This window comes from Mus musculus, chromosome 7, assembly GCF_000001635.26.
Source record: "Mus musculus strain C57BL/6J chromosome 7, GRCm38.p6 C57BL/6J".
Lineage (NCBI taxonomy): Eukaryota > Metazoa > Chordata > Mammalia > Rodentia > Muridae > Mus > Mus musculus.
The window spans coordinates 89,627,693-89,904,741 of NC_000073.6; the positions used below are offsets into that span (position 1 = coordinate 89,627,693).

At 42.8% G+C, this 277,049-nt stretch overlaps 2 protein-coding genes and 1 pseudogene across 10 annotated transcripts; 1 reads left to right on the plus strand and 2 right to left on the minus strand.

Moving 5' to 3' along the window:
- Positions 1-4,591: 4,591 nt before the first annotated feature.
- On the plus strand, positions 4,592-226,667 carry Me3 (malic enzyme 3, NADP(+)-dependent, mitochondrial). 8 transcript variants are annotated; one of them, XM_006507189.4, is made up of 15 exons: positions 4,592-4,877; positions 5,204-5,401; positions 108,936-109,069; positions 112,115-112,264; positions 158,734-158,809; positions 168,928-169,089; positions 178,955-179,058; positions 206,005-206,114; positions 218,103-218,200; positions 218,508-218,621; positions 220,232-220,337; positions 220,916-221,058; positions 221,902-222,075; positions 222,641-222,739; positions 224,044-226,353. In XM_006507189.4, exons 2-15 carry the CDS (start codon positions 5,219-5,221, stop codon positions 224,203-224,205), a joined length of 1,815 nt encoding a protein of 604 aa, XP_006507252.1. In that variant the 5' UTR covers positions 4,592-4,877; positions 5,204-5,218; the 3' UTR covers positions 224,206-226,353. The 8 variants fall into 8 exon arrangements, 7 of the variants coding, with proteins under 7 accessions (XP_006507252.1, XP_017177415.1, XP_017177416.1 ...); XM_006507190.4 differs by having other exon boundaries at positions 4,680-4,913; XR_003946371.1 differs by lacking the exon at positions 220,916-221,058 and having other exon boundaries at positions 4,611-4,877.
- On the minus strand, positions 133,771-134,395 carry Gm15744 (annotated as a pseudogene).
- Positions 226,668-238,455: 11,788 nt separating the features above from the next.
- Ccdc81 (coiled-coil domain containing 81) lies at positions 238,456-275,937 on the minus strand. Of its 2 annotated transcripts, none has more exons than NM_001162979.1 (15): positions 275,490-275,937; positions 270,346-270,407; positions 269,005-269,161; positions 265,420-265,676; positions 262,700-262,779; positions 259,990-260,111; positions 258,454-258,577; positions 254,600-254,690; positions 253,922-254,068; positions 252,436-252,540; positions 249,712-249,884; positions 248,397-248,475; positions 247,983-248,203; positions 241,929-242,054; positions 238,456-238,954 (listed from the first exon to the last, which is right to left on the minus strand). In NM_001162979.1, exons 1-15 carry the CDS (start codon positions 275,566-275,568, stop codon positions 238,813-238,815), a joined length of 1,965 nt encoding a protein of 654 aa, NP_001156451.1. In that variant the 5' UTR covers positions 275,569-275,937; the 3' UTR covers positions 238,456-238,812. The 2 variants fall into 2 exon arrangements, with proteins under 2 accessions (NP_001156451.1, XP_017167787.1); XM_017312298.2 differs by lacking the exon at positions 275,490-275,937 and adding an exon at positions 272,276-274,506 and having other exon boundaries at positions 238,690-238,954.
- Between the last annotated feature and the right edge of the window lie 1,112 nt (positions 275,938-277,049).

Consider the following 277,049-nt stretch of genomic DNA (forward strand, 5'->3'; position numbering starts at 1 on the left):
TCTAGTGGCTAAACCTTGTAAGGAAGAAACACAAAAACTGAGGAGTTAAAAAAAAAAAAAAAAAAGCCTAAGAGAGCCCAGGTTCTCTAGAAACAATAACCTGTCTTAATCTCACCAATTACATAGAGAGAAAACATGCTTTTAAAAACACTTTAGACAGAAATAACCCAAAACCTCTCCAGTGGAAATTCCAGATTGAAATGAGTTTTGTCCCACTAAGAAAAGACTGTCAGCAGGAGAAACCTCTTCTTTGCCCCTCCTTTGTGGAAGTGTATGGGGGACTATTGCAAAGTCAACTAGGAAACAGGAGATATGCTCATTACAACTTAACAAGTTCTGAGATGGTGAAGGAGCCAGGGAAGCAGCCAGTGGCCAGGGTCAGCTGGTCCTGGGGATGCTGAATGGGCCAGATGGGCAAATCACATCGTTGGACAAAGAGCTGTCCCCTCACCCTACTGGGTCGGTGTTGTGACCTCCAAACAAACAGGGGCATGGATTTGTTCCCCTTATCAGCTGTGTGGCTCAGCAGCTGCTGCTGTGGGTTTCTGTTTCAGAAGCCTGCCTTGCCCCAACAGTTGCCTTTTTGTCTAACTTTTGTGTGAGGGGAGAGGAGGTGGAAGGCCCTGAACATAATGGAGAAATGGCAATGGCTGTCAGAGGAGGGAGTACTTGAATAGAGTATTTCAAGAGGTGCAGAAAATAGATTGCCACCCTCGCCCCCTTAAACAACCTCTGGGAAATCCACACACACCAAAAGCCTTGGTTACTGTTTTGTTTTTTGTTTTGTTTTGTTTTGTTTTGTTTTGTTGGGTTTTTTTTTTTTTTCACCCATCACTCAGACCAAAGACACCATGTCTTTTCGGAACTCATATTGCAGAGTGGAAGTAGAGCCATGTATGAAATGTCCTATGAAATATTTGAGCTCAAACGAGCCATGGAAAGAAAGGCTGTCCCACAGGCAGGGCTTGGACTCTAAGCAGGCCTGCTGAGATCTAACTGCAGACCTAAATGAGGATGGAGCTGAGATTCTGGTGAGAAAGGCCTTGCATCTTGTTCTCCTAGCTGGGAGTCATTGTACTTGTGATAACAACTACTGAGGAAGGTGGGATTTATAAACAAAAATTCCAAAGTGTTCTTGCAATAACAATACAGGATAACTGTTCTAGATGTCTCTCTATTTTTAAAAAAAAGTGAATAGTTAAAAGTATGTTCTTTTCTTGTTAAAGGTGGTTATTGTGGTTATGACAGTGAAGTAAAATAAGAGCATAATGCAGCATAATTAAGAACATATTTTTCTGCTACAAAAATGCTTAATTTTTTTATTACTTTTCAGACCATCCAACAGCTGTTTCTTCTCATTGAATAAATAGAAAAACTGAAGTCAAGAAACTAAGTTATGGTGAACAGGGAGGGATGGCAGATACGTGGGAGACAGATGAGCGGGAGAATCAGTTTCCCTGGAAACGCTTCATGCAAAGGAATTGAGAGGGAAGGAACCAGAGGCTCTGAGCTTCCCCTGTTACCAGTTGTTATACAACCATGTGTGAGGGTTTGTGTAGGATATAGGATGATAAAGTGATGATGAGGTGACTTGTATCAGACTTCACAGATCTAAGTCTTTCCTGTCCTCAAAGCACTCCGGATCTGGGATCCAGGTTTAAATCCCAGCCCACTCAGGCAAAGTAACTTCTCTGGTTTGTTTCCTGGTTTGAAATTTGAGGGTAGCATCAATTTCCATCAGGTTAAACTAAGTTGGGTAAGCAGAACAAACTATATCTCAACACTAAAAATTTGATGTAAGGAACGGGATTATGTGGGTGGTAGGGGGTTGAATGAGAAGGTTGGGGGGAGGGCTGGGGCAGCTTCTAGAAACCACAGAAAGAAGCTTAAGGTGGAGCCTGAAAGGAGCTGCTGGAACCACCAAAGGCTGGACTTGAGAAAGAAGAGTGTGCAAGAGCTTGGTGAGATTACATGTGGTAAGGAAGGAGGCTGCATGCTGGGGCCAGGGGCTGATGCTTGTTAATTGGCTGTAGCTGGGCTTGGAGCTGAAAGGGACTAGTAAAAACCAGGATAAAGGAAGTCTGTCCTTTCCAGCCTTCAGTCCCCCTCCATTGCCCCCACTGACAGAAATGATTAGGAACCCCACTGTCAAAGAACGAAATTGTAAGATGCAAGTTCCAGCCATAAGCCAGAGTTCAGAAAGACAGCTCCGTAGAGGAATAATCATAAGACTATTATAAGATTAAATGAGTGATGACAGGTACTCTGACTTACAATTGGCTTACGACCTGTAAGTCCATTTTGAGTTAGAAATATTATCAGTTGAAAATATGTTCTCTATACCCAGCCTCCTACACATCAACGCTTAAGAGCCAGTGCACTGCTGAGCACCAGTTGTTTATTCTCAGAGCCAGTGCACTGCTGAACACCAGTTGTTTTATTCTCAGAGCCAGTGCACTGCTGAACACCAGTTGTTTATTCTCATGGTTATGCATTTGGCAAACAACTTACTGCTGCGAGCCAACATGAGGAAAGTGAATCCTATATCTACACAGCCTGAGAAATGAGAGAAATTAGAGATACAGTTTCCATGGAACTGCCTTACAATTCCTAAGTCTCAAGTGGAACACTTAAGTATGTTGGGCATCATGCTTTAAGTAAGCAAATAGATCCACCAAAAAAAAAAATGCTAGAAATGCTATCTTAGTTTTATCACAATGATGGTGAGATTGTAAAGGTCACTTAAAATGCTCAAGGTCACATGCACTAGTAGAATCCAGTCCATTGGAAGCCAAAGCTGTCTGTCTTCTTGAGTCTTTCAGAAGTTCCAAGAAGACGGGCATATAAATAAAGTCCTTGCAAGAGAGACTGGTTTAATGATATACTAGATACACTTGGGGGCATTTGGGGGATCATGAAGGAGGAAGATGAGCCACTGACTCTGAAAGATGTCATAGAGAAGATGGTATTTGAACATATGGAAGGGAGAGAGAGGCCTTGCTTGACAGATTCCCAAAGCAATTCAACAAGCTGGGTGTGTTCTCTGTGCTAACCAGGCATTGACCCAGATACTGAAGGTGCAAAGACTTGTAAATGGTTGTTTAATCTTTTAAACAAGGTTTTTATTTATTCCTTGGGTGTTTCATACATATCACATTCATCTCTCTCTCCCACTTGTTCCCAGATCCCCTCCTTCTTCCTACCCATGTGACTTCGTGTTTTGCCATCTGTCTCAAAACAAACAAACCCCATGGAATTCAGTCTGCGTTGGCCAGCTGACCAACTACTCCTGGGCGTGGGGCCTGCCCTAGAGTGTGACCCATATACCAAATATCACTCCATTGAAGAAAACTGACATGCCTTCACCCAGTACAGTTGAAATAAAGATCATTTCAGCTGATAACTGAAGAGAGAGGCTTCAGGAAGGCACTCATTCCCACCAGTCTTGAGGAGATGGACTCCTGAGGCCAGGCAGGAGGACCTTGACAGCAGGAGCATCCCTGCCTTGCAGTTGGGCCATGAGAACGGGATGGAGTCTGAGAGAAAGAACCACACCACCTGTCTGGTGGCCATTCTGAGAGCTCATAGCCCTGATGATCAGAGAAGCTACTCACCTTCCCTCACCAAACAGCTACTTTTTTATTTTTATTTATTTATTTATTATTGCACAAAGACATTTCAGGACCTGATAACAAAGGGATCTGCAGGCAAAGGCCCTAGCCCAGTGAAGCCAGTATCATAAGGGGGAGGCAGGCAATATACCACAATAGCAATGAACTAGTAGATGACTTGTTCATTTATACCTAGGGGAAAACCCTTTTCTTATGCATCCCCTGGGGATGGTCAGCACTGAAGGGAATGACTAGAATAATGGCTTCCAAGTTGACATATTAGGGGCAACCTCAGAGACGAGATGTGGCAGTTGTTTAGAAGATTGGAATATGATGTTCCCAGTAAAAGTGTTAGCAGAGGCAAAAGCCCTGAGATGGAGGTGAGTAAGACAGGGAAATGGGGAGAAGCAAGTCAGAGGAGACCTCAAGGACAGCACAAGGTGAAGTGGGATGAGATGAGAAGCTGGCAGGAGCCAGGCTGGGCTTAACCAAGGCCTCCTGACAACTTAGGAGTTATCCCATACACAGAGCGATGTATTTCCTTTAGAAGGAATCTCTTGAACACTAAGTGGAGGAAGTACACACTTAAATTCAGGGAGAAGTGGACATCAAGGTGTGAGTGACCTAACATCTATGGTCTATGGCTGGTTCCATGGGGTTCCTAGAAACTTACTTAGGAAGTGGGGAACGCAGATCAACAGAAGAGAACGTTCTACAAAGCAGGAAGTGTTCTGTACCTATATACATTCAAACATGGTCTCAACTGGTTTAAAAGAAGGCACTTACTGTGACTGGGATTTAAAATTGTATTTTATTTAGAAATTTTATTTACTGTAAAATGGATTTAAAATTGTATTTTATTTAGAGTATTACAGCTACATGTGGCTAATGGTTACTATACTGACAGCATTCTTGCCCAGGTCTTGCTCAAGAGGTGGGGGCATGCTGACCCTCAAGTGTTCTCCCCTAAGTGCCATTCAGACCTCTGGATAGAGAGTGCCAGGGTACAAAAGCACAAAAACCCTCATGTGGGAGGAAAATGAGCTTCATCCTGTCTTGTTATGAAGAGCCCCCGCGCATATCCTCAAGGAAAATCTGGTCCCGCAAGGAAAGGTTTGGAGACTGTTTTACTGAATGCATCAGTCCCGTGAGCTAGCACTGCCTGTGAGGTGCTGCCTTTGGCCAGAGAGTGACAGGGGACAGTAGCGCCTTGCCCCACCTGCTCGCAGTGGGACTGCATAGACTTCAGCTTCTCCAGTTAGGCAGGTAAGCGGAAGAAGGAGAAACCAAGGTTAACCACAGGTACTGAGGGTGCGGGGACTCCTTGGAGAGTATTCTCCCATATGGGGGCAGGGAGGCACGGGCTGTCATCCGCACGGGATCTGCTTTCTGGGCTTGCTTTCGCTTTGCTGGCTGAGGGGTGAGCATCGCAACCAAGCGAGGAGCAGGTGGCCTCGGACAAGGGGAGGAGGCTAGCGCCTTCCATCAGGAACCCCCAGCCTCTCCGAGAGCTCAGGTCCGGCGCCCTGCTGGCGCGCAGGACCTGGCTTGCCTAGAGGGCACCCCTGACCTTGGTCTCGCCCTGGTTCCAGGTCTGTGCCAGGGCTATGGGCGCCGCGCTGGGCACTGGCGCGCGGCTGACCTCCGTGCCTCGCATAGCCTGCAGCAGTCTTCGGCGCCAGGCACCTTCCGCGCCCGCCCAGGGCTGCCACTCCAAGTCTGGCCCGCCTCGACCCGTACCCCTGAAGAAGCGCGGATACGATGTCACCAGGAACCCCCATCTCAACAAGGTAATGGTCCGGGTAGGACGTTGGATCCCGTGGTTAGCAGGGAAAGACGCCCCGCCCCCTGGGCTTGGGACGAAACCTATGGCGTCCTTCCAGAGCCCTCTGGTTTTGCCTCCTGGATATTGCTCTGTTTGCTTTGGCCTTTTCGTCCCCCTCTTGACATGGAGAGATGTGATCAGTTTTACTGACCTTAATTTCCTCAGCAAAAACAATACAGACCCAGTGAGTATTCCCGATGGTCCCTCTGAGCTAGAGTCAGATTTCCAGCAGATCTTGAGGACAATTCATTTGACCTCCGTGAATTAAAGTATCTGTTAGAGATTTCTTAGGAATGTTGCAAGGTTTAAAAGGAAAAACAGGAAAACGGAGGCAGAGTTCTTAGCACAGACTCGGGCACCAATGAGATAATAAGTGTTAGCTAATGATATGGTGAATATCTGGGAAAACATGAGTCCGGAAGACAGAAAAGTCTAGAATTATAGAACTTTTAGTACTGGAAGAAGAATTAAAGATTTTAATTTAAACCAGTCCTGTAACAGAATGCAGAACAAAGGGGTCTTAGCCAAGGTGACCAAATGCAGATCTCTAATGCTTTGGCCGTGTTCAGCCCACTGCAGATACCTGCATATTAACCTAGGAGCACACCTCCTTCTTGTAGCAATCAAGTTTGTATCTTTGGTTCAGAGGATTGTGAGGAACAGAAACTGGAAGCCAAGACTCAAGCCAGTCCCCCACTCCCCACAATTCCTCGTGTTTAACTAGCAGGCTCAACGTTTTTCAGCCTAATAGTATGACCTCATTTGATTATTGTAAAAAGTTTCAAAACCACTGGATTTGAATTAATATTTAAGCTCTCATAAATGCTTGCTAAGCTATTACTGCAAATAAAATGTGAGAATAGTCCTCATGCAGGAAGTTCTCAAAAAATGTTAGTAGTTTCTCTGATTCAGGATGGTGAAATTCCAATGACACAACTTCTATGGAAAATGCTATGTTAAAGGGTGAGGCCAACTGTGCAGTGCTGTTTCCTACAGCATCAACTGAAACTAAGGAAAATGTCTGTGTGCTCAGATTCACTTGTCACACTGACCCCCTACTCTCCAAAGAGACCTTGAGTTCCCGGTACTCTGCTCCGGTACAAAGCATTTAAGGTATCCATGCCTGTTTGAATTGCTTCAGTAGTGCTAGAAGGTGAGAGCCTCTTTCAGCAAATAAAAAGCCCTTCACCAAAATCACATCCAGAGAAAGGGCTGCAGGTGAGGCTTGATGGAGAAGCAGAGGTGACTCCCTGACGGTGCAGTCTTGCTCTGGTTTCTAGTCTGGCTTTGTGATGCCACTTTATGTGAAGTCTGAGTAGACCACCTCACACACTGTAGGGGTTCTCTTCCCATACCCAAGTCAATCACCAATAACTTAAGCCAACTGGAGCCTGGAGCCTTCACCCAGAATTAAAGATAAGGTTTAAGGTAGGTTCATCCTCACCAATTGTCTTAGAATAGAAGAGACATTGGTCCCCACAATAAACCTGTAGTTGTCATAAGAGGGGAAAGACAGGGTTTATGGTGAGCAAAGTAATATATTACTACTTACTATAGGCTTCAATATTCTAACAATTGCCTTAGATGTATGGGTACATTACCAACCAGTAGTTATTGTTTTGTAAGTAGTTATGAAAATAATGTTTTTTAGTCCTGGGTTTTGCTCCGCTAAAACAATTCTTGTCCCCTATGTAAATTGTCTAAGAGATTCGTCTCCCTAAGTAATAAAAATGGAGGTTATGCTTTAAGTATGCAGCCTGAGATTTTCATAATGCCATAGATCTCTAAAGATGCCTGACTGGTCAGAGGTAAGGAGGATATCAGGGATGCTGCTGAGAACAAGTTGCATCCTTCTGCAATAAAGAAGCTATCTTCCAGAGAGCTGCTCACATGCCCTTCTCTTCCTTCTGATGACCCCCAGCATTTGGTGTTTCCAGAGAAGGTCTTTGAGTAGCCATTTTCTAGAATGCAAGGTCTTTGTGAGCAAAGACTGAAAGAATGAAGTTCTGTGTACCTGTGCCTAGGCCGCAGTATTACAGAGAAGTTCTTGGGGATCTAGCATTCAGTTCTGGCTATGCATCTATTGCACTATGTGTTCCATCTGGAGCAGGTCAGGAAAAGCCATTACACTGAAACCGGTGAAAGAGAAGTAGAGTTGTGTGACAGAGGATGGGCTTCTTATTGCGTGGGGTTACTATTGCTATTGATTGATGCCTTCTGGATCAAGCTGGATCTAGCTCCGCCATGTCCTGGGTGATTAGTCTCATTGGCTTTTCTGTGGCTGATGGAAAGGCCCTCCTGATACACCCCTCAATCTAAATGTGAACCTCTTGGCATTTGCTTTATCTCTGTCTCCTTTTGGCAAGCTACTACAGTGGCTGACTAGTTTCTTTTCCACAATAGATCCCGGTCAACTTGAGGATACAGACTAACCTATCAGATGAAGTTCTCTGCCTAATTTGACATTCAATAACTATTTGCTCTTGAGTTGTCTTGAGTCATGGTCCTTTCCCCTCAACCCCATTAACATTAATATGCTACCTTACCAACCCCACTCATACTGACTTCATTCTCATTGACTGTGGTCTTCTGTGAAAGCAACATACCTACTACTTAACCCTAGTAGTCCAAGATTTTCAGTCTTTCAACAAAATTTGTGTTATTTCCCAGAGTGCACCAGCCTCTCTCTTTGATCTAACACCTGCAGTAATTTTCTTTTACACAATATGCTATTGAACCAGTCACCTGCTTTTTCTGCAGTTTTTTGATCTCCTGTGCTTCCTGTCTAGGAAGTAATTAATGAAATAGGTATCAAAACCACTGATGGTTGAATGGCATATTCCACTAAGTGGGCCCTGAGTTCAAGACAGAGCTGAAACAGCCTCCCTCTCATGTATACTTGGCATATTTCAGTTTATGACTATATGAAAGTGACCAACCGTTGGGACCTGAGATTCTGGGGACACACAAGTCTCAGTGGCATCATCTCAACATTAAGACTCCTGCACAGATACAATTTGTATTTGAAGCACCTGTCTTGTCTTAGTGACAGCTTACTTCCTCTCCTTGGATGAAGGAAGTGGCTCACCAAAGACTCACTTTATCCACCATTCAGGAGGTGGTGGCTGGGTTGTTTGGAGAAGTGGAAGTTTATCGGTAACGTAAGTAAGATGTTTTCCTGAGACCTAAGTGTCAGATATGATAGAGAACCAGGCTTCTTGACTGAGAGAGGAACAATGGATTACTGAACTAAGCAGGAATTCCATATGCAGTTTACTCCAGACCCTAGTCACTGGCACACTGGTGCAGGGAGTAGAAATGCAAATGCTGTTTGAATATTTCAAGATAAAATGAGCAAAAACAGGTTGAAATTCAGTCTTTCGCTATTGAATACTGGCCTGTTTTCATGGACCTCATATTGCTATGTGGTAAAACAGCTGAGAAATGTTATGGCTCTGTGCTTAGGACAGCTAAAAAATACTTTTATGGTTTTTTTTTTAAATCAGTTATTCTAGGTCAGGTCAATCTGACAAAATAAACTCCAAATACACAGGCTTAAACAAGGTAGAATTACATAGCCGATAAACAAGTCTGAGTGGGCATTGGTGAGTTGGAATGAGGCTTGATCTCGTTGCTCAGTAGGTCACTGTGCCTTTTATATTTGATGGTACAAAATGGTGAGTCCTGCTCTACCAGAATTTGATAACGTGCACATTTAGCTAAAACAGAACTTTGGGAGTTGGGGGGGGGGGTAAGTCTTCTGGTTGGGCATCAATGTTTTCAGATAAAAATTCTCCACCAAAGATAAGATATTTGGGGAAACTGTCAGAAAATGTTTATCTTAACCTTTCATTCTTTTCTCTGTCAGTTTTTCCTCAACCTTTAAAGTCTATGTGTCTCTACATTCCCACTAACACCAACTCTGTTCTTAAATAGCTCATCAGAGCTAGCTTCTTTAAGCTAGGCAAACAATCCTACCATTGAGCTATAGATCCAGCCCTCTTGTATTTAAATTAGGCTCCATTTAGTCAAGGATTCTTTAATGATATACCTCAGCTATGCAGCCCACAGTTAACAGGCAGAATGCGTGAAGAAGTCAAGTTGTTATCAGAATTATTAGGGTCAATGCCTGATAACTGGCAGCCTGACAAGATAGCTCAGCTACCTATACTCAGCAGGTAACAGTACAAACCAGAGGAGGGATATTTATTCAGTATGGCTGCATTGGGTAGAGGAACAAATGAACAGATCCAGTGGTAGCTTCATATCCATGCTCTAGATACTGGCATAAGATTTGGGTTTAGAGAGAGAGCAAAAGTTTAACTCAGCAGCACTGGTCGAGGCATGGCCCTCTCTATCATTAGCTCATCATGAACACATTACTGCCTCCTGGTCTGTGGTCTGCCCTGAAAATGGTTAGCCCTGGGAAAATCTCTTGTTGGGAGGCAAGCTTCCCGTCTAGCTGGTGCCAGGACCCCAACCTTTTCCTTCCTCAGAAGAAGTCTTAGAAAGTTCCAGTTCCTTGGAATCCATTGTCTTCATAGTCTGACTGTCCAAAGAAAAGACACAAGTGTCTCACTTTAGAAGTTCAGGGTATATTTCCTGCCAAGATGGCTACAAACTATGTGACTCATTCCTTGTGACCTCTACAGGCTTTCCTAAATTCCTCATTTTCCTTCACATCTCTCCTCACCAAAAGTTCTTCAGTGCATCTTCTCCCCTAAGATCCGCATCACCAGTATTGACATTCCCAGTGGGATGGGCGTAAGTCTCACATTGCATATCTAGGGCACGGATCAGAGGCAGGAGGTCCCACTTCAGGAAGTAATCCCAGTGTCTTTGAGCCTCCATCCTCCACTTTTGATGCCACAGGGCTTCTGTTCCTGCTCCAACAGGCAGGAGGCAGAGGGATTCAGAGGCAGCGGTTCTCAACTTGTGGGTTGTATATCAGATGTCCTTCATATTTGTATTCATAACAGTAGCAAAATTACAGTTTTGAAGTAGCAACGAAATAACTTTATGGTTCGGGTCGCCACAGTATGAGGAACTGTATTAAAGGATTGCAGTGTTAGAACCACTGCTCAAAGGCATCAAAAGTAGATATGGATTCAAGGATGCCACCGTGGAAACAGCTTCACTTCCAATACCTGGAAGAGGAATGTGTAGAACTGGCACCAGAAGCTCTGGAAGGAGATTTACTGTTCCTGGAACCTGAAGTTAATTTGCAAAGTGTTTTCTCGTAAGCACGTGGCTATAAATAGGTGACTCATTCTCTAGAGAACACAGACCATGTGCTAAACGAGTGTTTGTATGTTCTTTATGAAAACTTCAGAATTCATTGCCAATGAATGCCTAAGGTGAAATGCACAATGCTAAGTCAACTCTACAGCCATGACTTGTTACTTTTAAAAAAATGCAAGTCTGGAAAATGATTTGAATGTCAATATCTGAAAATCTCTGCTTTATAGGAGAGGTATGCTGGGAATTTTATTTGCTCCTTACAGAATTCCTTAACATCCCAGTATCTTTTCAATTTTAGGGAATGGTTTCTCATGAAGACATTGTAACACCCAGGTTAACTTTTAGAAGTTGATGCATCTATACTATATGAGGGGAAATCTTTCAGTAGTAGTCTCACTTCAAGCTTTTACAATTAGCTATCTTCTGCTGCCAGCTTTTAAAGTAATTGTAAACAGCACTGTGTGGATCATATAAGCAACTGCATAGATGACAAACCCTTTACAGAAATATGTGCTGCCTGACCCCAACCTGGGCCAACTGGCACCTGAGAAGGCTCGGCTCCCTATAAAGTTTCTTTGGACATGTTTTCAAGCCCATCTCCGATTTCCTACTTCAGTTTCTCTTGGTTAACCTTGGACTTTGTAGACTCTGAGGTTTGTGACTTTATTGGTTTTGACTTTGCATTTTTGCCACCTCTACCAAAGATTCCTTTTATTATCTGCTCTCTGTTTTCTGAATGCCAGTTTCACAGAGAGGGTGGGAAAGGAGCCTTTGATTTGTTGGCCATTGCAGGACACTAATGTGAGCACTTTTGTTTGCAGACACAGATTAGAGCTCACTTACAATCCCTTCACTTTGATGTGGAGAAAGTACATTTGGAAGTCCTCTGGGGTGGCGTTAGACTGCGTTTCTGAGGCAGAGCACAAAAGACGCTCTATGATTGCGTGATGAAAGTCCTACAACTGGAGGTGCTGAGGTCAGTGGTTAAAAGCACGCATTCATTTTGTACCCAAAGGGTTGCCAGGCAGCCTGGTTAAAACACAGTTCTTACCAAAAGGGCACAGAAAAGAGGGAAATATACCCAGTAATTTGAGGAGAGAGGATTTTGATAGAAAGATCATCAGCTTTTGAGAGACTTGAATAAGAGAAAAATCAAAGCTGTGTTTACTTTTACAATGGCTGGAAACTAGAGGCCCACCAAGTGTATAACTGAATGGTTGGCAACTAGAGATTATTATATATTTTTGGCCTTATTGGTGTTTTTCTTTGATTGTGAAATAACAGAGCATCGACACTATTTTTCCTGAAACACATTTGCTACAGTGTAGAATTATGGAGAAAGCAGGCTCTGTTGATTTCTCCTGCAAAACAGAATGATGCCCTTCTCATTAGCATCTCTTTAGAGTTGTGGGGCTGTTGAGTGACTTCCTAGGATAAAACCACCAAGCATGCACTGTAGGGAAACTCCAGCTTGGTTCATTGTCCCTATCCCCTCTCCTGTGGTTTTAAGGAAAGCATTGAGGAGTCCAGCTCAGGTACCCATTAGACCAATTTTTCTTTGGAATTATTATGGAGAAGATTCAGACAGCAATTACAACAGCTAGCACTTGCAGGAGATACATTGTGTCCAGAATTATTCAAAGCTGTTTACATATATACTAACTCATTTGTTGTACTATCTCAACCCTTTGAGGTAAACATTATGCTTCTTCTTATGTTACAGATGAGGGAAAAAGGCAGGAAGTGGATAACCAAGTGCCCCATGCTCTCTCTCTGTTCATTACAGCCTAGTGGTACTTAAAATTAGGCTACCTAATTTTAGGGCCCACATCTGCACCCTTTTGTGCACCAGACTTCCATTTTGCAAGATCCCTCTTCCTTGAGACTTACTATATGCAGCTTGCTGAGCTGTGTCTTCCTATGGTAATAATTAATATATTCCTACTCCCTTATGTGGTCACTGACTGGTTGCTATAACTTCTACTTACTTGGCTCAAATCAGGGAATCCTCGATTTTGAGGGAGCTCTAAATACCACTAAGTGTCTTCTAGTCACTCTTTAAATGTGTGTAATTCTACCCAAACTCATTATTTACATATTCAATTCATCAATACTGTTTTATGAATCCCAATTCTACTTGAATCAGTGGATACTTAAACCATGGCAAATTCGGCATTTCTTTCACCTATGAGGAGCTTACAGTGTAAGACAGGTGCAGGTGAGGACCAGGGAGGACTTGTAAGCACTTTCAGCCTGCTGGGTAAGTGTAATAAGAAAGGAATCTGTACGGAGCATGAAAGAGATGTGCAGCCATGCTCTCCCAACTGTGCTTTGGGGCTTGAGTGGATGCCTCAGAGCTGGCAGGTGAAGGTGAAGGTGCGGAAGAGGTGTAAGTGAAACCATAAGAGGCTGGCCTGCCATTGCTGCTGTGGTGGAGTGGGCAGGAATTGAGTAGCCCGCACTGAGCCTTATTTGAAAAGAACTGTGCGACATTATGTCAGTGGCCTTTCTCGCTGTTGTGATAAAATAACTGCCAAGAAGCAGTGTACTTGAAGAAGGCTTTGTTTTATCTTACAATTCGAGGGGAGGTGGTTCATGGCTAGGGAAAGATGGCAACTGTAGCAGGAGGCAGCTAATCACATTGCTTTCATTATCAGGAACCAGGGGAGAACAGGAAGAGAAGCCTGGCTATGAAAATCTCGAGGCTTACCCACTCTGACCCACTTCCTCTGCTGAGGCCCCACCTCTTAAGCATGCCACAGTCTTCCCAGACACCACCAGCTGGAGGTCAAGTGTTCAAACGCATGAGCACATGGGGAACATTTCTCATCCAAACCATCACAGTTACCAAATCTCTCACTTGGCAAATGGAGTTAATATCTCCAACACTTGGATATGGCCTTCGCATCTGCTTGCTTGTTTATTTTTGTTGCTTTTATGTTGCACAGAGATGGAAATGTCATTTATATCAGATCACTTATCAAACTCTTCAGCACACTTCAGAGCTCAGCATCTCCTCTGCCACACCTCTTTTAGTGCCACACGAAAGCCATTTGTCCATCCTCTGCATTCTTTCGACACGTAGGTGGCACTGGCTCTTCTCCAATTTTGTCTCAGTGTTCACATACCAGTCATGTGCCTGTCTCCATAATTTGTGTTATATTTAGATTCAAGACTTTTTCTTAGACACGCATAGGCAGCCATAGCATACACTGAATAAACAGCTCTTAGATCACATCCCTTCTACCTTGACAGATCAGAAACAACTAGGAAGAAGGCAATACAGGGACAATTCTCTTTCAGCTTTTCTGAAAAATAAAAATAAAATACAAATTATTTTTAGACCTGTCCATGGGACTTGGAGAATTTTTTTTTCCTTTTTTCTTTTTTATTAGGTATTTTCCTCATTTACATTTCCCATGCTATCCCAAAAGTCCCCCATACCCTCCCCCCGACTCCCCTACCCACACATTCCCACTTTTTGGTCCTGGCATTCCCCTGTATATAAAGTTTGCAAGTCCAATGGGCCTCTCTTTCCAGTGATGGCCGACTAGGCCATCTTTTGATACATATGCAGCTAGAGTCAAGAGCAACTTGGAGAATTTTTAAATCCAACAGCAATCTTAATTCTAGCCATATACATTTTGAGGGGGAAAAACATGTATCTAGAAAAAAGTTTTATGCTCTGAAATTGGGCTAGGTGTTCTTCATCTAAGAAATACCATCTTCATGATGAGATTATTTGTCCTTATCCCAGAACTGATGCAAAGATAAACTTAGACCTACTGTAACTGGCAATAGGTTCAAGAACTTTGGAGGTGAAGGAAAATGGTTAGCTAAAATCATCTGTGTTTGACCCATCAAGAACCATTGCCTGTAACCAAGTATTGGGCGCCAGAACATATAGCCTAAAACCTAGGGAATTTAGGATCAGAGCATCCTGTGTTTTCCAATATGGTTTAATACATTCCTCAAAGATTTATATGATGAATTTTAGTTCTTATTATACGATTATTTATAGAATAGATATTTACTATACTCTGTATAATATTCAGAGGTATTGGGATGTGATTAGGATTATATACAACTATCATGGTAGAGTTCCCAGGATTGAATACTGATGTCTTCATAAGAAGAGGGAGAGATACCAGAGGACACACACATACACACTCACAGTCTCTTGCCACATGATACCTTGTGTTACCTGGGGACCATTTTATTAAGCAATTCATCACCATATATGACTCCTAGATGTTAGAACCAAAATAAAAACCAGCCTCAGGTACGTAGGTATAGCCATTAAAAATGGACTACTACAATTCTAATCCTGGTCCTGCCATTTGCTAGGTTCAGGGACTTTGGAAAGCTATTTATTTGAGGCTATTTCCCTATCTGTGATGGGAATGACAATAAAATATACCTTCTTGATAGGCCTTCTAATGATTAAATGAAACAATGTATCTAAAGTACATAGTAGGCCTTCAATTAATTCTCAGTCCACATCTCAAACATTTCTAACACAGTACAAGTTCTCTGTGTACCACAAACATGGACCAAGACTTGTCCCTGTCTGTGTACAGCATCCAATCCAGAAGAAGAGTGGAAAGCCCAGGCATCAAACCATTCTCATGGGCATGAGAGACTTGCTGGAAGAGAGGTGAATCAGTGGAGGGCAGGCTAGGTGAGATTGAAAGATCCTGGCAGAATGTAAAAGGACACAGAAGCCCTGAAATTGGCAAGATAGACGTCAGTGTTAGCAGAACTAGCTTCACTGATTTAGAAAAATAGAGGTGCATAATGCTCTGGCCACTCCTTGAACCTGTGTGTCTGCCAATGTTCTGACCAGGTGTGTGCCCATTGCTGCACCTTCATTAGACTCTTTCCTTGTACCCCTCCCATACCCATTTCTTGAGAATAGACATTGTTTAGATCTGGAAATCCACTAATCTCCCCCTTCTCCTTTCCCCCCTGAGGGCCTATAAAAACTGGGAACTCTTTCCCCTCGAGGACAACTCCTCTACCCCTGCGTGGGATATGAGTCGTCCCCAGAGCTCTGGCTTTCCCCGAATAAAGCCTCATGTGGTTTGCAACAAGCTCGGTCTGTCGTGAGTTCTTGGGTGTCCGCTATTGTCCTGAGGCCTGAGCTAGGGGCTCCTCTCGGAGTCTTTCAAGATCATTCACTGATAATTTCTTTGTACTTTGTGAAGCCTTTGTCTGCATCAACTAGACATTTGTCTAAAAGAACCTTAGGTAAAAATGTCTATAGAAGTAGAAATTCGAATGTCATTCAAATAAATTTTCTGGAAACTGAGTGTGCTGTTAAATATGGTGTTGCCACGTCCAATCTCAGAACTTTGGTCCCACTGTTTTGGCACATGATAAGCAACATTTTAAAAACAAATTAATAAGTCCAAATTTAGGCAGATCTTGATTTCATTATTGGGATAATGTTCCCAGCCTCAGAAGATTATAACAGTAAGACAACAGATAAGAGAGTGTTTATGATGACAGTTTAGAGACATAAAAGTCAAAATATTGCCTCAAACTCAAATAGGGCCTGGCTGGCCCAACTTGACTTGCTAAAAATCAAATTGCATGGAAGATTTGGAATTGTTCCATTCTACGAGAGTCTATGTATGCTCTAATACTGTAAGTAATAAAAGTGTGTGTGTGCGTGTGTGTGTGCATGTGTGTGTGTGTGTGTGTGTGTGTGTGTGTGTGTGTGTTAACTGAGCATTTCCCTCTGATAGAATTTAGGGTGATCATTTTCTAAACAGAGACATGAGTATTCCTGGCCTTCCTGTCCATGTGGTCTATGTGAGTTAATGAACTCAGTGAGGGACCCTGTCTCAAAGAATCAGGTGTAGTGTAACTGAGGAAGCTGAATGTCCTTTGGCATTCACACATATGCATATGTATCTCCTCATACATATACATGTATGCATATCAGAGCGGTCATCTCACCGAGTACTTTGTGTTTTGGAAGACACTATTCTAACCTTGTACATTATTTTACAGATAAGGTTCTAGAGGTAGATGAATCAACATTCATATTGCTTAGAGTGTGAGCAGAGGAAGGGAACACAAGTTATAGCTGTCTCTTTCTCTCCTTTGGTCACTGTGTGTGTGTGTGTGTACACATATGTATATGTATGAGGAAATACATATGCATATGTGTGAATGCCAAAAGACATTCAGCTTCCTCAGTTACACTACACCTGATTCTTTGAGGCAGGGTCCATCACTGAGTTCATTAACTCAGGTAGACCAGATGGACAGGAAGGCCAGGCATACTCGTGTCTCTCCCTCCCTAGCACTGGAGTTTCAGGTGTGCATTCATGTGTTTGAAATTTTTATCTGAGTGCTGGGGAACAAACTCATACCCCTCCTTGAAAACAACAACAAAACAAAAGAAACCTAACATTTTGCCTGCCACCCAAAATCACTGTGTTGAACCAAGGCTTTGTTGACATGTGGAGAAGAACTTCCCAGTCTCTCTCTCCATTAAAAAAACAATTAATTAATGATTAATGTTAATCATTGTCATGTACTCCAGACTGAAGCACCTGCTGACACAGCTCTTGCTGCCTCTCCTTTGTGTTCATTCTGATGAACAAGCATGTTCCTAAATCCACCTTCTTTCTAGATTTCTATTTTTCTTTACAGTAATATGACCTAAGAGACCATCCACAAACTCCTGGCAGAAAGCTGAGTCCTTATGTCAGACTCTCCTTTCTTATCTCTTTCATTTTATTTTTGATCTCTTCTAGCCCATAGTTATTTGTTTTGACTGGTGTATTTGAGGTCACAGGGACAGCAAATAGCAACACAGCTGCTGCTTGATGAAACAGGAGGAGGGATGGTTGGTGTTGAGAAAAAGCGATTAGCAGCCATTTTTAGAAACAGTCTTTGAAATTCTCCCATCAAAGTTAACCCATTCCCCACTGCTCTCACAAGTATGGGAAGCAGCTTCTCCTTGCCCGTCTGTGGAGCTTCAGACACTGCCTCAGGCTTGTGGCAAGGTCTGACATAGGTGCCGATGAGACCACTGTAACAGAACTGCAGTGAAGAGGGTCAGTACCTCCAGTAATCGGTTTTCATTGGTTACTGGCCCCAGCTTCAGAAATGGAGGGTTCTGACCATCCCCAACAGCTCTCTCTTGTTGACTTAAGCAGTCAGATATTCTACAACCTTCTGCCAGTTGAATAGACTGTGTCAGTTGACTCTTCTGGGACCCACAATCCCTGGAACAATAATATTAGAAATTATAAGAGCAAATCTTTGTGAAATGTTTACCATGACAGGCACTTTTATAGGTGCTTTAAATAGATTATTTCTGAACAGAAGTATTGTAAAGTAGAATAACTTGGCCCATACTTTCCTTTTTCTCCTGTTTCCATAGCTTCTTCTCCCTTAGACAATGCTTTCCAGGACATGTCTTAAAGATCTTCAGTACCCCCAAGCTGTCCAACGCTACCAGTCTACAAAATTCTTTTCTTCTCATCCTGTCTTGCTTTCTTCACTGGATCTCATACTCCCTGCCAATGCATCTGTCCATTAAGAGACTGGCTACCACATAGCACACACACACATCCGGGTAGGGGGAAGTCAGACAGAGACAAGACAGAGAGAGAAACAGAGACATACCTGGGGATCCATCCCATAATCAGCCACCAAACCCAGACACTATTGCATATGCCAGCAAGATTTTGCTCAAGGGACCCTGATATAGCTGTCTCATATGAGGCTATGCCAGTGCTTGGCAAATACAAGAAGTGGATGCTCACAGTCATCTATAGGGTGGAACACAGGGCCCCCAATGGAGGAGCTCGAGAAAGTACCCAAGGAGCTGAAGAGGTCTACAACCCTATAGGTGGAACAACAATATGAACTAACCAGTACCCCCAGAGCTCGTGTCTCTAGCTGCATATGTATCAGAAGATGGCCTAGTCGGCCATCATTGGGAAGAGAGGCCCCTAGGTCTTGCAAACTTTATATGCCCCAGTTCAGGGGAATGCCAGGGCCAAGAAGTGGGAGTGGGTGGGTAGGAGAGCAGGGCAGTGGGAGGGTATAGGGAACTTTCAGGATAGCATTTGAAATGTAAATAAAGAAAATATCTAACTAAAAAAAAAACAACTACACCAATTAAAAAGAAAAAGAAAAAAAGAAAAACAGAGACAGAGAGAGAGAGACGCAGGCACACACAGAGGTGGAGAAAGAGACAAACAGAAACAGAGACATAGACACACAGAAACAGAGAAGAGACATGGAGAGACAGAAGCAGAAAGAGAGAGTGAGAGAGAGAGAATTTGTGAGATGATTCAGCAGGTTAAGATGATGCTGCCAAACTAGAACTGAGTGTAAGTCCCAGTACCTACATGGTGGAAGAAGAGAACTCACTGCCTCAAGTTGTCTTTTAATCACTACATGTGTGCCATGGGACACATGTATGTGGACACACACAAATGCACACACCAAAGTGAACAAGAGAAAGAGTGAGAGTATCTGTTTAGGGCTAAGAAATGGCCTTCAACGCCACAAGCTCAGTGATGATCTTCTCCAACTAGACCCAACCTCCCAATAGCCAATTCAGCTCTGAACTTCATCAATGGTGAATGAATTCATTGATGGATGAATCCATTGATGGAATTACTTCTCAATAGTTCCATCAGCAAAATACCAATCCTTCAGCACATGACTCTGGGGAAAGATACTTCCTATCTAAACCATAGCATGTGGAGAAAATAATGCAGAATTCCTTTCAGGTGGCAAGAGAGAACTTCTGAAAGAGGTTATATTTAATAAAAGACCCAAACAGAAAGCTATTCAAAAGAAGCCAGAGTTCATGAGTTTTGGGCTGAAGAAACAGTTCATATAGAGTCTGGAGGCACTAAATGGCTTCACATGGCAGGTTCTGAGAAATAACAATAGACGGACCCGTAAAAGTAGGCTGAGAAAGGGGAAGCTGCGTAAGATCAGGGTGGAGAAGACTGGTATGGGGTGAGGGGGAGCAGGTGGAGCTTGGAGTCTTTGCTAAAAAGCAAGTATTACTAAATGCTTCTAGGCAAAAAGGAACATGATATGATTTATAATAATAAATGATTTTACTAGTTGCTGTGTGGAGACCGATTCGAGGATGGCAAAGGAGGGAAGAAAAGAAACCTCAAAACCTCAAGCCTATTGCTAGTGATACACCTTCTCCAAGGCCACACCTCCTCCAACAAGGCCACACCTTTCAATCTTTCCCAACAACACTACCAACTAGGGACCAATGATTCAAAATATGAGCCTATGATGACCACGTCGCTCAAGCTACCACTCCTCAGATAGAGCACTGATGACAGACTAAAGAAATTATTTTGCCTAAGCCTAGCTTAGTGAGTCAGTGAATTTGTTGGAGTGACTTACAGAAGCACAGACGAAGGGGTTGCTTAGGGGAATGGTTAACCAGTCAAAACAACCATGGAAAAAAAGAGAAAAAAGGTAAAATTTAAAAGATAAAGGAGAGTGTAGCATGAGGGTTCAGCTTTCTGTCAGTTTAGAGACTGTCTTTGAGATCATATCACTGCAAAGAAGAACAAACATGGGAAGATAAACTTGCAAAAATAAAATAAACCTATATAGAGAAGCAAAGGTTAATCAAAGGCAGCTGCATTAAAAGCCCACACTAGAATAGGTAATGACTCACAACAGCTGTGTCTCTGCACCATTTTCAGGCAGCTTGGCTAATCAGAGACTCTTTTCTCAGTAATGATTTACTGTTTATATATCTGTGGGGAGGGGTTTTATGAATCTTGTAAATTTCAGGAGCTTTCTGAGCCTTGTAGATTTTATTTAGTTCTTGATTCTTCTGAGCCTCACTTCTCTCTAAGAGAAAATAAATAGCTATACAACATCTTTGATCTCCTGGAAAATAAGGCATGATTCAACTCCAGATTTCCTGAGACCATTCACTGATAAATTTGATAATCACCTATTGACCTATGAGAGGCTCCTGGTAAACTGGTAAAATCACAGAAACTATTGGCAAAGGAATTCAGCTCCCCTGAGGAAGATGCTGAGGATCTGGTGATGGGGGAGTCACAGATGTGAGAGCTGAAGAAACAAGAAATAGATTTCTGCCAGAATTCCTTGAGCTCCATAGTAGCAAGTCTAAGAATTATTGCTAATATTCAGAAAAAAATGGAAGCCTCATATTTATCCATCTTCCCTTCCCTTCCCTTTCGTTCCCTTCCCTTCCCTTCCCTTCCTTATGCATAACAAGCATGTTACATTTTTAAGCCTTTGCCTAGAAAATTAAACAAAATAAAACCATAACTAATGCCAGTGTCAAAAGTTCTGCTTATCAGTCATGAGTATTAAATATTAGAAAAGGAAATGGCTAGGAATAAATGTAAGAGCTTTCAGATTATAAATTTCCTCAAAATGTTTCTTTAGGACTCTCGATGTGAGGGACACTGGAGCTGTGATCTTTAAAGTGTTTTGTTATAAATATTGATATCTTTACTTTTTATCTAACTACCTGTCTTTGTTCTTGTTCTGTTTTCATAAAACAACGTTACGGTTTTGATTTTTATCTCCCAGAATGTAGTGAAGGTTGCCACTTGCAATGCATGGTTGTATTAGCTGATATTTTCATTTTCTAGCCAGCAGTAACTGGTACCAAGGTCCACATCACAAAAACATAATGACACTCCATTTCAATAGCTCAAATATCTTCCTTCTTTCTCTTAGGCTCCTAAAGGAAAAATACTTCCTTTTACTCAAAATGAAAGGCTAGGTAGACAGATCACTTGAGAAAGCAGTTGGGATGCAAGCATCAGGACCAGAGTTCAATCCCCAGAAACTAGATGAAAAGACCCAGCAGAGTGGTGAGTTCTTATAGCCCCGCAACGGAAAAGCTAAAACAGAAGAATCCCCCGGGCTCTATGACCATCTACCTAGCCTAATATAATAATCCAGTTCCAGGCCAATAAATGACTCTGTCTAAAAACACAAGATGGATAACACCCAAGGAATGATACTCAAAGTTGACTTCTAGCCTACACACACACACACACACCATCCACATGTGCACTCACACATGCGCAAACACACATATACATCCACATGCATGTGCACAGACACAAAAGAAAATGGATAGGATGTTCATAACTTAGAAAGCACAGTTTTCCTCTCTCCATTCCTTTACTCTGCTTTTTTAAAAAGAACTTCAGTAGAATAAAAAACATTTAGAGCTCACGCAGTATGGACCTTTCTCAAATTTAGACCTCCGCAGGCAAGATGTTGTCACTGTCTCCACTGGATTGAAGCTGAGCTTGCCTTTCTCTTTGCCAAGTTCTAGTTCATCTTTATGAACCATGATTCCTGAAGACCAAAAATAGAAAGTCAGAAGCCTGCAGGAATGATTTTCTTGGCTAGTTTGACCAAGTATCAGCCACTTGCCTAAGGAAAAGGCTGCTTAAAGATTTTTCATAAATAGAATTTTAATAGAACAAGCAATGGAGATACTGTTGTATGCCTGCTCCTGTTGTTCATGGTTTATTTCGTATCATCTAGGAAAGATTGTATGTCACATGTCATGATTCTAACCACTGTGCCCAGACACTGTAGAAAGTTCAATGATAGAACATTTCCCCAAATAAAATATTCTTTGGTGTTTTAATCTTACAAGCCTTGTACAATTGTAAAATATCTTTGATTTTAAAAAACATCATGGGTTCCAAAGTCTTTGATAGTATGTAACTCACTGTAAAATAAGACCATTGTGGTTGACTTTAATTCATCTCCTCTTCAAAAGAACAAAATTTTATAATGGAATCTTGTTATTAGACGCGTTCTCACGACCGGCCAGGAAAGACGCAACAAACCAGAATCTTCTGCGGCAAAGCTTTATTGCTTACATCTTCAGGAGCCAGAGTGCAAGAGAGCAAGCAAGCAAATGGCGAAACCCCATCCCTTTTTAAGGAGAATTATCCTCCACCTAGGACGTATTACTCCCTGATTGGCTGCAGCCCATCGGCCCAGTTGTCATCACGGGAAAGGCAGAACACATGGTGGGAAAACTGCCCCTGCATGTGTGCAGACTATGTTTACCACTTAGAACACAGCTGTCAGTGCCATCTTATAATGGCAAATGTGAGGGCGGCTCCTCACAGATCCCCCTTTTCTTTTAATAAGAGCAATAGGCCACCCATATTAATGAGAGTGGAGATAGAGGTCAAATCCCCAGTGTGCAGGTAAAGGAGCCGTACACATAACCTCCTCCCAGGCTCATCACCCAGAGGGGTCCTGGTCTGGTCCCGTGTTGTTTTTCCTGGGGGAAGGACACTTGAACACTCAACCTTCTTGAAAGATGACATGTCTCCCTAGAATAGGCTCATATGTGCCGCAGAGCCTTTCCATTGCAGTGCTTAGCCGTGCAACTCTCTCGGGCTGCTGAAGCACACTCACTCTATCCCGTGCAATGAGACTAGCCTCATGGGAATATAAGAGCTGAGTGGCCAGCGACCTATTGCCTAAGCATAGATATATCAGGGGGAGCACCATGTTCTAGAGCTGCAAGCGCCTGGGCAATAACCACCTTGTATCTTCTAGTTTGGGCCTTAAGCTTACAGACCAACCAAAGAAGCAACACTAATCCACAGCAAAGTGTATCTCCACATAATCCCACCCCCATCCATTCTTTAAAGAAGGAAAATGCTGAGGAGATCCAATTGGGTAATCCTTTGATCAGGGACAGGTCCAAGCGCTTGGAGTTGACCTGAATGATGGCAAGTCTCAATTCCCGAAGGGTCTGTTCAAATTCAGCCATCCAATTCTGTAACATATACTGAAAAAGACTTTTTGACAAATTAGCTGCCCTAGTAAATTTAACATACTGAATGGAAATAACACACAATCCCGGAAACTTTTGTTCACAACCCTGCTGAGTTATTTGTCATAATACATCTAGTTGTATCTGGACAAGATCTATGAGTTGATTAACCAGCATGAGACCTCTCTGTATCTTGACATTAGCTGAGGCCTGTTTATCTATGACTGTAGTCACTGAGGCTGACAAAGTGTTAATGGTGTCAGTCGTCTGGACCTGTCCAGACAGAGCCAAGGCTGTCTGAATCAAGGCTAAACCCAGTTCCTAGTTAGTGGTAAAAAAGCAGGAGAATACTTGAGCATTATACATCACCGTCATTGGGAGTGGAAATATCGACATTATCCCCCAACGCTGCTCTCTCATTGGACAAAATAAGGCCCAAATGCTGCATAATATCCCTTCCCCAGAGATTAACCGGGAGTGGGAGCACATAAGGTATGAATTTCCCTTGCTGTCCTTCAGAGGATTCCCACGTCAAGGCAACGGAGCTTATAGTGGGACATGATTGATATCCTAGGCCCTGTAATGAATGAGATGACTCAGTGGTGGGCCATGCTTTGGGCCACCAATGTGTAGAGATTATACTTTTATCTGCTCCGGTATCAAGGATGCCTTCAAACTTTTTTCCGTTGATCTTAAGGTGGAGCTTAGGTCTATCATTCAAAGATACAACCAAATAGGCAGAATCATTTCCTGAGGAGCCCATTTTCTTTATCTCAGGTCCTGCAGATTTTTCCCTGGTATTATCAGGGAGGAGCAGCAGCTGAGCTATCCTATCTCCTTTACTAATAGAAAAAACGCCTTTGGGGCTTGAGCACAGGACCTGTATTTCAGGGGAATGTTGACAATCCATAACTCCAGGGTGGACTACTAAGCCCTGCAAGGTGAGTGAACCCCGGCCGAGAATAAGGCCCATGGTTCCCGGGGGCAAGGATGGTATAGGCTCCACTGGCACCGGCTGAATACTCATTTGAGGCATTAATAGGAAGTCGGAGGCGGCACGCAGGTCCACCCTTGTGGGTCTTCCTGGGTCGCCTCTCTGACTGCTTCCTGGGTCCTGACAAACCGGTTCCCATATCTTTGAGGGCCCTGGGACCGAGGGCCCGATGACCCGTTTTTTGGCACATAAGCTGATTGACTATCAGGTGGGGGAAGAATTCTGCCCTTTATATCCCTCACAGAGCGACACTGGTCAGCTCTATGATAACCCTTGCCACACTTAGAGCAAAGAGTGAGAGTCCCTCCCTGTTTACCTGGAGCTCTGCAATCTTTCTTAAGATGCCCAGGCTTCCTGCAGTTAAAACATGTCCTCCGATCATTTCTGCCCATGGAGCATTTTTGGGATTGAAGGATGGCAGCCGCTAAGCCTGCATTGCTGAGAGGTCCCCCAAGCTCTCGACAGACCCTGAGCCAGTCTTGTAAGCCTTTGTTCTTTCTTGGGGCTATGGCCGCTCGGCACTCCTTTGTGGCTTGCTCATAGATTAGCTGTTTTATCAGAGGCGCAGCTTGCTCTGACTCTCCAAAAATACGCTCTGCTGCCTCTGTCATTCTGGCCACAAAATCTGAGAAGGATTCCTGTGCACCTTGAGTAATCTTGGTCAACTGCCCACTTGCCTCTCCCTTCTTAGGTAGTGCTTTCCATGCCTTAACAGCAGCAGCTGAGATCTGAGCATATGCTCCCCAATGATAATTTGTCTGGTTAGCAGCGTGTTGTCCCTGACCTGTAAGTAATTCAAAAGTCCACGTTCTCTGATCCCCTTTCATGGTGGCATTGGCCCTTGCCTGCGTCTGGCAGGAGTCCTGCCACAAGGCTTTCCACTCAAGATACATTCCCATACTGGGGGCTACAGCTTTTACTACCGTCTGCCAATCACCAGGAGTCATAGCGTGATTCGCAAGCCTTTCCACTTGTGCTATAGTGAAATTAGCACTGACTCCATAGTTACGGACCGACTCGGCAAGCTCTTTAATCTGTATATACGCTACCGGAGCGTGGACACGCCCACCCTCGGCTCCTTCAAAGACCGGAAATGCCTGTTGTATTTTCCTTTGTTCCTCTCTGGGAATGAATGAGTCTGCGCATTGTCTCTCTGCGCACTGCCTCTCTGCGCATCTCTCTGCGCATTGCCTCTCTGCGCATTGCTGACGCACTACGCAGGGCGGGGACTCCGCATAGGGCGGACCTTGAAGCCGACTGCCCTGAGGCCAATCAGCAAACTGGCCTTCGCCAGCCGCTTTTGGCTTCCTTAACTGATTAGCTAGCACTTTACCTGGCTGGTACCCTTTTTTCTCATAATGAGCTGCTTCTTCCTCCCAGTCTGTTTCCTCAGAGGAGAATTCTTCATCTGCTTCAGAGCTACTAAGAGCTGGCTTCCTGAGCTCATCTAGTGACGAGTATCTCCTAGAGACCTCCGCTAATCGATCTTTTTTCTTTTCTTTTTTCTTTTCCTTCCTTCTAATCTCTCCCCAGGTATTCTTACCTGACCTAAACTTTTCCTCGGGTTCAAGACCCTTGGAAAGGCCTGTATACTTATTTTGTGTACCATATTTTCTCTTTGCTCCTACTCTCTCTCCCCGCTTTACTTCTGATAGCTTGTCCTGAATTTCATCTAGAATCCGCCCTATCTTAACCACTTGATAACATGTGAAAAGGAACAAAAGGGCTTCTAACACTAGAAAAAATTCAAGGCCAAACATATTCCACTTTACTTCTGATAGACTGTCTTGAATTTCCTTAGAAAGTTCAAGGCCAGGCTTACCTCGTAAAGCTATACTTACGGATACTCTCGTTCCCCAGCTGAAAAGTTCTGAATTCATGCAGTTGAATCCTTCTTAACAGTCTGCTTTACGGGAACCTTTATTACCGCGACCCGCAGTTCTGGTTCTGGAATGAGGGATCTTCCTTGCGCCGGTGAAACTCCCGTCCCGAGTTTCCTCCCGGGTTTTTTCTTCCCGGATTTTTTCTCGTCCCGGAATTTCTCGTCCCAGGTCTTCTCGTCCCGGAATTTCTCGTCCCGGGTTTCGGCACCAATTGTTATTAGACGCGTTCTCACGACCGGCCAGGAAAGATGCAACAAACCAGAATCTTCTGCGGCAAAGCTTTATTGCTTACATCTTCAGGAGCCAGAGTGCAAGAGAGCAAGCAAGCAAATGGCGAAACCCCATCCCTTTTTAAGGAGAATTATCCTCCACCTAGGACGTATTACTCCCTGATTGGCTGCAGCCCATCGGCCCAGTTGTCATCACGGGAAAGGCAGAACACATGGTGGGAAAACTGCCCCTGCATGTGTGCAGACTATGTTTACCACTTAGAACACAGCTGTCAGTGCCATCTTATAATGGCAAATGTGAGGGCGGCTCCTCACAGAATCTAACACTATAAACATTTCATGACATTGTAGCTTCAAAGGAAAAAATTTGTAAACACATTCACATCTATTTAGCTGATGGTTTGCAGATCCAAAGGACTCTTTTTTATATTTTTTATTTTAATTAGGTATTTTCTTCATTTACATTTCCAATGCTACCCCAAAAGTCCCCCATACCCTCCCCCCCACTCCCACTTCTTGGCCCTGGCATTCCCCTGTACTGGGGCATATAAAGTTTGCACGACCAATGGGCCTCTCTTTCCAGTGATGGCCGACTAGGCCATCTTCTGATACATATGCAGCTAGAGACACGAGCTCCGATGGGTTACTTGTTAGTTCATATTGTTGTTCCACCTATAGGGTTGCAGACCCCTTTAAATCCTTAGGTACTTTCTCTAGTTCCTCCATTGGGGGTCCTGTGATCCATCCAATAGCTTACTGTGAGCATCCACTTCTGTGTTTGCTAGGCCCCAGCATAGCCTCTCAAGAGACAGCTATATCAGGGTCCTTTCAGCAAAATCTTGCTAGTGTGTGCAATGGTGTCAGCGTTTGGAGGCTGATTATGAGATGGATCCCCAGGTATGGCAGTCTCTAAATGGTCCATCTTTTCGTCTCAGCTCCAAACTTTGTCTCTGTAACTCCTTCCATGGGTGTTTTGTCGCCAATCCTAAGCAGAAGCAAAGTGTCCACACTTTCGTCTTCGTTCTTCTTGAGTTTCATGTGTTTTGCAAATTGTATCTTGTATCTTGGGTATTCTAAGGTTCTGGGCTAATATCCACTTATCAGTGAGTACATATCATGTGAGTTCTTTTGTGATTGGGTTAGCTCACTCAGGATGATGCCCTCCAGGTCCATCCATTTGGCTAGGAATTTCATAAATTCATTCTTTTTAATAGCTGAGTAGTACTCCATTGTGTAAATGTACCACATTTTCTGTATCCGTTCTTCTGTTGAGGGGCATCTGGGTTCTTTCCAGCTTCTGGCTATTACAAATAAGGCTGCTATGAACATAGATGAGCATGTGTCCTTCTTATCGGTTGGAACATCTTTTGGATAAGGACTCTTAGGCCCATGCCTTACACAGGAAGAGCTTCTTTTACTGGCTTTTGCTTCGGAAGTGTAGTTCCTATCAGCCCAGTCAGAAAGAGATGCTATGTTAACAGGTTTGTTAACTAACCTTTTCTATAGCATTTTCCTTTGTTTTGTGTAGTATAATTTTTATTATCTACAGTATTTCATTACTTTTGCTATTGGTTTTTTATCAAGTGAGTTAAGAAACGTTTTTCTACTTTCATATATTCTACTTGATAGAAGGTCATAGTATTCAGTCCAGAGAATAGTATCAGGATTACTAAAAATTATATTCTCTTTCTCTCTCATATATACCTATGTGTGTTATGAATGTATACACACATATACGAATTATGTATGTACGTATGTACACACTATTTGAGGATGGAAAGTTGTGGTCTCACTGTGTAGCCCAAGCTAGCTTCAACTTTCTGTCTGGGACTATTGGCATAAGTCATCACACATTCTCTCTGTGTATTTTTTAAAGATCTGTTTTTATGTGTATTTCATTGACGCTAATTTAATAGAAAACATTATGTGTATTTTACTAATGTCCTAGTTGTTAGCATGATGATGCTAACAACTTGGGACCTAAAAAAAAAATCACCATGTGCCTCTATGGGAAAGTGGGTAAAGAGGTGGTAACATCCAGGAGATGAGACCTTGGGACAGGATGAGAGAGAGTGATGTATCTGAGACTATCATTCAATACTAGGAACAACAAGAAAAAAAAAAGAAGCTGAACAACAAAAAAAAAAGCATGTTAGTTGTATAAACTGAGAAGCAGTGGGCTGGGTATCATATTGGAAGCATAATTCTGAAGGTAGAACATGTCAGCAGTGGGAGGAAGGATAAGAATGAGTTGTGAGACCTGCAGCAGACCAGGGGAGGCTGATCAGGGTCAGAGTATGGATGTGGCACTGTCACTTTAGTGCATCTTGACACTGTAGGCACCTACGACAGCGTTTTTAGAAACCCACAGTAGGCTGCAGCCTGCGCAGTCAGAGTGAGCAAGTGTGAACTGGGGTGAGAGGTGCCTGGTCTCCTCCCTCCATACCCTCTGGTTGCCTTTTGCTCTAGTATCCAACATGCTCCGTGATGGCACCACACTTACACTCTCCTTCGAAGTAGAGGACACCCTAGAGGGATTTGAACTAATCCCTGGAGGAGTGTCTCGGTCTTACTGTAGCCACAGTTTCCTGCTTCAAGGACCTATAGATGGTTATGAGTCTCCCTACTGTCTCTGCTCGTGGGAGGATGGCAGAAAGTGCCATGAGAACCTGTCCATGGCAAGGTCTGGCCTGAGGCTCCAGGTCAACACTGGCCTCATCCACTCTTTCCACCCCAAATCCATATTCTAGTCACACATCCAGGGAGAGCATCCTGATTCCAATCAGGTCTGCTCAGTCAACTCTCTTCTCATCCACCTAAGTCCAGGCTATCTCCAGTCCTCCACTGGTGCTGTCTTGGAGATCTGGAGCCATGTAAAACTGAGAAAGCTTGTGTTCATAGCTTCCCTAGGAAGACTATTCTGGTTTCTTTTACAGTGAAGCTTCTTCGGCTACTTAATGCGGCGTTCCCTTTAATCCCTTTAGACTCTCGGTTTAAAGAAAACATGATAGGTTTCTGTTCAAGATCACTGAGACTCAAATAAATGAGACTATGAATCATCTGTTCCTCTGAAAGGAACGTTCGCTTTGAGTGCAGACCAGTGGGAAGATCAGATTCAGTTTCAGGGATAGGCTCCTCACAGAGAGAGTCCCTGAGCCTTTGTTGTGCCGGCATCCTTTGCACTCAGGATTCAGGTGCTGAGGTGTATATTCCCTGCAAGCAGGGGTACAACGTGTGCGGACATGTTCATCCCCAGGATAAGTATTTGGGTGGGGGCTTTGTGGTTCAAGATACTGAGCACTAATTATAAATAGAAGCATTCTGCTGTGGTTGAATCATTTTTATTTAGTCTCCTGATACAGAATATCTGAAGAGACTCAGCCCAAGTGTTTCTATTGCTGAAGGAAAGATTCTAATTCAGCTCCCTTTCAGGATCAGCAAGAATAGAAATTTCATGATGAGGAAAACAATAGCAATGGACTTCTATAGGAAGCAGTTAACCTCCGAGACAGGGTGAAGCCGTGGCGAAAGAAGACATTAATTACAGATGAATAGACTGTCTCCGAAGCTCTGACCCGGGGATGTCTGTGGCTGGTGATTGGCTAGCCTTTTCATCTACCATTCTCTTAGAGATAAGGAGTGCACTCTGCTGGTGACTTCCCTGGAGTCCTTTCAACCACATTTGGGAGCACAGTCCTCCCCATTCTGATGGAGAGAGAAGCTGGCTAAGCAATGGAGGCTGCACAGCCTGTGAAATCCAGGGGCTCTGGGCTTGTATCCTGACATGCTGTGTGGGCTTGGAAAGGCTAACCCCATGGCCCTTCATGTCTAAACTTCTCTATTTTGAAAGAGCTCAACAATTCCAGTCTCTAACATCTGTCTGACGTGCTCCCTCAGTACATCCAGCAAACGCTCCTAATGAATTTGATTTAGTTTCTTAACTCTTTTGCAAACATTGACACCGTATTAATAAGAGTTTCTTGGGGACTTGAGCTGAAGAGGAGCTCAGTCGGTAGAATGCTTACCTCGCAAGCACAAGGTCCTGGGTTCAATCCACAGCACCACATACACCAGGCATGTGCCTGTCATCCTAGCACCCAGGAGGAGGAGGCTGGAGAATCTGAGATTCAACGTCACTGGCAGCTACACGGCGAATCCAAGGCCAGTCCAGCCAACATGAGGCTCTCCCCAACCACCACTCAAGAATTTCTGTCCTGTTTAAAAGTACAGCTTCAAAAAAAAAAAAACTCCATGAAGAAACGCTTAATTAGCTCTTATTTCTTACAATGTACGCTGTGAATGTTCATCACCATTTTTCTTCTTTTTATTTTATTTTTATAAAAATCTGCAATAAGCGTTAATTTCCTTTTCCCTCCGTGTCTGTAATGCCTCTGTTAATTTAGAAGTCTGACTGCAGAAGGGAACACAGCTGTGTTGTTACCAAGCTGCATGACCTTGGATGTGCTGTGTGAGTCTAGGCAAATTGACATACCCTGCACTTAGAGAGTTTGCAAAAAAGGAAATTGCCAGTACCATGGCCTCACAGGCGATGTTCAGTTACCTCAAACTTCTGGTGTTGAGGTTAGTCTGCAAATGAAAAGCCTCTTGGGTTTGGTGTATCTGAGAAGTCAGAGGACGACATGGTATACCTAAGACATAATGTTAGAAGAGACTGGATAGGACTCAAACCAAGGTGCTATAGGAAAGCACAGAATAGTCATTTGTTTCTGTGCATGTGTGTACCCCTGTGCACATCTGTATGTATTCACATATTCACACACTAATTCATTAACATATTATCTCTGCATCTCAAGCCCAGGCTCGGGCATCATCAGAGACTCTTCACTGAATACTTGGCTGTGCGAAGTGCAGACCCTCACCTTCTCCCATCTGGGCATTTCCAGAGACTTCAAACTTATTTCCTTATCTTTAGTTTCTCTCACTTCTGCCTCCAACTTCGACTTATACCACCTTCTTGCAGAGGGTGCTCTACCAGATATGATTTTAAGAACATGAACTCCCCTTCCAAGTCCCCTTCTGTGACTCCCTTCAACCTATACTACAAAAGCCATAGCCCTCAATACCATCCATGGCTCTTCTGAACAGGAAGTTCAACCTAGCTCTGCCTTCTCTCTATATTCCAGTACCTGAATGCTCCAACCTCACAGTTCTTAAAGGCACCCCAGGTGTGTTCTATCTCCTTTCTTCTCCTAGCTCTGACAGCCCAGACCAAATACAGGGGTTTTCAACTTTGTACCCATGTTTATTCCACTACAGTGACCCTTATCATACTTCTTTGAAGCACGTTTTTCTTTTATCTTTGTCATGTTCTGGAATGTTCTAAGGACAGTGACTTGTCTATGATACTTTGCAGCCCTGAGAGTCTGGCCAGGTGCTTCACACTCATAGCAGGTTCTAGAAACTTTTTGAAGATTGCATAAAATACTGAGGACTCGCTTAACGTCTCTGTTTAGGTTCTAACTCTCAGCCTCTTGGTTCTGAGGTAAGTTCTAATAGTCAGTAGCCTTGAAACCCACTGGAGGTTCCAGATAGAGGCACCAGGACTAATTTCCCAGTTTTGTTTTCTACCCCCTTTTCTTTGTCTTCCTCCTTCCATATACTGAGTAAGGAGGGGGGTGGGCAGGGCAACAAAAAATTCTTTGCATACCCCGTCTGTACGGTTAGCTCTTCACACTCTGTACAAACACAGCCCTTTGTTTTTCAACACCCAAAGTGCAGCACTCTACACTTCCTAACCTCTTCCCAGCTTATGGGAAGAGTAATTAAGGGAAAACACAAGTTAACATTTTTATCAGTACCTTCCTCATTCTTTCTCATTTAATCCCCACAGCATCGTTTGAGGTAGTCATTCAAGATCTCACATACATAACAAACAGAAATGCCAACACACAGCTAGGCAGCTCTGATTCTAACGTGAAGGCACAGTCTGTGTACTGCCATCCTCTCTGAGCCTTGGTTTCCCAATCTGAAACCTCACAGCGGGTATGGAATAGTGGTGGCTGCAGGTATCTCCAGGTGTGGGGAGTGTGGTCACTCTTGGCTTCCACTGGAGTGACATTTCTAGTTAGCACTGGCAGTGGTGTTCAGGCAAGGCCACCACTATCCAGTGCAGTCCATGGCCTCAATCCTTCTCTTTATAAGTGTTTGTTCTAAACCACACAGTGCCCTGAAAGCACTTCCTGGTTGTTGTCTTATTTTATAGTTTATAAAATCCACCAGGGGAATATACAATAATTACTCCCACTCTACAGGTTAAAAACTCCCCTGAGGCACAGAGAAGTAATTCATGTCCCTAGGCGTTAAAGAGAATTTAACCTGTAAGTTTCAGACCAGGCACCTTTAACCCTGCCCCATCCATGACACTGAATCTATTCTTCCCACCCTCGGATGCTTGAGATTCCACGGGGGCCCCAATTCCTTTCTTAATCCTCACAAGATTACAAACTGGTCTTCGGCAGCCATGTCTGACAGCATGTGTTCATCATTCCCAAAACACAAGACCATTTTAAGCAGGACAGACCCAGAGGTTTTCCAGGGAGAGAGATGACAAAGCCAAAGACCAGAATTCCAGTCCTAGCTCTGCCATTTAACCAGACTGTGATCATCCCTCAACTTCTATAAACAAGTCCTTATTTCTGAGGTGAGTGTAGCATCACTCACTTGTTTTGGCAAATGACACAGGTTCTCTGTGGTCTGTACACTTTTTATCTCAACCCGGGCTACTGTGATAGAATACCAGACAAAGCCATGGTGGCTTAATGCAATAGACACGTCTATACTGGAGACTGGTATGGGAGATCAGGTATCCTCGTGGCTGAGTGTGAGAACCTCTTTCCTAGATCCCTCTTACTGTGTCCTCACAAGGCCATCAAGGCCACAAGGATACAAATCCCATAGCAGAGCCTCCCTTCATGACTTCATCGTGGCCTCATTATTTTATATCCCTGTTTCCAGATGCTGTCACATCAGGAGTCTGGCTGCAGCACATGAATTAGAGGGCCACAGATATCCAGCCTTAAACATCTCTCAGCATGGCAATAGTTGTCTTCATTGTATTAATGAGGAGAGGGCAGAGGAATAAGGCTGGAGGAAAGAAGTGGCGTGTAGGGCCTGTCACCATGGGCTCACAGTTTTCCTGCCATGTGAAAGTGACCTACAAAGCTCCAAACTCCATGGGAAGTTCCTAATTTTTTTAACAGTGCATAGTGGCATCCAGAGCTGTCAATATTATCTCACCCCTCATAAATGGTCATTTGAGGTTCCTGGGGATTTGATAGTTTTTGTCTCACGGTGCAAGTAAAAACAAATGGAGAATTCTGTCTAAATGAACTTTTGTTGTTCCTTATCAACAACCATAGTTTAAGCTTGTTCTACAATAGTAAGCTAGGAGTATTATGTTCAAAGGAACCTGGGAGAGGTTCCCCAACAAGAAGACAATAGACAAACCAGTTGCTATCTTTATTTTTTTTCTTCTCTCTTCAGAATAAGAAACAAAATAGAAGAAGCAAACAAAAACCCAGGACCATTTCCCAGCGTGGGAATGCGATCCTCTCTAACTGCAGACTTTGTGTGCTGTAGACAATGCCCAGGGCACAGGACTAAAATACTACCAGACATCCTTTGCTTGTCAGTTTTTTTTTTAAGAAGGCACAGTAAGTTTATTTTAAACCAAAGCCCACAACTTTGTTGTGGGGCAGGCAAGCAGAGCACCAAGTAAGACAGATCGCCCTATGGTTTGTGTACTAATCAGACAGAGGGACCACAGGTTTAAGATGTGGTCCCCAGTGGCATCTGTCCATTAGTTGACATAGTCCCTGCTCTCAGGATATTAGCACACAGCCTAGGGGCTGGGAACTGCTCAGGCTAATAGGCAGGACAGGAAGGTGTGAACAATGGGCTTTGCCTCCATAATCCCAGGTCTCAGCTGAAAAAGGTTTGAATAAGAGCCTCCATTCTGCGTGGGCAGGTAGAAACACACAGCTCTGTCATATTTCCTGTCTCTTTATTCTACTCTTTTTCTTCCTCCTTTTCTCTCTTCTTTCCATTCTTCATGCCCAAGACAGCTATTGATATGAGAGACAGAGTGTGAATGGGGAGCAGTATGTAGGGACTGAGCTCACAGACTATGCCAAGAGTAACAGAGAAAGATATTCTCTTCCTTCCCTCCTGACTACACTTCAAAGGCAGTGAGCATCAGAGGTTCAGTGGCCTGCTCTCTTCTCAGCAATACCATCAAATGGAGGCTAATGACTAAGCTGTATAAAGCCCAGATGTCCCAGCCTAGATGGTGGACAAGCAGCTTCATGGTATTGCCCTGGTAACTTGATCAGATAGGAAATGAGAGCTTGGCTTGAAAAGTAGAAGTATCGAATGCATTGACAACCTCAACATCAACTAACACTGTATAGTTTTCTGTGTACCAATTACTATCCTAAGCTTTGTGCCTGTGCTAACATTGCACATCTCTTAATAACTTTGGAAATTAAGTGCCATTATTATCCCCATCTTAAAATTAAGGCACGGAGAGATTCAGAAAGTTGTTCAAGTGAGACTGTTCAGCAAGGATTCATATCAGAGCACTCACGCTTCTAAAAAATACCACTCATAACCACATGCTAGAAAGCTGCATGGGGCTTTCTAGAGTAAATAATGCAACATCAATATCCTCATAATGTCATAGGTCTTTTCCGTTTAATAGCCTCAGGCCATTCCACTGGGACCCAGCAGCCTGTGTGAAGCCCACATTATTCGGCCATCACTGGGATCTGTTACAACTCCAAAGTTCTATACTGTCTAAAAGTACAATCTGCCTCCTTCCTGACTATCCACAAGTACAAGAGGATGGGCGCCTTGCTCGTGACTCCTGTATTTTCCACCCACATGGTCTCTATCCCAACAGCCTGTCAAATCTGCCTCCCCAGAGTACATCTATTGCAGTCCGTGTGTCTGGGAGCTGCCTGTCAGTCCAAACCCACTCACTGCCCTGCCACTTGCTTCTCTACTCCTACATCAGGCAGCCCTCATGCCCTACCCTGAAAACAGCTTCCAAAAGCTTTGCTCTGTTAAATGTTGTGCTCTTTGGAAGAGTCACAGATACTGCTCGCTTTATAAATAAAACCTAGGCTGTCACAAGTCTTCTTTAATCAGATTTCTCCACCCTGGCTCTCTCATTGTTTCCTTTTGCCTGTAACTGAAGAAAGCACAACCCCTTATTGCTGGTTCTATACCTTTTTGCTTTTGCTTAATCTCCTTCCCCCAAAAGGATCCAGCGAACTACACCTCATCTTCATTGGTGCCTAGAAAGCCCTACAGCCCCTGGTAAACACTGCTGATTTATGAAACCCTTGTGATTGCATCAGACAGACAAATTCTCTTCCCCTAGGTCCCCTGAGCACTGTCCTATTTCTCCCCTGGCCTGGGAAGAACATTCACTTGGGTTTAGGAATAATCCTGACCTGCAGCTTAGACCTCTGTAGACTCCTTCTCCATTACTACCACGCCCAAAATCTCAACATCCTCAGCAGCCTGTCTGTACCTTCTCACTTCTCTTATTACATTCCTTCGCCATGCTGTTACCTTCTAGTGTTTTAATTAAATGATAGAAGATGTTATTAGCCAGAATTCCTACAACAAGCCTTACTGTCGGCTTACTGTAGATTCGAATTCTGGATTTGCTGGGGAAGTTTCTTTAAGCATGCTATGCTCAGTTTCCCAGCCTACAAAACAAGATCAATGCTAGAGTCCTTAGAAGGATTAAATGAACCGACTCCTCCTCTCCAATCTCTCAGATCAATATGTGACATACAGGAAGTAATTAAATGTCTACCCGATGCTGTGGTGTTCCATTAGTACCATCCCTCTGTGACACAGTAAGTAGAATGGAGATGATAAACTGCTTTAAACTTTTTGGGGGGAAGTTTCTGTGGCCAGAAACTAAGAAACCAAATGCTCAGCCATGTTGGTGGTGACTTAGTGGTCAACACCAAAACACATACCAGATACACACAGCGTCTTCCTGTGGGAACCCTCGGCATCCTGACTGAGTCTCTGGGATCTGGAGCTATGGGGTGTGCCAGAGGAGAGTGACAAAATGTGGCCTCAGCTGTGGTGGCTGACTCATGAATGGGAGGGTTGAGGGGAAGGAATTCTGAAAACTCTCCCTCCCCACACGTTTCCTGTCAATCCAGCCATGACCCGAGGTTTGCACTTTTGTGGAGAAGCAGTATCCATGAGGTTTACCCAAAGGTTACCCTGGGGGATGCCTCACTCCTTACTACCGCTTGTCACCTTTCACTACCCAAGGCCCAGGGGCAGTTCTATGACTACTTCAAGACCCTCATCCAGGTGAGTGGGAGCTTGTCACATGGCCAGCTTTCCAGTATGTGACTAGAGAATTGATACTTATGGTGTTAAAAGGAGCCTCAACCTTAGCGATGGAGCCTATGGAAACTTGTTATTTGTAAATGTGGAGACTGGCTGAAGTACAGAAGGAGAAGTAGATCCCTAGGGGCTAAGTCTCAAGTCCTCTTGCTCTTCAGGAAACCCTTTCAATAGATCTGCCTGTTATGCCTAGCTCATGAGGACTAGGCAGATACAAGCCTAGGGAAGCAAGCTGCAGCACTACTCAGCAAAGACTGCACTACTCAGCTCCACACAGCAGTCCAGCTGACCTCTTAGCTCCTCCACTTACTTCAGGCCTTAGCTAGTTTCCTATTACTTTCCTAGCAGCTTGTGAGATTGAAGTGGTGATGTTGTCCCATGAGAGCACAGGTGCCTTTTCTCCCAATATCTCCTAAACACATTGCTTTTCGCGCTACTCAGCCCATCAGACCGTGGCTTCTGAGTCAGTAGTGTGACTGAGCAGGGAGAGCAGTCACTGTTGCTATGGACAAGATACCTAACCTCTCTGAACCTCCATTCTTCATCTCCCATGTTCTGTAATAAAGAGATGATGAAATAGTCCCTTGCTGCCTCACAGAACACTGGCACACAGTGGGGAGTACAGTTTCCATTATTAATGGTAGTATAGATTATCACAAAAGCTCTCCCAGACTGTATTTTGCCATGAGGTCCAGAATTAACAGAGAAACTAAAAAGAGTGGCCCTCCACCTGTGTATCACGACTCCTTTGAGGATCAAACAACCCTTTCACAGAAGTTTCCTAAAACCACTGGAAAACACAGAGATTTACACTGCGATTCATAACAGTAGCAAAGTCACAGTTATGAAGTAGCAGCGTAAATAATGTCATGGTTGGGGCTCACACAGCATGAGGAACTCTATTAAAGGGTCATATCATTAGGAAGGCTGAGCACCACTATCTGAAGACAAGACACTTTTGATTTGGTGGGCTGAGCAAGGTGCTAAAGTTTTTTAAATGTTTACCAAGATTTGGATTTACGACTGAATTAGGGAATTAACCCTCCTCATGGTCTAGGGCTGCAGTGTTGTGAGTGTGACTCTGGTTGTTCACCTTGTTACACTATTCACAGTTTAAAGGCCCTTTGGAAGTGGGACAGCATTAGCACAAGAAAGCCTTCAACTGGATCCCTAAGTTGTTGGTCCCTCTTAATGAGCTACGCGCCACCAAGATATTAACGTGAGGGGAGACGAATGCAGGTGAGCAGAAGGGTTGAAAGTCTGGACTTTAGAGCTGGCAATCGCTGTGTTCAAACCTAAGTTCTGTCATGACCTTTAGCAGATTGCTTGTTCTCCAAAAATCAAGCAGCAGAACCACAGTATTCAAGCTGCCTTTTAAAAGATTGTCTTCAACCCAACCCTTCAATGTAACATATTACATCGTCCTACAAAACCCGCTGTTCGCTACCTCTGATTGTCCAGAACCTCAAGCATCAGAGCCTGGGGTCCCCTGCTGACTGGGTCAGTCCTTCACCCATGCCTTTCTGTCCTGTTCATGCCTTTCCACCCTGCCTGCTGCCTGCACTGGAAATGAAATTTCCACAGCAACTTCCAGCCCCCTACAGGCTCTGGTTCACTCTTCCCCAGGTCCTGGGTGGCCCCTATCAGCATGCCTTGAGCATCTCTGACTAACATCTCAGCTTGTTTTCATATGTGCATGGTTTCCCATTGACTGTGACGTATGTGACTCTAAGAAACAAGACTTTCAAAAGCCTTTGAATAGCCTAGTTTCAATCTGCAGTGGGACTCATGCCTGTTAACATGGTTATACATGAAGCAGAAGTTTCTGAGGAGAAATGCTGGAGGTGGGTATTCAAAGATGATGCCAAGGAGTGTGTTTCCTCTGGGCCGCAGGCTGATTCTAGAAATGTACTTCATCCTGTTGGTGTCTCTTGGCATTTAAAACTTGTCTGAAGTGAACACTGCAGGAGGCTTGGTTTTTGCCTAAAATTGTGCTGCTTTGAGAGAATTATATTCAGTGCACCAAAATAGTGCATTAAAAAAAAAAAAGCTACGTGCAGTGGCTTATGTCAATAACCACTGCTAGGGGGAGGTAGGTTCCTGGAGCTCACTGGCCAGCCAGTCTACCTAAATCAATGAGCTCCAGGTTCACAGAGAAGGGAAGGCTGATAATGGAAGATGCATACCATCTACCTCTGGTCTCCACACAAAAGTACACACACATACCCACACCCACACTCATGTATGTGTACACAGACATGGACAGAAAAATACACAAACATACCCATGAGCATACTGAGAGAGAAAGAGAGAGAGAGAGAGAGAGAGAGAGAGAGAGATTGATTCTCTCTGAGGTAGGACTATAGCACATGGAAGCCCTGAGTTTGATCACCACCACACAAAAAGAAACAAAGTTCTGTCCTCAGAAGACAAAAAGGTCTAAGAAGACATTACCAGTGATCTGCCATTGAAGCAGCAAGATGTATTATGATGTTATGGGAAAGAAGAGAGTAATATAAAACAAAGGCCACAGAGCTGTCCCTCACAGGCCACTGTGCATTTCATTGGTAGGTGGTCCAGCCTTCAAAGTGCTGTCTTTCCAAAGCACTCCAATCAATGTGGTATCATTCAAGCTGCCCTGATTTCCTATCCGATGTGCCCACCACTTGCTCTTTCCCCTTTAGTGGGAATAGAGGAGGCTCAAGCCTTTTGCTGGCACACTAGTGGGCGTGGCCAGACACTACCATAAAGCACATAAAGACTGTGAATGCCTCCTCATAGAATGTCATTCTTCAGTGTGGGTGACAATCCCGCATCATCAGATCCCCTGGGGTTCCTCTGGCTCTAGAGTGCTAAGCATTTCATACTTAGCCTGTCCGGCTCAGTTCTTTCTTAAATGCTTTAGACTACCCCAGTGTCATGGTTCTGGCTTAGCAGAATTAAAACTTAGCAGTTAGAACCCACATTGCTATTCACATCCAACATGAGTCGTGACTTTTCACCCAGCAAAACTTGTTAGGAGACAGCTGGAGGGACTGGGTAGGTGGTGAAGCCTGGACAGCTGAGTAAACTCTGAGACTGGCTCCTTGGGTCAGAGTGACTGCTGCCATCATGACCTTGAAGATCCCCGGCCTGTGTTTTTAAGGCCACTCGTGAGCCCTGGAAGCCAGCTTTGGAACATGAAGGTTTGGAAGATAACTAAGATAGTACTATCTGTACTTATGTTAGAAGGCTAGGGTACTGACTGACTTCTGTCAGCTTGACACAAACCCAGACTTAGCTGGAATGAGGGATTCTTAATGGAGGAATTGGCTCCATTGCATTGGCCTATTGAAGCGGAAGCTTAAGGGTTCTTTGGAGAGACAGTTGTGTTGGATGGTGTTTTGCTGGGGCAAACACATGAAGGAGTGTTTTCCTGAGATGAACACAGGTGAAAGGCTAAGGCAGACTCGTGAAGGAACATTTTGATGAAGCAGACACAGAATAAAGAATGTTCTGCTAAAGCAAGCATGTGAAAGGACATGCGATGAAGGATTCTTTGCTAACAACACATATGTGTTGGCCTGCCTTACATTGTGTATTTGAGGTGCATTTTTCAGAACTCCATAGAGAAAAACACACCAAAAAACTTGTGCTGCAGTTTCTTGCCACTTCTATAGACTTGGGCTGATAAGCAGAGTGATGTCAGCTGAGACAGATGCATGTGCTAAGACTAGCCATGTTCTGAGGCAAGACCTGTAGAAGACACATGATGTCTGAGGGGCATATAAGAAGGACTTGAGGTACAGTGCAGAGTCTGAGCTAGACTTGCTTATAGAGCTAGCTGTGCAACCCTTGTTGGTCTCATGTCTTCATTGATCTTTGATTCCCTGAGAGAGGCACAGCTGAGAACTTCTCCTGGTGTCCCTCCTGGTCCCTCTTGCTGACTTGTGCCAAGACTGAGGCCTAACTGTCCCTGTAGGTAGTGCCACCACTGCTGCTATCCTGACTCTACCAAACTGGACTGCTGGTGTGTGTGTGTGAAGTATTTGCAAGTGGGTTGAGTAAGCTGCTGCTGCTGTGAACTAAACTGCAGATTTCCAGATAATACAGACAGGACTTGCTCCAAAGAACCTTTCTAAACATGTCTATTCCCCATCTCCTGCCCCCTGTATTCATTCTTTTCCACTACCTCTGGTGGTTGGTGGACTAAAAGGGAAGTTAAAGCATTTTAAGAACCATCATTAAAAGTAGGTCTTGAAAAAAAAGTTTCAGCCTATAAATAAAGGAATGGGGCATTTTCTTGATTAGTGATTGACATGAAATGGCTCAGCTCACTGTGAGCAGTATGACCCCTAGGCAGGGGTCTTGGGTGATATAAGAAAGCAAGTTTAGCAAGCTGGTAAATGGTGTTCCTCCATAGCCTCTGCTTCAGCTCCTGCCCTGACTTCCCTTCATAAAGGGCTATGGTTGGAACATGTAAGCTAAATAGACCCTTTCTTCCCCAAATTGCTTTTGGCCAGCATTCTGTCACAGAAAAGAAAAGAAAAGAAAAGAAAAGAAAAGAAAAGAAAAGAAAAGAAAAGAAAAGAAAAGAAAAGAAAAGAAAGGGAAAGGAAAGACCAAAACCCTAACTAAGATGGCTGGTATTTTTCTATCATCGAGTAAAGCCTTAAGTGGTTATCTTTATACATTCCTATGCCTCAAATGATGAAAGATGTAGCCAGGATAAGTTCAAAGTAATAGGAATCTACCCATATGAAAAAATGAGAGGGTCTGGTCTAAAACTTGATATTTAGTCAGCCTCCTTTCTTGACCTGAAAAGGCTGCTTCAGTGTTTTTAATTTTTTTTTTTGAAAAGCTTCTTTAAGAAAACAAATTAGTCCAAGTCTGGCCTCGTTCTCTTGAAATGTGTTTTGGAGCCCTACAGACACTGCCATGCCTCTGGGAATAAATAACCCAGCTGCTCACAGCGTAATTGCAAAGGAATACAAGTTCAATGAACTTGGGACACTAGACATTCTCATGACCTGGTGAGAAAGAGAGTAGGGCTCCAGTTTCCAGGCTGGCTTTTCTTTCTACAAAGACAAATCATTAGTGAGGCTCACTCGATCATCAGACAGAAACCACAATCGACACCATCGTCTTTGGCCTTCTCATCCCCCGCTTGCCAACTGAAAAGAAAACAAGATCTAGACACTTCTTTCTGTGTCAGTTTATTCTCCCCTGATAGTAGGAGAATGAAACTAAGGCATAGAGGCTGCAGAATTCAGTCACGTCCCATACATCGGAAGGGTCGGAGCAAGTCTGCATATCCATTTCCTGACTTTATTGCTTCAACCAGTTCCTAAACTAGAATGTTGTTCCTGGACAGATGATGGAGCACAGAAACATGAAGAGCTTCCAAGAAAGACTGCACACAGGCCCTGAACCTAGCATGGTAGCTTTAATCCTATTGGTACCAAACACCTGTTGTTCTGATGTGTGTGTTGTGTGTTCAGCACACACCTGTGATCCTGATGGTAGCACGCACCTGTAATTCTAATGATAGCACACATGTGTAGTCTTCATGCTCAGCTGACCAGAATAGGGGGGTTGCCAAATTTAATACTCTTCCTTATTGAAAGATGGGGAGAGATAGTGCCTTATCAAATACTCTGCAAGATCAGGGTGGACTCACTTTAAAACACTGGCTCTCCACCTAAACGTAGCTCGGATGATCTCTTTAAAATTATCACCAGGATTTTTTTTTAAATACTAATTTCAGTGCTCACTCTAGAGATTCTGATTGTTGGTCTGACTATGGCCTGGGTCTCAGAACTCAAGCTTGCCACGTAGTTCAAATGCATAACCAGAATTGAAGAATTAAGAACCACTGCTTAGGACAGTGTATCTTAGTTTGTGGGCCTGAGTCTACTTAAACATCTGCTGCCTCAGGAGCAGATCCCAGAAGAGGTTTCTCTACAATATGGGAAGGGTGCTGGTGACAGGAGTAGGCTGGAGTAAGTAGACAGAAGTAGACAGGAGTAAGGCTGGAGAGCAGCTGGTCACACCTACTGCCCATGGTGATGGTTGTGGGAGCCAAAAGGTGGCCATTCTTATATACTAGCATGGAAATTCTTTGTGTACTTACATCTCAACTCTCCTACTAGATTCTAACCTTTTTCAGAGTGAGATTCTTGCACCCAAAAATTTCTGTCATCTTCCCTGTTAAACTGTATACTCCAGGAAAGAGGGTATAAATTAGACTTCTTCACTATCCCCCAGACTACACAGCACAGGGTTTAGCAAATGGTCACTGGGAACAAATATTCCTGAGAAAATGGTATTTCCTTTTTTTTTTTTTTTTTTTTTTTTTTTGTCATTCCAGAAACTACATTCTCCCCCTCTAAAACTAAGACTATGCTTTGGTGCAATGCAACTGAGGCCACTACGAAAGCTTGCTGAGTCTGTAGCCCTCTGGACAGGTTCAGCTAGTGAGCTATTTCTTTGTTCCAGGTATCCAAGCTTCTGCTAAGCACTCAATCTGCCTGACAGAGGAGACTTTAGGACATTGGCTGAGTCCTAAGGGCTGTGATTTTGGGGTTGATACTAAATCCTTCACGAGTCAGCAGAAAAGCTGCCAAGGACATGTTTGCCAAGTGGCCATGAACATAATTCTCAGAACCTTGGTCATTTCACTCTGAGTCTGATTGAAAAATTATATTTGTGGTTGGGCATCGCAAGAACAAAAGAATTATGCTTAATATTGATTTGCATACTGGCAGAGAGATTGTTCACTGTTTGAAGAAGGCGTCCTTCTAACCTTGAACCCCACCAAAGCTGAGCAGATCTGGTTGCACAGTCCTCAGAGCCACAGTTACTCAGAGGGAATACAAGTGGGGAACTGAGATTTGCTGAGAATGTGTTGGGTTTTTGTAAGCCATTTTATAAACATCAGCCCACTCAGTCCATGCCACACTGAATTTTACCCATGAAGATATTTTCAAAACCCAGGCATAAGCCTGCGCTCCATCTGTCTTGAAAAGTGGGAAGCTCAATCCCCAACAGGGCCTCCAAGGTCTTCCATGGGCTCTCTAGTTCTACCGTCTCTGATGTGATAGGTGTACAGTGACCCTCACTCCATTTTGCTAGTGATGTTTATATATCTTTGTCCTTCTCTGGAGCATCCTTCTCCCACCTCCCTTTGAGTCCTGAAGCAACCCTCTGCCCACTTAGTTCCTTATTGTCCTTCCATTCTCCATAACATCTATCAGGGACTAGGAAAGAGACAGAAGCCACCACATCACCATTTGAATAGCAGTGATGAAAATCATATGATGACTTATTAAATATGTGTTTAATTATTTAAATTGTTTAACTTTTTTTGTTTTGTTTTGTTTTGTTTTGTTGGGACAGAGTTTCTCTGTGTAACCTTGGATGTCCTAGAACTCACTCTGTAGACCAGGCTGGCCTCAAACTTAGAGATCAGCCTGCCTCTGCCTCACAAGTACTAGGATTAAAGGCATGAGCCACTGCCAATATTAAATTATTTGATAAATTTTACATTATTTTAAAAGCTGTTTAACCCGGTAACATAAAAGAGAAAAGGAAACTTCAAGCTGAGATTGACAAAGTGTAACCTGCAGACCAAATCCAGTTCATGGTCTGTTTTGTTTGACCAGTGAGTTAAGAATGCTTTTATGGGTTTTGTTTTGGTTTTTTTGTAACCTCAATAAACATTGTCAGATAAACGAGCAACAATGATAGCATGTGTCCCACAGAGTCTGAAGTATTTATTCTCTGCTCCTTCAGATGAAAAGCTCAATGACCGCTGCTCTAAAGTTTCATGAGGTAGCAAGTGTAGGAAGCAGCTGCCATTTCTAGTAAGACTTAGAATTATTAAAATGTAGAAAGCTAGAGAAGGGGCCTGGACCTCTGAAAAGGGAGCCCAGCTGCCTGGTGCAAGCATCTCTGGGGCAGAGTCTGATGGAACTGGATTTATAAGCAGTGAGAAAATTGTGCACCCTCCTGAAATGCTTCCACAGGATGTATCTGCTGCTGGTGATACTGGGATACCTGGTGATACAGGTATCTGGGCAGGTGAAGAACCCTGCCCAGGTTTTGTCCCAGAAACCACTCAGGAAGTAGAAGAAACAAGTCACTTCTCCCTCCAGTCTCCCTCCGTTGTTCCATCTCAACAGAGCTGAACGGGGAAGCAGTTTGCAAAGCAGGTCTTTGGTTTGCAGGTTCCCAGTCCTGAGCAACCTGACCAGATGGTAGAGAAACAGGTTTGTGTCAAAAGGGGTGTGATCTAAACACTAATATAAGGAGGTTTGCCGTGACGTCACCAGTGCTCCATCCTACCTTTATTGGACTGTACACTGTTTCTCCACTTTGTTAGCTATATTTAGTAAAGTACTAGTAAGAACCACATCCCAGAGCACCTTGGCCCAATTTTCAATGTTCAGTCTTGACAAGAAGACACATTGGTCTCACTTTGCAAGTGATGAAGTTAACACGGAGATACTCAATGAAACACTCAGCTAGAGAACATAACAGACATGGAACACAGACACTCTTAGTCCAGGGTCTGTGTTCTTAAGAGGACACTACAGTGCCTTCAGCTCTCAGTTTCCCTTATGAGTCTTGCCCAGTGTCTCTCTTGATCTCTTGTTTGACTGGCTTCAAGCCTTTTCTGCTAACCAAATGACCCCTTCAGCCTGCCACAAGGTCTGCCAAATAGGAAGCTCTTCATAAGTGCTTGTTGAGTGACTCAATGAATGGAAGAGAAATCTGTGTCATAGGAAAGTTAAGGCAACAGTTATTAATCGGAGTAAAGACTCACACTCTATCTGGTCAAGGGCCCTGTTCTTCCCAGTCATGAGCTGGCAAGGTAGAACCCTCGACCGGCTGGTGACAATGAGCTTCCTGATGATAAGCTGTTTCCTGCATGTTGAACAAATGATATGTTTTGTCTGTCCTTACAGCTATCGGGAGCATGTGATCAGCTATACTTCTCATTAGGTAGCCATGCTGCATCAAAAAGAAAAAAGGAAAAAAAAGAAAAAGAAAAAAGAAAAAAAATCACTATACCAGTTGTCTCCAAAACCAGGGAGTCAATCTCTGAAAAAGACTTTCCTACACAAGTTATGCTGACTGCTGCTAGTGTCTAATGAGGATTTTGAACTGGGATTGGGGATTCTTGGGATTTTTACATCATATGCTGCTAAAGCATTTATATATTCTTCAATGATAATACTTAAAAAATTTTATTTAAAATCTCAAGGAAAGCAAATATTCCTTCTGACAAATTTGGACATAGCTAAATGGTGCTCCCTCACCTCAGGACAACGTGATTGTTCCTTCCTATATCATTTCTATCTCCTGTCTCATCACTCTGCCACAAAGGCCAGACACTAGCTGAGCTATATGGGCCTTGTGCAACCCAGTTTCTCTTGGAGGGAAGCTACTGTCCCACAACAGGTCATGAAGCACTCCAAGATCTGGTCTTCAGAGTACCCCATTGTTCCTCATCCTTTTCCACTGATGCCAGTAGAAGTTCACTCAAAACCATCAGAAGGCTATCTGGGAAGGCAGAAGTGTGGAAAAGACAAGCAGATTCATTCTGAAAGCTCCAGCCTACTAATAAAATCAATTTAGTCAGTGTACCAATCTAACTTTCCTACCTCGTGTTCCTCTGAACAATAGCAACATCAGCAACCTGGGTAAATCAGAGGGGAGAAATAGAGGAGGTCTCAAAGTTGTTTATGAAGTAAACATTGTTTTTACTGGGCTCTGTGGGTTCACTTAGAGGGAACTGTCAGAGAATCTACAATTTCACAGGCACTGCACATGAAAGCAAGCCCTAATTCCTCAGGTTATAATAAAACCAAGCTTCATTTCAAGACAAACAGAAAGGAAGAGATTATAGAGGTGCCTGATAAGACGAGATAGTCGTTTTCAGAAAGGCCCAAGGAAATACTCTGACTGAACTCTGGAAGCCCTCAGCTTCCTCCAGTATCCTTTTGTTAATAAGCCAGCTTTCTACTTGTGGAACTTCTCCATAGCTCCCGTACGGGTTCATATTAGAGTTCCACTTTCAGCCAGATAGTGTGCCACACACATGCAATCACTGCTCGGGGAGCCTAAGCAAGAGGATCATAAGATTGAAGCAAGGATGGGCTTCTTAGTGACTGGAGGCCATGCTGGGCTGCATCCTGAAGCTAGCTCATGCATTTTTGACTGTGGTCCATGGGTCCTTTGAGCTCTTGATAATTTTTTGGAGGTCTGTTTGACTGCACTTTTGAGACATCTTTTTGTGTAGCCCAATCTGCCTAGAACTGATAGCCATCCTCCTGCCTGGGCCTCTCATATGTTGGGATTGCAGGTAGCTACAGCTATGTATGAGAAAGGTCTCACCCTTTACTGAATGAGAAATCACTCTGGTCTCTGAAAAGACCCATACTGCAACAGACAGAATTCTCATCTCTGAGCACAGTGATTATGTGGCAAACAGCCTTGTATTTTATGTACCCTATGGCTTCGAAGATGTCGTCAATATGGTATTTTGATCCTTCATTCTTTCTACTATGGTAACTCTACTTCTCCATCTACTATGGCAGCAAGTATGTATTGTATTTGTTAGTGACTCCCATTGATACCATACTCTAAAACCCAGAACTGCTAAGATTCAATCCTTTCTGTGTTGCAAAGGCTTGCATGAACTTTAGCTGCTCTTAACTTCTCTGCTTTCCTTCCTTACGTTGTAGTTTCAAAAGGAGGAATAAACAATAAAGGCCTGGAACAGGTTCTTTCTCACACATCCTTCCACAAGTCCTCCAGCTCCCTACCATACAGGCATTATTAATCAATCAATGCCTTCTTGAGCTTGAATGATTCAATTTAATATGTAATACAGCACTACAGGCATTCACTAACAATTTTTGAAACTGATTCCCAATCAAAATTTTTAGCATCTCTAGCCTACATTGTCCAAAAAGTTTCTATAAATTTAAAAAATATAAAACTTTCAATGAGAAAAGGGGAATTTCACCTTTTGTTTCAAATATTCATTGTTGTTCTTATCTAAACATCCATTCAAAGAGCCAGGCGAGGTGCTATACAACTGTAGTTAATTTAGAGGCTGAGGCAGGAGAGTCGTGAGTTTTGAAACCAACCTGTGTATTGAATATATGCTGATTTACCCAATAAATATTTTTATATTCTGCTTTAATTCAAATCTCCTGCTGAGCTCTTCCACTATATCCATTTTTCTAATCTAAGTTATGGTTATAATTTGTGTGTTGCTTGTCTAGAAAACTTTAGATTAGACACTAGTTTTACCCTAATCTTGAGTTCTAGGTCAACTGGAGTTCAGATACTCATACACACAAGTGCAAACTTTGGGAACTTGTTATGAAAGAAGGGAAGAAGAGAGACAGGAAGGGGGGAGAGGAAAGAGGATAGAGAAGGAGAAGGGATGAACCTAAATTTAAGAATACTGTAAGGAGTCAAGGAGAGTAGCACACACTTGTAATCCCAATATTTGTGGGACTGTGTTGGGAGAATCACAGAAAATTTTAGCCCCTGGATTATCCCAGAGATACCCTGTTGCACAAAAAAAAAAAAAAGTACTTCAAAAGAAAATATAAACAAATTCCTTTTAAAGTGATGAAACCAGTCCTAGCCTGTTGATTACTCAAGAGAAATTCTCAGGCCAAGTGTCAGGAATGAAGAATCCTGAGAATCCTGCTCACAAGTTAGCTAAGACTAAGAGCACCAAGTAGTTTTTTTGACTTGTTTTATTTTCTTCTGAAACAGTGCAATTAACCTTCATTGTTCATAAGTGTCACAAACTCTGTGCCAATAAAAACATCTTTACTTCCCAATGACTTTAGGCCTGGGTAGGATTTCATAAAGTGATGTTTTTTTTTTTCTTTTTATTAGCTACATAGAAGGTTGTATTAAGATGGACAATGAATATATCAAATAGGCCAAGAATTTCCCAAAGCCATCGGGGAGAAATTTGACGATAGTAAAAATCAATGCAGTTTTGGGCTTTTTTTGTTTGTTTGTTTGTTTGTTTGATTGTTTGTTTTGTTTTTTAATTTCTGATCTGACCTCAAGACAGAAACACTATGGTCTGGACACTTCACTGAAAAGCCTGGAAGAATCCCGTGACATCAACAGACCCCTGGGTCCCACCGCAGGCCTTGTTCAGTAAGAAGCTGTCGCTCTAGGAGCTTGGACAGAGCTCTCAGTCACAAGCCTGAGACCTCACACTCTGATGAGGAAACGCTCTGAGACAAGGGACTAAGGGTCAGGTGAAGCCAGTCTGCCAAAAACACTTGGGCGGAAGTTGTGGGGAGCAGAGGTTGGGAGATTTAGCTGGAATTTTAAAACTTTTGAACAGGAAAAGGTGTATTATATTAAGATAAACAAGAAGCAGGAGCTACCTCAGGATTGGGGTTAGGGTTAGGGTTACCGGAAGCTGTGCCTGTCATCTGTCCTTGAGGAAATCAATGAAAAAGCAAGGGGCATCAGGCACAAATAAAAACCAACAATGAAACAAACTTGCCTTCCTAACGCACCCGTCACGCGTGTGATCAGCGTGGTCAGCGTTCTCTGGTGCTGTGTACTGTGTTATAGAGAAGGACTGCATTTGCAACCTAAGGATCTGAGGGCAGATTCTAGCTCTGCTGACCCAAGCTTAGGCAAGCCCTTGCTTTTAGATAGGATCTTAACCAGTTGAGTGTCTGGAGTCACAATGAACAACACGTGAGAAAACAGCAAACCTCCGCAGGATGGCTAGCCAAAATGGCTGATGCCTTTTTGATAAGAGAGAGGATGGAAAACTTAAAAAGCAAGCCGGAAAACTAAACCTAAAGTCACATCTTAGACCATTTTACGAGAGCAAATTGCCTCAGAGGGCTTCACGGGCGTGAACCAATACCCGGTTATTATGGTTAGAATAATACTTACAGTAATGACTGCACTTCATGATAAGGCTGATCACATCTATCCCCTCTGCTTAAGGTCAGGAACTTGAGTCATGCACTTCACTTTAACAAAGCATTTACCGAACAGCTCGTAAACACCAGTTAATATGCTCGGGGCCATTGATTCAAGGGGAGATAAGACAGATGTTTGCAATCTGACATAGGAAACAGATAACCAAGTGTTCTTATTTTTTCAATTTTTAGCCCAAAATATCAAATTTTGCACTTTCAAAGCCATCTAATTATATCAGAAATTTTAGTTTCATGAAAAACCTCATTCCCTGGGTAACTGAATTGTTGCTATGGATTCCTTTTGTTCTCATAGCTGGAGGAACACTAATTAGCTAACCAGGCTCACACCCAGAAGATGAATTTGCTGCCCCTAATTAATGTGTGATGCTCAGTCCACATCCTTCCTTCTACTTCCAAAGCGGATCACATTGAAAAGCAAGGTCAAATTTTGCAGCCAAAAAGAAGCTTAACCAATGCCATATGTTCATCCCTCAGTATAACAATTCAGACTGCAGGCTCAATATTATCCTGTAAACTTTCATATGAATAGCTATTTCTGTGGAAAAAAATATTGCAAGTTGTTTGACAAAGGCATGTATTTAGTAGGGTCAATGACAAGTCAGACTTAAACTTCACTCATTTTTATGAGTTTTTAATTTGAAAAAGTGCATAGTGTGTTATGAATGTCTGTATATAGATGTTTTTACAAGAACACGGGTGCATGTGGAGGCCAGAAGAGGGTGCTCGATCCCCTGGATCTTGATTTATTGGAGTGATTGTGAACTACCTGATGTGGGTGCTGGGAACTAAACTCAACACCTGTAACAACTGTACACGCTCTTAACCGCCAAGCCATCTCCCCAGCCCCTGTAACCGCCGAGCCATCTCCTCAGCCCCTGGTGTATCTGCATTGCTTCCCTTATGAGAACTTTGCAGGAACGTTCTTCACACATAGTACCTCATTTAACCTTTGTATTAACTCTTTAAGGTCTTGTTATGTAGTACAATTTTTAGAACGAGGAATCTGGAGATATATGATATGTATTGCACAGTCTGTGATATCATATCCTATAAGTGGATCTGAACTCAAGCCCTCTCCTATAGCCATTTCCAACAGATTGAACCACTCCCTCGTGGGGGGATGTGGGAAGCTTATGAAACTCAGAAGACTCACAAGGCCCTTTTCAGAGTGACATAAGCAATACACTGCTGTGAGAAAGGAGACTTTTCAGTAGTGTAACTCCATCAAGGCTGTACAAGGAACTCCAGTAGTGCAGCTGTCGTGATTGGTTGCCGATGCAGGGGCGGGGCTTTCTAGCTGCCCAAGTCACCTGGGCTCTTGTGAGCAACGCCAGTAAACTCACTGGTTCTCCAGGCTGGACTTGGAACAGAACATTTCTTTGGTCTGTTATTGTCTTCTCCATGGTAAATATAAAATAGACTTTCCCCAGGAAAAGTCACACATGTCCTGTCCTCTAGGTTGGGTGATATTAAATAATTTGCTTCACCTATATAACTACTCAATGGCTTCTACTATAGTTTAGTATCAAGCCTTTGTCATTTAGAGTGTAACTTTGAGATCGGGTTGCAGATCTGTGCTGCAGTTTAGCGCCCAGAAAGGGGAACTGTATATGTGAAAGGGCCGGAGTGTGGTTTTCTTTAGTCTTTGGTTATTTTTCTTTCCTGCTCACATAGCTTGTGGTTAAATTATTTTCCTTAGACTTTCATACTAAAATAATTTGCCTTTGGATAGAGGCCAAGCATAGACCATTTTCAGTACTTTGCCAGATTGTTTGTTCTGAGCAACCCAAACGAAAGAATTTCCATGTCTTAAATGGACATTTGTAAGTTGTGCGCTTGGGCAGCCGGGGCTAGAATATGGGGGTCTCTTCAGAATCTTCCATGTTCTTGCTACACCTACTTTTCGGAAAAGACCCAACAACTACATAGAAAAATGAAAGTAATGACCCCCAAATCTCACCTCAGTTCCCATTTCCAGATTCTACTAATAGATGCTTTATGTTGATTCCAGAATTGTAAGAAGGCTTTTTAATTGTTCTACTTTTTACATAATCCTGCATTTCTATTTCATAAATTCTTAGTTACCAAAAAGAAACGAAGAACTGGAAAGAGGCACTCTCACACTAAACAAATGGGTACTTATTTGTGCCTGTTATAACACTAATTTAGTCACAACATTACTGTTATAATGGAAATTATTCCCTTTGTATATAATAGCTGAACTGAAACTCAAAGAAATAATTGTCCAAGGCCAGTCAACCATAGAAAATGCCAGCTTCCTGACTCCAAATCAAGCCAGACTACAGGGTTCTTGTTCTTCATCTTTTAAAAAATTCGGAGTATTTTAGATTCACAGAGAACTTGTCCACATAGTACAGAGAGCTCACCCCTCACCCAGCTTCCTTAGGACATAACATTTCCCTGGTATACTTGTTGAAACTCATTAAGAAAGTGATGTCGCCCTATTATTATTGAATAAAATCCAGTCTTTAGTTGGATTTCAATCATTTGCCACTATTTTTCTGTTCCAGGACTCCATGCAGAAGAGCAAAATGCATTTTACTGTGATGTCTGGGATGATATCTTAGTGTTTTCTTATCCTTCACAGCTGTGAGGCCCTACTGCCCAAACACCCTGTAGAATGTCCGCCACTGTGTTTACTCATATTATTTTCCTCATAATTAGACTGAGCTATTTGAGGGACAGGTTTCCACTGTGTAGCCCAGGTTAGCCTGGAAATCCATTCTGTCTCAGCTTCCCAAGTGCTAGAACTGTAGGCATACACCTCCACATGCCTGACTCGTGACCTTTGTTCTAGCACTTTCTGGTACTATTGCTAGCACTTTTAGACATGTTTATGTCCTACATTTCTATTTGTTGTTCTGTTTCAGGTTCTAGTTCATACAAGGTATGAACTAGAACCTCAGTATGACTTTCTAAAATTTTATTTTAAGACACTAATTTAATTGAAAACCCCAAGATGATTTGCATATTTCTGTAAGGCTAATAGCAGCTTGACAGTTGGTGTCAGCACTAAATTCCTAACGAAATAATGTTTTAAGTAAAAAGAAGTTGCAGTATTTTCTTGTTGAAAATTGTTCTAAGAGAAGAAAGCTTAAATATCACAAAGGGCTTATTCAGGGGGACATGACTGCTGTTTACAATAATAATACACTTAAAAATCACACAAGGGCCTCACAACAGGGACGCAGTTAAGTAAATTATAGCACATTTGCAAAATGATGTATTATCAGCGTCTTAAAAAGACATTTACAAAAGTGGGTCACAATATGGACACTATTCAGTTGAGGGGAAAGATACAATGATGCATTCCTTTTTGTCACAACTAACAACACAGCCATTGTTCGAAGGTGACTACAGGAAAACACAGAAAATGTCAACAATGGCTGGCCTGGGGTGGCCTGATTTGCCACTCTACTTTGTTCAAATTTTCCATACATTCCATGTCATTAAGATGTTTCTGAGTTTGTATTGTAAGAAGAGAAAGAGAGAGAAAAAGTAGGGAGGGAGGAAGGATCCAAAAGAAACAAAAATAAAACAAACAAACAAACAAACAAACAAACAAAACACCCTCAAAGGAATTTGCTCTTAAGCCACTACAAGAACATCTTGTGACTACAAAAGATTATTACTTTAAAGAGTCCCAGAGGGTAAGACCTGTGCATTAGGCCTAAATCCACCCCCGAGCCACAGCACCACCAATAGGAAGATGCTAACATTTCCTGAGTAGGGAGCGTGGGAAGGAAGAAAGAGGTTCTCCATCTCTCACAGACGATCAATCCACCACCACAGCCCTGCAAAGGCAAGGACACTACCAGAGAGAGAGAGATGGGCTCTTCCTAGCTCTGTGATATTGAATGAGTCCTCAAAGCCTCTATTTCTTCATCCTTCAGAAGAACAAAGTTAATGCCTGCTCTTACCTGGAGGTAATATCCAACCAAGACAATGACCGTTGTTAAGAAACAGAAAGACGAGACAAAAAAGCAAAGGTCCCCGGTAAGAGCACCGACCCCGGAAAATAGGAGACCTAGATTTCCTGGAGATGAATGCTTTTCATTTGGCATCCCTTACTATATAGTCATCCTAATGACAGCCCAGATAGAACGGAAACAAGTCTCCAGGCTGCTTTTATGACACAAAAACTCTCCTGGACTCACAGCAAAAGTGTAATTCATCCCTGTGTGTTAATGCCAATCCATTGCAGTTCAAAAGAGGGCAACCTGCTTTGGAATTCTCACTCCATAATTTATTAGCAGAATCACCAGGACAAATTATTTAAACTCTCTTCCCCAGTTCATTTTTTAAGGAATCTTCTTGGTTTGAGACAGCAGCTGGAGTTGGCAGCTGTCCTGACCCAGTACCCAAGCTGCATAAGAACTGGCATTTCTGGAAAACAGTTGGATGGGTTCTAAGCAGCTAAACACATACCACGCATGCAACCTGCTTCCCATCAGCAGTCTCTGTCTCCGCTCTGAATTGCAGCAAATGCTCACCCTTTTCTCAAAGCTCCATTATTAGTCACATTTATAAACGCAGGTCATCCATGGAAACCGGTCTGTCCCTGAGCAGCAGACAATGGCCCCCAACACACCCACAACCTGAAAGAAAACCACGGCTGACCAGCTGAATTGTTCATTCAGTAACCAGGAGCAGAAAGGGCAGCATCTCTCAGTTTCCCAGAGAGGACCAGAGAGGAAAGGTCAAGTAGAATGTTGTCACCAAGGCCAGTACCTGAACCAGTCTCCCTGGGGTCTTGGGATGGAAAATGGACTTTCTCTTCCCACTCTGAGCCTCCCTTTATCTTTCCACTTTGTGCATAGCCTCATCCGTGTGCTGTTAGCAATGACCTTAACATTTGCTAAATTCCCGTGTTGTCTTCCTCATGAGTAAACTCAGGACAGGTAATCCATTCTCCGTGAGATAACAGGATATTTCTTTCCACTAGGCCCTCAAAGTGTTTGGTTTCTACTTACAGATCACTTTCTTAATTAGGAAATAGTTCAGACATAGGAAAGAGGTATAACTTTTTTTAAAAAATTGTCTTGGTTTTGGAGATAACTCAGTTGGTACAGAACTTGCCTTGAAAGCACGAAGAATGAAGCATGAAGTTGATCCCCAAAACACATGATGGGGAAAACATGTCAGGCATGGTGGTGCTTGTAACCCCAGCACTAAGAAGGTAGTCATGTGCCCCTCGGCCTTACAAGCCAGTCAGTATAACCTACTGGGCAAGTTGAAGGCCAGTGCAAGACACTGTCTCAAAATCAGAATAAACAAAAACAGTTGTGAGCCCAGTTCAGTGGTAGCACACACGACCAAAATAAAGATGGAGGCACCTGAGGAACAATATGCAAATGTGCCGTGACCACACGTTTGTGCACATGTACACACACAAATTGTGTGACTAAGAGATGGAATTTTGCTATCACTGGAGCTGTCTCCCCATTATTTGCTTTCTGACGGCATGTCCCTCTTTTTGTGTTGTTGTTGTTGTTGTTGTTTCCATATGTGTTTGTATTCTTGTTCTACATATGTGGATAATCTTACATCTCTTTGGTCATGTTTAAACATTTTTTTTTTTTCATTTTTTTTTAATTAGGTATTTAGCTCATTTACATTTCCAATGCTATACCAAAAGTCCCCCTTACCCACCCACCCCCACTCCCCTACCCACCCACTCCCCCCCTTTGGCCCTGGCGTTCCCCTGTACCGGGGCACACAAAGTCTGCGTGTCCAATGGGCCTCTCTTTCCAGTGATGGCCGACTAGGCCATCTTTTGATACATATGCAGCTAGAGTCAAGAGCTCAGGGGTACTGGTTAGTTCATAATGTTGTTCCACCTATAGGGTTGAAGATCCCTTTAGCTCCTTGGGTACTTTCTCTAGCTCCTCCATTGGGAGCCCTGTGATCCATCCATTAGCTGACTGTGAGCATCCACTTCTGTGTTTGCTAGGCCCCGGCATAGTCTCACAAGAGACAGCTACATCTGGGTCCTTTCAGTAAAATCTTGCTAGTGTATGCAATGGTGTCAGCATTTGGAAGCTGATTATGGGGTGGATCCCTGGATATGGCAGTCTCTACATGGTCCATCCTTTCATCTCAGCTCCATACTTTGTTTCTGTAACTCCTTCCATGGGTGTTTTGTTCCCACTTCTAAGGAGGGGCATAGTGTCCACACTTCAGTCTTCATTTTTCTTGAGTTTCATGTGTTTAGGAAATTGTATCTTATATCGTGGGTATCCTAGGTTTTGGGCTAGTATCCACTTATCAGTGAGTACATATTGTGTGAGTTCCTTTGTGATTGTGTTACCTCACTCAGGATGATGCTCTCCAGGTCCATCCATTTGGCTAGGAATTTCATAAATTCATTCTTTTTAATAGCTGAGTAGTACTCCATTGTGTAGATGTACCACATTTTCTGTATCCATTCCTCTGTTGAGGGGCATCTGGGTTCTTTCCAGTTTCTGGCTATTATAAATAAGGCTGCTATGAACATAGTGGAGCATGTGTCCTTCTTACCAGTTGGGGCTTCTTCTGGATATATGCCCAGGAGAGGTATTGCTGGATCCTCCGGTAGTACTATGTCCAATTTTCTGAGGAACCGCCAGACTGATTTCCAGAGTGGTTGTACAAGCCTGCAATCCCACCAACAATGGAGGAGTGTTCCTCTTTCTCCACATCCTCGCCAGCATCTGCTGTCACCTGAATTTTTGATCTTAGCCATTCTCACTGGTGTGAGGTGGAATCTCAGGGTTGTTTTGATTTGCATTTCCCTGATGATTAAGGATGTTGAACATTTTTTCAGGTGCTTCTCTGCCATTCGGTATTCCTCAGGTGAGAATTCTTTGTTCAGTTCTGAGCCCCATTTTTTAAGGGGGTTATTTGATTTTCTGAGGTCCACCTTCTTGAGTTCTTTATATATGTTGGATATTAGTCCCCTATCTGATTTAGGATAGGTAAAGATCCTTTCCCAGTCTGTTGGTGGTCTTTTTGTCTTATAGACAGTGTCTTTTGCCTTGCAGAAACTTTGGAGTTTCATTAGGTCCCATTTGTCAATTCTCGATCTTACAGCACAAGCCATTGATGTTCTGTTCAGGAATTTTTCCCCTGTGCCCATATCTTCAAGGCTTTTCCCCACTTTCTCCTCTATAAGTTTCAGTGTCTCTGGTTTTATGTGAAGTTCCTTGATCCACTTAGATTTGACCTTAGTACAAGGAGATAAGTATGGATCGATTCGCATTCTTCTACATGATAACAACCAGTTGTGCCAGCACCAATTGTTGAAAATGCTGTCTTTCTTCCACTGGATGGTTTTGGCTCCCTTGTCGAAGATCAAGTGACCATAGGTGTGTGGGTTCATTTCTGGGTCTTCAATTCTATTCCATTGGTCCACTTGTCTGTCTCTATACCAGTACCATGCAGTTTTTATCACAATTGCTCTGTAGTAAAGCTTTAGGTCAGGCATGGTGATTCCACCAGAGGTTCTTTTATCCTTGAGAAGAGTTTTTGCTATCCTCGGTTTTTTGTTATTCCAGATGAATTTGCAAATTGCTCCTTCTAATTCGTTGAAGAATTGAGTTGGAATTTTAATGGGGATTGCATTGAATCTGTAGATTGCTTTTGGCAAGATAGCCATTTTTACAATGTTGGTCCTGCCAATCCATGAGCATGGGAGATCTTTCCATCTTCTGAGATCTTCTTTAATTTCTTTCTTCAGGGACTTGAAGTTTTTATCATACAGATCTTTCACTTCCTTCGTTAGAGTCACGCCGAGATATTTTATATTATTTGTGGCTATTGAGAAGGGTGTTGTTTCCCTAATTTCTTTCTCAGCCTGTTTATTCTTTGTGTAGAGAAAGGCCATTGACTTGTTTGAGTTAATTTTATATCCAGCTACTTCACCGAAGCTGTTTATCAGGTTTAGGAGTTCTCTGTTGGAATTTTTAGGGTCACTTATATATACTATCATATCATCTGCAAAAAGTGATATTTTGACTTCCTCTTTTCCAATTTGTATCCCCTTGATCTCCTTTTGTTGTCGAATTGCTCTGGCTAATACTTCAAGTACTATGTTGAAAAGGTAGGGAGAAAGTGGGCAGCCTTGTCTAGTCCCTGATTTTAGTGGGATTGCTTCCAGCTTCTCTCCATTTACTTTGATGTTGGCTACTGGTTTGCTGTAGATTGCTTTTATCATGTTTAGGTATTGGCCTTGAATTCCTGATCTTTCCAGAACTTTTATCATGAATGGGTGTTGGATCTTGTCAAATGCTTTTTCTGCATCTAACGAGATGATCATGTGGTTTTTGTCTTTGAGTTTGTTTATATAATGGATTACATTGATGGATTTTCGTATATTAAACCATCCCTGCATCCCTGGAATAAAACCTACTTGGTCAGGATGGATGATTGCTTTAATGTGTTCTTGGATTCGGTTAGCGAGAATTTTATTAAGAATTTTTGCATCGATGTTCATAAGAGAAATTGGTCTGAAGTTCTCTATCTTTGTTGGATCTTTCTGTGGTTTAGGTATCAGAGTAATAGTGGCTTCATAAAATGAGTTGGGTAGAATACCTTCTACTTCTATCTTGTGAAAAAGTTTGTGCAGAACTGGAGTTAGATCTTCTTTGAAGGTCTGATAGAACTCTGCACTAAACCCGTCTGGTCCTGGGCTTTTTTTGGCTGGGAGACTATTAATAACTGCTTCTATTTCTTTAGGGGATATGGGACTGTTTAGAAGGTCAACTTGATCCTGATTCAACTTTGGTACCTGGTATCTGTCCAGAAATTTGTCCATTTCGTCCAGGTTTTCCAGTTTTGTTGAGTATAGCCTTTTGTAGAAGGATCTGATTGTGTTTTGGATTTCTTCAGGATCTGTTGTTATGTCTCCCTTTTCATTTCTGATTTTGTTAATTAGGATTTTGTCCCTGTGCCCTTTAGTGAGTCTAGCTAAGGGTTTATCTATCTTGTTGATTTTCTCAAAGAACCAACTCCTCGTTTGGTTAATTCTTTGAATAGTTCTTCTTGTTTCCACTTGGTTGATTTCACCCCTGAGTTTGATTATTTCCTGCCGTCTACTCCTCTTGGGTGAATTTGCTTCCTTTTTTTCTAGAGCTTTTAGATGTGTTGTCAAGCTGCTAGTATGTGCTCTCTCCCGTTTTTTCTTGAAGGCACTCATAGCTATGAGTTTCCCTCTTAGAAATGCTTTCATTGTGTCCCAAAGGTTTGGGTACGTTGTGGCTTCATTTTCATTAAACTCTAAAAAGTCTTTAATTTCTTTCTTTATTCCTTCCTTGACCAAGGTATCATTGAGAAGAGTGTTGTTCAGTTTCCATGTGAATGTTGGCTTTCTGTTATTTATTTTGTTATTGAAGATCAGCCTTAGTGCATGGTGATCTGATAGGATACATGGGACAATTTCAATATTTTTGAATCTGTTGAGGCCTGATTTGTGACCTATTATGTGGTCAATTTTGGAGAAGGTACCATGAGGTGCTGAGAAGAAGGTATATCCTTTTGTTTTAGGATAAAATGTTCTGTAGATATCTGTCAGATCCATTTGTTTCATCACTTCTGTTAGTTTCAGTGTGTCCCTGTTTAGTTTCTGTTTCCATGATCTGTCCATTGGTGAAAGTGGTGTGTTGAAGTCTCCCACTATTATTGTGTGAGGCGCAATGTGTGCTTTGAGCTTTACTAAAGTTTCTTTAGTGAATGTGGCTGCTCTTGTATTTGGAGCATAGATATTCAGAATTGAGAGTTCCTCTTGGAGGATTTTACCTTTGATGAGAATGAAGTGTCCCTCCTTGTCTTTTTTGATGACTTTGGGTTGGAAGTCAATCTTATCAGATATTAGGATGGCTACTCCTGCTTGTTTCTTCATACCATTTGCTTGGAAAATTGTTTTCCAGCCTTTCATTCTGAGGTAGTGTCTATCTTTTTCTCTGAGATGAGTTTCCTGTAAGCAGCAAAATGTTGGGTCTTGTTTGTGTAGCCAGTTTGTTAGTCTATGTCTTTTTATTGGCGAGTTGAGACCATTGATGTTAAGAGATATTAAGGAAAAGTAATTGTTGCTTCCTGTTATTTTAGTTGTTAAAGGTGGCATTCTGTTCTTGTGGCTGTCTTCTTTTAGGTTTGTTGAGGGATTACCTTCTTGTTTTTTCTAGGGCGTTGTTCCCGTTCTTGTATTGGTTTTTTTCTGTTATTATCCTTTGAAGGGCTGGATTCGTGGAGAGATAATGCGTGAATTTGGTTTTGTCGTGGAATACTTTGGTTTCTCCCTCTATGATAATTGAGAGTTTGGCTGGGTATAGTAGCCTGGGCTGCAGTTTGTGTTCTCTTAGTGTCTGTATAACATCTGTCCAGGCTCTTCTGGCTTTCATAGTCTCTGGTGAAAAATCTGGTGTAATTCTGATAGGCTTGCCTTTATATGTTACTTGACCTTTTTCCCTTACTGCTTTTAGTATTCTATCTTTATTTAGTGCATTTGATGTTCTGATTATTATGTGTCGGGAGGAATTTCTTTTCTGGTCCAGTCTATTTGGAGTTCTGTAGGCTTCTTGTATGTTCATATGCATCTCATTCTTTAGATTTGGGAAGTTTTCTTCAATAATTTTGTTGAAGATGTTTGCTGGACCTTTGAGTTGAAAATCTTCATTCTCATCCACTCCTATTATCCGTACGTTTGGTCTTCTTATTGTGTCCTGGATTTCTTGGATATTTTGAGTTAGGATCTTTTTGCATTTTCCATTTTCTTTGATTGTTGTGCCGATGTTCTCTATGGAATCTTCTGCACCTGAGATTCTTTCTTCCATCTCTTGTATTCTGTTGCTGATGCTCAAATCTATGGTTCCAGATTTCTTTCCTAGGGTTTCTATCTCTAGTGTTGCCTCGCTTTGAGTTTTCTTTATTGTGTCTACTTCCCTTTTTAGGTCTAGTATGGTTTTGTTCATTTCCATCACCTGTTTGTATGTTTTTTCCTCTTTTTCTGTAAGGACTTCTACCTGTTTGATTGTGTTTTCCTGTTTTTCTTTAAGGACTTGTAACTCTTTAGCAGTGTTCTCCTGTATTTCTTTAAGTGATTTATTAAAGTCCTTCTTGATGTCCTCTACCATCATCATGAGATATGCTTTTAAATCTAGGTCTAGGTTCTCAGGTGTGTTGGGGTTCCCTGGACTGGGCGAAGTGGGTGTGCTGGGTTCTGGTGATGGTGAGTGGTCTTGGTTCCTGTTAGTAAGATTCCTCCGTTTACCTTTCGCCATCTGGTAATCTCTGGAGTTAGTAGTTGTTTAAACATTTTAACGCATGCCAAATGTAACTATTTTTCTTCAACATCCTCATTTCTAGGTGGGCTGAAAGGATTATTACAAGGACAAAATGAATTAATGCATGTAAACAATTTAACACTGCCTAGCATAACATGTGTGAGCTAGAATAACCATTATTTTTGCTTATTGTGTTTGAGACTCATCTGTGTTACACATTTAGTTTTATTCCATTTATTTTAGTCTTCTTGTACTACTAAACTCAAATTTACTTCTCTGTGATTACACAGATGAATCTTTGTTGTTCCTAGTATTTGCTATTGCAAACTATTTGTAATCAGTATTTTCCCAACTGTTTACTTTCTGGATTTTTAATAATGAGGAATGGGCAATATATAGTCTTCCATGTATGTCAGCTCACTTTTATGATATGAGTGGATATATAGATGTATGTGCATCTGTGTGTTCAGATTTTTATCATTCCTAGCTCATTTTAAGCTTCTTAGAGAAAAGACTAGTAGACAGGAAATTAGTCTGAACAGGTTAGAGGGTGCGCCAGAGAACTGGACAGCTTCTGGGACGGGCAGAAGCACAGAGCCGCTGAGGCAGCACCCTTGGCAGGCCGCAGACAGCCTGCCACCGTCCGGACCAGAGGACAGGTGTCCGCCTGGCTCGGGAGGCGGCCTCAGCCTCAGGAGCAGCGGTCGCCATCTTGGTTCCAGGACTCCCTGGAACTTAGGAATTTAGTCTGCACAGGTGAGAGTCTGCACCACAGAAGCTGACAGCTTCTGGGAACTGCCAAAGCAACACAGCTTCTGAGAGAGGCCCTGTTTTGGGCCTTCTTCTTCGACCAGGAGGAGGTCCAAAAACAAGATATCTGCGCACCTTCCCTGTAAGAGAGCTTGGCAGCAGAGAGTGCTCTGAGCACTGAAACTCAGAGGAGAGAATCTGTCTCCCAGGTCTGCTGAGAGACAGTAACAGAATCACCAGAAGAACAATCTCTAAACAGAGTCAACTATAACTACTAACTCCAGAGATTACCAGATGGCGAAAGGTAAACGTAGGAATCCTACTAACAGGAACCAAGACCACTCACCATCATCAGAACCCAGCACTCCCACTTCGCCCAGTCCAGGGCACCCCAACACACCCAAAAACCTAGACCTAGATTTAAAAGCATATCTCATGATGATGGTAGAGGACATCAGGAAGGACTTTAATAAATCACTTAAAGAAATACAGGAGAACACTGCTAAAGAGTTACAAGTCCTTAAAGAAAAACAGGAAAACACAATCAAACAGGTAGAAGTCCTTACAGAAAAAGAGGAAAAAACATAAAACAGGTGATGGAAATGAACAAAACCATACTAGACCTAAAAAGGGAAGTAGAAACAATAAAGAAAACTCAAAGTGAGGCAACACTGGAGATAGAAACCCTAGGAAAGAAATCTGGAACCATAGATTTGAGCATCAGCAACAGAATACAAGAGATGGAAGAGAGAATCTCAGGTGCAGAAGATTCCATAGAGAACATCGGCACAACAATCAAAGAAAATGGAAAATGCAAAAAGATCCTAACTCAAAATATCCAGGAAATCCAGGACACAATGAGAAGACCAAACCTACGGATAATAGGAGTGGATGAGAATGAAGATTTTCAACTCAAAGGACCAGCAAACATCTTCAACAAAATTATTGAAGAAAACTTCCCAAATATAAAGAAAGAGATACCTATGAACATACAAGAAGCCTACAGAACTCCAAATAGACTGGACCAGAAAAGAAATTCCTCCCGACACATAATAATCAGAACAACAAATGCACTAAATAAAGATAGAATACTAAAAGCAGTAAGGGAAAAAGGTCAAGTAACATACAAAGGCAAGCCTATCAGAATTACACCAGATTTTTCACCAGAGACTATGAAAGCCAGAAGAGCCTGGACAGATGTTATACAGACACTAAGAGAACACAAATTCCAGCCCAGGCTACTATACCCAGCCAAACTCTCAATTACCATAGATGGAGAAACCAAAGTATTCCATGACAAAACCAAATTCACACATTATCTCTCCACGAATCCAGCCCTTCAAAGGTTAATAACAGAAAAAAACCAATACAAGAACGGGAACAATGCCCTAGAAAAAACAAGAAGGTAATCCCTCAACAAACCTAAAAGAAGACAGCCACAAGAACAGAATGCCAACTTTAACAACAAAAATAACAGGAAGCAACAATTACTTTTCCTTAATATCTCTTAACATCAATGGTCTCAACTCCCCAATAAAAAGACATAGACTAACAAACTGGCTACACAAACAAGACCCAACATTTTGCTGTTTACAGGAGACACATCTCAGAGAAAAAGATAGACACTACCTCAGAATAAAAGGCTGGAAAACATTTTTCCAAGCAAATGGTATGAAGAAACAAGCTGGAGTAGCCATCCTAATATCTGATAAGATTGACTTCCAACCCAAAGTCATCAAAAAAGACAAGGAGGGGCACTTCGTTCTCATCAAAGGTAAAATCCTCCAAGAGGAACTCTCAATTCTGAATATCTATGCTCCAAATACAAGGGCAGCCACATTCACTAAAGAAACTTTAGTAAAGCTCAAAGCACACATTGCACCTCACACAATAATAGTGGGAGACTTCAACACACCACTTTCACCAATGGACAGATCATGGAAACAGAAACTAAACAGGGACACACTGAAACTAACAGAAGTGATGAAACAAATGGATCTGACAGATATCTACAGAACATTTTATCCTAAAACAAAAGGATATACCTTCTTCTCAGCACCTCATGGTACCTTCTCCAAAATTGACCACATAATAGGTCACAAAACAGGCGTCAACAGATTCAAAAATATTGAAATTGTCACATGTATCCTATCAGATCACCATGCACTAAGGCTGATCTTCAATAACAAAAAAAAATAACAGAAAGCCAACACTCACGTGGAAACTGAACAACACTCTTCTCAATGATACCTTGGTCAAGGAAGGAATAAAGAAAGAAATTAAAGACTTTTTAGAGTTTAATGAAAATGAAGCCACAACATACCCAAACCTTTGGGACACAATGAAAGCATTTCTAAGAGGGAAACTCATAGCTCTGAGTGCCTCCAAGAAGAAACGGGAGAGAGCACATACTAGCAGCTTGACAACACATCTTAAAGCTCTAGAAAAAAAGGAAGCAAATTCACCCAAGAGGAGTAGACGGCAGGAAATAATCAAACTCGGGGGTGAAATCAACCAAGTGGAAACAAGAAGAACTATTCAAAGAATTAACCAAACGAGGAGTTGGTTCTTTGAGAAAATCAACAAGATAGATAAACCCTTAGCTAGACTCACTAGAGGGCACAGAGACAAAATCCTAATTAACAAAATCAGAACTGAAAAGGGAGACATAACAACAGATCCTGAAGAAATCCAAAACACCATCAGATCCTTCTACAAAAGGCTATACTCAACAAAACTGGAAAACCTGGACGAAATGGACAAATTTCTGGACAGATACCAGGTACCAAAGTTGAATCAGGATCAAGTTGACCTTCTAAACAGTCCCATATCCCCTAAAGAAATAGAAGCAGTTATAAATAGTCTCCCAGCCAAAAAAAGCCCAGGACCAGACGGGTTTAGTGCAGAGTTCTATCAGACCTTCAAAGAAGATCTAATTCCAGTTCTGCACAAACTTTTTCACAAGATAGAAGTAGAAAGTACTCTACCCAACTCATTTTATGAAGCCACTATTACTCTGATACCTAAACCACAGAAAGATCCAACAAAGATAGAGAACTTCAGACCAATTTCTCTTATGAATATCGATGCAAAAATCCTCAATAAAATTCTCGCTAACCGAATCCAAGAACACATTAAAGCAATCATCCATCCTGACCAAGTAGGTTTTATTCCAGGGATGCAGGGATGGTTTAATATACGAAAATCCATCAATGTAATCCACTATATAAACAAACTCAAAGACAAAAACCACATGATCATCTCGTTAGATGCAGAAAAAGCATTTGACAAGATCCAACACCCATTCATGATAAAAGTGTTGGAAAGATCAGGAATTCAAGGCCCATACCTAAACATGATAAAAGCAATCTACAGCAAACCAGTAGCCAACATCAAAGTAAATGGAGAGAAGCTGGAAGCAATCCCACTAAAATCAGGGACTAGACAAGGCTGCCCACTTTCTCCCTACCTTTTCAACATAGTACTTGAAGTATTAGCCAGAGCAATTCGACAACAAAAGGAGATCAAGGGGATACAAATTGGAAAGGAGGAAGTCAAAATATCACTTTTTGCAGATGATATGATAGTATATATAAGTGACCCTAAAAATTCCACCAGAGAACTCCTAAACCTGATAAACAGCTTCGGTGAAGTAGCTGGATATAAAATTAACTCAAACAAGTCAATGGCCTTTCTCTACACAAAGAATAAACAGGCTGAGAAAGAAATTAGGGAAACAACACCCTTCTCAATAGTCACAAATAATATAAAATATCTCGGCGTGACTCTAACTAAGGAAGTGAAAGATCTATATGATAAAAACTTCAAGTCTCTGAAGAAAGAAATTAAAGAAGATCTCAGAAGATGGAAAGATCTCCCATGCTCATGGATTGGCAGGATCAACATTGTAAAAATGGCTATCTTGCCAAAAGCAATCTACAGATTCAATGCAATCCCCATCAAAATTCCAACTCAATTCTTCAACGAATTAGAAGGAGCAATTTGCAAATTCATCTGGAATAACAAAAAACCTAGGATAGCAAAAACTCTTCTCAAGGATAAAAGAACCTCTGGTGGAATCACCATGCCTGACCTAAAGCTTTACTACAGAGCAATTGTGGTAAAAACTGCATGGTACTGGTATAGAGACAGACAAGTAGACCAATGGAATAGAATTGAAGACCCAGAAATGAACCCACACACCTATGGTCACTTGATCTTCGACAAGGGAGCTAAAACCATCCAGTGGAAGAAAGACAGCATTTTCAACAATTGGTGCTGGCACAACTGGTTGTTATCATGTAGAAGAATGCGAATCGATCCATACTTATCTCCTTGTACTAAGGTCAAATCTAAATGGATCAAAGAACTTCACATAAAACCAGAGACACTGAAACTTATAGAGGAGAAAGTGGGGAAAAGCCTTGAAGATATGGGCACAGGGGAAAAATTCCTGAACAGAACAGCAATGGCTTGTGCTGTAAGATCGAGAATTGACAAATGGGACCTAATGAAACTCCAAAGTTTCTGCAAGGCAAAAGACACCGTCAATAAGACAAAGAGACCACCAACAGATTGGGAAAGGATCTTTACCTATCCTAAATCAGATAGGGGACTAATATCCAACATATATAAAGAACTCAAGAAGGTGGACTTCAGAAAATCAAATAACCCCATTAAAAAATGGGGCTCAGAACTGAACAAAGAATTCTCACCTGAGGAATACCGAATGGCAGAGAAGCACCTGAAAAAATGTTCAACATCCTTAATCATCAGGGAAATGCAAATCAAAACAACCCTGAGATTCCACCTCACACCAGTCAGAATGTCTAAGATCAAAAATTCAGGTGACAGCAGATGCTGGCGAGGATGTGGAGAAAGAGGAACACTCCTCCATTGTTGGTGGGATTGCAGGCTTGTACAACCACTCTGGAAATCCGTCTGGCGGTTCCTCAGAAAATTGGACATAGTACTACCGGAGGATCCAGCAATACCTCTCCTGGGCATATATCCAGAATATGCCCCAACTGGTAAGAAGGACACATGCTCCACTATGTTCATAGCAGCCTTATTTATAATAGCCAGAAACTGGAAAGAACCCAGATGCCCCTCAACAGAGGAATGGATACAGAAAATGTGGTACATCTACACAATGGAGTACTACTCAGCTATTAAAAAGAATGAATTTATGAAATTCCTAGCCAAATGGATGGACCTGGAGAGCATCATCCTGAGTGAGGTAACACAATCACAAAGGAACTCACACAATATGTACTCACTGATAAGTGGATACTAGCCCAAAACCTAGGATACCCACGATATAAGATACAATTTCCTAAACACATGAAACTCAAGAAAAATGAAGACTGAAGTGTGGACACTATGCCCCTCCTTAGAAGTGGGAACAAAACACCCATGGAAGGAGTTACAGAAACAAAGTTTGGAGCTGAGATGAAAGGATGGACCATGTAGAGACTGCCATATCCAGGGATCCACCCCATAATCAGCATCCAAACGCTGACACCATTGCATATACTAGCAAGATTTTATCGAAAGGACCCAGATGTAGCTGTCTCTTGTGAGACTATGCCGGGGCCTAGCAAACACAGAAGTGGATGCTCACAGTCAGCTAATGGATGGATCACAGGGCTCCCAATGGAGGAGCTAGAGAAAGTACCCAAGGAGCTAAAGGGATCTTCAACCCTATAGGTGGAACAACATTATGAACTAACCAGTACCCCTGAGCTCTTGACTCTAGCTGCATATGTATCAAAAGATGGCCTAGTCGGCCATCACTGGAAAGAGAGGTCCATTGGACACGCAGACTTTGTGTGCCCCGGTACAGGGGAACGCCAGGGCCAAAGGGGGGGAGTGGGTGGGTAGGGGAGTGGGGGTGGGTGGGTAAGGGGGACTTTTGGTATAGCATTGGAAATGTAAATGAGCTAAATACCTAATAAAAAATGGAAAAAAAAAAAAAAAAAAAAAAAAAAAAAAAAAAAAAAAAAAACCAGAGACACTGAAACTTATAGAGGAGAAAGTGGGGGAAAGCCTTGAAGATATGGGCACAGGGGAAAAATTCCTGAACAGAACAGCAATGGCTTGTGCTGTAAGATCGAGAATTGACAAATGGGACCTAATGAAACTCCAAAGTTTCTGCAAGGCAAAAGACACCGTCAATAAGACAAAGAGACCACCAACAGATTGGGAAAGGATCTTTACCTATCCTAAATCAGATAGGGGACTAATATCCAACATATATAAAGAACTCAAGAAGGTGGACTTCAGAAAATCAAATAACCCCATTAAAAAATGGGGCTCAGAACTGAACAAAGAATTCTCACCTGAGGAATACCGAATGGCAGAGAAGCACCTGAAAAAATGTTCAACATCCTTAATCATCAGGGAAATGCAAATCAAAACAACCCTGAGATTCCACCTCACACCAGTCAGAATGTCTAAGATCAAAAATTCAGGTGACAGCAGATGCTGGCGAGGATGTGGAGAAAGAGGAACACTCCTCCATTGTTGGTGGGATTGCAGGCTTGTACAACCACTCTGGAAATCCGTCTGGCGGTTCCTCAGAAAATTGGACATAGTACTACCGGAGGATCCAGCAATACCTCTCCTGGGCATATATCCAGAATATGCCCCAACTGGTAAGAAGGACACATGCTCCACTATGTTCATAGCAGCCTTATTTATAATAGCCAGAAGCTGGAAAGAACCCTGATGCCCCTCAACAGAGGAATGGATACAGAAAATGTGGTACATCTACACAATGGAGTACTACTCAGCTATTAAAAAGAATGAATTTATGAAATTCCTAGCCAAATGGATGGACCTGGAGGGCATCATCCTGAGTGAGGTAACACATTCACAAAGGAACTCACACAATATGTACTCACTGATAAGTGGATATTAGCCCAAAACCTAGGATACCCAAGATATAAGATACAATTTCCTAAACACATGAAACTCAAGAAAAATGAAGACTGAAGTGTGGACACTATGCCCCTCCTTAGAAGTGGGAACAAAACACCCTTGGAAGGAGTTACAGAGACAAAGTTTGGAGCTGAGATGAAAGGATGGACCATGTAGAGACTGCCTTATCCAGGGATCCACCCCATAATCAGCATCCAAACGCTGACACCATTGCATACACTAGCAAGATTTTATCGAAAGGACCCAGATGTAGCTGTCTCTTGTGAGACTATGCCTGGGCCTAGCAAACACAGAAGTGGATGCTCACAGTCAGCTAATGGATGGATCACAGGGCTCCCAATGGAGGAGCTAGAGAAAGTACCCAGGGAGCTAAAGGGATCTGCAACCCTATAGGTGGATCAACATTATGAACTAACCAGTACCCCGGAGCTCTTGACTCTTGCTGCATATGTATCAAAAGATGGCCTAGTCGGCCATCACTGGAAAGAGAGGCTCATTGGACACACAAACTTTATATGCCCCAGAACAGGGGAACGCCAGGGCCAAAAAGAGGGAGTGGGCGGGTAGGGGAGTGGGGGTGGGTGGGTATGGGGGACTTTTGGTATAGCATTGGAAATGTAAATGAGCTAAATACCTAATAAAAAATGGAAAGAAAAAAAATAAAAAAAAAATAAAAAAAAAAGACTAGTAGAATTCAGGCATTTGGTAATTACTTTAACACATGTTCATTCTGCCCTTGTATAGACACCATGCAGGTCAAGGTGACAAAATGCAAATATTAAGTAACAGCACTATCTACAAGTTGACATATACTCTTGAAGACACGGATTACTTAATCAGAACTGTGGTCTTTTATGGGGTTAGGAGATGACTTTCATTGAGTTTTCATGTTGGATTAGGCATTGAATATATACTTTCATTCTAACAAATGCTAATGGCCCCCCTTGCTTTTGGGGCTCATGGTTAATCTCCCTGAGTCTAATTTTATCTAATTAGAAAGCACTCTTTTATTGTACTTAAGGGCTTAGATCCAAATACAGATTCCTAAATCAGCCCATGCTAAATGTGTGATCATGTACAAAGGACTTAACTTGATAAATTTCTGCTTACTCGTCTGTAATTAGTGCTGTTTTAGTATCTACCTATGAGAAGTTTCATGAGAAAATGCAAGTGTCTACTTAGTCCCAGACAGGTAATTCTTGTTCAGTGATGAGTGCTCTGATGATGACAGTGTTAATGATGCCACCATCAAGCCAAGGTATGTCCCCTTCTAGGAGTCAACACATCAAAAGGAGTCATTATGGAATTTTTACCCCCTTCCTTCCACTGGAGCCACAAATCATCAGTTATAATCAATTTACCTAATTCTGCAATCTCATCTTACAGGCTGCAGCCTTCTCCATGAGAAGTGTACTCACTGTGTATTTGATCTCAGCCTTGCTGTGTAGAAAATAAGAAAACTCCTTTTTAGTACATTATTTATCACTCTCTCTATTCAGTATTTGAGAATTTCATACATGTATATAATGTAGTTTAATTTTTGCCCAATGAATTTTGATGTAATAAAAGATAACTCCAGTCTTTGTTTTACTGTTAGTATTAGTACTGCTACTATAACAGTGCAACAAAGCCATTTCCACAAAAGTATACAGTGTACTTGAGCATGCCCATCCCCCACACCCTTCTTCCCTAGCTATAGCCATTCCCATTCATTTTGACTCTGCTCTGGATCCAACCCCCAGAGCTCCACATGCAGCTGCACACTCCCACCTCTAGAGGGAGCCTACAATGTGCTTGAGTCCATTGCTCTGACTTGCAAGAAAAACTGTTGACATCAGTGAGAAAGCCTCATACAAAGCCCCAGGATTCTTTCCCAAACTCCAATCATACACAGCTCAGACTGTTCAGATCCCATGAGATTTAGTTTTGCTAGAATGGGATTTCACTGTAGAGTGGTGTTCAGCCCCCACAGTGGCCCCTCTTGAGGATTTTTTTCTAAATTGAGCAAGTGGTACGTAAGATGCAGAGACACAGGCCTTGTCTCTCGATCTCTTTGCTACAGCTGATTTAGAGTTAGGCTCATTGCAAAATTAATATTTGACAAACACCTTCTCTGTTCTTTGGTTCTTTCATTCTATACCATAAACATATTTAAGGAACATACTACTTATGCTTCTACTGGACTCAGTTCTGTGTCAGAATATGTTTATGTCCCCTAAATTACTGCCTACTGCCAAGCAGTTGGGAAATAACCAATAGGCACATGGGGGTTTGCTAGCACAAGAGTTAGGGTGTTACAAAGCCATTTCCACACAAGTGTATGATGTACCTTGAGCATGCCCATCCCCCAGGTATCTAGAAAATGGCTCTAGAGCTCCATTCCCTTTCTGAAGGACAGATAGCAGATGAGATTAATGCTGCAGTGTTATCAAGCAGAATGGAGACTTGGCCTGGAACTGTTCTCAAAATTAGATCAAGGACACATTGAGTTTATTCCAAGATTAACTTTGTCTAATAATAATAATAATCTTTGTTAAAACTCACTGACTACATGGTATAGCCACTGGAACATTGCCCATGTCCATTACATAATCCCACACCCATGCTTCTATAAGCAACCTTAACTAAACTCAGTACGTGGCACAGAAAAGACACAGAAGTTCAGGGGAGCTTGTTGGATATAAGGGTTCAGCAGTGTGAAGATTAGAAGAGATAATGGGGTGTATATTAGCAAAATGTATTATTTACATGCATGAAATCATGAAAGAACAGATTTAAAAAAAAAAAAAAAAACACTGATTTCCGTATCTCTGGACACAGTCTACTGGAAACTGGAAAACTTGATATACATGAGCCTCACAGAAGGGAGTGGAGAGAATGTTCCCCCTCTAACGATCTGCAAATCTCTCTTAAGCACTTCTTTCCTGGTTCATTTTTTTTTTTCTAAAGCTATCGATTTGGCTCTTTGTGGGTACATTTTCCCTCTCTAGAAAAACAAAAGAGCCATGTCTTAATCAGAAGGAAATGATTAATGGAGTGCATGGTGGGGGAGGGAGAGAAGATGAAGTCAGAGAAGGCTGCACAGAGTGTTGAGTGACAAGAAGAGTAAGCTGGGGGGTGGGGCAGCAAAGGTGTGACAACACAGAAGAGCTCGGGTCATTGAAGGCACCCTGTGTGTCCTGGAATGACTTCCCTTGAAGCCATCCAAGTAATGGTAGAAGTAGAGGTTAGGGTGATTTGCAAACTATTTAATGCTGAGTATGGCATGGCTCTGAACCAATTGAAATGGAGGCCAGCCAATTCAGAGCCCTGTGAAATGCTGGGCCACTCTCAGGCCTGCCAGTAAGCCTGTGAAGTAACTTGTGGCCAGATGATCCTAAATGAAAAGAAGTACAATCGCATTTGCAATTGAGATCATCCTTACGGGAGGCTAGATTGCTTAATGTCGTAATGGCTGTGAATGTGTGAAACTGACAGAATTTACTCAGCAAGTCATTTCAAAATGAAATGTTGATTGGAGTCCCACACCCAACTATGGAAAGAAGTCTGCACTGCAGTCCAGAGTGATGGCCGCAGCAGCAGCAGCCATAGTAAAGCCCACAAGGGGCCAAACCAGAACTAAACCTTTGGTCTATGAGAAACCAAACCTTATCTCCTTTTCATGTCATTAGTGCCAGGGTGACTTTTAGGCAAAGCCCAGCTTGGCATTAACTGCTGAGTTTATATACCACAAACAGCAACTCACCTACTTATGTATTCTTGATCAGCAGTAGGGCTGATCAAGGCAGGAAGGTAAACATTCGTTAATTTAAAGCAAGATTTTTCCAGACAACGGGCCTCCAAGTCAAGTGATTACCAAGCAAAGGCACCATGCATGTCACCATCCTGAAATCCCTCTACTCTTTCGGCTGGGAGAGTCATCAGCACTGTGGATTAAGGTCACTTCCCAGTGTGTAATGAAGGGTTTGCCATTAGATCTGAAGGAGAACTGACCCCTGAGCAGCATCTGGGGACCATTAGTCACTGGGTTGTCAGGGATGTTTGTTGTCAGACTCCTGAAACATAATGAGCTTCCCTTATAGAGAGGAAAGTGACAACCCCCTAAGCACCCTGAGACAGCTTCTGGGGACAATTCACTGGCTGTCCTTTAGGATGGCACTTGGCTGTAAGTGGCCAGAGATGCCCTCATTCTTTTGTAGTGAGCTACTGCTGGCAAAGTTGATCCCACTTCATCAAGAGTCTTCTAAACCAGACCTTGAGATATTTCCCTTACTCTAAGGCACACAGCATGTCAAAGGTCTAGGGGGTAAATAGTGTACTTAGAGCCAGGAATGTGACTAGGACCAAGTGACCCCTCAGGCTCCATGCCTGTGAAAGTAATTCTGTTCTAATTTGTGGCTGCTGTCATGGTTGCATAAGGCATTAGGGAGCGACGTAACCAATCATTGCTGTATATGAGCCACATGACAATGGTGTTGTTCTCATTGGTTCAGACAGCACTAGGAGAGTGGAAAGACAGAGTCTTTCCTCTGAAATGTACTCTTAGAAACAACACGGATCTGGGGGTTAGGGGACAGGAGGTAGGATCAGTGGGTAAAATACTTGATGTGCAAGCACGAGGATCAGAGCTAAGATCCCAGAATCCACATAAAAGCTAGGTGGGGTGGGAGGCTGCCTTGCATTGCAAGACTGGATTCTCAAGCTGGCTAGCCAGACTCACCAAAAATGTGAAACCTGAGTTCAGCAAAAGACCCTAACAACCATAAGAAAGGGAGTAATCAAGGAAGATACCAGATGTCAATCTCGGGCCTCTACATGCATGCACATATACACATGACCAGGTGCCTGCAAGCACATACACATGTACAAGTACACCGTACACACATACAGAGAGAAAGAGGAGGACAAGGATAAGGACAAGGAGGAGGAGGAGAGGAAGAGGAGGAGGAGGAGAGGAAGAGGAGGAGGAGGAGGAGAGGAAGAGAGGGGGAGGAGAGGAAGAGGAGGAGGAGAGGAAGAGGAGGAGGAGAGGAAGAGGAGGAGGAGATGAAGAGGAGGAGGAGGAGAGGAAGAGGAGGAGGAGGAGAGGAAGACGAGGGGGAGGAAGGAGAGGAGGAGGGGGAGAAGAAGAAGAATGATTAAGTAGGACTAAAAGACTGTTAATTATTTAGGCACCTGTGGGAGAACCATGGGGTTGGTGGTGTTAGAAAAGGTAAAAGTCTGTGAACAGAAGATCACTGAAAAAGAACTAATGTCAGGTGCCGAGCAGTGGTGGCGCACACTTTTAATCCCAGCACTTGGGAGGCAGAGGCAGGCGGATTTCTGAGTTTGAGGCCAGCCTGGTCTACAAAGTGAGTTCCAGAACAGCCAGGGCTATACAGAGAAACCCTGTCTCGAAAAACCAAAACAACAACAACAACAGCAGCAAAATCCTAATGTCAGAAACTTAAAGAAATTGAATTGTGGCCTTTGAATTCCTCCTGTCTGGGTTTGAACTCTAGCTTCTCCTCCTCTGACTTTTTTTTCTTGTCTATCCTATCTATAAAATAGGTCTACTTTTAAATAAATTTAATTTAAAGGGTTGTTACAAATACTCAAAATAATATAGTTAACCAGAGTTGAAAATAGAAAGCATCAATGAAAAGTAATCATTCTTTGGGAGAAAAACTGACTTCATTGTAACAAAACAAGAAATGTAATATATTATAAAAATACAGGTTGCCGGTTATCAAGGCTAGAAAGGACGCAGAAATACCCTCATTCTTTGATAGTGAGCGATTGCTCAAAAAGCTGACCCCACTTCAACAGGGGTCTTCTATTTAATGTATTAATTTTCTAAAATGTATTAAGTCTTCAATGTATTAATACTCTAAAATTAATACACTGGCTGAATATAAGAGAGGTTGACTAATAGTCACACAGCTATTGGTAAAAAAGTGAGACCCCAGCAAAAATCTTAGAAAACCAAAGCAATTTCTTTTCCTTGTCCTAAAAAATTTTCCAAGACCAATCCATGGACATGAACTCATAACACAAAAACAGTATGACTCGGAAACATGTTCAGCCTCATGTCTGTGGTGAGCCTGCATATGCATATGCCCAGGTAGATAGCAGGTACTGCACACTGAAATCCAGGCTAGCACATTGGGCATCAGGCCTTCTCGCGCGCGCTCAACTGGCCAGGAAGAACGACGCTGCTACAGGATCCTTCTGCACACGTTTATTCAGTCCTGATTCTTCTTGTTTATATCTCTCTTGTTTATATCTCCCTTGTTTATATATCTCCCTTGTTTTTATATCTCCCTTGTTTTTATATCTCCCTTGTTTTTATATCTCCCTCGAACCCTGGGCCTCTCACTCTTTTATACTCTCAGTTCCCATCCACGCACAGCAGGCCACGCCACCTCACCAGGCACGCAGCTTCAGCTAATCAGGGCAGCAGGGGCAAATCTCCACCAAATTGGATTCACCTGAATCCTGGTACACCTGCGCAGCACTCAAGATGTTTGTGTCTTATATGAGGAAGTCAGGTGCAAGTCATATGACTTAGCTGCAGTCCCTGGCGCCTTTGGAACTGCCGCCACACCCGCTCCCCACAATTCCCCCTTTTTTCTTTTTTGGCAGAGAGAATGTCTGTAGATAGCCCCTCGCAACCATGCCCCTTACCCGTCCTTGGGTGACAAACAGCATTGGTTTGATCCCTGTCTTAGGTTGGTGACATGCCCAGGGAGTCTTATCACTGACTACCTCTCAATCATGCCAAGCCACTCCTGGGGAGATTGTGTTTTGCTTGTGGCAGGTGCATCAAAAGGCCAGGATGTTAATTAACCTATGGCCAGATCTTAATTGCTGCAAGCAAGCCTCATGGGTGAAGGTAGAGGTCTGATCCCCAGTGTGCAAGCATAGGGGCCCTACACAAAACCATCCCTTAGGCTCATCACCCAGAGAGGTCTTGGCCAGCTCCTGTGTCGTTTTTCCTGGGGGAAGGGAACTAGGACACTGAACCTTCATGCAATCAGACATGCCTTCCACAGGATGCCAACAGCAAGCTATCCTCTGTGCAGTGCTTAGCCTCGCACCCCACGGCATAACGCAGCATAATTTCTTTTAGAGCGGCAAACCGAATCTGAGGAGATTGTCCCGCCTCCACTGCAGCAAAAGCCTACGCTACCATGGCGAAAATGCGGGCCGCACACTCTGCACCTAACACATGTGCCAAACACAAAACACACACACTATAACAAGCATACATCCCAGGGCTCTCATCCCCGCTCATCTTCTCTGAAGCAAGGGATAGATAGCCAGAGGGGCTATTTCTTTAAGGGAAATTCAGGGATCAAAAAGCATGGAAAAATTTGAATGTCATGTCGAGCTGGTATCGGCTTCTGGAATACCGAAAGGATCTCCCATCTCGGCTCCATCCTTTGTGCTTGTGGGATCATCCACCACATCCACAGGGGCAACTGGATCAGGAGCCTCATTCTTGCAGCGTCTCACCAATCTCTCCGGCACCCAAAGAGGTTCCATCTGGTCCTGTGGAAACACACAAACAGACCCTCTCGCCCACGTCAACACCTGATCTGGTCGATCCTCTCCAAATCTCCGGACAGAAGGTCCACCTACAGGTGGCTGCTGAGGAGGCATAGGGAGGCGGCACAAAAGCTAATTCGCCTTCCTCCTCCACCTCGGCTCTTTTATTTTGTCCTTTCTGTCCACCTGATAACACTGTCTTTCTTTTTCCTTTTTCTTTTTAAGCCCTTCTCCTTTTCCGACATACTTTCTTGTTGCTCTGTAAGGATTTTCTGACCTGTCTTGACTGCCTCTTGATTCAAACAGTAACAGAGTCCATATATCAGAACAAACAAGACCAAAACTATCAGACCTACCCACAAAGGGTCAATGGGAGAAAAAAGCATAACTACACAGCGAGGATCTATTGATCACTACACTGAGGTTATCATAGTTCCTTAACTTGTCCCCAAACAGGGAACCTTAACTTGTCCCAAAGCCAGGAACCTTAACTTATCCCAAAACCAGGAACCTTTTGTTACCTTGTGCCTGCTTCCTGGCAACTTTATGCTTGCCTCTATTTTATCCGAGGTCCTTCCCAAACTCCTGGGGTCGCAAGTTTCACTCACCGTGAACTTACCCTGACGGCAACCACTGACTGCTGAAAGTTCTGAACTCGGTGGGGGAGTCGGTTCCCCGTACGGGCCACCAATTGTCACGCCCACTCTCGACCAGCAAGAACGACGTGACCACCAGTCCTTCTAACAGCAGTTTATTCAGTCTTCATCTTTCTTCTTTCTCTTCATCAGTACCGTTCCCCAGCTGAAGAGTTCTGAATCCACGCCGGATCCTTCTCAACAGTCTGTTTTACAGGAACTTTTATTAACCACTCCTTCCCCGTGATGCAGTTCTGAATCCTCCCTGTAGCAGGGGGTCTTCGCTCATGCCTGAAGATGTTTCTTTTCCCTTGTCCTGGGTCCCAGGTCTTCTCGTCCCGTCCCGAGTTTTTCTTCCCGGGTTTCGGCACCACTTCTCGCGCGCGCTCAACTGGCCAGGAAGAACGACGCTGCTACAGGATCCTTCTGCACACGTTTATTCAGTCCTGATTCTTCTTGTTTATATCTCTCTTGTTTATATCTCCCTTGTTTATATATCTCCCTTGTTTTTATATCTCCCTTGTTTTTATATCTCCCTCGAACCCTGGGCCTCTCACTCTTTTATACTCTCAGTTCCCATCCACGCACAGCAGGCCACGCCACCTCACCAGGCACGCAGCTTCAGCTAATCAGGGCAGCAGGGGCAAATCTCCACCAAATTGGATTCACCTGAATCCTGGTACACCTGTGCAGCACTCAAGATGTTTGTGTCTTATATGAGGAAGTCAGGTGCAAGTCATATGACTTAGCTGCAGTCCCTGGCGCCTTTGGGACTGCCGCCACACCCGCTCCCCACAAGGCCTTATCCATCAACAGTTAGATGGACAAGCAGGCTAAGTATCCATCAACAGATGAAAGAATAAACCATTTGCATTGTGCCTATACAATAGAATATTAATATACCATAATAAGAAATGACATGCTGACACATGCTAAAACATGAATAAACCTAAACATAGCATGTTGAATGAAAGAAGCCAGATGAATATACAGGCTGTATACTGTAACATTTCATCCAGAATCTACAGACAAAGAAAATAATTAGTAATTGCTTAGAACTGGAGTTTACTTGGGGTTAGGGAATAGGAGGAATAAGAAGCAATTGTCTTATGGGTAAAGTGTTTCTTTGTGGGTAATGTATTTTGGAATCTGATGGAGGTAATGACTGCACAGCTGTAAAGGCACTTTAATGTTACCAAGCCATTAACTTTAAGGTGGTTCACTTTACATTAAAAACTACATAATAACTTTGGAAATCAGTCTGGCGGTTCCTCAGAAAATTGGACATAGTACTTCCAGAGGATCCAGCAATACCTCTACTGGGCATATATCCAGAAGATGTTCCAACCGGTAAGAAGGACACATGCTCCACTATGTTCATAGTAGTCTTATTTATAATAGCCAGAATCTGTAAAGAACCCAGATGTCCCTCAACAGAGGAATAGATACAGAAAATGTGGTACATTTACACAATGGAGTACTACTCAGCTATTAAAAAGAATGAATTTATGAAATTCCTAGGCAAATGGATGGACCTGGAGGGCATCATCCTGAGTGAGGTAACTCAATCACAAAAGAACTCACATGATATGTACTCACTGATAAGTGGATATTAGCCCAGAAACTTAGAATACCCAAGATACAAGATACAATTTGCAAAACACATGAAACTCAAGAAGAATGAAGACAAAAGTGTGGACACTTTGCCTCTTCTTAGAATTGGGAGCAAAACACCCATGGAAGGAGTTACAGAGACAAAGTTTGGAGCTGAGATGAAAGGATGAACCATCTAGAGACTGCCATACCCGGGGATCCATCCCATAATCAGCCTCCAAACACTGACACCATTGCATGCGCTAGCAAGATTTTGCTGAAAGGACCCTGATATAGCTGTCTCTTGTGAGGCTATTCTTGGGCCTAGCAAACACAGAAGTGGATGCTCACAGTCATCTATTGGATGGATCACAGGGCCCCCAATGGAGGAGCTAGAGAAAGTACCCAAGGAGCTAAAGGGATCTGCAACCCTATAGGTGGAACAACAATATGAACTAACCAGTACCCCCTAGAGCTTGTGTCTCTAGCTGCACATGTATCAGAAGATGGCCTAGTCGGCCATCAGTGGAAAGAGAGGCCCATTGGTCTTACAAACTTTATATGCCTCAGTACAGGCGAATGCCAGGGCCAAGAAGTGGGAGTAGGTGGGTAGGGGAGTCGGGGAAGGGTATGGGGGACTTTTGGGATAGCATTTGAAATGTAAATGAAAAAAATACCTAATTTTAAAAAACTACATAATATACAATGAATTGACTTGGCTTTAACTATAGGAGCCAATACATAGTTAATAGTATTTTCTTAACTATTCATTACAATAATCCATTGCAAATATATAGATTTGTTGATTCAGAGTATTTGTGTCAACTGTCTTCTAAACTTTTCATACTTTCTTTCTTCTTTAAATGCATGTTGGTAGGATATGTATATACGTGTATGAATGTTTGCATGTATGTGGGGTACGTGTATGTGCACAGGTGCATTTGGAGGGCCATGTTGGTTCAGGTGTTTCTTCAATTACTCTCCACTTTATTTATTGAGGCAGGATAACTCCATGAACACAGACCTGGATGAGCCCAGCTAGTAGAGCTGGGATTCCCTGACTCTGTCTCTTAGATGCAGGGATTATAGGCAGCTACTTCACCTGCCCAGTTTTCACATTGGTTCTAGGGATTCAAGCTCTGGTCATCCTGCTTGTCTGGCAAATGCTTTATCCACTGGGTCATCTTCTCAGCCTGAAATTATCTGTACTTTCTGTACCTAAGTTTCCTGACCTGCTAAGTGGAAATAATAACACTTGCCTCATTCATTGTTGAGATAAGATATAAATAGAAGTGTACCCATTTGCAATCACATAAAGTTGTTTGCATTGATATCACCTTTTAACATGTGCATACTAGATAGACATACTATCACTGAGCTAAATCCCCGGCCTCAGTATTTTTATAACTTACAAATCCCCACCATTGCACTCTTTTCAATTTTATTTTTCCACCAAGATGAGCTGTTGTAATAGCAGAGCACTTTGGCTTTATAGAGGAAATGTCTTTGCTCTTACTTTGTTCTCAGAGGCAGCACCTGTGTAGCAAGGTATATTTTCTTGATCAAAGGCATTTCTCACATACTCATTAAGTCCTCAGGCCCCAAAAAATAATCATACAGTGTCTAAGACTGTGCATGTTCCAGAAGTGTACGTCACAGAACAGAGCTGACAATAGATCTATTTTCTAGGATAGTCAGGGCTTCCTGACTAACAATAAAATGTGCAGTTGCCATAGTCTTTGCTTCCCATCACAGTCATTTGACTAGAAGTAATCACATGGCCCAGTCTGGATGCGCAGAACACTGCGAAGCAAATCATATGACTACTTATTATGTGATGTACTTAGATAAGCAGTAATTGTTTCTTCCATACTGTTTCAAGTTCATCCTAAGAACTCTAGGACGGAAGCTAGTTCTGCCTTGACCTTGTGAATGTGTTCCTTGGAATTGTGATCCATATTTTTTTTAATTCCAGTTCCCCTGGATCCTCTGGCCACATTCTTGACTTAGCTTTGTTGGGGAACCCTGCCCTTGAGTGCAGCTCCTCTGAGTACCTGTTACAAAGGCTCCCCTTATCTACTTACCACTCTCCTGTAGCCTGATAACAGATTCTATGATCTGAATATGCCACAGATATAACCTGGCTCCTTGCCTTCTCTGGACTCGTTGACTATACTTTTTCTGGCTAATTCAGAGCCTTCTCTCTATTCCCTGTTCTCTTTTGCCAAATTTACCTGAACATAGCCTAGCCCATTTCCATTATCATCCAGGATCTTATCTGAAAAAAGTAATGAAAAAAATAAAGAAAATGGTGGAAAGCTCAGGAAAAGTAAAGCAGAATAGATGTGTGGGGATATGGTGAATGGTCATTACATGTGGGGTGAGGTTCATGTGTAAAACTCACTGAAACTTTCTGTTTCTTCATCTACAGGAAGAATAAGGTAGACAAGATGGCTATTAAGGCCCCTTCTACCATTTACAATTTATGGTTTTCTATATAGATAAGAAGTTTGTTTAAAGCCTTTTGTGCTTCTTTGAGAATCAGAGAAAAGAAATGCAGGGCATGTACAGTGACTAGGTATTTTACTCAAATATTGAGTGGAAACTATTATTATTTAGGACCATGTAGTTCTAATAGCCAAATATTTTCAAGGGATTTCCTGGATAAAGCCTGGAACCTTTGCTTTTAAAATGGAAAAAGGGAGAGTTAACTTTTAATATATTTTACCTGACCATGATGAACATATTAACATTGCACACATAGGAAATTTATAAAGCACTTTTATTCTGCCCATTTTTATATTAGGCAAAAGAGGCTGAAATTCAGTATGTTCTCAAATTAGCTAAAGAAAGCCCTTGTCAGATCCCCCTCAATCCATCTGGTTACTATTATTAAAACATTATGAGTTATATGTACTTTCCATAGGGGGAAAAAGAATAATCCCTTCAAACATGTCATTTCATTGGTTTCAAAAAATGAAGGCAATTGTTAGGGGAGTTATCAAAGCAGTCTGAAGTACAGTGTGAGCTGTCAAGGGAAAAAACATAAAGGAGTTTTCTATAACTGAAGTTTGGTGGATTCAAATGCCAAAGCTTGGGGTTATAAGAACAATGTGTAATTCTTAAAGACAGTTGTTCCTGCCTGGTGGTATCTGAACCCATGAGGCAAATCCCGCGTCACCTGGACCACATTACACTGTCTGGGGCCTGGAAGGAGAAAAGGGAAGCCCATCAGAAGCAGTCCTGACACCCTTGCCCTCACAAGAGAGAAGAGTTCTAGTTGTGACGTTGTGTTCCAAGAGGGCCATATTCTGGGCCAGCTTTGCCCATAACATCAACTCCAGTGAGAAAATACTTCTCCTTAAGTAGGATACAATAGAATGAGAGAGACCTGCAGTCTGACAGACTTGGAGCCTTGTCTGAACTCCTGGTTTCCCATTGGAGACCTAGGGCCAGCATAGGGTCCAATTCATAGAAGACACTCACAAAGTCTCTACGGACCCAACCTACTGAGCCAAGGAAGAAATGTTCTGACCATTCTTAACTTCTCTTACTATAGTATTAAATATATGGACTTTAAATACAATCAGATCCCACTTAACTCTCTAGGTTCAAGTTCTTCATCTGTCAAGTGAAAATTTTATATATATCATATAATGATCATATCTACTCATAAGTCAAAAGTGCCTAATAAGCTCTATAGATACATGTCTACAAAACAAAGTCACTATTATATAATACTTGGGTAACATGTTTAGGTTTTTTTGGTTGGTTGGTTGATTGGTTGGTTGGTTTGGTTTGGTTTAGCTTCTAACGATTCTTTGAGTTTTAGTATGATAAAGTATTAACCATTTAATTCTAAGTGGAGACAAAGACAAATATAAAATTTTGTATCCAGGAGGATCTCAACTTGGTTTAAACTAAAATTTTGTTTTTATGCCTTATTTGGGTAGTCATAGAAAACGGACTGAAAGAAAATAGATCAAAATGATACAATGATTATGTCTAGAGGATGAAGGAAAACTTTTTTTTCATTTTCTCCAGTATGTGCCTAGATTTTACTAGCGTTACACTTAGGAATTCTGTTAAACTAAGAACATAGCAGTAGGCAGTAGGCTCATGATCCACTTTCAAAACTTAGGAGCTATATGTTGAGTCTCAAAGTCTTTCTGCATGTGATATGCAAGTGTTGTCTTGTTAAATATTAAGCATAAAGCCAGAATAGAAAATATTAGTTTATATTTTTTGCTCTTTTGCTCCTATTACATTTGTGGAACATCCCTTATTCTTTATTATGTTTATTATAAGAATACCCCTTTATGATATGTCTTAGTACTCTCTCAACCTCTTGGTGCCTAGAAGAGGGAGTCTGTCTGCTTTGTGCAGAATACCTTGCCCAGGGCAGCTGTTTGCTCTCTTTTGTTATCTGAGTGGTAGAAGGCTGGAGAACTTCTGACCTTCCACATTCATTTGTCACAATAATCATGAACTGGGGACAAGGGCATACACCAGTGAGTCATTTTCCTGGTAGTGAGCCAAGCCCACCTTCGTCATCTCTAGTCAACTTCTTGTTTTGGGGTTTTGTGTTGTTTTCCTTCATCCACATTCACACTGAATGCTCACAGCCACTCTGTACAGAAGGATGTCATGTTTATAGATGACCATAGACGATTCTCAGAACAATGGAAGATTAAATAACTGTCATGGGGCAATATGCAGAGTAACCAATGAGCCATGACTTAAATGCTGGTTGTTTATCTCCTAAATTCTGACATTTCTCCCCTTAATGTACGCTGCCTCAGAGGAATAACCAGAAAGTATCCTCTCCAGGTCCTGCTAAACTAGAGAGGCATCATCTTTAGATAATCCAGAGTGTTCTCTATCATCTTTTTTCTTGTTGCTAACAAGAAACAAGAAAACTTGACATCTCCAAATTAAAAGTACAGTGGTGTAAAAGTTTCCTTCTTGTTGGTATAATGTAACCACACCTTATCTCACAAGGTAAATGAATCACCTTAGATTTGGATGCTGACTTAGTCTCATCAAGCAACGATCTGTGAAACTCTGTCTTCCTATTGGTTACAGTGAGACTTCCAGGAGCGTCTCTATGTTTGCCCAATTAAGGCAACCAATTAAGGCTCATCTTCCTCTCTCTCTCTTTGTATATAGTAATGAAGTCACCCTCTCTAGAGACATATCAGTTCCATAAAATGTTCCTTAATTTCTCCAATGGCTTTTCTCCTTGAGGACAGATTCTCTTTACATATATATCATTTTTCCAAGTTGTAGTTTGTCAGCAAAGCTCAGTGGTCATTCCAGTTTGAACTAGAGTATTGTCCCTCCCAAAAGCCTAAGAATCTAGATCTAAACTAGTGCAGTATAAGGAGTCATCATGAGCTTTTTGAACCAATTGGCAGGTTTTTTTAGAACAAAGCTAGAACCCGGACAAAACAACCTAGTGACATTCTTGATCAAGTGACCAAATTTCCATAATTCTCTTGCATATGCTGTTATGTTTTCTGTGATTGTGGTGATGAAGAGGGTGAAATAAAAAACAGAAAACATGGTCTCAGTCCCCAGAAGACTTCTTAGATCCCCTATCCACACAAGCTTGAACCATGGTGAGATTTAGCTAACAGGAAATGTGTTGGTTTGATCAGGTTACCACAACAAAATGCCACAGGCAATGTGACTTATACAACAGAAACTCATTCTTTCATATTTCGAGAAGCTAAAAGGTTACAGTGCAAGCAGGCTTGCGGGGTTCTTCTGAGCTCAGCCTCTTGGCTTGGAGATGTCCATCTTCCCACTGTGTCCTCACAAGGTCATCTCTCTGGGTTCAGTGTCTTGGCTTCCATTTCTTATAAAGAAAACAATCATATTGTTTTGAGGACTCCAATAACAACATCCATTTTACTCCTCTTTTAAGACTTCTCCAAATGCAATCTCAATCTGAAGCACTGAGAAAGGGGGATTCAACTCATGACTTTTAAGAGGATTCAATTCATCCCATAAGGGAAGGCATATGGAGAACCAGATTCGGTATTCCACATGCTAAATCTTAACACAGACTATGGCAACAGCTCTGCTATTACTGCCTAACGGTGTATAGCCTCTGCCTCTCTCCAGTCCTCCCCAGAGATGCCAGGGTCTCACTTACGTGACAATTGGACCATTTTTGCCTGCTGGATTGACTTCCCTATTGGTCATCAGCTATTGCTCAGTACACAGCTGAGGTCAAACTATAACACACCTCCACTGGCTCACCATTGCCTCCAAAGCATTACAGTTGGTGCAACTTTGCAGGGCTCATATCTATCTGGCTCAGCCTACATCCAGCCTCCCTGCCTGAAACCACTACCCTGTCATACTCACCACCCAGATAGTGACTAATCTTCCATCAGCTGGAGCTTTATACCTGTTTAGCTTCCTGTCTCATGCCTTTAGTCTAAAAGAGCTGTCTAAAAATGATACTTCAAAGGCATGTCTTCAACACACACAGAAACCCACAAAGCCCCCAAGTGATTTCTCTGTGTTCTGCAATCTCACAGCACTTGAAAATTCTGTATCTATGCTGCTCATTATCTTAAATAGCATCAATTTCTTCATATCACCTCACTGGGATGTGAGCCCCTGAGCAAAATAGCATATTCCCTTATATACCACCATAGGTGTAGGGCTAGGTGTACAAATATCCCACATCTACTAGTGCATACCTAGGAAAGAGGTGCTAAATAAAAAGGTAGAAAAACTAATAGTCTTGTCATGGTGGTGATGGCATTGCTGGTGTGTGCTGTGGTGTTCATGGGTTGCCTGATAATGTCCTTTGCAAACATGAGTCATAAACACCCTGTGGATAACATCCCTGACCTACCCACCTGAAGCAATACTTTAGTCTGCAGAAGGGCTATAAAGTGCAGCAGTTATGTTAAAATTAGATACAAGAAATCAGAGCTGGAGATAGCAGCTTAAACTGACCTCAAAAGTCACTGCATGTGTCTCTGTGGTGTAAACTGTGCACACTTCAGTGTGGTGGCAGCCTGAGCCCTAGAACAACTGAATGTACTGTAAACGTGGTAAATGAAATGCCTTATTTGTGTCATTTCCCATGAAGCAATTCAAGAAAAGAAAGCAGGAGGAAAATGTTCTATAGTGGTTAAAGGCTGAAGCAGAACAAGTTCCTGCCCGCCCATCACAGAATAATGTAAAGCTGGAGGAGAACCAAGGAGACAAATGAATGAACAAATACCTAGCCCAATGTTTGTCTCTAAATACTTCTTTTGGGCACAGAACAAAACACAGAGATGCTTTCTTTTCATTAAAACAAAATCTCAAATAAGAAAATATTATAAAAGTTGTACAAGATAGACAGACGTCAAGATAGCCAGCGACTTACACATCTCTAAGGGAATGTATCAAAGCCAAACAATTTGTATAAAATAAAATATGAGAAAAGTCTCTCTTCCAAATAATTGTGGTTCTCATCATTAGTGTCTCCTCTGAACAGTGCCACTATCAGCCATCCAGTTATGAGGCTTATTAGTTATTAGTGTCCCTTGACATTGTCCCCTTCTCTCGCCCAATCTCAAGGCTCATGTGTCACCAGGTCCTGTTCGTTTCCTTTCTCAATACACCGTATCCTTTGACTTCTCTCCATCTGGGTTCCATAGTCTGATCCCAGGATGCTATCTCACCTTATCCAGACAATTGCAGGAAACTCAGCTCATCAGCACATCCTTAGTCCCTAACAAAAATGTCCTTCATTGACATAGCCAAAGTGATCGTTGGTAGAAAAACAAATTTTTGTCTCTGCACTCTGTTGAAAACCTTCCAGAGATTTCATTCTGCCTCAAGGCTGCAGACCTCAGTCCTGAGAAAGCCACCCACCCACCCACCCACATACAAGTCTGTGTTCATGTGTCCATGCCCCTTCCCTTCCTGCAACGCCTTGAGAACTTGTCTCCATCTAGACAGCGCAGCTGAACCCACTGTGCTATGCAGCCTAATTAGCTATCGCTATTGTTACTATGTTTAAAATATGAATATAGAATTATTCTTCACCATAGAGTTTCTACTTGTTACTATTAATACTGCTCCTCTTCTAGAAGACTTAATGTAAGATCAACGCTTTAAAACAGACATAAAAGTATAAACTATTTCAAATGTTGTTGTAAGCCATTATGGGGGAAAATACTGTACAATGTATCTCTAGAACTTCATTTTGTATAACTGAAATTTTATACCTACTTCATCCTTTTCTGAGCCTATGGCAACCACTGTTGTACAAGGTTGCCTATTTAAGAAATGTCAGACATGTGCAATTGTTCAGTGTTTGCCCATCTGGGACTGGTTCATTTTGTTGTGCAAAGTGACTGCAAGGCCCATCATGTTTAATTTTTCAGGGTTTTTTTGTTTTGTTTTGTTTTGCTTTTTGCTTTTAAAGCTGAACAGCATTCTCTGTTGAGCATGCATACAATATTTTTAATCCATTCATTTATCAAGGGATATTTGAAACAGTTTCACATCCTGGTTTTTGTGAGCAGGGCTGCAATAAACATAGGATGCTAATATGCTAATATTTGTTTGAGAATTTGATTTCAACCCTTTGAAAATATATCCAGAAGTCAGATTGTTTGACTTTTATCTTATTTCATTTTTGAGCAATCCCCTTACTTTTTTTCCATGGCACCAGCAACATTCCACATCTCTACCAATAGGTCAGACTTCCACTTTCCTAAAATCTTCACCCAACACTTGTTGGATTTTGCTAATAGCCACTGTCGCAGAGGTGAGGTGCTAGCATATTTACTTTGTATTTCTCTAATGGTTATTGACACTGAAATCTTTTCCTGGGCCTGCTGACCAGTTATATATGCCTTTGGAGCAATGTCTACTCAAGTCTTTTGCCTCTATTTTAATCAAGTTTTGGGGGGCATTTTTTGCTTAGTTTTCGCTCCTTTCTTAGAGTCAGGGCCTCATGTATTCAAGCCTGGCCTCAAACACACTATGTCGTCGGGGAAAATCTTGAACTCCAGTATCTATCTAGGCATGCACAACTGCACCTGGTTTGTGTAATGCTGAAGTTCTAAGAAAGACTGTGTGTACCAAGCAAAACATTTCCCCAACTGAGCTAGGTTGCGTTTTGTATTGTTTTGCTTTTTGCTTTTTTGTTGTTGTTGCTTCCATTGAGTCAAGATCCTTTTGTATCTTAAGCTTTGTGGTTTGCAAATATTTTCTTCCATTCTCCAGACACTGCCTCCCTGCCCCCTGCCATTCTCCTAGCTGTTAATTTTGCTATGCCAGGGATTTTGAGTTGTACTCGTATGTTTAACTTGTTTCCTGGGATTTTCATATCAAATCAAAAAAAAATCATCACCCAGACCAATGATATAAATCTTTTCCCCTGGGAAATATTAGTTTCCAGTCTGGTGCTTTAATTCTTTAATCCGTTTTTGTGTACAAAGAAGATTCAATATCTGTTTTTACATGTGTGTCCACTTTCCCCAACATTCTTGGTGAAATTAATTAACTCTCCATATTTCAGGTCTTATTTCTAATATAGCTTCTTCACAGAAGCCTCTTCTAATTACATAACATACAATCTCAAAAATAAAACACCTGTATCCAGGCTTCCAGCTCCTCACATACTCTCTTAGCACCATATACAAGTGTTATGTAGTACTTCTTCTACTAAAATGGTTGTCTGTGTAATTATTTAGTATTATCCTTCCATTTGAATGTACACTTCGGTTTTTTCCAACTGCATTCTCACTACCTACTCTACTGTATGGTCAAAAGTGGCTGCTCCATAAGTTGGTATGTGACAAGTGGTATAATATTGTTTGGTAACTTTGAACAAATAACACGTCAATTCACCTTGTATTTTGTGAGTCAGCTCTACCTAATGAGTGTTATATTTCAGTCTTTCCATTTCTTTGCTTGGGTGTGGTGCTTTGAATGAAAATGGTTCCCACAGAGTCATAGGGAATGGCATTATTAAGAGGTGTAGTCTTGTTGGAGTGGGTGTGGCCTCGTTGGAAAAAGTGTGCTACTGGAGGTATGCTTTGAGGTTTCATTTGCTCAGGCCAGGTCAAGGGTCACATTCTCTTCCTGCTGCCTGCTGATCCAGAAGTAGAACTTGCAACTACTTCTCCAGCATCATCTCTGTCTGTGTGCCCTTATGCTTCCTACAACGAAGAAAATGAACTAAGCCTCTGAACCTGTAAGTCAGCCAGAATGAACTGTTTTCCTATTTAAGACGTGCTGTGGTCATGGAGTCTCTGCACATCAATAGAACACTGACTGAGACACTGGATCTAGGTATCCAGTATACACTCACTGGAAAAAATGAATGAGTGAGTGAATGAAGGAAGGAAGGAGTAGAGAAGATGAAGAAGAAACAATAAAGAGATTAAGCAGGATGAGCAAGGTGGATCTACTCAACAAAAAGAACAGTGAGGAACCTGTTCCCAGACCCATATTTATAAGCTTTAGGTAATGTGGTTTGTATTCATCTTCAACCATTAAAATGCATTATGTGAATGGGTATGGTTCAGACATTTGTTCCCTACAAAAAGCCAATCTTCAGTCTTGGTTCGTCACTAAGGTTTAACTACCCCTAAGGCAAAGTTAACTGATTTGAACAACCCTCACCCCTTCTTCCTAGTCTACCTTCTCTTCCTGCTTCTCCTCCTTCCTGGTGTATCTCCTTCATAGGCCCTGACACAAGTGTCATTTCAATGCCACCACCATGCTTTTGCAATATGCAATTTTAATTTTCAATTATCTTAGTAGTTAAGTCAAATAGTAGTAGTGGTTTTTTTTTTCTTTTTCCCCATTGTTTTCCATGGAAAGAATGTGTCTTCATATATTCTGCCTCCTTGGTACCCAGGTAATTCTTTAAGATTAAAAGAGTCACACTTAACTCCTGAATTTGAGACTTGAGGAATAAGTCTAAGCAAAACTCTCCCTTTTAATGGAGAGAAAAGGTCTTAGCCTTGTTGATGTCACCATTTATAGACATGAAATAGAATTCACACATAAACTGCTCCATGTGCACAGTAAATTTTGATAATTAATTTCCATTAAGTATGAGTTTATGTCTTCCTCCCCTTTCATCCACTCTAGTGAAGGACAGATGGGCATGGGAAGGCTTTTCTACATCCACACAGAGGCATGGGAAAGCATACTTGCTCTGAGAATGGTAAAGTTGTTTACGATGTTGAAATCTCTCCCTGGAGGGGTAGCAGGCGAGGTCATTTAAAGGAGATTTTAAATGTTGACTTAACTTATCACAGGCTATAGGTTTTATAAGAGTCTGTTAGCCAAAAGTCACTAAATATAGCTTCTGCCATGAGGTTGTTTTCCTTGGAGCAGTTAGAGGAAAGGTCACCCTGCAGGTCTCAGGGAATGTCAACACAGCCTCCTTCAGAGCAGGAGATGTTTCTGTAGAAGAGCCCAGCCACATAAACAGGAGTTCCAGTGACCTTCCTGGAAAACAAGAACAGACAAGAGTGATTTAACCATGTGCAAATAGTCCCTAAGTACATAGACCCCGGAGCTAATCAAGCTTATGAATGGGAAATTAAAAGAAAGGAATACTGAAATTCATCAAGTACAAGGGTCAAATTCTATCTCAGGAGAGAGCAAAGAAAACAAGTCGATGTTGGTTATATAAGCTAAATGCTGATGCAAACAAGACTCGCATGGCTGAGGTCTCATCTCCTTCTTTTAATATAAATATAACAGTACATGGACATGTTATTCAAAAGGCGATCTTGAACCTCCACCTTTCAGTCCAGTCCCCTTTGAGTTTGTTTCATTCAGTTTAAATCTGGATTAGGTCACCAGTTAAAATTTATAGATACCAACTCACATATCCCAAATAAATAGTGTCTCAACACTGAGAACTGATGACTGAGTCAAACCATGAGGGTAAAGGCCAAAAGAATGAAATTTCTTTTTAAAAGAAGTAAGTAGAAGGCTCGGGACTCCACATGTCCTTCAGGGTGTTTAGAAAGGGCCCAGGCACAGCTGTGTTTACCACAAGTGCTAACCACTAAATAGCCAGGCCTCTCCTGGCAATCATGTGAAATGGATATTAAAATCTTCATTCTATTGATCAGCAAGTTGAAGCTCACAGAAGTTAGCAAAGTCATCCAGGATCACAACAGAGGAGGTTGGATCACCATTTGAACCCAGGAACTAACTTCAAAGTCTGTTCTCCCTTGCTAGTGGCCCCCGGCCTCTTATGGGCAAATCATTCTATACACATCTGTGTGCATCCCTGTGCTCTTCTGCTGATGTCCCAACTTTCCAGGCACTAAACCAGCCTGCAAAAGTCCATATTACTTCTGAAATAGGAAGGCTTTAAAAAACTGGTTTGAATTAAAATATCACTAGACTGAGGTGTACAAAAGTAAAAGATAGGTATATATATATATATATATATATATATATATATATATATATATATATATATATATGTGTGTGTGTGTGTGTGTGTGTGTGTGTGTGTGTGTGTGTGTGTGTGTGTTTGCATACACACACACACACAGATACACACCAACCCCCTCAAATGCCAGGTACCTGGGATAAAACTTCCATTTAAAGTGTACTTATTAAATGAATGAATGTTTAAATGGATTAGAGAGCCAGCATGTTGAAATGGACTTGAAACTCAGGATTCACTTCTGTACTGTCTCAGCCTCGGCTTATTGATCTACAGAATGGGAATATTTTCAAGGCCTACCTTACAGAGTGGTAGATGCAAAAAGTAATAACATGACAACTCCATGATATGGAGAGCTAATGAGAACCACAGATACCCATTTATCCCATTGGCAATGACTCCTTTTGGTAGAGAGGAACTGACTTCACAGATTTCTGAAAAACACTGCCTTTTTTTAACTATAAGAAATCATCCTACAGTCCAGGTTGAGCCCATTTCTGGATGTTTGGACTGCACAATAGCTCTTTTGAAAAGTAAAATTTGGAAGCTACTGTCATAAGAAATGGAAATTCTTTGTAGATGTGGACTGAGTCTTCCTCTTTCTGTGTTAAACACCATGACCAAAAGCAATTTAGGGAAAAAGGAGTTGATCTGGCCTACAGGTTAGAGTCCACTAACAATGGAAGCCCAGTGTCTTAGTTGCTTTTCTTCTCTATTGCTGTGATAAAACACCATGACCAGGGTAACTTATGAAAGAAAGTGCTTTACTAGGCTTACAGGCCAGAGGATTAGAGTACACGATGGCTGAGCAGAGGTAGCAGGCAATTGACAGCAGGCATGGCAGGGTAGCCACTGAGCATTCAGATTTTACTCCACAAGCAGAAAGCAAAGAACACACTTGAAATGGCTCAAGTCTTTTGAAACCTCAAGACTCCCTCCAAAAAGCCCTCACCTCCTAATCATTCCCAAACAGTTTCACCAACTGAGGACAAGTATTCCAATGTATGACTCTGTAGGGCCCATTTCCATTCAAACTGCCACACCAACGCAGAAACCCAAGGGAAAAACCTGGAGGCTCAAACCGCAGCAGAGATGATAAAGGAATGCTGCTTACTAGCCTGCTCCTGTGGCCTGACTGTTTTGGTCTCTTTTACACTCCAGAAGCACCTGCACAAGTGTGGCACTGTTCACAGGGGGCTAGGCATTTCTGCATCAATTATTAAACAAGAAAATGTTCACACAGGCCTGCCCACAGATCAATGTGATGGAGGTAGTTTCTCAATTGAGATTCGCCCCCCCACATGATTCTAGCTTGTGTCAAGTTGACAAAAACTAACCAGAACACTCACAGTGTACTTAAATGTAGACTGTTGTTATAAACCCACTCTCTAATTCATATCTCCTGGTGGCAAGACAGAAACTGGTTACCCTTATCTCTGCTTCACAATGGCCATTTGTCCCCTAGGAAAAACAACATCCTTCCTGGTTCACCTGGCTAGATAACAGTTGGTCAAGGTCCAGGAGAATGAGAATTAGGTCCATGTAAGGCATTAACAGCTAGAAAATCCTGCTATTGATGGGTTTGTCTTTAGTTATATTATGTCCCATCCTTGAGCCTCCACCCACTCATCCACACACACCAAGTATGCATGTGCAAGGCCTATTCTCAGCCCCTCCCAAGGCGTATCTGTTTGTTTTATTACTCTAATCATAGTTCACTTATCGACCCAATCATCCCCAGCTGGACCCATCAAAGTGCACTTGTGTTCTTGGGGAAAGGAAGCTACTTTGTTCTCAGATGTCCTCTACTGTGGAGGTACAGTTGAGTGAGGGCCATGAGGATGCCAGAAATAACATTATTTAAATTTTAAATAATAAGCTTTTGGGAATGAGGGGTCATGAAGCATTCACACTGACACTGAATTTTCCCAAGAGGAGGATGATTCATAATCTTTCTAGCTATTCATCTCTTGTTCAGTGACAACAAAAATTCCAGAGTTGTCAAGTACATCAGGAGCAGATTCTTCCATTCCTCTTCTATGACGCTTCTTATCAACACTTTTGCATAAACTAGTCTTCCAAAAAAAACCAGTTGAAACAGCCATTATTTTCATGTGATTTTGAATGTCACTTGGAAATCACATCACCATGATCCATTTACGCTTCAATTTCTTCTTCTGTAAATGAGGACAATAGCACCTGCCCTGTGTAGGCTCAAATAACATAAGCCACAGTTTTTCATGTACTAAAACAATATAATATGCAAGGCATCTTTTATCATTAACAAAGACACTGGACAAATCATCTACCTACTTGTGTTATCAATTTTGTTTTTACTAAACAATTGTGTAAGCAATATAGAATATTACATTAACTCACTTTTTAAAGGATACTACTCCGTTCACCTCTCCAGCGGTGAATAATTCATTTTAGTTAATATTTGACATGAGGCCCAACCTTAATACCAATAGTAAGTGAGGATATACAACCAATCAACAGGGATGAGGATAAATAGCAGCCATTCACTCAAGTATCCAGCAATATACTCAGTACCGAAGAAGAGTCTGTAGCCTGGTCTACATAGTGAGTTTGAGTTTCAGGATAGCCAGGAAATAAGAGAGAGAGAGGTGGGGGGAGGGAGAGGAAGAGAGAGAGAGAGAGAGGAAGAGAGAGAGAGAGAGAGAGAGATACTGATTTTCTGAATCAAATGAATTCCTTTAACAGAAACCTCAGGCATCAGTAGATATTGTTTGATGTTAAGGTCAGGACAGATACAAAAAGAAACAATGTATTTGTCCCCCAGTCCTTACAGCAGTACTTCTATGTGCAGATTAGAAAACTGAGGCCCATGATGGATTAAGTGCCTTGTCTAAACTGGTAACAGGAGCTCTCCTATAGTGCAGCTAGCTAAGAGTGAACACTGCTCACATTCTCTAAGTAATTTTGAATTTCAGTTTGTTTACATGTGTGTGACCTTTGAAATGTTAACTGACAGCTTCTGTAGACAAAATGGGGAAAGTCCTACTGCCTCAATGTTTCCAGGTTTTGGTTTTCCTGGTCAATTTGTTTTATTCTGGGATGATTTCAGATTATACTAGCTGACAATATATATACTTTGTGACAGCAACATAGTACAGATTTTTTATTATAAGAGAATTAAGTAATTTTTGCTTTACTTCTCAGGTCCTTTACAGTGTAATTTCAGTTTTTTGCGAGTTATTATTATTACTAAGTAAACATTTATAATTATGCAGAGTATTAAACTATTTTGTCAAGAATGTCTAAAATCTGATTAAAATCAAATCTCACTATGTCCTGAAAATTGATTTTACAAAATATATCCCAAATTTTAAGTATTATTGACATTTTCTAAATCTATAAGCTGTTTTTTGAGCTAATTTCATATTGTTTCATCTGAACCCTATCTCTTGAGACATTTGTGTCACCGACAGGAAGAGCACTCGTATTCCAGTTTTGAGCATGTGTATTTAGGAAGAACACTTGTATTCTATTTTTGAGTATGTCTATTTTTTGTTTCCTGTCCCTGATTTTTGATGCTGTCACTGGTGTTACAGTCACATTTTAGCATTTCCCTAAAGTCTTAACTCTTTAGCTTTCCACAAGCTTGTAGCTTCTAATCTTGCCCCTGGGTTTATCAGTTACCATGAAATTAAATAACTGGTTAAATATTTTCCTTCCTTAAAAAAAGAAGAAGAAGAAGGAGGAGGAGGAGGAGGAGGAGGAGGAGGAGGAGGAGGAGGAGGAGGAGGAGAAGAAGAAGAAGAAGAAGAAGAAGAAGAAGAAGAAGAAGAAGAAGAAGAAGAAGAAGAAGAGCCTGAGATTTGTTGAATAAATAAACAGAAGAATAAACCATCTCCTCCTCCTTTAGGGGAGACACAAATTGATCAGAAAGCCTTCTAAGCTTCTAGAAATCCAGACTTAGAGGTGGTAGGCTTCCCACTCTTATTCAGAAGACTATAGTGAGGGCTTCAACAAGGTTGTATGCGTGCCCTAGGGTCTCGCTTGATGTTGCTTTCCTAACTCCTGGGACATGTAGTTTCTATCAATTAAAATGAACCCAGGGCTTCCTTAGCAAATTTGTTTCGCCAGATGATCAAGCAACCTTTTGTCTATGTTCCAAATCACAGGTGTGTCTACTGAAGAGTCAAGCCAAATTTGGAGTAGTTTAGATGCAAACTGTTGGTGGGATTTAAAAACAAAAGAAGCAAAACAAAACACAAAGCTTGGGCTTTACCACAGGAATCCAGGAGACTTGGCTGACAATTTGAAGGAGAAATGGCAGAACTGGATGCTGAGCAACCACCTCCTCCATGCAGCTTCCTGACTGAGCCAGGATAGAACAAAGAAAGCCTGCACTCTTCCCGAAGTTCTGACTTATTTCCTTCCCTTCCAGAAAACACTGATTAAAAAAAGGACAGCAGTTTCCAAATCTGAATAGTGTTAGGATCATGTACGGAATTTACAAAGACTTGGGTTCTCTGGTCTTCCAGACTGAATACCAGTCTTTGAAGAGGCATAGTGACTCTTATGATCTACCTACCAGCTGGAGATTACTGGTCTACCACACTGAAGAAATGCGAGTAAATGCTCCCAGAATAAAGAGGTACCCAGCGAAGAGACCTGCCGATGGGAAACTTCCACTCAACCACAGGAAATCATGGTTATCCAGTATAGCAGAGAGAAGAAAAGTATTTTTTTATCATTGCTTCTGGTGGAAATACAAAAAGGAAGGAGCAAGAGCCCACTGAGTCAGAGCTGTGTTGGCTCAGTCAGGGAGTCACAACACAGAGGAGGATGTTGACTTGAGCCTTCCTTTAATATTTCAACTGTAGGGTTCCTGGGAGAAAGGCCCATGGGAAGCAGAGCAGGCAAGCAAGTTTCCAATCAATGACAGCACTCTCTACCCATGGCCCCCTCCTACCTTCACTGTTGGAAGTGAGTTGAGGGTGGTTGGTATAATATTTGTGTAGTAAATTCTACCACTCTTTCTCTCCCTGGTCACCTTGCTGAATATTCACCTTGAAACCCCCTTGGTTGTCTGCCTCCCCATCCATTTTTCTCTAAGTAGCTCACTGAGCTAATCAAGCACCTCCTTTAACTTTAAAGAATGAGTAGCATTAGCTGCCTCTTGTTGGATACTAAATCCTGGTGGTATGGCTTGGGTAGGGTCCCAATATCCCATAAGAGTCTATTATGGTTAAAGTGTTAGTATCCAATCTGTACATTTAGATAATGTTTAAAGGTTGAACCATTTAGTTAGAAGGCCTTAAATTCATAGTAAACATAGTCTCAGGAAGTAGTTCTTGTGCAAATCCAAGGACAACCATGTCCTTCTTGTCATCTTCCACTTCATGTCTGGAAATGTGACAATTTGTTCGAATACCTACTACTATTATGGCATCCTACTACCCATGAGCAGTGGAATTGCCTCATCCTACACCCCTAAAATTGTGAGGAAAAAAATCCTCATTTTATTTTTAGGCAGGTCTACATCAGATATTTTACCGTAGTATCAAGAGCAAAAAAAACAAAAAAACAAAAAAAAAAAAAAAACAAAACAAAAAAAACAAACAAACCTTGTGAATCAGTTTTTATCAGTGACCAAATTGTGTTCAAAGAGATAAATAATGAGTCCAAAATGACAAAACTAGTGTTACTTGAAATTCATAGGAATCCCTTGATGGTCCCCAAATGATACAGGGTCTAGGTAGCGACATATAGGATGGGTCAGAAAAGGTCGCCTTTAGTAAGGGGAACTCCTATACTGCTTTCATCTACTCATGCCTCTTGAATATGTTATAAAAAAACTAGAACTGTGTTGGATGTAAAGGATATTAAGACCAGGTTAAGCCCTTTTCTTCAAGGAAGACAGAGTAACAAATAGCTCTTTCAAGGCAAGAGGCTGAAGCTTGGTTAAGAAATACACAGAATTCTGTAGAAACATATGACTCTGAACCCAGACTGGGGGCAACATAGGCTGACATAGACCACTACTTGAATCTGTTTTCTGAAATTGTCCTACACACAGTACCTACATTCTACCCACAAAGTCAACAGGCCCAGATACATTTTTTTTTTGTCCTGGCAAAAGGCATGCATGGCGCTATCTCCATTTCTCCTATAATTGCTAATAGGTCTAGTCCTTATACTCACCCATACTTCCTTGCTTATTATTTTTGCTGAACCATCTTCATTCCCACAAAGGAGAGGAAATGTGAATTGTGCACTTTGCCAAAACTGGGGCCTGGAAAAATAGAGCTCACATATGTGATGTTACATGAAGACGAGAAGAATTAGCTGAAGTATAATGGTCTTTGATAAGAGACTTAGGACTGAAAACTGGGCTGAGAAACTCACTCCTGGAGTATATTCTCCAAAATGACTCATCTGCAGTGCCTCTTTTTATTGCCATGATTGCTATTGGAAATGTGTTTTTAAAATGTTAGAGGAAGTGGAATATCTTGAGATGCTTCAAGGGCAAAGAGAGATGTGACAAACTGCTTTCCAGGCAACAAGGGCTCCATCCACACTGCCACCTTGCAGTGGCTCCTGCTCAGTTTGAACACAGCCAGGCTTGAGTGTAGCCCAGAGCTTTTACAGACAATCAGAATTGTATCTCTGGAAGCTCAAGATACTTCTGTGTGAAAGCCTCTTAGAGTAGTCCCTCCTCAAAGCCCATGCTTAAGAAGATAGCATCCCGAATGGTGTCGTAAAGATTTGTAGCAACTTTATTCATTTTATTTCACGTGTGAGTATTTTGCTTTCGTGTATGTCTGTGCAACACTTCAATGATTGGTGCCTATGGAAGTCAAAAGAGAGCATCAGATAGTCTGGGTCTGGAGTTACAGATGGATGAGAACCAGCATGTGTGTGCTGGAAATTGAACCCATGTCCTCTGAAAGAGCAAAAAGTGCCATTAACCACTGTGCCATTTCTCCAGCCCCTGTACTACGTTTTCATACTGTCCTTCTCCGTGGCCACACTACAATAAAAGCCCTCACAGGCTAGGTCATAGACTATTTCAGAATGCTTCTACTTGTTTAAGTCCATACAGAAAACCAAAAAGTTCCATTATGAGAGCCTTCTGTTGTCGATATTTGCAAAGCATGGCCATACAGGCTCCTGGGGAGAAATATTCTTTCTATAAGAATTCTTGTTTCTTCATAGGGAACATGTACTAATACTAACTTTTTAATTTTTATTTTAAGTTACTTTTTCACCCTCCATTTTTCAATCATTCATCAGAAAAAAATATATATGCTGGCTCTCCTGAAACTCCCACACCACTGGACTGGCCAGGGCAAGATCCTAAATTCCTGTGAAGGCCTCTTCTGAAGGCCTTTTTCTGTTGGCACCCAGCTGCGGCTGCAGCCCTCAGGTGCTGGTCTGTCACTGAGCCTACTCTGGCTCCTGTTTACCCAGCCCTTGCATCCATTCAGCAAACTACCACTCTGTGTGACAGTGGATTAAAGTGTCTCTGTTATGCAACTGAGGCCAGACATGGGACAAGAATATGATTTCTCAGTTCCCTGCTTTCCAACACCAGACGGTGTTCACAATTATCCAAGACTCAGTTCCTATGCTTTTTATCAAGGCTGGCTTAGAATGACCTCCAGTGTAAGAAAGATCTGCCCCCATCCAAGGCAGTGTGTACCTCTCTACTAAATTAATTAAAATAAAAGGAACTTAAATGTTTTATTCCTCATTTATATTGGCTACATTCATGCACTGTGTATTATGTGTCCCGTGGCTACTGCATTGTCTAGTCAGGTATAGAACATTTTTTCTCATAGCAGCACCAAGCAGACTGATTTAATGATATATTATTGATGGCCCACTGCTATAAGTTTGCTGAAGGAATGGTTCAGCTGGAGCCTATAGATACCTGGAACATTCTATGACTTTTCATTCAGATCCCACAGTATCTAAATTAGTATCTGCTGTATCATTTTCTTGCAAAATGAATTCATCCCCCATCCATATATTTGTCGAGCAATTGCTCTGTACTGGTTACTGTGCCAGGCAATGAACCCACAGCTCGTTTACATATGGTCTCTGCCATGAATGAATTTATAGTGCTGCATAGAAAGGAGACAAGAAAGGAAACACCAATATGTTTTCTCTAGCTACACTAAATATGTATTGCTTATACCCAAAGCAATATGAGCCATCAATAGCCACAACCTAAAACTGCTTCGTCTAAAAAGAGTCTGACTTGTGTATTCCAATCTACTCAAGAGACCAGAGCAATGAACGTGCTCTGGGGGAAAGTGATTTCCTTAGGATCACATAGCCAGTAGAAACCAAATATAGAATTTTGATCTTCCAGATTTTTCTTCTGTTCTCCATACTGCCTGTGTAATGGCAGCAACTCCATGAGCTGTCTGTAATCACAGGGAAAAATATGCCAAATTGTATGTCTGAGCTAGAATAGGAATTTGCACGGATATTGTAGCTGGAAGATCACATGCCTCCTGTATGTAAATGTAACTAGAGGTAGCAGAGCCCTCTCCTCAGTTCCCCCTTTAGGAACTGGCAAGGGCTTTCTGGATATGTAATTTTATACCTGAGAACAGAAGTATGTCTGGGAAAGGAGCTATCCTCACGTCTTTGTCTACAGAGACTTTCCAAAGCTTATAATTCTGAGACTCCATATAACTATCCCAGGAGTGTGCTAAGAGCCCTCATAAATGTGATGCAAAGGAGAATGGCAGCCTTAGTGATCACACTTCCTGTTCCAACCAGAATCACATTGCCCCAAGTCTTGAAATTTTCAAACAAATAGAGTCAAGAAATATTGTGCAGAAGCAAGAGGAAATACTGGCCCATCTTCTAACAGCTAATCAGCCTTAACTGAAAGCCTCATGGTTGAATACACAGCCCTATCCTGAGCTATGCTACCCTCTGTGCTTTATAGTTGATTGAAGAAGGAAGCTGGTGATCATATAAGCAGTCAGCAAAGAGCATGACATAATGAGGTGTGGGACAGAAAGTCTGTGACATGTGTGTCTTCTAGTAATTCCTTATAATAATTATAATGGCGAGAGGAAACCCACTAATATGTGTATATTGTGGGCCATATGTATAAACTCAGAAGTACAGACTCATCTGTTTGCAGAAGGCCACAGGTCAGTCAAATAGTCATAGGCTCTTAGTGTATTTATATGAAACAAGGGTGGCAGAGAAAGCCCTCTGGGAGAGATTGACTGTGATTTGAAAGACTGACTGACAGCAGGCAGCAGGCAGATCATTGTGGATGAGGGCACTTGTACAAGTCCAGTTGTGATGGCCAGAATGACTTTATCTGTGAGAGAGAAGCGCCTGGAACAAGGGCACAGCAGCCTTGTCTGAGCCTGTGGACAAGCAGTCATGCTTTGGTGATATCACCTGTTTCCAGCCTCACTCTGAATTAGCCCTTAAGGCTCATCTCCAGGCCCTACGAACGAGCTTTCTTGTGCCCCTCCCTTGAACAAGTTAATGTAATAAAGCATCTGATGCCCACTTAGTGCTTTTCATGAGCACACATCTGTGCTGAGCCTCTCCAAGGCATTCTTGGTTAATCCCACAACATATGAAATGGCAGCACTGTTTCCTACATAGAAAAAAAAGCCTCACCCACCATGGCAGGAGGCCATGATTATGATTGCATGTTGATTTATGTGTCTACTCAAGTGAAAGTACTCATGAGGACAAAGACCAGAGACTATTTCGATTTGACACCCCAATGCCTAACATGGCAGACATGGCACAGCTAGGAATTCACTTACGCTTGTGAAATAAACAAGGAGAGACTGCCAAATGCACGGATAGCTCTGGTTTCAGAAATACCAGGCAGATCAACAAAGAAAATCAGAGAAGCTCAGTCATCAGGGGCAAGAGTCCTAGAAAGCCAGGATCTCAGAACATCAGGAAATTGGGACAGGGTACAATCTGGCAGGCTGCGATCTCTGAGCCCTGCCATTTGATGATGGGATATAGTCAAATAGCCTCTCTCTGATGCCAGTAAGTTTTGTCCTGAGAACATGGGCAGGGTGGCAAATAGACAGAGTCCAGAACTTGGGTTGGAAGGAAGATGAAGAACTAGAAAAAGTCAGGGACAAGAAAAATGTTAAAACAGATGCAGCACAGGCACTTACAGTCAGAGTGGCCACAAGCTTTCACTTTTTAAATAGGCCATAAGGTCCCCTACTTAGCCAGACAGCCCAGTGGTTGTTGAATCTTGGGACAGTCCAGTGGTTCCCTGGAAAAAGCCAGAACAGATAGTAAATACTCAGCTAGGAACTCTCAAACAGCTGAAACATTTCAAACCAGTAAAAATTGGGAGGTCCCACCCACAGATCTTAACTAAACAATACCACTCAAGTATAAAGCCAAAGTTTTTATTTCTTTGATTGTATGGTTATGTGTATAAGTGTTTTGCCTGCATGTGTGTGCACTGTACATATATCTGGTGCCGTTGGAAGTCAGAGAGTCATCCGATCCCCTAGAACTATCAGAGATGGTTGTGAGCTGCCGTGTGGGCTCTGGGAACTGAACTTGGGTCCTCTGCAATAACAAGTGCTCTTAACCACTGAGACACCTCTCCAGCTCCAATGAAGTTGAAATTTAATTATGAGATTCAGTCCGTTTTCAAAAGCCGTTTGTCCTATTTTGAGAGTTTTGTTAACACTAGTTAATGTCATCTATTAACCAGTGTAAATCTAATGACCAGGCACAGGAAAGCTATAATTTCTCAATGTGGCAATGATGGAGAAGAGCCTCAGTACTGACTCCTCCATATTGTGCCATTCCCACTCTTACCTCAGGATCTCTGGTATTATTTGTGGTTATTGACTTCCTGACATGCAGACCGAGACTCATGAATACCACTTAGCAAAATTTATTTTCCCTACAGATAAATTACCAGTTCTAGCACGTTTCCCCTCTGCTACAGTAAATGGTCTTTTAGGTGCTTTTATTGCCCCTGCTACTGGAGGGAAGGGCACGATCATAGGTTTAAGTGACCTGAAACTTAGTGAATTCCAGGCTAGCCTGGACAATTTTGGAGAACCTTCCACCAAAGTCAAAATTAAAAGAAGGCTTGGACACTAGCAAGAATTTGCTGAAAGAACCCAGATATAGCTGTCTCTTGTGAGACTATGCCGGGACCTAGCAAACACAGAAGTGGATGCTCACAGTCAGCTATTGGATGGGTCACACGGCCCCCAATGGAGGAGCTAGAGAAAGTACCCAAGGAGCTAAAGGGATCTGCAACCCTATAGGTGGAACAACATTATGAACTAACCAGTACCCCGGAGCTCTTGACTCTAGCTGCATATGTATCAAAAGATGGCCTAGTCAGCCATCACTGGAAAGAGAGGCCCATTGGACACACAAACTTTATATGCCCCAGTACAGGGGAACACCAGGGCCAAAAAATGGGAATGGGTGGGTAGGGAAGTGGGAGGGGTGTATGGGGGACTTTTGGGATAGCATTGGAAATGTCATTGAGGAAAATACCTAATTAAAAAAAAAGAAGAAGAAGGCTTGGGAGATACCTCCTGAGAAGAGTGTTTCCCAGCATGCACAGGGCTATGGGTTGAGATCTCCCTACCCACCCACCCTCAAAAATAAACACTACAAAAAGAAGTGCTTATCCTTTTGGAGCCATGGAATTGCTAAGCTGTCTTTCTGTTTTGTCAGTTTATAAATCTAGAGCTTCTAGAAGTAATTCCTTTAAATCCTTAAAATTACCAGTTGCTAAACAATCACTCATTTTCCTCAAATACAAAAGAAGTTGATGGAAGTCAGCCAAAAGAAACACTTAAGCTTGTAGAGAGAAACAGGCTGTTATTAAAAGCCATTAACAACGGTGATGGCATAACTAAATGTCTGCTATCCCTGGGATCCCCGCAGCCAAGGAAGCCAACTATAATCCTTCCAAATCAGTCAACAGTCACCTACCTAGTGGTGTTTGGTAAAACTGACCAATGAGATTAAAGGTGCACACAGAGGCAGTCAGATCTCTGGGTTTTTTGTTGTTGTTGTCATTGTTGTTGTTTATTGGTTATTTATTTATTTATTTATTTATATTTCAAATGTTATCCCCATTCCCAGTTTCCCCTCCACAAGCCCCCTATCCCCTCCTCCCCCCCCCCTGCCTCTATGAGGGTGCTCTGCCACCCACCCACCCCCTCCTGCCTCAGTGGCCTAGCGTTCCTCTATCCTGGGTCATTAAGTCTCCACTGGATCAAGGGGCTCCCCTACCACTGATGCCAGATAAGGCAATCCTCTGCTACATATCCAGCTGGAGCCATGGGTACGCGCTCTGTACTTTTTGGTTGGTGGTTTAGTCCCTGGGAAATTTGGGGGTCTGGTTGGTTGATATTGTTGTTCTTCCTATGAGGTTGCAAACCCCTTCAGCTCCTACAGTCCTTACCCTAACTTCCCCATTGGAGTCCCTGCACTGAGTCTAGTCTTTGGCTGTGTTCACATCTGTCTTGGTCATGAATTGGCAAAGCCTCTTAGGAGACAGCTGTATCAGGCTCCTGTCAGCAAGTACTTCTTGGCACCCACAATAATATCTGGTTTTGGTGTCTGCATGTGGGATGGATCCCCAGTTGGGGCAGTCTCTTGATGCCCTTTCCTTCAGACTCTGCTCCACTATTTGTCCCTGTAATTCTGGGTTAAAATTTTTGGAGATGGGTGGGTGCCCTCATCCCTCAACAGGGGGTGGGGGTGGGGGTGGGGGGCATGCTTAACCTCTGGATATGGTCTTGACAAGTTCTCCCTCCCCTTTTTTGGGTATTTCAGCTAATGTCATCCCCATGGGGACCTGGGAGGCTCATGCTTTCATGGTGTCTGAGACTTTCTCTTTGTTACCCCCAGTTCCCCATCCTCCATTGCTGCACACCTCTGTTCAATTTCCTGACTCTCTGTGCATCTCCTCCATCTCCTCCCATACCTGATTCTTCCCCTCTTTTTCCCCTCCCCCTCTTCTATTCCTCCCAAGTCTCTCCCATCCTCTACTACCCTTGATTATTTTGTTCCCCCTTCTATGTAGAACTGAAGCATCCACTCTTTGGTCTTGCTTCCTCTTGAGCTTCAAGTGGTCCATGAGTTGTATCATGGGTATTCTATGCTCTTTGCCTAATATCCACTTATTGGTGAGTACATACCATGTGTGTTCTTGTTTCAGGATGAAATGTTCTATAGATATCTGTTAAATCCATTTGGTTCATAACTTCTGTTAGTTTCAGTGTGTCTCTGTTTAGTTTCTGTTTCCATGATCTGTCCATTGATGAGAGCAGGGTGAAGTCTCCCACTATTATTGTGCTTTGAGCTTTAGTAAAGTTTCTTTTGTGAATGTGGGTGCCCTTGCATTTGGAGCGTAGATGCTCAGAATTGAGAGTTCTTCTTGGTAGATTTTTCCTTTGATGAGGATGAAGTGTGTACTTCCTTATCCTATTTGATAACTTTTGGTTGAAAGCTGATTTTATTCAATATTAGACTGGCTACTCCAGCTTGTTTCTTGAGACCATTTGCCTGGAAAATTATTTTCCAGCCCTTTACTCTGAGGTAGTTTCTATCTTTGACACTGAGGTGAATTTCCTATATGCAGCAAAATTCTGGGTCCAGTTTATGTATCCAGTCTGTTAGTCTATGTCTTTTTATTGGGGGATTGAGTCCATTGATGTTAAGAGATATTAAGGAATAGTGATTGTTGCTTCCTGTTATTTTTGATGTTATTTTTATGTTTGTGTGGTTATCTTCTTTTGTGTTTGTTGAAAGAAGATTACTTTCTTGCTCTTTCTAGGGAGTAGCTTTCCTCCTTGTGTTGGCGTTTTCCATCTATTATCCTTTATAGGGCTGGATTTGTGGAAAGATATTGTATAAATTTGGTTTTGTCATGGAATATCTTGGTTTCTCCATCTATGGTAATTGAAAGTTTTGCTGGGTATAGTAGCCTGGGCTGGCATTTGTGTTCTCTGAGGGTCTGTATGACATCTGCCCAGGATCTTCTAACTTTCATAGTCTCTGGTGAGAAGTCTGGTTTAATTCTGATATGTCTGCTTTTATATGTTACTTGACCTTTTTCCCTTACTGCTTTTAATATTCTTTCTTTGTTTTGTGCATTTGATGTTTTGACTATTATGTGATGAGAGGAATTCTTTTCTTGTCAATTCTATTTGAAGTTCTGTAGGCTTCTTTTTTTTAATTAGGTATTTTCCTCATTTACATTTTCAATGCTATCCCAAAGGTCCCCCATACCCACCCCCCCAATCCCCTACCCACCCACTCCCCCTTTTTGGCCCTGGCGTTCCCCTGTACTGGGGCATATAAAGTTTCTTGTATGTTCATGGGCATCTCTTTCTTTAGGTTAGGGAAGTTTTCTTCTATAATTTTGTTGAAGATACTTAATGGCTCTTTAAGTTGGGATTCTTCACTCTCTTCTATACCTATTATCCTTAGGTTTGGTCTTCTCATTGTGTCCTGGATTTCCTGGATGTTTTGGGTTAGGAGCTTTTTGCATTTTGCATCTCCATTGACTGTTGTGTCAATGTTTTCTATGGTATCTTCTGCACCTGAGATTCTCTCTTCTATCTCTTGTATTCTGTTAGTGATGCTTTCTTCTATGACTCCTGATCTCTTTTCTAGGTTTTTTTTATCTCTAGGGTTGTCTCCTTTTGTGATTTCTTTATTGATTCTATTTATATTTTTAGATCCTGCATATTTTTCTTCAATTCCTTCACCTGTTTGGTTGTGTTTTTCTGTAATTCTTTAAGGGATTTTTATGTATTCTCTTTAAAGGTTTCTACCTATTTACCCATGTTCTCCTGTATTTCTTTGAGGGAGTTATTTATGTTCATCTTAAAGGTCTCTATCATCATCATGAGATGTGATTTTAAATCAGAGTCTTGCTTTTCTGGTATGTTGGGGTATCCAGGACTCCCTGTGGTGGGAGAACTGGGTTCTGATAATGCCAAGTAGCCTTGGTTTCTGTTGCTTATGTTCTTGTCCTTGCTTCTCAACATTTGGTTATCTCTGGAATTAGCTGGTCTTGCTGTTTCTGACTGTTGCTTGTCTATCCTGCAAGCCTGTGTGTCAGTACTCCTGGGGGACCAGTTCTTTCTGTGAAGAATTTGGATATGTAGAGCTATGGCACAGGATCAGCTCTGGGGTGCAGTGAGAAACTGGAAGGATCCTGTCCCCAGCTGTTCCTTGGATTCTGTGTCCTGATGGCTCTGGGTGGGTCCCCCTTGGGCGGGGAATTGGAGCAGAAGTGGTCATCTTACCTTTGCTCACAGGTGTGTTGGCACTCCTGGGAGACCAGCTGACTCCTAGCGGTATTTGGGTATGGAGAGCTGTGGTACAGGGTCAGATTCCCAGATCTCTGTTTGAAATCAGCCTCATCCACATAAAAAGTTCCAGGAGAGCCAAGGCTACATAGTGAGACATTGTCTTGGAAGAAAAAGAAGAGAAAGAAAAAGTCAGGCAGAAATAGTGGGGACTAGTCTGCAGGTAAGGTAGTTTCCTGAAGAGGAATCTGGGAACTAGTGTGGTGCCCACTGCTTGCAAAGCTATTGACAAGCACTAGGGATGTATGAAGCTGGTGACTGTTAGATCTGAGGCTACGGGCTGATTGGGCTATACCTTCCCACAGCTGCCTCTTACTTTCAGATAGAGGAAACAGCAAGGTTGCTACCAAGAGCCTGTGTGGGAATCTCTAACCCTCCAACAGAATCTTCGGGTATCTGGATTTCATGAAAATGACAGGTGCCTTTGTTATTTTCCCAAGAAAGCTATAGGCTCAGGTAAGAGTCCAGGACAGCACAAGGCCACCATTAGCTGGCATTAGGCAAGCAATGTTAGGGTACAGCATAACTAAATGACCCTCTCCCCTGATATCCTCAGAAAAGCATATCCTTCCACAATTTCCTCCCCACCCCTACCACCCAGGAATCAGACAGAATGCACCAACCTCTCCACCCTTTCTGAGAGTTAAAATAAAGGAGCCTCAGCCATAGAAACATATGCATAAAAATAACAATATATGAACTTAGTAAGTTGTATTTATAAATTTAGGAATAATACACATATGATACACACAAATAATAACAACTTTTTAAAAAAGAAGCTATGAGTTGGAAAGATATATACGAAGGGGGATATATGGAAATGTTTGCAGGGAGGAAAGGGAAGGGAAAATGATGTAATTATAACCTCAGAAACACTTTTAAAATATTTTTAGCCGGGTGGTGGTGGTGCACACCTTTAATCCCAGCACTTGGGAGGCAGAGGCAGGCAGATTTCTGAGATCGAGGCCAGCCTGGTCTACAAAGTGAGTTCCAGGACAGCCAGGGCTATACAGAGAAACCCTGTCTCAAAAACAAAAACAAAAAAATATACTTTTAAAATGAGGAGTCCCACTCTGACCCAAGGATCTGCTGTCTACCATATATACCTAACATGCTGTCTGTCTGACTGTCTGTTAGTAAGTTTACACATTAATAATTCTTCTAGTAAATCACTTACCCAAAATGACAATCTGCTTCAGTGTCCCTCTGAACCCCACATCTCCAATCAGTCAGTAACTGGGGAAAATCCTGGATGAAAAAAAATCTTTGGAATTTCATGTGTGGAGTACTGTGGCTATACCCCTATGAATCATCTTGTCACACAGAGAGTGACCTATCTAAAGTAGACATGTCACAAAGATCAAGAACTTCCTGGAGAAGAACCAGGCCTTTGGGAGTTTATTTGTCCTTACTATGGTGTGAATCCAAAGGGGAAGCCAGTCTCTGAGATTCCTGGCCTTCAGAACACATAAAAAGAGGGAATTAAAATGTGCCAATGATTCTTTTTTTCTTCTTCCCCAACAATTCTTTTCCTTTAATCAAATGTATTACCATCAAGCCTAGGATAATTATGGCATAACTACCTTGCCAAGTGTTCTCACTGGTTATAGTTGAGTGATCTCTCTATTTTAGTCTGCTTGTCTGTGTTAACACATCCCTCTCAGAGTGGTTGTAAGTAAAATATACAATAAAACTGTGTATATTCAGAGATAAACTATGGCATAAATGCAAAATGGAGTTTTACTCATTCATAAAATTAATTTAGTTGTCAAATCATGAAAAGGCGTAAAAACCTTAATGTGCTTAAATTTAAGTGAAAGAAGCTAGCCTAGAAAGCCTGCATATTATGATTCCAATTGTATGTCATTCTAAAAACAGTGAAACTGTACAGATAGTAAAAGAAGGTGAGTGGCTGCCAGAGGTTTGGCAAAGTAAAAGGAATGACCAGGTAAAGCCCGGGGGATTTCGTGCAACATTATAAACTTACATAACTCTCTCAGTGACGATGGAGGAGGAGGAAAGAGTCTGCTTAAGTGGCTTTGGACATCAATGGAGTTTGTAAGACTGAAAAGGCAAAGTCTAGTCTTTAGTCTAGTCTAATTTATAAAGTTGCTTCCCATCATGGTACTAGGTGGGGAGGCATACACAGGAGTGCTATTCTATAGACTGTTATTCTATGGATCTAAACTTTCTTTTAAAGGTGAAGTCTAGTCTCAATGAAGTGACTTTTTCAGTTATCTCATCAGGAGGCATCAAAGCAACCAGCACAAGAAAGACCCCTTTTGAACAGCAAGGGGTCCATCCCTTTTTTGGTGATTTACACTAATTCTTGCCATCTACAGATAGAACTTCCGTTTCTTGGCTTCCTGCATGTACATTAAGTGTGTTCCTTTCTTCTCCAGGGCATGGCCTTTACACTTGAAGAGAGGCTGCAGCTCGGCATCCACGGCCTGATCCCCCCTTGCTTCCTCAGCCAGGATGTGCAGCTCCTCCGCATCATGAGATACTATGAGAATCAGCAGAGCGACCTGGACAAGTCAGTGCCTGAAATCTGTTCTCTGTGCCCAGTCCTGAGGCTAAGCTGCTATGCTCTGTGGCTCGCAGTGGGATTCTGAATTCTCTGTAGGGAGGAAAGGCTGAGAGTCCAGAGAGACTTCAGACCCAGTTCTATCGTTAAAAAGAGAAGAGACTGGGGGAAAGGAAATCCAGTGACCAGCCCAAATTGGGATCCATCTCAAGGGGAGGATCCAAGGCCTGGCACTATTACTGATGCTATGGTGAGCTTACAGACAGGAGCCTAGCCTCGCTGTCCTCGGAGAAGCCCAAAAAGCAGCTGACAGAGGAAGGCACACATACTTATACCCAACCAATGGACCGCTGTGGTTGAATTAGGGAAAGGCTGGAAGAAGTTGTGGAGGGGGTTAACCCCATAGGGAGACCAGCAATCTCAACTAATCCTGAGATCTCTGAGACACTAATCCACCAACCAGGCAGCATACACTAGTAGATATGAGGCTGTGGACACGTATACAGTAGAGGAATGCCTGATCTGGCCTCAGTGAAAGAAGATGCACCTAGCCCTTGAGAGACTTGAAGCCCCAGGGAGTGGGGATGCCTGGCAGGGTGAGGTGGGGGGTTGGAGGGTGGGGACATCCTCTTAGTGATGGGGGAGGAGGAGTGGGATGAGGACCTCTTGGAGGGCAGTCTGGGATGAGGAAAAACAACTAGACTGTAAAAAAAAAAAAAAAAAGCATGACAATCTTCCTAGAGATGAAGGTTATTACAGGAGTACAATTAAAATGAAACCAGATTTGAGGGGTGAAGTCTGGGAAGCCATCTGAGATGAGTCAGTATAAGAAGCCTTAATGAAACAATTCAGCAGACAGAATAGGGTTGGAGGAGGGCAGTTCACTGAGCAGAAGGAGATGAGGCAAAAATTGTATTGTGGGGGTTGTTAAGGAATAGTAAGAGGAACAGCAGTGAGGGATAAAACAGAGAGGGAATTCCTTGGGAAGGTCTAGATCCTGTGCTGAAGGTCAATTAAAGACTATACCAAAGTGTTACCAAGGACTATAGTCACCACCCAGGTACACACCATGAGACAGTACGGATCTAAAGACAGTTGGCTCCAGCATCCTTGATTTTAACGTCTCTGCTTTGCATAGTTTCAAGGTGTCAATGTCTAGTTGTTATAAGACTAATTCTAAACTGAGTGAAACCCACCTTCCTACACTGAATAACTAAAGTTTTTTGTTTTATGAGAATTAAATGAAATCTTTGTGATGTGCTTAGAATGTTGCCTGGGACATAGTAAACCGTGTGTAGGTTTGTTAAACAAACGGGTTTGACTTGTTATGGGATCTAGTGGATATATAGGAAGAAGATAAGGACTCTCTATATCCATAGAGCTAAATGGCTAGAACTTGGTCTAGGGGAATGACAGCCATTGTTAAGGCCTATGTAAAATGTTAAGGCCTAGGTAACTGTTACCTCTCTAACCTGCCATTTTGTGCTGTTACTAATGTCCTAAGAAAACTTTCTCATATGCTGTTACTGCTGTTACTAAGATATTCTGTGCTTTGGTGTTCTTAGAAACCAATCACAACAGAGGTCAGTTAGAACTGCTTTGTATAGTTGCCCACAATAAGCTTGGACCCGTACCAACTGCCCAGCAGCACTTCCTGCACCCATATGTGAGCTTTTATGGTTTCTTGCCTTTATAAGCTGCCCCTGGGATGAACCTCAATATAAGGGAGATGCCTCCACCAATATAAGACGCTATTTGAAATAAGAGTTCAATTTTGAGTAGGAGCTAAGTAAAGTTTAAATTCCTAAGACCCTTCTGAAAATTAGCATCCTGCTTGTCAGAAAGAGACATTTATGTGGATAACTGACATCCTGGTTAGCAAGTTAAGACATGAATGTTAGTTGAGGCAAGTCCCCTGCTACAGTTGAATACCCCAACTAATGGAAACAGGATAAGTGTACAACAAAGACATGTTCCTAAGGAAATCCCCTATCCCTAAATCCTGATTGGTAGACTAACTTGACACAAATGTTTATAGATCTTAGACTTTAAAGCCCTATAAGATCTTAACTCAATGTTACAGCCAGCTCCAGAGTCTGGTCTGTGGCCCCGATCCATGAGTCTTGGGGTGTGGTGTACAATTAGCCATCCCTTCTTGACTGAGATAGGTATGTGAATGGTTTGTCTGATGAGTACCAGACCCCAGCAGCCATGAAGGGTAGAGTCAGAAGCACATGACTTTCTATCTAGCTCCTGCTGCCTCATCTAAGCCTTCCATAACTTCTGAGTAGTTAACAAGCATGCCCCTGCCCACATTCGTGTCCCCACCCCTAAAGCACTAAATTCCAGGAATATTACTCACATCAATCCCAAGGCCATTTTATCACCAGGTCAGAAATTGTCTCCCTTTTGTTCCTCCCTACTCATACTAGGTCTAGCTACATCATCTTGAGGAGCAAACCAGAGGTTACACAACAGATTCTACTAATAAACCCATGCACACCGTTCAATCAGAACCTCTTCTTCTGTTGGGTGTAACAAAAAGAATGAGAGTTCAAAGTGAAATGTTTGCTTAAAACATGAAATTATAAAAGCTACAGTCTGTAATGCTCACCTTCTCAATTCTTTCCCACTCAGTGGGCCTCACTTGCTTGCCTAAAATGATGCTGTATGGTCAGGAAGTGATGAGTGCACATATCCCTGAGAGCTCCAGGTACATAGCAAGTAGTGACTGTCACACACTATCGAGAGATCCTCATTTCAGCAAGTGATTGGGAGAAAGTCTAAGGTTCCCCAGCTATAAGGACTGTGTTATGCTGGTAAATGTTCTGTCGATGAGGGGAGTCGAATGTAAAACTGGAGAGAAATGCACACAGATGGCTAGGAAAGTGGAATGCCCTCTACCGGGAGTGGGTTGAGTTGATGGCTACCCCTGAATGTAAATCTTCCCTGGAGCAAGGTCTTCATTCTTAAGCATAGTGACATTTTCCAGAGTCTGATAAGCAGCCATGTTGGTGTTCCTGGAATCAGCTGGCTTCTTCTTTCCTTTGCAAGGTACATCATTCTCATGACTCTCCAAGACCGCAACGAGAAGCTCTTCTACCGGGTGTTGACCTCAGACGTGGAGAAGTTCATGCCCATTGTGTACACACCCACTGTGGGGCTGGCCTGTCAGCACTACGGCCTCACCTTCCGCCGACCCCGGTGAGTACCTATGACGGGAGTAAGGGAGGGGCTGGCCCATAGAGGGAAACATTGTCTCCAGTGTCCTTGTATCTTGGCACCTTTAGAGGCTACCTTAGAGTCAACAGCCCAATAAGAGACATTTGATTTTACACCTGCTCAGTGAAATAACACCATCAACAGAGAAATGAGCTGGGAGAGTAAATAGCAAGAAGATATTGAATTTCCATCACCCCCAAATGATAAATGTTTGAAGTGTTGGCTTGAGAAATGGTACCCATCGGTTTCACATTCTCCACCTGTCATCTCTGCACGTCCTCTTCCTTTTTCTGCCGATCTCCAGAATTCCTATAGAACTGCAGGGATATTTGAGGACAATGAATAACACTGAACACCAAATACACACTCTCTTGTTAGCCTTTAAATCAGTATATGTCCATTTGGAATTAACTTTAGATCCCATATATATTGCCATTTCATTAGACAAGGAATATGTTATTCAGTTTTTTCCTAAAAGTAAAGGACTGAGGGGAGTTTTTGCTTTCATATTTAGCACTGAAATATACATATATTTCAGTGCTGTATATATATATAGAGATAGATATAGATATTGATATATATTGATATATCTCAATGCAAGGTGCCTGATTGTTGTAACTACATAGTTTATGCATTAACAATAAAGTGTCTAAATAAGTTATATGTAATAGAACACCATAGAAAGCCAAATAATAATGTGAAGTATACTGAAAGAGATGTGTAATTTAGATTTATAGAGTAGTTATAAATCAAATTTCTTGTTTTGTTTTCATTTGTATGGCTTAGAATTTATTTATTTTTATTCATTCATTCATTCATTTTAGTTTTCAAGACAAGGTTTTTAGCATCCTGGCACTTGCTGTGTAGACCAGGTTGGCCTCAAACTCACAGAGAGCTGCCTGCCTCTGCCTTCCACATGCTAAGAGTAAGGCATGTGCCATGCTCCCAACCCCCATGGCTTAGCTTCTAAAGACAGGTTCTGGTGTAACCTGGGCTGGCTTGAAAACTCACTATGTAGCAAAGCTATCTGGAATCTCTTACTCTTCTTGCATCCACCCTCTCAGATCACAGGAGTGCTCCACCACACCTGCCTACAATCCACTTTTCCTTTTAGAATCATCTGTTATATGCAGAACATGTAATCATGGATCTATGACAGTTTTGGTTAATTTATGCTGAGCTGTGAAAGATGAATGTAAAGAATTGGAATTTTAAGAAATTGCCTATGTGGGATGTATTAGCAAGTTCTTCAAAGCTCAGGAATCCTCCAGAGGAGAGAATGGAAAGAATAGAGCCAGAAGTTGGGGAGGAGGACTGCAGAATAGCATCTTCTGGACGTGACAGGGGCATTCCATTTGTGAACTCACTATCGCTGCAGTTACTGGCACAAGACTGGGACATCACCTTGTGTAATACATGAGCAATGAGCTCAGCAGACTCCACCCTCACTGGGGGACAATGGGCAAGTAATGGGTGCTGGTGGAGGGGGTGCCATTTTCTTCAATGATGTAGCCACTGATAGGTTGTCCATATTTCAATAAATAACCCCAACTAATGAACATACAATCAACTTTAATTAAACTCAGTGAGTGAAAAAAAAAGATATTAGTAGGGTTTCGAAAACTAAGAGAGAACTGAGAGTAATGGGGGTGAAATGAGCAAAAATTCAGAATATCCATGTATGAAACTGTTAAAGAATAAAGAAATGAAAATAAAAAAAAATAGCTAAGTGGGGAGGTATATGGGTCCCATGGAATCAACAGAAAACTAATTAGGGTTATGAGTGCACAGAAATTGGAACCACTCCAGTCACTAAGATCCTCCCAGATCAGCAGACAGTGTTCAGGAGGTGACATGAGGAAGGCTGATGATGGTCTTCTATGAACTGACGACAGGACTGCTCCATGGTATGGATAAGAGGAAGGATTTTATGGTGATTATGAGGGAGAAAACAGCCAGAGGCACCTGGAAGAGTCCTGAGAAGAGAGAGAAAGTAGCATACTTGACCTAGCCTTGAGAAAAGCAGGAGCAGACAGGGAGAGCAGAGGAGAGTACGGGAATACGGGAGCAAGACAAAGAACGGCGCAAGAGAGAAAGCTTCCCTGAAATAGCCGGGTTATAAGGAGATATGAGTAGCTTGGGGAAGGAAGTGAAGTGAGCTGGAGAAGTTTCAGGCAAGAGTGGAGGTGAGAAGGACTGAGAAGAGTTAGGATGCTAGCGTGGACTCTGAAATGTGTAACGGGTACTTGTGACGCTAATAAGCACCCAGATAGGGATTTGTCTCTTCTGCCAGTGATAAGAGGAATGACTCCATTTGATAGCACCTGAAGAATGCTGGCCTTTGTCTAACCATCAGATTTTGGAGTTTCCTTTGGAACCTAACAGAACAGCTCTGTGGAATTTATAAGTGTTTCACTGAGGAATGGGGAGAGAAAAAGGAATAAAGAAACTACTCATTAGAAGAGTTGTTTCATTGTCATTGTTGTTGTTGTCATTGTTGTTGCTGTTGCTGTTGGAAACCCAGCAAGATACAGGGATCAAGAGGAGTTTGTCTTTTAACGGTGTGATCTGATGTGAGATTGAATACAGCAGACTCCCCAGGAAGTGCCCAATGGCTGCTTCCTTAACTTCTCATGCTCGGCTCTGTCACACTCTGGTCCTGGTCTCATCATGTTGTTTTATTTTCTTTGTAGCACTTGTTCCTATCTAATACTTCTGTAGGTGTCTACTTCTACCAAGGAAAAGTATGGAATTTTTTACTTGACTTGTCTAGATACCAGCTGTCATTAGAATGCATGACATCTAGCTCCTTATGGGGGTAACAGTAGGTTCGAAGGTCTGAGTAAAATTGATGAAGATGTCCACCCCAAAATGGAGTCTTTGTCACATGATCAAGGCAGTTGAACTGAAAGGGCAGCTGTTTCTGCCCCAGGAGTCATCAGTGGGCAGAGCAGAGGAAGCAAGATGGGGCTCAAGGTGTACAGAAACAGGATCCTGAAACCACTGCCACCCAGAGAACCAGGTCACCTCTAGGTGAACATAGAGAGGGTTCTGCAGCTGGGGACACAGCATGGAAAAAACATAGGCAACAACACCAGCAAGAAAGCTAAAGATGAGCTGGAATGTAGGGGAAAACAAAACTGTAAGACCAGATACTATCCCAAAAATCTTTATACATCCTATTCAATTAGTATCTCACCCTCAGGATGTAGGTACTGTTATCTTCTGTAGGCTGAGGAACTTGAGGCTCAGAGAAGTAAGTTACTCAAAGTCACACAGCAAAGCCAGGACTCTACCAAGGTTCTCTGAACTGAGTGTGAGCAGGAACCTGCTATGCTCACTACAGTACCTCATAGTTCAGGATTAGGCACACATGTTGGGCATTCAGGAGTGGGTACATGTGATGGACATTCAGGGCAGGGCACTATTTCAATTCTAAGAATGATTGACTGCCCAAGGTCTAGGTGAAGATTACCAAAAGCCATTTCAGAGCCTCTCCCCAGAGGAAGTATCTAGCCAGGCCCTTGGCCTGCAGCTAGCCGAGGCTGAGGCAGGTTCAGGCAGACCAAACTGTCTTCTTGGATTAGTCCCCCACACCAGTAGAGTGCATTTTTTTCACTAACCTTTCTTCAGATGACTACCCAATTAAGTGATTTGACATGTGGCATTCTGAGCTGTTGCTCTAGGTTTCCATTGGCCTCTTTCCAGGTGTTAATTTCACACCCGCCTTGCTCCCAAGGGAGAGGAGACTGGGTTCTGCCTCATCTGAAGTACCAGCCTAGGATGGCTTTATAGATTAACATCTGAGGGAAGGACGGCCCCAGGGCCAAGAGGAGAAGAGCCAGGCTCTCTCTGTTTCTGAAATGATAAACCTTCCTGCCAGGTTGCTGTTAACAAAGAAGTGTTCTGTAGAAGTGCCTGCTCCCCTACCAAAGCTAATTCGGTCCAGCAAACCCTAGAATTGAGGCTGTAACCCTTAAAATTGAGCCTCCTGCACACCTTGTATCTACATCACCTCAGAGCCTGGAAGGAGATACCAAAGTATTTCAGGGTACCTAAGAGTCTTGAGTAGTTCTCCACAGCAGAGTAACTATTCCTCATCCCTTCATTCCTTTCTCCTGGTACAGCCTCTGCCTGTGTTTCCATAGACCTGACTGGCAGGGGCACCCACTAATAGTTACTAAGAAGAAGTGAAAGCTAAGGTAAAGTTGGGTAGATGCCAGGACAGATTTCAACCCAAAAGGCAGGTGTCAAGAGGAAGCCAGTGTGATAGCCAGAGTCTGTGCTCTTCTCCCAAGCTTCCTATCCTTTGCCAAAACTGTCTGCACCTTCCTCATTCTGTTAGACTCTAGGTGGCACGCACACAACTGCAGATATAGCACTTTGAGTCTCAATGTTCTGCTCAAGTTGTGTGCATGAGTGGAGGTGATAATGAAAAAGTTATTCATGGTCCTTGTTTAAGATGGTGAGACAGACTTCATGCATGTGGGGGGGGGGACATTGTCATAGGTATATAGACCACTGTGCAGATTTTTGCTCTGAGGAAAAACGTTGGACTCAATTCTAACAATGAAAAAGAGAAATTATAAGCAAGGAGTTGGGGTGGTAATAAAGTTTCAAGGTGATCGGGTATCAAAGGTAGAAAACTTTTGCTAAAGAAACTTGGCAGGATTCTTGCTCAGAGTGGGGTCCTCAAGGAACAGAGAGTGAAGACCACTGACTGGCCTATCAGAAAAGACCTAGGAACCTGATGAAAAGTTTGGTCAAAGGGGAATCTATCAGAGAATTGGACTATGGGAAGTTGAAAGAGCTCAGACTTTAAACTTAGGCAATCTTGGCCTTGAATTTCAGGTTCCCTCCCTCAACTTGGCCTTTTCTGTATGAAATAGGAGCGATGCTTATGCTGACTGGAGATTTCAAGATTCCATATGGAAAGGGCTTGGCCTTACAAGGTGCTAGAAGCTCCCTGGCTCACCATTCCTAGGATATGTCATCTGACTCAGTCACCCTGCCTGTGCTGGCTAGGTCTATGTCAACTTGACCCAAACTAGAGTCATCAGAGGGAAGGGAGCCTCAATTGAGAAAATGCCTCTATGAGACCCATCTGTAAACATGTCTGTTGGACATTTACTTAACTGATGATTGATGACAGAAGGCTGAGCAATCCCTCATCAATAGTATGTGATGCTATCCCTGGGCAATAGTCCTAGATTCTATAATAAAACAAGCTTGAAAGCCATGGAGAGCAAGCCAGTAAGCAGCATCCATCACCCAGCCTTTGCATCAGCTCCTGCCCCCAGGGACCAGCCCTGCTTGAGTTCCTGTCCTGGCTTCCTTAGATGTGGAAGCACAACCTGGATAAAGACCCTTCTTCTGGAACTTGCTTTAGTCATGGTGTTTCTTCACAGCGATGGCAATCCTGACTGGGAAATTGCTCACGCACATGGGTCCCTCAGTCCTCTGAAATGCTGCTATTCTCCATTGTTTGGTCAGGTCCTATATTGCCTGTACTTTTGTTTAAGTAATTCATTAGTGAGTATCTACAGGGAGTGGGGAGGGGGGTTGCTGAGTTTAAAAAAAAAATGAAAAACAGGCTAGTTAGATGCTCTGTGAAAAATACTCGAAGATTTATTTAGATTTGAAAAAAGATAACATCCCTTGGCCCTGGATCAAGCCACCATCTTTTTCCGCAAACAGATATGTTTCTGTACCCATGCCACTATTTTATATGTAGAGGATGTTAACAGCTGTCATTTACTGAATGCTTACAACGTCTGTGATTGGACCCGAGCCTAGGAACGTCCACAAGGCACTTACTATTTTGCTGAGAAGGAAACTGGAACTAGCCTGCCCAAAATCTTACCGCTAACTCTGTTCCCTGTGCTTTTCTTGAGTGTGAGTCCAGCTTCTTGTGGCCCTGGTAAACATGATGCCTGATAGATAAGCACCTGCTTTCTTATAAACTCCCTTCCATGATGGACCTGCACATAAGAGAGACACACACACACACAGCCACAGTGAAGGGGGCAGTATGCCCCAGGTGGACAGAGCAGTGGGGGACAGAGTCCACAGGAGTGCCAGCGCACCCCTACCCCACCATAATAATAACCAGACATCCCTGAACCTAGCTCCCCCACATCCAAGCCTGCATTACAGAACTGCCCCTCATGAGGCCTGTTGGTCAGGAGGGCCAAATGCTTTATGATAATAAAATTTCTCATTAATGTAAAGAGGCATTATTTTTCGTGTCTCCTTCCTCATTCCAATCCCCATAAAAAGCTATGGCTAAGTTTCACTCACCTTGAAGTTTCCTGCTTCCTCCTCTATATGTCTAACGAGCCTCGTTTTCTTGCACTGGAATATTTTTATTCTCTCACACACACAAAGAAAACCTCTGGGACACGAATCATATGTTTCTGCCTCCTACATGTGCACTGGAGCTCATTTCTAGCCAAACTTAAAAATCAGGTGCCAATATCCTGGAAAAAGTCAGTATGGAAAACAATAGCAAATGTATTCCAGCCAATGAGGAGAACACCATACCCAGGACACAGTTTTTGAGCACATCAAAATCTGGATTTAAACCCAACTGTCAGTTTTGATTCACACACACACACACACACACACACACACACACACACACACACCTAGCACAACCAGAAAAAGGCAGGCAGAAAACAAGGATTAACACTGTCAGACCCACCTCATCTCTATCCCCAGGGTGTTAAAGTACCAATTCCTTTGGCCAAGACTGTTCCATACCCTATTCCACCCAACCTCCTCTGCCAAACCACTTCAGCTCCACTGCTGGAATAACTCCCTGCAGAACAAATGGGATCTGCCCCTGAGTCTCCTTGGCTTCTTCTTTAGTCTTCCTGGCTTTTGGTCTTGGGTTAGGAGCCTTTAAGTCTGGATTCTTTACCTGTGGTCCCTTCCAGGCTAAAGCAAGTCAAATTACTCATCTGTATTGGATAAAAGTAACAGGGTTAGCCTACATGGCTACTACATAACATCTTCCAATTCTAAAAATGTATGATCTAATTAATGAAACTCTATAATCAAGTTAGCAATGAGATCTTGAAGTAAGCTATAGTCTATACTATATAGCTGAGATTAATTTTTCCCACCTGTGAAATTAAGAAGCGTATATCTGGGCAGCAATTCTCAGTCCTGGGAGTGCATTTAAAAATATGTGGGGAGCATTCATTAAAATCCCTGAGTTAGAAAAAGGCTCTTAGGTTTTCAAAAGCTCTCCAGTAGTTCTAACAGGAATCACAGCTGCAAACCACCCAGCTGGGTGATCCCTTCCAGCTAGAGCTGCCATGACTCTTAAAGAGTCAATAGCCTGTGTCTCAAATTTTGCAAGCCATCCCAGCCTAGAAGTATACTTGGAGCTTAAGGTCACAATATAACAGAATGTATCTCCAACTGAGTCCTCAGTAAAAGAAACTGTTGATCTCCACAGCTAAGTTCTCTTGGGTCTCACTCACAGGGTTGCTGGGCCAGAGGAGGTCATTTCTCTCCCATGATACACTGGCTCTCTGACACCCCCCCCCCGATGTAATTGCCCACCTTGTATAGTTATAGATGCCCACTCATCAGATGTCAGCAATTGTACAGTAGCAAACATCATATTCAAGGTGAGTCATTTGAGAACATATGGCTAATGTGGCCCAGGTCAAAGATGAGCTGGACCAATGAATGTTTTTTTCAGGAGTCTGATGTGGAAAAATTATATAGAAAGAGCATCATAGATTAGAAGGTAAATGAAGACAGAAAGGACGGTTTGGTTCAGATTTTAGAGTAGGACTATGGTAAGCCAAGGAAATATGCTAGCTATAAAGGAACACAGAATAGAACAGTGGGTGAAGGGTCCATGGAAAGAGAACAGGGCAGATGGCATGACAGTGACTGGCCCCTAGTGCTGCCTGAGTGGATGACAGTTCCCACACTAGTTCCTGTTCACAGATGTACAATGCAGCCTCTTTCTCCAGAGGAAACTTTAGTGGACCTCTGCTGCGAGTAATCAGAAGAGCCCAACTGTAAAGCAAATCACATAGATCCGATGCCCTTGTTAGATTAGCTGGCGCTGACATTAAAGTGGGGTGTCTCCATCTCTAGCACGCATGAAAACTATCTGGAGGACTTGCTCAGGCACACATTCCACATGTCTGGGAAGGAGCCAGAAAATGTCCATACCTAACAAGGTCCAGAGATGTTGCTGCCACTGGACTAAGGGATCTTACCACAAAATGAATAGAGATCATTTGAAGGATGTGGAAGTAGGTACTTCCAGGCCCCCCACTGCACGTTAGGAGGAAGGGCTGTGAGTCTGATCCCGGTGCCTGTCACCAACCGTGTGACCTTATCTAAGACTCCCACCTTCTTGGACCTGAATTTCTTCGTCTACACAATAAAGAATTTCAAGTGTTAATTCTGACCCTGTCAATCTCCAATTTGCACAGCAGAACTATAAAATTACCACTACAGTTTCTGGTATTTAAGATAAAAATGAAAAGGTAGAGAAAAACACATTCTTTTCATTTTCTGACAAGAAAAGGCTCGCGGGCTTATATGCAGATGTGTCGGTTTTGCTCTGATTCACAAGTGGGCACTTTTCCAGACAGACCAGCTGGGCAGTCAGGATTGTTAAGAATAGTTTGATACTGTGCCGTGGATATCCCTGCTGGAATGGATATAAGACAAGAAACGCCCCTAAAAGGATATTATTCGGCTATTGTGCTGCCTGAGTGGATGACAGTTTCCACACTAGTTCCTGTTCACAAATGTACAATGCAGCCTCTTTCTCCAGAGGAAACTTTAGTGGACCTCTGCTGCGAGTAATATATATAACACAAAAGCCACAAGGTGTGCATTAAATAGTTCTTCAAGCCCACGTTGCTGAAACCATTTGGAGGGGCAGAGGACATTTACCAAGTGTCTAAATTACATGGCTTTCAATTATGGAGAGAACTGTCTTACTCTTTTTAGATATTTCAGGATTTACATTGTTAATGGTGAATGCATGCTTACTTGCCTGTGACCTGCCTAGGGCTTTCATCTCCAAAGGAGCAGCTTGCTCTGTGGACAGGATGAAAGGCACTTCTTAGCCACACGTGAGTTTGAGTGGAGGAGGCTGGGAAGGAGGTGGGCATCATTGAACAGTCCCATGTATACACAAAGATCATTTTCTCTTTACTTAAGATGGAGACAGATGACCTTTATTAAGTAAAACGGGGTATTCTGAGTTTGACTTCCTTTAACCAAAGGCAAATTTCCCTGACCATTTAAACAAACTGATTTTGTTTCTGTTTTACTGGCTCTGTCCTTTTCCTCCTTTGTCTCTGGCAATCTTAGCCATGGTGATCAAAGAGTCATTGTGGGGAGAATTTCCTCTGTCACACCAGGAAATACGTACATTCAATAAGAGTTGAGCAGACCATTCTTTGAGTGACCTTGATCTGCCACTGACATGTAAAATGTGTGAGAGGCTGTTTTGACTCACATTAAGTTTAGTCCAAAAGGAGTTTCAAGGAGTACAAACTCTCTAGAACTTTCTAGGATAGAGGAGGACTAGCCAATTACTGGCATAATGCTTTAAAAAAAAAGCAAAAGTTGCTTTGCCATAAAGAGGCCCCCTCACTGAGCCCACCCCAAAGCTGCTATTACTTTTATTGTTGTTGTTATTATTATTAATTACTATTATTATTATACCTATGCAGATCTGTGGAAATCCCCACATCTTGCTCAGGAGCATTGAAAACTTTCTGATTGTGTTTCTTAGAGATTCTTAGGCTATCATTTCTTAAGCCAATAAGGATCAGAAGTTAGGAAGGGTAGGCAATGTTGGAAGTGGAGGAGAGGATCAAGAAGAACAAGTCTAACGTTCTAGAGACAAAAACAACACTCAAGACCTGCGATGACTAACCTTGGTTGCCAGCTTAACACATTGGAACCTCAGTTAAGAATTGCCTCAATCAGCTGGGCATTGGTGGTGCGTGCCTTTAATCCCAGCACTCGTGAGGCAGAGGCAAGCTGATTTCTGAGTTCAAGGCCAGCCTGGTCTACAGAGTGAGTTCCAGGACAGCCAGGGCTACACAGAGAAACCCTGTCTCGAAAAACCAAAAACAAACAAACAAAAACAAAAAGGATTGCCTCAATCGAATTGGCATGTGGAATATCTGCAGGTCATTTTCTCGATTGCTAACTGATGTTGGAGACCCCATCCACTACCGGCGGTACCATTGCTAAGCAGGTGAGCCTAACTCTATGAGAAAAGTAGCTGAACAAGAGACTAGAAACAACCCAGGAAGCAGCTTTTCTCCATGGTTTCTACTTTGGCCCTTACTTGAGTTCCTGCCCTGTCTTCCTTCAGTGGGGGACTGTAAAATAAACCATTTCTCCCTGTCTTACTTTGCTTTCTATTGCTATAATTTTAAAAATTGACCAAAAGCTAATGGGAGAAATAGGTCCAATATTGTACAATCCCTATACACTTTCTGCATGTTGGTACATGACAGGGTCTTGCTGTGTGCCACATACTGGTCTTGAAGTCATGCTTCTCCTATTTCAACCTCTCTATTAGTAGGATTGTTTATTTCATATTTTTACATTATACTATGGTTTTCACAACCAAAAGAAATGTAGACAATTAATTTGGGAGGTGGCTTGTAAGAGAACAGCAAAGTGGAAAGAGAGGCCCATTGGTCTTGCAAACTTTATATGCCTCAGTACAGGGGAATGCCTGGGCCAAGAAGTGGGAGTGGGTGGGTAGGGGAATGGGAGAGAGAGGGTATGGAGGACTTTTGGGATAGCATTGGAAATGTAAATGAAGAAAATACCTAATTAAAAAATTAAAGAAAAAGAGAACAGCAAAGAGTGAGACTGAAGGCTTTGCTTGATATTTATAATTATTGTATCAATTTTGAAGAAGAGGACTTTATAAGTTACTCTTATTCTGTTTTGGTTTGGGTTTTTTTTTCTTTTTTTTTTTTTATTACGTATTTTCTTCAATTACATTTCCAATGCTATCCCAAAAGCCCCCCCCCCACTCCCCTACCCACCCATTCCCGTTTTTTGGCCCTGGCATTCCCCTGTACTGGGGCATATAACGTTTGCCTAACCAATGGGCCTCTCTTTCCAGTGATGGCCGACTAGGTCATCTTTTATTACATATGCAGCTAGAGTCAAGAGCTCTGGGGTACTAATTAGTTCATAATGTTGTTCCTCCGATAGGGTTGCAGATCTCTTTAGCTCCTTGGATACTTTCTCTAGCTCCTCCATTGGGAGTCCTGTGATCCATCCAATAGTTGACTGTGAGCATCCACTTCAGTGTTTGCTAGGCCCCGGCCTAGTCTCACAAGGGACAGCTATATCACCATCCTTGCAACAAAGGCTTGCTAGTGTATGCAATGGTGTCATCACTTGGAGGCTAATTATGAGATGGATCCCTGGATATGGCAGTCTCTAGATGGACCATACTTTTGTCTCAGCTCCAAACTTTGTCTCTGTAACTCCTTCCATGGGTGACTGTTTCCAATTCTAAGAATGAGCAAAGTGTCCACACTTTGGTCTTCGTTCTTCTTCAGTTTCATATGTTTTACATATTGTACCTTATATCTCGCTATACTAAGTTTCTGGGTTAATATCCACTTATCAGTGAGTACATTTCATTTGAGTTCTTTTGTGATTGGGTTACCTCACTCAGGATGATGCCCTCCAGGTCCAACCATTTGCCTAGGAATTTCGTGAATTCATTCTTTTTAATAGCTGAGTAGTACTCCATTGTGTAAATGTACCACATGTTTTGTATCCATTCCTCTGTTGAGGGGCATCTGGGTTCTTTCCAGCTTCTGGCTATTATAAATGAACATAGTGGAGCATGTGTCCTTCTTACCAGTTGGGGCATCTTCTGGATATATGCCCAGGAGAGGTATTGCGGGATCCTCCAGTAGTACTATGTCCAATTTTCGGAGGAACCGCCAGACTGATTTCCAGAGTGGTTGTACAAGCTTGCAATCCCACCAACAATGGAGGAGTGTTCCTCTTTCTCCACATCCACGCCAGCATCTGCTGTCACCTGAATTTTTGATCTTAGCCATTCTGACTGGTATGAGATGGAATCTCAGGGTTGTTTTGATTTGCATTTCTCTGATGATTAAGGATGTTGAGCATTTTTTCAGGTGTTTCTCAGCCTCTCGGTATTCCTCTGGTGAGAATTCTTTGTTCAGCTCTGAGCCCCATCTTTTAAGGGGGCTATTTGATTTTCTGGAGTCCACCCTCTTGAGTTCTTTATATATATTGGATATTAGTCCCCTATCTGATTTAAGATAGGTAAAGATCCTTTCCCAATCTGTTGGTGGTCTTTTTGTCTTACTGACGGTGTCTTTTGCCTTGCAGAAGCTTTGCAGTTTCATGAGGTCCCATTTGTCAATCCTCGATCTTAAAGCACAAGCCATTGCTGTTCTATTAAGGAATTTTTTCCCTGTGCCCATATCTTCGAGACTTTTCCCCACTTTCTCCTCTATAAGTTTCAGTGTCTCTGGTTTTATATGGAGTTCCTTGATCCACTTAGATTTGACCTTAGTACAAGGAGAGAGGAATGGGTCGATTCGCATTCTTCTACATGATAACAACCAGTTGTGCCAGCACCATTTGTTGAAAATGCTGTCTTTTTTCCACTGGATGGTTTTAGCTCCCTTGTCGAAGATCAAGTGACCATAGGTGTGTGGGTTCATTTCTGGGTCTTCAATTCTATTCCATTGGTCTACTTGTCTGTCACTATACCAATACCATGCAGTTTTTATCACAATAGCTCTGTAGTAAAACTTTAGGTCAGGCATGGTGATTCCACCAGAGGTACTTTTTATCCTTGAGAAGAGCTTTTGCTATCCTAGGTTTTTTATTATTCCAGATGAATTTGCAGAATGCTCTTTCTAATTCGTTGAAGAATTGAGTTGGAATTTTGATGGGGATTGCATTGAATCTGTAGATTGCTTTTGGCAAGATAGCCATTTTTACAATGTTGATCCTGCCAATCCATGAGCATGGGAGATCTTTCCATCTTCTGAGATCTTCTTTAATTTCTTTCTTCAGGGACTTGAAGTTTTTATCATACAGATCTTTCACTTCCTTAGTTAGAGTGAAGATATTTTATATTATTTGTGACTATTGAGAAGGGTGTTGTTTCCCTAATTTCTTTTTTTTTTCCATTTTTTATTAGGTATTTAGCTCATTTACATTTCCAATGCTATACCAAAAGTCCCCCATACCCACCCACCCCCACTCCCCTACCCACCCACTCCCCCTTTTTGGCCCTGGCGTTCCCCTGTACTGGGGCATACAAAGTTTGCGTGTCCAATGGGCCTCTCTTTCCAGTGATGGCCGACTAGGTCATCTTTTGATACATATGCAGCTAGAGTCAAGAGCTCTGGGGTACTGGTTAGTTCATAATGTTGTTCCACCTATAGGGTTGCAGATCCCTTTAGCTCCTTGGGTTCTTTCTCTAGCTCCTCCATTGGGAGCACTGTGATCCATCCCTTTGCTGACTGTGAGCATCCACTTCTGTGTTTGCTAGGCCCCAGCATAGTCTCACAAGAGATAGCTACATCTAGGTCCTTTCGATAAAATCTTGCTAGGGTATGCAATGGTGTCAGCGTTTGGATGCTGATTATGGGGTGGATCCCTGGATATGGCAGTCTCTACATGGTCCATCCTTTCATCTCAGCTCCAAACTTTGTCTCTGTAACTCCTTCCATGGGTGTTTTGTTCCCAATTCTAAGGAGGGGCATAGTGTCCACACTTCAGTCTTCATTCTTCTTGAGTTTCATGTGTTTAGCAAATTGTACCTTATATCTTGGGAATCCTAGGTTTGGGGCTAATATCCACTTATCAGTGAGTACATATTGTGTGAGTTCCTTTGTGAATGTGTTACCTCACTCAGGATGATGCCCTCCAGGTCCATCCATTTGGCTAGGAATTTCATAAATTCATTCTTTTTAATAGCTGAGTAGTACTCCATTGTGTAGATGTACCACATTTTCTGTATCCATTCCTCTGTTGAGGGGCATCTGGGTTCTTTCCAGCTTCTGGCTATTATAAATAAGGCTGCTATGAACATAGTGGAGCATGTGTCCTTTTTACCAGTTGGGGCATCTTCTGGATATATGCCCAGGAGAGGTATTGCTGGATCCTCCGGTAGTACTATGTCCAATTTTCTGAGGAACCGCCAGACTGATTTCCAGAGTGGTTGTACAGGCCTGCAATCCCACCAACAATGGAGGAGTGTTCCTCTTTCTCCACATCCACGCCAGCATCTGCTGTCACCTGAATTTTTGATCTTAGCCATTCTGACTGGTGTGAGGTGGAATCTCAGGGTTGTTTTGATTTGCATTTCCTTGATGATTAAGGATGTTGAACATTTTTTCGGGTGCTTCTCTGCCATTCGGTATTCCTCTGGTGAGAATTCTTTGTTCAGTTCTGAGCCCCATTTTTTAAAGGGGTTGTTCGATTTTCTGAAGTCCACCTTCTTGAGTTCTTTATATATGTTGGATATTAGTCCCCTATCTGATTTAGGATAGGTAAAGATCCTTTCCCAATCTGTTGGTGGTCTTTTTGTCTTATTGACGGTGTCTTTTGCCTTGCAGAAACTTTGGAGTTTCATTAGGTCCCATTTGTCAATTCTCGATCTTACAGCATATGCCATTGCTGTTCTGTTCAGGAATTTTTCCCCTGTGCCCATATCTTCGAGGCTTTTCCCCACTTTCTCCTCTATAAGTTTCAGTGTCTCTGGTTTTATGTGAAGTTCCTTGATCCACTTAGATTTGACCTTAGTACAAGGAGATAAGTATGGATCGATTCGCATTCTTCTACATGATAACAACCAGTTGTGCCAGCACCAATTGTTGAAAATGCTGTCTTTTTTCCACTGGATGGTTTTAGCTCCCTTGTCGAAGATCATGTGACCATAGGTGTGTGGGTTCATTTCTGGGTCTTCAATTCTATTCCATTGGTCTACTTGTCTGTTTCTATACCAGTACCATGCAGTTTTTATCACAATAGCTCTGTAGTAAAGCTTTAGGTCAGGCATGGTGATTCCACCAGAGGTTCTTTTATCCTTGAGAAGAGGTTTTGCTATCCTAGGTTTTTTGTTATTCCAGATGAATTTGCAAATTGTTCCTTCTAATTCGTTGAAGAATTGAGTTGGAATTTTGATGGGGATTGCATTGAATCTGTAGATTGCTTTTGGCAAGAGAGCCATTTTTACAATGTTGATCCTGCCAATCCATGAGCATGGGAGATCTTTCCATCTTCTGAGATCTTCTTTAATTTCTTTCTTCAGGGACTTGAAGTTTTTATCATACAGATCTTTCACTTCCTCAGTTAGAGTTAAAATATTTTATACTATTTGTGACTATTGAGAAGGGTGTTGTTTCCCTAATTTCTTTCTCAGCCTGTTTATTCTTTGTGTAGAGAAAGGCCATTGACTTGTTTGAGTTAATTTTGTATCCAGCTACTTCACCGAAGCTGTTTATCAGGTTTAGGAGTTCTCTGATGGAATTTTTAGGGTCACTTATATATACTATCATATCATCTGCAAAAAGTGATATTTTGACTTCATCTTTTCCAATTTGTATCCCCTTGATCTCCTTTTGTTGTCGAATTTCTCTGGCTAGGACTTCAAGTACTATGTTGAAGAGGTAGGGAGAAAGTGGGCAGCCTTGTCTAGTCCCTGATTTTAGTGGGATTGCTTCCAGCTTCTCACCATTTACTTTGATGTTGGCTATTGGTTTGCTGTAGATTGCTTTTATCATGGTTAGGTATGGGCCTTGAATTCCTGATCTTTCCAAGACTTTTATCATGAATGGGTGTTGGATCTTGTCAAATGCTTTTTCCACATCTAACGAGATGATCATGTGGTTTTTGTATTTGAGTTTGTTTATATAATGGATTACATTGATGGATTTTCGTATATTAAACCATCCCTGCATCCCTGGAATAAAACCTACTTGGTCAGGATGGATGATTGCTTTAATGTGTTCTTGGATTCGGTTAGCGAGAATTTTATTGAGGATTTTTGCATCGATATTCATAAGGGAAATTGGTGTGAAGTTCTCTATCTTTGTTGGATCTTTCTGTGGTTTAGGTATCAGAGTAATTGTGGCTTCATAGGATGAGTTGGGTATAGTTCCCTCTACTTCTATTTTGTGGAATAGTTTGTACAGAACTGGGATTAGATCTTCTTTGAAGGTCTGGTAGAACTCTGCACTAAACCCATCTGGTCCTGAGCTTTTTTTGGTTGGGAGACTATTAATGACTGCTTCTATTTCCTTAGGGGATATGGGACTGTTTAGATCGTTAACTTGATCCTGATTTAACTTTGGTACCTGGTATCTGTCTAGAAATTTGTCCATTTCTTCCAGGTTTTCCAGTTTTGTTGAGTATAGTCTTTTGTAGAAGGATCTTATGGTGTTTTGGATTTCTTCAGGATCTGTTGTTATGTCTCCCTTTTCATTTCTGATTTTGTTAATTAGGATGTTGTCCCTGTGCCCTCTAGTGAGTCTAGCTAAGGGTTTATCTATCTTGTTGATTTTCTCAAAGAACCAACTCCTCGTTTGGTTAATTCTTTGAATAGTTCTTCTTGTTTCCACTTGGTTGATTTCACCCCCGAGTTTGATTATTTCCTGCCGTCTACTCCTCTTGGGTGAATTTGCTTCCTTTTTTCTAGAGCTTTTAGATGTGTTGTCAAGCTGCTAGTATGTGCTCTCTCCCGTTTCTTCTTGGAGGCACTCAGAGCTATGAGTTTCCCTCTTAGAAATGCTTTCATTGTGTCCCATAGGTTTGGGTATGTTGTGGCTTCATTTTCATTAAACTCTAAAAAGTCTTTAATTTCTTTCTTTATTCCTTCCTTGACCAAGGTATCATTGAGAAGAGTGTTGTTCAGTTTCCACGTGAATGTTGGCTTTCCATTATTTATGTTGTTATTGAAGATCAGTCTTAGGCCATGGTGGTCTGATAGGATACATGGGACAATTTCAATATTTTTGTATCTGTTGAGGCCTGTTTTATGACCAATTATATGGTCAATTTTGGAGAAGGTCCCGTGAGGTGCTGAGAAGAAGGTATATCCTTTTGTTTTAGGATAAAATATTCTGTAGATATCTGTCAGGTCCATTTGTTTCATAACTTCTGTTAGTTTCACTGTGTCCCTGTTTAGTTTCTGTTTCCACGATCTGTCCATTGATGAAAGTGGTGTGTTGAAGTCTCCCACTATTATTGTGTGAGGTGCAATGTGTGCTTTGAGCTTTACTAAAGTGTCTTTAATGAATGTGGCTGCCCTTGCATTTGGAGCGTAGATATTCAGAATTGAGAGTTCCTCTTGGAGGATTTTACCTTTGATGAGTATGAAGTGTCCCTCCTTGTCTTTTTTGATAACTTTGGGTTGGAAGTCGATTTTATCCGATATTAGAATGGCTACTCCAGCTTGTTTCTTCAGACCATTTGCTTGGAAAATTGTTTTCCAGCCTTTCACTCTGAGGTAGTGTCTGTCTTTTTCCCTGAGATGGGTTTCCTGTAAGCAGCAGAATGTTGGGTCCTGTTTGTGTAGCCAGTCTGTTAGTCTATGTCTTTTTATTGGGAATTGAGTCCATTGATATTAAGAGATATTGAGGAAAAGTAATTGTTGCTTCCTTTTATTTTTGTTGTTAGAGTTGGCATTTTGTTCTTGTGGCTGTCTTCCTTTTGGTTTGTTGAGGGATTACTTTCTTGCTTGTTCTAGGGCGTGATTTCCGTCCTTGTATTGCTTCTTTTCTGTTATTATCCTTTGAAGGGCTGGATTCGTGGAAAGATAATGTGTGAATTTGGTTTTGTCGTGGAATACTTTGGTTTCTCCATCTATGGTAATTGAGAATTTCGCCGGGTATAGTAGCCTGGGCTGGCATTTATGTTCTCTTAGTGTCTGTATAACATCTGTCCAGGCTCTTCTGGCTTTCATAGTCTCTGGTGAAAAGTCTGGTGTAATTCTGATAGGTCTGCCTTTATATGTTACTTGACCTTTCTCCCTTACTGCTTTTAATATTCTCTCCTTATTTAGTGCATTTGCTGTTCTGATTATTATGTGTCGGGAGGAATTTCTTTTCTGGTCCAGTCTATTTGGAGTTCTGTAGGCTTCTTGTATGTTCATGGGCATGTCATTCTTTAGGTTTGGGAAGTTTTCTTCTATAATTTTGTTGAAGATATTTGCTGGTCCTTTAAGTTGAAAATCTTCATTCTCATCAACTCCTATTATCTGTAGGTTTGGTCTTCTCAGTGTGTCCTGGATTTCCTGGATGTTTTGAGTTAGGATCTTTTAATTGCATTTTGTATTATCTTTGATTGTTGTGCCGATGTTCTCTATGGAATCTTCTGCACCTGAGATTCTCTCTTCCATCTCTTGTATTCTGTTGCTGATGCTCGAGTCTATGGTTCCAGATTTCTTTCCTAGGGTTTCTATCTCCAGCGTTGCCTCACTTTGGGTTTTCTTTATTGTGTCTACTTCCCTTTTTAGGTCTAGTATGGTTTTGTTCATTTCCATCACTTGTTTGGATGTGTTTTCCTGTTTTTCTATAAGGACTTCTACCTGTTTGGTTGTGTTTTCCTGCTTTTCTTTAAGGACTTGTAACTCTTTAGCAGTGTTCTCCTGTATTTCTTTAAGTGAGTTATTAAAGTTTTTCTTGATGTCCTCTACCATCATCATGAGATATGCTTTTAAATCCGGGTCTAGCTTTTCGGTTGTGTTGGGGTGCCCAGGACTAGGTGGTGTGGGAGTGCTGCGTTCTAATGATGGTGAGTGGTCTTGATTTCTGTTAGTAGGATTCTTATGTTTGCCTTTTGCCATCTGATATTCTCTGGAGCTGTGCAGGATACACTCGGCGGGGTCCTGGAACTAAGATGTCTGTGCAGGGTACACTTGGCAGGGTCCCGGAACTAAGATGTCTGCTGCCAATGCTCAGGCAAAGCGCTCCCATGCCGGGCAGATCCCTATCCTCTGGCCGGGAAAATGGCCAGCTGTCTGTGCAGGATACACTCGGTGGGGTCCAGGAACCGAGATGTCTGCTGCTGATGCTCAGGCAAAGCGCTCCGCGCCGGGCAGATCCAATCCTCAGAATTCTTACGATCGCGTGGCTGGTGTTGTGGGTATCTGGGGGTAGTCAGCCGACTGTGCGCCCTAGCTACCCCGGTGCTGCTCGGACTGGAAGGGGCTTGTGCCCCTACTCAGACCGGGTTTTTGCTTCCCTGGCTAATGCAGTCTCAAGTCCTGTGTGATTGGATTGGAGCAGATGCTGTGTTCCACTCACCAGAAGTCTTAAGATCGCTTGGCGGGTGTTGTGGGTAGCTGACGGTAGTCAGACGACTGTGCACCCTAGCTACCCCGGTGCTGCTCAGACCGGAAGGGTTACTCTTATTCTGAGATGAATGTTTTTCAAAATCATCACAGCCAATAAACCAGAATCTTACCCTCACCTAACATCTGTGCCACCCTCCAAGCATAGCCATTGTTCATTGAAACAGTTGATGAAAGACTTCATGGGCAGACCATCTTAATACACACACCATTTCTTAAATGAATGTAACCTATTCCCCGTGGCTGAGAATGACGACAGTCACTCAAGTCAAATAGCTTTGACTGTAGCAGGAAATCTGTATCCAAAAATCATGCTTACAATTCATTCCTTGGCGCAGTAGAACTGTCAACTCTTAGTTTATCTACTATGAAGGTAAAATCCTTTGGTGATATGAGGGACATTCAAATACAGCCTTATTACAATAAACTCCAATGTCAAAAAAACTGTTCTTATTTTGTGTTTGCACTCCAATAAGAGCCAAGATTTTAAGCTCTACTAAAAACAAAACAAACAAAAAGACTTTATCTATTTATGTTCATTAAAAAAACTAATAGTGGTATATTATTTTAAAATACCATACAGTTAATATATTTTGAGATATTTGAAATTTATATTGAGAAAAATGTATGTATTTTTGGTATTGCTGCAGACAAACATTTATATCAAACAACTTTCATAATACTAGTTTTTATTGTTACAATATTTTATAGATTTTAAAGAATATGATAAAAACAAAAGGTATTGCAGGTTTTGAAGGGGGGTCTTTGGGAAGAGTTGGGGTACAAAAGTGAAAGAAGAATGTGATGTAAGTCTATTTACTCAAAATATGTTTTTAAATGTTAACAAATTCAGATAAATTGAAATTACATATCTTTTCTCATCATAATGCAATAAAACTTAAAAGAAACTGGCCAAAAGCAATTTGGGAATGAAAAAAATTTATTTAATCTTATAATTCTCAAGTCATACTCCATCACTGAGGGAAGTCAGGGCAGGAACCTGAAGGCAGGCCCTGAAAAAGAAGCTGTAGAGAAATATTGCTTTCTTGCTTATTCCTGCTAGCATGGTCAGCCTGATTTCTTATAGCACACAGGACCACCAGCTCAGGAGTGGTCCACTGTGGCACCACAGTGATCTGGACCCTCCACATCAATCGTCTTGCCCAGAGGCCCTTCTAGTAGGAGTATTTTCTCAAATGACATTACCTCTTCCCAAATGACTCTAGCTGGTGACAAACTGACATAAAACTGGGCAGCACAACTCCTCCTAGGTTGCTTTTGGTCATGGTGTTTATCACAGTAACAGAGAAACAAACTGGAGTAGGCCCAGATGCGGTATCACCAGCCCTGTGCAGAAGGGTCCTGAAGAAGAGCAAAGGGGGAAAAATTGCTAAACTAGAAGGGTAAAAGGAAATGCTGGGGTCGAAACCTCCCAAAAAGCCCAGGGAGAGGTGAGAAAGGGAGAGAGGAAGGAGGAAAGGAGAAGAGAAGAAAAGAGAAATTAAGGGAGGAGAGTAAAAGAGAGAGAGAGAGAGAGAGAGAGAGAGAGAGAGAGAGAGATTGATTCTCCTGGTGGAATTCAACAATCATTGACTAACCATCATCTCTATGGTCAGTCACCATAAACACATGAAGTTCCAAATGAAACACGGGTGTCTGTTCATGGACGACTCCTGGTCTGTGTTCTTAAAGATCTTACAGCCCAACTAAGAATGACCCTAAGGCCATATAAACCAATAAATGATGTATGGTTCGGATTATCTACTTTACTAGACACTAGTATTGAGATCGTTCACAATGGTAAGGAAGTCTGTGTGCTATTGTTTCTAGAGCTAAGCCTAGAAAGGATCTTGGTGTACTTTGGGGCGATGGTCCAGCATAGGTCAGGGCATACAAAGATTTAATGGATGAGTTTCAAGGAGGTAAATCTGTACATGCAACGCGTGTGACCAGAACAAGCTGAGCATGAAGGGCTTTGCTGGCTACCTCCTCCTCCTCCTCCTCCTCCTCCTCCTCCTCCTCCTCCTCCTCCTCCTCCTCCTCCTCCTCCTCCTCCTCCTCCTTCCATATAGAACAGCAAACACCATTATTACACTATGAATGAGGCTCATTTGCCTTTCTGGGCTTTAATCTTCCGCAGATAGAACTCCAGCCCCTTGCCTTCAAGCACACAGCCGTCTGCTCTGCCACACTGGCTTGGTCTTGAGGCAATACAGGCAAGAAGCTCGCCCTGCTGGAACTGTTCCTCCAGGAGCCTGCTGATTTGGGCATTCTTTTTCCTTTTGTCGTATTTTCTTTTGAATTATCTTTGATCGTTTTTAGTTTAAAATCTCTTCCTCCTCAGGAGTCAGCTTGGCCCCCTTCTTGCGGCTCAGGGGCAGTGCATAGTGGGACTCGTACCACTCTCGGTACCGTGTGATGTCAATAAGCACAATGCAGTTCTTCACCAGGGTCTTGGTGCAGACAAGCTCATTGTTGGATGCATTGTAGACAACATCAATGATCCTTGTTTTGTGAGTACAACACTCAGAGTCCCAGGAAAAGTTCCCCACATCCAATCTCAGGGCACGGTACTTCTTATCTCCTCAAACTCGGACTGTGTATGTGCGGCGAGGGCCAATCTTAGTGTTAGCAGCGGGCCGTCCCAGCTCATACTTCCGCTTCTTGTGGTAGTGGTTTCTCTTACCCGCGGTCTTGCGGCGCTTGTGCCAGTTGTCCAGAGAGATGTTCATTGCTCGGCAACTGGCTGGAAAGAGGAAGAACGAAGCTTCACGGTCCGGTTTCTAAACTCATCTTCCTTCTTAATATCACCAAGTTTCCCATTTGTCTTTCATCCTTCAAATTGTTGAAAGCATTAAAGGTGCCTTGGCTCTTCCAGAACCAAGCAATGGTTCTTAATTATTCTCAGGTTATCATAATAGTCTAGTCCGGCTCCTTGCCAGTGATTGAACTTAGATATAGATACTGACCCAATTCTGGTCCAAAAACATGTAAGTGATCTGCCAGAGGATTTGGGGGTGGATTTTTATTTTAACTTCAGAAGAGTCTCTAGACATTTCTAGACATTCCCAGAACTGTCTTGGACATCTGAACGACAGATGAACAACAATTGTTTCACAGCCCTGACGAATGCAACCTCACCATCAAGAATGTAATGCCAGGGGTGGCACAGTAAAAAACATGGACAGCCTACAGCAACCAAATAAATCCCGGAGGGATAGACCTCTGGACTTCTTATTATATAAAATAAATATCCTCTTCTCGCCTAGTCAAATCTAAGGCCCCTGTTCTCCAGTTGAAAATAATCCCCCTTCTTGAAGGGATGCTTGGATTCCCCCTGACAGGTGGCAGTAGCTCTTCCCTCTTTCTACAGAGCATCCAGTGCCCCAGGCCCTCTCCTAAGCACTTCACTCATTTGGATCCCACAGTATTTCCTATGGAACACCATAATTTGTCTTATCATACATGCTGTGATAGAAGTGTGAACAAAAGCAACTCGGAGAGGAAATGGTTTGTTTCAGCTTACATTTCCAGGTCATGTTAATCCTGAGATTTGCAGAAAGAAAAGAAAAACAAAACAAAACAAAATAATTCCACCATTTGAGCCATATTTGAAGCAAGCTTTTAATTAAATGCCTAAGAGGATGGGCTTTGATCACGACCACTCCCTGGATTTCCCAGCTAAGTGATCTCAAGATGTGTTATACAGGGGCTTATAAGGACAAACCCATATAGCCACCATATTTTCCCATGAGGCTTTGTTATTTTCCAAGAACTGTAACTCTCGGCATTGCAAGACCTGACCTGGTCCTTGGGCAAGTGGGGCTTACAGTTAACTTCAGGTCTTACAGTCACAGCTCCTCAAGAGAGGCTGAGGCAGGAACAGAAGCAGAGGTCGTGGAGGAATGCTGTTTACTGCCTTGCTCGTCCAGCTTTCTGATGCAGCCCAAGCCTATCTCCCTAGGGATGGCACACCATGTGTGGACTGGTCACTCTAATGCCACGGAGGGGCCACGGCCAAAGGCCAGTCTGACCGAGGTAATTCTTCAGTTTGAGTTTCTCTTTTCCCAGATGACCCTGGGTTTGTGTTAAGTTGACAGATGAAGCTAACTATAGCATGCATGGTATGTGTCTTCATTTCCTTTCATGTTGCCATGACAAAATACAATGCCAAAAACAACTTAAGAGAGAAAGACCACAGCTCACGGTTGTAGTCTCGCATTGCAGGGCAGGAGCCTGAAGCAGTTAGTCATACTGACTGCATCCAGAGCAAAGATGGATGCATGCTGGTACTTAGCATGCCTCCTTTTCATTTAGCCCAGGTCCCAGCCCCATTCAGGATGGGTCTTTCCAGCTCAATTAACTCATTTAAGAAAATCCCTCATGGGCCAACTTAAGACAATTCCTCATTGTGACTCCCTTCTAGGTAATCCTACATTGTGTCAAGTTGACAATTAAAACCAATCACCATTGTGTGTAAAGCTATATTGCTCCTGTTGTCAGGAGGAAGAAAATGAAGCAGTTGAGCAAACCTGAAAAGGCTAAGCCATCAAGTGTCTAGGAGAGTGGTGGTTCACTCCAGGCTCCAGAGACTGTGTCCATATCAGTTCCCCTTCCAAACCATACTAATGCCACAGAACTCACTTATTTTTACAGACTGGCCAGTACTGTGATGTTGTGTTGCCTTCATTATCTTTGAATCCCACAACAGCCCTGAGAAGTCTGAATATATTATGCTGCCAAGTGCAGAGACTAAAAAGTAGTGGGAGGCTTGCTGGAAGACTGTGCTAGTAAGTTGCAATACAAAAGCCTGTATTAGTACTTTCCCAAGGCCTCTCTTTGCATTCGTTTTTAAACTCACATTAATCCTAGATTGCTAAAATGCAGTGTTTCTGAATCATGTGTGTTCTTAAAGATATGGTCAACTCCCTCTGTCTCTAACAACAGCAAAACAAACACATTCCTAGAACAAGTATCTACAGGAGTCCAAGTTTATGCATTTCAGGCTGCTTTCCCTTACAATGAGACCTGGTAGGGTAGAGCTATGAATTACAGTGTCAAGTTAAGATGCTTGGTTATACAGCCTCAGGAAGAAAGCCCAGGGGTCTTCACGCCTGCACAGAAAGCTTTCCAGGCACATGGCAAGAATACTATAAGTACTTCATGGGCCCTCTGCTCCCACACTGAATTGGGATCACAATATTTAACAGTCTTCCATTTTAAAATCTACCTTCAGCCAACATAAACCTCACCTATGTGCCCCTGCAGCCCATTCCAGACACTGTCAAACAACTTCCTTGTGGGGAATCTAAGAGAGGGTGTGGAATTAGCCTCCTAAGGGGCTAATAGGAGACTCAGATCTCTTCAGGAAGCAAGCAATAGATGGGACCCTGCCTATTAACAGATTGATTGGAATTGATTAGCTCTTACAAGTCCCTTGAACTCTGCATTTCTGAGGCTTCACACCCCTGCAGACCATACAGTGACAGGATCACAGATCTATAAATCAATCAGCTCAAGCCAAGGCTAAGAGAGTCAGTGATGTTCCGATTACCAGTGGTGCAAGTCAGATTTATTTCATGTAAAGACATGATTGCTCTTTTCTAATATAACATTTTTATTGATTCTTTGGGATTTTCATATCATGCACCCCACTTACACTCATTTCTCAACTTCTGTGTCCACCCCCAACCCTTCTGACCTTGTTGCCCCCCCAAAAAAGTAAAAGTAAAAGTAAGAATATATATACATTTTTAAAGTCCAGTTTGTGTTATTTATACACTCACTGGTGCATGGTCCAACTCTCAGTGGCCTACCCCTTAAATAGTGCTGAGTTCTTCCCCTCCTGCACCCCTACTAGAAGGCATCAATTGTAGAGAGCTGACCCTCAGCATACTATCACACTCCTTAAGAGTTCTCTTTGGTGGCTGCCTTCTAGTCTGTAACTCTGGAGGTTGAGTGGGGCAGAGGGTAGGGGCTGTCACAGAAGCTTTCCCTGTCCCTCCTCAACCATGTGTCTGCAGATCAAAATCAAAGTAGCCTCCTTGTTCTTCACAGTCAGCAGGACCAAGGATCATGGGCCTCCACAAGGTTTCTGGCTACAGCAAAGACCCTGAACACAACTCCTGTTGGCCTGAAGCCACACAATAGGACCATGGACCCAGACAAGGAAGGCCCTTGGAAGCATCTTGATCCATGGACATCAACATGGCCTCAGGGGACAGCACAGGCCACTCAGATATGAATCCCACCAAGTAAAATGATCTATGGACACTCACATGGCCTTCCGTGGCAAGGTGGCAACACAGGCCACAGACATCAACACAGACCTTCGCTGCAGTAAGACCGTAGATCCAAATATGGCCCTCAGAGGTAGCAGTGTAGGCTGCCTGAACTGATATGGCTCCCAGAAATAGCTGGCTCACAAACAACATGGCTTCAGGACAACAGCCCAGACCACAGACTCCCACCTCTTACTCTAAAATGGTTTCTCCCCTCCATTGGACAGAGCCAGATACTATCTATGAATTTTAAACATTATATATGTATATATATCACATATGCACATTCACACTTTCACATTATTGTGTTAGTAGACATAGCAGGCCTATACGTTTGTTTCTTTAGGCTCGTTTAATTTATAAATTATTTCAATAATTATTTACTAAACCTTCTATGTAAACACTTGAGGTATTCATTTCAGTGAGTGGAACAGACAAAACCTTACTCTCTTAGAAACTATATTCATCCATTTAATTCCACCACATGGTAAAGACAAGAAAATAGAAAAGAGGGTAAGTGACCCCTCTCAAAGCTGAACAAATAGTAAAAGTAGAGAACTAAGACAAGACCTAAGATTTATAGCTTTCTATTTGCCACTTAGCACTGTTTCTATAAATCGATCCTAGAATTCCAAAAGAGGGCAGCCATATTTGTTTGCCAATGGGTAAGTATCAGCATCTGCCCCCATAGGAAGGAGGGATGAATAGATGGAAGGTATGTGCAATCTTCTGTTTCTGATCATTTCTGATAGAACCATAGAGGTATGAGTCATTTTTTATCAATGACTCCTTAAATACCAAGAGCTATAACTAACTTTGAATAATGCAGTCTTAAATTTGCTTAACATTTATGTAAACTTTGGCTTGATTCATTTAAGAAATTTCAGCAAGAATATTTACACAGAACACAGTAAACTTTCTCTAAGTGTTTCCTCAACTTAGTTATATTTAAGCACTAGGAAAAAGACATTACAGTAACCACAAAGAGTTTCTATGTTACGAGGATAATTAATGAATAGACTTTGTTCATTGTTTGCAAAATAATGTGGTCCACAAATCTAGGTCTACCAGTTGGAGAGAAATAAACAGCTGGAGTGGGATGAGATCATGACCCACATGTCCTGAACCTTTGGTTTTGGAGGGCTAGTAACAATGTCCAGTGCTCATCACAAATGAGCTTCAAGAAATTGCCCTTGTCTCCCAGTACAGGATGGACCCCGGGTGAGCCAATCAGTGCCTCTCATGTGCAGCCAAGCAGAAAGCATACATGTGAAGTTGCCATGGTGACCTTTTTACTTATTGGAAGAATAGATGGAACTAGAATGACCCTCATCAGATTCAATAAGGATAGAGGTGGGGGTGTCCCGGAGTGAAGAACGGAGGGGGGGGGCATTTCTCTAGTCAAAGAAAGTGTAAAGAGTTTAAATTCAAGTAATTGTAGAAGAAAAACAGAAAGGAGTCTGAGCAATTAACAAATTTTTATAATCAAGCCAGCAAGGTTCTTGAGAGTAAATGACCCAAGCCTGTTTTAAAATTTCCTAAGAAGCAACTTATAGAAAATAACACATTCCAGTCTCCTCTTTCAAAATCTGATCCATTGTAACAGAAGAGGAGCCCAAGAGTCTCTATTCTAAAATGAGCCCCAGCCCATCCTGCTGCTTGTGGAGTGAATACTATAAACACTGTTTGGGGACAGCACAGGACAGAGAGCCCACTCCATGGCTGTCACCTCGTGGGACGACTTAGGGAAAATCATGACTATTTTCTATTTAAGCCTAAGTTTAAAAGCAAAACAAAAGCAGGGTTTGATTACCAGGTGATCAATAACAAGTTCTTTTTTCTTTTAATCTTGCCTTCTACTGTATATCTTTTTAACTGATGAAAACCCACAGAAGTTTTCTATGCCCACTGCCCTCTCTTCTTTTTTCCAAGGAAGTCTCTGCAAATCCACCTCTCACCAGTACGTCAGTGTCCATCGTCCCAGTTCCTTTGCAGAGTGCCTGCTTTGATGCTTGTTCTGAGTCTGTGCATGGTGCCCTCTGATAATTTTCTGCTGTAGAAACCACTATACCATAACCCAGTGGCTCACTACAGGTCAGCACTGTCTCTCTCTGCCCTGCGTGCAGAAAGCTGTGTTGTCATCTTTGTAATTTTTTTTTCTTTCTTTAATGGCTATTATGATGAAATTGAATGGAAGGGCAAAGAATGTAGTTTCTATGAGAATGAGATTTTGTCTGTTCCACTCACTGAAATGAATATCTCAAGTGTTTCCATAGAGGGTTTAGGAAATAATTATTGATATAATTTATAAATTAAACAAGCCTAAAGAAACAAAAGAGTGGGCCTGCTGTGTCTCCTAACATAATGATGTGAACTTTTCATAGTAGCCTCCTAAGCAGATGAAAATTACAATGACATTTGATATTTTCCAGTGATGAATCTGAAATTTAGCTGTGTAGACCTAAGATACTCTAACAGAAAAAAAACAAAAACAAAAACAAAAACAAAAAAAAACACGTAAGTTTAAGAACATTTAGCTTGCTCATGCATAGTTTAGAAAAGGTTCACTGTTGTGTAACCCTGGTTCCAACATTCTTCCACTGATGGTAACCGATGATGTGGAGACTTCTGTAAGTTAGTTTATATGAAATAAGAATTATACAAAATAACTTTACTTATGGAAAATTCAGTGACTATGCTGTTTATTCAGACTATTTGTGTCACATCAACATTCTTTATATTTATCCTTTCCCTGGTTGGTTACCATTTAATCCAAGGTTGTTATTTGTTTCATTTCATCATGCTGTATGGTCCAGGCTGCCCTTGCAGTCCCTGTGTAGTTTAGGCTTCAAACTCTTGATCCCCCTGCCTCCACTTCCCCAGCTGTGGAGTGCAGGTGAGCATCAAACGCCCAGCTGAAACTGTTTATACAACTGTCCCAAATAGGACTGTTCCTAATTTCTTTTTCTACATAGTTCATTGTTATTTATGGAAACATCACTGATTTTATAATTGTTTTTTATTCTTTGACCTTATTGAATTTATTCATTAATTCCAATTTGGAGATGATAATCATTAAGCATTCTTGATTAATTGATTCCTTTCTCATCATGATATAATAATCTCCTTTATCTCTTTTGCATAATTTTTGATTTATAGTCTACTTTTTCTGATGTAAGTATAAACACCATGCCTTTTTGATTTTCATTTACATGGAATTTTTTTTTTATATTCTCAGTTTCAGCTTGTTTCCTTACAAGTACAGTGAGCTTTCATAGGAAGTATATATCTGATTTCTCTATTCTTATTCATTCAGCAATTCTATAATTTTTGGTTAACAGATTTACTCCATTTACATTTAAATATAACTGGCAATGGGTAAGGACTACTACCATTTTGCTAATAGGGCATTGGCCTGTCTGACCTGAAGGTGCTGGGATTTCCTCCTTTAATGATATTTATAGTTTCAAGGCTAAACTTGGTCAAAACAACAAATTGGGTCAAATACGTCCTTTCTGATTAACCCCATCAGATGAGTAGGGTTCTTGAGACGATAGTTCCAGGCACTTTGCTGTCTCTTACATTTGCTTCTGGTGAGTAAGGTCTTTAGGATTCAAGTGGATGTGTTCCCAGTGAACTTTTGTCCTCTTGAAACTGTGTTCCACTCTCTCTTATTAAATTCCAGATTTCATGACTAATTTGCAGTGACAGCCCCAGAAATGCTTGTATGATAAATGAAAGAGGGTAGGTAGGGGCTTCCGCTTACAAATTGCTTTAAGATAAGCCTCTAACGCCTACCTTTACAATTGTCTCATAAATTCTTGCATGAAATGGATTGGGGCTTTTACAGCCTTTGTGTGGGGGCCTGTTGTTTCAGGGCGTCTCCACAGGCTGGCGAGTGCCTAGAAGCTGCAGAGATTTATGACTGAGTGGGAAAAGGTATGTGTGAGTACTTCTTCAACTTGTTTTGGAAAAGCAAGCAGAGAGGATGTTTTTCTCCATCTTGCACGGATCTGTAAACAAATGACTCACTGGCTGCATCTGAGTCAGGAAGACAGCAGTGTCAGAATCATGAGTTGATGAGTATTTGCTTCGAATATCAAAAGTTTGACTTAGAATACTTAGAAACCTTGCTTCCCAGAGACTCAGATTAACCAGCAGCCTGGAAGGAGGCAGCAAGGAGTTTATTTTATAAAGTGGAGGCATGTGTGAGCTTTTGCCACGTTCATAGCCAGGAAAGAAAGCAAACAGTATAAAGTGTGACTTCTCAGAATAAAGGGGGCCTGGATCAGTGATTATTATTTCTGGAAGAGTCAATATTGCGATAGAAAAAGGAACTCTTTTGTACCCACTCTCTCTGGGTTCCTTGGCGTATTTTAGTATTTCAAGTAATGGTTGAAACTACATTAACCTTCTCTGGTCTAATTGGAATCATCTGTGAGCAACAGAGTTGGCACTGTCAGATTCCACGCTCATTTTCTACGTGGCCTACAGTGTCTGCCATCTGTGTGGCCTTCCCTCCCTCCTGCCCACAGAGGAGGCACGTGGTGTGACAGACACACAGGACAGTCCTTCCTGGCTTCCCTCTGTGTTCAGGCTTTTTAAGAAAACCTGTGCTTGTTCAGTTTGCATACCTTCCCTACCTCCTCAGATCCTTCTTATTCAAAGAATTTGCATGGAGACATTCTTCCCCAACCCGAGGAATTCGGCTCAGCAAATTTCGGCTGCCAAATCCATCTCATAATCAACAAAGAGGTTAGAGCAATATATTACATTTGCAAAATCCAGGAAGGCCAAAAATGAATAAAAACAAAACAAAAAAACCAAACTTCTTACATTTTTTTTTCTTTCTGTCAAAAGAAGGCTGTAATCTAGACATCAGCCAGATACAGGAGGCAGAGTGGCTTCTTGCCTGCTTTTCTATACTACTCTGACTCCTTTTGGTTGTTATTCATTTAGGTGTGAGTGTAGGGATTGTGGGGGGTGTTTGTTTGTGTGCACATGTGTGCCTGTATTCATGCATGTGTGCATGTGTGTGTGTATGTTTGTTTGTGTGTATGCACATGTGCCTGCCTGCATGCACGAATGAATGCATGAGTGTGCCTACATGCATGTGTGTTTGAGTGTGTGTATGTGTGCGTGTTTCCACACACATGTGCCTGTGTATGTGCATGTATGTGTGTGTGAGTGTGTATGTGTGTATGTGTGTGTGAGTGTGTGTGTGTGTATTTGGGTACATGTAGATGTCAAATGTTGACATCGGCTGTCTTCCTCAGTTGTCGCTACCTAATTTGTAAGACAGTCTCCTTCACTGGACCTGGAGCTCAGCAATTTGGCCATGCAGCTGGCAGGCAAAGCTTCAGGAGCTGCTTGACTCTGCACTAGGGTTGCAGATGTGCATGGCCATGCCAGCTTCTACAGAACTTAATGCTGGGGATCCACATCAGGACCTCCTGTCTGTGCAGCAAGCACTTAGGAACAACAAAATAATTCTATGGTTGGAGGTCACCACAACACAAGGAACTGTATTAAAGGGACACAGCATTAAGAAGGTTGAGAACCATTCATTGCCCTAGAACAACAACCAACATCTTAGTCACCAAGACATATTTCCAGCCCCTTATTATTTGGATCTTAAGAACTATATGGGAAAGAATTCAAACAATACAGCCAAAAGAATGAGCTTTAAAAAACAACAACAACAAGCTGGGGGTGGGATTGGCAACGACATCTCAGTAGGTAAAGGTGCCAACTGCAAAAGCCTGGCAACCTGAGTTTGAGCCCCAGAGCCCACACAAGGGTGAAAAGAGAGAACAGACTCCACAAAAGTTGCCTTGTGACCTCCACATGAGCACCACCACCCCTCAACGATAATAAAAATTGAAACAAACAAACAAAAAAGCCTTGAATTTCTTTAGTTGGCATCCAAATGAATGTAATGCACTAAATCTGCAGATCAGCAAGTTTTTCGAGTGAAAAGGAAAAAGCAAATCATAATTGTATCAAGACAAACAGAAACCAGAATATGCAGTCACCCCATCTCTGAGCAGAGACAGGAAATTCAATGTCTCTGGGGGGATCTGACCTATACTCTTCTGACAAGCTTGTCTAGCACAACTTGAAACGTATCAAGAAGCTGTTTTGCCACAAGAAAATCAAGAAGAGGGAAGACCAATGAATGGATACTTCATTCCTCCTTAGAATAGGGAACAAAATACCCATGAAATGAGTTACAGAGACAAAAATTTGGAGTTAAGATGAAAGGATGGACTATCCAGAGACTACCCAACCCGGGGATCCATCCCATAATCAGCCACCAAACCCAGACATTATTGCATATGCCAGAAAGATTTTGCTGAAGGGACCCTGTTATAGCTGTCTCGTATGAGGCTATGCCAGTGCCTGGCAAATACAGAAGTGGATGCTCACAGTCATCTATAAGATGGAACACAGGGCCCCCAATGGAAAAGCTAGAGAAAGCACCCAAGGAGCTGAAGGGGTCTGCAACCCTATAGGTGGAACAACAATATGAACTAACCAGTACCCCCAGAGCTCTTATCTCTAGCTGCATATGTAGCAGAAGATGGCCTAGTCAGCCATCACAGGGAAGAGAGGCCCCTTGTTATTGCAAACTTTTTATGCCCCAGTACAGGGGAACGCCAGGGCCAAGAAGTGGGAGTGGTTGGGTAGGGGAGCAGGGCAGAGGGAGGGTATAGGGAACTTTTGGGATAGCATTTGAAATGTATATAAAGAAAATATCTAATAAAAAGAAGAAGAAGAAGAAGACGAAGAAGAAGAAGAAGAAGGAGGAGGAGGAGGAGGAGGAGGAGGAGGAGGAGGAGGAGGAGGAAGAAGAAGAAGAAGAAGAAGAAGAAGAAGAAGAAGAAGAAGAAGAAGAAGAAGAAGAAGAAGGAAGAAGAAGAAGGAGGAGGAAGAAAAAGAAGAAGAAGAAGAAGAAGAAGAAGAAGAAGAAGAAGAAGAAGAAGAAGAAGAAGAAGAAGAAGAAGAAGAAGAAGAAAAGAAGAAGCTGTTTTGCTATGGTGCTGTGTTGATGTGCATGGATATCCTTAATCGAACAAGGTGGATTTAATGACTCCAGCTTCATTCTAGAGATGAACAATCCAGGTTGCACTGGATCTGAGGTTAAAATCCAAGTCTGTCTGGCTTCAAATCCAAGTTATTACAATGGTTCCAGGGACCTATGTGAGCCCTGATAGATTGTAGACAGTTAGCCATAGAGTTTTAGTAGTTATGTGATCGATCTACTGCTTTCATTTTGCAGATGGGGAAACAGATTGAGAAAGGTCCAATAATCTCACAAGCCTATGGCTGGTGGGAAATCTCTCCTGCCCTGTCTTCACTGCTCCAGACCCACATTCAAGGAAGGAGAAAAAGAGACTGGCCACCTAACGGAATACTGTGCTTATACAGTTGCATAAGTCCACACCCCTGGGAATCACTGGAAGCGGGCGGCACTATGGCTCTTTTTGTAATGCTGAATCTACTTAAGGAAACCTATTCTATAGCAGCCAGGAGGAGAAACAGGAAAAGAAATGGCCAATTGGCTTTCTGAGTCAACTCCACCTTTTCACGCTGAGATTTAGCTGTTCCAGTATTCTACGCTTATCTTTAACCCTCCAATAATGACTTCATTATTTACTCTATTATGCTATATTTTTTTTCTGATCCTAAATTAGAATGCCCTCTGGACCAGAGACAAATACATTTGTCCTTGCATCCCATGTGCCCAGTATTATGCTTCCCACAAACCATACTACATGAAGCCATGCCAGCTAAAGGTAATGATTAACCTTAAGTGTGCGAGTTCAAGATAATTCCTACCCACTCCAAGGCCCAGTCTCTGGTGTCACTTAGATAAAAATCATTGCCTGTGACTTTAAGCCTCACACCCAAAACAAGTTCACTCACTGTTCACTGTCATCTAAGAAGGTCAGAAGGAAAGGGGCCCTCCATTGGGTGGGGATGGGAACACACCCATCTACTTCCTTTGTAAAGTCCCACCTCAGAGGGAAGTGGACTCCAAACAGGATGGGCAGTCCAGGGTACAGGAAATAAGCTATGGCGCTTCAGGGTGCTTAAATAAACTGTTCCTCAAGAGTGAAAGTACAACCAACAATGGAGTGTGAGTGACCCCCCACTGACACCTGCCCTGTCTGTAGGCACCCTGTCTCCCACTGCAGCCAAGTCGCACACACCATGGGTCTTGTCTTCCCTTCACAATCTGTAGGTATCTGGTCTGCAGAGTCCCCAATGGGTTCAGGGTTTGCAGATCCCGTTCCTACGTGTCTTAGATTGTTTCTCCTGTATGCAGCTGACTTTAACAAAGTGCTAATGGGCTTTAAAAATAGCTTCTTGTGGATTTTTCAGAGGACAGGCTGCCTTCCAGCCAAAAATGTGTGGAATGGTGGTTTTCTGTCAACAATGAGTCTTTGTTATGGAGTTGAAAGTGCAGGTCCCTCCTCCTGAGCCCACTGCAGAGGTTTGCCTGATGCAATTGACCCTGTTTTAATTAAGTCTTCCTTTTGTGTTGGACTCAGTGCCAAGAAGTCTAAATGAATGCTATGGATTTCAATGGGTTTTGTTGTTTGGGGTTGTCATTTATTTCCAAGTCTATTTTAGGACCTGTGTAAGGGTCATTCCCTTGCAAAACCTCAAGATAAGGGTTAAGAGACTTTTTCTCAAAAAAAAAAAATAACATTCTCAAGAGTGAACACTATCTTTGTTTTGCTTTCTCTCCAATGTAATTGAATTCTCAACGTCAAGAAAATTTTCCTGCCTCCTGATGGAAACTGGAGACAAAGATGTAACTCACAGGCCTCCATAGATGGGGGAAACTTCACCTGCATTTACCCTCAGGAAACTCTAACAGATCTAGCTTAGTTGGCAGAGTACTAGCATCTATGAAATCCTGGATTTGTTCCCTAGCATCATAACATCTGTAATCCCAGCACACTGTGGGGAAAGGTAGGAGAATCAGGAATTCTAGGTCATCCTCAACTACATAATAAGTTTATTAGAGGCCAGCCTAGACTGCACAAGCTCACTTTGGCACTACTCATGCCATGCCAGGAAATTTCACCAAGGCCAACTTGGCAACTAACGCCAAACAGTTATCACTCTTGACCTTAATCAGAGCAGCCTCTCCTCTATTTCATGAAGTGTGATGAAGACAGAGACCTATGAGTTCACAAGGTGCTAAGCATAAATAAATAAAAAGTGGAGTGCTTAGCCCTAAACAAGGTACCTATATCACCCCTCCAAGACTCAGAGAATATTGTGCTATAAGAGCCAGAAGATAGGGAAATGAACTGTAAAATGCCTTCTACTGGGCAATACATAGCCACTGCAATCATGAGCTCTCAGCAACTGTAGATGATTGCACAAGAATGGACACATTAGCAACCAGACAAGAGCAGAGAAGAGAGACTCAGCATGCCCTACCTATCATGGCTGAACTGTTTCCTTCTAGCAGATTCAAGGAAAGGACAGTCATTGCCATTGGTTGTGTACCCACTGGTGACCCTACCATGAGCCAACAGATATTCATCTGATGATTGTACAGATTAGGCCAATTGAGTCACACAGTAAACCAAAAGTCATTAATCTGGGAAAGGGACAGATTAGGGAGGGGGGTGAGTCTTGACAAATGTTTGAGGAGATAAGAAAGGGTAGGGGAAGAGAGTAACCAGAATGTGTCAAAACTGTCTATTAAATTATCAAAGGACTAACTTAACAAGAAGTAAAAATTAAAAAATGAAAAATAATAATGAAATTTTTTTAATTTAAAATTGGGAACCATGTGGAGAAGGAATTGTGATGACCACTATTCAGGGCTAGAATACAAAAATTTGGAAACTTGGCTTCTTCAAGTCCTAGGTTTTGTTGGAATAAGTTATCACAGGCTAAGTGGCTTGGGACAACAGGACTTCTGAAATCAGGGTCCTGTTCTCTTTGAGTGTTGGAGGACAGCATTCCCCTGCCCTTCCAGGCCTCTAGTGTTTACTGGCAAACCTTTGCTTTCCATGCCTTACAGACATAGGGGCCAATCTCCGCTTCCACCTCTGCATGTCCAGTCTTCCCTCTGTCTGGCATTGTCTTTCCTTCTAATAAGGCCAGAACTCTTCTAAATAAGGCCCCACCAAATGATACCATCTTAATTGACTATTCCACAAAGACACCATCTCTAAATAAGGTCACCGGTACAGAGGGTTCGGATTTTAACATTTAAGTCCAGCTCACACAATGTCCATGGCTTAGATGTTCACAAGACCATCTAGAGATAGTAAGTTTATGTGCTCAGTTTGTAACTGAGTCTAGCTTTGTCTCATTCCAGCCCTGCATCCTGCATCACTCATCATCCCTAATTCATATACTGTGCAGAATACCTGTTGTGTGCATGGCACCATGCCAGGCTACAGTTTTACAGCTATGAATAAAACAGATGCAGCCCAAGCCTCATTAAACATCAAACAGTCTAGTCAAATGAGATGCACATTTGAAATCTAATTCCATAACCATCATTTGCTCCCATAGCATATTTCCAGTAATGTAGGCTGTCATTTTCAGCTCTAGCTGGGGAAGAAGAAAATGAGAACTCCTTCAAAAAGGTGTGGCCCTCACTTCTGCTTTCACCAAAGTGTCAAGTTTTGCTTTATATATGAGATATCCCTGTAAAAAACAAAAAGTTGTTCGGCAGAGAGAACCATGGTCATGTCATGTTATTAAACAAATAATTCTAAAATCTCAATGCTTAAAACAATGTTTATTGGCCAGCCAGAAGAACAAATTGGTGCCTAGCCCAATGGTCGTCAGAGAGGATTCATCCAGTAACTGGATGGAGCAGATTCAGACATCCACAGCAAAACATTAGGTGTAACTTGGAGAGCCCCATGGAAGAAGAAAAGAAAGAATTGTAGGAGCCGGAGGGGTTTAGGACACCGTGGGAACACAGAATCAACCAAGCAGGGCTCATAAGGGTTCACAGAGACCAAAGCAGCAGTCACAAAACCTCCATGGGACTGTCCTAGGTCCTCTGCATATATGTTATGGTTGTGTAGCTTGGTGTTCCTGTGGGACTCTTAACTGTGGGAGTGGAAGATGTCTCTGACTCTTTCTCCTGCTCTTGGGACTCTTTTCCTCCTGCTGGGTTACCTCATCTGCCCTTGATATGAGGACTTGTGCCTAGTCTTGTTGTAACTGGTGCTGTGTTTGTTTGATATCCCTGGGAGGTCTGCTCTTTTCTGAAGGGAAACGGGAGAAGTGGATCTGGAGGGAAAGGGGATATGAGGGTTCAGAGAAGGGGGAGCAGTGGAAGGAGAGGAAACTGCAGTAGGAATGTTATGTATGAGAGAAGAATTTTTAAAAGAAACCAAACATTTCTAAAACAAATAAGAACTATTGCTGCTCATTCACTAGGATGGATTCAAGTCTTAATTATCAACATCAGGAGGTTCACAAACACCTGTAAATTCAGCTCCAAGGGATCTTATGTCCTCTTCTGAACTCTGTGGCTACATGCATGTACACATAGAATCATACATAGAATATATATATATATATATATATATATATATATATATATATATATATATTCTTTAAAATAAGCTTTATTCTGTGCTTCATGTTGTGCTTCTACACACACACACACACACACACACACACACACACACACACACACCAATAACCACCTAGAGCTATGTTCTGTGTCTCCCTCATTCCAGCTCCAGGCTAGTGAAGTAGCTTTATCTAGAACTGTGTGCATTGCTGTAGCAAAGGGAGAAGGTGAAGGAGGTAAACTCACACCAGCCCTTAGATGAGGTGTGTTCTCTTGTGTCCACTTCTATTTTGCTTATTCACCAGAAGAGCTACCAGGCTGTGCTTCCTTCCAGCAAATCCTTGTGCCTGGAAGAGGTTGCACACAATGTTCTTGCTAGAATAGAATAGAAAAGAAGCAATTTCTTCAATATACTGTAGCAGGAAGACTTTCTGCTTTGTGGCAAGATGAACAGCCCACAACAAATATGCCTTTCAGGTCCAGTTGATTATGTGGAAGAATAGCTTAGGTGCTCAGTGAAAGTTTTTTTAAACATGGGTTGATTCCTTTCTCTCTCTTCACCCTTACTCCAAAGCTCCAGGAAAGAGGAGCCCTGCCACCATATCATCTTAGGTCAACCCTGTGCACACAGATGGCCACACATTAGCTAGGGGTGTCTAAGCTCTGTTTCTAGGAACTGCAGAAGGAAAAAGCCAAACTTGGGGACACCATGAGTAAGTTGCTATAGTTTAGATCTGAAACAAACCCCACAGTCCCAGGCACCTTTCTTTCTGTCTTCAGTGCTGTGGAGAGTTAGTGGCATCTTTAGGAGATAGAACCTACTGGAAGAAGACAGGTGGCTTGGTCCATACCCTTGGAGAGGATTTGGGAACCATAGCCCACTCCTCTTTGTCTTCCAGCTGCCATGAAGCAAGGGCTTCCACTGTCATGTATTTCTACCATGACCTACTTTGCCACCACAAGCCTGAAAGCAATGGACCAAACCACTATGGACTGAAACCTCCAAAACCATTATAAATTGTCTATCTCAAGCATTCTGTCACAGTGACAGCAAGCAGACTAATACATCAGAGGTCATAGAATTCCAAGCCATTCACCAGTTTTCCCTTACACAGCAGTATCCTGAGTACATACACAGTATGGTTTTAAGTTTAGAAACTTATTAACTCATAACCTCTCAGGAAATGTTTGTTTTATGTAAAGCAAGGCATCTAGTCATTAAAAAATTGGCTCCATACATCAGCAGTTTGCCATAGTACTATGTACGTTTTTTTCATACCTCTCAAGTTCTATATTTGCTTCCCTGAGGTAAGTAAGGAAAACCTAGGAGAAATTACAAGTGGTTAAATTACTGTCCTGTTCCACTTGGTGGCTGTTGACAGTGGGATTCCCATGAATGTCTCTACCCAGATGCTCATCCGGGCATCCCCAGGAACAGGAGCATTCTGTCTTAGTCCCTCTAAGAAGCCACCAGCCTTGATGAGGGTCCCCATTGTTGCCTTGGCTCTGCAGGATGTCCAGCATCTTGGCAGTCAGTGATTCACTCCAATCCTGGAAATGCCTGTGTATCTCAGAGGTAGGCAGGACTTTTTGGACCTTCCTACTTTCTTCCCTGCCTCTGTGCCTCCAGCAGGATGATGGTCTAATCACACTAATCTAGACCATCACCCAGCTGTGGAAGTCAATGCCTCCTGGCAAGTCATTCATTCTCATGATTTGTGAAGAACAGGAGACCAAGGAACAGAAAAGAAACTTGTACATAGGTGTGCTGCTAGGCACTGGCAGCACCAGGCTTGGAGGCTAGACGCTGAGGCTGCAGAGCCGGCTCGTTAACCCCTAGTCTCTGCTGTCTTTCCTCTGGCAGTCCTCCCAGGGCAGCCTCATCACTTGTGGGTGCTGCTTTAAATGCTTGCTACAGCCTCAGTGCCTACTGGATATTGAGTTCCTGGGGTGAAGCCAAGCAGGGCTGCAAAGGGGGCTTCTTAAGGTACGGAGGTACTCTGAGGCCACTGAGGAGGAATGCCAGCAAGCTTCTGCATTCCTCAGCTAATAAACGTCTTACAGAAGTGGAGAATAGCCATCCATCCCATCACCTGTTCTGCTGGAAATGTTGATTTCCCCTGAGTGCAGAGTCTAGAACTGAGAGTCGTTTCCAGAGAGCATTTTACAGGAGCTTCTTTCTGTACTGGTCTAGATGCTTTTCAGGCTGAATATGAAGGTGTCCCCCAGTCCCCTACCTGCCATATGATTCCAAGCACTGGTCTAACCGGAGCAGTGAAGAAGTGAAAAGATGAAAGACACAAAACACAGAAAAATGTAGATGGTGAAGCTGGAGCACCATGGAAGTATGGAAGCTAGCGTGTTCATTATCTACAGCTGAACAGAGAGGCATGGTTGCTGCATACAGCTGAACAGGAGGCAGGTTTAGTTATTTTCTATATGAGCCACCTCTGTAGGGGAGCAGTCTTCAGGCTGTAATCATCCAAGGAGAGAAAGCTATAGTGGACATTTTCTGCACATATCGTCAGCATTTACATTCAGACTCAAGGATGCTTTGCCATCCCTCTGAGCCTTGCTCAGGAAAGACTTTGTCCAGCCCCGTGGAGCTGAGGCGCTGGGGTCCTTAACGTGCCCCCATGCCCATGTCAACAGTACACATTACTCAGGATTTCATTCTCTCCCTGCAACCCCTTGAGAATCCTGCCTGGCCTGCAATCCTTTTATTAAATAGTATCATAACCCCCCACCCCCACCAGCAAGAATTACAGAAAGAAAAAAGTCTCAAACCCTACATCCAGGACATTCCTTCACTCTAGTTTATATGCACTTTTTTTAAAGCTCTTAATAAATTTCAAAAGTGGGAAATTTTATAGTCTGTTCTCTGCAGCCCCTGTAAAGATGCTTTAAAAGAAAACATGAACAAGTCTTCTAACAGTTCATCAGCTCAAAAGTTTAATGTAAAACTGTTCAAGTCTCCCTGTCCCTTTCTCCCTCTTATTGTCAATACAGAGGACAGATATTTGTTTGTTTCTTTCTTTCTTTGTTTTACACCCCAACTGCAGTTTCCCCTCCTCCTCCCCTCCCCTACCCCCTCCTCCTCCCTTTCCCTTCAGAAAAAGGAAATCCTCCCATGGATATCAACCAGCCCTAGCACATCAAGCTGCAGTAAGAGTAGGTGTGTAGTCTCCTATTGAGACTAGACAAGGCAGCTCAGTTGGAAGAAAGGGTCCCAAAGGCAGACAAAAGAGTCAGAGACAGCCTGCGCTCCCACTGTTAGGAGTCCCACATGAAGACCAAGCTAGACAACTGTAACATATATGCAGAGGAACTAGGTCAGTCCCATGCAGGCTCCCTGGTTAGCCCCTATGAACCCAGATTGATTCTGTGGGTTTTTCTGTGGTGTCCTTTGCTCCTTTGGCTCCTACAAACCTTACTCCCTCTTCTGAAGGATTCCCCAAGCTCCACCTAATGTTTGGTTGTGGGTCTCTACATCTGTTTCCATCATTTGCTGGGTGAAGCCTCTGTGATGATTGTGCTAGATTCCTGTCCCAGCACATCTTGGAGGCAGAGCAAATTGTAGGTCAAAAGTTTTGTGGCTGGGTTGGGGTCCCAATCCCCCCATTGGAAGTCTTGCCTGGTTACAGGAGATGGCTATTTCTAGCTCCATATCCTCCATTTCTAGGAGTCTTAGGGTCACCCTCATGGATTCCTGGGTGTTTCCATTGCCCTAGGTGTCTAGCTCATCCCAGAGATGCCTCCCCATTTCAGTTGTCTCTCCTTCGGTCCTCTACCCACCTGATCCTTCCTGTTTTCACCCCAACTCCCACTTCCAGCCAGCACCCCCATCCACCCTTGATGTCTATTTTATTTCCCCTTCTCAGTGAGATTCACACATCCCTGAGCCCTCCTTGTTACTTAGCTTTGTTGGGTCTGTGGACCCAAAATTATCCTGTACTTTATGGCTAATATCCACTTACAAGTGAGGACATAACCACATGTCTTTCTGGGTCTGGGTGACCTCACTCAGAATGATTTTTCTAGTTCCCATTCTGGAACCACATGAGTGAACATGGCCCAGGAACATGGATTCAGGTTCCTCAAATGCCTTATTTCAACATGGCAACAGTTGCAGGAAATTTTTATAGTCACAGAGCAAACGGAAGTTATAAATCAAGGCATTCTTCAAATATTTTGGTGGGAACATCAGGTAGGCAGTTTACAGCACAGAAAAAAATTTTAATCTGTTCCAGGTTTCAGATATTATCTAATAGCATTCTTAGCTTCTGGTAGAATAAGAGACCTGTTAATCCATTCCAAAAGCATTTATCTGAAAAATCAAAGGATGCTGGCTCAGACACTGAGAGCTAAAGATAGCAGAAGATAATCTGGCAACATTCCAACTCTCCATCATCACAGTTTTAATCAGCCTTGTAGAACACAGGTGTGACTTCTTTTTACCCCAGAAAACTTCAGTTCACAATGAAATAGCTCGAAATAGTGTCTAGGTGGAAGAGGCATAGTTTAGGGTAATATATTCTAGTACTCTTCACCTGGAAGCCATGACATTTTAAGAGTAAGCTAATCAGATGTTTACACTGCCCCCTTCAAAAGTAGAACCCTGTACCCCAAATCTTCAGTGTGTTTCTTTTCCCTGGCCCACCCTCCACCCTTCACACATTTATCTGCACTCTCTAGCACCACCAACTATCACCCAATTCCCAGGATCCCTCCAGGGCAGCCAGGCGAATTGCCTTTGTGCCAACTCTCACCTTATTTTATTCAACAGTCTTCTCCTTTATCACTTGAACATCGTCAACATCTGTTGATTCGAGTCTTTCCTTGTTCAAAGACAGCATGTATTAGAAGTAAACAGGAGGATCTGGTGCTGAGCGTCAACAAATGCAGATGCAGACCTTGCCTTTGTGATGCTTACAATCTAATGTGGGGAAATTAGGCAAGGAGCCACACACTAATATATGTGTGCTTGTAGGTTTAAGGGACATGGAGCTCATAACAAGGGCCTTCTACCCTGGTTTGGAAATTATCAGAATAATAAGGACGAATTAGCTCAGAAGAGTGAGGAGGCACATGGGTACTGGGCAGAAGGAAAAGCCTCAACAACGTGAGGAAGGAGGCCCACGGCTACTCGGAGTTTGGAAAGGAAGCCAGTGTGGCTGACAGCTAGAGAATGAAAGGAATGAGTCTGTGTTTTATCTTGTCTTCAAGTCACATTGGTGAAAGGCTAGATCATAAATTTGGCCTTAGACAGGTTACATGTGAGTGCCTTTGACATGTGTCAGACAGGCAGTTAAGACATAGGTCTAGAACAATCCCTTCAAAGACTATGATGATTTTTGTCCCCTCTGGGTATATTTGCTAATGACTGGAGACATTTTGTTGTTGTTGTTGTTGTTGTTGTTGCTGCTGCTGCTGCTGCTGCTGCTGCTGCTGCTGCTGCTGCTGTTGCTATGGCAGAGTATGAGGTGCTGTTGGCATATAATGGGAGAGAAAGATTGCCAAAAATGCTGCAAAGTTCAGGGCAACCTCACCTGCACAGCAAAGAATTCTCTAACGTAAAGTGTCAATAGCACTCAAAATGAGAAATTCTTGTCTTCAGATATTTGAAATTCATAGTCCAAATGCCTTTGGCATTGATAAGGCTGCATAGCGGAAGACTGAATGTAAGATACAGGAAGTATTTGAGGAATGTTATCACAAACACGGCTGGGTGACCAGCATAAACGCATAAATAAGAGCAGTCAGAGAAGGGGGGAAAAAAAGAAAGGAGACTCACTCACAAAGACCAACATTTGCTGGTTGGGGGTTAGTATCATTCTGTCAAAATTCTGTCCAAGAAGTCAGAGGACCGACAGACAAACAGCTCTTAAGAGCACTTGCTGCTTGTGCAGAAGGCTAGGGTTCGGTTCTCAGCATCTTCATCAGACAGCTCTCAACTGGTTGTAACTCTGGCTCAAGAGAATCCAACAGTCTCTTCTGGCCTCTGGGAGCACTACACACAAATAGAACACATACACACATGTAGATAAAACACTTATAAAATAAAAACAAATGATTCGTTTTTTAAAAAAGCAAATCAGAGATGATGGGCTGAAAAGTGTCCATTTGCCTTCAAAGAGGTGAATGTCACCGGAGGTTTGGTAACAGGGTGCTACTATGGTGGGTGGAGAATTAATGGAAGGCATCAAAACAGGCGGTTTCTGTAGGCAAGCTGGGGTTTTGTTTTGGTTTAGTTTTAGTTCTATTTGATTTTAGTTTAGTACTGGGGAGAGGAGAAAGAGTGATCAGAGTATGGGCCTGACATTCAGAATACTTCATGAGGGTTAGAGGGACAGCTCAGTGGGAAAAGCACCTTTTCTGCAAATGTGAGAACCTAAAAGGCTACATTTAAAAAAGCTGAGGGCAGCAATGAGCCCCTGCCATCCTAGCACTAGGGAGGAAGAGACAAGGAAGCTCTGGGGTTTGCTGGGCTTCCAGGCTACTCAAACCCTATCTCAAAACATAAGGTAGAAAATTCATGATTTCAACCTCTGACTTTCACAGGCATGTGTGACAGGCATGTATAGGAGCATGCATGCGTGCACGTCTGTGTGTGTGTGCGCGCGCACACACACACACTCATTTAATTTTGGAAATTCAAGTATAAATGAAATAAGCAGGTTATCATAATGGATATCTCTAGTACCTTGACGTGTATGGATGCTGGATTGTATTTGTTTCTCTAAAAAGCAGTTTTTTGTCCTATGAGAGTTAACTAAGCTGAATTCACATTCTAAGCTCCATCTTCTCAAATCAGCAAGAACCAATGTCTCCACTCAGTTCCTTGGGCTTCTTGCTCATGGCCAGTCAATGGCTGGGAATTTTTTTACCCAGACTTGAGAGTCAATTCTCTCTGAAGTTTCCTCCCTTCAGAGTTCCCTCTTCACTGTCCAGATGTTCTTTCTAATACCAAAACTGTTCTCAGGCACCTCAACTGTAAGTCTGTGACTTTCTGTTGCTCCAAGCTGTTTGAAGATTGGACTGCCCTCAGGCAAAAAGCTGCAGAGCCACAGAATACTCGCTGCTTTCAAAGGCAGATGCTCCTCCAGTTTCCAACATCATTTAGCCAATGCCATTGCTGCAGACCCACAGATATATATTTAAAACATGATGGTAAAATAAATTGTTTATAAATGAATGACTTTATAATGGTTGTTTGGAGCAAGGGTATTCTGTGTCACTACCAGAAGCCAGAAATCTTGTTTCATTTCTAGAATGATGAAGACTTGAGTATATAAATTTTATGCTTATCTACTAGAGTGAAAAAGAGAAAGAAGGGATTCCTGAATCCCACATATTCTCTTACCTCTACTCCATGTCCTTTAAGTCTAAACATTAAACACACTAAATCAAGTGATAAGATATTAAATTGAATGTATTCTATTATCTTACATTTACAACTGGATTCTCATAGTAGACTGTTGCAGAATTAGTTGATCTCATTGTAAAACCAGAGATTATCAGTGATTTTTAATGAACATACATACATAATATTTCCCTTATTGGTGTGTTCAGCTATTTTTTGATAAACTGTTATGTCTTAAGTGCACTAGAATGCAATTGTTTGTAATGGAACTGAAGTGTTTCCCTGGACAGTTTAATGTGCATATGAATGAGATTTACAATTTGGTTGTGTATTGCTTTTTAACTTATTAACTGTAAATAAATTTTAAGCATATAAAAAAACAAAAAAACAAAACAGAGATTATGTTATTTACTGGGGGAGGGCGGTGGGACTGTTTCTAGTTGTAGTGTGGCTCAGCCCTTACCACACACCTTTAAGTCCTCTGAGTGGAATACAGACACGCCCTCTACACATCTTTACTCCCAAACAATGAAGGTTAAAGTTAATTTGTAGAAGGAAGTACCTATGTTTGAAAGTGATGTCTTGCTGGTGGACAAAGTAATGAATCAGAGAAAGACTTAACAGACTAGGATATGCCCAACTCTCAGGAGAAGAGAGAGAAGAGGGAGCTACTTAAGGGGGTAGTGAGGAGAGAGAGGAAGGAGGTAGTTTTACCAGGACAGTTGTATAGAGACAGGTTGCAGAGACAGAACAAGCTACACAAAGGTGAAGACAGAATGAGCCAGACAAGGAGAAGGAGCTGGAAGGTTAGAACAGATTGCCTGAGTTAATTTGAGGCCAAGCAGTGCAAAAAGAAGAAGTCAAAAGAGAAGCCAGATTGAATAAGTCTGGAAAGGAGTTTGCGCAAGAACAGCTGAGTTGAGCCAGCCAGCCAGAGTTCAGAAAGAGCTAGAGATTATTCAGTTTAAGCTTCAGAGAATAGAAACATTCTAGACCTAGATTAGATTGTATGGAGGCTAGAAGCTTCCGGAACTAGGCCTAGGATAGCAGACAAGACAACAACTTACTTACAGTGAATAAATAATACTTTTACAGTAGACTGGAAGGCTAGGTTTGAATTGGTATTATTAGACTCCTGTCCTGAAGAAAAAAGCATCTTATGATAAGCACCCACCCCTTCTTCCCATCCCCAGCCACAACTCCCATTTCAGGTGCCTGATGCATACATGTCCATACTCCCCAACCCTCGTGTCCACATTGTAGTCATGGCCATGTGGTTTTTACTCTAAAGCAAGTGCCTGGACTACAGACCCACACAGTTGCTAAGGCACTCTTGGGGCTAGTGAGTCTGGGGATTCTAGTGCCAGATCTAGAGTAAAGAAGAGAAGATTCTGGGCTGGGCAGTGGTGGCGCACGCCCTTAATCCCAGCACTTGGGAGGCAGAGGCATGCAGATTTCTGAGTTTGAGGCCATCCTGGTCTACAGAGTGAGTTCCAGGACAGCCAGAGCTACACAGAGAAACCCTGTCTTGAAAAGCCAAGAGAGAGAGAGAGAAAGAGAGAGAGAGAGAGAGAGAGAGAGAGAGAGAGAGAGAGGATTCTGTCTCTAGAGAAGACTGTTCCAGATGAGTAAGCCCTTGACCCAGTGCACTCCTGGTCCTATGGAGAGAAACAATTGAAGGAAAGACACCAGGACCTCCCAGAGCTTTGGGGTAAAATCCATCTTCTTTGGAGCTAAGGGTAAAACTCAGCAATGCAATTGATGCGCTGGCTCATGATCTTTGTTCTGTTTCTGCACTGACTGCCTGGTTTCTCTATGTGTACATGTTTTGTTTTGTTTTGTTTTTCCTAGTGGGCTGTTCATCACCATTCATGACAAGGGCCACATTGCAACAATGCTGAACTCTTGGCCAGAAGACAATATTAAGGTATGATCCTGTTTTCATTGTTATTGCCCTGGTGCTGGAGGAATCCTTGCCATCTGTATTGGTGTTAATTCTACCTATGAAATGTGCCACTGTGGCACTGAAGACAGGATACTTTCCTCATTACATGGGTCCTGATCACAGATTTTCTGTAGCCACCACAGATGCATCATAGAAAAAAGATCTTGCCAGGCATTGGTGGCGCATGCCTTTAATCCCAGCACTCAGGAGGCAGAGGCAGGCGGATTTCTGAGTTCAAGGCCAGCCTGGTCTACAGAGTGAGTTCCAGGACAGCCAAGGGCTACACAGAGAAACCCTGTCTCGAAAAAAAAACAAAAACAAAAACAAAAACAAAACAAAATAAAACAAAAAAAGATCTACACTAACTACATATCTAGGTAAACTTCCTAATATTAGTCTAAAGAAACGTTCAGCATTCATTTAAGTACCTACCAAATGAATGCCCTGTGCCAGTTTCCTTGGGGATGTAAGCAGAAATCCAGAATAGACCTCTTCTGGAGTAACAAACTTATCACAATGAAAACTGGACAACAGACAGGCCAGGGGGAACACAATCAGAGCTAAGGGAACCACACAGAAAAAGCTGTGGGTGATCACAGAGGTAGGACTCTCATTTCAGAGAACTCTGGGTTGACGTCACGGGGAAATGACATGGGAACCAGGCCTTAGATCGATGCTTTTGAAGACTTAGTGAGGACAGGAAGAGAAAGGTTTCTTGTGAGCAAACTGACGCAGTTGTGTGAGTAGCACAGCAGAGTCTATGTGCCAGGTGACAAAGTGAAGCTGCCACTGCTGCCTGCCGGGTGACAAAGTGAACTTCTGCTGCTGCCTGGGCAGCACCTCTCCTCAAAAAATTAAGAGAGAAAAAGAGGAGATCATAACATGGAATGCAAACTGTATGGTGCTCCATACGGAGGACTTTGAGGAATCCAGTATCTGAGGCGATTATCTTTGGAATCATGGAAGCAACATGAGCGAAGCTGATAGCTCCTTAGTGAGGGAATTTCCAGCCCAGGAGCCAAAAGATGTTGGAGTTAAACACAGTGCAACTCTGGGGCCCACTGCTCACCTCACCCTGGCCTCTCTGGGAGGCAATGGATCTCTACTGCTTTTTCTGTAGGGGTCCTCTCCCTGCGAGTTCACTGAACCCCCTCATTCCTCACCAAAGGGTACCAAGTAGAGCTTCTTCCTACTGGCCTCTATTGGTCTTCCACCCATACCAGGCTCTCTGTAGGGAGTGTGAGCATTTAGAACAAGAGTAGAAAAGGGTTAGGACCTTGGCTCTCGGCAGCCAGGTCTGAGCTGCAGCAAAGTTCATCACTGGGCACGGTGGGTGATTCATCCTCACATCTCCATCTGGGTGTGACTTTGTCCTGTGCTGATCCGCCCGGACTCCAGTTGTATGTAAGGCCTTGGCCTTGAAAGTTTTGGCCACTGTCCCAGGGAAAGATGTTTCCAGGGTGTGTCTAGGATGAAACTATAATAAAATATTGAGGGCGTTAGGGAAGCCAGCTCATTCACTGGGGAGTTAACTTTAGGCTAACCTGGGTGGGCATGAGGCTAAGGTCCGGCACACTAATCTTTTCCACATGCCTGAACAGCTTGGCCACGGAGAAACCTTGTGCACAGTAGATCCTCAGCATGTGCTTGCCGAGGTGAATAAACTCAGTCAGCAGATACTTTAAACGTCTTCTGTGTACTAGGCACTGTGCCGGGAATAGAGGTAATACATACAATACGTTCAGGCAAATTATGAGCAATTAGAACAACTAAAGGAAATTTCTCTTGCTCGACTGGAAGTAAAATGGTATCCTTTCCTCCAGGCTGGCACAGGGATCAAACCTCAGGATTCCATTGGTTCCTTGTTGGGGAACAATATGCACAATTATCATCAGGTCCTCCTACAAGGATTCCAAAATGAAAAAGAAAGGGGCCTCGTCTCTAGATTCTTCATGTCATGGTTGAAAACCCAAAATGTAAATTCAAAATAGCACTGTGAAAGTTAAGTAGCTATTGGCTTCAATAAACATATTTCGAAACACATCAAACTACTAACTACTAGCTACCAGAGAAGCGGTGACAGAGATTAGAGGAATAGCATCGGGCGCCTATGGTCTCTCTAAAGGAAGAGTATCTCAAGTAGACCCCAGATAGACATCCAGACATCAAAGGAGGGTGTAAGATACATGAGCCGATCTAGACTGCTGAGTGCCATCCAATTCCGTTGCATTTGCCTGCCCTTCATCAAGCATCTGCTCTGAGGGAGTCCCCTGGGACAAAGATGTGCAGGACCAAATTCAAGAAACTTACACACTCAGGTTAGATAGGATTACCTGGAAATCAGGGCAGAACGACATGCCAAAGAGAGGAAGTTTCGGTGCAAACTGCAGACAGGATACAAGCTGCCCAGCCTCCCTTCTCATGAAGCTCCAAAGGGGACAGCATCCACCCTTTATTCCTGTCTCACTTTAGAGAGATTCTGGTGACCATATTCAGAGAACAGCCCTGACTTTGCAAGCAGACACAGAGGGGTTTCTGATCACAAGCCTTCCCCTTGCCTGCTGTGCAAATAACCTTTCTGAGCTTCCCATCCCTGCTATGGATTAGCCATAATAGTGTCTGTGCACACTGAAGAGCACACAAATGAATATTGTCCTTCTAGGAGGTGTTGGAAGCAGTTGTGCTGCCTGTAGCTATATGGGAACCAAAGGGCAACCAAGGAAGCAGAAGTTTCTTCTGGGAATCAGAGGCCACAAATGGGTAGTCACATGTCTTGTAGCCAGATATGCTTGGTTTGGCCCTTGGTGGCTGTTAAATTTTTTTAATTTATAGGCAATATTTTAAAATCATATTTCATTGAAAACAATAAATGTATAGTAAGATCTTGGATTCTTGGCTTCTCTGGAAAAACTAGGCACTCTGAATATAGAGCCTGTGTCATGGTGTATAAACAAAGTAACAGGAGTTAACTGGACTTTCCATAACCCACACCACACTCTACCCTACTCCACTCAACAGCCTTCCTCTGAAGATTCCCTCCCGTTATCCAAGGCACCCTTTCAAAAGTTCAGAATGTTCCAAGCTGCAGTCCTTTATGTTCCTTTAAAAAGAGGGGGATAAGATCTCCCCACTTCCACAGGGACTCTGCTTATCACCCCTTCAGAGCTCACACAGGACACTTTTCAGAGGACACTGAGATCAAACCCCAGGACGGATTCCTTCTGAAAGTCCCAACCTGGGCCCTGAAGGATGGGTGGAAAGAGGGGACGTTGCTCAAAAGAGCATGCAAGAGTCAAGTGGACATGGCTAAGAGGAGCGTGCAGAATACAAAGCCTCCCACAGGGTGAGTGCTGTTCTCCAAACTCCATCTTGTTTCTGAGCACCTTCTCCCCCAGCAGCTGACTCAGAGAGGCAGTTCCTCAAGGCCTCAGAAGGGTTTGGATCCTAGTGTTGCTCGGTGCTTGGCTAGGGAAGAAGGTTGATTTCAGAGGACTTTCTGAATCGATTTGGAAGATTAAAAAAATAATAATAATAATTTTTTTCTTAGCTATAACGCCAGGAAACACTGAACTGTAGGAGAAGATAACTAGGAGAAACCCAGGGCTCAAGCCCAGGACTTGGAAGCTTTGTGGCCTTTCTTCTTCAAGGAGGAGGTCACCCAGAGCTGTCCAGCGTAAATCATACAAAGGAGTGAAAATCTCTGTCCTGTCTCCTTCTCAGAGTGGTCATTGCCTACTACAAAGGGAAAGACTCAACTGAGAACTCTCCCTGTCAGCTTCCCAGAGTCCAAAATATCTCTCTCAGCCTAGTATCAACACTTCTGGGAAGAGGGGCCTTAGGGTGGTGGAGCCCAAGCAGCCGCCTCCACCACTAAGCACCAGCCATACAGGTGTTAAAACAGGGCCCAAATTGCTAAGACCTTGTGCCTACTTATCATGCACAGGCCCAGAGTGTGACACACAACTTCTGTATTGGTGTCAGAGACAGGGCTTCCTGAAAAACTCTGAAAAAGAAATTAACTTGTCAATTTGACCCAAGAAGATCTCTTGGGTCAGCATCTATACATAGGAGGTGGCAGAAAAGAACACAAAGTCACAGTTGCCTGTAGTAATGTCTAGAGAAAGACTCAGCAAATCCTAGAAGGCAGGTTGGGAGCTGTGATGACTTTTGGTGGAGAGGGGTTAGGTTTCTGTAGTCTTGGTGTGATCGATCAATCATTGGCTGTAGGCTGAACTTGGGAAGAGGGGTGGCTTCCTAGCAAGATGGCTCAGGTAGAGAAAAGTCTCCAGATAGGTTAATAGCTAAGAGAAGCAGTAGGAAATCAGCTCCTTCATTCCTGCATAAGAAGCAACACTGAGCAGACATTACCAGTCCCACTTCATGCAGGATTATGCAAGTGGTTTGCACAGATTGACTCACTGCCTTCTCTTGATAGCCACAGGACTTCTTTTTATCTTTGCTTTATAGACAAGGGATCTCAGAGGCTAGGTTCTTTGCAGGTGAGGAGTGGAACCAAGATTTGTACCTAAAGAATGTGTGTTATATATGTTATGGGGTAGGGGAGAAGGCAATGGGGGAAAAGGATGGTGAGAGGGAAGGGTAAGAAAAAAGGAAGAAAAAAAACAGTTTGAACGTGTCTGCAGGAAGCCCACGATCATAGCTATAAATCTAAGGCAGCCCAAGAGCAATGGAGGACTCATGATCTTCCAGTCAGTCTTTGGTTAGTTAAACTAAGGGACATACCCAATAAATCAGAAAAGGTCACGGGTCTGAGGAAGACAGACAAGAAAGAACATAGTATACCATCCTTCAGACATCCCTATTTGTCTAAGATGTGAAGGAAACCATGACTTTTCCAACATCCAAATAAAGAAATTGGAGTTCTGTCATTCCAGAAATTGTTGCTGGCTTTTCAAACCCAAAGACACTGCCCAGACTTCCCCTAAGCCCTTGGCAACCCACTGAACTAGTAAAGTGGTTCTCAGCATTAATTCGATTGCTATCGTGAATAATGAGGGGGAAATATCTTCCCTCTGAACTTAACTATACCAGCTTTGAATCCTGGCCAGCCAAGAAGCCATTTTATGCACTGTTAGAGTTATCGTTTGCCCAACTAATTAAGCATGTTTCACATTGCTGGCCTCAGAGCCAAAAGCTGGGGAATCAAAAACAACTCAACCTAACATTGCCCCTAAAAAAGCTTACAACTATTATGAAGGACATGGAAACATGAATATTTATAGTACAACGAAAGGAGTGATGGCTACTTTGGGCAAAGAAAAATGCTATGGGTGATCGAAGAAAAAGAGTAAGTCCAGGAGGGAAGCTTCATGGAAACAAGTGAATTTTGAATTGTTCCTTGAACCACACAAAAATGGTAGAATTCCAATCAAGGAAATTAAAGAGTTGCTGGAGAAAATACCACATATTGAGGGAGGTGCAAATCTCATACAAAACCAGAAATAGCTTAGTTGGGATGCAGCATGGAGAAGACAGAAAAGACCAAAAGGCAGAGTGGATAGTAAGTGGAAACCTTAAAGGTCAAGCTGAGAAGATGTCTGGTCTTTGTTTCATTGTGGGGAGGGGCAGTTAAGAAATGGATGCATCCAGATGTGCTCTGTAAAAACAAAACAGGATGGAAAGACTTCAAGAGTGAAAAAAAGAGTCAGAAAATCACAGGAGTGCTTTGTGACATGGAGACTGGCTGGTCAAAGGCAATAGAAATGGTATGAGAGTCATAGACCAGATGGCAGAAGGATGGAGCAGGCAAGATCAACAGAACCTGATAGCCAGCTGGCCATGGTTGACAAAACACAAAGAAACATCGAAGAAGTTTGGGGGTCTTGTGCTTAGGAGATATGGGGAAACAAGAGGGCAGGTGAATTAGACCATCAGTTCTCCCTGGGTTCGGGGACTCTGATGGGGAAGACCAAGGATGAGAAGACAAAGAATCAAAAGCTGGGGTCAGGAGGACTGAGAGGACTGCGGTCCCAAGCTAGAGAGTCTATTAATCACAGCTCCTTCTACATTCAAATGAGGAAACAAAAAAACAAATCAATAATGTTCATGAGACAGCAGAATTATGGGGAACTCAGAGTAAGTCTCATTCTTCTTTTGCAAGATACATGCTGGTACAATAAGCAGAGTGTTTTACATCTCATCGTTTGGAACATTTGGACCCAACTTTACAGAGAAACTGTCCAGCTCCAGGCTCTATCCTTGGTGGCCTCCAGAGCCCTGGCACCAGTCCATTGCTGGCCTTGCCAGGGATGGCCTTGACAAGAAACAAAAGCCCAAAGCTCTTGTTCCATGCATAGGACCTCCAAAGAGCCATTAGTTTTACCTTGCCCCTGACAGGAAGGTAGCAAAGTAAAAATTTTCAAAGGAGGAAAAGATCTAAGAACCCATTTGTAGAGGAAGTGATGGGATTTGAAGGCAGTATTGGACATACAAATGGCAGCTCCCAACAGTCGTATTCCGTGTGAGTCCTGGTACTCGGAAGGTTCTTACTAGGTGTTTGCAGAATGTAGAAAGGTAACACAGAGCATTAGATGCAACAAGTGTTAACAGTTCAGGAGAGAAAAACCTTGTGCAGCTGAAGGAGGAGACAGATCCTCCCGGGGCGGGGAATGAATACAACGGCTGAGAGAAAGATGCATTTCTCAGGGTGAAGGGACCACTACCAAGAGGTTGCAATTACATAGAGAGACATAACAATGATAACTTTCATAAAATATGTTACATAATATAAAGTCTTGGGTATCCATAGGGACAATTAGAGATCAGTGAAGGTCTTTGTCTTAGAGTTTCTGGTTTTGTGATAAAACACCATGACCAAAAGCAACTTGTGAAAGTTTATTTCATCATATGGCTTATAGCCCATTATGAAGAGAAGACATAATAGAAACTCAAGGCAGGACCCTGAAGACAGGACCTGAAACAGAGGGCATGCTGGATCATCGCTCATTGGATGGTTCCCTCGAGACTTGCTCAGCCTGCTTTCTTATCAAACCAAGGACCACCAGCCCAGGGATGGTACCACCCACAATGGGCTGCACTCTCCTACATCAAATTACAATCAAGAGCATGAAGTACAGACTTGCCTACAGGCAAATTTTATGGAGACATTTTCTCAATTGAGAGTCTCCTCTTCCTAAATGACTCTAACTTTCGTCAAGCTGAAATAAAATTAGCTAGCATAGCATTTGATTTTGGAAATGACATGATAAAAAGTGAGTTTTGGATACAATGAACTTGACACTTGTCAGTAAGAGGACCTAAAAGAAAGAAGAGGAGCGAAGCATCCTGAGAAGCTGTTGTACCTAGTCAACCATTTGCACAATAGAACTGAAAATCAATGATAGATGGTGAGGCACTCACTTTGAAACAGTTGAGCATGCAGTGGAATTAATTCCCTGGAACATACCCAGTCTGGGAGACAGCACTGATAGCCTCCTGGGAGACATGAACATTCACCCCAAATAGAGCACTAACAACAGATCAAAGAAATGGCCCCTCCTAAGTATAGCTTGGTGAACCAGTGAGTTTATTGGGTAGTATGGTTGAGGGGCTACTTACAGGAGCATAGGCAACTCCTAGGCAGCAACACCATGAAAAGCCCAGCCCAGTATGGTAATAACTCATTAAAAACTGCATCCCTGCAGCTCCCTGCTCACCTTGCAGGAAGCTTGGCCATTCAAAGAGTCTCTTCCCCGCTGTGATTGTAACTGCTTATGTAATCTTGGAAAAGGATCTTGTGACTCCTGTAACTTTCAGGAACTTCCTTTAAGTTTAGAATCTCTGAGCCCTATGTGTTGTGTTTATTCCATGAGTCTTATTAGCCTACCCTTCTTCTCCATAGGAAGGAATGTTTTAATTCAGACAAAGATGCATACAACAGCTTCCCTTTAAACAGACAAAACAAAACAAGCAAGCAAACAAACAAACAAAGGACACAGAATGGGAACCTGAATCAGTAAGCTTTGATCTTGATGGTAGAGAGTTGTAGAGTTTGGGCCTCCAGAGGAAGCATGAGGGTACTGGCTTTAGCTGAAATGCTGCCCAGAGGAGGGAAGAGGCAGGTACAGAGACTGGGTGCTGAGGCAGGGAGAGACTTGCCAAGAGCACAGGTTCTTTCTTCAAGTGAGATAGAGTGGCAGAGACACCTCTAAACCAGAAACCCAAAGCTTGACTAGGAGGGGTTCCACATTTTCCAAGATGACCTTGACAAGTCTTCTGGGCTTCTCAGATAACTAACATGGAACCATTAACCCAATAACTAAAATTCAGCTGACACAGGACAAGTGTATATAGAGCAGGAAGATTTTGAGTTTCCACTTGCTCACTTGTGTGTGGAATTATCAGCTTTAGCCATTCATGTGGCTGGACTGTGAGAGGAGGAGGGAGTATTGGATGTGGGTGGTAATCACTCACCACAAAAGTTGTTGAGCCATCTGAAAAGGAAATAGCATGATTTCCATGTGTCTGCTGCACTCTTCAAAGTTCACTTCCTGACATGGAGAAGTGTTTTTACAATCTTTGCACCTTTTTCTACAGAATGGCAGGAGTAGCTCATGTGTGTTTCACTCCTGGAGAAGTAAAAAAGTGGGAAGACATCTTTGTGTATTGAATCACAAGCTCTTCCAGGGCAAGAACAGGTCTTCAATCTCTTTATCCTGGCATTGTCTCTGCATAGACAAACTAAGCCTTTACAGCCCATTGGCACTACAGGGTCATGCAAGACATCTATAGCTCAGAGCTAGTCTTCATTCCTGGTCAAAAGCCAGATTTCAATAGATGAATCAGGTGCCTATAGGCTTAACTCTTACAGAGACAATGGGAGCCCATGATAGTGAGAGTGTTACAGTGACATAGAAACAACTTGACTGTGACAGCAAGGGATTGCCCCTGGCCTGATACTTCTGACCCTTCACTGATTTCTCCCTCACTCCCTATTCTCCCAGTCAAGGATTTACACCTCCTTCCTTTTCACACACATTTTACACGTGCCTTCACCTTCCTTCCTGTGAAAGGTATTTCATTCTACCTATACCCCACAGCTGCTTCCTGTCCAATGCCAGGTGGGTGTGTCCCTTCATCTATAAAACCTACGAGAGTGAGTCGCCTTACAGGAATATCTCCATCTCTCCTGCCCTGCACTGTCCTGTTGCTCTCAGGCTTCTGTCTGAAAGCTCTAACTGTTAACAAATATGCTCCCTCTCTCACTTGGGTCTACACATATTTAATTTTATAGGTAAGCAAACAAAAGCCCCTCCCCCGCCCCAGGATATGTCTTACTAGCAAACAGGTGCTTCATAAATATTTAACTGAAGAATGAGCATCCATCATGATCATATAGTCATATCTGTCATCACCATGAGCTCCATCAACACCTGTCTACTGATAAAGGCAAAATTCGTACCAGAACTGTGTCTAGTACATAATTAGCCCTCGGTGATTCTTTGACAAAAAGGAATCTCCATACAACCAAAGAATCTACCTGACTTCGTAAGAAACTGTGATTCTAGGAAATGTTGCAAGCTCTGTTCTTTACACATTGCCCTCAAAATCCTGTGGCTGTAGTGGCAACTTGACTTTCTTGTCTTTCCTTTTCTTCTTTTCTTAGATCTCCTCCTTCATGTCTCATGCCCCAAGTTTCAGTCTGAGATTGTTCAGTTTCTCAGAGAAGGAGGGGGGAGGGGAGAAAGGGAGGGAGGAGGGAAGAGAGGGAGGGAGGAGGGGAGAGAAGGAAGGAGAAGGGGAGAAAGGGAGGGAGGAGGGAAGAGAGGGAGGGAGGAGGGGAGAGAGGGGCTAGATGTGATTTCTCTCCAGCTGTTTCTGCAGCCCCCAACCCAATCTTCAGAATGCAAGGAACGCTGTCTTTCTGTCATTTGGCCTCTGTGAGGATTCTTGCCCAATTGCCAGAACGGACCAGCCACCTGCAGTTGATGAATCCTCTGGCCTTGTCCCAGACAAGCTGTTTTATTCCCAACAAAGTCAGCGGGTATCCCACTGTCAGGCCTGACTGCTGAGACTTTGAAATGAGCACTTTGTCATGGAGGTGGTGCTCCTGACTGAGGGTGCCCTGCTGTGTTTTTCAGGCTGTGGTGGTGACTGATGGAGAGCGCATACTGGGCTTGGGAGACCTGGGCTGCTACGGCATGGGCATCCCTGTGGGCAAGCTGGCCCTGTACACAGCATGTGGAGGGGTGAATCCACAGCAGTGCCTTCCTGTCCTGCTAGATGTTGGCACCAACAATGAGGTAACGGGCTGCCTGAGCCAGGAGCTCTTGGGCCAGATGAGGTTGGGGGATGGCACACTGGTAAAATAATTATATCCACATGGGCTGTTGATTTCGCAGCATCCTCTTGGTCCCCATTCTTCCCACGCAGTTGTAGAGGACTTAACTCTCCCAGTTGCTCAACTCTCCCATCCCCTTCTACTTCTGAGTTCCCTTTCTTTTTTATCTTCCTCTTCTGTGCCCAAGATACCCTAGACTTACTTCTTCCATTGCTTCCAGGACCCCATGCAATTTGCAGTCCTCCTTGGGGTTGCTCTCTGAGAGAGCAGGCAGTGAACAGACTAGTCTGTGTTCTGCATTCTCAGTGCAGGTTGCTTTAGTGTGTGACCCAAAATTTTTTTTTAAAAAATGATACCACAGCGAAAAGTCTGAGACAAGCTGGTGAGCATCCTGCAGATCAGGTGAGAGGAACTGAACCAAGCTCCAGGGAGATCATCCTACAGAATTCAAGGGCTTTCTCACTGAGGAAGTTCACCTGTCACTCAAGAGTTTGTGTGCTCTGGGTACTGCCCTGGCACATTGTTTTCTGCCTATAATTCTTGGCCTTGTGGCTGGCAGAAAAGAAGTGTCTTAAGAATTCCTTCTCTCTCTCTCTCTCTCTTTGTTTCAAAACTGTTTAACTCAAAAATTTGAAACTATTTTGTTCTGCTTTTCACAAAGGAAACAAAATATATCTTCATCCAATTGTCATGTTTGGAAAATTATAATCGTATTGTAATATACAAATTATACCAACAATGAGTTCCACTATGATATTTTCACATAGGTCTATAAAATACATTTCAAAGGAATTCCTTCCAAACAACATTTGTTTTGGAGTTTAAGATCAGTGTAGGTATGTCTTTCAAAAATTAAAATCATAGAATTATTAAAAGTAAAATATCAGTCATATGATCAGTGCTAATATATATCCATATGGGTATGTGTATATATATATATATATGCATATATATTTTGCATTTTAATATTTTTCCTTCCAGTCTTTTTTCCTCCAAACCCTTACAAAAACAAAATATGGAGTTACCCTGCCGTCTGATTCCTTAGTCTGCTTTTTTGAAATTTGATATGTTTCCTCTCATGTCCTTATCATTACTGCACTGTGCCGCATTAGTGGCACATGTTTTACCACAGTTCACCCCGCACAGCTGTATATTTAGGTGTTTCCAGACGTCTTAGAGCTCAGCTGTGCTCTGGTGCCCATTTTCAAATCAGTCACTGTTCTCCTCTCTACTGTTTCTTTAGGACAAATTCCTAGAGGCAGAAATCTTGGTCCTAATTGGAGTTAGTTGTTGTCTAGATTCACAGGATGGGTATATGTAAGGACTGGGGGAGCTGTATGAGGAGGCCAGAGAAAAACCTTTAGAGCTGTTCCTCCTCCAACGCCATCTACCTTGATGTTTGAGACAATCTCACACTGGGACCTGAGGTTCAGAGATTCACGTGGGTGGGCTGGCAGTGAGCTCCGGGGACCTGCCAGTGGGCTTCCCCAGTGTGTGCCCCGCCACACCCAGCTCTTTTTTCTGTGGTTTCTGTATCCTAGTGCTTTTGTGAATTCGTATCAAACTCTTCACGGGCTGAGCCATCTCCACAGCCCCTGTTGTTCGGATTCCTGATTCACATTGCCAAAAAGGTTACAGCCATTTGCATTCCACGATGATTTATTTCAAGAAAACTGTTTTCCTCTTCCTTAGACACCATGGTCTGGGTTTCTAAACAAGAGTGAGCATTGTGAGAAAGCAAGGAATGCAGCTTCTTCGGATTCCACCCACAGATGCTCCTCCCTGAGGGAGCCTGAAAGAGAGCTTTCTTGAAAGCCAGAAAGCCATGGGGTAGACAGTGACAGGCAAGAGAGGTGGGGAAAGACTGAATTCAGAAGCAGGGGCCCTGACTCCAGTACCACCCTCAGCCAGATGAGTCCCTCTAGACCTTATCCGCTACATAATAATACTGCCATTTCTAAAATCTCTTCTTGCTCTGCCTCCTGACTGGCCTATGAGACAGACCTGGGTGGTGGCACAGTCCTGCAGCAAGACAAGACCAGATATCAAATTTTGCTCAAAACCAAGTTCCCTTCCCCCAGCCAGATGTTTGAGTTTATACCAAACAACATTAAAGCCGTCCTCGGTCTCAAAGAGGGCATCATTGCCTCTGGAGATGAGTACAACAAACCTTATTTCAGGCAAGCTACCAGCATCCCCTGTCGTGTTACAAATAGACCTTCACCCTGCCAGTGCCTTAGAAGCTGGTCCCAAGCTGGAGCAGGGACAGCCTAAGTTTAATTTGAGCTATTATATCTCAAGCGTACGGGTTGCCTCTAGTAGATGCATGGAGATCCTTTGCTGTTGAAGGTCCAGCACCCACCAATGCAAATGAAGCTCTAGGCTGACCTCAATTTGTACCAAATCCATCAGGAAGGATTTCCAAAAACAAGTGCCAAGTGTGGACCAGGACCTTACACCTGGTCCATAGCAGAGAGTGAAGGTCCTCTCACTGCCTTCCTTTTCCCTTCAGGAACCTGAGGCTCAGGGGTTTTCATTGGCTCAAATGGATTCTAATCAGAGACAAAACCGAGATCCTCTGTTGTTGCACACCCAGGCCCGCACGCCGTTGTCTCCTAAGTCAACGTCATCTCTTGACTTTTATTACTAAAGTAACTTTAGAATGTTATTCAAATTCTTAAGGTAAATGGCATTTCTCCCACAGTGCTACATTTGTGGACCCTTTTCAATATTTATCTATGACACATGCACCTATAGATGTATATATTACTTAGTTATTTTCATAATGCACCTGTAATTTGGTTCTTTTTTTTTTCAACTAAGGTTATTTGTGAACACTTTCTCTTTACTTATTTAATCAAAGTTTATTGAGTGTTTAGTGGGTGTCAGGCATTCAGCTAGAGCTCAATGAGCCTGACTTGGGTGGAATAGTCTGGTTGTCGGTGTTCCAACATTGTCACATAATGGATCATTTTAATGAGTCGTGTATTACATCCACTCCAAGTGTCTGCTTCTCCCCTGAGTGTTTTGCCCCAAGCATGAGAATCCAATGCTGCCAAGAGAACCAACATTAGGGAGGCATGATTTATCCCCTTCAAATGAGTTAGCTATGTCATTTCCCATACTACAGCTCTTGGTTAAAAGTGCATCTGTTTGTAAGACGTGAAAAATGACAACATCACTTAAGATGCCAATGTGCGTTGGGGAAATTTCCCAAGGCCCCACCCATTGATGAAGAGCTACAGGCAATTAAAGGCTGCCAAGAGTGAGAATCAGTCTTCTCTAGGAACAAGCCCTCTGGTAGGTTATTCAATCCCAAATGGTCAGCCTTAATTACAAGAACATATAAGCACAACACTAAATGAACACTGGAGAAAACATACATACATACACACATACATACATACATGCATACATACATACGTGTCTATGTGTATATTATATATACATACATATATAATATACATGCATACATATGTATATATAATCTAAATACACATAGACACGTATGTATGTGTGCATGTGTGTATGTACATATGTATATATATAATTAAATATGAAGTTGAGCTCATAAAGTGGAGAGCTAAGAGGGAGCTGGGTTTGGAGATGGGAGATCATGGGGTCGAAATGATGTAAATACGATAGTGGTGTATAAAATCTCAAAAACAAAATGTGTGTGTGTGTGTGTGTGTGTGTGTGTGTGTGTGTGTGTGTGTGTTTGTTTTTTGGGGTTTTTTTTGTTTTGTTTTGTTTTTGGCTGAGATCAATTCTCAGCTGTAGGAGAGGAAAGCTTGGCCTTATCACTTCCACTGCCTAACACAGTACAGGGAGAACACTGCTCTGACGTGTTCTAATGTCCAAACAACCCAACTACCGATGTGGATGCCTCTATGAAAGAAAATTAAAAAAGAAAAAAAAACCCTCCACCTCCCGAGCACCAGCAATTCAATCAGTGTCAGAACCTCCCTCTGGGCTTCCTGCTGAAGACAAACATGTGCCGTCTACACCCCTGAGCCTGAGTCACTTTTACCTGCCAACACCAAGGACGTCTGGAAAAATAAACACATGAAGCAGTAATTCCATGGTAGGAGTGGGGGGCAGACACCCCAGGTTCCCCTCAGGGAAGAGGAGCCTTGTACTCATGACTGTGTGTGGATGAGACCAAGCACAGATGGTTGGTTATATTGTCCAAGTAGAAGGGACCAGAAACAGTATCTCATATAACTCCTCCACTCTTCATAGGAAAAGCAGCCCAGAACATAAATGGCTTCGAAAGGATTAATTCCCAAACCCTCCTCACATGGCACTCTACTGTGAGGATCTCTGAAGCACCTCCAACAGGCTTGGCTGTCTGGTTGCCATCCTGAGCCCCGAGAGTTTTCTTCTCCCTAAAATCCTGAACCTGTATTCATCTCTGAGGGAGATGCTATGTGGTCCTCAGGAACCTACTGTGTGACTGAGAGCACCAGCCTCTGCAGATAGACTCGGGTGGAAATTGACAGCGGAGCCAGAAACCTTGACTTGGTGGGAATGAGTAAGTCAGCTGCTCTGTTCTCAGATTTGTAATTTCTTCCATTCTCCAAACTTATTGTCTCTGTGTCTAGAAGACTCAGCTTCATCCTGCGGTACTACCAGAGAGCTCACTCTGCATGAATGCCTGAGGTTGCTGCCCCTCTAGAAAGCCTTTGCAGCTTTCTCCTAACTTAATTTAACTTTCCAAGAAATCAGTAATAGACATAAGGATGGTGGAGGGGAGGGTACTGTGGCTGTGGAGTGGACCCAAGCCATGACCTTCTGGCCACATAGGTGTTTTGCATGACCTCTTCAAGTGCCTGTTGCTAGTCAAGGTAAATGTTTTTTCAACCAGGAGATTTATCTTCCAGTTTAAGTACAACCCTCTGTGATAAGTCCAGAGAGGAGGAAAACCTATTTGTTTTCCATGACATTTTGTCTCTAAGGAAAACCTTAGGAAGGAGAGCTAGGCAAACAACCCCAGAGTGTATCCAAGCCTCCAACACCCACCACACAGGAAGAAGTAACAGTTTGCTTTCTTTGGGTAAATTCCTTTACCTACAATTCTAATCACTGACTTATTCAATTCCAATAGGGACTTAGAAACCATCTAGCAGAGAGAAAAGGTTTAGGCATCAAATACTACTTAGGTACCAGGAAACCTTGCACACACTAGAGCTTGAGGATGAGTAAACTCAGGCCCTATCCTGTTCTAAAACAATGACTTCCTCCCTTCCATTGTGACCAGTGGGTTTTTTGACCTGGGACAGCTCATGTCACCTTTATAACCCTCAGAAATCCATTGGGAGGAAGCTGAAGTTAGTGATTTCCAATACCAAAATTTTAACTCTGGCAACTTAGGCCAGTAGTGATGCGCTGGCAACTGATATCAGCTGACACATTTCACAGACTTGCTGTGCGCTGACACTGTGTGAATGATCTTTGGGGAGATGTAAATGAAGAAGGAACAAAACTTTCCTCAAGAAATCACATTATGTGACAGGAATCATTATTACCCCTTTTCAACAGAGAGAAAACAATAAAACAGAGAAAAAAAATATATTTCTTGCTCAAAACCTCTGGCTTAACTGACAGGGTGTGAACTCAAACTCAGATTCATCCAGTTCCAAAGCCCAATAACAGAGACCTGATGCACCTTGGCAGCTATTACTAAACTTCCCTGGCAAGAAACAGACAGAGGTGAGGACAAGCAGCTGATGCTTACTTCCTTGGTCCCCACAAGATCAGGTGATGGGGAGGAAAGGACCCTACCATGAGAATCAGTCTGAGCGAGGCTCAGTCTCAGCCACTTCCTCTTGGCTCTGTGAGTTTGGGCAGTTTATTTAAACCACTGAACTCCAACATCCTGATCTGTAAACAGGAATGAGACAGTCAGGCCCTGGAATAATTCAATGAGGACATTTCTTCTTGCAAGCTCTATGCAAGCATAAGACACGTCTGTCTTTAGTACCATCTCTGTGTGTAAGTTTTCCCCCGTTTTTGTAGTTAGTTTTAAAGTATTTGAAGCATGGAACATTTTATTATTAAAAAAATAAAATATAAAGATGCCCTCAAAAGGTTTTTAGAGCCACTATTCATTACTTTTCTTGTTCCTCTATAGATAATGAAAAGAGGTGATGTAAGGGAGGGAGGATTGCTTTTGTTTTGAAAGGGAACTTGTCCATCATGAGGGAAGGCATGGAAGCAGGGCCTTATTACACTGCATCCACCATCTGGGCTGTAATATGGGTCTGGGTGAGTAGGTTAAGTAGTATGTCAATTCTTACAGATGAGCAAAAGAACCACCAAAGCTGTATGGCTCAGAGTTCCAGACTCTGAGGTGAAATACTGATTATTCCTCTTACTAACTGAAGGTCCTGGGGACGGTGGCTTAACCTCTCTGTGTCTTGCTGCTCCATTGATTTCATAGAGAATAATAAATAATGAAACCCATTTCTCAGGACCTCCTGGAAATACGTGGGTGAGAGCTTCATAAACGGAAACTCCAGAAGAATGAAAGGAGAGAGCAGGAGTAGTCGGGAGGTCAAGACCTTCAGGCTATACAATGCTAACAAGGCTTCCCTAGAAAGAGGAAAGGAAAGATGGAGAGTTACAGACTCTGCCTGCAGTACAGCCCACAAGAAAGGCTAATTACAAGTCTCCAAGCAAAGGCGATTATCATATGGCCTCATTTAGGAGGGATTCTCTGCCCTGATCCTTCTCGCCCCTCATCTCATCGTTAAGCTATCTGGAGAGAATATGGATGGGTGATGGTCCTTTGACTGCACTCCTGCAGCAGAATCTGCTTAGAGAGCCCAGAGTCTTCCTGTGGCCGTGGGGAAACCTGCCTCAGCATGGGACACATCAAAGGCTTTAAGAGCTAGAATGCTTGTCGCCATTTATACCAGATGTTGTCATTCTCATATTCTCTCATGCAAACACCATAACCAGAGTGTGGCTGCACTCTCTCCCCATTGGACAGAAGAGAGGAAGACTCTGAAAGGTGATAAAAAGCTTTCCCCAAGTCACAGCAACCTGTCATGACTGAGGTAAAACCTGACTCATGTCACCCTTATCTTCATATCATGCAACAGCAGCTCAGATGGGGATGACACGATGAATTTGTCAGTGAGCCCTTGCTTGGTTGTATTAGACACAATAATGTGAAATTCCAAGAGGCTATAGCAGATGGTTGTTTTCTGTTTCCCAAACATTCCAGCCACCTTTCCCTCGATCAGCCTCCAACCTCCAGCCTTTCTTTGTGCTTGTCCTGCCTCGAAACCCAGCTAACCTGTTAGAACCTGAGCATCTTTTCAGGCCTGACCATTTTCTCCACAATACAATCTCAACTCACCTTTCAAGTTGCTTTTCCACAGTGTGTTCCTGTGCTACACTATTTCCCAAGCCAGTGCCACTTGTCTCTGTGACAGTTCACTCATCCACACCCTCAGTAGACCGTGAGCACCTTTGAAGTATCAATCATTCTCACTAATCATTATCATGCTCCACGCTCCAATCAGGAGTGCCAATGATCAATAAATACATGGTGGTTTTTTTTTTTATTCTATGAGTTGCACATACACTGTCTTGTGTAAATTCACAAAGTTTTAATTACTTTTTGTTGCTGTGATAGAAATACCATGACCAAAAGTACCTTTGTTCCAGAAGGCTAGAGGCCATAATGGTAAGGACAGCATGGCATGGCGTGGGGCAGGGCAGGAAGCTGTCTGCACACATTTTATCTGCACACAGGAATCATAGAAAGAGAAATAGGAAAAGGAACACTGTTGTGTTTTATAAAAATAAGGAGAGAAGGAATTTGTTTGGTAGATTTGTAATCAGGAGTGGGGCAAGAGGATGCCTCTGAGGGTCCATGCTGAGGCATCCCTTCCCCCTGAGGGGGCGGCCACATGACAGTATAGTATAGAACAGAGTTTATTCAGGGCATGGGGAGGGGAGCTGAGAGGGTAGTAGAGACAGAGAAAGGGAGAGAGACAGACAGAGAAGACAGAGAGAGAGGGGGAGAGAGAGGGGGAGAAGGAGAGGGAGAGGGAGAGGGAGAGGGAGAGGGAGAGGGAGAGGGAGAGGGGGGAGAGGGAGAGGGGGGAGAGGGAGAGGGAGAGGGAGAGGGAGGAGAGGGAGAGGGTGAGGGAGAGGGAGAGGAATAGAGGCTAATCATGAGCACATGGAAAGAGAGGAGAAGGTGAATGGGGAGAAGGGGAGCAGAAGAAAGGGGTCAGAGCAAGAGAGCGAGAGAGGGGGGGTGGGATGAGCAGTTTATAAGTGACTGTGAGTCCAGCATACCTGACTGTTGCCAGGTAGCTGGGAGGCAGCGCCTAGACAAAATGCTAGCAAATACAGCTATAGACCCTCAAATCCCAACTGCAACGATGTGCTTCCTCCAGCAAGGTTTCACTTCCTAAGGGTTCTGCAACCCAACCTCCAAAGTCACCACCAACTGGGGACCAAGTGCTCAAACCTATGAGCCTATGTGGGATTCCTCATTCAAATCACCACATGCCCCTATAGCAACTACCCAGTTTTCTTCAGTTGCAGCACTTCAGTTCTATACCTTGTATAGATTCCTGTACCATTAAGGCAGTTAATCTATGGGAAAGTTTTACATAGGGATATCTCATGTTACCCTTTTATAATCATACCCACATTCCCTCTTCCTCTCCCTAACTTGTGATGATTGGTCTTCATCTCTATAGTTTTGTCATTTCAAAGACACTATATGGGTGAAATCAGGTGGAATGTAGTCATCGGGCTGACTTTCTTTCACATCATATGTCTTGAGATATGTCTAGATTTGCCAATTAACAGACATTAGTTTTTCAAGAGGTTTTGTTTTGTTTTCTTTTGTTTTGGATTTGTTTTTTGTTTTTTTGGGGTTTTTTGGGGGGTTTTTTGCTCTTATATGATGAAGCTTCTGTGGATATTAAAATAAATGAATTAATAAATAAATGAATTTATTATGCATGAATTAACCTGCTGACCCATAGGGATAGAGATGAAATAGGATGTTCAGTGGGAGCAGCTAGTCAGACCAATGCAAACACGAGAAAAGACCCAATGTGCATGTGGCTGCTGTGACTAAGGGCTAAGGTGAGCATCATTTTTCAATGAAATTTCTAGTTATATCATTCTGCCTTCATATCCCCAACACCTAGCAATGTGTGAGGTGTGTGGCAGGTAAGATTTTACTTAAGATGAATGAATGTTTTATAATTCATCTTAGGGGCAAGATCTTTGGATGAGGCCCCATTCACCAAGGCAGATGCTACCTACAGTCAGTTTCAGAGGTTCTCAACCTGGAGCACTTCTACCTTCAAGAATACCTGTAGCAATGTCTGGGGACATTTTTATGGCCACAAGTGGAGGTGTTGCTGGATCCTTGTGGGTATAGGTTGGAGATGCTGCTAAATATCCTATAATGTTCAGGTCATCTCTCAGATTAAGGAATAACCCAAGCTAAAGTGTTCATAGTGACACTATTAAGAAACCCTGAAAGAAACCCAAAGTCTACAGCCAGGACTTGAAAGAGTGTCCGATGGAGGCTCAGCTACATCAAAGCATTGTTCATTCCTAAAAATGGGATTTCACAGGAATCCTCCCTCAGACAGGGACTTGGCCTCCAGACTCTTCCAGGGATTACCCCTAGGTAGAGGTAGAGAAACAGAGGCAGAGTCCTGTGCTCTTCTCTCCTCCTGCCTCCAGTTCTTCCCACTAAACCTGGGCTCTTGCTTTACAGGAAAAGATAACAAAGTGGGAAGCATGGAATGGGTTTGGTAAGTGGATGCTCTCTATTCCAGGAGCTTCTTAGAGACCCTCTGTACATCGGCCTGAAACACCAGCGTGTCCGTGGGGAGGAGTATGATGACCTGCTGGATGAATTCATGCAGGCGGTGACAGATAAGTAAGTGGACCATGCTGTCCCTTTTGGAGAAAGCACCTAAGAAGTGCCATGGCCAAGTCAAACCCTTTGGCTTTGGAAGAATTACAAAAGAGGCTGTCAATGAATGCTTTGGGGGGAGTCTAAAAATTTCAACTTGACTCGAGCATCTGAAAATCTGGAAGCCATGTGGGCCCTTCTACGGGGTAACCCTCAGGGAGACACTGATGTGGAAGTAGCTAAGTTTCTGTTGTTCCAGGAAGGAAATCCTCTTGGTTTGAGCTGCTCAGAGTAGTTTTCATGAATCCAGATACTGCTCTTCTGATGAAAAGATGCTACCTTCCTGATGAAATAGCTATGGAAAGGTCATCATGTTTGTCTTCACACACACCCTCACCCCTCTTAGGTCAGTTAGGGGGGTGTTAATAAGTCAGAAAAGACCTGATGCTCAAGATCCAAGCCTTCTAAATTTAGGAAAGCCCATGTCTTCACTAGAAAGCATAGTGCTGGCAGCTCTGCCCTCCACTCCTGCTCATTCTGACAGCCATCATGGCTACCCAGACCTACTGGCATGTTACAGCAGGGAGTTCCAATAATGCTTTCCACACACTGAACAATCCAAAGCTTCTAAAATTCAGTGGACAATGACATAAAACATTTCCTTCTCCCTTGAAAAGAGATAAAATTGTATTGTAGTTCAATGGGATGGGACAGATGTTACAGAAAAGAGAGAATTCATAATGGCACACAGGGTGGAAGCAGAAGTTTGAGTAAGCTAGAGTATCGGGGATCAAATGCATACCTGGGGAAGCTTAGGCTTTAAAAGACAGAGTATATCATGGCAAGAGAGGGAAGGCAGAATGGGTAGGTGAAGAGAAATGATGAAACAGATGCATCAGGCTTGAGATTTTTCTAGACAAGAAGGGAATTGAGAGTGTAGTCCAAGGAATGATCAAAATGGTATCCCAAAGGTCTAGGCTGAAGAAGAAAAATATGGACATGGAGAAGCAGAAAGTAGGGAAGAAACGAGGAAAAGTAAAGGGTCAGTAGACCATAAGTCCTAGAAAGATTTGAGAATCTTTGCATTGGCTACCAGGCAGAATAAACTGGTTGAAAGGAAGTGATCCTCTGAAAGCTCTATGTTTACAGTCAAGATTATAGAGGAAATGTGTCACTGGGCTATGGCCACCAAAGAAGCTAATTCACAAATTGGTACATTTATTAGAAGCACAGTATCTGGAACAGAGGAGGTGACTGCCACTTCACTCTTCCTTTCCAGACTATCTTAAATGCCACCTTCAAGACCAGACAAAAGATGCTAAGGGCCATAAATTATTTAAAGTACCTTTAAAGAACAATAGTCATGACAGTTCAGGGAAAGGAAATGCTTGCTTTGGCTGTGAGCAGGCTCAGAGGCCACTCTCTGTGTATCAAGGAGCAGAACTGCTTCTGGACACCTGAAAACTATTCTTCCAGAAGAGAACTGGATTTACCTCTGTATGACCAAAAAGGACTAATGGGTACAATGCTAACAAAGGCCCTTGTAGGCATAAAGTGAGTGCCACAATACACTGAATTCTGGATATGAGTTCTCTGTCACGGAAGGAACTCTAGGATATGTTGTTTGGTGTTTTGGTAGTGATCCTATGAATGGGCTAAAGCTGCACATGCTCTTGAATGTGTCTCCATACTCCATTACTCTAGTTTGACCTCTTAAGAATACCATGAAGCTGGCTTGAAACTAAAAATGAACCCCCAAACAGAGTTACTAATTTAACAGGCTGGCACAGAGCCTTACCAACCTAAGACAGAATGGCATTGCTTTCGATAATGCTAACTCCACAACAGGTAAGGAAGGCGCAGTCTTATTTATGAAATAAAAAAGGGGGAGATGTGGAGAGCCTTTGGGGACCACTGGGCAGGAATCTGACATTGGTCAAGGACAAGGAAATGGGCTTCAGGCAGGAATCTGACATTAAGGGCATGACAAAGAAGTAAATTCAAGCAGGAATCTTAATCTTAGGGTGGAACAAAAGAAGTAGGCTTCAATCCGGCGCACGCCTTTAATCCCAGCACTCGGGAGGCAGAGGCAAGCGGATTTCTGAATTAGAGGCCAGCCTGGTCTACAAAGTGAGTTCCAGGACAGCCAGGGCTATACAGAAAAACCCTGTCTCGAAAAAAAAAAAAGTAGGCTTCAAGCCTGAATATGACTTTAGGCCGGACAGGGAAGTAGGCTCAGATGTTTTGATCATCCTGATGGGCCTTTGGATACAGTGATCACGGGGAGTGATCATGGTATGTTGTTTATAGCCTGGCTTGTTCCTTGACTATTTGTGTTCATTGTCTTGTTTGTTCCTCATTGCACTGACTGCCCTTAATACTTGCACGTAATTAAAATGGTATAAACTCGGATTGAGAAAAAATTAAATCTGCCTCAGCCTCAGAACTGGCTGGGGTCATGCTAAAAAAGAAAAAAAAGAGAGAGAGTGCCATGCTGGCTGGCAGGTCTCTAGATGACAAGGTCACTGTCTCAGTTCAGAGTACCTTGCAGGACTCTGAGGTGAACCCAGTCCATCCACTCCACATGCAGGATGTTTTCTATAACACTTTGTGACCTGACCAAAGGGAGTGAGATTGCTTTAGAGAGCCTATTTTTTGGCTTCCTGTTTCCAGGGTTCATTGCTAGCTTATGAGTCAGTAGTCGTTCTATGATTTCCTCAAAGAGAAGTCTTGCTATTCATGTGAGAAGGTTAAATAAACTAGGATGTAAGAGGCTCTTCAAATCGTCATCAAAATCAATTCACAGCTCCACAAACACACAGGCAGTCCAGGGTGAACCCTTAGGGAAGGGTGTGCATCAGCCAACAGGAATGTGTCCTTCAGCAGAAGAGATGATGGCTTGACAGGTCATTGTTTTGACTTTCTAGCAAGCTAGAACAGATGTTTCTGTAGATATTGTAGTTGGAAAATGAGCTGGTCTCCCCCAGGTACTCCTGGGAATGTATTAGTCTGGAGACAGATTGCCTGGTCTAAGGGTGAGTCAGGAGTCCTGAAGCCAAACACACTGCATTTTAAGAAAGAACCATGAGAAACTGTGACTCCTGCCTTCAATGTCCACATCCCTGCCCAAACATCCTGACAATAAAGGGCTTCCTCTTTCACCTTTCCCTTACAAACTGACCTGTCTATAGATTCTGAGCGGGAAGTATTGATAAGGCGCAGACCCTATCCTGAAGGTTGGCCACTGAGGAAGACCCACCAAGGCAAAGCAATATCCAGTTAAGTCTGTGAACTACAGTGGCTGGGAAGAAGCTAGGTTAGTAGAGTGATTTGCCTCCATGCTCTGTGGCCCTGGGTTCAATCCCACACAACCGTAATACCAACATTTAAGCAGGATGATCAGAAGGTCAAGGTATATGAGTTCTATATAGTGAGTTCTAGGCCAGCATGGGTTACAAGAAACTCTGTCTCAAAATAAAATAAAATTAAATAAAATAAAATAAAATAAAATAAAATAAAATAAAATAAAATAAAATAAAAATCTGTGAACCACAATAGAAAGCTGAGCACAGTTTCCAAAGTAGAGACAAATTGGCATTCCAAGCACTCGCCATTCTAGCATTCCTTCTCTCGCTCTTATGTGGTAGGACCTGAGGCATCATATCTGAGTACCACATATTGATGTGCCAAGTTCTCCTCAACGGTTTTTGTTTATTTTTCTTATTTCTGTTACTTACAGGGAATTCTCTAGTTTACGAATGCATGTGGAAGCCCAGCTCCATCTGACTTAAACACTGTCTGATGTTACCAGCAGCTTCCACCTCTTGGCAGGCCAGGAAACAAAGTCACCTCTTTTCCTTTTAGTTCCACAAATTCTAAGGCCTTTGGAGGCAGGATGGGGGTGGGGAATTGTAGAGACAGGGTTTCTCTGAGTAGCCCTGGCTGTTTTAGAACTCAGTCTATAGACCAGACTGGCCTTGAGTTCACAGAAATCCACTTGCCTCTGATTCCTGAATAGGCGTGCACCACCATGACCAATCTTAGCTTCACAATTCTAAATCTGTGGATTCTTAAGCTGCGTGGGTTCAAGTAAAAAGGAAAGCATAATTGTATAGACCTTTACAGTACAAAGGAAGCCATCTATGCTCCATGAAAGGCATATCCTTGTCTCTGTCTCTGTCCCTCTCACTCTCTTTCACACACACACACATACACAGAGATACACATGGTTCACAGCATAACGGAAGTCACTTTTCACAATTGATGATCTTTGGAGATAAGTGATAGTTATAGACAGCTCTGGATTTCCCATTCCTGAAGTCAACCACTCCACAGGTTCATGTCTACTGCCACCTTTCAAACACAATGTGCACCCTTGGTCTTCTGGAGCCAAGCTCCTGTGTGCCATCATGCATTCCCAGTGCCCTTTCAGACCTCCCCATCCCAGGTCCCCTCTGTAGCTCATCCCTTGTTTCTGCCCTTATGTAGTAGTTAAAAGTTCCTGGGAAGTCACAATTTTGAGTAGTCTCGAAAACAAACAAACAAAAACACACCAGACTGCTGGGACCTGTAAGGTCCAGACATCCTCAGTTCTGTCAACCTGCAGTCACACAGTAGGTCTTATGACTTGTGTCTTTCGGTTTCTTTTCCCAGCACATGTCTAACTAAGCCAGCAGCTAGGTATCTGCCGTTGAAGAACAGAGGAAAAGAGTGGGGAAGCAACTTCCTACAGAAGGTAGTGAAGTGCAAGCTTCCAGGAAAAGCAGCTCTGCTTTCTTAGGTGGCTTCAGTCTAAACCAGTCGTTCTCAACCTGAGGGTCATGAGCCCTTTGGGAATTGAATGACCCTTTCACAGGGGTTGCATATCAGATAGTTATGATTCATAGCAGTAGCAAAGTTATAGTTATGGAATAGAAATAAAAATATTTTTATGGTTGGGATCACCACAACGTAAGGAGCTGTACTTATAGCTTGTATCTGCTTTATGATACATAGAAGTGACCGTGCTTTATCAGAGCTGTTTTTAATGATGTGGCTCAGAATGTTTTCTTTCCAGATGATGATTGAGAAGCTAATTTAAAAAAAAAAAGTGCCAGGTACTAAAAGAGTAACAGAACTGTGCTGTTTTCTGGAGTTTTGTTTTTACTTCTTTTTTTTTTTAATAGAGTGTGCTGGATGTCTCTACAATTTTGTTCAAATGACTGCAGAACCTGGAAAAGCTGTTGCTTTTATTATACATATATTGATGCATAATATACTGCTATTATTGGTATATATATATATATATATATATATATATATATATATATATATATATATTGAATATTTTGGAAACTTTACCTGTGCTGTCAACTTTGGAAAAGAAGTATCCCAGTTTACTGTGTTGAATTGGCATTATACAGAAATTAACAGACATATTGGTCTAGAAATGTTGAACTTAATTTTTCTCCATTTGCACATGGGTAACACACTGTATTAAATATGTAAGGTCTTATCCACACGGGTTTGATTACAAAAACTAATAAAGTATTCTCTAAATTAAAAAAAAAAAAAGCCAGGCAGTAGTGGCACACGCCTTTAATCCCAGCACTTGGGAGGCAGAGGCAGGCAGATTTCTGAGTTCAAGACCAGCCTGGTCTACACAGTGAATTTAAGAACAGCCAGGGCTCCACAGAGAAATCCTGTCTCAAAAAAAAAACAAAAAACAAAAAGCTGTGTGTGTGTATGTGTGTGTGTGTATGTATATGTGTGTGTATATATATATATATATGCACATACACATAGCTATATATGGTTATACATATATAGTTATACATATGTATGTTTATACACCTGTATATATGTATACACATATGCATGTATATATGTATACATATATGTATATTCACACACATGTATACATATATGTACATTCATATATATATGACTTATTGAAATTAGTAGATTATCAAACAAAAGAAGAAGAAATGAAGCTAAGAGGGAAACACATTGGGTATATATGGAGTAAGTTAGAGGGAAGAATAAGGGTGAATATTATCATATTTTGTTGTATATATGTACAAAATTCTCAAGAATAAATAATATACAAAGAAAAACATCTGAAATTGGCACAATAGAACTTCAACCACGTTATACTAATTAAACCAAATCACAGGTACATACTGAGTTCCCAAAGAGGAGGTAACATAAGGGTATAAGTGTAATGGACTACCACACCCATCATTCTGAGAGATACAAGGAATAAGGCACACAGAAGTATAGAAGATGCTCCGTCAATGCAAGGTAATGGCAGAATTACATATAAATCCAAGGAAATATATGAAATTAGCTGAACAATGGTGGCCTATGCCTTTAATCCCAGCACTTGAAAGGCAGAGGCAGAAGGATCTCTGACTTCAAGGCCAGCCTGGTCTACAGAGAATTCCAAGACAGCCAGGGCTACACATAGAAAAAGTAGGAGGAAAACAGCAAACTCTTTAGGGCCTGGAAAGATGGCTCGGTACCTAAAAGCACTGGTCCTAAGTTCAATTCTCAGCAACCACATGGTGGCTTACAACCATCTATAATGGAACCTGATGTGCTCTTCTGTCATGCAGGCATACATGTGAATAGAGCACTTGTATACATAAGTAAATAAATCTTAAACAAATAATAATAATAAAATCTGAAGGAAAGAAAGGAAGGAAGAAAGGAAGGAAAGAAGGGAGGGAGGGAGGGAGGGAGGGAGGGAGGGAGGGAGGGAGGGAGGGAAAGAGAGAGAGAGAGAGAGAAAGAGAGAGACGAAAGAAAGAGAGGTATTTTCACCTAGCGCTTGCTATGTTCAGTATCCAGTCAGACTGTAATTTCCAGTAATCTGGAAATATATGAAGATCCCTGTCCTCAGCCAGGCATGAATACACATGCCTGTAATCCCAGCACTCACAAAGGTGAAGCAAGAGGACTGTGAATTTAAGACCAGCCTGGACTACATAGTAAGACCCTGTATCAAAACATCCTGATCCTGTTCTCAAAAAATATTGCATTCAAAAATATTTCATCTGTATGCTGGCATTTAGATAACCTGACTTTCCATGTTTTTTGGTGTTTGTTTGATTGTTTGTTTGTTTGTTTTGGCTCAGTGTCTATGTAAATCAAGAGTTAAAGAGGAGTGAGTGTTACAGAGGAAACATAAAAAGCTGTGAGCTTCCAGCCCATAAATGTTGAAGTCACCTAGGTAGAAGAAAGAAAGAGAAGAGAAAATGAATCTCTCTGCCACTACCTGAACTGTGCCCAAGTGCTCTATGAAATTCAAGATTAGACAGGGATATTGTTGGTAGAAAGAATGAGAAAAGCAAGTAAATGCTCTCGTTCCTTGATCTAGCTTTGACTATGCAGGGTTCTCTGTTTAACATGGAAGGGTGGCATGTTGGCATTGTCCGCCCTGAGCAAGTAATAAGGTGTGTAGCACATATGAAATGCTATCCATCTTGGATCTATGAGAACTCTGTAGCTCAGACTTCTGACTCCATGAGCATTTACTCTGGCTGGTCCTGCAACTCCTATAGCTCAACAGCAAGTCAGAGGCTAATGTAACCTTCAGCTTATTCTCTTGAATAAACCAAGATTTTCCCCCTCCACTTTCCATGAAATGGAAACTGATGGTTCTAGTGTACAAAATTCTCCTGGATTATGTTTTCTTGGGTACATCCAACCCCCTTTTTCCCCAGTCCTTATCTGCCAAAGTATAGAGCAGAGGATCAAATAAAGTAGGTGTGTAAATGCTGAACCACACCCCCACCCCAATCTCACTTTGCTTTTGAATCACTAAGGGTGTGTAAAAAAATATGCAAGAGTCTTTGGGTTAAAACATGAACTTCTATGTTTTTTAATTCCCCTAATAGCTCTGGTATAAGGTGATCTAGTTTCATTTCTGCTGACAAGATAAAATATCTTGACCAAAAGCAAGATAGGGAAGGGAAAAAATGAGTTTATTTTTAGGCTTAGAACTTTTAGGTTACAGTCCATCATTGAGAGGAAGTTATGGTGGGAACTAGCTGAGTACCAACCTCAGCTTGAGAGAAGGTCCTGAGGTGAAGGGAAGCAATGGAAGAATGACTCAGAGTCAGTGATGGATTCAAGCTGACAGCTCTGTAACCAGCTTGAGATAGCTCTCTCTATTGCAGACCAAAGACCAGTCTTTTATTTATGTAAGCTACTTCCTTGGAAATTTCATATCAGTTTAATCATTTAACCCAGGTTCCCTTTTGATCATTCTACAAATCATCATTTTATGACCTTAGCTCCTCAAGTCCTAGGAGTTAAAATATAGAGCACATTCAAGGCAAATGAACCAGACAGTAAGTATATTATTTTTTTAACATGGCAAGTCCTATGAGGTTCACTGGGCACAGAACTTGTGGTTGCCAAGTCTAAACATAGAGGCTATTCTCATATGAGAAAATTAGCTTTATATATAATACTTTTTACAATTTCTTTTTGCAATTTAGTGACCTCTTGTTTATGCTGTTGCAAGCAGCATTGAAGCTCATATTTATAATTTTTAGCTATCTCAACATATTCTTTTAATCTTTGGATTTTTTTCTTTTTTATCTCAGCAACTCCCAGGCTTATTATTGAAAAGAATTAGGCAATCCCAGAAAGTAGGACTATCATTAAGCCATCATCTTTTTTCTTGCTACCAGACTTTTTGTCCATCACCAACCTTTATTTGGATAGCACATATAACTACCTCCTTTAGTGAATAAAATATCTGGATCAAATTTAGTTGTTGATGACTTCTATGGAAGACACCACTATTTTGCCACTAATATTATTTGACCATCTATCTGAGCCTTGTTTTTTAATTATTCCTTTCTCTCTCATGATCCAGGTTTTTCCTCTGTTGACCAAATCATGTCTCGTTTAATATCTTTCTAACTAAGCTGACTTACTAGTGAAGCTGCTTCTGTTCTTTCAGGTCTGGGAAGCCCCTCATATAATTCATGTATGTTCACTACAGATGGTTGTGAGCTACCATGTGGTTGCTGGGAAATGAAATCAGGACCTCTGGAAGAACAGTCAGTGCTCTTAACCACTGAGCCAACTCTCTAGCCCCCCTCATACAATTCATATTGCATGCTTATATTTTGCATAGTTGAGAACTCCTGTAAAGAATAGTTCATAAACTTTTCTGTTTAGTCTTGAACTCATGTTTTCAGAGTTCTTTCCCACAGCCTTAGGGGCTGTCCTGAAGGTCACAGTATCACCATTTTGATAAGGATCACCAGACACATTCTCACTTCCCAGAATCATGCTGTTTCTGATTATCATGGAATCATTGACCTTTGCAGGGAGAACATTCCATGAAGAAGAATGAACATGGAATAAGCATGAAGTAAAATATGTACATTATTAGGCAAACAAGCTTTACACCTATAGCAACCATCTATACTCAAGGAGACCCATGTCCTGCTGGCTCTGTTCCAGAGGCAGAAAACATGTCACACCATACCTTCTACAGCCTGAACCTAGCAAAGCAACTAGATTTATCACACCCACAGTCAAGAACAGAGAGAATTAAATTATGAGTTCTTGCTCAGTTACTGTCCAGCCAGCCACCTCCATTCTTATACAATCCAGAGCTTCCTGCTTAGTGAATGGTCCCATCAACAGTGGTCTGGATCACAATCAAGACCATTCCCCACAAATATGTCCATAGGCCAACATGTTCTAAATAATCTCACAACTGAGGCTACCTTCTCAGGTAATTTTAGGTTGTGGTAAATTGACAGTTAAAACTAACCAATACATAAGCAAAGAATTATCTGGATGCATATAGACCAAACTGTTAATAGTGATTACCACTACAGAATGAGATTGCCTAGTATTTTTGTTTACCAAATTACTCATTTTGTCATGCTTATTTATTTATGTACAGATACTTACTTTGTAATAAAAAGAAAACATTTAATTATGAGTTAAATAACAACTCTCACCCAGAGATCATTTCTCATTTAAAATAAAAATCTAATTAGTAAGCAAATATCTGTTCACCTTCTTAGTGAACTGGATACTAATCTAAACTAGATGCCTATGGACAATAAGCAATTCACTTACTTTAATTCATTTAATACTGTCAACATCCCTAAGTTAGTTAACTCTTTATCACTTTAATGAAGTACTGTGGGTAATTATAAAGATGATAACTTTTAGTTCATAATTTTCGAGGTCCCTGTTCAAGGTCAGGCAGATCTACAGCAATGGGCCTCTGATGGAGGTACTGTTAAGGCACAAAGTATGTTGCAAAGCAAAGCATTTGCCTCATGACCAGGAAGAAGATGATGAGACATGGGGAGATAAAGTGCCCCATTTTCTAAGGACATACGGTCCCATCTCCTAATGACCACTTCCCATCAGTGCCACCCTGAGGACTAAGCCCTTAATCTATGGACAATATTCACCCAAACTATATCAGACTCTAGTAAGTAGGTGTATTAATTTCTCATACTACCCAAAATATAAGTCATAGTGAGAGATCTTCATCTTTTCTTTCTACTGCTCCAGCTTAGACATTTAAAAACAATGCTGGAGCCGGGCGTAGTGGCGCATGCCTTTAATTCTAGCACTCGGGAGGCAGAGGCAGGCGGATTTCTGAGTTTGAGGCCAGCCTGGTCTACAAAGTGAGTTCCAGGACCACCAGGGCTATACAGAAAAACCCTGTCTCGAAAAGAAAAAAAAAAAAAAAAAAAACCAATGCTGACTGCAGCATGTGTTATCAGGTGAGAACCCAAGAAGTTAGGGAAACTGCTCAAGGTCACACCTCCACTTAACAATGGAGCTGAGTTGTAAACAGATGGTCTAACTGAAGAACTCACTTTTTAATTGGAGGGGTTTTTATTGCTATGCCACCTCAAACATTCTCCAGACACCTTCTTAATAGACAAAGTAAAAGAGAAGGAGATCTTATTAAAGCTCTTCTACTTAGCTTACTCATTATTTCTCTGTCTGTTCAAGGCCAAGGTTAGTGCCTACCTATCCTCTTCAGAAGGGCACTGTAGAGGGAGCATCAATTACTATTTTAACACTCTCTAGCTTCCAATGATGAATGAAGCCTCCTCTTTTCTACATCAGCATCCAGGTTTGTCATCTGGTTCTCCCTGGTTCCTCCTTCTTGATCACAGGTGTCCAGCTGCTCCATCACTCACCAGAACTGAGCAACCCCCACAGCTCTCAACAAACCTCAAACCTCAGCCAGCTCAACCTAACCCCAAGGGGAAACTGAGGCACATGGGCTCCAAGCTTCTTGTGGTAGCTTCTAAAGCAGCACAAACAAGAGAAAGCCCCCTGAGCTCTGGACATCCAGGCCACAATAAAAGCTTAAGCTTCTCTCATAATATTTCAAGATGATTGTCATATACTATGTACTGAAAATACAGTCTTCTATCCTGCCATATCATCTTCCATCCCAAGATCAGCTTCATAACTTATAATAGAGCATAGTTTGTTCTATGTGAGGGGTTCTGACTCTGAGAAAGGTCAAGATACGATTGCTCCAAACAGAAATATACAAATAATGAGAAAGGCTTTGTGGACTACACAAGTAGCCGCAATGGTTCTCTATTGGAACATGTGGGAAAATTAGCTTTGTGATCTGTAAAGCTTCAGGTGGTTGAGAGAAAAGGATGTGAGATTTATGAGCAGGAGTTTGTGAAGTGAATTGCTACAACTTACTGAAAAAAGACGAGAGAGAGAGAGAGAGAGAGAGAGAGAGAGAGAGAGAGAGAGAGAGAGAGGGGGAGAGAGAGAGAGAGAGAGACTAAGGATTGACCACCGACCATTTAGGGTTGAAAGGTCAGCAGTCAGCCGCCACCCTCTTGCTAGCTCTGAGATTGTTGGTGTCTTGTATGTTTGCCTAGGAACTGAGTCAAACAGGGAAATTCAGGAGGAAATCCAACTGCTCATGAAGTGTTTTCTGTCTGGCCTGGACTCTCCCCTCATAATGGCTGAGGAGTGGCCACATTACCCTGAGATGTTTGCTGGAAGTTGCTGCTTCCTGAGACTGTCTTGCTAGTCAATGGGACTTTCCCCCTGTTGGGAGCCGCGCCCACATTCGCCGTTACAAGATGGCGCTGACAGCTGTGTTCTAAGTGGTAAACAAATAATCTGCGCATGTGCCAAGGGTATCTTATGACTACTTGTGCTCTGCCTTCCCCGTGACGTCAACTCGGCCGATGGGCTGCAGCCAATCAGGGAGTGACACGTCCGAGGCGAAGGAGAATTCTCCTTAAAAAGGGACGGGGTTTCGTTTTCTCTCTCTCTTGCTTCTTGCTCTCTTGCTTCTTGCTCTCTTGCTTCCTGCACCCTGGCTCCTGAAGATGTAAGAAATAAAGCTTTGCCGCAGAAGATTCTGGTCTGTGGTGTTCTTCCTGGCCGGTCGTGAGAACGCGTCTAATAACAATTGGTGCCGAATTCCGGGACGAGAAAAAAACTCGGGACTGGCGCAAGGAGGATCCCTCATTCCGGAACCAGAACTGCGGATCACGTTTATAAAGGTTCCCGTAACACAGACTGTTGAGAAGGATTCAACTGCCGAATTCAGAACTCATCAGCTGGGGAACGACGGTGATAAAGGTTCCCGTAAAGCAGACTGTTAAGAAGGATTCAACTGTATGAATTCAGAACTTTTCAGCTGGGGAACGAGAGTACCAGTGAGTACAGCTTCACGAGGTAAGCCTGGCCTTGAACTTTCTAACGAAATTCAAGACAGTCTATCAGAAGTAAAGTGGAAAATGTTTGGCCTTGAATTTTTTCTAATGTTAGGAGCCCTTTTGTTCCTTTTCACATGTTATCAAGTGATTAAGATAGGGCTGAAAATTCTAGAGGAAATTCAGGACAAGCTATCAGAAGTAAAGCGGGGAGAGAGAATAGGAACAAAGAGGAAATATGGTACACAAAATAAGTATACAGGCCTTTCCAAGGGTCTTGAACCCGAGGAAAAGTTTAGGTCAGGTAAGAATACCTGGAGAGAGATTAGAAGAAAAAGAGGAAAAAGGGAAAAGAAGAAAGATCAATTAGCGGAGGTCTCTAGGAAAAGGAGCCTGTGCTCATCGCTGGATGGGCTCGGGGAGCCAGCTCTTAGTAGCTCTGAAGCAGGTGAAGAATTCTCCTCTGAGGAAACAGACTGGGAGGAAGAAGCAGCCCATTACCAGCCAGCTAATTGGTCAAGAAAAAAGCCAAAAGCGGCTGGCGAAGGCCAGTTTGCTGATTGGCCTCAGGGCAGTCGGCTTCAAGGTCCGCCCTATGCGGAGTCCCCGCCCTGCGTAGTGCGTCAGCAATGCGCAGAGAGGCAGTGCGCAGAGAGGCAGTGCGCAGACTCATTCATTCCCAGAGAGGAACAAAGGAAAATACAACAGGCATTTCCGGTCTTTGAAGGAGCCGAGGGTGGGCGTGTCCACGCTCCGGTAGAATACTTACAAATTAAGGAAATTGCCGAGTCGGTTCGTAAATACGGAACCAATGCTAATTTTACCTTGGTGCAGTTAGACAGGCTCGCTGGCATGGCACTAACTCCTGCCGACTGGCAAACGGTTGTAAAAGCCGCTCTCCCTAGTATGGGCAAATATATGGAATGGAGAGCGCTTTGGCACGAAGCTGCACAAGCGCAGGCCCGAGCAAACGCAGCTGCTTTGACTCCAGAGCAGAGAGATTGGACTTTTGACTTGTTAACGGGTCAGGGAGCTTATTCTGCTGATCAGACAAACTACCATTGGGGAGCTTATGCCCAGATTTCTTCCACGGCTATTAGGGCCTGGAAGGCGCTCTCTCGAGCAGGTGAAACCACTGGGCAGTTAACAAAGATAATCCAGGGACCTCAGGAATCCTTCTCAGATTTTGTGGCCAGAATGACAGAGGCAGCAGAGCGTATTTTTGGAGAGTCAGAGCAAGCTGCGCCTCTCATAGAACAGCTAATCTACGAGCAAGCCACAAAGGAGTGCCGAGCGGCCATAGCCCCAAGAAAGAACAAAGGCTTACAAGACTGGCTCAGGGTCTGTCGAGAGCTTGGGGGACCTCTCACCAATGCAGGCTTAGCGGCCGCCATCCTCCAATCTCAGAACCGCTCCATGAGCGGAAATGATCAGAGGACATGTTTTAATTGCGGAAAGCCTGGGCATTTTAAGAAAGATTGCAGAGCTCCAGATAAACAGGGAGGGACTCTCACTCTTTGCTCTAAGTGTGGCAAGGGTTATCATAGAGCTGACCAGTGTCGCTCTGTGAGGGATATAAAGGGCAGAATTCTTCCCCCACCTGATAGTCAATCAACTGATGTGCCAAAAAACGGGTCATCGGGCCCTCGGTCCCAGGGCCCTCAAAGATATGGGAACCGGTTTGTCAGGACCCAGGAAGCAGTCAGAGAGGCGACCCAGGAAGACCCACAAGGGTGGACCTGCGTGCCGCCTCCGACTTCCTACTAATGCCTCAAATGAGTATTCAGCCGGTGCCGGTGGAGCCTATACCATCCTTGCCCCCGGGAACCATGGGCCTTATTCTCGGCCGGGGTTCACTCACCTTGCAGGGCTTAGTAGTCCACCCTGGAGTTATGGATTGTCAACATTCCCCTGAAATACAGGTCCTGTGCTCAAGCCCTAAGGGCGTTTTTTCTATTAGTAAAGGAGATAGGATAGCTCAGCTGCTGCTCCTCCCTGATAATACCAGGGAAAAATCTGCAGGACCTGAGATAAAGAAAATGGGCTCCTCAGGAAATGATTCTGCCTATTTGGTTGTATCTTTAAATGATAGACCTAAGCTCCGCCTTAAGATTAATGGAAAAGAGTTTGAAGGCATCCTTGATACCGGAGCAGATAAAAGTATAATTTCTACACATTGGTGGCCCAAAGCATGGCCCACCACAGAGTCATCTCATTCATTACAGGGCCTAGGTTATCAATCATGTCCCACTATAAGCTCCGTTGCCTTGACGTGGGAATCCTCTGAAGGGCAGCAAGGGAAATTCATACCTTATGTGCTCCCACTCCCGGTTAACCTCTGGGGAAGGGATATTATGCAGCATTTGGGCCTTATTTTGTCCAATGAAAACGCCCCATCAGGAGGGTATTCAGCTAAAGCAAAAAATATCATGGCAAAGATGGGTTATAAAGAAGGAAAAGGGTTAGGACATCAAGAACAGGGAAGGATAGAGCCCATCTCACCTAATGGAAACCAAGACAGACAGGGTCTGGGTTTTCCTTAGCGGCCATTGGGGCAGCACGACCCATACCATGGAAAACAGGGGACCCAGTGTGGGTTCCTCAATGGCACCTATCCTCTGAAAAACTAGAAGCTGTGATTCAACTGGTAGAGGAACAATTAAAATTAGGCCATATTGAACCCTCTACCTCACCTTGGAATACTCCAATTTTTGTAATTAAGAAAAAGTCAGGAAAGTGGAGACTGCTCCATGACCTCAGAGCCATTAATGAGCAAATGAACTTATTTGGCCCAGTACAGAGGGGTCTCCCTGTACTTTCCGCCTTACCACGTGGCTGGAATTTAATTATTATAGATATTAAAGATTGTTTCTTTTCTATACCTTTGTGTCCAAGAGATAGGCCCAGATTTGCCTTTACCATCCCCTCTATTAATCACATGGAACCTGATAAGAGGTATCAATGGAAGGTCTTACCACAGGGAATGTCCAATAGTCCTACTATGTGTCAACTTTATGTGCAAGAAGCTCTTTTGCCAGTGAGGGAACAATTCCCCTCTTTAATTTTGCTCCTTTACATGGATGACATCCTCCTGTGCCATAAAGACCTTACCATGCTACAAAAGGCATATCCTTTTCTACTTAAAACTTTAAGTCAGTGGGGTTTACAGATAGCCACAGAAAAGGTCCAAATTTCTGATACAGGACAATTCTTGGGCTCTGTGGTGTCCCCAGATAAGATTGTGCCCCAAAAGGTAGAGATAAGAAGAGATCACCTCCATACCTTAAATGATTTTCAAAAGCTGTTGGGAGATATTAATTGGCTCAGACCTTTTTTAAAGATTCCTTCCGCTGAGTTAAGGCCTTTGTTTAGTATTTTAGAAGGAGATCCTCATATCTCCTCCCCTAGGACTCTTACTCTAGCTGCTAACCAGGCCTTACAAAAAGTGGAAAAGGCCTTACAGAATGCACAATTACAACGTATTGAGGATTCGCAGCCTTTCAGTTTGTGTGTCTTTAAGACAGCACAATTGCCAACTGCAGTTTTGTGGCAGAATGGGCCATTGTTGTGGATCCATCCAAACGTATCCCCAGCTAAAATAATAGATTGGTATCCTGATGCAATTGCACAGCTTGCCCTTAAAGGTCTAAAAGCAGCAATCACCCACTTTGGGCAAAGTCCATATCTTTTAATTGTACCTTATACCGCTGCACAGGTTCAAACCTTGGCAGCCGCATCTAATGATTGGGCAGTTTTAGTTACCTCCTTTTCAGGAAAAATAGATAACCATTATCCAAAGCATCCAATCTTACAGTTTGCCCAAAATCAATCTGTTGTGTTTCCACAAATAACAGTAAGAAACCCACTTAAAAAGGGGATTGTGGTATATACTGATGGATCAAAAACTGGCATAGGTGCCTATGTGGCTAATGGTAAAGTGGTATCCAAACAATATAATGAAAATTCACCTCAAGTGGTAGAATGTTTAGTGGTCTTAGAAGTTTTAAAAACCTTTTTAGAACCCCTTAATATTGTGTCAGATTCCTGTTATGTGGTAAATGCAGTAAATCTTTTAGAAGTGGCTGGAGTGATTAAGCCTTCCAGTAGAGTTGCCAATATTTTTCAGCAGATACAATTAGTTTTGTTATCTAGAAGATCTCCTGTTTATATTACTCATGTTAGAGCCCATTCAGGCCTACCTGGCCCCATGGCTCTGGGAAATGATTTGGCAGATAAGGCCACTAAAGTGGTGGCTGCTGCCCTATCATCCCCGGTAGAGGCTGCAAGAAACTTTCATAACAATTTTCATGTGACGGCTGAAACATTACGCAGTCGTTTCTCCTTGACAAGAAAAGAAGCCCGTGACATTGTTACTCAATGTCAAAGCTGCTGTGAGTTCTTGCCAGTTCCTCATGTGGGAATTAACCCACGCGGTATTCGACCTCTACAGGTCTGGCAAATGGATGTTACACATGTTTCTTCCTTTGGAAAACTTCAATATCTCCATGTGTCCATTGACACATGTTCTGGCATCATGTTTGCTTCTCCGTTAACCGGAGAAAAAGCCTCACATGTGATTCAACATTGTCTTGAGGCATGGAGTGCTTGGGGGAAACCCAGACTCCTTAAGACTGATAATGGACCAGCTTATACGTCTCAAAAATTCCAACAGTTCTGCCGTCAGATGGACGTAACCCACCTGACTGGACTTCCATACAACCCTCAAGGACAGGGTATTGTTGAGCGTGCGCATCGCACCCTCAAAGCCTATCTTATAAAACAGAAGAGGGGAACTTTTGAGGAGACTGTACCCCGAGCACCAAGAGTGTCGGTGTCTTTGGCACTCTTTACACTCAATTTTTTAAATATTGATGTTCATGGCCATACTGCGGCTGAACGTCATTGTTCAGAGCCAGATAGGCCCAATGAGATGGTTAAATGGAAAAATGTCCTTGATAATAAATGGTATGGCCCGGATCCTATCTTGATAAGATCCAGGGGAGCTATCTGTGTTTTCCCACAGAATGAAGACAACCCATTTTGGGTACCAGAAAGACTCACCCGAAAAATCCAGACTGACCAAGGGAATACTAATGTCCCTCGTCTTGGTGATGTCCAGGGCGTCAATAATAAAGAGAGAGCAGCGTTGGGGGATAATGTCGACATTTCCACTCCCAATGACGGTGATGTATAATGCTCAAGTATTCTCCTGCTTTTTTACCACTAACTGGGAACTGGGTTTGGCCTTAATTCAGACAGCCTTGGCTCTGTCTGGACAGGTCCAGATGACTGACACCATTAACACTTTGTCAGCCTCAGTGACTACAGTCATAGATGAACAGGCCTCAGCTAATGTCAAGATACAGAGAGGTCTCATGCTGGTTAATCAACTCATAGATCTTGTCCAGATACAACTAGATGTATTATGACAAATAACTCAGCAGGGATGTGAACAAAAGTTTCCGGGATTGTGTGTTACTTCCATTCAGTATGTTAAATTTACTAGGGCAGCTAATTTGTCAAAAAGTCTTTTTCAGTATATGTTACAGAATTGGATGGCTGAATTTGAACAGATCCTTCGGGAATTGAGACTTCAGGTCAACTCCACGCGCTTGGACCTGTCGCTGACCAAAGGATTACCCAATTGGATCTCCTCAGCATTTTCTTTCTTTAAAAAATGGGTGGGATTAATATTATTTGGAGATACACTTTGCTGTGGATTAGTGTTGCTTCTTTGATTGGTCTGTAAGCTTAAGGCCCAAACTAGGAGAGACAAGGTGGTTATTGCCCAGGCGCTTGCAGGACTAGAACATGGAGCTCCCCCTGATATATGGTTATCTATGCTTAGGCAATAGGTCGCTGGCCACTCAGCTCTTATATCCCACGAGGCTAGTCTCATTGCACGGGATAGAGTGAGTGTGCTTCAGCAGCCCGAGAGAGTTGCAAGGCTAAGCACTGCAATGGAAAGGCTCTGCGGCATATATGAGCCTATTCTAGGGAGACATGTCATCTTTCATGAAGGTTCAGTGTCCTAGTTCCCTTCCCCCAGGCAAAACGACACGGGAACAGGTCAGGGTTGCTCTGGGTAAAAGCCTGTAAGCCTAAGAGCTAATCCTGTACATGGCTCCTTTACCTACACACTGGGGATTTGACCTCTATCTCCACTCTCATTAATATGGGTGGCCTATTTGCTCTTATTAAAAGGATAGGGGGAGATGTTGGGAGCCGCGCCCACATTCGCCGTTACAAGATGGCGCTGACAGCTGTGTTCTAAGTGGTAAACAAATAATCTGCGCATGTGCCAAGGGTATCTTATGACTACTTGTGCTCTGCCTTCCCCGTGACGTCAACTCGGCCGATGGGCTGCAGCCAATCAGGGAGTGACACGTCCGAGGCGAAGGAGAATTCTCCTTAAAAAGGGACGGGGTTTCGTTTTCTCTCTCTCTTGCTTCTTGCTCTCTTGCTTCTTGCTCTCTTGCTTCCTGCACCCTGGCTCCTGAAGATGTAAGAAATAAAGCTTTGCCGCAGAAGATTCTGGTCTGTGGTGTTCTTCCTGGCCGGTCGTGAGAACGCGTCTAATAACATCCCCCCAGTGATGTCACAATGTCGGTACAAGGAGCCCACTAGTCTGGCTTCCAGGCAGGCACACAAGGGACTTTCCCAGTCTGGGATTTGGGAAATGGAAGGCCTCTGAGGTCCTCCATCATACTCCAGGCTGGAATTCTGTCCACTAGTTTCTCACCAAGTGAAGCCATGGTGACCACAAAATCATTTCCAGTGGTCTGAACACTCTCAGTCTGCCCCTGGTTTGAAATCTCTCTCTTACCTAACGCTAGAATCTGGGTCTCTCTTTCGTTTGTCCATTGGATATGCACAAAATAAGTTCAGCTCAACTCCCAGCCCACAAAATAGTCCTTCGTATGCTCAAAGATGTTCATTGGGCTTCATTTCACTTTGCCTTGGAGGAATTTTAGGCTCAGTGGGCCCACTGTATCTAATCTATGGCATCCTGCTTCCTTACCTATGAATTCGTTTCCCTGGCATTCTTCTGAATGGCTCTTCAACCTCTGACCCATCACCTCTAGAACAGTCATACTCATATATGTCTGTGGCTGAATTGTAGTGAGACAGCTAGTGTCTGCTCTGTGATATCTGACCACAACTTCCCACTTCAGCTGGGCTAGCTCCTACCTTCTCCCAGTTCCTTAGGGTCTCCCCCATCCTCTCCTTCATTTCAGCCCTTATCCCTTAGTTTTCATTCAATCTACCCCACTTATCTCCTGTGTACACTTCCCATCCTTTAGTCTTGCATCTTCTGATGGGCCCCATCCATACCCACTTTGAGGCTAAATTTCTTTTCTTTTTTTTTTGTCATGTTTTTATTAGATATTTTCTTCATTTACATTTCAAATGCTATCCCCAAAGTCCCCTATACCCGCCCCCACCCTGCTCCTCAACCTGCTTCCTGGCCCTGGCATTCCCCTGTACTGGGGCATATGATCTTCTCAATACCAAGGGACTCTCATCCCATTGATGGCTGACTAGGCCATCCTCTGCTACATATGCAACTAGAGACACAGCTGGTGGGGGGGGGGGGGGGGTACTGGTTAGTTCATATCATTGTTCCTCCTATAGGGTTGCAGACACCTTTAGCTCCTTGGGTACTTTCTCTAGATCCTTCATTAGGGGCCCTGTGTTCCATTTCAAAGACCAAAAACCCTTTTGGCTCATCTAATTAGCATGGCCAATTAAAATGAAATGCTTCATCCTAACATGAGGTTTCCCCCTTTACCTTTATAAGCTGTCATTCGCCTATGGGTTAGGTCTGTCTCTCTCTATTTGGAGACAGTTCTTTGTCACCTACCCCAATAAATACCTCACTGCACCCTCCCTTGCTTCTTTCCCCTTCTCCCTCATACTCTATCAGGGTCATTGTCTCTTATTCTGTGCCCTTTGTCCCTCTGAGGCAAATAAATCTCCTTTATGCTGAGAACTTGGTCTTGAGTTGTCTTGAGCCTATACAGGTCCCTACAGATTTCACAGTATCCTGAAAGATAGGCTAGGAAAGACTCCTGAATGCAGATGGTGTTGGAGACAGGCCCTGCAGTTCGAATAGGAGTTGTCCTAGTCACAAAGAAACCTATACAGAGAGAACCATCAGCTGAAGCAAAGCCACATATAAAGGTCCACAGTGGATTGGAAGCAACAGCATATGCGCAGTGTCTAGAGATATGATGGCTTCTGAGCACTTAGGCTAGGGACAACTGAGCACTCCTGTGACGTGAACCTGGCTCCCAAAGGCAGAGGAAACCTCTTTAGAGGGAAACCTCGTTTGGTTTGGTTTGGTTTGGTTTGGTTTGGTTTGGTTTGGTTTGGTTTGGTTTGGTTTGGTTTGGTTCTCAAGTTGGGGTTTCTCCGTGTAGCCCTGGCCATCCTGGAACTCACTTTATAGACCAGGTCTTGTCTTAAATTCAGAGATCCACCTGCCTCCTAAGTGCTAAGACTAAAGGCATGAACCGCCACTACCCAGCATGAGGAAATGTTTTTTATTTTATTTTTGAGAACTTGATGAGCACGCCCAAATCACTTCCTCTCCTCCCTTCCCCCTCTGGCTCCTTCCATACCTCAAAATCCATGAACTCTTGTACTTTAGTTATTGTTGGTACCTGGAACTGAGGGCCCTATATGGGGCTGTGTTCAGAAAGATGTGGAGAATTGGGGTAGAGGGGAGCCAACTTACGGTGAGAACAGTCATTGTATGATCCTGGCCAGCAACGGAATGCAGTAGTTCCACAGAGAGAGGGCTTTGCCCTGAATCCCAGCCCCAACTGCACAAACTCCTTTGTGCAGGAATCTCAAAGTCTCTCAAAGAGCACTCTGCTCCAGCTAAGGGGGGGGGGGTGCATCAAGGTGAAGTCTCTGGTCAATACATTTAGAGACTGCTGGGTTAAACCTTTTTCTTGAAGCATAGCTTTTCAAAGCCTTTAATACACACTACGTCTGGTATGTGTAATATAAAGAGTTATCCAAACTTATTTTACTAAGGAAATTTATCTGAGAGCATTTCAAGGGCATAGAGTTTAATGGAATGTGTAAAATAAATTTTTAAAGACCTGGAGTTTCATGATTCTGCCAGTTCTAGTTTCTGGGTGAAAAAAAAAAAGAAATAATTTTCCATGGGGTGATGACTGGTAATTTCAGTGGGCACTAGGCCAAGAGAGATCTGCATGTGGTTTTCACAGGGAAAACGGAGCAGGCTCACTTGAGAATAGGATCCTGTCTTGAATTCAGTCACTGGATTCACATGCAGGCCTAGCAGGCTCACCTGTTCCTTCCAGCTCCGTCATATGTCTTCAGGCCTGAAAGGGTCAGACCAGATGTTGAGAAAACGGCAGGCCCTGGTCTCTGGAGCAAAAATCGACTGTGGCCTCTGGAATGCTCTGCTCTCACCAGCACTCCTCTCTGCACCTCTGTGCAGGAAAACCCCTCAGATCCCCTCATCCCAAAGAGGCTTGGCCCCAAGTGGTAGGTGCCCAGCTCTGTTGTCCTTGGCCTGAGTCTCCTTAACCTGTCACACAAGTCACCATTTTACAGCCTGTTAGAAAAATCAGACATCCACACATCATCTTGTGCCTATAAGTGAGCCCTAGCCTTGGAAATGGAGAGGCTTCCATGACGGTTCAAGGCTGCTTCCCAGCTGCACCGCCAAGTAGAAAAAGTAGAGAAGTACAGGAGGCTTGGGAGAGCCTCTTTCTCCGTGGCAGGACTTCTGCGTGAGAGGAGCATCCGATCGTCCTCTGCTGTTGCCAGGGCTACAGGGTAAAGGGTCAAAGGTGCAGATGGGGGCAGGTAAGCAGGAACCTCTCGGGTTCAGGGTGTTTTCCGGCAAGGCAAGACTAAAGACACAGGCTGAGCTAAGACTGACTTAAATGTAAGAGCCCAGAGGGGAGGAGAGTGGGGCATCCTTGGACTGCTCCTGAATTATATATAGCCACCTGCTGGTCTGCCTGTGTACGTACAGAAAGGACCCAAGGGCTGATGCTCCAGATTGCCTTGGCATGCGCAACTCTTACAAGGACCTAGGAAGGGCGCCCTTTCCTGCCTCCCCCACAACATCTTAGTCTTAACAGAATCTCTGAGGGATGTACATTTGTCAAGTCCAACCTCGAGCATTAAGTAACCCTTCTGATGGTCTCAGATAGGGAACTATGGAGCCAGAGAAACAGAAAGGAAACTCAGGCAAGACTCCGGGGTTTTCAGAGACAATGGAAGAGAACAGCTTTTCTGGCTCCCTGTTTTGTGTTTTCTGCATCCGTGGATCATCCCAGCTGAGAAAGAGGTCAAGCCCCACTACCTACTGTGTTTCTTCTTCTCTATATCTAGGTTACTTTTAACATAAAACCGAAGGCCTGCCAGGTTAGAACCACTCAGGATTCCCTCTCTGGAAGCAGTGTGTGCATGGTAAAGTAGTATGAAGACAGAGGGTGTGATTCAAAGCTTGGTGTGCTGCCGGGCTGCCGGTAACTCACAAAGGCCAACTATTTTTCTCCCTTGTTCTTGGTATGTTATAAGCATTTAATAGATAGTTAACATTTGTTTCTATAAAACATGTTTCCATAAAAGCCTGTTTTTCACCATACATGGTTGAATTGAGAGCTGTGTGTTTTCACTTGACCCGTTTAGATTTTCATTTTGAATTTTTGGCTTTGTTCTTAATCAAGTTGTGACTTGTTTAACAAGTTAGGAGGTAAATTCACAACAATTGTTTCAAGTATCTACTCTTCTAAAAATTACTGAATGAGAGTATTGGCTCATCACAGAAGCCATAGAGAAGAGGCTGGTGGGGAGAGGGATAGGATAACACAGCTCCAGGCTCCCAGGTCACAGTGAAGAGAAATGGCAGATACAAACAAGAGTAGAAGAGAGGGAGAACAGGAGTGGAAGTGAGCTTTAGTCAAAGACTGGAAGGGGTCAGTGTATAAACCCCATAACAGGGGCTATTCCTGGACCAGGGAGCATCCTTGGGGATACACACCCCACGAAGATCAGGCTTGTGAAGGTTCTGACATGCTTGGCACTGTGAGACTCTTGGGTTCATGTGGCTCAATTTTGTTTGTTTGTTTTTTCAATTCTGAGTCAGAATTAAATTGGCCTGAACTGTTGGAGTTCTGTTCTATATTCTGTGAAACCAAGGGAGACTTCTTATGTACAATTAAATGAAACGTAATGAAATGTGGAACAGTAATACACTGAATAGAGATAGTTATAATTTTTGCCTTCTTTTTACCTTACCAAATGGGCAGCACTGCTTCAAGGACGGGGTGTGCATGAGTACATGTTAGTATGTGGTGGAAAGATCCACACACATAACTGGTTGTGTTGTCTAAAGTCTTCAGATTTTTTTAGCCCCAGGCTAGTTGTGAAACAACAGTGAAAGTCTTATGTATAGTAAAATGTCAAGACATTCTGTTCCCTACTCCCAGTCCAAATACTTGCAATTCATGACCTGAACAAAAAAAAATTCACAGTACATTTTGGCTTGACAGGCGTGTCATTATGTTTATGAGTGGGTGGTTTTATTTATTATTTCTATTCATACTGTAATTGTTTTTCTGTATCCATGGGAGATTTGTTCTGAAACTCCTATAGATGTCAAAACTGTGCATGGTCAAATCCCCTATGTAATATAATCTACATATACACTGTTCTATATAATCATCATGTGTATATTACTAATGATACCTTATACATTGTAAATACTACACCAGTAACTGTTACTTTACACTGTTTAATAACTAATGACAAGAATCGTTTTTTAACATTTCCAGTGTAGGATTGCTGAACCCATGAATGCAGAATCTACAGATATGAAGGACTAACATATTCTTACAGAGTGTTGCATGGTGCATAGTACTGCTTGTCAACAGAATAGTATACCATGGCGTCTTAGTTAAGGTTTCTATTGCTGTGAAGAGACGCCACGACCATAACAATATAAGGGAAACTATTTAATTGGGGCTGGCTTATAATTTCAGAGGTTTAGACCATTATCATAGCAGGAAACAGCAGCATACAAACAAACATGGTGCTGGAGATGGGCTGAGAGTTTACATCTTGATCCGCAGGCAGCAGAAAGAGAGTGCTTCCACACTGAACAGTGCATGAGCATATAAGACCTTAAAGCCCACCACCTTGATGATGACACACTTCCTCCAAAAAGGCCACACCTACTCCTATAAGGCCACACCTCCTCATAGTGTTGCTCCCTATGGACCTGTGGGAGCCATTTTTATTCAAACCACTGCACATGGACTACATTATTAAAAGAAATTATGGAACTGCTTTCTAAAAACTAGAAAAATATGGCAATCTGTATTTAATTATACACAGAGATAGCAATATGGAATGTTGATAATCATACTAATGGTACAAGGGAACCCAAAGAGAAACATGTCATAGCCCTCCCTACTGCCATCCCATTGAGCTACACATGGAGAAATCATTAAGTCGCCTGAGGGTCACAGTGAAGCCCAAGGCCAGTGCTATGTGCTTCTCAGCATCCAACCCAGTTCCTTACACCTCACTCTTCTCCCCCTTTCTGGAGTCCTCTGGAGCTAGATCTGTGATTTAAAACTTCTCCTCCATCCTGTTACTCTGCTCCCTCTTCCTGTCCTGAAGCCGTCTAGTGCTCCCACCATCAGCTCTGACTAAGACTCCAGAAAATATGAGGCAGGTACGCAAGCTTACCCAGCCGCTGGCATTTATATCCAACAGAAGAAGAAGCCATGATCAAAAAAGGAGGTCAAAGCAGTGTTTTCTGGGTCATGTCAGAGCTTTTCACTCCCTCATAGCCAGTGACCTCATCAGAACATCACCATCAAATAGGTCCCACACGCCCCTTCTAGAAAGAAAGGAATAAATCTCTCCACAGCTTGTCCCAAGTAGGCCTCATGTTTGCGGTCAACACCACTGTGGCAAGAGCAGGCCATTTCTCCCTATCATACACCCAGGACTCCTGGTCTAGTGTGTATCAATCAGAACTACTTATTTCTAAATGAATATGACGTGTTCCTGAAATCACAAATTAATTCCTGGGATACTAATACCATGTTATAACAGAATCCCAAGTGTGAGAGAGCATACAGCCTTGCAAGACTGTTGGAAAAGTAGTGGCCCCAGGGGACAGCTAAATTTTAACTAAGACAGGATAGGGAGCAGAGTAATGGGATCTTAATACATGTTTATTTATATACTAATGAATTAAATTATTTATACGATGACTGCTCAAAGAAGGCCTGGGAGATACAGCTACCAAACACTAGAATCAAAGGACAGCGAGAACTTAGACCTCTATGTGAAGCTCTTAGGCTGAGAGGTCTTCCTACAAATGAGCTAGCAACTTCTCTCTTGGCTGCCAAGAAGGAACAACTATTAAACAGAAAAATGAAACACTAATAAACCCAATATTATTTTTTCAAGGCCATGAAATCTAATAGGCATAGACTTCCAATAAGTCATGTCAAGCAGCTTACTGGACGTGGCCTTCATCTCCCAAGACTGTGTTTCTTAGTTGTCTAGCTTTTAGAATCACAACCATCTGAGGAGCTTGCTGAAAATGCAGGTTCCTGAGCCTCATCCCACAGTCCTGAGTAAAGTCATCTGTGAGATGGATATGGAGATCCACATTTTCAATGAGTTGACTAACTGTTCTTCGATTCGTGGAGTGTAGGGAACATCTTTACCAAGATACCAGTGGCTTCATGGGATAACCTTCCTCAGCCTTGTTTATGTCTTCTTAGAGAATAACACGTGAATGCATGGAGTGAAATGACTCTAAGCCTCAATGTCTGGAGATGGTAACAGTGGGCTTCAGAAGCTCCCAGATCCAGAGTGATTCTGCTCACTGTTGGGTTGGGAGCGAGCTTTCTGCTTGGATCTTGGACGGTCACAGGTTGCAGAGAAGGTCAGTCCCATCTCAGCCTTGCTGTTACTACTACCATCAGAATGGTGCCTTGTGGGTAGCCCATAGTTCACATTAGATACACTGAGGTTGACTTGGTTGGTTATGAAGCCCTTGGTCCCTACACTCTCTCATTTACATGCCTAAGGGAATAGACAAAGGTCTACTTCTAGGACTTGCTGATCCAGCCAGATGACAAAAATAAGAGGAAGTACACAGACTGTCCTTACCTCTTGTCCTGAGCTTGCCCTGTATCCAGTTCAGGCAGGATCCTCTCCAGGAGGTAATAATCGTACATTCTTTCCTCTGTCTTTCCCTGCTCTACAGGTTCGGAATAAATTGCCTCATCCAGTTCGAAGACTTTGCCAATGCCAATGCCTTCCGTCTACTCAACAAATACCGCAACAAGTACTGTATGTTCAATGATGACATCCAAGGTACGTTTTCACCTAACGAAGTCACTGGATAATAATGCTTTTTCACAAGGCTCACCCAAATGCCAAAAGCAGGAGGGAAACGTCATCTCATAGCTGGTGTGCTGCCAGATGCTGTTAAAGAAACAATATTAGACTTGGAGTCAACTTCTCCTTGGCTGATTCTTAGCTCTGTGACCTTGAACATATCTCAAAGTTTGCTAAGCTTTGATGTGCTTAAGCACCAAATGGAAATCATTACTACTTCAGAGGGAGGTAAGAACTGTATGGTTTAATATCTGTAAGAAGTTCTATACACTATTGTCAATTATTAGCTACCTGAACTTGGAAAATCACTTCTCCGGCTATAATTTTATTTTCTGTTCTAAGATGGAAATAACTACTTCAGAAACACATTGTAAAGATTTCAAGGGCCAGGGGTGGAAGCCTCATTGGTTAAGAAGCACGCACCTTCCTAACCATGAAGACTTGCGTTGGATTCCACACAAACCTTTGCAACTGCATATGACTGTAACCCCAGTGTGACAGACACAGAAGGATCGCTGGCGGTTCTGGCCTCCAGACTAGCTCTAGTTTCAAAGAGAGGCCACATCTCAATGAAATAACATACAGAGACCCAGTGTCTTCCTCTGTTGGTGGGCACACTAGCACCATATGCTTATACCACACACACACACACACACACACACACACACACACACACACGCACACACACACACACACACACAGAGAGAGAGAGAGAGAGAGAGAGCGCTTATACATAGAAAATATTACGTTTGACTTATCAGATCAAAACATCCCTGTCAGCCATGATGAGTCCTTCCCTAAGCTTGGCTAATATGTGCTGCTGAGAGACACTGGTAACCAGAGACACAGAACATTTCAAAAGTCAATGTAAAGCATTATTTTACTCCATGTCCCTTGGTCACCTGTCATAGAGCTTTAAAACACCAAGGAGTTGCATGCTGCTTTGGAGGTACCCATATCTGAAGCTAGAGTGGAACAGAGGCTTCTCGGGTGCTCCTCCGATCTGACCCCAGAGTTCTCAGCTGGACATTGTCCCTAGAGTTCCATTAGGCCCAAGAGAAACCTTGATAGGTCAACATATCTTGCTACTTAGCAAATGAAGTTTGGTGGGCCAAGTCTATGAAAGCAGAGGTCCGCAGTAGGTGAAAAGAATAAGCTGATGTGGAATGGCTTATGCTTGAGTAAAGGCTGACTACATTCTACAGATGATTGCTTACACCCAAAATGATGGCGAGGCTTCATGGAGTCAGTTAGAGATAGACTAGAGAGAATATAAACTCACTTTAAAGTTTATTGCCGAATGTTTGTGACATACTAGGCACTGTCCAGAGAACTGTACATAATTTAATCCTGTGAGATATTAGTATCTGTGCCTTATAAATAAAGAAACTGAGGCACAAAGAGAATAAGTAACTTACTGAACCAGTAAGTGTCCAATCGAACGTTTGTCCCGGGCATCTGGACTCTAAATCCCACATTCATAACCGCTTACCATACTGCTCTATGTCTAAAATCACAGAGCCAAATGCCTCTTTTCTCTGTGGTCCACATTATAGGGTAGCAGAAATATGATGAATGATTTTGGGAGACTTTGTTGTGAGCTTTCAAGGGGTGGCATAACACAGTTATAGCATACTATTAGAGAATTGAGTTCAAGCATAGGATTTCAGGACCTGGAAAGTAGATGCCCAGAGAAGTGGAGACCCTGAAGAGAAAGCTCAGCTTCTCGCACTGTCTCTCCAGCCCCCCTGAGGCCTGCACCTGCAACAGGCATTGGTGAGCGATGCCAACCTCATCCCAACAAGTCAAGTCCCCTGAAGCTGCAGCAGAACAGTCCAAGAAGACCAGCTGGAGGCTGAAGGGCATTCTTCCAGCCTGCCAGTCACCTCACAGGCAGCATGTGCCTGTGGCCTCGGAGGAAGCACCTGCTGACTAGTCGTCATGCCACTCACACGTGAGTCAGCAACGGGACAGCTATCCTCTGCGTCCCCTGGGCTGCCAAGTGGAAAACAAGTCCATTCAGGCAGCACACCAGGTGCAGACTCCAGATGTACAGGCAGACAGACAGACTCATGTGTGTACATCCTCATAAACACACACAGGAACAACGGCAGGCCCCTGCTGCCCGTCTACCTCTCTCTCCCACAGACTCATGCCACAGTGTTCCTCCAAGATGGAAACATGACTCACTGTGCAAGCCATCCCTTTGTGAGAAACTTTGCACTCATTTGCTGAAACACACGAACTGGAGAGCAAGGACCGCTTTCCTGTCTTCTACTCATCCCTTCAGTTTGGTTGGTTGTTTTTTTGTTTGTTTGTTTTGTTTTTTGTTTTTAAACAGTCTCTTGTAGCCAAGCCTGCTCTCAAATGTCTATTCCTCTTGCCTCTACTTCCCAAGTGCTGGAGGTACAGCTGAGTGCCACCATGTCCAGCTATTTCCCATCACCTTGGTCCCGAGGAATTCCTTTGTCCTTCAAGGCTCAGCTCAATGGGTGGCCTGCCCGGGAATGGTCTGGTTTGGGTACCTATGCAGGTGCTCTTCGCCATCTGTTCTTACACTGGTCCATTCTGAGTGGTGTGGTGGTTATCACGTTCACCTCTCAGCGATTGGTTCTACATGACTGTAACAAATAACTGAGAACACGGCTTAAGGAAGGCAAGATTTCTTGTGCTTGCTGTTTGAGAGGTTTCTGTCCATGATCCTCTGGTGAGTCTGAGCATCATAGCAGGAGTTGGGGCAGAGCTGCTCAATGGCAACAGAAAGTAATGAGAAAAGAGCAAAATGGTCTCAGGACCAGATACATTCTTGAAACGCATGCCCCTGGCAACCATTTTCTCCAACCGGCCCCCGCTTCCTAATTTTCATCATTTCTAGCATCATCCTCAGATTCTGAGTCCATCAATGAACTCACTGATGAATCAAAACTCTCATGATCCAATCACCTCTCAATGACTGGATCTACCAAGGGCCAACGATGTTTCAACACGTGAGCTTTATAAAAGTGCATCATATCCAAACCGGTGAACTTTAGATGCTTCTGTTGTATTCTCTGCCTCTCCCTAAACATCAGCTTTTGCAGTCAGGAACCATGGCTTACTTATTTTTGATCCCCAGTTCTCAACACAATGATTGGCACATTGTAGTAAGAGTGGTACGTGATATCTGCACGTACAAACGACACAGTCATCATCCCACCTCTCCCTGGAGAAAGGCCATGCTGGCCCCTGCTTTGCAGCCTCTCTTTTCTGACCATCATGCAACTTCACCACATATCTGCTCATACATAATTGCATATGAATGAACAATTTTTAATTAAATCAATTCATTTGTTTAAATTCATTATTCTGATACACACACACACACACACACACTCACACACACACAGATGAGATAGAAATTTCCTGATTTTTTTCTCAGAAATTAAGACTGAAGTCATGAATTTAGAACTCCTGAGAAGAGCTGGTAGACAGAACAAGAAATGACAGGATCTCCATCAGATCATCGCAGCCTTGGGTGATCACAGCCCAGTATGTACATGCACCCTTATAACTAATCAAAATGTGAGGAGGTTGGCATGGAACACACCCACGTCTTTCTTCAAGGGAAGATACACTGCCTTCACTGATGCAGACAGAGCCTCAGCGGCAGAAATTCCCTAAGTGATGAACGGTGTCTATTCACTCTATCCCTGTCCTGGACTGAGCTTCTAGTGAGGTTAGTTGAGGATTTGAGGTCTATAGTGGGTCTCAGTATCCTTCTCTGCCTCTGTCCACACAGCCACAAGCTTAGACAGGTATAGTCCATCCCAGGAAAACATGGGAATAATCTCAGAACTTGCCTGTGACCCACATACTGAAAGGACTGGAACAAAGTGGCCCCCGTGGAAATAAAGCTATCACCATTCTGCCTGCTTTCAGCATGAGCCCTGCCTCTTACATCAGTGGAACAGGAAAGGATGGAACAATGGTTCTCAGGAGCCCCCCACCCCCAGGCTGAGCTTCTAATGGGCTCTACTGTGCATGGGTGTCAAGCACCTCGTTTGTATTGTCTGAGTCACAGACCCCATGGGGCCCATGGGGTTGAAGTCTGGAGCCACAGCACAAAAAGACTTCCTTCTGTTGGCCTCCTCTGTCCTCACCCCAACTCTGGCTCACAGGAATCCCCAGCCCAGGCTAGGCTGGCTGGTTCTTGGTGAACAGGGCTACCAATGCTCTGACTCATCGCTGGCAACCTCTTCAGGAATTTTGGAATAGGCAGAGGCTCAGGTGACTTTTGTTGTTTCAGCTGGGAACATCCCTGCTCTTAGGGGAGAAGAGAGAGACAGGAAATGGGGACGGGCAGTGAAGTGGTCATGCTGCAGACAGATTAATTTTGACCTTGGGAAGGATAGCTTGCACGAAAGAAGTCAGGTACAGAATACTGCTGATCGAGTGACCTTGGGCCCTGTCCTCTACTGCAAACTAACCACATAGTGAAACTAACTCATCAACTCCAGAACACACTGCACAGGACCAGCCTCACCCTCTTAGTCCTTCTAAATCTTCAAGGACTGGTCACCTGAGAGGATGCTTATATCCTATGTCACCTCTTCACATTTTTGTTTGGTCAGTTTTTTTGTTTGTTTGTTCTCCAGATAGGGTGTCACTGTGTAGTTCAGGCTAACCTTGAACTTGAGGTGATCTTTCTGCCTTCACTGCCTTTCTGCTGCTTGGAATCACAGAACTGCATGCCTGGTACTCCGTACTTTCAAGTGTCAGTGAATGGGCCAGAATATTTAACAGACATCAGATAGAGATGGGTCTGTCTCTGAATCGTCACTTTTCTGCTCTGTGATTGTAGCCAAGTGGTATATGTTCTCAGAGCATCCTTTACCCCTCCTCTGAAGCGATTTAGCAGCCATGACTAATGATTAGCAAGTATCAGAGCAGCCTGTATGCTCCTCTCAGGCCAGCACTTACTGCTGTGAGTTGAAATTACCCATGTTGCACTAACTGGGGGTGTGGTGGGGTGGGGTGGAGTGAGGTGTACAGGAACAGCCACGCTGAGGTTCTAGTTCATGGTCCCAATGCTAATATTTTGAGTGCACAAGGATGGAGAGGAGGGAGGGGAATTGAAACCCAAGATAGAGCATTGTCGAAAATGAGGGGAGTGTGTGACTGCAATGCTACTGAAGTCTGATGAGGAGGGAGCCATGGGCGCCATGCTTTCCCACACTTTTCTGAGGTGATCTGGCAGTGCCGGCCTGTCTTGCATTGTGGGGTTTCCCTGCAGCCTTGGTTCTGAACATAAAACATGCTAACTTTGCACTGTATGTGCCATTCTAACATGCAACACCAACCCAGGCTGCCTGAGCTGCCCGGGCTCAGCTTGAGACTGCTATCTGCCCCAAACTGCAGTGTCTCTGCTGGCTTGTATTAATTTTTGATTATTGCACACTCAGAAGCTTTTGATGGTTGCTATGTTTTTCTGAACCTCCACTTCATGACTCCACGTGGGGTTACAACTCATGGTTTCATATGGTGTGCTCTAGAGCACGCTGGGACTCTAGAAAAGTTCCCTTATGACACAGGGCACTGCTGAAGTGGTCTCAAAAACCTTGCAGGGTGTCAGGAAAGAGAAATCTGACTCTTCTGAAGTGACGCTGGTAGCTCCTAGAGAACGAGCCTATATTGTGGCCCTTTCTGCATTCAGTGCCTTTGATGGCCTCACTTCAGCCCCCAATGCGTGCAAATGAATCCATGGAGGCAGTGGGCGGCTGCTGTGGGAAAGGGATGCCGTGAAACATGACAAAGGCCTGCTTGGCTTCATAGAAGCCACTTAGTCCTCAGAGACCCAGAGCTCCACAGGCACCTCAGCCAGACCTTGATCAGCCACCTCTTCCTGTCCCTCTAGCTACCAGCTACTGTCGCTGTCACCAATTCCTCCTGAAAGCTGTTTAGCAGATCAACTTGGTCAGATGTGATTGTTAAAAGGAATATTTTCAGCCTGTCCTTTTGTGCCATTTCCTAAACGTACGGCCTCAAGTCCTCTGTTTGCAGGAAGTGTAATTATGGAACATTCCCACTGAATAAGAAAGTTTGTTTATCTTTCATCACGAATGGGAACAACCAGTTCGCATCACTTGTGGGCACAAGCCAGGCTCTCCCACAACCCTAGACTCTCAGACTTCTTGGGGTGGTTACCTCCAAAAATCTCAGCAATTTTCCTCCTCTCCAATTTTAAAATTCCAGGCACAGAGTCCAAGAACTGACCCACCCCGCCCCACCCGACAACGGGAGTTAATGGTGGAGACAGTAACTTGCCTTGTCAAGCTCCTGTTTTATCATTTGGGATCTAAGAACTAATCCCTGGGAGCTTTCTCTCTTGGGTTCTGATCTGGAATTAAGAGAGTTTGCACCCCTGCCCCAGAGTGAGGCCTTAAGAGCAAGACCCAGAAAGGTGACTATGAAGAAGCAGCTGAAGAGACGGCCTGTAGATGTATATCCCTGGAGCAAAATTCAGAAAGAGTTCTCCCAAGGAGTGATGGGCAGCAGTGCCAAATACTGCTAAAAGGTTAAGGCACAGGAAACTGAGAAATAACCAGTGAAGTTGACAAGGAGGAGCTGCCCGGTGACGCCGACAAGAGGTGAGCCGTTCACTTCTGTCCACTGGATTCCACAGAGACAAAGAAGAAAATAAATGGAGGCCATGGTCACATTCAGCCCCTGGAAGAGCTTGACTATAAAAGGCAGTACAGACCTGGGTTGGGACTACAAGGCTCTCTTTTTAAGAAACAGAAGTTTTACAGTGTGTTTACGCACTGATGGGGATGAATCCAGCAGAGAGGGAGGCACTGAGGATAAAGAACAGAGGAACGAACTGGAGAACAAATCTCATGGGTTCCTGAGAACGAGATGCCGTGCAGGAGGTGGCTTTGCCTAGGACCTCCACCGTCTCTGAAGGGATGGCAAAGGCTGTGGAATGAGGCAGAGGGTCTGGAGACCTGTTGAGAAGGCTCACAGCTTCTGGGCAACTGTTGCGTTCTTCTTTATACATTCAAGTGGAGTCCCAGCATAGCCACTCAATTCAGCTTCTCATGACTGCTTCTATTTCCTTTGAGCCTCACTTTCCTAACAAGGAGTAAAAAACTGAAAATCTCAATAGAGGGAACATCAAAATGCCTTCTCTGTAGAGTTCTTAATAAAGATTAAACAAGCCAGGCGTGGTGGCGCACACCTTTAATCCCAGCACTTGGGAAGCAGAGGCAGGCGGATTTCTGAGTTCGAGATCAGCGTGGTCTACAGAGTCAGTTCCAGGACAGCCAGGACTACACAGAGAAACCCTGTCTAGAAACAAACAAACAAACAAACAAACAAACAAAGAAAAAAGATTAAACAAGTGAGGCTGGTAAGAAAGTAGCACACAGCCAAGTTCACCATAAGACTTATTGATAGGGCTTAGGAAGAGGCTCATTTGCTGAGCAGACTTGAAGACCTGAGTTCGAATCCCCATGACCCATATAAAGCTCTTGACTTTAACCCCAACGCTAGGGGAGAGGCAGAGACAGACAGGTCCTGGGAAACTTAGTCTAACTAAAACAGTGAATTGGAATCTTTCCTGTTGGGAGCAATAAAGTAGAGATCAATAGAGGAAGACACATAACACCCTCCACTGTCTCACATTCATGTACAACACGTACCACACCTAATACACAAACACCCACAACATACACCACAGCACAGAGAAGCAGCAAAGGTATAATAAATAAATAACAGCTATCTGTGCTTTATCGCAGCATACCACTCTTCGGTGCAGCAACTGACCCCAACTGACACCACTCAGAGTCATTGCTGAACACTGATGTCTCCTGCCAAAGTTCTCACCCATCAGCCTCCACTTTACCCACCCTACCCCACCACCACGGTCCTCTCCCACAAAACCATTCTTCCTTTCTTGCTGCTGCCTCCAGCTCCCCAGGAAAGACTATGGTCCAGCTTTTCTTCTAGACCACGGACTTGACCAGTGCACGGACTTTCTCTTCCGAAGGGTTGGTATCCTCCTCTGTATAAGTATAGGGTGTCAGAATCACCAACCTCCTCCCGCACGATGTTCTGCCAATAAGTTTAGTTATTCAACTCTCAGGTTCTAACCTCTAAAGATATCTGATAAGCAAAAACTGAAAACCAAGCCGAAGACTGTCTATCCCAGGAAACATCAACCATGAAATATCTTTGGCGCCATCTACTGGCGCATGATTTGCGAACAACCTCCCTGAAAGCAGATAGTGTTCTACAGAGCCGAAAGCTGATTGCAGATGACAAAGAACTGGTGCTTCCGTGGGAGAAGCCATCCCCACCAGTGTGTGTCAGCATTTGAATAAGCACACGCAAAATCAAGACAGCTTTAGAGATGGGTGTGTAAGTTACTTACTCATAGCATTTCCTGCGTCCCTATGCAATCTTCACAAAACTTTTAATAAAAAAATTTTTGCACGATTCCTGTGCAGGTGTGTGCTCCCATGCATGACAGTGTGTGGGCCAGAGGTTGACATTGAGTTCATTCCTCTTTCATTTTTCCACCTTTATTCTTTGAGACACACTGTCATGTTTAACATGGTATTCACCATTTCAGCTGGAGTAGCTCACCGCGAGCCTCTGGGATCCTCCTGAATCCATTCAATGGTTACAGACACATACTACCACACATAATACCATGTCCTGCTTACACATGGGTGCTAAGGACGCAAACCCAGGTCCTCATGCATGAACAGAAAGCACTTTACACACTGAGCCATCTCCGCAGCCCCGTGGTGATCTTTTTTTAATTTATGTATTCATGTATTTAATGTATATGAGCACTCTGTCTTCATGCACACCAGAAGAGGGAATCAGATCCCAATACAGATGGTTGGGAGCCACCATGTGGTTGCTGGGAATTGAACTCAGGACCCGTGGGAGAGCAGCCTCCCGGCCCCAGTGGTGGTCATTTTTCATCGTTGAAAATATTCTCCTGAGTGTCTACCCTACCTAATTTACTCAATTATCTTTCATTTGTTCGATGTTTAGATTATTTCCAATCACTGTGTATTACAAATAAAACTGTCCCAGATGTTCTAGCCCGTATTTCAGATTCCCATGCATTGATTTCCAAAGGTAGAAGTATAAGATCAAAGGTTAAAAACATTTTATGCCCTGGATTTATATGGGGAAATCATTTTCTAAAAGAAAAAAAAAAGTCTCTCCTTAAATTGAAAAGAATTCTGAAACCTCTCGCTTTCCGTTGCTAGCCACAGATAACCTCATTTTTGTTTTCTGACCGGTTAAAATGGCACAGACCATAAACGGTTCCACTTTAATTTCTTTTCCTTTGACCACATCACAGAAGCCTAACAGTGACCCCGTGGTTACAGTTTTATTGTGAGCCCTCAGTACCAGTCAGGAACTGTACCAGAGAACACTCAACATAAAAGTCTTAATTGTGTATTGGAGAGTTGAAAACAGGAAGAAGAAAAAAAAAAAACAATAAGATTCTGCTCCCCCACCCCCAGGCTGAGGAACAAAAGAGAAGAGGAGGCGGTTGGCTGGTGCTGAAGGCAAGCGGGGAGCTTAGCTTCTATATGATGGCTGGATGGTTGCAAAGGGGTCCAACTGCCGCTATGGAAGTGAAGGATCAAGTCTGTGGGGTTGTCTGATTTAGCAAAAGCACAACTATCTTTTAAATTCCAATGTCAAATAAATAACACTTCTAAAAAGTATACTAATGGTTCCTAGAATAAACCCAAACAAAATTATTTTTATCTAAAATTCAGGTGCTATTAAATTTCCTCCGTTTTACCTGGGACTCTGTACGAAGGAGGCAACTCTGTAGTCATTCCCTTCCTGTAACCTGCCAGTTGCTCTCTAGCGCCTTCTTCTGACAGATCCCTGCATAGAGCCAGTTGGTGGTTCTGGAAAGTACCTCGTCAATTGGTGCAGCCACCCCTCTCTCTCATTTACAAGCATACAAGCATACATACATACAAACATACAAGTCCATACCTTTGTACTCCCAGATGACAAAATCAACTCCAACAACGGAAACTGTCCTGCTCACTCCCCCAAACGAGAAGAGGCAAGTCTTGGCACTTATTAGTTACTGCAGGAGAGTCCCATTAAGCATTGCTAGGAAGAATTAACAGTTGAATAACCCTGTTATCCCATAATTAAAGTATATAATTACCTTCCAATTCTTTATCAAATGATCAGGGTGAAAAGAAGGGAGAATCAGCCAACCCCTTCCATTTTCTGTTGTCATATAACCAAGAAAGAGTGAAGCATCCCTGCTTGCTGGTTTCTCTGGCCAGTCATAATGTCACCAGTGGTGCTCATAAATTTCTTCCTCTACCGTTCTCTGTTTTCTTGTCCTCAGACAGAACTTTATCTGGCCAGCATTTTTCATGCAGTAAGGTGGCATAACCCTGCACTTCTGAAGGCCCTGCATCTTCAATAGCTCTGCCTATCTTTAGTTGTCATGTTCATTGATATTTACGAACAAGCATGGAAAGTTCAAGGTACTCCCAGATGGTATCTCAGCGACAGCTGTGTTCCTTTCTGATGGCTACCTTCCTCTTGGTTATTAGGATCAATCCCCACAGTCAGAGCAGTGAGAGTCTTCTTAACTCACTGAGAGACCTCAATGCCCACGTGGTGATCTTAAACCTCAATTGAATATGATTCCTAATGGATGTTATTTTCTCTCCTGGGAGATAAGGCCTCTAATCAGGCAGGGCACACACATTCACAGGTTTGAAGCCACAGGAAGCATAATTCCGTAAGTGAGTTATCTGATAGAATTGTGAGGAGCCTGTGTGTTCTGCCTGTAAGAGAAAGTGCACAAAGTTTTGCTTGCTAAATCAGATCATACGTTGTGTATCAGTTACCATAGAGTCTTATGATGTGGTGGGCAAGATGAGCAGCCCATATCTACAGACAACCGGTGTCCCTTGGCTCCATCTTGTCTTAGTTTCAAATGTCTTTATCCCTTAAATGGGTTCTATGGGTGCCATGTCCTGTGTGACTTGGTCATGGAAACCTGCCTGGCACACCAACAGGGAAGAAGAAATGACAGACGACACTCATACAGAGAAGCTGGGATCTGGTGCTCTGTACTTGCTATGATAGAAGTCACCGGGACTACATAGTGAGCAATGCTGCCCACATACTATGTACAACACAGAAGAAGCGGTTAGCTAGTCTCTGTAGGAGGTCACTATGGCTAAGCATCTCAGGCTGTAACTATCAGGGAGGAGGAAGCTGAGGTAGATGTTTTCTGTACACTGTCAACATTTGCTCACAGACCAGGGGAAAGCTTTGTCATTTCCCATGGACCTAAGGATCTGAGATCCTTGACATGGCTGTGCCCATGTCAAAGCTACACACATTCACTCAGAATTTCATGTGCGCCCCCACATATGGGGATCACATGTCACTTTTGGCATCTGTTCATTGCATCTATCCTGTTACTACGTGTGTTAATAATTACAGTAGAAGCTCCTGAATAGCTGGTTGTCTGTCCCACAGACAAGTAACTATTCCAGGGGGACTATTTCTTAAACAGTTATTTACAGTAGAGGGTAAGAGATGGAACTGATTTGCCCTGAATCCCATGTGCCTGCAGATATGACTTCTTTAAGAGTTAAGAAAAGTTGCTTTAGCCAGGTGGTGGTGGCTCATGTCTTTAATCCCAGCACTCTGGGAGGCAGAGGCAGGTGGATCTTTGTGAGTTCAAAGCCAGTCTAGTCTACAGAGTGAGTCCCAGGACAACCAAGGCTACATGGAGAAACCCTGTGCCCCACTCCACCTCCCCCCCCCCCAAAAAAAAAAAAGAAGAAAAGAAAAGTTGCTTTTTCTCCGACAGGTCCTGGATGTTGGGAGCCCTGCCAAGAGCCTTTTCTTGGGGAAATGAAGGCTAGAGGCCACAGATTGATATCATTCACTCTGTTGCAGGCACAGCCTCTGTCGCTGTGGCAGGGATCCTGGCTGCTCTGAGAATCACCAAGAACAGACTGTCCAATCATGTGTTTGTTTTCCAGGGTGCGGGTGAGGTAAGTGCCATTGGAAGGACTCTATGGCGGTTGTGCCAAGAAGAATAAGAATGGGTGGGATAGTCTTCCCAGGGAGAGGCAGGCTGGGATTCTGACAAGAGGAAGCAACACAAGTGTATGCCAATCACTGCAGCATTTTGAGCCTCAATGTTTGAGTCTCTCAAAGGAAGAATTTAACTGGGCCATCTAGGAGTTGTGGGGCTAAGGAAAAAAAGAAAGGCTCATTTTGATGAAACCCCTGGCATGTGCTGAACAACAGTGTGCTCTGAGTCTAAACCTTGTCCTTATGCTACCCACCCACCCCCAGGCAGCCATGGGCATTGCCCACCTCCTTGTCATGGCCCTGGAAAAGGAAGGCATACCCAAGACAGAGGCCATAAAGAAGATCTGGATGGTGGACTCCAAGGGTCTGATTGTCAAGGTACTGTTTAGCCAAAAAAACCAAAGGTTTCTTGGCACCCAGAGCTGCCCAGAACTAAACTGAAAGAGTTCCCCAGCTGGGCATGGCAGTACATGTCTCTAATCTCAGCACTGGGGAGGCAGTGGCCCATCCTGGCCTACAGATGTTCCAGGACAGCCAGGCTTTCTCAAAGAAGAAAGGAGGTGGAGGAGGAGGAGGTGGAGGAGGAGGAGGAGGAGAGAGGGAGGGAGGGAGGGAGAGAGTGAGAGAAAGAGAGAGAGAGAGAGAGAGAGAGAGAGAGAGAGAGAGAGAGAGAGAGAGAGAGAGAGAGAGAGAGAGTTAGAGTTCTCCAAGGGGCAGGGTACTTAGAATGGCAAGCGAAAAGAAAATTCCAAAGTAAAAGCTTTAATTGATACTGTCCAAAGATACTGAGTGTGTGCATGTATGCATGTGTGTGGATTTGTTGTGCATTTGCCTGTATGTGTGCACGTATGTGTATGTGCACGTGCATATGTGTGTATGTATGTGTGTGTATGTGCCCACATGTGTGGATACCTGAATACCCCTTTCAGCCTTTTCTCCTACCAGCACTTGCCTTGATAGTCTCAGCCGTACTGAATCATAGTCCTCCAAAAGACATATGCTCTCTCTCTTCCTCAACTTTGCACAGCCTGACCACTGTAAGGGATCTTTGGCCTAGAGATACATCTTCCTCCCTGCATCCCAGAGGATGGTCTCTGAGCAGGTTACCAGACACTGGTGACTCTTCCTACTCACTGGCTCATTTTCCCATCATTTTGTTCACGCTATTGAGCTGACTTCTAATCAACAAGTTGTAGGCTTGGCATCACTCTGGTACTCAGGAGGCCAGCTGGGGAAGTCAGAAATGATTGACTCATTACCAGAACTTGGGCTAGTTTGTCACTACCAGGCTTCTTGAAGAGATGCCATGACCAGCCTGTCCTAGACTCAGCTTACTGAGACTCACAGGAAGACTAGGGGATCCTACTAAATCTATTCTCACTAGCTCCCTGGCACTGGAAGTCTCAAGCCTCTGTCCTTCTGTGAACCTGTGGGCTCCACTTCTTGTAGTCAAGGGATTCAGCAAAGCTAAGGAATTTTCTAGGAGTCTTTCTATCCTCACCCAGGAAGCCATGACCTACAGCAGCTAAAAAGAAAAGATAACTTATCAGTTCTTCTTCTGTGCGGCTGGGGAGATGGCTCAGATGTTAAGAACACTTGTTTACTCTTTTAGGGAACCCAGATTTGATTTGGTTTGATTCCCAGCACACACACACACATGGTGGCTAACAACTTTTTGTAAGTTCAGTTACATAGAACCTGGTACTCTCTTATAGCCCCCCACGAACACTGCATCCACACGGAACACAAACATAAGCAGGCAAAAACAACTATGCAATTACAATACATATTTTTTAAAAAGAAATAGATTTCCTTAGGGTTCACTGTAGGTTCTACTGGGAAATCTGATCAAGGGTGCCTCACTATTCTACAGGCTCAGACCAAACCATGAGGCTCAGTCCAAAACACTGTCAGAATCCTACTGCATCAAGGACCTGCTCAGTAGACCTCCAACACTCTACCTACCCAACACCCTTCGTTCCCTACAGGGAAGAAGCCACCTAAACCATGAGAAGGAGATGTTTGCCCAAGACCACCCTGAAGTCAACTCCCTGGAGGAGGTAGTAAGGCTGGTGAAGCCCACAGCAATTATAGGTAGGAACAAGAAGAGGGGACCCTACTACCCAGCCCAGCTAACCCTCCTGACTTGCAGATGGAGTCTGAGGCTCAGTGAAACTACCTATAGAAGCACAGCTCTTTCCCCTCTTCTATGTCTGGTTCAATGCCGTAAACTTTTATTGAGTGACGTCTGTATACAAACTATAAAAATGAAGGACCGGAGTTGCAACTTGTTAACACAGAATGATATAATATGGTAGGGAAGGACAGTATTGCTCTCTAGCATGAAGGTGGGCTCTCCTTGCACTCCAAGACAGGGACCCTGGCACCTGTCTCTGTACTAGAGGAATACTCTGCTCTCAGCAACATTCAGGAGGGCCTTAAAGATCAGAGACCTAAAACAAACCAGTGGTCTCTGTGGAATGAGCAGGTCTTAGCTAACTCAAGCAACAGGATTCGTTTCCCTTCTGTTCCCTCAGCCCCGATAGCAGATTTTATTCCCAAGATTCCCAAGTCTGTCATGAGGTACCTACTTCCCTCCCCAGTGCCACATGAAGAGAAACGGGATATTTATACCCAGTAGGCCTTCCCTACTACCCCCCTTTTCCCTGTAGGTGTCGCTGCCATCGCAGGAGCCTTCACGGAGCAGATTCTGAGGGACATGGCTTCCTTCCATGAGCGCCCTATCGTCTTTGCCCTGAGCAACCCCACCAGCAAGGCTGAGTGCACAGCTGAGAAGTGCTACCGGGTCACCGAGGTCAGCGGGGAGTTCTTTCTCCCACCAGCTGAGAGAAAGTAGTAACAGTTACACCAGAAACCCTATATGGGTGACAGAGAGTGCCCCGTCATAGTAAGCAAGCTGAGGTTTAGAACGATGAAGAGAACACATGGAGGGACCCATGGCTCCGGCTGCATATTTAAGAGAGGATGGCCTTGTCTGGGATCACTGGGAGGGGAGGCCCTTGGTCCTGTGAAAGCTTGATGCCCCAGTGTGTGGGACTGCTGGGGGGGTGATGAGGTGGGAGCGGGTAGGTGGGTGGGGGAGCACCCTCATAGAAACAGGGGGGAAGGGGAGTGAGTTAGAGGAGTTTCGGAGGGGAAACCAGGAAGGGGGATAACATTTGAAGTGTAAATAAAATAACCAATAAAAAATTTATTTAAAAAAAAAAGAAAGATGAGTCAACTTTCCAAACATCATCAAACTAATAAAGAATAGAGCTACCTCTGAAACTTAGAATTAACTCCAAAACCAAAGCTCTCCCCATGATACTGTGCTTCTCAATGCTCCAAAGCTCTGGATAGAGCTTTATCCAGAACCATGCTTCTGTATTCTCTAGGCAACTGACCAGACTTGGCCCTTCCAAATGTTGGGGGGAAGGGTCACCATGACCACCACTGTCAGTAACTTAAAGGGAGGTGGGGCTTAGCTTTCTGGTCAGATAAGTAAATTGTTCTTAGAGTACTTACCAAGTTCTCACTACAGTTCTGAACACTTAAGGGAGAATGAAGCGGACCCCATATTTAAGAGACAAGAATAGACTACCATGACTACTCCAAACCTGTCTCCATGATCCAGCTCTTGTTTTCTTCCTGCCTCCAGGGCCGAGGAATCTTTGCCAGTGGAAGTCCTTTTAAGAGTGTGACTCTGGAAGATGGCAGGACATTCACTCCTGGTCAGGGAAACAATGCCTATGTGTTTCCTGGGGTAGCTCTGGGTGTCATCGCTGGTGGGATCCGGCACATCCCAGATGAAATCTTCCTCCTGACGGCAGAGGTACCACTGTCTTTTCTTCCTAGGGTGCTTCTAATCTAATAGGGTTGGTGGATCAACACCAGGTCTTTAAGCCTGGTGACCCCTGGATTCGTCCTCTCATCTCTTCTGCCCACTCACTGCCCCCCAACACTGGCATTAGAGAAGAAACAAGGCTGGAAAGGAAAACTCATAGAACCATGACCAGAGAAATGATTTTGTTTAGATGACCATTTAGAATATCAAGCGTGTCGGAGGAGACTAGAATCCAAGAAGTAAGGAACCCAGAGACCATTGTGTAACAGGCTGTGGCCAACCAGAGGACAAAAAGCTTTGTTTGCCGGTCACAACTACATCCTTCTTGGTCTTGGTGATTTTCTTTTAGAATTCAGGGAGTCCCGTGCTGCTTTGAACATCAGCCATATTTACTATAGACAGAATGAGTCTTTGTTTAAGCCTAGCATTAAGCTTCCTTATGTGGCACAGGTTGCAGTACCTGGGCAAGCTTTGGGATAAGGGGATGGATTTGTTCTGTGATGAAAAAAAAAAATCAACCTATCTCTCTCCCTTCCCCTCTCCCTCTCTCTAGCAAATTGCCCAAGAAGTCTCTGAGCAGCACCTGTCTCAGGGGAGACTCTACCCACCACTCAGCACCATCCGAGATGTGTCTCTGAGAATTGCAGTCAAAGTAAGGGGTATCCTACTTGTATCCCTCTGGCATGGGTAGTAAGGCTCCACCTATTCCTCTGACTTCAGGAGAGCTAAGGGGATGGCAGCCAGGGAAACATCCTGAGCTCCCTGAGCATCCCTGCATGCACACCAAAGACTGAGTGACAAACTCTTGCCTGCTCAACAGCCTGAGTCCCAAATACCCATTCAGGCCAATTCTAGGAAAGCACCCAGATTTCCTCCAAAACATCAGGAAAGGCCACCAGAGGCCATGGTCTTGTGAACCAGAACGTGGGTGGAATTTTTTTCTTAATGAATCATAGTCAGTCATTTATGAGAAAGGTCAGCTTGCATAGCCTCATGGCAAGGACTCGGGCTTTGGAGTCCTTACTCTGGCAATCAGCAGATATCTTTACTTCATTCCACTTCGGTTCTGAAGAGGTCAGAAGTTCCTCTCTCCTGGAGCTCTGGAGACTAAATGTTCCTGCTAAGCATGGCACATGTTTCTTTTCCCTCTTTCTCTCTTTAAGAGGTGAGGAGGTGATCAGGTTCACAGAATATTCCAGACTGTGAGATTATGCAAAAGCGATAGGTTTTCAAATACAGCACAATACAATAAAGACCAATTTCAAATAATAACTATCCAAGCTGGATAATGGATACGTATCATTCCCATTAGTGTATATGGCTTTTTCTGTTAGAATGACAAATAATTTCATAAACTGCACTGCTCAGCAATACATAGTTAGTTGACTATGTATTAAGTCAGCAGTACATGAGTTAGTTGTCCAGGGCAGGCACCCTTAAACCGCAGCTGTAAAGTCCAACAACTTAGTCCCAGTCCAGCTCAGCCACCACACTTCCTTCATTAAGGCTATTTGTTCATAAGAAAATCATCCAGTTCAACCTCTCAGCCAGCAAGGGAATGGCCTCTATTCACATCGCTCTAGGAAAGGGATATAATTACTCTGCTTACCGACTAGGACACTGAAGTACCCATGAAGCCTGACATGGCTGGAAACCCACAGGGAGTGGGAAGCAGGTGAGATAGGCTCAGCCTCTTTTAGCCTGGCCCAGGCATGAGGTATGAACCCTTTATCTCCGGAGCTCTGGAGAGGGAGACTACAAGCCTCTTGGGGGGGAAGTAAGTACTATCTAGAAAGAAAGTTCTAACCCTCCCCTTCCAGTGGTGTCGTAGGTCACAACTGAAGAGAAACACTGGTTCTTTAGGAGATACTCCTTAGCCCCTGGCTGCCAAGTAAGGAGCCTTTAAGACAGACTTACCCATAGATCTAGTTCCTCACCCGAACATATTTTTCCTAGGTCCTCGACTATGCATACAAACACAACTTGGCCTCCTACTATCCAGAGCCCAAGGACAAGGAGGCTTTTGTAAAATCTCTGATCTACACTCCAGACTATGACTCCTTCTCACTAGACACCTACAGCTGGCCTAAGGAAGCTATGAGTGTTCAGAAGGTCTGACGCAGTCTCCAGAGATGGTTTGGGCTGGATGAAGAAATACAATATAAACCGGTTCCAAAATGGCCAGTCTTGTCTCTGTGGTTATATTTGTCATTTGTCTTCCTTTGGGTTTGGGGGTAGATGCTAAGGCAAACAGCGATGATAGCTTTGTTCCTGAAGGCCCTGGAGACTCATTTTCCTATAACCTTTGTCTGAATTCCTTTCTGAATATCTCTTTTACTATTAATTGCTATCTACTAATCAAACCTTCTGGAAATTTCTGCCTAGAACCTCACCTTTGTAGAGGTAAAGGTCTAGATTGGACATGAGTCCTTTTTCATAAGAGAGAAAGTGTTATGTCCATGAAAAAAAAAAGTTAATATAGAAGACAGCATGCTCGGAGGAGAATGGACACTTCCTATAAAGACAAAAAGGAGAGCTGGCTTTGTACTTTGCCCCAAGAATAAAGGGTGGGTTAAGTCATAAACACTCAAGAAATGCAAGCAAAGCTACTTGCTAGAAAATGAGGTCCACTCCTCAGGAAGTTAATCCCTTTCAGAAGAATATATTACCTTCAAGACTCAGTAGGATGTGGGGGGCTGAGTGGCTAGACGTTCATCAAGAGGGCTCACTGCCCTTTGGGTTGTTGAGTACATTCTTTTTTGTCATCACTAAAAGTAGAGAAATAGGGGTGGGAAGGGTCAGCATGCCAAAGACTGAGGAAAAGGAGACGCAGTGAGAGTAAACACCGTGAGGAAGGTCAGCCCCGTTAGATTTAATGTCTAACAAAGACGTGATTTAATGTTCCGAGTTCTGGAACAGATTCTCCTTCCCATCCTTCACACTGGCATAACTGAGCAAGTCAAAGCAGTTTGCTTGTAGAGATGACGTCAGTCTGACCTTGGTGTTTTGGAGGCCAGTTTAGTGAAAACTTCTACCTCTCCCATGTTGAGAAGTACTCACACTCCAAGACAAACAGTAAAGAACAGCTTGGAGCCCCTGCTGTGACCCATCTCATTTCACTGTATAAGTCATGCTTAAGACCTACCCCTGCTGTCTCCTCGGCCAGGATTCCTGCTGCCTATAAGAGTAGGTCCGATTTGACTGTCTCTCAGTTCAAGCCAGGTAAACTATAAAGATCCATGGAGAGAATTTAGCAGATTCATGAATCAATCATCCCTTGTTTGGGTCTTATTCTTCCACTATCAGCTTCCTTTGGTGCTAGTTCTCAGCCAACAATCTCCCCAAAGCATAGACCTAAATGCAGAAAGTAAAACTCTACATTTCTCGAAGAGAATAAAGCAGTCAGTCCTTGTGAAGATCCCCCAGTAATCTCTGCTTACAATCTCACATGCAATGACTGCATCCCTGGGAATACAACTCGCAAAAGATGGAAGACACTGGCTAAGGTCTCCAATGTTCTGATCTATTGCATCAGTCCCACATGGCCGCCAAGAGCCCTGTCGGATTTCTCATTTCCTCAGGAGACACCATCTGCCTAGACCCAGCTTAATCCTTTTTATTCCAACTCCAGAATCAGTAAATATACCCAGAGAAGACAATTGCTGCTTATATCAGAAAGGCTCCCTCCACAGAATCAGATACTGCTAGTCGATATTCTTCTCAGAGTTCTCACATATGGCTTTGGAAATGTCTTCCTGTTTTTTTTTTTTAATTGGTGCAGGTAGTGTCTTGGGGTTCCATCATCTAATCTACTATATCCTATGCAGAGAATTAGAAGTTTCTAGACATAGATTTTCAAAATTCCAGATATATTCTTTTTTTCAAAAACAATTTTTATTAGATATTTTCTTCATTTACATTTCAAATGCTATCCTGAAAGTCCCTTATACCCTCCCCCCACCTTGCTCCCCAACCCATCCACTCCCACTTCCTGGCCTTGGCATTCCCCTGTATATATTCTTAATACCTTAATACCTTAATTGAATTATATTCAAAGAATATTTGGGGGAAATTTTTGTCAAATGTTATGATCAAATTTAAGAAGACTGTTCACATCCTCTTACAAACTGATATGTACACCAACATGGTTGCATGAAATACCTTTTGTTTGGGGGGGTTATTATTTTAACCATTTCTATACATTACTGAATTTTGTGTCTACTCAACCTATTTCTGAAAGATAAGCAGAGTTATGGGAAACTTCAATTTTCCTTGTGTCTCTGACCATATTTACTTTATATCTTTTGGCCCAGTGTTATTAGGTGTACGAAGTTTAGAATTGTTATAACTTATAGTAAACTCAAAACTGTAAACCTTTATGATTTACTTAATAATACATTTGTTTTATCGTGCCAGATCTTGGATATCATACCATATCTTGGAAGTTTCTCTTGCAATTCATTATTTATTCAGATGTTTAAGCTTGTATTGAACCTGGAGTTAGCAAACACTCTCCAGTTATTTCTCCCACAGAACTCAAACCATTCTCTCCCAAAGTGAAAATATAGTTGCTCAACATCAAAACATAGAGCCGTTTCATCAGTTTCACAATAAAAATAATTATCAAGAACCCTAATTTTAAATCACATAATTTGAAAAACATAAAAATATTAAATGTCCAAATAGTTAGTAGAAACTCTTGTTTTAGTTGAAAAAAACATAGGAAAATATCAGACTTTAAAACTAAGTAATAGGTAGAAAGTAATTTCTAATGTTTGGCAAAAAAAAAAAAAAGTTTTAGAAACTGGAAAATTAAACACTGTTTTAGCTACAAAGGCAACAAATCTCTGCCTTTTATTATAAAAACAAAACAAAACTAGGGGCTGGGGAGATGGCTCAGTAAGTAATATGCTTGCCATGCAAACCCAAAGCCCAGAGTTCAATCCCTAGAGCGTATTTTATAAAGCTAAGAGCAGCAGTATACACTTGTAATCCCAGCATTGAAGTAGACCCCAGGGAGACAGGGGCCCCTGGGGCTCAATGACCAACCAGCCTAGCTCAATTGGCAAGCTCCAGGTAAAAGCTGAGAGACCCTATGTCAAAACGCCAAAGAAGAGAGCAACTGAGGAAGCCACTTGCCATTTGAGGCATGTGTAACACCCACACACATTCAGATGCTTCCTAAATTAAAAATATCCCTGCAGGCACAATATTTATTTCATAGTCTTCTCCTAGGCTATTCTCAACCCTCCTCCTTTAATTAGTACGCCAAACATAAACATGTATGGCAACGCATTTTTATCAGAAGACATTAAACACATGCTGCTTCTACCAAAGCTGGCTTTTCAAAATAGAACCTTCAAAACAGCGCAAAATGAAACTTCTGGGAATGCATTTGGTCACTGTGAAACTTAAAATCCCACAGAAGCAACTGTGGAACAAACTTCAAGAAGGTGAACACCAAAGAGCAGGTAAGTAACTATATACTTGCAATGTTTGAAATGACTTAAGGAATAAACCACATGAGGTTTGGAATGCTGTTTATATTTCGGGGGGGGGGGGGATTTTAATTCTGTATAACTAAAACCAGACAAGTACTGTGTCATGTCTTGGCAGCCAATCTCACTAAATTTCTTACATATCTTGCATGCATAGTAATAACCATGACAGAGGTTGCACTGCTGTCAAGCTTGTAGCTTTAATATTCCCATGGAAACACTATCAGTTTCATTCATTAAGCCTATATTATTGACTAAAATGTGCAATGAACTTGGTCATATCTCAAGCTCCACTCCCAAGGAAACAGCATCAAGCAGCCATCTTGTATTGAACGCTATTTTTCCATTGGAGACTCTAAAAAGCAGCAACGTTTTAGAACACTGTTTCTCCAAATACAGAAGTTGCCTGCTGGAGAAATCTCTGACCCACTTTTGTCTTATAAGCCATAGCTCCTCTTCATTTTTTACTGCAGCAAGCACTGGAGTTCTCCCAAGACCTGCAGCACAAGGTACAGCCATACAACAGCCAAGCTCCTCACGAAATTTCATGTTTTCAAGACTTAACCTGTCGTCCACGATCTGCTTGGACGGTGATGAGCCATCATCAAAAGGCCAGCCTAGAACTTGGATACCTTCTTTCTCAACAAGAGCCGTGTCTCAAGTTGCTTCACACACTTATGTGTGTACTATCATGGTAATTCTGTAGTTCTTCTAAGTCCCTCTAACTCTGTTCTGGTTGCACAGGTTGGATTATGTGAGATAAGAAATCTCATATTCCTGTAAGTGAACTCCACAGCAAATGGGTGGTTCGTCGAAGTTGTGTTAATCTAGTTAAAAATAGAACTTCATACGGTTATATTTTTTAAGTTTTTAAAAATACAAAAATGATTTCAAGAAACCAAAGTCAAATACCAGGCACCTGAAATTTCCAGAGCTTTGAAGATGAAATTGGGACTGACAAAGAAAGAGCCTTTCAACAAGCATCAATGTGCGAATAGGGAAGCAAGGCAGAGATGCTTGCCCGGGCCACTCAGAACCCGTGTTCCAATGACCCAACTTGACTCTACTTTAAGAGCGTTTGGCTGGAGAGCACTGATGGCTCCCTACAGTCCACTCAAAACAGTCATGCTGTGCCCAGCAGCTATCTCCAAGGACCTTTTAGAAACTCCATAAATGGCTGACCGTCAGCCCCACGGAAAAGAATCAACCGACTCATGAACAGCTGCGTCCTAAGCGCACAGCCAGCTGGATCCTGGTGACACAGGCAGCAACAGCAGTGTAGGCCCAGGAGCTGCAGACGGACTGCCCCAGGGAAACAGCATCTCCCCTGGCTTTGAAGGTGGAAGAGCCACAGAGGGAGCCAATCCACACCCTGCCAGTCACAAGCCTCTCCCCCCCCCCCCCCCACCCCCGGAGTCCAAGCAACTTGAGCACCCCCTCATCAATCACGGATCCAGAGCCAATAAGCAGAGGGTTTGTGAGGCCCTCCCTCTGAGGATGAGGGGGGAAAGCCAGGGAGGCTGGAAGTCAGGGACAAAGCCTGCTTGAGACTGGAGAGAAACACGGGCTGTGTTGGGATAGGAAGCAGAAGGATAGCAGAAGGTTCTGAGCATTTGTGCCTGCTTCAAGTTTTAACTCTAGGAAACAACATTATTTGGATTCTTTTTCCAACCCAACACACATACACCTCAGAGTCTTATGTAGCTCCATACTGGCCTTAAACTCACAATGTACCAAGGATAGCTTCGAAGCCCTCATCCTAATGTCTCCACTTTACAAGGGCTGAGATTACAAGTGTGCGTGTTTATCCATTTTACGCAGTACTGAGAATGGAAAGCAGGGCTTCCAGCAAGCACCTTATGAACCCGAGCCAGTCCTCGGCCCCTGACATTCATTCTCCCACATTATGTGCGTGCATCAGCGTACGACAAATGTGTGGAGACCAGTTACAAAGGGAACAAAAATAATGTAAGGGATGGAGAGTAAGAACAAGTGCTGTGGAATGCTGACGTCAGGAAATGGTGGGACCACTGCCCTCAGGAACTCACAGTAGTGCAGTGATGGTTACCTGCACAAGCCCTGCACACGGCCGGACCAGTCAGCATTCCCTCACGGCTGGGAGAGAGCTCACTAAGTCCCACCACTAACTGAGGAACAATTGACGGCTTCTGGAGGAGGGAAAGTCATTTTTCCTTAGGGGCGTGGGCTCTGGTAGGTTTGCTATGTCTGACCTAGTGGATAACTAGACTCAGGCGGTTATTTTAAAGGGGGCAGGGGGCATGAAGGTAAAGTTCTAGAGAGGAGGTGAGAAGAGATATTAGGATTGCATATGATTAAGGTACATTATGTGCATGTATGAGGGGGATATAAAATTTTAAATGATCCTAGGCTAGAGAGATGCTCAGCGGTTAAGAGCACATGCCGGTTCTGCAGAGGGCCAGAGCTCAGCGCCAGTGTCAGGCAGTTCAAAGCCTCCTGTAACGCCAGCCCCAGAAGGTTCCCGCTTTTAGCATCCAAAACCACCTGAACTCACACGCACCCATCCCCACACAGGCACACACAAATCAAATAAAGCAAGACTGCTCTGAAAAAAGATATCTTACCTGTATTAGTCAGGGTTCTCTAGAGTCACAGAACGTATGGATAGTCTCTAGATAATAAAGGAATTTATTGATGACTTACAGTCGGCAGCTCAATTCCCAACAATTGTTCAGTCGCAGCTGTGAATGGAAGTCCAAGGATCTAGCAGTTACTCAGTCTCACGCAGCAAGCAGGCAAAGGAGCAAGAGCAAGAGCTAGACTCCCTTCTTCCAATGTCCTTATATTGTCTCCAGCAAAAGGTGTAGCCCAGATTAAAGGTGTGTTCCACCACACCTTTAATCCCAGATGAAAGGCATAGCCCAGATTAAAGGTGTGTTCCTTAACTCGGAGATTCAATCTTCTGGAATCCATAGCCACTATGGCTCAAGATCTTCAAACCAAGATCCAGATAAGGATCTCCAAGCCTCCAGATAAGGGTCACTGGTGAGCCTTCCAATTCCGGATTGTAGTTCATTCCAAATATTGTCAAGTTGACAACCAGGAATAGCCACTACAATCCACCCCTTGTCAACTTGACACAAATAATATCTCATGTTCACATGAAACAATAACAAGGTTGTAAATACGCCTAACATGATATAACTATCCCTCGTACAATCGCAAACGCATTAGTAAATTTACAATGGGCATTCATATTACTTTATAATCCTCGTTTCTGCAACTGGTTACGTGGCCTTAATTGGTATTTATAACTACCTTCCTCTACTACCCATTCTGTATTTCCTTCACCTTCAGCCAGCACCTCAGCAGGTCTTGGCTCTTTTCCTGGAGGATTGACCCATACCTTCATTCCTGATGGGTCTGCGTCCTTTGTCATCCTGCTTGGATTAGGCTGTTGTAGTTTCCCATTGACTTTAATCACAGGACATGGTAGTACTAAGAGACGCCCTAAGGGATCTCCTGCACTCCAGACATAATCTTGCTTACCACCATTGTGAAGAGGTAATCCAATTTCCCCATGGTAATCTGGATCTATCACCCCTCCTAACACTGTTATTCCTTTTTTAGCCTGTTGGTTTAAGGGCATTAGAAGCCCAAAATGACCAGGGGGAAGTCTGAGCTTCCAGTTCAATGAAATGTTTGTTGTAGCTCCTGGTAGGAGCACTCCCCTCTCTGGAGCCAAAACTTCTAAGCCAGCAGAACCTAGAGTTATGGGGACAGGAAGCAAAAATTTTCCTAGAGGGTCACTAGGAGTGATAGTAAGTGGAACTATTCCGTTTTCCACCCCTTGATTCCTGGACCCATGAATCCTGGCTATGGGTGAAACTGTACCATATATCGAGCGCTGATTCAAAGCATATACTGCCTTCTGAAGAACTCTGCCCCAGCCTTCCAAGCTGTTACCACCTAATTGGCGCTGTAACTGCGTCTTCAAAAGGCCATTCCATCTTTCTATCAGCCCAGCTGCTTCAGGATGATGGGGAATGTGGTAAGACCAGTGAATTCCATGATCGTGAGCCCACTGTCGTACTTCTCTGGCTGTGAAATGAGTTCCTTGGTCAGAAGCAATACTGTGTGGAATACCATGACGATAGATGAGGCATTCTGTCAGTCCGTGAATGGTGGTTTTAGCAGAGGCATTACGTGCAGGAAAGGCAAATCCATAACCAGAATAAGTATCTACTCCAGTAAGAACAAAACGCTGTCCTTTCCACGAAGGAAGTGGTCCAATGTAGTCAACCTGCCACCAGGTTGCTGGCTGGTCACCTCGAGGAATGGTGCCATATCTGGGGCTCAGTGTTGGTTTCTGCTGTTGGCAGATCTGGCAATCAGCAGCAGCAGTAGCCAGGTCAGCTTTGGTGAGTGGAAGCCCGTGTTGCTGAGCCCAAGCATAACCTCCATCTCGACCACCATGACCACTTTGTTCATGTGCCCATTGAGCAATGACAGGGATGGCTGGGGAGAGAGGCTGACTGTCCACAGAACGGGTCATCTTATCCACTTGATTATTGAACTCCTCCTCGGCTGAAGTCACCTTTTGGTGAGCATTTACATGGGACACAAATATCTTCACATCCTTTGCCCATTTGGAGAGATCTATCCACATACTTCTTCCCCAGATGTCTTTCTCACCAATTTTCCAATTGTGATCTTTCCAAGTCCCTGACCATCCAGCCAATCCATTGGCTACAGCCCATGAGTCAGTGAATAATCGTACATCTGGCCATTTCTTCTTGCAAACAAACTGTAATACCATGTGTACTGCACGAAGTTCTGCCCACTGTGAAGATTTCCCTTCACCTGTGTCTTTCAAGGTTGTCCCAGAAAGGGGTTGTAATGCTGCAGCTGTCCACTTCTGGGTGGTGCCTGCATAACGTGCAGAGCCATCAGTAAACCAGGCTCTAGTCTTCTCCTCTTCGGTCAGTTGATCATAGGGAACACCCCATGAGGCTATAGGCGCATGCTTGGCAGCAGATGGCATTGTAACAGGAGTAGAAACCATAGGCATTTGAGCAACTTCTTCATGTAACTTGCTTGTGCCTTCAGGACCTGCTCTGGCCCGATCACGTATATACCACTTCCATTTGATAATAGACTGCTGCTGTGCGCGTCCCACTTTATGACTTGCAGGGTCTGATAGTACCCAGCTCATGATGGGTAGTTCAGGTCGCATAGTAACTTGGTGTCCTATTGTCAAACGTTCAGTTTCCACTAAGGCCCAATAGCAGGCCAAGAGCTGTTTTTCAAAGGGAGAATAGTTGTCTGCAGATGATGGTAGAGCTTTGCTCCAAAATCCCAAAGGTCTTTTCTGTGATTCACCTACAGGGGCCTGCCAGAGGCTCCAAACAGCATCTCTATCAGCCACAGACACCTCAAGTACCATCGGGTCTGCTGGGTCATATGGTCCAAGTGGTAGAGCAGCCTGCACAGCAGCCTGGACCTGTTGAAGGGCCTTCTCCTGTTCCAGGCCCCACACAAAGCTAGCAGCTTTCCGAGTCACTTGGTAAATAGGCCTAAGTAACACACCCAAGTGAGGGATGTGTTGTCTCCAGAATCCAAATAGGCCCACTAAACGTTGTGCTTCTTTCTTGGTTGTAGGAGGGGCCAGGTGCAATAACTTATCTTTCACCTTAGAAGGAATATCTCTGCATGCTCCACACCACTGGACTCCTAAGAATTTCACTGAGGTAGATGGTCCTTGAATTTTGGTTGGATTTATTTCCCATCCTCTGATACGCATATGTGTTACCAATGAGTCCAAAGTGGTTGCTACTTCCTGCTCACTTGGTCCAATCAGCATAATGTCGTCAATATAGTGCACCAATGTGATATTTTGTGGAAGATCCAAACGATCAAGATCCCTTCTAACTAAATTATGACACAGGGCAGGAGAGTTAATATATCCTTGAGGCAAAACTGTGAAGGTATACTGTTGGCCTTGCCAACTGAAAGCAAATTGCTTCTGGTGGTCCTTATGGACAGGTACTGAGAAGAAGGCATTTGCCAGATCAATAGCCGCATACCAGGTGCCAGGAGATGTGTTAATTTGCTCAAGTAACGAAACTACGTCTGGTACAGCAGCTGCAATTGGAGTTACTACCTGATTTAGTTTTCGATAATCAACTGTCATTCTCCATGATCCATCTGTTTTCTGCACTGGCCAAATAGGAGAGTTAAACGGAGATGTGGTGGGAACCACCACCCCTGCATCTTTCAAGTCCTTGATAGTGGCAGTAATTTCTGCAATGCCTCCAGGAATACAATACTGTTTTTGATTCACTATTTTCTTTGGCAGAGGCAACTCTAAAGGCTTCCATTTGGCCTTTCCAACCATAATAGCCCTCACTCTACAGTTCAGGGAACCAATATGAGAATTCTGCCAATTTCTGAGTATATCTATCCCAATTATACATTCTGGAACTGGGGAAATCACCACAGGATGTGTCCGGGGACCTACTGGACCTACTGTGAGTCGGACATCAGTCAAAACTCCATTAATCACCTGCCCTCCATAAGCCCCTACTTTAACTGGAGGGCCACAATGTTTCTTGGGATCCCCTGGGATCAGTGTCAACTCAGAACCAGTATCCAGCAGACCCCGAAAAGTCTGATTATTTCCTTTTCCCCAGTGTACAGTTACCCTTGTAAAAGGCCGTAGGTCCCTCTGGGGAAGAACTGGAGAAAGGGTAACAGCAAAACCTTTGAGTGTCTTATCAAGATCCTTCCTCAGCGGAACCTGGCCACCCCTTCATTCAAGGGGTTCTGGATCTGCAAACTGTCTCAAGTCTAGAAATTGATTCACTGGCCGAGATTGCTGTTTACCACGATCTAATGTAGCCTTTCTTTCATTTGGCTGTTTACCACGATCTAATGTAGCCTTTCTTTCATTTGTTTGAGAATTTTTCTGCTTATACAGATCAAACAAATATGCAGTAGGCTTCCTATGTATTTCATTCCTGGAAACACCATGATTGGTTAGCCAGTACCAAAGGTCCAACCGAGTCATGCCATTATAAATTTCACCTCTCCTGTGCTGACCATTACTGGGTATGTTATTATAAACATTCTTTTGTCTACGCTGTCCATTATAATAACTAGAATCACCTTGTCTCGGGCGATTCAATGCTGCCACCTGGCCCTTGTTACCTCGGAATCCAACTAAACCCAGTGAATTTAATTCATCTAATTGAGCAGAAGCATCTCCAATGCTAAGATCTGGCACAAGGAAAAGGGAAAGAACAAAACCCTTCAAATGTGCTGGTGCCCCTCTCACCAATTTGCGTCTTATAGAGCTGGTGAAAGGCATATCTTCTGGACCTTCCCATTGTGGACAATTATGCTTTACACAATATATCCACTCTAGCATTGCAATTTCCCTAAGTCTTAAAATCCCTTCATCAACACTAAGCCATGGAATATCAGGCATCTCCAAGTCATTTCCAGTAGGCCATCTTTTGATAAACACCTCAGCCAACCATTCAAACAAACTTTTGACACCTTTTTTAACTATGCGAGCTTCCGTATTAAACCTAGAATCTCTACTCAGAGGACCCATGTCAATAAACTCAGCCTGCTCTAGTTTTATGTTCCTTCCACCCTTATCCCACACCCTTAAAATCCATTCCCACACATATTCACCAGGTTTCTGCTTGAATGAATTAGCAAACTCATTAAGCTCCTTAGTAGTGTAGCGAATTTCCTCATGGACTACACTTTCTACCTCCCCTCTAGGAGCCTGTTTTGCTTTGAGTCTGGTTACAGGTCTAGAAGAAACTATTGGTGGGCCGTGAGCAGACTCTGCAAAATTAATTTCCTCATGTGGGGAAGGCATTATTTCAAGAGGTGGGGCTGAGGGTACTACTTCCTCAGGTGGGGCAAACCCTTGAGAATCTGAGGATTCAAAATTCTCAGCTTCAACATGGTCTTCCCACACATCCCCATCCCATGTTGTAGGATCCCATTCTTTGCCAATTAGAGCCCTTACTTTAACTGTCGACACACTCTGAGGCTGAGACTTGAATTTTCGCTGTAGTTCAGCCAACCTTACAATGAGAGTTTCTGTTTGATTTTCTGCAACTTGAGCTCTATTGCTACAAGAGAGAAGATTCTCCTCAAGGACACACTTAGCAACTTTTAGATCGTTTACTTGTGTCTGGAGCCTTTCGATTTTATCACACAACTCCTTCCTTTCATTCATCATTTTTTCCACAGATACTAAGAGCAGCCAGCCAGTAAAATCATTTTTCGATTTTTTCCCCATCTTGTAGAAAGCTTTGTGCACTGAATCACCTAATTCATTAAGAAAATCAAGGGCATTAGCTTCTTTAAGTTCGGAATATAGTTTCAACCATGGGTCTTCAAAATTCTCTGAGCTCCCAGGAGGGAGAGAATCTGGAGAGGTTTCAATAGTTGAAAGTGCTGGTGGATCAACAAGCCAATTCCAGAATTTTAAAAGATTCATCCTTGTACTTCTGTTACTCTAGAACCACTCCTGGTACCAACTTCTGTATTAGTCAGGGTTCTCTAGAGTCACAGAACGTATGGATAGTCTCTAGATAATAAAGGAATTTATTGATGACTTACAGTCGGCAGCTCAATTCCCAACAATTGTTCAGTCGCAGCTGTGAATGGAAGTCCAAGGATCTAGCAGTTACTCAGTCTCACGCAGCAAGCAGGCAAAGGAGCAAGAGCAAGAGCTAGACTCCCTTCTTCCAATGTCCTTATATTGTCTCCTGCAAAAGGTGTAGCCCAGATTAAAGGTGTGTTCCACCACACCTTTAATCCCAGATGAAAGGCATAGCCCAGATTAAAGGTGTGTTCCTTAACTCGGAGATTCAATCTTCTGGAATCCATAGCCACTATGGCTCAAGATCTTCAAACCAAGATCCAGATAAGGATCTCCAAGCCTCCAGATAAGGGTCACTGGTGAGCCTTCCAATTCCGGATTGTAGTTCATTCCAAATATTGTCAAGTTGACAACCAGGAATAGCCACTACATTACCCAAACTACTGAAAACCAAGAGAAAAAAAGAAAATCTTGAAAACAGATAAAACACTATGTACATACAAGGGTTATGGCTAGAATCACTGGACTTCCCATCAGAAGCCATAGAATCAGATACCACAGATTAAGTTGTTCAAAATACTGAAAGAAAAAAAAAAAACTATCCACCCACATTCATCTATCCAACAGAAGTTTCCTTCAAGAATAAAGGCAAAATATATTCTCAGATGAAATAAAGCTAACAGGTTCTGTAGCCACCAAATTTGCACTAAAAAAATGCTGGGGGAGGGGGCTGAAGAGATGGCTCAATGGTTAAGCAAAGCCCCTGTGTGTCATTAACTAAAACACTCCAAGAACCTTGCTCTGAGCCTCTGAGATGATGTATACACTCAAGCTTTCCAAAAAAAAGTCTAAGTTCAGCACTGTTTGGATGAGCACTGTTTGGATGAAGGACTTAGGAAAAAAAAATCAACCTTAGAAAAAAAAGCCTTGATTCCCCCAAGAAACTTGCCCTGCTGGCTAGCTTACATAGTCCCAGAAGGCACTGTGCATTGCTGGGGAAAAACACAAATCACTAGCAATGGACTCTATGGTCTGAAATACCTACCAGCCTGGAAAGACAGGCCTACGGGTGCAATAGCAGTAAAGCTGCCACTAGGGGGTAACCATGCCTGGTGGTCTAAAGCACATAACCAAGTTCCCATAGGCCCTAGGGGGGAGGGGGCAGGGGTGGGGGGGGGGTTTACTATTGTCTGACTAAATGATCACACTATTTAATGTTTGTGCCCATATAGATGTGTGCTTTCAGAAACTTTGACCAGAGAAGTTTGGTGGGGTTTGTTGTTTTTGTTGTTGTTGTTGTTGTTGTTGTTGTTGTTGTTTGCTTTGTTTTGTTTCTTTTCATTGTTTCCCCCCCCCTTTGGTTTCGGTTTGGTGTTGTCCCCCCCCACCCCCCCCCATGGGTATGGTTAATGCAGAGACTAAGCTGATCAAAGTGCCAAGTAAAAGTAGCTGTGAGCGCTCAGATGTGGGTGAGTCCTCTGTATCAAGCTCCCTCTAATTCAAGACTCAGTCAACTCTGCTGAAGAGGAGGTAGAAAGAACATAAGAGATGACAGATGGGGCTGGTGAGATGGCTCAGTGGGTAAGAGCAGCCGACTACTCTTCTGAAGGTCCGGAGTTCAAATCCCAGCAACCACATGGTGGCTCACAACCATCTGTAACAAGATCTGACTCCCTCTTCTGGAGTGTCTGAAGTCAGCTACAGTGTACTTACATATAATAAATAAATAAATCTTAAAAAAAAAAAAAGAGAGATGTTAGATAGGGAGGAGACCTGTGGAATGTTGACTTTGGGACATAGCTATTCCACATATCAGCTCTCAGCAGCAGCTGTGGTTCGTTGCACAAGACCTACATAAGATCAATGAGTCAAAATCCTAGTGCCTCTTCTAAGGGGTAAGGGAGGCCTTCCTGAGGCTCCACCCTGGAGTAAGAAGCTATTGGCAGTTGATGGTCACTGAGGGAGGAAGGGTCATTCTCCCTTGGGGATGTGCCCATGGTCCAATGAACAGTCCCACGTCCAAGCACATATGGGCAGCATTAATTGGACTCAAGGGGTTATTAATTATTAACAAAAACAAAAGAAGGCATAAGGTTGAGAGGGATGTACTAGAGGGAATTGGAGAATGGTAGTGACAGATGGACCTATCGAAATACATTGTATAAATACATGAAACTCTCAAAGAATAAATAAACACTCATTTTAAAAGTTGGGGAGAAAAAAGTTGGGGAGGAGATAAAAACATAAATCACCATCCATAGTGAGCGTTTAGAAAATATTTATTATAATGTATTCATTATAGATGGGAAAATATGAAGTTTCTAAATGAAAGCTGGGTCGGCTCCCCCTCAGCATCCAGCGAGAAGTTTGGTCCCATTCGCAGCCCCTATAGCACTGAGGTTGAGGCTAAGATTTATTCCAACGCCTTCGAAGTTCAGGGAATACGCAGGGGTGAGAGGAAGGCGGGACACGCAGGAAATAATTAGTCGACATGAATTCAAGAAAGGATTAGAAAGTACTCAATCTTTTTTTCCTCTGAGGTACAAATATACACACGCTAAATATTCAACTACTCCAAATAAATGTTCCTCGGGAAATAGTAGGTTCAAGCGTTGAGTTCTACACGAGCAATCGTGAGCCCTGCAGGAACTTATTCATGGGCCACAAGTTGCTCTCGCCCGTGTTGCAGGTGCGCCTCTGGCACTGCCTGCAGCGCCGATACTTCTCACACTGATCCAAGAGAAACAGCTTGTCCGAAGCCCTGGGGAAAGGAAAGCAAAGGCTGAAGTCACCAGATCTTCCCCTAATCCCTCGAGGCAGAGAGAAGAAAGATGATACCTGATTTTTGCTGTCAAGGCTCTCACAGTCCACCTGAAGCTTCACTCCACCACCTGCTGCTTACCCCGTGTTCTGGTGTCTGCTGTCTCCTCCTTTCCACTAAATCAAAGGCTGTGTGCTAGTACCTCCCCAACAATTTAACCCTTCCTCAAGTCCTACCCTAACACTGAACACATAAAGTCCACGGTTATCTTAGATGGTGACCTGAGATGGCCCCCAAAGCCTGGGTGTTTTGCCATATTTGCCAGTGCTTCATCTCCCTCCCTGGGGAAGTTGTTTGAAAAGGGGATGACACAAGGCTGGGTCATTATGCCAACCCCCGGTTGCCAGCAAGAAGTTGGATCCCAACTATGAGGGGTTAGAGGAAAACTATCAAAAGATATCCGCCATACAAGAATGAAGACCAGAGTTTGATCCTCAGAATCCATGTACCAGCCATCCCAGCTAAACTGATGAGCTTCAGACCAAAGAGAGCCCTTGTCCCCAAAAAGGTCCCATTTAAGGTTGTCCCCTGGCCTCCACAGACAGTGCACACAAAGCATTGCACAAATGCATGCCCAACCAAAGCAGGGAAGACCAGAAACGGGACAGAGTTGGCATCCGCTGGCTGGATAAACATCCATCTTGCTTTTGTTTTTGCTTGATTTCCTTTTTACACCAACTCTTCCTTCTTCCTGCTTGAGTCACCGCCCACCACAGCCTGGCCTGGGTAGCAGATTAGCACTTCTGCTGTGCTATGCTCCCAGAGCACGTTGGCTAGCTGGAGCCCACAATGATTTCCTGTACTCCCTTATCTGTTACCATCATGTTGGCCAAGGATTCTTTCTAAATCCAAACAAAATGGCGCTGACATCAGCCACCCTGCATCCCACTGCTTTCCCACAAGACTGAAACAATAAATAGCTTTGAACTCTCCAACTGCCACACTCTCCCTCTTCTCCGGATCAGACAGCCTCCATTCTCCTGAGCACCTGATCATGACGCTAACCCTTTATACTTTCTTTGTTACAAAGGAGCTTCCACCACTAGGAACAGCATGGGAAGTTCCTTCCAAGAAACTCTTTAAAACATGAGTGGCAGATGAAGAGCCACAATAGAAAGAAAGAAAAAAGAAAGAAAGAAAGAAAGAAAGAAAGAAGGGAGGGAGGGAGGGAGGGAGGGAGGGAGGGAAGGAAGGAAGGAAGGAAGGAAGGAAGGAAGGAAGGAAGGAAGAAAGAAAGAAAGAAAGAAAGAAAGAAAGAAAGAAAGAAAGAAAGAAAGAAAGAAAGAAAGAGAGAAAGAAAAGGAAGGAAGGAAGAACAATGATCAATGATGCTGGAGCTGGAGAGATGACTCAGTTGTGAAGAGCACTGGTTGCTCCTCTAAAGGACCTGAGTTTGTTCCCAGCACCCATATGATAGCTCATAACCATCTATAACTTCAGGTCCAGATCCCACAGCCTTCTTCTGACCTCCTCGGGGGCAAGGAATTTTATATATAAATCTGTAAAAATATATATATTTAAATATATATAACTTATACATAAAATTAATAAATCTTTTTTTAAGTCGGAACTGGAGAGATGGCTCAGCAGTTAGAACTGCTTGCTACTCTTCCAAAGGACCTGAGTTTGGTTCCTAGCTCCAAAAGTGGCTCACAGTTGCTTGTACGCCCAACTCCAGAGGAACTGACACCCACTTATTCCTCCTCGGGTACACATACATACACATAAAACACACAAACACAAGTCAAAATTTAAATCTAAAACAGTAGTTGAAACATAGCTATTTAAACTGTTTTTTATTGTGTTTGATCCTGATAATCTGATATTATAGGTTGGATCTATTTCATTGGATTTTTAACATTTACGAAATCTATCTTCATTTTATAAAGTCTTACCATAAGTTTCTGAAGAATTTCTATTATTTTCAAAGTATATCTTCCCCCCCCCCCGCTTTTTTTTTTTTTTTTTAATTTTTTACTTCTAAACTCCTGAGCTTGCTTGGTCAGGCAGTTATTTACTTTCACAGTTTACAAATTAAAAAAATATGACTAACATTAGCAGCCTTCTCAAAGTTAATGCTGATTTTTTGAACTGTAAGTACCCAACTAGAGAGAGGCTTAGCTCCCCCGGGTGTGGCTCCTTTTTCCCCATCAATCTTTCCTTGACTCTGCTCTTAAAACCTATCCATACAGGTCAGGCATGATGTGGACATCTTAAGTCCAAGCCCTCAGGAGGCAAAGTCAGATAAATCTCTGTGAGTTTGAGGCCAGTCTGGTCTACATAACCAGTTCCAGTCCAGCTAGGAACACACAGCAATACCCCGTCTCCAAGCAAACAATAATAATAAACTCCATCAGGCGTGGAAGTGTTCAGCGCAGAAACTCACCCTGCTGCAAAGTAGTTTTATCCAAAGAGAATTGAAGCCCTCCACAAAGTGAAGTCACCAAAGCAAAAGCAAAGATCAGGGCATGGTCAGTAAAAACTTAACATGAAACACAGTACTGCCCAGCCTTTTGCCAGTAAAAAACATTTTGAATCAATTGCAGTGGCATTTCTTACTAAGCACATTTGTTCTCTCCCACAAAACTTTGTAGAGGGCCACACTAATCAAATGGAGTGTGCATCTGAACTCTCTGCCGTCCTAGAGTTAGACTCAAATAGGTCCTCATGCTATGGATGGAGACCCCTTTGGGCAATCATATATTAGATCTCTTACATGTCTCATTCATTCATTCATTCACAACAGTAGCAAATCACAGTTATGAAATAGCAACAAGATAATTTTTTGGTTGAGGGTCACCACAACATAAGGAGCTGTACTGAGAACCACTGAGTTCAAGGAAGGTTAACATGGGGCTGACTTACAAGGAAGTTTCCTGCCAGCAAAGACCATGTGGATCCCATTAGGTCTTACCGCTCAAAGGCCTTTTCCTCCACGTCCCGCTGCTTCTTCATGGCCAGGCTCCTGTCCCAGTCCTCTTGCAAGCACTGGTTGAGTCTGTTCACTCGATCCATCTCAGCAGCTCTGTCTGCCATGTGCCTGGAGAGAAAAGAACAGCCTGACTCCATTCACAGTGCTGGGGAGGGCCTGTGCTGACCTTGGGAGCCCTAATTCTTTTATGTTAGATTAGACAGAAAGCATTCTGGTCTTGTTTGTAAGCCTTTGAAACAGGCAGGAGACAGATGCTGTAAAATCGTAGTGAAACTGCCAACAGGCCAGTCCTAGGACCTTTCATCTTCTGTCCTAGTTTAAATTAGCAAGATTCAAGTCCTATTCCAATTAACAATGTCAGCTTCCAAAGCCATTAATGTCCTTTAACTGTCTAAAGACTCATCCCAAATGGGTTTTTCTATACTGTATGCTTCTTCCCAGCCTCTAAACTGTCATTAATCAGCCTACAAGTAGCTACAGGGTCTATTGGGGTCACACCCCCCCCCCCTTTTAAGAGAAGGTCTCTGTGTAGAGTGGTCTTAAACTCTAGATCTTCCTGCCTCAGCCTCCAGAGTGCTGGGATTACAGAAGTGCACTGTCACGCTAGGATGTTCCAGTCATTTTATTACCCAAAGTAGAAAGCCATACATGAAAGTGCAGAAGAAAAGAAATGGTAAAGAATTAGCTTGTAGGTGAGAGAAAGGGAAGAGACTATCCAGCATTGAGGGTCAAAAAAATGGGGAAGATGGGCATGCTTGATGAAGGGCGTGTCTCGAGCAGAGACTGCAGTTCAATGCCTGGCTCTTGTTGATGGTACGTGCCACCGCTCTCCACACACCTCATCACTCCTGTTGCAAATCATCTCAAGTCTGCTTCAATTATTTACGTGAATCTCTTTTTGCCAAAATGAAACTTTCGCCATTGGTTCTCATGAAAATCTTACAGGAGCTTCATTAAATGGGACCCTTGACTACTCTAAAACCACCTTTCACTCAGCAGACATGAAGCTAATTGCTATTGTGTGGCTATCATGAAGATTAGATGAAAAGATATATCCAACATGCCATACCATCACAGATTGGCAATCTTTGACAGATATCTACTTTTCTCATAAACTTCTTCCCATATGTTTTAAAGGGGGGGAGCAGGGAGAATGGAATTACTGTTATACCCAACAACATGATCGCTCTCAAAGTCACCACTGACTGAAACAAGCTGGGTGAGTGTATATATATATATATATATATATATATATATATATACATATATATATACACTATATGTAATATATGTATATATTATATGTGTGTTATATGTGTATATATATTGCATGTATACATATGTCATATATATATATGTGTGTGTGTGTGTATGTATATATATATATATATATATATATATAATTCCATTTATACAAAACCCAAAGAAATGCAAAACAATTTAGCCTAGAGTGGCAGTAAGCAGCTCAGGGCTTACTTAAGGATGAGTTCCTTTTTTTTCTAGGAAGCCATGCAGCATTTTTATTTTTATTTTTAGGTTTATTTTATTTATTATGTATACAGCATTCTGCCTGAACATATGCCTGCAAGCCAGAAGAGGGCACCACACCTCATGATAGATGGCTGTGAGCCACCATGTGGTTGCTGGGAATTGAACTCAGGACCTCTGGAAGAGGAGCCAGGGCTCTTAACCTCTGAGCCATCTCTCCAGACCCAAGGATGAGTTCTTGATGAAGCAGAATTGGAAAGAGTTACAAAGGGGCAGAAGGAAACCACATGGGTAATAAACATGTACAGTTGCAGAGACTGAGTGCTGTGTTCATGGGTGAATGCATACATAAGCCAAAACCCATCAACATGTGTTTGTATACAGGATGTTATCTGTCAATTACAACTCCACAGTTATTTTTTAAGAATTATTTAAAAATCATTAGGAAAGCTATGCCTTCTCTCGGACCTGGCTATGTTCTAACAGTCTTCTAAGCTGTCACTGTCTCCCCTCCTACCACCAAAGTGCCTGCAAAGCCTTTTAGAATCCGTAGGTCACAGCCATTGACTCTAAGCAGCAAACCTGATGATTTCTAAACCACAGAATCTGTTGGGAAAAAAATAGCAAGCTTGGGTAATAAACAAACAAACAAACCTAGAATAAATTCCATTCACTCACAGAATGGCAGATGTTAAAGACTTGGGAAAGCCTCCCAGTACCAGCACTGGCAGTTACCACTGCCACAGAGAGCAGAGCAATACCTTCACCATGTAAGCATTTTGTGGGCTATCTATCCAGTAACCACACCGTCACTTCTCCGTCTTGCATAGATGTACAGCTACTGTAGCCTTTTCTGCCGCCAGTTCTTCAGTTTAATAAAAATTTTGGCACTGTCTACTCTAGGTAAAATACTTAGGATCACTTGTTTTTGTGTGCCAAAATCAATAGATCCACGGGGAGTCAGCCCAAAGGAGTGCACCTATTGAATGGCCAGCAAGATGGATGCCTTAGTTGGTTTTCATGAGTGTGGTGAAACAAGACCAAAAAGCAAGTTGGGGTGGAAAGGGTTTATTTGGCCCACACTTCCATATCACTGTTCATCATTGAAGGAGGTCAGAACAGAAGCAAGGCAAGAACCTAGAGGCAGAAGCTGATGCAGAGGCCATGGAGCATGCTGCGTACTGGCTTGATCCTCATGGCTTGCTCAGCCTGCTTTCTTATAGAACCCAGGACCACCAGCTCCGGGATGGCACCACCCACAATGGCCTGGTCTGTCCCCATCAATCACTGATTATAAAGATGCCCTGCAGACTTGCCTACAGCCTGATCTTGTGAAGGCACTTTCTTAACTGAGGTTCCCTTCTCTCAGATGACTTTAGCTGCTGTCATAAACTTTGAGTTGACATAAAACTGTCCAGCACAATGGTTCATCAGATAAAGGTTCTTTGTCGCCATACCTGATGTCCTGAGTTTGATATCTGGCAGGAGAGAACTCATTTTCACAAAGAGAGAACTCACTTTTATAAATTACCCTTGACCCTCACATACACACTGTGGCATGCATCTGTACACACACACACACAAACACATAAACAGACAGACAGACAAACAGACAGACACGAATAATAAACAACAAATATTTAAAAGATTACCCACTTAAGCTAATATAAGGTAGAATTATATACCAATTTATAGTTCTGCAAAAGACCAATATACACACACAGGTAGAAAAGTAACTGGGTGCCAGATGTAAAGGTGCTTTTATTTGCCAGATGTAATTGTCATCTCAAGGTTTTCTGCTGAATAAGCTCACCCTTTCTAGGTCTTTCTGAACTCTGGCTGGCTAGTTCAACTCAACTGTTCTGGCCCAAACTCCTCTCCAAGATGACTGATTCAATCTGCTTCTCTCCACTTGTGACTGAAATGCTCTGCCTGGCCTCATACTAACTTTAGAAATCTGTTCTAATCTTCTGGTTTCTTCTCATTCTCTGGCTCTGGCTCCTTCTGTCTTCATGTCTTCACCTGCAACCCACCTCTGTAAAACTGTCTGGTAAATCAATCAATCTCTCTCTCTCTCTCTCTCTCTCTCTCTCTCCCTCCCTCCCTCCCTCCCTCCCTCTCTCCCTCTCACTCTCTCCTCTCTTCCTCTGCTGTTCTCCTAAGGGCTGAACATATCTATCTCTGACTCATTTTGTGAAATCATCATTTTATCAAAGTGACGATTCATCACTTTGCCCTTCAATTAGATGTCACTTTCAAACATGGCTGCTTCCTTCTAGAAACTCACCTTACTTTGATTGCTTGGGATTAAAGGTGTGTGCTAAGGGCATGTCTGTATTCCAGCCAAATCACACAGACCTAGAAGGTCTTTGGATGTGATTGATCCCTTACCAGAGCAGCTGTGTTGCTGGATTAAAATTCCTCTACACACACACACACACACACACACACACACACACACACAAGCATATACCACACACATACACACACAAACCACACACACATGCATATAGACCATACCCCACATACACACACCACACACAAGCATGTACCACACACAAACACACACACACATGCACACACACTAGTTTCCTAGCTTTGTAATAGCAGTAGCTCCCTTACTGACTCTGAAACAAGCACTACACTAAGCTATTTGCAGGAATTTTTTAACTCTGGACCATCAAGACATAGATACTTGTATTAGCCTTAGAACAAATAGGAAAACCAGTGCCCTCAAAAGTATGTAACTTGCTCTTTATCACACAATTAATACGGTGACAAAAACATGCCAATAAACCAGGATGCATTTGTGAAGGAATGTCTAGAAACCCAAGTGAGAAGCTGAAATCAGAGTTCAAAGAAGGGGGTCATAGCAGCCTATATAAACAGGGTGTACATGCTGGGCTTAAGACTGAATATGGCTGAATATGCCTATGACTGAATATGAAATATGTCGAGATTTTGGAAATTTCATGCATATCAAGGCAAGACTTTTATGCTTGCATGGATTAGACATGACTCCTTGTTTTTTATTAAAATGGGGAAACACATAATGCAGATAATAAGTTAATTACACTAAACTTCACAGTCTGACTACTCCCACACCCTCCCTGCTGACGGTCAAACCCACTCTTACCATTGTGTCATCCCAACCCGCCACCCAGCTCATGTCTACTCAACCTGGCACAGAAGGTAGTGAACCTCACACTATCCTATCTGGACCATTTCTAATATTTATAAACATTTAATAATATGACTTTTTGTGAGTATATTATCTTCGAAAAGGAGTGGATTCCTTGACCAAAAGCCTTTATAGAGCTCCTGCAAACCTCAATAAGCCTGGCTAATCAAAGACCTAAGAATTGATGAACATTTACAAAGAAAAAACTAGTTTCCTATGGCAATCTGGGTGGGGGTGAGGATTAGGAAATGCATGATGAAGGGCTAGAAAGGAAACAAGAGGATGCTGTGAGACTGCAAGCCAGTGGGACCTTTGAAATTTCTTACCAGCTACAGGCCCAACTGAGTGTCTAATGCTTGAGCTTAAAGGTCCGGGCACTGAGACAGAACACCTCTGCCCATCCTATAACTCCATGATGTAGAGGAGTGCACTGGAAACTGAGGAAGGAGCCATCTACTTGAGTGTGACAGCAGACTTTGGCTCATTTAGTACGTCCAATGAGTAGTAACGATATTACAATTCTTTTAAGAAGTTATACTGTTGCCGGGCAGTGGTGGCGCATGCCTTTAATCCCAGCACTTGGGAGGCAGAGGCAGGCAGATTTCTGAGTTCGAGTTCAGCCTGGACTATAGCATTAGTTCCAGAACAGCCAGGGCTACACAGAGAAACCCTATCTCGAAAAAAAACAAAACAAAACAAAACAAAACAAAAAAAACAAAAAACAAACAAAAAAACAGAAGAAGAAGAAGAAGAAGAAGAAGAAGAAGAAGAAGAGGAGGAGGAGGAGGAGGAGGAGGAGGAGGAGGAGGAGGAGGAGGAGGAGGAGGAGGAGGAGGAGGAAGAAGAAGTTGTTATACTGTTGCTGGGCTTGCTGGCACACACATTTCATCTCACTACTAAGGAGGCAGAAGCAGACAGATCTCTGAGTTCAAGGCCAGCCTGGCCTACAAAGCACTTCCAAGACAGCTACATTACACAGAGAAACCTTGTCTCAAAAAACTGGAAGAAAGGGAGGGGGAGGGAAAATTGTTGTTGTTATACTGCACTATAAGGGGAAATATTGGAATAAGAACTTAAAAGATGGAGATCAATAGAGGAGTATTTTTTCTTCTTTTTAGTATTATTCTTTTCATTAGCTGAATTATAAGAATAAAAAAGTGAGATGTGTAATGAGTTTAGAATAGCATAACTCCTCAGTAGGTTAGCCACTTTTATTCTCTGCTATTGTTACAAAGAAAGAAAGCTGGGAGAGATGCAGGAGGGGAGGGGGAGAGGAGGGCAGAGAGAAGGGAGTGGGCGGGGAGTGGGCAGGAGTGGAAGGGGAGTGGGAAGGGAAGGGACAGGAGTCAGACCCAGGTTCTTCTTACTCTCTCTGTGTCCTCTGAAGCATCTGCAGATCTCGCCTCTGGTCCACCAGCTGGTTCAGGATGGTGTTCCTCTTGTGGCTGGCGGCTGCCTCCATCTGATGCTTCATGCAGCTCTGCTCTCGCTTTCGCTTTTCCATCTCCCTTTCTCCGTCATTCTTACCAAAGATGGGCTCAGCAGAGTCTGGCTCAAACATGGGCAGCTGGGGGGGTTTGTTCTTTACCTGAGATGAGCAACACATAATGGACAATTGTACAACTTAGTAAAATACCAACACCAAGGTTTATGGGAATGAACAGGGCCTCAGAACCTACCAAACATATGGCATGCATGCGTGTATACAGCATTACATGCTTGCTAATAGAATCGTGTTGACATGTTGCATAATCTTAAAATAATGATCACTATCTCCCTACCTGTGCATCCAAAGCTCTCTTGTAGTGCTGTGTTTCTTCCATCTTCTCTTTTAGATATTGAGCTCTTTGTGCAGCAAGTCTGGTGTTTAAGAAGAGGAGATATGAGATCCATCTTACACACTCTACATTTACACACATTTTACATACATTTTACATACAGTACAGCAGCACAAGTTGGCATTATCAAAAGATGTTCAATATTAATAGGAATGCACACATGGTACATAAAAATTCGTCTTTCATTCTGAGGGCTCTAATTATAAGTAAAAAGTAACTCAAGCACACTGTGTCTTCACAAAGGGCAGACAGGATATGGATAAGAAGATGATGGGTCGTATCGTCCAGATGGGAAAAATATGGTAAATAACCCCCCACCCCATACATACTCACAAATCCTTTCTTAAAATCTAGACAAGAAAAACATGACTATATATAAAAAGATTCAATATATAACTCTTCTTTAAGAAAAGTAATCTACCCTATTAGAACTTACAGTCATCAGATGAAACTTGCCAAAGACCTGTATGATCCATAAAATTGATATAATAGAGCAGATACATTTTAGGACAATAGATCCTTTGGGTCACAGAAACCAACTTACTGTTTATTGTAGCAGTCCCTGCTCATGCTACACAATTACTGTCCTGGTTTCAGCAGCAAAAGTAGGAACCCCCTAAGGTAGATATGAATTTCATTGCTCTGGCCCTACCTTCAGCATCAAACAACACAACCTACGAAATCAGCAATCAGAGTTTCCTTCCTGGAAATTCAGAACTGATACTAATATTCTCCAAGATCAGGGTAGAGTCAAAGTGATGCCAACTAAGAAACTTGCCATAAGCAAAAGGAAAAACACCCCACACTACATTTCAGTCCCTGGTTCTAGGGTCACCTGTATCCTCCATATATAAGTGTGCCAGGTTTTATGGAACATACTACAGGCTTATAATAAGACCCAAGCTTTGCCTTGGGATCACAGTTGGCAATGATACTTGCTTAAAATATGTCCCTTCCTTCTTGCATCTACCAGTGCTGGCAATCACAAACAATACAAAATGCTGTTCTGTAATTAAAGCCCTTTCAGATTGCCAGTCATTGCTATGCCTATAGTAATGGTGGCTTTCTCTGTTTACTGCAGTTAGTTGCACTGTGGTACTGGCTGTTATTTGGGTTTGTTTATTCAAATGGCTACAGAGGTGCTAATTATTCAAATGGCTACAGAGGTGCTAATGACATTTTGAATGCTTATTCAATCCTACATAGAAATCAACTTGCACACAGTGCTCATCTTTCCGTGCACATGTGATGGACTCACTCCTCTGTGAGCTGCACTTGCTCCAAGCGGTCCATCAACTCTCTGTTTTGTCTTTGCTTTATTTCCTTCTCCCGTTTGCTTTCCATTTGTTTCAGGAGACTTTGGGAATATTCCTCCTGCTTAAAAGCGTTAATCTCAGGACTAAGAGGTCGCTTATCAAAGAGGAAGGATTTCTGAAATGAAACACAAGCAATTCTCTTATGGTCATGTACCTGAAAGTAAAGTTAGCAATACAAACTAAAATCAAAGTATTACTTGATTTCTATCATTTGCCCAGCCCCCCAAACATAAGCCAGCTAGTATTTAGATAACCCACAGACTTATAACATGAGCATGTTCCGTGATAAAGTTGAGATAAGCTCAATGCCCAGCCTCTTTCTGAGCTAGCAGTTACAGCATCCATTTGGAAGGAAGAGGGAATTCTGTATACAGAAGCATGAGCAAGGATATGCAAAGGTGGAAAGAGAGGTTCCTGACTATCTCCTGTGAGCCTAGACATTCTAGAACTAACTGCTGATCTGTGGTCCAGATCAAAGGTCAGAGACTTTGCTCTCGCCTGCTCCATTCTGCTGTAGGAAACAGTGACAGTGTCATCTGGCCATTTAAGTTTGTAATAAGTGCTGTGAAGTCCTAATCATATCAAGAATCTGAGGCCAGGGTGAAATCGCCTGACATTTTTCCATGCAGAGGAGTGATTACCCCACTGCAAATACCAAGGGGTCCTCCAGTGGAGAAGATGAGAGATGCATTACAAAAGCACAGTGAACAAGAAGAGAAGTAAAGCCGGGCGTGGTGGCGCACATCTTTAATCCCAGCACTTGGGAGGCAGAGGCAGGCAGATTTCTGAGTTCGAGGCCAGCCTGGTCTACAGAGTGAGTTCCAGGACAGCCAGGGCTACACACAGAAACCCTGTCTCAAAAAACAAAAACAAAACAAAGAGAGAGAGAGAGACCAGTACTGGCACAGAGTGGCTCACCATTAGAGGAATTCATCAGGAGAGTGATATACTTTAAGAATTTTAAAAGACCATTTGGCTTTTGTGTGAAGAACTGGCTGTAGGGGACAATTGAAAAGACAGGACAGAGGTTTGCCTATAATGTGTCCTGGGGAAAGATGGTAATGTTGCTGATAAAGAGATTGGGGCAAATATTGGCTATCTTGGGGAGATGAATGCAACTGGACTTGTGGATTTGCACTTGAGGGAGAGAGAAAGAAGCCAGAAATTAATCACTCCCACATGAAGTGTTTTTTACAACTTGCTGCCTGGAGATGGCAGCCTGCACAGAATCTTAACTCTGTGACACTGGCATAGTCCAATTTACTCAAGCACAAGAAAAACAGTGGGATCCAGATTAGGACAGAGTCAGAACTTCTATCTTAGTATTTCTGCAAAGAGGTACAAATTGGGGCCATAAGTGTAATCTATAGCTTCTACTGTAGGAAGGTGGAGGTCAGGCCTAAATGCCAAGAGCCCAGTGCTTTCTTTCCCTCCTTGATGCTCTTGCCTGGAGATCTCCCCCTTCATTTCCTTCTTTGCCCAGCTCTTTACATGTAGGAAACAGTCCTAGATCCCTAATCTGGATTAAGTGACCTCCTTGCTCATATAGAGCTCTCTTCGAAGATTTACGCAGCTACTATACTACACTCGGCTCTTTGAGGGTCTGTCTCCCCACAACTGAGACCTCATTAGAATGAGGAATTTGTACTTCTAGATGCCAATAGAATGGCCAGTCCAGGGGAGCCGAGTATGTTCTAATGATGAACAAAGTGCATTTCTAATACATCTTTATGGAGACCATCAGATTGTCAATATTGATATCAATATATCAAAAGTGGTATAAAAATAGATTCAGGCAGAAACAAAGGCAGACTCGATGGTCAAGGATGTGAAGGGCAGCAAGTGGCTTGCCTCCATCTAAAGTGGATCTTCTCAAGATCTTCACTCAGATTCCCTGGAGATCTCACTTCTGTTCAAATCCCCATGGCAGAAGTCTGAAAGTTTTCCTTGCTAGCCAGTTCTGGAATGATGTCAGTGTTGCTGCTTTCTATTTAGATCCTAGGGCTGGGTGTTAGGATCCTGCCCCTCACCTGTCCCAGGGTCTGGTTGGCAAAGACTATAATTAACAAGAGTTGTAGCCATTAATAAAAATCAGAGTGTGGTTGTGAATGTTGTGAAGGCAGACCCTCAACACCTACACAGACCACTTTCCTACTTAGGTACTTTAAATGGCACAAACTGCAGCATAGGATATTGACCTCAAAGTCTTACAGGGGAGGGAGGCAGGATTAGCAATAGAATTTTTTATGTCATTAAAACAAATACAACTTTAATGAAATTCAAAGAGAGAGACTACTGTTGCCTTAATTTTACCCCAACACATCTAACAGAACCCTGAGAGCAAGCATTACACAGCAGACCGTCCCATGGCCCAGCTTCTGAACAGGAAAATGGCAGCCAGCCAGAGACAGAAAGATTCCCCAAGAGAAATTACAGAAACTTCTGAGGGTTATGCAAAGTCACTCTATTCCACATAGAGAAGCACATATGCAAATAACAATTTTTTTAAAAAAAATTAAAGATTTATAAAGATACAATTGTCTGAGAAAAAGGCATTACTTACATGATAAAAATTTTGATAGAAAACTATTTGGCAGAAAATGCACAAAATCTCCTTTTTTTAGTTTCGCTTATATGCAATCAATAGAAATTTTAACGAGACTCACATAGAATTCGGGTTTCTCGTTCTTGTGATTCCTGATAGCTTCAGCAACTCCGAGGTTATAGGCAGCGTTCTTCTGGTTCTGCTCCCTAGCAGCCATGCCCTTCACCTATGGCAAAACAGGGTTATCTTTACCTTAGTCATAAAATACGATCTTCAGAACGCTTCGTTCTGGCAGCTATTAGTGGCGCACACCTTTAATCCCAGAACTTGAGAGGCAGAGAAAGGTAGATCTTTGGGAGTTTGAGGCCAGCCTAGACAACAGAGTGAACTCCGGAACAACCAGGACTACACAGTGAAACCCTATCACAAGATAATTTCATTCTATATTAACTAATTCTGTACCATTGATATGTTCCATTCTTTCAATTCTGCGTCATATATATTCTAAGTGACACGGAAACCTGTTTGTCCACAATGGCACTTTCTGCTGTCTTTAAAGACTTGTAGACATGAGGTAAGTGATTTTTTTTTATTATTATTATTATTCCTCATTCTTGGAATGGAAGAGTTTTACCACAAATGCAGACAGAACACACTGGCAGCATCATTATCAGAGACCAGAGAAATCTGTGTAGATAAAGTATTAAGGTGCCATTCTGTGCTCCCTCCCTTTGGAGATATGCCATGACTTTAAAATGCATAAGGTTAGACCAGATTTATATTTTATCAGAAATTAAAAACAGCAAAATACATCCATCATCTTTACTTTCATTGTTGAGACAAAGTATTACTATGCATGCAGCTCTGGCTAGCCTGGAACTCACTACGTAAGCCAAACTAGCCTCCAACGCACAGAGATCTGTCTGCCTTTGCTTCCTGAGAGTAAAGGCATGCACAACTGTGCCTGGCTCACTTTCAACTATAAAACTCAGCCCTGTGGGTTGAGGGGGAAGATCCATCATGTACGCCAATGATCAAATACTGAGACATTCACCAGTGAAAATTTGGACACTGCCCCTCGTAGCTGAGGGTTTCTATTGCTGTAATAAAGCACGATGACCAACTTGGGAGGAAACCAGTTTGGGTCAACTCTCAGGTCATCCTCCATCACTGAGGGAGGTCAGGGCAGAAACGGAACGCAGTACGGAATTGAAGCAGGGGCCATGGAGGAACACTGCTTACTGGCTTGCTCTCTGTGGCTTGCCTAGTCTGCCTTATCTAACTCAGGACCACTAGCCCATGGGTGGTCCTGCCCATCAGTTTGGGGGACCTTCTCACATCAATCACTAATCATGCTGTGGAGACTTGCCTGCAGGCAAATAGCATAGAGGCATCTTCTCAACTGAAAGTCGCTCTTCCCCAAATGACTCCAGTTTGGATCAAGTTGACATAAAACCAACCAACACACCAGCTACGTTTTAGCCCACTAACATACAAATGATTAAATGTGTTACAGTGCAAATATGTGAAGAATATGTTTCGTTGAGTTTAAAAATGGTGTCGTGCTGACCCATGTCAAACCCTCTCCAGCTGCAGTGTTAGGCTACCTGGTTTTTGAAGAAAGCCTCCTGATCTTTCAGGATTTGGTACTGTTGCATAAGTCGCTCATCTTCAATCTCTCTCCTCCTCCTCTCATCTCCATAGTGCAATGCGAAATTCCGTTGTGCTCGTTGCAAACACACATAGCACATTTCCTGCAGTTCCAAATTTCAGGACAAATTAATTTTGTACATTTTTCCTCTTTTTGTATTCATTTACTCTATTCCCTTCACAAAGCTCTCCAAAGACTGAATTTGTCAAGAAACATGTTTCAGAAAAGAAGATATTGCCAGGCGGTGGTGGCACACGCCTTTAATCCCAGTACTTGGGAGGCAGAGGCAGGCGGATTTCTGGGTTCGAGGCCATCCTGGTCTACAGAGTGAGTTCCAGGATAGCCAGGGCTATACAGAGAAACCCTGTCTCAAAAAAAAAAAAAAAAGAAGAAGAAGTTTTACAGCGTAAATCTCATAAATAAAAGGATTTAATGAACTCTCAAAGGAGCTAAAAATTAGAAAGGATTTCTTAGTCCCTTTCTCTTAAGTAGATCTTGACTACAGGCAAATCTCAGTCCAGACATTTGAGTATGACTATAGATTATATTAAGAAGGGATGGTTCCCAGAATTCTCTTGGGGAGACAATCAGAGAAGGAGCCTGAGTGGGCTTTATCCAGTTGAAGGCACTGTACCTGTCCTGCCTTATTATGATCCTGGCAAGCTGGGGCAGGAGATGTTCTGGGCCTCTCATTGTCGTTTCTCTGACAACCTGGAGATGACAAGCTTCAAAGACAATGGGACACAAATTAATGTTTAATACAGTCTGACCTCTAGGACAATGGTCACTTTAAAGATTCTTTTAATTATGTGAACTTGTAATGTGCCTGAGGGGGAAGGGGATGCCCAAAAACTAGAACTGAATGTTGAATCTGCTGGAATTGGAGTTGCAGGTGGTTGTGAGTCATTTGACATGAGTGTTAGGAACCAAACTTAAGACCTCTAGAAGAACAGTAAGTGTTCTTAACCAAGGACTTATGTCCAGCCCCAGGACAGTGACAGTTTTAGAGACAAGTATAAACACATAAGATAAAGAAAAAAAGGCCTGGTGGCTCCTGAGGCAGAGGCAGATCTATAGAGATAGATCTCTGTGAGTTCAAGGCCAGCCTGATCTACATATCCAGAGCAGGATAGCCAGGGTGATGTAATAGAGAGATCTTGTCATTTAGAAAAAGAGCCAGAGAAAGTAGCTCAGTGGTTCCTTTCAGAATAGCTGCATGCATTCAAGTTAAGAACCTGTACTTCATGTCAGAGTTGGGGTTGAATTCATTTTGTAGTTTGCGAGGTAGGTGATGTCAAGAAGCTATGTCATCTTGGAAATCTTCAGTTACAATTTCTGTGTAATGGGGATAAATCCATTCATTTCACAAAGAAAAAAATTCAGTGCCCACTTGCCATGTGATTCTTCTAGGTGCAGGAAATGCAATGCAAACAAAACCCAGGCACACACAATTCCCTGTCCTCAGGACTTGAACACTGATGGGGATAGCTAGCTGGTAATACTGTAAGGACATATACTCCAGGCTGATAAGAAAGGCTGTGCACTGAAGCAAGGGAGTGCTAAATCACAAATCAAATTCCCAGGAACGTTCCCTACCAAGAAAACATTGGCCTGGATGCCAGAAGAAAGTGGGATGAACATGTGGACTCCCAATGGGAAAGACATTTCAGGAGAGCAGATGGGAGCAAAGTCCTTGGGAACTTTGGGTGGGGACATTCTTGGATCTGTGTTGCTGGAGCGAGGCAAGTAAAAGATGAGAAGCATGGGAGAAATCAAGTCAGAGACTAGGCAGGAAGGACTCTTACTGCAAAGAGAAGGACTATGTCTCTTGCAAGAGAGTAGGGGAGCCTGGAAGATTTAGGTAGTAGATGCCATCATCTGTCTTACACAGGATTATTTTGGCTGAAGCACTGAGAAAAAAATAAGTGGATACTGTGCTGGTTAAATAACAACTTGACAGCATCTAGGATAATCTAAGAAGGTTTGTGAGCATTTCTGGAATTCATTAACCTAGGTTGTAAGTCCCACCCTGGTCCTAGAGATACCATTCTACGGCCAGGATGAATGAAAAGAACAAAGCAAGCTGAGCATTCACATCCATTTCTCTGCTTTCTGACTGTGACAGCTGTTCAAAGCTCCCCTGCCATGATGCACGCCCCCCTCCCCTTGAATTGTGACCCAAAATAAGACCTCTCTTTCTTAAGCTGCCTTCATCAGACATTGAATTACAGCAACAAGGAAAGTAATATAGAGATAATGGTGAAGAATGGTAGGACAGAGATCGTTCTAACAACTCAGAAGAAAGGCATTGGTGTGCTGTGGATAGCCCTGGGGCTAATTACATTTGATGTTAATTCGTTCTCCCTTGAGTGGTGGCAAACAAGGAATGAGTAGGCACTCAGGTGAACCTGCCTCCCATCTTAATTTGTAAAATAAAGGAGAAGTGATGCTTAGGCAGATAAAAGGGAAGGTGGAGCAGAAGGTGGGGAGAGAGAAGAAGAAAATAGAAGAGGGAGAGGACACAGAGGAGGAGGAGGAAGAAGAAAAGCGGAGCAGAAGCACATGGCCTGGAGAAACTACAAGTTTTAAGGGGTCTCATAGATGGGGAAGATGGTAGTGTAGCAGTAGATCTGCCCAATCTAGGTGCACAGCATGTATTCATATTGAGTTGTGTTTTTATTGCTGGGGCATATTTGAGTTGGTGATTTACTGCGACACTGGTGTGGATCAGTGTGGGAGCAGCAGAGGTCATAAGGATTAGCTGCATTGTAGATATGTTGCCTAGATGTGCTATAGGTGCCGGTGGCTGAATTTTCTAATGGGATATGGAACTTTGCTTCCCCTCAGTCCTACAGAGTGCTTCCTACCACAATCCTAATCCCTTCATCACAGTCTCTTCCTCTTACATCACACAGGCTCCACCCCCTTGTCAGAAACCAACAACTGAGGTCACACAGGATATGGGAATGGTTTCTAGTATTACTCAGGAAAATGGCTTTAAATATTATAAGTATGTGCCAGTGTTTTAACTGTACAACTTGAATGGTATGCTAACAATGTAACAGAGAAGAACACATGGGGAAATACTTCTACACAGCAAACTCTGAAAGCAAAACGGCCAAGCATTTTAAGCATGTGAGAACTTAGAGAGTCTCTGCCAGCATCCAACAAGTGAGGTAATTCAGTACTCAGTACCAAGGAAATGACAGCAACGGTGCAGGAGGTAAACCTACTATTAAACATGTGCTCTCAGAGAGAGGGGGTGGGCCTGGATAAACCGGAAAAGCATGGAAAGTAATTAAAAGAGAGACCAAAGGGCCAACAACATGGTGGGAGAGAACGGACATCGCAAAGTGGTCCTCTAATTAAAACAAAGAAATACATCCTCTACAGTAGTAAAATATATGATATATAAACACAAACAACCTATACTGATATTTAAAATGAAACTGAGAATCCTACTTTAAAAGCAGCACAAAGGTTAAAAAAAAAGAAAGAAAGAAATATATTTTAAAAATAGAGAAACAGAAACCAGATTTAGAAGCTCCGATGTATATTCCGTAGGAGCCAAACTGAAGCAAAGGAAATGACAATGCCTATGAATTTTCCCAGAAAATCACAACTCCTGTGAGGAGCAAAAAATACAAACACTAAGAAAAGTAAGTCTTTAAAACTACAAGAAAGAACAGCTTAGACATCTCTTTGGGACACCTAACAGAAGAAAATATAGAAACCTCAATTAAATGTTGAGCAAAACTTAGCTAAGAACCAAAAATCAGCAACGTGATACTAATCTACTTAAGCAGTAAAAAGACTGACCCTACCCAAAAGATAGAGACCTTGCCCAAATAGTCATTACAGAAGATATTAGAAAGGCAGCAAAAAGGAGGTAAGTCAGAAACACAGGTGACTCTACTGTCAGGCTCATGTGACAAACTTACATTCCATTTAATATCAGTATAAACCTGTCATATGATGTCTAAGCATCCAGAAATCAACAATGCCTATAAGGGTTTGTTTGGGTTTTGTTTTGAGGTTGGGGGGGGGGGTGTCAAGCAGGGTTTCTCTGCATAACCCTGGCTGTCCTGGAACTCACTATGTAGACCAGGCTGGCCTTGAACTCAGAAATCCACCTGCCTCGCCTCCCAAATGCTGGGATTAAAGGTATGTGCCACCACTGCTCGGCGCCTATAGAGTTGAGAAGTAATTTCTGAAAGAAATCAGACAGCCTGAGTGCTCCCTGTGCTATTTCTGCCTCTACTGAATAACGTTTATTCCCCTTACCCACAATGTATTATCTGTCACATGTGTCTGGATTTTCCTTTAGATTATCAGTCCTGGTCACCTCTAGAATCCCCATCACGTCTCACATAGAATGTTCTCAATAACAATTAATAAGGAACAGAAGAATTATTAAGATTCCCTGGGTCATCCAAGACTTCAAAATTATATTTAATAAGATGCAAGAGAAAAAAGTCACTGAATTACTTTTCACAGGCCGTGATCTTCCCACCGTTCCCACTTCGCTCAAACTTGTCCAGCAAGCTGACGCTTGTCACTTTAGCAGGAGAGATAGATTGCCTCTCACGGTGTTTCTTGGGTGATGATATCTCTAAATAACAAATGCAAATAACAAGAGGCATTCTATTCAATTCTCAAACAGCTAAATAGTAGCTAAATACACACATAACTTCTGAAGGTTTCTACCAAGGAATAGTTTCATGTAACCGTGCTCTTTCTTTTGTTTAAATATCTCCTGCCCTATTAAGACTGAGTGTGCCCTAGAGTTTACCTCATGCATTTATGCTATTCATCATGACCTGGTCAAGCAACAGAGATCCAGCCACCAAACAGATAGTGGTGTAAGAGGTTGAGAGTCACAAGATTAAATCAAGGTACAGAGTTCCAGGAATAAAAGGTGTTTATAAGAAATAATATTATTACTGATGGCTATTGTAAAAGTTGTGGTTTGAATGTGAAATGTTCCACATAGACTCATGTCTTTGAACCCTTGGCCCCCAGTAGGTGACCCATTTGAGAAGGTTAAGAAGGAGCCTTTAAGAAGATAGGACATTGCAGACACCTTTAGCTCCTTAGGTACTTTCTCTAGCTCCTCCATTGGGGGCCCTGTGTTCCATCCAATAGCTGACTGTGAGCATCCACTTCTGTGTTTGCCAGGCACCAGCATAGCCTCACAAGAGACAGCTATATCTGGGTCCTTTCAGCAAAATCTTGCTGGCATATGCAATGGTGTCTGCATTTTAGAACAACAATATGAACTAACCAGTACCCCCAGAACTCGTGTCTCTAGCTGCATATGTAGCAGAAGATGGCCTAGTCAGCCATCATTGGTAAGAGAGGTCTTGCAGTTTGGACTTGCAAACTCTATATGCCCCAGTACAGGGGAACACCAGGGCCATGAAGTGGGAGTGGGTGGGTAGGGGAGCAGGGCGGGGGGAGGGTATAGGGAACTTTCAGGATAGCATTTGAAATGTACATAAAGAAAATAATAAATTTTTTAAAAGTGGAAAAAGAACTGACAAAATAAAAGAAGTGAACTATATATTAAAACCTGTGAAAGTTTTTCCACTGTATATTAAAAATAACAAAAAATTTAAAAAAAAGAAGATAGGACACTCAGTCTTAATAGGATAGGAGATATTTAAACAAAAGAAAGAGCACGGCATATGGAGAATCACTGAAGGTGAGCCTTGAGGTTTTACAGGTGGGCTCTACTTCCTGATCAGTCTCTGTTTCCTGGCCCCAGACACAATGTGACCCACTGGCCTCCCACCCTGCCATGCTTAACCCCTGGAACCCAACCATAAACCAGAATAAACCTGTCCTTCCTTAGGTTGCTTCTTGTCAGATACTTTTTTTATAACCAGGAAAGTAACTAATACATTATTAACCTTATTTACTTTGATATTTATTTACTTATATTTACATATAAGTTACTAAGTAATACTGCCTAGCACATAAGAGTCAAGAATAATATACTATACCCACAAACCATTGGCCTACCCCTGGCTCCTCCTTCTTTGTCTGACTGGTCTTTCAACTTGATCTTCCTTGGTCTGTTCTCTCCGCCTTCCTCTCCAACGACCTCCACGGGTGTTTTGTTCTCTGTCTCTTTGTGCTCAATCCTAAGAATGAATCAAGATGTTTGTCTTCTGCTCTGGTCCTGAACCGACGACTGTGTGAACTCTCAATTCTGGGAAGCAACCCACCACCTCTCTGATTTCTCAACAAGCATACTTCCTTCAAGGGGGTGAAATATCTGCCTTGCTAACTATATAGCACGAACTCTCTTTGAGGCCAAATCTGAGAGTCTGCCAAGTCCATATACCCTTGAACCATGCCCCCCCCCAAAGAGCTTGATATAAAGAAATTGCTTGAACACTTTAATTTTTTTTCCTTTGGTTTCAGTTTGAGTTTTTCTGTCTGTTTTACATCTGTGAGAGATGCCTGTTAGTTTAAAGTCACAAAATCGTTGCCTGATTACTGTACCCTGCAATAAGCACTTCTCTCCTTCTTCCTCCTTCCATTTCCCCATCCTCTCCTTATGTTAAAAAAAAAGAAGGACCTGCAAAAGGATGGGTTGGGAAGTGGTGTCCAGTTGGTGTATACAGTTGAGGGTTTCTTTGGTCTCAGGGGTGAGTTCAGGGCACTCCCACTGGAGTGAGACTGTGTGCCTTTAAATAAATTCAAGGGTCAAACTTCACAAAAATAAACTCTACCATTTGTTTTGAGTATTTGACTCTTCACACCCGTTTCAATATGCTCATATGGAGTTCTTTCACCACCCCTTAGAATGAAAGCTTCAATCAAAAGACTACCAAAGAAGGTTCACATAAGGTGGCTTAATAGGTAAAAGCCCCCAAACCTGCTGAACCTGCACAAGCTCAGTCCCTGGAGCTCACATGGGGGTGAAAAGAACCAACTCCTGTAAGTTGTCCTCTGGCCTGCATGCATTGCACAGTGGCATGCCCGTGTCCACACATGTATAAATAAACAGACTAATTAACCAATGAAAGACAGAGGACAGATAAATATATCTTCCCAAACAATGAAATCAAAATGATTTTGAATCCATTGCGGTGTTTTTGGTTTTGGTTTTGGTTTTGGTTTTGGTTTGGTTTGGTTTGGTTTTGGTTTTTGAGACAGGGTTTCTCTGTGTAGCCCTGGCTGTCCTGGAACTCACTCTGTAGACCAGGCTGGCCTCGAACTCAGAAATCCGTCTGCCTCTGCCTCCCCAAGTGCTGGGATTAAAGGTATGCACCACCACGCCCTGCTCATTGGTTTAATTTTAAGGAGCAAAGTAACCATTTCTTTCTAGCCTGGACATTCACCAGCTCTGTGGGCATTTCAGCTACTAGATACAAAGGTTGACTATCGGATCTCTGAGTTCACTCTGATTCTTCTGAGTACGTGTCAACCAGCTTTTCTGCGGGGGGGGGGGGGGGGGGGTCGGGGGGGGGGGTTCCAAACCTAAGCACAATAGGAGATCAGATACATAAAATATTTGAGAAAAACATTACTCTATGAAGGTGGCTGTTACTACCCAAGTTTCCTTCACCTGACCTGAATGCCAGTCAATGGCATGGCAATCGAGATTAGGAGCACAGGGCTGGAGAGGTGACTTGGTGGCTAAGATCTCAAACTGCTCTTCCAGAGGACCCAAGCTCAATTCCCAGCACCCACGTCAGGCAGCTCCCAACCATATGTAACTCCAACCCTTGGAGAACCTGACACACACCTCTGGCCTCCAAGCGCATCCACACTCATGTGCATTAAACACATGCAATTAAAAATAACGAAAATAAATATTTTTAAGAGGTTAAGAAAGTCAGAGCACACTGGGCAGCAGTGGTGCATGCCGTTAACCCCAGTACTCTGGAGGCAGAGGTGGTTGGATATCTCTGAGTTCCAGGCCTGCCAGGTCTACAAAGTGAGTTCTAGGCCAGTTAGGGCTACACAATAAAACCCTACCTCAAAACAAATAAATGAATAAATAATGTCAGAACACACAGTGACAGTGTGTGGGTAAGAGCCAAACAGGAAACAAAGCGTAAGCCTCCAGGGCTCTTCTTTCTGTCTTCTTACTAACACTATTTTATTTCGTTTGCTTAAAATAAAAAAAAAAAAAACTAATTTATAGCTCTATAAAATGGGGGAAATTGCAAAATGTACATTATACAATTATAATGAAGAGTGACTGTAATACTACTGAGAAAGTTCCTAACTGTTTAACATCTGCTCCAAAGAGCAGCTACTAATGCTATTGTTACGATTATCACTGCTATCAGCAGCCCCCAAGAATATCCACCATCCTCTTGAGGATACAGTGTGCTTGGTCATAATAGTCAGTGCTTAGACAGGACGTTTGCTGGGAGCTGAAAGAAAAAAGGCATCAGTGGAGGAAGTGGAAGAAAATAGAGGAAACCTACCAAGTGATAGTTTTACTAATATTGCAAGAACTAAGATGAACGACAAGTAGGGTCAGAATCTTTTGGGTTCATCTTTCTAAAACTTAACCATAGAAAATATATGCAATAAACTCCTGGTTGGTGCTTATACAGAGATGGTAAAGGGAGAGATGGAAGGGAGTGAGAGAAGCAGAGATGGAGGCAGCAAAGGGGAGAGAAGAGCAGAAATTAGTTTGGGAAACAAATACAGCCCAATAAGCAAGGAGAACTGGTGCCAGGATTAACCCGTAGAGCAACACACTCACCTTGGAAAGGCCATCGCACTGTTGGGACGCTTTCTGTAGGACTCTCTGCTAGACAGCACCGAGTCCATGGTGCCAGGCCTCTGGGGGCAGAGACAGAGGTTATGCCTCAGCTGTGACCCTGGACACACCAAAACACTGCAGGATGCCTCCAAGACAATGCTACCAGTGGGGTGGTATTTATTCAGTGTTCAGTGTACAGCAGGAGTGACCTCCCTCATCAAAGTTCACCTGGGAAGCTGAAAATCAGTTCTACAAATGCTGCCTTCTCCCAAGGCATCTACACTTTCTGAAAATTTCCCTAAGAGTTGACCCTTCTTTTAGACCACTTTGGAAAGTGAGCAAATGTCTAGAAACTATCAGAAGAGTACAGCTCTGATTCCACTGTTGGCCCACAGGACCCTAAATATAGGCAGTTAATAAATGGCTGCTTGCTGCTTTGTCTCCTCAGGCTCTACGTTCAGAGCGGCCTTGCAGGATTTTAATGAGGTACTCCGTGGACCTGTGTTCGAGAGCACACAACCAAAAGTTATTGTAGTCATCACTTTATATAATAACCACATTATTACCGTGGATCAATGTGTACAATTATTTCTGAATGTGTGCTATAGCCTACAAAGGACTTTAAAGAAAATTCAAAAAGAGGTGATTTTTTTTAATCACCTAAATATGCACATAAAGTTTCCCATTCCCAGAGGACTATTTTATGGGTCCATACTGAGGTTTGAATTATAGGACATCTGGTGGTGAAACTACCACTCCGCGGCATGTTTCCCGGTGTTTGCGGAGTACAGGAGATGTTAAGTTCTGATTAAGCCAGAGCTCCGGGGAGAGACTCATCCACACTGTCAAGCAGCAGCCTGACTTCTCAGCTCCGGAACACTGTGTGCATGGTGCCTCTTGAACCTGACGGGAGGGATACAGCGGAACACCTTCATTGACCAAACTCTTTGTCATACAATATAGTCTTAAGGCTGGTTCTTTTACAGAGTTTAAATGTTACACTTCGGAGTTCAGTGTGCCAAATAAAACATCAGTTCCTTTTTAAATAGTGTTTAAAATTCAGCAGAGTCCTCTAGAGTTAGAAAGAAGCCAGTCAGGTGCTTGGGCCCTTCTTGTAAATTCAGAGTCTGCCTTGTGTTCTTACAGCTTCCTTTTTCCACACACTGGGTCAGCATCCGTCTTAGAAATCCTGCATAAAATAACATTGTGTGGAAAACTCCCAGGAGCCTCCTTATACAGGGCCCCACCTCTCCAACCGCCACTGCGCAGGACCATGAGGGGAGAAATGGACCGCTGGGCCAGCCTAAATCAAGCTTCCACTCTATGGGATTTTTGTGATGATTCAATTAATTCTTGTCATTTTTATTAGTGCCTAGAGGTGTACAAAAGGCACGTTGATCACTGGATAAGTGTTCCTGATTATTTCTTTGCCTCTTTAAATTCTGTGCTTCTAACTTAGCACGGACATCATGCCAGCTCCTTAATGGTTAACAGTGATGGTGACACCCGTGAAATTTATTTTATGGCACTGTAAACTAAAAGCTAAACATTGTGCATCTAAGGAGATGGCTCAGCAGGTAAGAGCACCAGCTATTCTTCCAGAGGACCTTGGTTGGATTCCCCACTACAGGCGCTCACAACGCTCTCAATTCCATTCTCAGGGGATCTGGCGCCCTCTTCTGGACTCTATGGCAATTAAACACACATGCACAAAGCACATAATAATAATAATAATAATAATAATAATAATAATAATAATAATAATAATAATACAGTGAAAAAACCTTCAAAGTATGTTTGCATGCCTTAAATTATATTTTGTGGTAAACTTTCTTAAGATGAAATAGTACAAGCTGCAAAACCTGAGTGCTGAGAGACCCTAGGCTTGAATTCCTGTGCTAGCTTTATCGGACTCGCTTAGGCTTCACAGTGGACCTCTCTGCACCTCCACATTCTGCATGAAAAATAGGGTGACAATCGACGCTGCTTTTGTAGTATGTTCAGATTAAATTAATGATTCATGCAGGAGAGCTTTGTCAGAAATGAGGCAATATAAAATGTCCGGATCTATGAGTTTCTATTTCTTTTACCATTCTTTGGCTAGCACTGATTCAAAATTTGGGTGTCAAGGAACTGACCATTTATAGCATGCATTTCCACACACGAAAACTGTCACTTAAAATACATCAACACAAGCTTTCCCTTTTTTTTTTTTTTTTTAATGGTATTTTGGGAGGCAGAGAGCGTGGTTTGAGACAGGGTGTTCTGGCTGTCCTGGAACTCAGTATGTAGACCAGGCTGGCCTCGAACTCAGAGATCTGCCTGCCTCACAAGTGCTAGGTTTAAAGGCGTGAGATGCCATACCTGTTCCAGACTTTTTTTCTTTTTGTTTTTTACTGTTACTACCAAATAGACTTTCTTAATGGCAGCATGTTCAGTCAGAACCACTCAATTATACAATTTATTATACAATCTCAATTGGTTCTGTTGATATGAAAGTGGGGAGCACCACCCCCGAGTTTTGGTTCCCAGACTCCCCAAGAGTGCAGACTCTGAGTGTGGTCCTATTAACTGTTTCAAGTTCCTGCCTGCCACCTTACATGCCTGCTATGCTGAATTGTAACCTGGAACTGTGAGCTAATCTAAACCCTTTTTGTCAGGCTGCCTTGCCACAGCAATAGACATGAAACCAGGAGAGTTAGAAAAAGAAAACAATTTACATTCGCAAGGGCTTTAGTCAAGATGCCACTTCCATCCATCGAACAGAGGAAGTCCTTATAAAATCTCATCTTCACTTTGCTGTCTCTGATCGAAAGGACCCCAATTCCTTTGAATGTGAACTCCACTTTTTGTTTGACGGAAATGGATCTCGATAAAAAAAGTAGTGTCTCCTTAACACACCCTTCTATTGTATCCCTGTTAAATGGACCCTCCAGGGATATCATGACAAAATTAAGTGGAACAACTGGAATATCACCTAGAGAAGAAAAAGAGTGGGAGAAAGGTGATTTTACTAAGATACATAGTAAAGATTACAATAAAGACACTTTTAAATAATTACCTGATCGATATTAAAAGAACAGAATTATCCAAATTTTCCCCTTATACTTGTAATATTGTTGCAGAAAATGAATATAATGGTCATTGATACATGCGCAATTTCACCTAAAAGTATAATATATTTTGCTCATAATAAAAATAATTATCTAAATCATCTAACAAGGATTTTGTTTTCTCTAGGGAACAGAGCAGTGCTGAACTGCCTTTATTCTAGTCTCAGTTTTCTGAGGTTTTCAGCTCCCTAGTCTTTCAGAACACTCTGCAGCAGTGTAAATTTTTGAAATTGTAAATATTTGAAAAGATAGCCATCCTCACTGGAAGTTATCTTTCATGAAACTAAGTCTTACACAAAGGTATCAAAGGAGCCGAAATGCAGGAAGCTCTCCTTTCCAAGGAGCTCATAAGTGACAAGATTGCATCGTCCGTGAAAGGAAGTGAGGACCTGTTTGACTAGAACTGGTGTAGGAGCTGTACAAGGTCAGAGAAAAGTCAACAGCAAAGAGGCTGGAGAAGACCGTGACAGATAAGGGCCACTGGCAGAGGTGCAAGGAGCATGCTCCAAGAAGTCTCCTAACACGAATTACTCTTTCAAGTGCTCGCTTACTGCTGAATGCTAAGAATTAGCAGCAGTCCTATCAAATGTGGCCTTCACTACATCAGCCCAGTCTCCTTCCCAGTGAGCAATGGTCCTCTAACATCTCTCTCTGCTTCTCTTTAATGTACATCTCTTAAAACAGAAGGTCTGCTTGCTGCTTTCCCGTAGCCCATTGCATCTCTGCATAGAGTCTTCCAGCCCACTTATGTCAGGAAAGACCCTTTCTCTCATGGTGGATGAGCCAGTGGGACACTTGCCAATCTTTCCTTTTCCGACCTATCAGGGACCTGCTGATCATGACCGCTTCTCTCTTATACCTGTGCCATGGTTCTCCAACTTCCTCCTTAGTCTACTTGCTGGTTTCCCTCTTCCTTTACTCCTTAGACTGAGGGGCTTGGGCTAAAGTTTTGATGTTCGTGTATTTATTGATTTGGGAGGGCTGATTTTTCCACAGGATTCCATCCTTGTCTGCTTCTTTATTTCCTCTGCTAGGTAAACTCACTCCAAGAGCTGTGTTCTCTGGGGCTCTTCTAAGGCCTGGGATCACCTCTGCCTAAACAATCCCTACGAGAATGGCAGGATGCCAACAAGTTTCAAAACGAGCTTGTTATATTACCATCAAGATGATCACTCACTGTTCTCCAAGCAAGAAGTCTGAGTGACTACATAGCTTTCCCCATTCTCACCTAGTCCCATCAGCTCCCACCTGAACTCTTTCCTATTCCTTCCATGCTGACTCTGCCTCTGCCTCTGCCTCTGTCTTATTTCATCAACTTGCAGTAACACAAAAGGCTCTACCAAAGCTAAAACTGGATTGGTACCAAAATGTACTGCCCAAGCCTGTCAGCAGTTCCCATGGGATGAATCCTAACACCCTTATCACACGAGTGAGCTTTACCTATTATTGTTGTCATAATTATGCCCCCCCCCCCAGTTTGCTATAGTAAACAGCCATGCCCAGACTGTTCCCAATGGAGTTCACTCTGTTTGGAAGTCTTGGTGTGTCCTTACAATTCCTGAGATATTGTCCCACAGTTTCTCTATTTGACAAAGCCTCCCTGAATGGAGACAGGCATGTTTCCCTATGCATCATATCTGATCGAGTTCCTGGACCAAGGCTGCTGTTTTGCACCCCGTCATCCTAAGAGTTTCAGAGTAAGAGCCACATCTTACTGATTACTGAAAACTGCTCTACAGTGTTTGATAATCTAGCTAGTTAGTAGTGAGTCATTTGAACTCCAAATCTAAGATGTAGACAGTGATAATTCTATACCCTATAAAAAATTAGTTGTAGATCTAAACTACTTTTTAAGATTATGATACAAGATCCAAAGTGAAGAATAAACTCAATTCTAAAGCAAATGTATTCTTTAAAAGAAATCCACTTTATCTCTATTTCCTTTCATAGTGTTTTTGATAAGACATAAAATTTTAGGTGAATGGCTGGCTGACTTTTCTTCAAACCCACCATACTGAATATATGCAGAGTAAATTTTCAGCACAGTTTGTTGGCATTTGTTTTTCCAGCGTATCTTTTGTTTGCTTGTTTGGTAGCTTTGGTTTTTTGAGACAGAGCTTTACTCTATTTGTCCAGCTCAGAGTGGCCTCGGATTTGTGGCAATCCTCCTGCCTCAGGCTGACAAGAGCTGGGATTACAGGATGAACCACTGTACCTGAACACCTGACTTACTTTATCCTTTTTAGAAGAAATGGATTTTCTGGAAAGTTAACTTAGAGGAAAGGTATAGTTTTTCTCTTGCTGCTGCCTAGGATAGACCATTTCTCTTTAGCCATACCTGAATGGGGTGCAACTGAAAACTGAGGAACATAAGGAGGAGCACAGACCTTGGGAGCTGAGCCCTCCACAGTGGACAACCAGTGCAGCAGGATTGGTGAAAGCTATGCATTGAGATGGGATGTAAGTCTATAAATACAGCAAGGTTCAGTTTGGTTTATTTACCACTGTAGCATGAGAGCCCTCAATAAAAATGTGTGGAAGAAAAAGGAAATTGAAGGAAAGGAAGAAAGGAAATATGGAAGGACTGTTTTAGGGTATAAAAAACCTATCCGTTAATATGGATTACGTGCAGCTTTATTAAATTCTAACTTTTAATAATTTAACTATATACATGAGAGAGACATTTTTTCCTCACAGCTAGCTAAACAAGGTTTTTTTCCTCTCATTACCCAAAGAACCTAAATTAGATTTCTCTTCTTTTTACCCACTTTTAATTTCTTAGAATCTGAAACATGAGTATAAGCTGGTAGAACCCTGTTGCATAGCTTTTAAATGAACTTTCTCTTCCCATGCCTCTTATTAGTATCTAAAAATGGACTCCCCCAGCTGGTAGGATGACTCATAGGATAAGAACATGTGCCACCAAGCCCTGAGGACCTGAATTCAAACCCTAGGACCTACATGGCAAGAAAGCTATGATTCCCATAGGTTATTGTCTGACCCCTACATGCATCCTGTGGCACAATACACATACACACACATACATACACATACATACACACACACACACACAGTGAAGCACAAGTCTCTCAAACCGGAAACTAATACAGCACCTACCAATTTTTACCCTTTCCATTTGTCTCAGCAAGCCAATAAGTTTCTGGGAAAATCTCAACTGTTAAAATGATTTACCAGGAGAAAATACTTTGTTTTGTTTGAGTCCGTGGGTCTGCACTAACTTCTCTGCCATGATAAACACCGGCCTCTGCACTAGAACAAACTTCTTGTTTCCCACCTCAAGCTGCTGCCTTGAGAAAGTGAAAGTTCCAAGTCCTGAAATCTGAACACCCTGAAAGGAAAAAGGGAGACAAAAAGAACATCGCACACAACTCCATTAAAGGACAGAGTTTGATAATCATCCAATTGCCAGAAAGAAACTGAAGATTTAAGTCTTGGGCTTAAAAATCTAGTAATTTCTGTAGGCCTTGTAGATAGTGCAGCCATGTATATATGACAATGTCATAATGAAGACCAGTATCCCATGTGCTACCCAATAAAATTGGATAAGTGAGGAAGATGAAATGGAATCAGGCAAACCAGCATCCAAGGCATCACCTACAATGTAGTCTTGGTTGCTGAGTAAATGCAAATACCACTTAACCTCAAGGTCTGTTATGACATATGATACCCTAAAAATATTATACAGCCATGGCTACAAATTCAAATATGCAAGAGCAGAAAAAAACCATGGAGTGAAGGGAGCCAGCTAGAGTGTATAATGGCCAGGACATGCATGCATCTTTCATGCAAAAGGGAGAACACATCATGGGTTACAGCCATGGTTGCATGCAAAAATGGAAGGCCAATATCATAAAGCCTGTTGATTTTTCAAGAAAATGGAGAGAGAGAAAAAAAGCTTTACAAATACTCTGCCAATTTTAAAAGGTGATAAATAATTCAAATTTCCAAATGAGACAAAATAAGTTTGAAAATTTCATTCAACCATGGACTGTCATAGTTAGGACATGTGAGCAGGGTATAAAAGTTCTACAACCTCCTAACTGCCTCCAAATTCCTCCCAAAAATATCTACCTAGTTCTATAGCATTTAAACCTAAGACTTAAACCTAAAGAAACAGTCTAATCATAGGCACTTTCTCATTTTGCACTAGCTGAATTTACTTTCTGTATTTATACCTTCCAATTACAAGTTATTCCCAGAAAAAAAAAAAAAAGGCAGAACAAGAAGTTTTATACCCTTCCACAACCATGCCAGAAACTATCAGCCACAAATAGACCTCATCTAGTTTCTTTACATAAACCGAGACAGAGCAGCCTGTGCTCTCTATCACTAAAAGGGGAAAAATTTACAGATGTGTTGTCTAAGGATAATATCCAGCTTGCTAAAAATCCTACATGTATCAAAAATAAAAATAAAGGAGTGGCAACCTACACTACTCCCAGCAAAAGTATTTAAGCCTGCATAAGAAATAGCTCTTGGACTTCTGTGTTGAAATTGGCATATAAAGCCTACCTTGTGCATAGTTAGCTGTCGTTCCACAAAATCTGAAACATTCGCCCAGATAGTAGAGACTTCTGAAATTCAAACAAAAATGAAAAGAGTTTATGTGAGCAACCATGCAATAGTATTTAAGCCTAGTAAGCAAAAGTATAAGTATGAGCCGGGCAGTGGTGGTGCACGCCTTTAATCCCAGCACTCGGGAGGCAGAGGCAGACAGATTTCTGAGTTCGAGGCCAGCCTGGTCTACAAAGCGAGATCCAGGACAGCCAGAGCTATACAGAGAAACCCTGTCTCGGAAAACCAAAAAAAAAAAAAAGTATAAGTATGAAATGAGTGATTAAATGGTAGTAACTTCTAATTCATACAGAACAGAATATAAAATCATTCCAAGTTAACTCTCCTGTTAACTAAAGGTCATGCCTATAAGTTCCAAAGGCATGGTTTTAATTACAATAATAATAGGGCCAGGAGTGTTGCTCAGTGAGCAGTGCTCACCCAGTGTGTATAAGGCCCTAGCTTCAAACCTCAGTACTACAACAAAAGAAGGGGGGTTGTATGACTCAGTAGTAGAACAGGCATGAGTCCCTGTGCTCAATCTTAGCACTAAACAACAGTAATAATAGTGAAAATAATAATGATAATAATAATAATGTAAAGAAAATCTTTCTAGAATAAAAGGAAATCAGTCATGCTTCATTATATTCTAACATATGGAGTATTAATCAACTAAAATCTAGTTTTTTTTTTTTTCTTAGCAACTCCATTCACAACAGTTCTAAAGTGTTCGCTCTGGGCCACCTGAATTAACATGAACTCTTGCACTGTCCTCTAACACAGGAACAAAGCCAAGGGCCATTGACATGAAAGGCTGCCTACTCTGTACATTAACTGTCCCTACTCTGCTTTTGCTAAATTCTCATGTTTATGTGTCACTTTTAGACTCCAGCTATACCCTCTCTCCACTGCTGTTGCTCTGTGGGCTCCCTGTGCATTCCAATTCACTACTTTTAGTATGGTGTGTTCTGGAAATAACAAATACACTAATAAATATCTACAATAACTTATAAAACTAACTATGGGAAAGGGCCCTAGACCATTTTTTAATAAATATATAGACATTATAATTCTATTTTGATTTGAAGGCTTTCTGTATTTATCTTCTTATACTCAATTTAGTTCTTCTTCCCCTAACCTCCAAAACTAGCAAAAACAAACAAAAAACAAAAACAATTACCAATACATTACATTACAGCATTAACATGTGAAATGAATATCTAGTCTGGATATGAGTAGCACTTAATAAAATTATGTCTTACCATCTTAAGTCTAAACATATATTATTGGTGATAATTTTCAATTACAAACTTTTCACAAATCAAGAAGGCTAAATTTAATTAAAATAAAAGACTAAGAAAGTCTTTTGATAATTTCTAACAGTCTGCCACTTGGAGACATGTTTGAAGCTAGCCACAAAAGGCAATTTTTCTCCCAGACTGCCACTTTGGGACATGTTTGAAGCTAGCCACAAAAGGTAATTCTTCTCCAACAAGGCAACTGTTACTGTTTTTCTCTTTATGGTTTAAACTACTAAAGCAGGAAAATTAGAGCCTTTAATTCTGACATATCATGGTCATAAAATACCTTTTACTAATAATGTGGCAGGAAACAGGAAGGTTTGCTGAACAGGAAGCAGCAGTTTTTCTCATGAGCATCTTGGAACCAGTTTAAAGATGGAAACTCATGACCAAGGATGAAACAAGTGTGAACACAAGACACACTGTGAACCGGTAGTGTGTGGTCTTTATAAATCTTGCCTTTCCTCCACTGTGCCCATCCCATGGCAATCACCCTCCTTGCTCCTTACCCAGTAGCCCAAAGGATTCAATCCCTTGTTGCTAAGAAGTAACAAATTCAATTAAAGGTCAGGAGTGGTGCTACATACCTTTCATCCCAGCACTCAAGAGACAGTGGCAGGCGGGTAGCTGTGAGCATGATCTATATAGAGTATTCCATGACAGCCATGGCTACATAGTGAACCCTGTCTCAAGGAAAAGGGGGCGGGGAGAAGGAGGTCTGCCAATCAATCCCAACTATGTACTGAGTTAAAAAGTCTCATTGTCAACATAAATGTCATTAACTCACTAACAAAAATCTCACCCTTCTGATTTACATGGAGAAATTTCAGGATTGTGATGGCAAAACTGATAAAAGTTTATGACCACATAAAATGCAGCTCATGGGCTGGAGAGATGGCTCAGTGGTTAAGAGCACTGACTGCTCTTCGGAAGGTCCTGATGTCAAATCCCAGCAACCACATGGTGGCTCACAACCATCCATAACGAGATCTGACTCCCTCTTCTGGAGTGTCTGAAGACAGCTACAGTGTACTTATGTATAATAATAAATAAATCTAAAAAAAAAAAGATGCAGCTCATATTTCAGGAAAATTATCTGTACCAAAGAGGAAATAATTTAACCAGGACCAGGAGAAACTGTATACTTTGTAACCAAACCCTGATTAAAAAAAAAAAAAGTCTTTGATTTAGTTGGGAATTTGAGCATGGTCTTTGTTGATTGAGATAATGTATCAAAGTCTATGGTAATGTTTTATTCAATAAAGTTAGACAGGCAGAGTTACATAAAAGAGTTAATTGTTTAAATGGAAGTTTGCTATTTCTCACTGGAGAAAGAGGCTCTAGGCCTCTACAATTCAAGGAATAGATTCGTAAATGTTACCAATTAGGATTTCTAAATAATTTGTTCTAATGACCAAGCTTTAGAAAGATTACCACTAAACCTCAAAATGAAAATAATTTCAATACTTTCTAAAAATCAATTTCAATGTAACCTTTGACATTAGGCTAAAAAAAGAAAAAGTCTGATCATTTGACAAAACCCAGCATTCCTCTCACACAGACACACACACAAACATGCACAAGGGCTCAGAAAATTAGTGTATTCGATGCCTTTACATTCAGTACAGAGAAGTATCTGAGATGGCTAACTTACAAAGAAGTATCTGGAGCTGAGACCTGGGGGTGTTCCAAGTTCAAGATCAGGCATCCCAGTGACTAGGCCTTTGTGTGATGGTGCATATGATGGGAAAGTTTGTATGGAAGAGACTGTGGCCAAATATGGAACTAAAGAGGGTGAGGAGAGAGGAAGGACTGGTGTTCTGAAATCCCGAGGTCACAACTTTAATGATCTTTTTGGAAGAACCTTTTTCAAGTGAGCTTGTGTTTCCACACCCTAGAGCCTTAGATGAGTCACCCTCAAGTCACCTTCCAAAGACGGCAGCATCTTCCTTAATGGTGGTAATCTCTTTAACAAGGACAGCAGAGTTGAACTCCTTCCAACTCTTCTGCTATGAAACTCGGCATTCCTGACTTCTTTTCTGGTCTATTTTTACTTTAATTTCTCACTATAAATCAAGCTAAAAATTAATGACCATGACGTGGCCTAAATGTTACCCTATCTTGAAATTCCCTCCGCTAGGTAAATCACTCTGTTCTTTTTAAATTCATCCTCACACAAATCCCCAGCAGATTTGGCAGAACATAACCACTTTTTGCCTTCCGAGACTCCAGCATAAACGGCCTCTCATCAGGTCTTTGATACAGTCTTGGTTGTCTTCTTGAATCTCACAAGCAGTCTCTATTCTTCATATTCCTACCCACACTGGTTTTCTCGCACCAGGGTGACCCACTAAGCTTTGAGAACAATTCTCTAGCACACAACTCATCACCTTTCTACACACCTCCTACAAGCCAGTTCCAAAAAGTCTATGCACCCCGTGGTCAGGTTTATTGCACCAACTGACTCCACTTCTGGGTATATTATATCTCAACAGATGAACATAGGAGAGGGAGGTCATTTTGACTTGGGGTGTATGTAGGTCCTCATTATGGAGGAAGCACAAAGATTAGAATGTCTCAGTCTGTGGTGGCAGGGCTCTCACAGGAACCGGGAAGCAGAGAGCGCAGTCTGGGAGCAGGGCCATACAATAGCCCTCAGAAGAATGCCCAGTGACCCATCTTTACCAACTAGGTTACACAATGTCTCCCACAGAGTGCCACCAAGCTGGATCTAAGCATTCAAACATATAAGCCTATGGGGATCATTTCACAATTAAGTCATAATTAGCAAGGTTAATAGATAAAAGCGAGTTTTCTATATAGTTGCAATGAATAAGGAGAATTTTAAAATGAAATACAACAACTTATAATTCTAAAAAGAATGAAATATTTTGATATAGATCTTTAAAACACATATAAAAACGTATAAAATCCATGAGAAAATATTTACAAAACTGATGAAAGACATCAAATCAAATAACTGTGTAGTAGAACATTGTGTGGAAAAGAAGGTTTAACATTGTCAAGATGTTAGGTTTCTATAGACTTAGTACAGTATTAGCTTCCCAGTGACCCATTTTTTTTTAACATATCAGCATTTTTTTTGTAAGCATTTGAAGCTTACAAAGAGAAGCAAGACACAAAATAAACAACAAAATGCTAAAGATGTAACAGACAGGAGCTGAGAGCGCACAACTTTTAATCCCAGCACTTTGGAAGCAGGGGCAGACAGAACTCCCTCCCCTCGAGGTGGAGAGGAGAGAGGGCTTGGCCTGGGCATGGTGACTCTCCTAAGAAACTATGCTAAAAACTGGACTGCATCTTGCTACTGCCCCCAGTGAGTTTTCTGTGAATATTACCTGTTTACAAACATCACTTTTCTTTAACACACCTGCAAGATGTCAAGGACAAAAATAGCTATGCCCTTTCCTGAACTCTGAAAAAGAGTCATTTGAGACTACAGCGGGAATGCTTTTCTCTAGGTAGCGTTTTAATCTTCTCTAGGTAATGTGGGGAAGGTTGTTTTCAGTACTTAGTACTAATCAGGCAGTGCATGGCTTTTTTTTTTTTTAAATAAAAACCCAGAGAAAGAAACACACACACACACACACACACACACACACACACACACACACACACACACACACACACACAAGCAATACCTGGTGGCTCAAGTCTAGCCATAGGAAGATAAGCTCTGAATCGCGCTTTTAGCACAGGAAGGTCTAACACCACCACCACCACCACCACCACCACTACACACACACACACACACACACACACCTGCATCAAGTCACTTACCCTCTTGGCTCAGCGTCGGCAGTGTGGGCAGCACTTGCCTGCACAGGTCCTGAAAACCTGGCCCAACCCTGTCCAGCATCTTCGGTCCCGATTGACTCCGTGGTGGGTCCTCGATAGATAGTCTCTTCTTTGTTATATGGAGTTTGCACTAAGGTGACTTTCCCACCCTCCAGCCCTCTTTGCCCAGAATTTAGGGTGTGCTTTTAAAAGTCTTGAAATGTTTTGATATTATTTTTCCTTAAATAAACATTCTTTGTCGCCGTCCCTCCCCGGTGATCTGGCTTGCGGATAACCTGTTCCCCCAACACGAAGCCAGAGCACTGCCGCTCGCTAAGCCAGAAGTGCACATCCACGCCCACCCAAACAGCGAGGGCCTCCTGCAGATGGAGGGTGGAGGGTTGCTGAACTAAGAAGGCCTTGGGAAAGGGATGGCTGAAACTGTTGCTATGACGCGACAAAGGCTCGCTCGGTTGCTAGGGCCTCAAGGCCCGGCCCCCTAAGAGAATCTGATCTGTAGAAAGCTCAGCCAGCCACTTTAGAATGTCATTTTTAAGAGAAAGAAAGGGAAAAAACAAAACAAAACAAAACAAAACAAAACAAAACAAAACACCCAAAACCTTTGTTCTTTCCTTCTTGCTCAGGGCAGTGAGAAGACCTGGCCTTGAAGGCGGTCCATATTGTAATCATCCAGAGCAAATGGTGGTGGGGGTTGTGGTGGGAGAGCGTGCTGGCCGACAGCGATGTCGGATCTGATTGAGGATTTGAGTTTGAGCTGAACTCTGTCAAGGTTTTGTTTTGTTTTGTTTTGTTTTGTTTCCAGGCTCCCCTCTTTGGAACTGGAGGGCAGGAGAATGAAGGCAGTTCATGTTTTTATTTCTGCTTTTTCCCTTTCCTATAGAGAAAGGAATGGGGCAGATCTATTCCTGCACATGACTTTGGCGTTCTCCTGCCTGCTAAGTGTGCACATGTCAAGCCCATCCGGAAACATGGCTGTCAGCTTCACAGAAGTGCCCTGCCTTCCCCTGCGGGCATTATGCTACCCTAAACTATATATTAGCTTGAAAGTGTTTGAACTTTCTAAGACGTGTGTGTGTGTGTGTGTGTGTGTGTGTGTGTGTGTGTGTGTGTTTGTGTGTGTGTGTGTGTGTGTGTGTGTGTGTGTGTGTGTGTGTGAGAGAGAGAGAGAGAGAGAGAGAGAGAGAGAGAGAGAGAGAGAGGGAGGGAGAGGGAGAGAGAGAGAGAGAGAGAGAGAGAGAGAGAGAGAGAGAGAGAGAGAGAGAGAGAAATAGAGTCATTTATGTGGTGGCTATCTGTTCCTTTGACTTGCCTTGTTCTGTGAATAAAGGACATATTAGCCATCCCCTTCTTGAGAAGCATTTGAGTTGTTTTCATTTGTGGACATTGGGAATCACGATACTGAAGGCATCCTCTTACAAGACTTTTGGTTTTGGTGATATATACTCATCTCTCACGTGCACATAACTCAGAGTACATTGGTGGGTCATGGAAAAGACGTGGTTGGTTTAGATTACGCCAAGTACATTTCCACGGTGGTTGCTG

What these genes read in the sequence shown, in the direction of transcription:
- Ccdc81 (NM_001162979.1), bottom strand. Translation starts at nt 275,568, where the DNA reads ATGCTGGACAGGGTTGGGCCAGGTTTTCAGGACCTGTGCAGGCAAGTG. An exon ending in CAAAGAAGGAGGAGCCAGGG is followed by an intron (nt 258,578 to 259,989) that starts GTAGGCCAATGG and finishes TTTGTTATTTAG; the next exon opens with AGATATCATCACCCAAGAAA. An exon ending in AGGCTTTCTTCAAAAACCAG is followed by an intron (nt 252,541 to 253,921) that starts GTAGCCTAACAC and finishes GTTTTGCCATAG; the next exon opens with GTGAAGGGCATGGCTGCTAG.
- Me3 (XM_006507189.4), top strand. Translation starts at nt 5,219, where the DNA reads ATGGGCGCCGCGCTGGGCACTGGCGCGCGGCTGACCTCCGTGCCTCGC. An exon ending in AGTGCTACCGGGTCACCGAG is followed by an intron (nt 221,059 to 221,901) that starts GTCAGCGGGGAG and finishes TCCTGCCTCCAG; the next exon opens with GGCCGAGGAATCTTTGCCAG. An exon ending in CTCTGAGAATTGCAGTCAAA is followed by an intron (nt 222,740 to 224,043) that starts GTAAGGGGTATC and finishes TATTTTTCCTAG; the next exon opens with GTCCTCGACTATGCATACAA.